Below are 288,358 nucleotides of genomic sequence, written 5' to 3' on the forward strand. Positions count from 1 at the left end.
TGATTTTCTGTCTACATATTCTATTTATTATTAATACTGGGTTATTGAAGACTCCAACTTTTGCTGTTATCCCTTCAATTTTGTCAGTTTTTTCTTCAGGTATTTTGGGCTTCTGTCATTGGGTGCATGAATGTTTATAATTGTTATGTCTTCTTGATGCATTGATCCTTTTATTATTAAAAAAAGTCCTTCACTGTCTCTATTAACAAAATTTTTCCTAAAATTCTATTGTGTCTGGTATTAGTATAGTCACTCCAGCCCTACTTTGGTTAATGTTTCACAGTATATCATTTTAGATTCTTTTTACTTTTAATCTATTGTATCTTTAGTTCTGAAGTATGTGTCTTATATACAATATATAGTTGTACTGTGTTTTTTAATTCATTCTGCCAATCTCTGCCTTTTGATTGGAGCATTCAATCCATTTATATTTAATGTAATTACTGATAAACCATGGTTATATATGCCATTTTGCTATTATTTTCTATGTCTCATGTCTTTTTTCATTATTTTATTCATCCAATATTGGTTTCTTACATCTTAAACATATTTTCCAGTGTATCATTTCAATTCAATATCACTTGTTTTAATATATATTTTTGAGTTATCTTCTTTGGTAGCTGTTCTGGTCTGTATAATTAATATCTTAATTTATAATATTCTAGTTCAGATTAATACCAAATTAACTTCAATAGTATACAAAAACTTTGCTCCTATACATTCCAATTATTCCATTCTAATATATTTTTTGTTCTTTAGAGTTTCCTTTAGTTCTTTGAACATATCTTAAGTTGCTGACCTAAAATCTTTATACACTAAGTGCAACATCTGTAGTCCCTCAGGGGCAGTTTCTATTGTCTGCTTTTATTCCTGTGTATGGGCTAAATTTTCTTTTTTTTCATAAGTGTCATAAATTTTGGCTAAAAACTAGACATTTTATTTTGATTTTATTTATTTTTAATTTTTTAAATATTTATTCATTTTTGAGAGGCAGAGAAAGAGCACAAGCAGAGGTGGGCCAGAGAGAGGGACACACAGAATCAGAAGGCTCAGAGCTGTCAGCACAGAGCCTGATGCGGGGCTTGGATTCACAAACCATGAGATCATGACCTGAGCCAAAGTCAGATGCCTAACTGACTGAGCCACCCAAGTGCCCCAAAACAGCACTTTAAATTAATACAGTGTGAAAACCCTGTAAATCAGATTATCTCCCCCAGAGTTCATTATTGCTACTGCTACAATTTATTCACTTAGTGACTTTCCTGAACTAATTGTTATTCTGGAAAGCTTGTATTTTTTTTTGGATATGGTTACTGAAATCACTGCTCAGCTAGCTTAATAGTCAGCCAATGATTGGACAGACATTTCCTTAAATTCTTGAAAGCCATAAATTTCTCAGCCTTTGCTGTTCTGTGTGTACATTTGGGGCATCCCTTCAATGTCCACGTAGTCAGCTTACATCTCTGCTTTAGCATTTACTGCACCTTCACAGGGCCTTAGGGTCAACCAGAGGTAAGAGCTTATATCCTTCTCAGGTTTTTCCCAGGCATTCACACTGTCCTGGGGATGTGCATAGCTTTGTTCATGCATGGCCTTCTACCTTCCCTTAAAATATATAGGAACTTTTCAAAGTCCCCTGCAGACATCTCATTCCCTGGTATATTTAGGTTCAGCTTCTTGTTTGCCCCCACTATCACTTCTGCTTTAGAGAGAAGTGATGTTAAACAATTTCAATTGATAGTTTCCTCCCCGGGGGGGAAAAGAAAACCTATTTTCACTGAGAGATCTGAGTTGAGCCAAGTAAATATAAACCCTACAAGTGGAGATTTCCAAAGAACTACCAGAGAGGTCTACTGATAATCATCTGAGAATGGGGCTTTGAAAAAACTTCAACTCATTATAACCCTTCCAGTGGCTGCTAAATTGCTTGTTTTCATTGTGATTGAGGGGCTGTTGGTTTACAAAACTACTGCATAGTTGGAGAGCAGGGGGTGGAATTGGAGTAAGTTAAATAAAACCATAAACCTTGCTATTCCTACAAAGATTCAACCATTTTTCTTGAATAAATGCTCCTTGGATTGCTGCAGGCCTTTGGGTAATTTCCAGAATTCTTAAAAAGTTAATTTGACCATTTTGCAAATATTCTTATTCCTCTATGTAGGAGTAAATTTTTGAAGATCCTTATTCTTCCATTCCTGTTGACATCCAGCCAAAGCCCTTGGTATTTAAACACCAAACTATTTATCACTTTAAAAGAAGATTTAAAGTGATGATTTGGAATGTTTAGTTCTTTAATCCCTCTCAATCCAATTCAACTAACAGTTATTGAAGCCCTTTGGGCCCTAGGGCTTGGGAATCGCTTTCCAATGTGCAGTAGGTCTAGTGGGCTGACTCAGATTAAAGATAGATAAAACACTGCAATTACTAATAACTCATGCTTAATAAATAGACATCTTTGGTAGAAAGAAATAATAATTTTTTCCTTAATAATAACTTAGCATAGGTCACTCAAGGTATCACAGCTAGTGACCACAGATAGGAGATTACATCGGTAAATTAAAAATATACCATAGACAATACTTCTTAATTAATTAAAAAACGTGCACCTGCATTTGGGGATCAGTTCAGTCCAGTGAGAAGGAAGAGAAAGACCTGTTGAGTCACTGGGGTTCCCCAGGGGCCATCCTAGGATTAAAGTACTCTATGTCCACTATTGCATATTTTGTCTCCTAAGCCATGTCTACAATGAGACCCATTCCTATATTATGAAATATTTTAAGCAGCCCTACTGAAATGTCATAGTATGGGTTGAATTACTCTTTGTCTGTCTTTACAAATCTTCATATTTTACAAGTTCTAGCCTTGTTATTGCTAACTTATAATACTTCAGATATTAATTATATGAAACTTAAATTTATGTTGGCAATATTCAACAATCAAGTCTGATACATCAGTTTATTTACTTTTCTAGAAATGGATTTAACCGCTAACTTTTCCTAGTTTAGCTGGTGATTTTAGTATAACTCAAGGTCAAACATTTCAAAGGTACAAAACCGTATCTGAAATAGATGACTTATTTTTAAAGTTTCAAGGTAAATTATTCTTGCCATGCACTTTTCAAATACATCTTAAGGAATGTGAGTAACTCAAAATCTGCTTCTTAAAGGAAAAGATTAGCTTTGAGGATCAGTATCTTTCAACTCACCTCTGTGCAGGAGAGAGTTCTTCTCTATAAGCAGAATCCAATCTGACTTCCTGAAGGTCATAACAGCATGTGAAACAGCCATTTGCCTGAGACAATGAGTATTCAATTACATGCTAAATACATAATACCTATGTATATAATCCTTACCTAAAACCTCTCTTTATTAATCCCATTTTATAGAAGATGCTAAAGCACTGAGGTCCTGCCACTAAAAAGAGAATAAATTTTGTATTTGAATATTAGCATTTTGTTTCTACAACTGCATTTTATACACTAAATACCTGAGAGCTAAACATACTCATTTTTAATACAGAATCTGTATTCAAAATGTGTTTTATGAACAACATAACTTCAGTAGAGAGAACATATCTCCCAATTTAGTATCTAAAGAAAAGCTCAAAGTAGTACATACCCAAAGAGAATATTTAGAGGAGCATTATGTATGGATGGATCATTTGTCTAATAGGTTGAGAATTACCTCATAGCAAGTTAAATCAGAAAGTAGTAAACTTGGACCACATGATCTAAGTTCCCCCATAATAATCATAGATTTTTTACTAAGTAATTTATAAATTATTTACAAAAAATTATCAAAAATTATTACAAATCATTCACAAATTACTATAATTTTGATATGATGCCCTTTATTTTTATCAAGAGTCTATATAGGAAAAATCATATAAAACTATCATTGTAAATATAATGATATATATTTTGTTCAATGTCTCTTATATATATATATTTTTTAAATGGTAACAAAAAATGTCTTCCTTTGTAGCAGCACGCTATATATTTTCCAAGATAATAAGAGTTGTGAAATCCATCCTCTTTCCTTGTTATCAGCTGACAGGAATCTCTAAGCTAAGTGTAGGATTTAACCAGTTAATGTATTTTCTCCTGTGATAGTATATTTTTCACCTATTAAAAAAATCTCTTTCTTTATTCTAAAAGCATTTTTGTGTATGTATATTTTAATAAGCTTCTCTGAAACAGTTTTGGAAGCAAGCAGGTGATTTTTTAAAGTCTTTTTCAAAATTAAAGTTAAAAAAACTGTTGTGGTTGTTTGTGAGCTAATACTGATGCTCTGTAAATACCACAAAATGAATTCAAAAAGGATCTTTAATGATAATTTTTAACTCTCATTTACTCTCATCATTTCAACTAAAAAATAGGAAAAGGGACTAATCAACTCTAGACTATTACTTCCATAAACCACCTCCTCCAACCATACAAAGGAATAAGTGGCTATGGTCTACTCTACTATTCATATTCATATCTTTCACTGCACTTCCAGGAATGGTCTACCATAGTTTGAGATTGGGTGCTCCACAGGCTGGAGAGTCCTAATGCCAGAACTATATTAGGAATGCCTAATCACTTTGTTTCATGGTATGGAGATTGTTCCTGTCCTGTGAATTAAGTTAAAAAGCTGTAGGCCATGGCTAATATTAAAAAATGGCGATTTATATTTCTCTTTGTGTATTTATGTGAGTGCATTAAAGGACAGGGGTAGATGGATAGATAAATGAGTTTGCCTCTTGTCATTTGGAAAGTAAGTGAGAATAAACGCAATTTTTTATACTTTTTATTGTATGTCTTCTTGTTTTAAGAAAATACTCATTTCACATACACATGTTATCTCAATTTCTACACCAGAACCTCTTCAACTGATTGCTTTATTTTTCTCCCCATTCCTTTTACCTACCTCGTATTGGAATTTTCATGATTTTCTCTGTGCTATCATGATATTTTGCTTGTATCTCTGTGAATATATCCACCTTCCCATATAGGTTTCTAGATTTAAAGACAAAGGTCATGTATTTTTGTATCCTTCCAGAATCTAGCTTTAAGCCTTGTACACAGTACTTCTTCAGTAAATACAGATAGATTTTGCTGTATTAAGACTACTGACATAAGAATTTGTCAAGTGGAATGGAAAGAGCCTAAGTGTCCATCAACAGATGAATGGATCAGGAAGATGTGGTTTATCTATACCATGGAATACTACATGGCAATGAGAAACAATGAAATCTGGCCATGTGTAGCAACATGGATGGACCTTGAGGGTGTTATGCTGAGCGAAATAAGTCAGGCAGAGAAGGACAAATACCATATGTTTGCACGTATAGGAGGATTAGGAGGAACTTGACGGAGGAACAAGGGGGAGAAGAAGGGCGGAAATGGTGGGGGAAAGGGAGAGAGGCAAACCATGAGAGACTCTTGAATGCTGACAAAAACTGAGGACTGATGGATGTGGGGGGGAGGGGGGAATGGGCATGAAGGAGGGCACTTTGGGGATGAGCACTGAGTGTTATGTAGAAACTAATTTGACAATGAACTATTTGTAAAAAAAAAAAAAAAAAAAAAAAGAATTTGTCAAGTGGATGATTCAATATAAATTTTCCTACTTGGATATAAATGATGAGACTGACCTTATTTTTAAATTAGAAAATAGGGAGACCTAGGTGACTAAGTTAGTTAAATGTCTAACTCTTGATTTTGCTCTGGTCATGATCTCACAGTTCGTGAGTTCAAGTCCTGTGTTGTGCTCTACATGATAACACAGAACCTGCTTAGGATTCTCTCTCTCCCCATCTCTCTTTGCTCCTCCCCCACTCATCCTCCCCTCCCTTCTCTCTCTCTCTCAAAATAAATAAATAAATTTTAAAAAATTCAATTAGGGGGACACCTGGGTGGTTTGGTCAGTTGAGTATCTAACTTCAGCTCAGGTCATGATCTCACAGTTTGTGAGTTCAAGCCCCTCGTTGGGCTATCTGCTGTCAGCACAGAGTCTGCTTCAGATCCTCTGCCCCTTTCTCTCTGCCCCTTATCCCTCATTCTCTCTCTCAAAAATAAAGAAATAATGAAATATATACTGGTATAGCAGTTAAGAGTGTCAGCACTAGAGCTAGAATGTCTGGGTCTGTAATCCTGGCAAACTATTTGACCCCCTTTCAGTATCATCATCTGTAAAAGGGGATCATAATTGGACATACTTCAAAAGATGTCAAGCCTATTAGTAAATTGATGCAGAGTAGTTAGTGCTTGCACAAATTAAAGTTTACCAATATGAATGAACAGGAAACACAGAAATTCTGCATGAGGAATGAAGAAACTCTTGATTAAAAGAGTAATTTTTAAGCTAGAACTTCATTAATAAGTTATAGATCCATAGCTATAAATCTATAGGCATTGTGATACATCAACATGGATTATATGACTTTTCAGAAACAATTTTATTATTTGAGACACTATATTTAGAAAAATATTGCTTAATAATTTTATCAGAAAAACATTTTATTTTACTAATTACATAATTTTGGAAAATATTGCATGATTTTTCCTTTTGCGTGATTTGTATCTCTCTGGTGAGATTTATCCCAAACACTTATTTTTAGAAAATCATCATTCTCATAATTTGGGCAACAACTTAGATTCTGGGGTAATCATCTATTCTTAATAGATCACTTAGCCTCTAGGGTCTAGGGTAGAATAACATAGTATCCTCTTTTTTGTAAACCAAATGATATATGCATTTATGAAGTGATACTGCTAATCATAAGTCTTTGCACACACAACAAACATTCATTCATTCACCTGTCTACTACATGTTTTCATAATTCCCATAAAGGAAGAGCAACATATATTAGAAACTTTAACCAACAGTTTTACTGTATGTGAAGATCAGTCATAACCTATAAATTTAAGAAGGTAAGTCATGGGGCGCCTGGGTGGCTTAGTCGGTTAAGCGTCCGACTTTCGCTTAGGTCATGATCTCGCGGTTCGTGGGTTCGAGCCCCGCGTCGGGCTCTGTGCTGACTGCCAGCCCAGAGCCTGGAGCCTGTTTCAGTCTGTGACTCCCTCTCTCTCTGACCCTCCCCTGCTCACGCTGTCTCTCTCTCTCTCTCCTAGAAATAAATAAAACATTTAAAAAAAAAAAAAAAGAAGGTAAGTCATTATTTACATATCTCTATTTTGGTCTTTATGTTTTCAAATTTAAAGTAAATCTAAATCAAAGTTTAAAAGATTGAGAATGAATAAGCAAACATTTATTTCCAAAATTCCTTCTAAATATCCCTTTGATTCTTCTTTATAAACTCTACTTTATTAATCACTCAAGCTTTTCTAGCTAACTAAAAACTAGTAATTTCTGTACGTTAGATTTTTTTGATCTAGCCTTTGTAAAAATAATTGGCCATTGACCTAAAAAATAATTTCTGTATTTGCTTTCTTGTAATTCTTATTCATTCTGAGAATTAAAGAAGTCAACAAAAATCCTGGTAGTGGAAACACAAGTTATTGCTTTATAATTCTTTATATGTTCATGTTTCTTAAAAATATTCAGATTGAAAGGTTGTTTTAACTTTGGAGGGGAAGTGAATATAGTACTATAATTAAGACATTCTTAGGGCAGCTGGGTGGCTCAGTTGGTTAAGGATCTGACTCTTGATTTCAGCTCAGGTCATGATCTCATAGTTCCAGCCCCACATCAGGCTCTGTTCTGTGTCAGCTCATAGCCTTCTTGGAATTCTGTCTCCCTCTCTCTCTGCCCCTATCCCACTCATGCTCTCTTTCCCTCTTTCTCTCTCTCTCTCAAATTAAATAAATAAACTTAAAAATTTTTAAAAAGAAATTCTTAAACAGTAGCAGGCCTATACTTTACATTAATTCTCATACCATTAAAGATCATGAGGTTTTCTTCTTCACGATATATTATTATCATTTACTTTAGTTTCTATTTGTTAACTAAACATGAAAATGGTCAGAAAGGGAAATAACGATAACAACTTTAAAACTCATATCCATGAGAGATTTTTTAATGTTTTACTTCATGCCAAGGAATTTAAGTCTTGGCATTCACAACATACTATGAGCCTTCTACAGAAGAACTCTAGGGTAAATTTCAAAACACTTAATATGGAGCTCAAGTCATCATCCCAACATCTGATATTTAGGCTGAACATTACACTCTGGCAGTAGGTGTTTCCATTTTTTTTAAGTTTATTCATTTTGAGGTGGGGGGGAAGGGCAGAGAGAGAGGAAAGGAGAGAACTCCAAGCAGGATCCAGCTGTCGGCAAAGAGCTAGATGTGGGGTTTCGCTCCATCCCACCAACGTGAGATCATAATCTGAGCCGAAAATCAAGAGGGGGCTGCTTAACCAAATGGGTCACCCATGTGCCCTGAAGTTCTCATATTTTTAAAGAATAGTAAAATTGTAATTTATTTTCTTTTAATGATCAAGGAGCATGCACTCTTGTGAGTTGGTATGGAATTAATGACAGAATATCTTAACATGCACTTTTTAACTAAAGATTGCAAAGGACTAGACAATTGTCAGACAGAAATGGAAATTTAGGGATTGATTTTCAAAGTCACTTAAATTAACAACAAACAAAGTTTTCTTTTAAAACCTTTTTAATAGCTGGGTGCTGCTGGATGAAAAATATTAAGTACTTTAAAGGAAGTTCATTTTCCATATTAATATTAGAGATCGAAAAACAGATGATACGGAATTCTAAAATAGCATGCTAATTTATCTCTATAAAATGTGAAGTGGACAGGCTTGATTAGCAAATTGATTAGTTAATTTCTTTAAATCTTTAGTTCTTTGTCACAAATATGTTAAAATCTAAAAGAATGCTGGAGACAATAAGCTAAACATGTTTGAAGAGACTGACAACTTAAATGTGAATAAGGGTCTATCATTTAATAACAAGGCAAATGACAGTAAGAAATACAACCAAAAATGCCAGGATTTGAGATATCTTAAAAATATACCATAAAGATATGTATGATTGTGAACATATATATCTGTGAAAATAATATGCCTATTTTTTTCAAAAAATTTTAAAAGTATATAATATACCCACATATAAAACTGTGAAAGTTTAAAAGAAAACATTACACCTTTAATATATTTTATCAACAATGAAAAAGTAAATAATATATTCTATGGTATTTTCTTCTAGTATACCTGACATTAAAATAAAGATTTGGGAGGCAACTGGGTGGCTCAGTGGGTTAAGTGTCTGACTATTGATTTCAGACATGATCTCACAATTGTGAGATCAAGCCCCATTTTGGGCTCTGTGCTGGTTATCGAGCCTGCTTGAGATTCTGTTTCTTCCCCTCTCTCTGCCTCTCTCTCTCAAAAAAAAATTAATAATAAAATAATAAAATAAAAATAAAATAAAATAAAGACTTTTAATCTCCACAGGTGGACAAAAAAATCATGAAATAGAATCTAAGTGTTGAAATATGTGTGCTTACACATACATTCAATCAATATTCATAATCATATACACATAATTTATAATGTGCATAATAAATTACTCAATATACCCAATGTAGTGACAGTCTATAAAATAAATAATTCCTGTATAATAAAAAATGCTACTTATTCCCCAAATTGTGGATAAATAGCAATAGCCTGTGGTCATTTCTGATGTTGCAGTTTTCATAACTCTTGTTACTTTAAGTATAAACACAATATTTACTTTAAGCAGTTCCTTTAAGTATTACTAACTGTATTATAGTATTCATTTACAAAAAGTTTTCCTTTACTACCCGTCTTACCAACAGTGAAATGTCCTCTCTCCTCCTTCCCACAAAGCACCAGCTTTCAGTAAATAAAATCTGGAACTAAAAGATCTGATTAGCTAGCCCTGGGCTATTGTAGAGGTGGGGTTGCTACCTTCCACCTAAAAACAGCAAACTTTGCAACATTGCAGACATTGACATACTCTGTGACCCAGATTACATCCTGAGTTGATACTAAGGATGATTCAAATCTCACAGGTTTTGGAAAGTTTAGTTTGTAAAGTCAGGGTAATGAGAAGTTATTACAAAGTTCTAAGCAGGAGAATGAGACAGCCTTTTGAACACACTGTTAAGAGGCACCTGGTGTCTCAATTGGTTAAGCAACTTTGGCTCAAGCCATGATCTCATGGTTAATGACTCTGAGTTCCATTTTGGGCTCTGCTGACAGCTTGGAGCCTGAAGCCTGCTTTGGATTCTGTGTCTCCTTCTCTCTCTGACCTTCCCCCGCTTGCACTCTCTCTCTCTCTCTCAAAAATAAATATTAAAAACATGAAAACACTATGTTGGACTTCTATGTGGATCAGTGCAGAGAGACAGGTGTGAGGGTGCGCAATGAGGAGTCTGGGGTACTAGTTCAGATGAGAGATGAGGGTGGTTTCACTAAGTGAGTGTCAGTAAAGATGGAGCAGGATGGACAGATTCAAGATACACCCAAAATAGTGCTAAACGGACTTTCTGATGGATCAAACAATGGGCTAGGGAATTAAGGACAAATACTCAGTTTCCTCTTAAGTAACTATGTCATGAGACGAGGAAGGCTGAAGGACAAACAGGTTGGAGTCATTAAGAGCTGCGCTTTAGACATGATAAATTGGAGATCCCTTTCAACCCTGCTGGTGGAGACACGGAAGGTGATCAGAATCTCAGATCTGGAGTCTGGTGGCAGTTATCCTTGGAAAAGCATCAATGTGTAAATGACACTTACACTTTGAGCCTAGAGTCATTCATTCATTCATTTACCAAACAAACATTTTTTTAAGTGCTTAATATGAACTCAGTACTGTTTTAAGTGTTAGGAATAGAACACAGAAAAAAATTCAGATGAAAATCCTTGCTATTATGGGGTTCATATTCTATGAAGAGATCATCAAGAGGGGCACCTGGGTGGCTCAGTCGGTTAAGCGTCCGCCTTCTGCTCAGGTCATGATCTCAAGGTTTGTGGGTTCGAGCCCCGCGTGGGGCTCTGTGATGACAGCTCAGAGCCTGGAGCCTGTTTCAGATTCTGTGTCTCCCTCTCTCTCTGCCCCTCCCCTGTTCATGCCGTCTCTCTGTCTCTCTCAGAAATAAATAAAAAAATAAAACCGCTATCTTTAAAAAAAAAGAGAGAGATCACCAAGAAAGAAAATGTAGATGGCAAAAAGAGAATCCAGAATGAATCTCCACCTTGACTGGATGACAGGGCAGAGAATCCACAGAGAATAGAAATAGCTGCCAAGGAGGTAGGAGACAATCCAGAAAATTGTGGTTTCACAGAAACCAAAGGAAAAAGTGACACACCCATTTAAATCTTGTATTAAGAACAGTTCAGCTGTGTGGATGCCTGCTGAGGTATGTAGAAAGATTGGAAATATAAAATGATATTTTAATTAGGCGGTAAGAAGAGTGTGCCCTTAAAACTCATGTGAAATGGCAAACAGAATCTGTATTCAAGTGGATTGAGGCAAAAGTTGGGGGAAGGTGACATACTAGAGGCCGTAAATATGGACTCTTGGTAAGTTTTATTGTCAAGGGAAGTTGAGAAGTAGGCAAGTGGCTGGAAAATGAATAAGGATATTTATGTGTGATGTCTGAAGGTCCTTACCAGAGCATGTGGCACAGACTCAATGTTCAACAAATATGACACATTATTGTTGATAAGTGACATTTAAATGTAATAATCTGGATTAAAAATTAATGTACTGACAATAGGTTGTCACTGAGCTTGAGAGTTATAGATTTTTCTAGTGAAGTCTTAAAATTAGTTCATATTACATAAATATTGAATTCACAACTGAACAAAAATACATAAAGATATGTGGGTGTCATTTTCATCTATTTAATTGGCAACTTTTAAAAGGATAATATTCAATATTGGTGAAAGTGCAAGGAGCTAAATCTTAACCTGAGCTTGTGGGAATATAACCTTTCTGAGAAGTAAATCCATGTGCATCAAAAAGCCTTAAAAATATGCTTTACCTTTAGTTTTGTTTATTTTTTTTCTGTGAAGGTCATTATAGGATATTGAATGGAAGAGAGTTAAAGAAACACAAAACTCTGACATTTATAAAATAAACTATAAATATATACCTTCTGCAAGAAGCATCTGATGTGGAACGGTTCATATAAAATTGGTGAAATACACATCCATTCAGACTTTTGTTGCTTCCTGGCTAATTGTTGTAAAGCTCTATATATTTAATGCTAGCTTCAAGATCACCCAGGGTTTTCTGCACGTGGGAATACAGCTGTTCACCTTCTTAGTGAAGTGAACTTCAGGGGACACAAACAGTTGAGTGCCAGCATCTAGGTTGATTTTGGTTGTTTTCTCTGTTTCCTGAAACAGTGCTAGGTTGGTCATATTCACAAAGTATTTCAATGTTTAGGAACCTATTTTCCCTAACAGCCCCTTGCTGCCTCTTAGCATTGCTGCTTCAGAGTAATACGGTTCCAATTTGTGAAGCTTAGGTGGGGTTTAACGAACCATACCGCCATACCAAATAATTTTGATTTGTATAAGATTTGGTGGCCCAAGGATATGGCCCCCAACCTGGCATACTCAGTGAAAGGTGGAAGTCTTTGAACAACCACAAAACCAGTCGAGTGTCTTGCAATTAGATGGGTCTGATACAAAGAGGATTGCTGAGGGTTCGATAAAACTGGAACAGGCATATTTTTACTGGCTAACGACGGGACTCATTTCATAAAGCAGTGTTATAATATTCTATATTTAGCACTTTACAAGATTTAAATGTTTTTATTATTTCATTTGGGCTGTAGAGTAAGCTAGCCCCGTTTAAGATATTGAGGACATCATTCCCCATGTAATGAGACTTTGTTTGGTTCAAAGATTTCCTTAACCTCTGTGAGCATAATCCTAAAATGTTGCACAATGCATGGCAGAAAGGCTACAAAGTGTGAGTGGGGATGAGGGTGTTGCATCAGCTTACCTCTGCCCTTTAAAGGCCATAGGGAATACACCGGCAAGGCTATCTTTGCACTAGCTGTTTCTTACATATGGCCCAGAGCATGCTTCCGGCACCAGTGTCTTTGGAAGAGGTGTGAAAAAACTTCTCTCTGAGTCCAGGAGAGTGGGCTGTTCAAATCCTCCTGGAGACAAAAGAAAGAATTGGTTCCAGTGCCTTTTTCAATCCTAACAGCTTTCAGATGACACATTGGGAGTCATTTATACAGACTTGAATATACCCAAAAGCATTTCTCGCCAAGCCTTCCCACAGTCTACACGAGCCAATGCAGATCACTTTATTTAAAAAGGTTATATGTTATGTAAAACCCACACAACTAGCTGTCTTAGATTTTTCTCTTCCCCTACTTGGACTTCTGTGGGGTTTCCTCCATATTTTCCATCTCTAACTATAGACTAATTTACTGTCACCCATAAAGCAATGTTCATTTTAGTAACCCACCTTCCAAAGGTATCAGCCATTGGCAGTTCTGCTCATTTCATCAATAAAACCTTACTGCCTAGGGGCACCTGGGTGGCTCAGTCGGTTAAGCAGCCGACTTCTGCTCAGGTCATGATCTCGCAGTCCATGAGTTTGAGCCCCACGTTGGGCTCTGTGCTGACAGCTCAGAGCCTGGAGCCTGTTTCAGATTCTGTGTCTCCCTCTCTCTCTGACCCTCCCCCACTCATACTCTGTCTCTCTCTGTCTAAAAAATAAAATAAATGTTAAAAAATTAAAAAACAAAACAAAACCTTACTGCCTAGTAGTCACTACCCGCTGCAAGTTGACAAGCAAACTAAACTCAAAAGGCTACACTCCTGGGAATCTTTTTTTTTTCCTGGTAAATCAAGCCAATATACGATGCAGCTTATACCTGAAATGTTACTTTTTTCTGATAGGAAACTCTTGGGGTCATTTTTAAAATCTTTTCCTTGACATATGGGTCAACTGTATTTAATCTCCTGCAACAGGTGGATTCCGGTCAGGAGAATGTGTTTCCTAGTTCAGATCAACAGCTGGAATGTCTGCGATACACGTTTCAAAGGTAAAGACTCCACTCAGTATGGTTCAGCACCAAAAGGTACAATAAACCTCCCTGGTGATACTGGAGTAAGAGACTTATTCCTGGCCATGCCTAGACCAAATGTCCTAACTCCACAAAAAAAAACCCTTGGAAGGTGCTCTTGCCTCCTATCTTCACAATGGAGAATAAAGTTTTATTCCCAATTCTCTATTACTATAGCTACTATTTTAATTATCTGTGATGATTTTCATTCTGTTGTGGTAACAAGTGGCTTACTTTGTATTTTTTGTTCATATTTACATCTAGCCTATAGGTGGATGGTTTTAAATGAGATTTACGTGGATAATATTTTTTAAGTTTTTATTTAAATTCCACTTAAGTTCTAGTTAACATGCAGTGTAACATTAGTTTTAGTCATATAATTGAGTGATTCAACACTTACATATAACACCTGGTGCTCATCACAATAAGTGCCTTCTTTAATACCCATCACCTATTTTACCCATCCTCCCCTCCAACCTCCTCTCTGGCTACCATCACTTCATTCTTTATAGAGTTTGCTTGTGCTTGGTTTTCCTTTCTTTTTCTCCCTTTATAAACATTTGTTTTGTTTCTTAAATCCCACATGTGAATGAAATCATATGGTAGTTGTTTTTCTCTGACTGACTTATTTCACTTAGCACAATACATTCTAGCTCCATCCACGTCACTGCAAATAGCAAGATTTCATTCTTTTCATGGTGGAGTAATATTCAATGACATGTATGTATGTGTATATATATATATATATATATGCACCACATCTTCTTTATCTATTCATCAGTCCATAGACATTTGCCCTCTTTCCAAAATTTGGTTATTGTTGATAATGCTGCTATAAACTTCAGGGTGCATGTAAACCTTTGAATAAGTCTTTTTGTATCCTTTGGGTAAATACCTAGTAGTGCAACTCCTGGATTATATGGTAGTTCTACTTTTAACCTTTTCAGGATCCTCCATACTGTTTTCCAGCATGGCTGTACCACCTTGCATTCTTACCAATAGTGCAAGAGGTTTCCCCTTTCTCTACATCCTCACCAACATTTGTTGTTTCTTGAGTTGTTAGTTTTAGCCATTGTGACAGGTGTGAGATGATATCTCATTGAGGTTTGATTTGTATTTCCCTGGTGATGAGTGATGTTCAGCAAATATTTTTTCATATGTCTGTTGCCCATCTGGGTGTCGTCACTGGAAAAATGTCTATTTGGTGTTTTTGGTGTTGAGTTTGATAAGTTCTTTATATGTTTTTGGATGTAAACCCTTTATCAGATGCCATTTGCAAATATCTTCTTTTCTCTGTAAGTTGTCTTTTAGTTTCATTGATTGTTTCCTTTGTAGTAAAGAAGCTTTTTATTTTGGTAAAGTCCCATTCATTTATTTTTGCTTTTGTTTCCCTTGCCCCAGGAGACATATCTAAAAAGAAGTTGCCATAGCCGATGTCAAAGAAGTTATGGCCTGCATTCTCCTCTAAGGACTTTTATGGTTTCAGGTCTCACATTTAGGTCTTTCATCCACTTTGAATTTATTTTTGTGTATGGTGTAAGATGATCCAGTTTCATTCTTCTGCATGTTGCTGTCCAGTTTTTCCAGTACTATTTCTTGAAGAGACTGTCTTTTTTCCAATGGATATCTTATCTGTTTTGTTGAAGATTAACTGACCATATAGTTGTGGGTTCATTTCTGGGTTTTCTATTCTGTTTCATTCATCCATGTGTCTGTTTTTGTGAAGTACCATTCTGTCTTCATGACTAAAGCTTTCTACTATAACTTGAAGTCCAAAATTGTGATCCCTCTAGTTTTGCTTTTCTTCAAGGTTGCTCTGGGTATTTGGGGTTACATGGATAATATTTTAGGGATGAGAGATAATTCACTACCATGTGACAGCCCTGACCTATTCCATAAACATATTTCAGTGAAATACCAGCAAGGGAATCCATGAGCAAAACATTCACTGATGGGCACTGGTCACACATTAGCTTCTTTTGTTTTCTCTGCCTTATAATATCATTTTCATTTTTCCATCATTAAGCCTATATGATTATTGTTAATATAAAATCTTTGGTTCAAATAATTCCAGGTATAATTACTGTTAAGTAATTTCAGGATCAGCTTGCTGGTTGACCTGCAACCTCATTCTTCATATATGCAGAATAATGAAAATGCAACTCTTCCATCGTGAGAACATAGAATAAAGCTAGGTCTTCATAAATATAAATATTTTAAACCATTAAAGACAGATATACATATATAATTTTTAATTATAACTTGCATATAAATTTATATTTCTGAGTATAATTTAAGTTTTATAAGTACAAATTAAATTTTATTTATAAACTAAGAGTAAAAGTTCATGTATGTGTGTGTGCATATTTTTTCTACAATTTTTTGAATGTTTTATTTATTTTTGAGAGAGATAGAGTGGGGGAGAAGCAGAGAGAGGGAGACATAGAACCTGAAGCATGTCCAAGCTCTGAGCTGTCAGCATAGAGCCCGATATGGGGCTCAAAACCACAAACCGTGAGATCATGACCTGAGCTAAAGTCAGAGACTTAACTGACTGAGCCACTCAGGAGGCCCTATTTTTTATACATTTCTTAAATACACACTTAATAAAATATGTATACATACTCAATTTCCAGATTTCTGTTTGAGTCTGCTACTATGTGGAATGAGCAATTTTTTCAAATCAGTTTTTTTATTATTTATTTGCTAGAAATGAAAACAACATGAAATTATACTTTAATAGTGGATTGCCAATGCAATTATAAGTTATTTTCCCCAACCATCTCTATTTTTGGTAGATGATTAGTGCCCCATGGGATCTAGAGACTTCTCTGATCGAGAGCTGTTTGTTTTCTGCATGCTGCAATTATATATTACACATACACCAATGATGAGTAGCCTCATGTGTTGGGATAAATATGTTATTATAAGTTCAAATGCTTAGATACTTTTTCGATGTTTATTTGAGCTGAGCAAAACATAGTAGTTTGAGTTCACAGGGGGCTTACATAAACCTTTAGGGGAAGAATTTCAGCTCACAGGGGTTTGTAAGCAGATGGCATATGCAAGCAATCGCACTTCTCCTTGGTGGGAGGAATGGCATTCTCAGGGTAACAAAATAAGAGAGGGAGGTGCCATGACAAGTCTGTTCTCAGAGTCTCCACCTGGGCTTTCCCCACAAGGCAGAGATACTAAGCATAAGTTAGAAAGATAACATAGAATCAGAACACAGTGGAATGCTTCTCTTACTATCCGCATTCTCCCTCTTAAGGCCTTGGAAGCAAGTTGAACCATCCAACTGAACTGAAGTGAAATTTTGCAGAAATTTGATGAGGTCATATTCAGGAAGGTTAAAACCTAGAACTACCCATTACTTGTCCTCACAATGTGCCATGGGTGGAGCTACAAGTAGAAAACAATTTCAAAATTGGAATCAACTTTTATGATAGTAGGACTGGCCCACAGTTCTCAAATGTACAGAACTCTGGAAAATCTGGGTTGGGATACATGTAAGAAGAGCCCTCTACCTTCTAACCAGCTCCATCTATTCTCTGTCTAAATCCTGTAAGGATCATTCTTCCCAAGTTATAAGAACATAAAACAGAGATCAGTAAACTAAAATGAAAAGAGAGGGAAAGAGGAATAATCTAGCACCAAGGAAAGCCTTAGATCAGTATAGCGAATGAACATAGTTGAAGTGAGTGGGGAGCAGAATAGAAGGAAAACAAAGGGAAAAAGAGAGAAAAGGGGAAGGAAAGGAAGGGAAGAGAAGAGTGGATGTTTCTTAACCATTAGTGATCCCACTCACTGGCAAATATGTCTCAGTCAAAATCATACAACCTGGCAGAAACCATGACCAGGCTTCCCCTTCTGACAGGGGACATGAAGAGAGAAATGTAATACCTAAATAGAAAGATCATTTAAATTTCCTTATGCCATAGCATTTTTCCTAGTGGCTGTTACTCCAAAACTGAACTTAACCTGGTTCTAGTCTTTTATATACAGTTCCTTCAAAGGAAACCACAAGTGTAATAAATGGCAGTGCTGCTCATTGTTGAAGTTCCATTATTTCACTGGTATCCAGTTTACCCAATGATAATAAAGAAGGTAAGCATGTGAAAATTTTTCTATAAGTGAAAAAAATCATGTTAAATCCTGAAAATGTTGGAGATATCCTTGTTAAACCATGGATTATTTATTGGAAGCTATTAAAAGAAAAACTAAGCTAATACCAATTCTAGTCATTGATGTCTACTACTTACAATTCATGCCTAATTACCATGCTGTTCAATAATGAGCATGGATACCTTTGAATGTAAAGGTTGTATCTGATTAGAACACATAAGAATATTTAGATTTCTACAAACTCATAGTGGGTTGTTCATATATCAGAATCATACTAAGTTTAAAACTGATTTGAAAAAATTGCTCATTGCACTTAGTAGCAGACTCAAACATGAGTCTGGAAATTGAGTATGTGTACATATTTCATTAAGTGTGCATTTAAGAAATGTAGAAAAAATATGTACACACACATATACACAAATTTGTACTCTTAATTTATAAATAGGATTTAATTTGTACTTGTAAAACTTAAATTTTACTTTTCAAAATACAAATTTATACTCTTAAGTTATAATTTAAAAATATAAATGTGTGTGTATATTTCTCTTTACTGATTTAAAAACAAAAAGAAAAGAGAAGGTTGGATACATCCAAGGATACTGCAAAGGAAGAATAAAGATTTGGTGATCCGGAAAATGGGTAAGTAGAAAAAGGAAGATCTTAAAGGTGTATTGAAGATCTGAGAATCATTCAATATCCAAGTTTCATTCCATTAATATAGCAGTTGTTTTACTCTTCATAGCAGTCAGGAGGAATAAGACATTCACAAGGGACAGTATTTGAGATGCTTTTTCTTCAAAGTAAGGGCAGATGAGTTGGTTTCTACAACAGGAGGTAAACCACAATCTAAGGAAATATTGTGGAAATCCTGGCTTGTGGTTAAATGACAAGTGGGCAGCCAGAGAGGAGCTCATGATGAAGTGGGCTCAATGACAGCAGATGTGACAATTAGATAAATGTGCAGGATTTAAACTGCCTTTAAGATTATAGAAGTATTTTGGGGGGAACCTTGATTTAAAAAAATGGGGTTTCCTAACAGCAAATTGAGCACTAAAACAAAGTCTATTTTCCATATGAAAATTTGGAACATAAAATTGGATTTAAAGAAAAACTAATAAAATCTAATGGAGCTGAGTTAAAATTAAGAATATTAATAATAAAATATGGGGTTTAATTAATAGTAATGTGCCAAAGTTCATTCATTAGTTATGACAAACAAGTAAGATGTTAACAATAGGGGAAAACAGGTATAGAGTAATTGGAAACTTGCTGTACTATTTTTGCAACTCTTCTGTAAATCTAAAACTATTCTAAAATAAAATGTTTACTTAAACCAAAACATAAAAAGAATAAAAAGCACTTGCTAATATATGTAAACTTCGACACTGGCCTATGAGCTTAGAGTAAATCCTCAACAAATGATAAACATTATTATGAGTAAATGCACAGTGTACAAAAATTTAAGAATTTATGTAAAGATTTAACATGATAAAAACTTTTTTAGAAATATTGATTTAGTGACTGTTTTGTATCTAGTTTGGATAAAGACAATAGAGGATGTAGATTTAGGGAGACCATTTAGAAAAATTTTCATCTTTCTGTACCTTGTTTTTCATACCTGTAAAATGGTAAAACTAAGTTTACCTGGCTCATACAGTTTTGTGAGGAATTTGTGAGTTGTTAAATGTAAAGTGCTTTAGAATAGTGCTTTACATATAGAAAGAACTCAATAATAATTATTTATTATTATTATATTTGTTAGTATTGCATTACATTGAGCTTTGCTGAAGGAAAGAATAAGAATGGAATTGACAAGATGAGGTGAGGGGACCTGCAAAAATAGCAATTTTGGAGGAGAAAATGATCAGCCAAGAAATAAATATCTAGTAGAGATTTGCCAACAAGAGATTAGAAAACTTTTGTAGAAGTAATCATCTAAATGAGAATAAATGAGGTCTTCAACACTGTCTAGAAAGAGGACAGCCTAAGAAACAAAAAGCAAAACAAACAAAGAGACAAACAAAACACCTCAACTAAATGGCAGAACAAGGTAGAGAAACTTCTGAAGGAAAAAAAAATAAATGAAAACAGAAAAAAAGAAGAAAAAGGAAAAAGTAATTAGGCTATTGAAGTCCCTGAAGGGAAGAGAGTAAGAATTTATAGAAAGGGAAGGTGGATCAGCCAAACTGAAGACCTCAGAAGAGATCTAATAACACATGTGATCTAACAAAAGCAAAAAGATTCATTTGTGACCTAAAACAAATAGTTCAAAATAGTATGATAGAGAGAGAACCCAAAGAAGAATGGTTTTATTCATCATGCATATTATTTTTGACTGTCTTCTACTCCATGAATAGAAGCTGCTGTAGGGCAAGGATTTTAATCTAATTTTTCATTGATGTAAGTTAATGTTTGGCACACAGGAGGCATTCAAAAATATATGGTGAATTAAGGAATAAAATAATTCTTGTCAATGATTTTATAATCTTATTAAAAAACAATTTTTAGTGTTTATTTATTTTTGAGAGAGATAGAGTGTGAGCAGGGGAGGGGAAGAAAGAGTGGCAGACACAGAATCTGAAGTAGTCTCCAGACTCTGAGCCATCAGCACAGAGGCCAACAAACGGCTCGAACTCACAAACTGTAAGATCATGACGTGAGCCGAAGTTGGATGCCTAAGCGACTGAGCCACCAAGGTGCCCCTCTTGTCAAGTATCTTAAAAATTGTGTTTATTATAATGCAATTGTTGCATTAACAACAGCTGTTGTTAAAAATTATCCTTTTTTTTTTAAACAGAAGCTTTTCTGCTAAATCTTTAATTAGCTGGAAAATACCATAACCAAAATAATTCATCACATTTTTTAAAAATTTGCCCTATTAGGTCATGGCATATTTTATGCTTGCTTATGCTAAAAGATATATAACTTGATCTCTGATTTAGACTTATAATAATAAATGTTTACAATCTGACAAGTGTTAATTTTGAAAAGATAAAGGATAAATCAATATTAACCATGATATTTATTCACTTTCCTCATTTTTTTACTGCTGTATTTCAAGGGCTTAGGACAATACTTAGCACATAATAGGTAATCATTTTTTCTTTTTAAAGGAATATTATTCAGCCACAAAAAAGAATTAAATCTTGCCATTTTCAATGACATGGATAAAGTTAGATAGTATTATGCTAAACGAAAATTTTTTTTTTACAAATAGTTTATTGTCAAATTAGTTTCAACATAACACCCAGTGCTCATCCCCACAAGTGCCCCCCTCCATGCTCCTCCCCCTCCCCCCCACATCCATCAGTCCTCAATTTTTGTCAGCATTCAAGAGTCTCTCATGGTTTGTCTCTCTCCCTTTCACCCACCATTTCCCTTAACCAAGAAACAGACTCTTAACAATCAGAGAACAAACTGATAGTTACAAGCTGGGAGGTGGGTGAGGAATGGGTGAAATAGGTGATGGACATTAAGAAGTGCACCTGCTGTGATGGGCTCTGGACGATGTATGGAAGTGTTGAATCACTATATTATACACCTGAAGCTAATATTATGGTGTAGGTTAACTAACTGAAATTTAAATAAAAACTTAGGAAAATTATTCTAATATAATAGTTCTTATTAAGAGAAAAAATAAAACTAAGACTACAGAATTTCAAACTAGCACCAACACATCTTTTTTATTCCAGAAAAAAAAAATCTAATAGTAAATATCACCAATTTAGTTCAGCATTAATTACATTTAACTTTTTATCAAAAGGAATGTCTATCTTTCTATCACATCCACAACTGTAGGCATCATATATATTTTTCTCAACTTTGCTGCTTATTATAGATTAAACTTTATAATAATTTAGAAGTGAAATTTCTGGTATAAAAATATTGGAGCCTAGAAGTGATGGAGAATAATAGTATGCCAAAGTCAAATCTTGTTTGAAGATTAGGTTATCAATATTCTTTATGACAATAATGAAACATAAAGTCAAATATTTTATAGAAAAGTGGGGGAAAGAAGATATAAAACTTCCAAACCACAAAGAGATTTCTTTTAAAGGAGCGAAGTCAACATCATCATTACATAGATGTCAAAAATTAAATAAATTCAGGGGTGCCTGGTGGCTAAGTCAGTTAAGTACCAACTAACTCTTGATTTCAGCTCACGTCATGATCTCACAATTAGTGAGTTCAAGCCCTACCTCAGGCTCTGCACTAACAGCACAGTGCTTGCTTGGGATTCTCTCTCTCTCTTTCTGCCTCTCTCTCTCTCTCAAAATAGATAAATAAACTTAAAAATTTTTAAATAAATGCAAATAACAGGAAAAAAGAAAGCAAAAAATAAGATGTTAAAAATAAAATATATGGGAATTCATAATAAATATGGACTAAAAAAAAAAAAACCCTTCTGAAAGGCCATTCAATTTGAATAAACAAAAAGAAAAATCTAAACCAAAAGGAAAATCTTTAAATGCTGATTTTTTTTCAGATATAGTTAAAATAAAATGACACAGAAGAATTGAAAATAAACAGAAAAGTAAAAAGATATCAGAAATAAAGCAAGCTTGAAAATAATACATGACTAAGTATCCTGGCCGAAAGTTCTAGCACATTCAGCTTGGATAATTTGAAGAGAGTTTAATAAAATAAACTATCTACAAATAATGTGTTGTGTTTGGGAAAATCGGCAATAGTTATAGCAGGATATTATTACCACCCCCAGGTCTCAGTGGGTAAAGGATGAAGGCTATTACTGGAAGCCAGAGGCCATCTGACAGAAGCTGTGATTTGGGTCAAAACCTACAGTCATATGGCAACTTCACACGACGGAGCCCATGGACTAGGTCTCCCAAATTCATTCTCCTCCTTCCCTGGGTGTTCTGCCAATGCTCCTGTCAGCCTCACCCAACTAGAAGCCAGGAGGCAAGGACATCTCTTGATGTGCAGAGTCTGTACAAATCTGCATCTCGAGGCAGAGAACAGAGAAGTTTGGAGGGTGGATCTGGGATGAAGGCATAAGGTTTCCAGCATGAATAGTTACAAAAGGTAAGTAGAGTTCAACTTAAAATCATTAAACAAAGAAAAGAGGGATGGTGGATGTTTTGTAAGGTTAAAAATTTCAAAGATACATAGGCAGGAGTTTTTATGTAACAATAAATGTAAAATATGTATATAAAATTTAAAAATGTCAACAATATAAGAATACTTTGATCAAACTCTGGCTGTGGAATGACATAGCTTGAATGGTGACATAACCAGAACTGAACGAATGATTGACAAATGTGCTTGGTAAACATATACAGAGAGCTTTGCACTTCACTGAGAAACATATTTTTTCTAAAGACTCAGAAAAAATCAGTCATCCACTAAGAAACAAAATAAGTCTCAGTGATTTCCAAAAGAGAACATTTATAGAATACATTTTCTGAACACAATTCAATAAACTAGAATTTATAATATAAAGCACTAATTTTGCATTCTGGTATAATTCACATTTGACTATAAAGAATATGTTATTATTGCCTTCATTTCAGAAATGAAATCCTAAAGCTCAAGGAAAAACATACTGAATTTTAAACTGCTGTGAAGGTAGTAAATAAAATCAAATATCAGCTATATATATTCTTACAACAGAATGAAGAGATAAAGATAATGAGATGGAAAAAAGCACCAGAAGATAGTATGCATAATATATATTATATATACAGATTATGTATGTATATATGTATGTACATATATATATATGCATATGTGTGGAGAATATATATATATATATATATATATATCCAGAATAATAAAACAGAAGGAAAAATCAAACAAAAAAGGAATTTCTTAAAGATTCAATTATTCAGATTGAAAGAATACCAGGCAAAGGAGAAACATGACTAAATACATCTTGTAAAAATTTTCTATTTCAAAGATTTTTAACCTTGTTAACCACAAGTCTGAAGCTATAAAAATCTCACAATAATCATGAATGCATTTAACATTTAAACAGGTGGGAAAGATCTTTACTTTAAAGAAAGCTTAGAAGTTCCCTTCTACTCATCTTCTGAGTACCTTCTTTTCTGGGCCAACCCACCTATGCACTGAGATTATGGGTTTCTTGAGATCTCCTGTCAGTTACTTTCAAGCACCGATGTCAAGGGTTATAAACAGAATCACTTGAGGTTAATAACAATCTTTGTATTTGTATTAGGTATCTTTCAAAATGCATTGATACAGCAATTGATTACTTAGATACTTTTATGTTTAGAAATTTTATGTTTGGAAGTATATTACAGAACAGTGATCCAGTTTTTGTTGAAAAGAAGAAAACCTGTGAGTGTGTGTGTGTGTGTGTGGGTGTGGGTGGGTGTGTAAATAAACAGAATGACTGGAAAGACAAAAGCATACAGTTCAGAGTGGTTACCTGAAGGATATTCAAAACTTCATGAAAATCCAACTATTGAGCTGAAGAATATTCCCAGTCTCATCCAGGACAATAGGCATAAATCCCTGTGCTCAGCAATCACCAACATAATTACACTTAAGTTTAAAAAAAAAAATCCAAAAAATATACAAGCAACTGTATTCAAGCTAGGGTATCTTCGTCTGAAGCTGTTACATTGTATAGATTAACTAAGTGGAAAATGTCATTTAAAATATCAGTCACATTCTCCAGACATGTTCCTTGGCTTAAGTTTCCTACAATAGCTTCAGAGATAAATACATATTTCTTTAAAATTTTGAAAATTTTGTTGCAACATTTTTGCCATGTCCATACATGTGTGGTTCAATCAGCAGTAGCAATTGTTCTGATTCCCTGTGGTTCCTTAAGACAGCCCACTGAGTTGAAAGAGTTGTTATTCCTGAGTTCCTGCAGTTCACATTGCTATCTAGAAAGTGATACATGTAAACAGTCACATCTTACTCACTTTGAACCCATTCATAAAAACAGCATTTGCCTGTTACACGGCCTACTTGTAAGATTTTGTTTTTCTAGTTGTGCTAACAATGCATTTACTATTATTGAATGTCTTACTCATTGTTTCATAAATTCCTTGAGGATAAGGATCAAATTCTATTCACTGCTGTATCCCTAGTACCTAAGATCTACCTACCTATAGCTGGCATAGAAAAATAGAAAATAAATACTTTATGGATAAACAGAATGATGGATGGATGGATGGATGGATGGATGGATGGATGGATGGATGATGGATGGAAGGGAGGATGGATGCCTATATTCACGTACAACTTTCAGCTTTATTTCATCAGAACTTTGTGTATAGGATTTCTAGAGAGGTAGTTTGTATACAGCTCTTGTTAATCTTTAGGAATTGTCCTGACTTTACTGTGTTGATATGTTATAATAAAGAGTTTTTATATCTCCTATCTCCTCCCACAAAATCGCTTGTTAATCCAAATGATTGACAAGTAGCCGCATTTATGAAAAACACAGTATATTTTCATCTTCTGATCAACCATTTCATTGGTTCTTACAATTCTTCTTTTCTTAGTTCTCCAAAAGAATATTCCTCAACCTTTTCTATCAAGGGCCACCAAATAATACTAAGATTTTATTTCAAAATGTGTTCAAGATACATTTTAAAACTCCCCTAACAAACATTTCTATTAAGAGATAGTGCCTGGCATAATGTGTCTTTATGTGACCAATTCAAGATTGTCATTCTCTACAAAGTGATAGAAAAAATCATCCCCCAAAGCCTGTCACTCTTAAGAAGACTTTACCAAAAACCTAAAATCATTTTTACTTTATTGCTGTACTATCAGCCCAGCTGCAGGTTAATCATCCTATGACAGCTGTTGCTCACTGAATTAAACCAAAATGACATTGGTGAGCAAAATTGAGCAAGCAAACCATATAAATCCCAGAATGGAACAGATTATTTTCATTGTGTTCTCAGTCTTAGAAAAGAAGAGATGATAGAGGAGCAGTTACATTGAAATTTCACGTTAAAAACCTCACTTCTGGCTACTTTCCTGTTTTCTTTTGGCCAAATGGTTTTAAAGTGCCATTAAAAATCAGTAAAGGAATAATAAGAAGGAAAATCTCAATTTAAACTCAAATCTGTGAAATTAGGCTCACTGTCTATTGAATATACCCTACACCTGTTACATTTTGCCACTGGAACGGGATAAGCATTGTAACTAAATGGATTACACTGCATTTTACTAGAAACAAATTACCCAATACTACCATTTATGAGTTAAGACTTCCTGTAAGAAAATAGTGCAGGAAAAAAGAGGGATTATTTCATATCTTTGAAGGGTGTTTTATCACACTGTGCAATTGCATGCAATTTAACACCTAAACTGCTTCGAGCGCAAATGATATCAACCAGTCCACCCTAAGGGCTTGGTAATAGTCCTGCGTTTGTGCTGCTAGAGCTGGTTTTGTCAGCACTTCCATTATAAGCCTAGTCTTTCACGATTCTTTTCCACTCAACCATGAAAATTTGCTGTCGTTTACAACTTGGCATAGCAGGTTTTAGCTTAACAGCTCCTATTTTTCTTCCAGCTATTTTGTCCCAAAAGAAGTCAGCTGGCCATCTCTTTGGCTTTTAAGAAATGAAGAAAAAAAGATGAATTTACGCTATAAAATATAGAAAATAAATTTCAGATTAATAGTTAGTTCATCATAAGTTTTTGTCTAACCTCCTTGGTGCTAAGGTAGTTTGGCCCTTACAGTCCCATCTATACAAGAGGCTCCTAAAATATTTAGGGAACAAGAATCACTTCTTTGCAAAATGACTTCTGGCCTAGCAAGTTTTCTTCGGTCCATATATACAGCCTGGGAAGGCTGCAGTGGAGAAATAGGAAACTTTTCATTAAAAAAGGAAAGAAAGCAAAAGAAAATGTTTCGTAAATGGCCAGATAAATCCCAAAAGGGTTAATATGGCTACGAGCAGAGGTGTTATAATTAAATCCAGTTAGCTACTTGCTGGAACCAAACACATCCTCAGAAGAACGCACTGTTAGCCTTAGACCGCTGAAACCAAGGCGTCCTTGTGTTGATGTTCCAACTTTTCTTTTTTTCTTTTTTGACTTTTTTAACGTTTTTATTCATTTTTGAGAGCCAGAGAGAGACAGATCATGATTGGGGAGAGGCAGAGAGAGACACACACACACACACACACACACAATCGATAGCAGGCTCCAGGCTCTGAGCTGTCAGCACAGAGCCTGACTCAGGGCTCGAACCCACGATCTGAGCGGAAGTTGGACGCTTAACCAACTGTGCCACCCAGGCACCTCGATGTTCCAACTTTTCCGATTTCTCTCACTTCTCCTGTGGATAAAGACCATTTCTCAAGTGCCTTTCCGGAGAAATTCTCCCCACTCCTTACAAGAAATAATTTTTCAACCACAATCTCTAGTTTTCATAAAGAATATATATATATTGAGCTCTTTCTGTGTCTTCTTGACAACCTAAAACAACAACACATGCCATAGCTCAGCGTTCCATCTGCAGGGGAAAGAGCTATCCTTTCTTGAATGGGACCCTCTCCACTGGAGCGGAGAAAAGTGTCACTTTCCCTTTTATCTCCTTGGGGACATCATTCCTTTTACTATTCTCTTATATTACATGCCTCTACTCCAAAGCCTTTTTCTTTTCTACTCCTTCCTATACATTTATAAAACAAACTCCACCTTTAAAAACACTGAAATCTCTCCTTAATCCTCTATAATCCTAGAAAATGTATTCATTCCAAATACTATATACAAGTATATTCATACATTTAATCCACCCAGAATTTTTATTTACCTATGCAGTGAGGCAAGGATCTGGGTTCATTTTCTTCCAAATGGTTGCTAATACTTCCCAGCCATTTATTGAAAAAGTCTTACTTTCCCTATCAATCTGAAATCCTAGTTACCTGTACATTTATGTAGATTAAACTGTATGTCTTTCAGTAAGGTTTGCAAGTCATACACACACATACACAAACACACACGTATGTATTATGTTTATGTACTCATAGAAATATAGATGCTATATAATTCTTAAAATATTTATTTCTATATATTTTATAGTTTTTAATGCAAAGATGATATGAATCTTTGCTTGCATTTTGTTTTCTAACCAGTTTTCAATGGTGTAAGTAAAACAGCTATTGAGTTTTCTACTTTCATATCCTTCACTTTTATAACACTCACTTTTCTAGAGTCTATCACATATTCTAACTAAACTTCATATCTTACATATCAACTAAAAGTTAGTATGTTTCATTTTCTATTGATAATTTTTCACTTTGGGGGAGGTTTTATTCTTACTTGATTAGCTGGAACTTCCAAGAACGGTAAATGATAGTGACGATCTTGTCTTGATACAGACTTAAAAAGAAAGTATTCCATAGTTTACAATTGTTTTAACTTCAGATGTCTGATGTTTCTGATAAATATTTTATAACATTTAGGGTGTATCTATGATTATTATTATACCTGTAAAGAAATTTCCAGAAATAACTGAATTTTGTCGTGTAGTTTTGGGGATCATTTTATATAATTCGATGAAGGTATTTTTGCCATCAGTTTACTACTGCTAATAATAACTAATGTTTATGAACTTCTCACTATGTACCAGGCATAATTAAACATTTTATGCTGATGAATTAATTGAGATAAGTCATATCATTATCCTCAACTTTAAAATCAGGAAACTGATACATAGACTTGAATGAAATAATCAGGATTGACACCCAGCAGTCTAGGTGTAGAGGTCACACTCACAACCACCATAAACTATTCTTCTCACATGTTGATTTATTTCCTAGAAGTTAACACTCTGTATTTCTGGAATCAGTTGTATTTTTATCATTAGGTATTACTAATAAAATAATTTGTAATATAGTACAAAATATAATTGTTTAACTTCCATTACTAATTCTATATGAACAAATGAGATAGGTCTTTAGACTTTTGTATGAAAAATAAATGTATGGGAGTTTATTATTAGTGATATCTTGCTTTTTATAAAATGAATTGGGAAGCTCTTCATCTTTTTCCATACTAGGAAATAGTTTAAGCATCATATATGTACTGGTTGCTTGGATGTTAAATATAGTGTACAATAAAATTATTTTGGCCTGTAGCCTTATCTCCTGGTATAACATTTATTACATTTTCAACTTCTTCCAGTTAGTCATCCATTCTAATTTACTGACATGTATTCATTATTATTTTTGTACAATACTGATATCATATTTATCATAATAATATGCATTTTAATTTAAAATATTGTAAACTTGCTTGTTCTCTCCCTTTCATTCATATCAGGAATTTATAGCTTTTATTCAGCAGCTTCGGGTGAAAACTTCGGGTTGTACTTCTCATTGTCCTCTTTTTCCTATTTTGCTGTTCAATCTTTTATCTTTTCCTTTACTGAAAGAAACACACTTAACATGAGATCAAACCTACTGGTAAATTAAGTGTAACACACAATATTGCTAGCTATGGGTGCAATGTTGCACCAAAGGTTCTGGAATTTATTTGAGAGAGAATCCTAAGCAGGATCCCCGCTGTCAGCATGGAGCCCCATTTGGGTGGGATCATCACCTGAGCCAAGATGGAGTCCCACACTTAACCCACTGAGCCATCCAGGCACCCCTGAGGCCACAGACCTTAACCATGGCCTGCTCTGTGGGCATGTGTTTTAATATGTTCATATTTGTGTTCTTAAATTGCAAACCATTTGTTTCAGTTTTGATTGGCTGTTTAGTACATGTGCTATTTGGAATAGCTTTTTTCTCAAGTACCTAATTCTTTTGTATCTTTTTATCCTTAATTTCTTGTTTTATTTAATCATGTACAGCAAATATTCTGTAAGATATACATGTTAAGGATTATAATTTGAGCTTCATTTGAATCAAAGTTTCTTTTCTTCTCACAAATGTTTTGTGAAATAAAATCTCTTCTCCATAGAGAATACATATTCTGCCCTCATCCCCTCACCTCTGGTCTCTTTCTGTCCTTTTCTAAGAGTGTGTGTGTGTGTGTGTGTGTGTGTGTGTGTGTGTGTGTGTGTATCTGGGGGTATAGGTAAGATTTTTTTATTTGTGTAATAAAATCTTTTTTATCATTTTATATTTATCATATTTTATCTAGTTCATCTGTTAGATTCTAAGATAATATACAAAAAATCTTCCACTATGAGTATGGCATTATCAATACAGTTTTTATTTTTAAGGACTTATGAATATTCTATTGCTATATTGTTGTGAGATTAACATTAAGGTTATTATATACTTCATTTAGCTTAATTTTATCCATACACAGATAAATTGGAGATAACTAAGGGCTTAAATGCATTTGCTAAAAATAATGAAGGTAACCACCAGGGGGTCAGAATGTATAAGTTAAAAAACAAAATGGAGACTTTTGTGTATACCAGAGCTACATCATCTGGAACAAAATGGCAAAAAAGATGTCAAGTTACATTACTTAATCAACTTTTACATATGGAGTGTTCACCCCATTTAGTCTGTCCCCGCTGAGAGTGTTTACAGTAGTCTTTCTCCATTCTGATTTTGACTATAAAATAGCTCCTTAGGTGGGCTCCGTACCTACTAATGTGCTACCTCCAACTCCTCCACATTCTAGCTTGAATAATCTTTCTAATGTGCTCTCTGAGTTTCTCTCCATGTTTCTGACTAAGTTTCTCCCTAAGTCGTCAGTTTCACCAGTGCTATGGTGTGAATCTTTTCCTTTCACCACAGCAAAGTACAGTTCTTAAAGTTCTCTACATAACCTGTTCTATAGCGTCTCTTAGTTTTATTTCTCCATAAAGGCTACACAAGACCAGAGATTGTGTCTGCATACTCTCTCAATAAATATTTGTTCAGTGAATGAAAGTGTGTGTGTGTGTGTGTGTGTGTGTGTGTAAGTAAATGAGCACAGAATAAGGGAATTGGTAATGGATGAAGAAATTCCATTCCCTCTTTTTGGACTTGTATTCCAATACACCTGTCCAATGCCTACACTCATTTTTCAAGACTTCTCTGAGAAATTTATGACAGTGTATATATAATAACTTCTTTTGTAAAGAATTCGACCTAAACTGGAAACAATGCTTGATGTGTTACCTAAAAATAATATCTTTTTATCAAGTGATCTTGGATTCATGTTTATTTTTCTCTCTGCCTTTATTCCCTTTCCATTATTTATCCAATGTTCTCAGTCCTGTCCTTTTGTTTTGTTTTGTTTTGTTTTGTTTTGTTTCACTCAATTCAGGATTTTCCTTCTTTTTCTCAGTGACAAGTGTTTCTCTTGTCTTCTAATAAGAAGTCAGGAGTTCAGCTTTCCAAGGCTCTGGAGAATGAGTTATAGTTCTAGGAGATGACTCACAGAGAGAAACGAGATCATCCTACTCACCTTCACCTACGCTTTTCTGAGCTGACTCATGCCTAGAAGAGAATGGCAAACATGAAGAAGGGAAGGGACAAACTTTCTTGGCCTCAGTTTCTTTACATATAAAATGAGAATCTCAGATAGGATAATCCTGACAACAGTTAATCTATGCTAGTTCTATGCTAGATACCTAAAACATTGACATTTTTCCTTTGCATGACTTTTTTCCTACTGTGTCTCAAGAAGTGGTAGAGAGGCTAGTTTTAATGGAAACTGACTATGGGAATTAGGGTGATGAATGAAAGCCTCAGTCTCTCATTTTGGGGCTCATCATGATTACACAAAGAAAAAGGGCCTAAGGCAGGCCGCCCAACCCATCTGTATATACTCTTTCCTGTGTCTCTCAGGCAAAAGGGCTCTAAGCTAGAGTCAAAAACCTGACCAGTGCCCACATGTGTTAATTTGTTCTTCTCAATCTTGAAATAGTTCAAAATTGTGCTGTGCCTTGATTAAGTGTGGGGTATGCCTCCAGTAATTTTCCAAATAATTACCTTAAAAAAATTTTTTTTAATGTTTTATTTATTTCTGAGAGAGAGAGAGAGACAGCAGGAGCAGGGGAGGGTCAGAGAGAGAGGAAGACACAGAATCTGAAACCGGCTCCAGCCTCTGAGCTGGCTGTCAGCACAGAGCCTGACATGGGGCTAGAACCCACAAACTGTGAGATCATGACCTGAGCTGAAGTTGGACGCTTAACTGACCGAGCCACACAGGCGCCCCTACCTTTTTAAATAAATTAGAGCAGACTCAGAGTTACTCCTATCTACAATATCATTCTCACCGACTTGTAGTCCAATCTTTCTTGGGATGACAAACATGAAATAGAGCAAGAACATGTAGAAAAGTAAGCATGGGCTCTGCATGTAGACATCATTCCTTATATCTCTTAGAGGAAAGATACTGTTTGGGATTAATGTATTAAATGATTAATTCAATCAACTATCAGTCACTGATGTGAGAATTATGTAAGGTAAATAGAGGTGTGGAGGGGTGGGGATAAGAAAGAAGTGCTTTGATTAGCATAATTATATATAGGAGGAAGTCTGGGAGGGAGGCTCTCCTCTGTTCTGTAAATTAATTTGTTACTCCACTCTTGTCAACCAAATGCCCTTCAGATGGTCTGTTCTATGATTTATTGCAGTTTCTCAACCACAGCTACATATTAATACCACCTAGGTATTAATTTAAAAGATGTCCATGCGTGGACCTCTACTTTCAGAGATCCAGTTTCAACTGCTTTCCTATTAATCCAGTGGTTCCCAAAGGTTAGCATGTCTCAAAATCATCTGGATGGCATGTGAAAATACAAATTTCTCAGACCCACTTCTGGGGATTTTCAGGACCGGGTTGGAGCCTGAGAACTTAGAAGTGCTGCTGGTCACATTTTAAGAAACACTGACTTCAACTATGTCACACAAAGAACAGACGATCAGAATATCTTGGAAACCTATTAAAAACATAGCTTCCCAGACTCATCTTGTTACTTGCAGGAGAGTCTGCATTGTGTGAACAGAGGTTTCAGTTCCTGGATTCCCCACAAAATATTTATGGTAGGATCCACACTGACATAAAGACAACTGAAAGGAAGGTAGCAAACACAAAGCAGTTTATTAAGGAGGATACACTCTCAAGAAATCAGAGCGGGCAGGTCCACCGGTGGCAAATGCACTGGGATTAGGGGTGTTTTTCTTTTTACGTTTGCATGGGTTATGGGTCATAACTAGAGCAGTCTCCAACTGAGGTTATTTCCAGTCATCTAATGGACTCCCCCTACTAGTTGAGGAGGGGGAGCTTTTGGCTCTACAAGGTTCTTAGAAGAACTGCCATGGCATCATCCTGGGGTTGAGGGGTGGGGTCAAACTCACAGTGTAAATATATTACAAAGAAGCTATAAGTTAGCTTGGGCCAGAGAAGAGTGCATGTTGTGCACCTGTGGCTCCTGGTGTGTCAGCCCCAGGTGTTGGAAACCATAAGGCCAGGATGTTAAAATCCACAAAGTCAGGGTGTTGTACCCTCAGGCTTCTAATGTGTCACCTATTTATCACCACCTTTGCTTTCAGCTACTGTCTAATGAACTGCCTACTCCATTATTCTCATTAATATTTTGATTCAGAGTGTTTCGTATAGAATCAGAGATTTCATTTTTATTTTATTTTAAAGACAGAGAGTGTGTGAGCGAGCAGGGGGAGGGAGAGAGTGAGGAGAGAGAGAGAATCCTAAGCAGGCTCCACACTCAGCATGAAGCCAATGCGGGCCTCAATTTCATGACTCTGGGATCATGACCTGAGCCAAAATCAAGAGTCAGATGGCCAACCTACTGAGCCACCCAGGTGCTCCTCAGAGAATTTTAATTTTAAAAGTTATTCTCAATGAATCTTCTCACCAGGCTAGGTTGATGATCCCTACCAATGAGAGACCTCTGGAGAGGGACAGTGGGGATGGTGTCTCAGTTTTTTTACATAGTGCTGCTCACGGACTGAAGCTATGTGGCAAGTCACCACGTTATCAGTGCATTTCCATATGGCGAGTGTCAGGATAGATCTTGTTCCACCATAATCAGCTCTCCCTGGCCTTTCCCTCCACAGCTTTCTAACCACACTGGCTTCACGTGATGCCTAGGTCTTCCCTACGTTGGCCCAGTCTGCCTAACTCAGCTGATTTATCTAGCATCGGCCCAATTGTTCTTATTCTTATCTCCACCACATTTCTCTAATAGATGTTTCATATCACTACAACCACTGATTTCTCACCATAGACTCTCCCTAGATGAAAGGAATCTGGCTTCCATCCACATTTTTTATGAAATAAACTAAACAGCTTTTCTTCTATTTGAGATATGTACCTCTGAGAACAGACTACTCTTCTAATATATTGGCAGTGTTAAATTATTTGTATTTCCATGTTATTTAAATATGTAATGAGAATTTAACTTAAATTCTGTATAAATGTTATCAACTATGATGATGTAACCATTAAAATATAAATAAACACAAACTGGAAAATAAATGATAAATGAATAAAATATCAGATAAATATCAGATGATATATTTATTTCAGAAAATATTTAGTTGTGTTACTGATGATACAATGTTGCATAGTACATGCTTTTATATCTAATCTGCTTCTGTATTTTAAAACAAATTTTTTAATGTTTATTTATTTTTGAGAGAGAGAGAGAGAGACAGAGTGTGACTGTGGGAGGGGAAGAGAGAGAGGGAGACACACAATCCAAAGCAGGATTCATACTCCAAGCTGTCAGCACAGAGCCCCACACGGGGCTCAAACGCGTGAACTGTGAGTTCATGACTGGAACTGAAGTCGGACTCTTAATCAACTGAGCCACCCAGGAGCCCCCACGCTTCTGTGTTTTTGTATCAATAACACTTATGCATTCCAAATAACCTGGTTTCAGAAAATATATGAATAATAATATATCTTCAAATTCTGGTTCATGATAATCAGACCCTATACTTAACCTAAATTCTTTGAGGGAGCAATCTTAAAATGTCAATTTTAATTAGATATCCCCTTGAGAATTCTCTAAATTTGTCTTCTTGCCTAAAGATAAATTTAGTTCCATTATATTGTTGCAATCTATGTTAAATGCCTATGTAATCCAATTAGTGCCACGAGAAGAAACAGCATTAAGGTATATAGATTTAGCATTACTGCTAATGATTGGTGTGAACAGAGATGGAATCCACACAACACAGCTCATAAAATGAATATGAGATGACCTGTTACTGTCCTGCTTCTTTTGAGCTCAAGTGCTTACACTTCCAAGTGAGTGTCATTCTGTAACTCTCCCAAACACCTGTCCATTAGGACCGGGAAACCATCATCAGGACAGCATACGCTGATGGAGATGCAACCATCCTTCACTTCCTAAAACACATATTTAGATGCAAACATGAGCACTGGCCATGTGGCAAGTGCATATTCAATAAGATGATTTATGTTTATATCATTTTTTTGATTTTCAACTAAAATGAAAACATAGAATTTAAATGCTTTTCATAGTCGAGTCATAGACCTCGAAGCTGTATCTATGAGCGTCTCCAGGACTGCCCAGAGGGGGTTGGAAGAAAACTACTTTAGAATAATGGTTCTCATTGGGGTGGAGGAAAGAGTTACTTGGCCACCTCAGGCACTAGATCTGAATAACTTGAAATATTTGTAAACTACCCGTAAACTACTATGAGATAATGATACAAGATACTGCTTTTTGATAATTTCCTGTTGTGACGATTGCTTGTTGCTGATGGGAGTGGCGATGTATCTTGTTACAAAGAGAAAAAGAAGTTTAAGAGTTGGTGTAGTCAAAAACCACTGAAGATGTCTTTAACATCAAAATTAGATGCTTTTCCTCAGTTTTAATACTAATCTCTCAGACCCAGTTGATATTTATTATTTCTATAAACCCTAACCTATGATACTTAAATTTTTTTCTTAAATGTTTTATTTACTTCTAGGAGAGAGAGAGAGAGAGAGACGGCGTGAGCAGGGGAGGGTCAGAGAGAGAGGGAGTCACAGACTGGAACAGGCTCCCGGCTCTGAGCTGGCTGTCAGCACAGAGCCCGATGCGGGGCTCGAATCCACGAACCGCGAGATCATGACCTAAGCGAAAGTCGGAGGCTTAACCGACTAAGCCACCCAGGCGCCCGTTAAAAATTTATTTTATTGCCTACACTTCTGCTCACTTGACTGTGTCTAATCTGTCTTTTTCACTAGCCCTTGTTCCTCTTCTTTGCTCTTAAATGTATGTGTTCTGAAAGCTATTTTCTCTTTCAACATTTCAGCTTTTTTTTTTAGAAGTTCATTTATTTTTGAGGGAAAGAGCACAAACAGAGGAGGGACAGAGAGAGAGAGAGAGGGAGAGAGAGAGTTCCAAGAAGGTTCTTTGCTGTCAGCATGGAGCCCAATGTGAGGCTCGAATCCAAAGATCCTGAGATTATGACCCAAGCCAAAATCAAGAGTTAGAAGCTTAACCAGCTGGGCCACCCAGGCACTCTACACTTTCATTCTTAACAACCATTCTTACTTCCATAAAACACACAGAAGGTTGCTTTTAATCTTCAAATTATTTGGCATAGGAATAAAAAATTTCAAGGATTAAGTAAATGAGTTTGTCAAATATAGACTTAAATGATCCCAATTCTCATCACTATACTACATTTACAAAAATAAGTCAACACTTTCAAGAGGTAGTCAAACATTAGAAAAACAAATTCAAATCATAACCAGAAATTTCAGCCCACACCTGTGAGCACAATAAAAAGTTTTATTAAGGGCAAGTGGCATAAAAAAATCTTTTATAGAATGTAGTACCTGATTAATTCAATTTAGAACTTAAAGTACTTTAAATTCACATTTAATTTTTTTAATTTAACCAACTGCTAGTTAGAGAAAAGAATCTGAAAAAAGAACTTCTGGTTTCAAATATGTTCTTAATGAATAGGATTTGATATCTGGCCCATAGCTTAAAACACAAAAATAATGATATTTGGATAGAGATGAAGACAAGAATAGATAGACAAGAAGGTCTTTTCCAGAAGACTATCTGGCCTGATCAGGAGGACTTTGTAATGAATACAGACGGAAGGAAGAAAAAAAATGATAAAAAACTAACTTGAGATGTCAGTTTCACTGCAGGAATTTAGGAATATATATTAGATCTATTTAAATAGAGGAACTAAAGAAGAACTCTGTAACTCATAAGACATTAACACTTGAAAAGGCTCCAATAGCTCTATATTCATTTAATCTTTGCTTTCTAGTTTTGGCTATTACACAAACTGACTTCTCTGGACTTTAGTTTCCTTATTAATAAAGTGTTTGGGCTAGGTTGATTATTAATTACACTGAAGCGATTATTTAATTCTTAAATATCAGTGGCCTCACCTAACAAATGTTAGATCCTGTAGTTGTCTGTACTGCCCTGCAAAAAATCTGCTCCACTGAGTCACTCAAAGACTCAAATGATGAATACTTTATTATGTTGAAACACTACCATCTCAGGACCTGACATCACAGGGCACTGTGGTAGGGGAAGGTATTGATGAAGAGGGCACAGAACTCTTAATTATCTCAGCCAAAAAGTGAAACACATCATTCCCACCAAAGCCAATTGGTCAGAATTACTCTTATGGTCCAAACTAAAGGCCAAGGTGTCTGACAAATATGAAGAAGCACATGGGAAATTTTGTAATCATTTCCATATCTGACAATATCTCCAATTTCTCAATATAAGTCCTAAAATCTATGGTTCTCTAATTATAAAGGCTTGTATTTACTATCTTCTACTTATCAGGCAATTTACATATGTTAAAAAAATACTACGTATGATATTAAAATTTAATACCTAAAGCAGTACAAACCTACAATCCATTAAAGTAGGCAATATTATCCCAATTTTATAGATGAAAAACAGATATAGAAAATATAATTCCTAATAAGTACTGGAGTTGAATTCTATATTCAAATTTGAATCCAAATTCAAATAAACAGTATTCCCCATGTCTCACTGTCTTCCCTGACTGTGGTAAAATGAACATGGCTTTTGAAAGCTTTTGCTTTGGCATGAGTAGGAAAACAAATCTGAAATTTGTTTTAATTACGTTAAAATGCCTAAAGGAAAATGTATGTTTACTTGTGTAATAAGACTGCAGGTTACCTAAAATGTCACATTTCTTTACTTCTGGTTGAAATTACATAAAATCATATAATAAGAATTATCTAATGCTCATTAAATACTCTTCTAGCCTATTACAGGCCTTTGAGGAATAAAAAGAGAATACTACAAAGTATTGGATCAACTGGACAAAAACTAAATCTTTCCTGATATGAACTCAGTGTTAGTAGGATAGACTAGATGATCATGGAGAGACTTAGAGCGCTAGCTATAAATTCCCAAGTCGTATTACATACATTCTTGCTCCCATATTTGCAACTCCTTTGTTCTAGCCAATTGAATATATACATATCATCACATTAGCTCTCCTGATGTTTTGTTTACACGGCACCAACTCTGCAGTTATTTGGAAACCCCAGGTGATTGAATGAAGTTTTCCCTTTGTATTTGAAGGTTTGACATCAATTAATGCAACAAGAAAGTCATTAATTTAATTAATAATCACTGAACATTCTCCCTTGCCCTGCCACTTCTAAAATTATCCTCAATTACAGAGATGCTTTCATTTATTCATTTAGCTATATTCATTGAGTACCTACTGTATTCTCAGCACCATGCTGGTCTGGGATTACAAAGACGAACATGACAAAGGCTTTGGTCTTAAAGAGCTCAAGGTATTATAAGTAAAAATGTCATCACGTTTGTTTCAGTTGTTTTTTTTCCCCCTTTAACTGGGCCCAGCACATTCTTTTTCTGGCAATTTGCTTTACCTATTTCCTAATGAAACTAAGCTTTTCATTATTTTATTAAGACATTTATGCATGTATTGCCTAAATGACACCTGTTTTCAAAATACTTAGGAATATTAATTAGCTTGTTTTTCAGCACAAAAGATAAAATCGTGTTTTAAAAATGTAATTACCTTTTATCAGTTGTAATAAGATTGATTTTACATATTTGTCTTACGACAGTATACAAACAAGTGCTAGGCACAAACTATGTGTGATTTTTTTTTTTTAGCCGATAAAATATTTTTAGGATCTCAGTATATTGGAGAAGTGAGTTACTCATACCTAACACTCAAAAGTATATACTATTTTACATCTGACAGAGACCCCTGAAAGAGAACAGTCAATTTCCTGGAGCAGAATTAATATAAAATAAAAACTTTAGAGACTTTCTTTTTCCCCCTTTAAATTTTTATTAATTAATTATTCGTAGTTTGCTTTTGGGAATTGGAAATGCTTTCAGTGTTTTCCAATGGAGAAAAATTTACTGACTTAATCCATAAATGCCCTCTTGTGACAGTCTCCAAAAATGCAACTGCCTTTTCCCCTATTTGTTTTGCTTTGTTTCTCCTAAAATAATTTACTATGTCCAAACTGTAACAGATTCAATAAAAAATCATCAGTTTTATATTTTATCTGATAAGAGTCACATCTGTTTTTTAAAAAGCTGTGTGATACTTTGAAATTTAGGCAGAGAATCTTGTGACAATATGGTTTCCCTGAGTAGGATAATTATTGGAAAGACCCAAGAAAGATTCTAATTTTACCTTTACCTTATTCCACTTGGATGTGCATGGTGAGGGAATTCTAGACGTTGTGAAGAGACATTTTTTAAAGAAATTCTAGGTTCACAGCACATTTCTCAATGTGACAGCTAAAAGATAATAAATACATTGAATTAGTTTAAAGCATTCTTTCATAACTTATTGATGATTTTAACCAATTATGTCATTTATTTATATTCATTGATCTTGTTGAAGTTCCTAGAAGAAAATGTCACTCTTTACATTTTAAAATGAAACAATTAATTACTTAGGCAGTTAAATGACACACCCAAAGATAAAAGTAAGTGCATCACTAATGACCTGTAGGCCAACATGTGGCCTTCTACTTGTCCCTACACTTAGACAGCCATTGGCTTTATATATACGCGTACTTAAAAGTCAGATGTTGGCAAAAGATTTTCAAAGAGCAAGTCACATGTATTTCTGAAAATTTGTTTCTAAAACTTTGTTTTAGGCTAAGAATACCAAACTTTATTCTGGTTTCAAAACACAAAAAGAACGTTGAAAAGTGTTTTCTTTCCAAGATTCAGCCTACAGCTTTCAATAAAGATATAATCATGAAATTTCTTAAGACAGTATACATAGAACTTTGAAATGAGCCAGACTTATGTTTGAAGAAGCTACTTGATTTTTTAAAAATTATATCAGTTTCTTCTTCTGAAAAATGGGAATAGTAATAACCCACCTCATGGGATTTTAGTGAGATTGGCATGAGATCATGTACCTATACATTTCCTTGCCCTTAATAAAGGCTTAAAAATCATAGCCATTATTATTGGTAAAAAAAAGCTTAAGTTTGTGTTGTGAACTCAAAAGAAAACACAAATTAACTTTATTTACTGGCTGATATGGCCACATATTAATAACTGTCAATTCCTTATCCTTCAAACTTAATGTAATTATGCAGTTGACTGTTGAACAACACAGCTTGAACTGCAAGAGTCCACTTAGATGCACATTTTTTTAGTAAATATAGTAGAGTACTATAAATGTATTCTCTCTTCCATATGATTTTCTTAATAACATTTTTTCTCTTGCTTATTTTAAGAAGAGTCTAATACATACAACATATAAAATATGTGTTAATCAATTGCTTATTTTATCAGAAAGGCTTCTTCTGGTCAACAGTAGACTATTAGTAGTCAAAAGTTATACATAGATTTTCTACTGCTCGGGGATCCAGCACCCCCTCCCACATGCTGTTCAAGGGTTAAACTGTAGATGGCATACTTAATGTTCATAGCAGATGAGAATGATAAAACATTTAATAATGTGAATCTTGTTTAGGCTCTTATTGTTACCTTAAACAATTTGTTTAAATTAAATTCTCTTGATGGTAAAACTCAGTAAATAGCCAAGGTTCATTGTTTTTTTCCTAAAGCTGATATAATCTTGAACTTCAAAGTCTTACCATCACCAACTGGGGGCAGGGTAGCATGTAGAGGATTTAAGTCCATGATCTATGATGGAATTCAGAAGCATCTTGGACAAAGGAATATCAGAGGAGAAAGGAGGAAACAAGGATGCTATCTTTCTTACTTTCAGGAGAGAAACCTTTGGAACAACAGAACATGGAATTCTGCACCATTTTGGAAATAGACAACATGTTTTACACAGCTACCAACGCAATGTGATTTTCTATTTGGGGATCCCTTGCAAATAATCATGTGCTTTAATATCACAATTATGTGTGAATCTCAAACCAAAGTGCAAGATGATGTGAGAAAATAATTCTCAGTTATATTTGAAAAAGTCCTCTATCCCAAGAGTGGCCTTTGACATCCTAATTTTCCTCACTTTCCCTACACAATGTATTGCCATACTTCAAAATTTTACTTTCTAAATATATGTTCAATCTTCCCACTCCTCTCCACCTTTACTATGCCCCTTTAGTTGAAGATACCATCATCTTTCATCTGGGTTACTACAATAGCCTTCAAATCATTATTCCTGAATCCATTCTGTTCCCCCATTAACACCCCTAGACCCACCTCACCCAAACACAGACTCTGAATTCTATCTCCAAATCACACAATCAGGGTGACCTTTTGAAAGCACAAATATGATGAACACATTAGTTCGGAACTTTTGACCATTTTCTATGACTCTTAGGATTAAGTGCCCAATCCTAATGTTGCCTAAAGCCTCTGCCTGACCTTCCTTGTCTACTTTTTCAATCTTGTGTCTAATCATTCTTCTCAGCAAATTCTGGAACATATTGGCCTTTGTCTAGTCCAACAAATACATTAAATGCTTTCCTGTTTAAGGTTTCTCCTGCATATTTTTTTCTTGTGTCACCTTTTGCCTAACTCTTGTCTACTCATCTTCTGATCCCAACTCAAATGGCACTTCCACAGAGAAGTCATGCTACCCCTAAGACAAGTAAAAGGTATGTTTTATCAACGAACACACTCCTAGAGCACCCGGCTGGCTCAGTCCATGTAGCCTCCACATTGGGGGTAGAGGCTTCTTGAAAAGATAAATGAATAAAAATAAACAAACACACTCCTGTCTTTCTTCATTTCCTTCAAAAAAATTACAACAGTTTATACCTAAATGACTATTTGGTGGTTAGTATGGTCTATTGGCCTTATTAGACTTTAAACTCCAAAAGGCTATGCGTCTTTGCTCGCTACTGTACTTCCAGGGCCTGTAACAGTACTTGACATATGGTTGGTGCTCAATAATTATTTGTTGGATGCATTTAATTGCTTGCTTTACTCTCTACTAGAGAAGTCATTCTGTGTTTACTCTTTCTTCAAGACAGATAGGTATCCTATGCAACGTTTTCAGTCTTTCCTTTCTCTTCCTAATTCCAAACTGACCAGTTATACTTGCCAAACAACTAAACTGCCTCAATCCATTGGTGCCACCTGTTGGCTTTTCTGTGCCTCATGCCTTCTCTCTCTCATGCCAGCTCCTACCTCCTTTGAAGAGAAGCAGTCCCCTGATGCATTCTCCTCACCATCCTCCATCTTTCTCTCCAATTTTAAACACATAACCAAACTTCCCTTCAGCCAATCTCCTTATCACATGTCCACACACATCTTCTTTATCTATTTCAACTTCTGTTTACTCATTCAGAAACATTTCAGTACTTTCCCCTTAGTCCCCACCCTCCTTTTCCTCCTTCTGCCTTCCTCCTCTCCCATTCTCCTTCTTCCTACTTCTCTTCCTGTCTCTCACCTTCTTCCTCTTCCTTCTTCATTTTAATATTATATATGTAGAAAAGTATGCTTAAATTTCCAGAAACCTACTTTCCAAATTTTAACGTGCAATTATTTGTGAGATAGAATTTTCCAAAAGACCCATGGCTTACAAAACCAAGGTGGTATAATTTGACAAAGCCCCTTGACAAAGCCCAAAATTCTAGAATTTTTTTTTTTTTTTGGTAATGCTGCATTCTGCATCTGTTTTAGGGATAAACTTAGAAAATAACTTTAGCAAACTTAAATAATCTCAATTACTCTGTTATTAAGTAATAATTGACTTGTACATATATGATATATTTGGTAAAATGATTTAGTGTGGGTTTAATAATAGGAAAATTAAATAAACATGACCTTCTTTGTTTTACAAGACATGGAAAATATTTGTTTTATATTTTTCATGTAGATTTCTTTACTTTCTCACCCCAACCATATTGTACTTAACATTGCAAGCTTATGATTCTAAGTTTTTACATTAGCTATATGTAGAAAGAATCTAAACAAGCAGAAAACTTTGAATACTGAGTAGAACTTAAATTATAATCTTGACTAAATAATTTAATCTTTTTGGAATTACAAATGTCACTCAGTAAGCTTGATGCTCACTTGAAGGAAAATTTTCCTATGTAAGTAGATATTTTATAAGTACATTGAGAAACGTTGAGAATAAAATAAATGTAGAAGAGTTCTTAAATATCAGGGTTAACTTTATGAAAATTATTTGGTACATACTGATTACTAGCCTATTCTAGAATGAGACATTATGATATTCTGTATTTCTTTAAATCTAAAATATACAGTCATTTTGATATTATGTAATTTTTACATACGCTGGGGGTGCCTGGATGGCCCAGTAATTGGTATATGCAACTCATGATCTTGGAGTTGTGAATTAAAGACCCCATTGGGTGTAGAGCCTACTTAAAAATTTACAGAGGCACCCAGATGGCTCAGACAGCTAAACATCTGACTCTTGATTTTGGTTCAGGTCATGATCTCTTGGTTCCTGAGTTCAAGCCGCACATTGGACTCTGCGTTGACAGCATGGAGTCTGCCCCTCCTCTACTCACTTGCTCACTCTCTCTAGCTCGCTCTCTCTCTCTCAAAAATAGAATAAATAGGGTGCCTGGGTGGTTCAGTTGGTTAAGCGTTCGAATTTAGCTCAGGTCATGATCTCACGGTTCGTAGGTTCGAGCCCCATGGCAGGCTTTGTGCTGACAGCTAGCTCAGAGCCTGGAGCCTGCTTCAGATTCTGTATCTCCCTCACTCTCTGATCCTCCCCTGCTCACGCTGTCTCTCTCTTAGAAAAAAAAAATTTTTTTTAATGGAATAAACATTTCAAAAAATTAAAACAAATTTACATAGGCTGACAATTCACTAAAGCAATTATGGTTAAAATTATTAATACCTTTAGTGTGTGAAAACCAAGAAAGGGAATTGTATTCTGTCTAAATTTACCTTATGAAGTTAGTTATTTCTATAAATATAATAAATATTTTAACATCATCTTTATAAGTTAGAACAAACTCACCTCTCATATGATTTCAGTTCCAGTCCTCACTTAATGAGCAATGACTTGGTGGTATGAAAAGTACACAAATGAAGAGGACAAAATTCGCACCTTCGTGGAGCATGAGTGAGCTGAGTAGGAAAACAGGAGACCTGTTTTGGAACAAACAGGAAATGAAGAAAAAAAGTTGGTCATTTATGAATATTAATCTTGCACAAATCAAAGAAACCACCTTGCAAGGGCTTACATTGAACTTTTTAGTGAGGCCATGGGGCTAGCATTCCTCGTATGTCAAATCTGAAATAATTATTTATTGCTTTGAGTAGTATCATTATATTTGTTTAAAAATTTTTCACCATGAATGTTAAATAAAGTAGGATTCATAAAAAATGCATATTACCCTTATTGACTAATAAATGAGAAATTATTATCATGGCAAAAATTCTGCATATAGCATTTGTATATTAAAGATGGAAAAGTCTAGTTCTGATCTGAATGTCCTAGTATATAATGTTTGTTTATGAAATATTCTTTGATTTTATCAGAATAGAGTATAATTCATAGGGATATAGATTTTTATACAAGTGTTTTTTTAATATATGCCCAAATTTTATTTTCTATAGAAAAATCCAAATTTGGGGGAAAAATTCAAATTTAATACTGTGTACTTTTCTTTAGTGTATTTTTCCCACTACGGGGGGTCTTTGTTTTTGAGGCAGTTTCTTTTGCTGTATTTAAGAGGAAAAAGCAAAACAAACAAACAAAGAAAACCCAGTTGTATTGCCTAGAACATAGAATCCCATAAGTCAAAAGTCACATCTTCAGATATGATTATGGCTTCATATTGCACTTACTAGGAAGCTGGGCTTCTTATCAATTTGACAAAAAGTTAAAAAGGAGACAAAACTCAAGAAAATGTATGGTTACATTTGAATAATCTTAGCATCAACTTAGGAAAATTTCTATCTCCAGCACATTCTTTTTAGGTCAATTTGAAATAGATAACTACTACCCAGTTCTGTAATATTTCTAAATAAAGCTTTTTTATACACTAATTATAGCATATAAGTAAGGGTCACATGTGCTATATGTGTATATATATGTGTATAGCATATAAGTAAGGGTCACATGTCCTTCTATATCATATGACTTAAGCCTAGAAAACAATATCCCAGGACTAGATTTTTTAGTGTACCCTAATTACAGGAATAGTTAGAAATAAGCTAGTGATCAGCAATTGTTTGAGTATTAGTTAATGGAAAAATATAAAATAATATTATACATATCTTCTAAAATATTAGAGCACCTATTTTATATCTTCCTCACTTACTTAGGAAATATTCTATATGTAGTAGATAATAAATAAGAAAATCTGAAAACAGAAAAGAACACAGCCCAAATCACATCATTATCCTTATACTGACATATTTCTGTCTCTATCTCCCTAATGCATTAGACCAAATTTTTTTCTGTATTCATCTATTTAAAGTTTATTATTTGTATCATATTACATATTTTGCATCAAATGAATAATGACAGGAACAAATTATATCTGTTAAAATGTGTTTTGATAACTATTAAAATGGGCATTCTTATTTTACAACTATTTTAATATCATTTTATAGTAAAGAATTTGAGAGGTCATTTAATTCTGTCCCTCCTTTTCTACCACTTAGAAAATTTACATCGAATTCTACTGGACTGAAACATTACTTCATAAAAATGGAACTCCAAAACCAAGACTGATGAGCTACTGTTAAATTTTAAATCCTCACTTTTATCACTCTTATAATCAAAACGCTCCACCAGTAATATCTGAATACCATAAAGTTAGTGAGTATGTGCCTAGAAGTTTGGTATGAATGCAAGTATACTTATATATTTTATGTTCATTCATTTATTCAACAGGTATTTACAAAGTATTTGTTATTTGACATGTCCCATTTAAAAAATATTTTAATGTTGTTTTTTTATGTATTTACTATATGCCCCTTTATAGTTCTTAAATAAATACTCAAACAGTTCAAAACTATCTACTTTTACTTGATATATATTGATTATATTTCATATGCATCAAAACAGTGATTATAAGTATTATTTATAAAGAATATTTTTACAATGCTGTGGGTAGGCAGTTCTGAAGTACCATAATGAGTTAGTATTATCAGTGTTGAAATCCTTAGACTCAAACATGTTAACAAATATATACATTAAGCTGACCTCGAAAGTAGTTGGCCTTCATGATTCCCATTCTCGATTCCTCATACCCCTGTATGGAAATAAGGCAAACATAACTGATGGTATCAATGAGGAAAAGACAGTTAACCTGATTACAGGGTATATCTAAATATAATAAATTACTTTGGGAGGAATTTTTATTTTATCTTTTATTCATTGTCATGGAGGTACAACAATAATTTTCTTTGCTCTTGAGGGTAAATGCGGATTTTGAAAATCACCATGAGAAAATAAGAGGTTTCATTAGGGGAATATTAGATATAAAATACGGGGTTTCATTTATCAAGAGAAAATAAAAATATATTAAGTAGCATAAAATGTATGCATGAATATCTATACATATATAAATTTATATGTGCATATTTTCCAGTTTACAATCTTGTTTTCTATCTTATGTTAATTAATGCATTAAATAATAGGGGAATGAGTAACAATAAACTGTTAAAGTAAAAAAGATTTAAAATTTGAGGTGTAATATACCACGAGATAATTTTTTATTTAACCAAAGTCCTAGTAATATGTATCATATTATTATAGTAAATGTAATCAGTGAGTCTTATTATAAAGCTACCCATAATTTAGTGCACTTAAAGCATAAATATGGTGCCATTTAACTGCTGACAAACCAGTTTTATTGATAGAAATAGCTCGAGTTGAAAGAAGGATCTTGAAAAGTTTACGGCTTATTTTTTCAAGCACCACAAACTAATAAGTAAAAACATATGAATTAGATAAAATACTTCATTAAGTTACTTTTATTGGGTGAGTCAATGTGATATGATTACATTTCAGAGACATTTAATTCCCTATCATATAAAATCACATTGATGTTTGGTTATATTTTCTCTTCTGGTGATGTAGCCATTCAAAGTATTTTACCCATATCAAAGCAGAGATATTATGAAGTTAAAACTAAAGTCATTTTCATCAAAGCTAATCATAAATTTTATTTTCTTAAGTGTTTCCCAGATTAATCGCATTGCAGGTCTGTAAAGAAGACTCTTAAAAGTACTCTTGGGTCTTGGGTTCTAATTAGAAAGAATCCCATCCAAGTTGGGAGCACTGCAGCAAAAACAAAAACACCCACATTTGGTTCACGAAGCTTTGGATGAACCCATTGAACGCCAACACTTTAGCAAGGTGTTTCTTAATGTTGAAAGTATAATTGGCCATTCATTTACTTGGATGGCCGGCTCTGCAGTGCTTTGCACTCATTAGTATAACTCGTGTAAATTTTATCAATGCTTCCTTTGAAATGACATAAAACTTGAATCGCTACATAAACTGGTAAATGATAGTTGCTCGTTATCCTGTACGCGTGTCCCTTTTTATTGGTTAAAGAAGGTAGGTAAACATCACAGATGCAAAATGTTTGTTGTTAAGAATGTGTGTTTACAGGTGTGGAATACCCTAAGGATGGGTAGAACTGATATCCTGCTGCAGGTGCAGACTTTAATAAACAGGAACTTGTCTTTCCCCTAATCGCTTCTCTCCTTTATCATGCTTTTGGATTATCTCAATTCACATTAAGTATCACTTGTGCATAAAGCATATACAGTGTACTATATTTATTTAGATATACATGTGACTAAATTTTCTGTGAATAAAACCCAAAATGCATTCACATGAGAAAATGGAGTGGTTTAATTTAAATATTTTAGGAGTGCTAGAATACTAATAAACATCTGGAAGAGCAGATAAAACTAGATAAATGTTTAGTCTTGTTATGAGTAACACACTAGCATACGATTAGGTTTATAATGGTTGTAATTTAACAAAACTGTTGTATGAAATATTTTGTTTAGCATTCATTAAAAACTGTTAATGCACTTGTGTCTTCCATGGACTAAATCTTTTGCAGCAGACGCACGTTATTAGTATAATACAAATATGCTAAAAAGCAAACAGTTTGGTGTTAAAATGTTTTAAGTAGGATTGTGAAGAGGAATTTTACACCAATCTTTATTTTTTTTTCATTTTTACAGGGAAAATTTTACCACAAATTCCATATTTTAATGATATTATACCAACTCTATTTTTTAAACTCATTTTGTCACTGTTTTGTAACAGAAACACTGTAAATATTATAGATGTGGTAAACTATTATACTTGTTTTCTTATAAATGAAATGATCTGTGCCAACACTGACAAAATGAATTAATGTGTTACTAAGGCAACAGCCACATTACATGCTTTCTCTTTCACAGTAGGCAGCAGAGCATATGGTTTTCTCTTAATGGAACGCTAGCTTCTCATTAACATACCAGTAGCAGTGTCAGAACTTACAAACCAGCATAACAGGGAGATGGAAAAACTTATAAATTAGACCCTTTCAGTACTATTGAGAAGGAAATGACTGATGTTCTAAGGTACAATATTTAGCTAATACTGTGCCCTTTTCTGCACCTTCTCTCCATAAAAAAACTTTTTTCTTATAATAAATATAAATATAAATATTGAAGTGCAAGTAATTTTTACCCTGCTTCTAAAAGTGATTGGCACTCTGATTTTGATAACTCTTCTTAAAAATATTTCGTTGCCTTTTTGCTCACAGTATGTTTTCAACAGCTGTATTTTCACCATCCTGTTTCAATACAGTAGCACAGTTGAAATGTAAAGCTAATTTTCATGTCTTCCTAAAGAGGAAATCCATCAGGTAAACAAAAAAAAAATAGGACTGAGAAGGAAACCTTTTTTGGAGGCAAAAGATGACCATTCCAAGAACAGAAGTGGAGCCGCCAGGAGGTCATGCTTGGTAATAAAGGAAGAAAAGAATGATTTTATTTAGTCCCAATTTCACTGTGTTGTTTAAACCAGATTTAGCTGTCTCGTACTAATTATGGTGATTTGAATTTTTCATCCATTTTTTTCCTTTATTTAGAGATCCTTCTCACTGAGAATTCAGCTGTATTTGTAGAAGGAATATATCAATGTCAAGTCTTGAGACACATTTTAAAATTTAAACCTATACATATGGCATAGAAATTGCACTTACATATGGATAATCATGACACGACCTCATATTCCAAGAATTCCATAAAATTATGTTGGTTTTGTCATTTATATTTTTTAATTTCATAATATTTACCTATGCTTAGATGGTTGAGTGCTATTAGAAAGTGCAATATGAAGTCCTGCAAAAGCAGTGGCTGTGTATTCCGGATCACTGTAGAGTAATTGCCAGGAAGAAAGTAGATGTATTAATCCTCTGATAACCAAACCTCTTGGGAGATAACTAAGTGGATTGATGATTCTTTCCAAAGACTTTAATGTCTACACTAGTTCAACTCACTGAGTGGAAAATTTTACTCCTAAGAGTCCACCCATTTAGTAGCCTTTTTCTGCAATATTGTTGGAGATGAATTTCTTAAATCTGCACGACATGATGAATGAGAAGAATGTCTTTTAAAAGAATAAGTCAGGAATATGTTGATAATATCAAGACTTTTTAAATCTTACCCATAAAGATATAAATAAATTTTCTAACCATTATTATTCTTAATAAATATTGTTATATTGTTATATTTCTAATCATGTACTGATATATGTAGCTTTTTAATTACTTTTTTCTCTTTGGTGGAATTCAAAATTTTGCTAAACTTTGATAATTACCCAAAGTTAGAATATTTGTGACTTACCTCATTTTCTACGAATGTCTGAAAATGGCCCAAAGGGCCAGGAATAAATAGCATAATTACTATAATAAATAGGTATCCAAGTAATGCTCTTCCCAGAGATCATCTGCCTGGTCTTCCAAAGTGAATCCCAGTGTCTAACATTTCCGAACTTATTTGTTTTCCTTTTGCAAAGAGAAAGATATAAAGTGTATTCACAGAAAGACTTTTCATTTTCTCAGCCACCACAAGACATGACAATATGTTTATTTCAGAATCATCCTCTTTTTCCCCCTGCCTCAACATTTGCCATTACCCTCAACGTGGTTGCAAATGCTTTGGAAACTAAGTTAATAACTATTATTGATTCAGGCCCAATGTGAATAATGCAAACTATTAATTTAAGGGTGTTTCCATACTTTGTGAGTAGCAAGCAGCCAGATAACCAAGGCCCATGCTGCAGATTTAATCTCTGTGTCAGTAGATCCAGATTTTTCCATTTGGTAAGCAAACTATTATTTTCCACTTTACCAGAATCCAAGAGAGCCCCAGGCAGCTTGGCATGTCTCTCTCTGAAGTATAGATCATTTCTCTATAACCCTAACAAAGGTGTGTAAAAAGTCGCTACTTCTCCATGTGTTTTTCAACACCGTGGAATCAGGAACATCTCTGCATACAGGTGTTAAAAGAAGCTTCCACCTCATGTCTAGCATTAAAACTTAAACTGATGGTTGTTATTCAGCTGAAGACAGTATCAGTGTAAAGTGTCACCGATCTGGTCACTATCTCTGGGAGGCTGCCAGAGCTCTTACATTGGCTTCATGGTGTCGTCTGTGAAGGAAGCCAATTAAGATCACAAGATAGTGGCTGGTAATAATAAACTTCTAATGATGTTCCTGACTGAAAAGAGGTAATTAAAATGTGTATATGGATGACCCCAGCTTCTGTCGGCTCAGTGTAGCTGTTACACTGACAATGTCCATGTTTTGTTTAGGGAAAAAAAAAGAGTTAGTGTTGTCTAACAACAATAAAATAAGCAATTTAATAATATAGAAAGGCATGCCTTGGAAATGCACACCAGTTTCAATTTTGTTGCATCCTTGATAGAATTCAGTTGACTGCTATCACTTGACTGGATTTTTTGTTGTTTTGGTGACTGACTCTGTAACATCTCCTTCTCCCACACCCCATCCTTCCTGTCTGCACGCTACACTCCAGCTCCCCACCCCCACCCCCGTAAGGAGTTTTTGGTTGTTGTTGTTGTACTAGGACTAGGTCTTACCTTCTTCAGGTGCTTCTTGAAATCAAAGACCGTGTTTTGAAAAGAAAGACAATTAATTAGATAGCAAAGGAAGCTGGTCCTCTTATCACTCGATCTGGTCATGGACATAAGTGCTTCACACTTTTTCTATTGCCTAACCCTGCAGCGCAAAGCTTTCCTGTACACCTGCTCAGATCAGCTCAGCTCATCAATTTTATGTGAGCCGGTTAAGTTCCTTTAAGCCTGTCCACTGAGAGGTGGTGATAGCTCTCTGAGAAAAAGAAGAGAAAGAGAAACAGAATGCTGCTCCAGGCCTTTATCTTGATCACACTGTTTGTTTTCAAATTGATGTCTGTAATGAAACAAAGAGGATTTAATCGTGTTAAACAAAAGCCAGTTGGTACCCAGAGGAAACTCATTTAACTCTTCTCCAAGCCTTAGAGTTTCAGGTTTCTCGTCTTCCTCTTTGTGGATCCACCAGGCTGAGTTTCTTACCTGGGGCTTAAAATTGTGAGGTGTGAAACTCTTCTTTTGTTTTGACAGGTGCTCTTTGCTAAACATCAGCCTAGCCTTGGTGGTGATAATACACAGAAGGGGGGAAAAACTTCAAGACGCTAATGACTGCAGTTGCCCAACTTCTTCCTTAAACAGGTTTTATTAGCTTCCCTTCTTGGAGTTCTTTAGGATAAAGTGGGAAAACAAATTGGGCTGATGGGAAGTGAGTTGTGAAAAGACCCAGGGACCATCCGGTTTTGGAATCCCAAGAAGAAAATAAAGGCCTAGACTGCTCTTTCTTGATCGAGGAGTTAGCTGGAAGAACTGACAGCATTAAGTGTTATCTGGTAGAAGGAACAGACTCAACAGGTGACACCAATAACTTGATATTTGGCTAAGATGTCTCCAGACATGATTCTCAACCTTAGAATTTTACAATAGTGCTCAGGTGGGTGGAAGACTCCATGCTGATTATACCACCCTGATACCCAGAAAAAGGCATCTCTGGGTGGAGAGAGAAGCCTTGAGGCCAGCCCTCTTCACTGACTTGAAACTATCCCTGTGTGCTCCTTTGCTAACCACTCCTTCTCGGTGATTCCTAGATGGATTCCAAGATTCTTTTCTGCCTTTGTTTAAAGCACTAGTTTCCTATACTCAATTCTACCTGTTGTTGTTGCATTTCTCTCTGTGCCTCCCAGTATCTCCTGAATCACTCTTTCCTTGACATAACCCTTGAAGACTGGGAACTTTCCCCTTCTGCCGACACTGGTAGACCTGCTGTGCTGACCAGGCATGCTGCGGGAATGACAAGCTGTGCCACATTTCCAGATGGTGAAATAACATGGCAGTGCTGAGCTTTGGTATCAACCCACAAAGTTCTACTGCTCCAGGCTGAAGTAAAACAAACAAACAAAAACTCTTTTCTTTTTTTCTCCATATTTGTTTAGACAGTGGTGAAGTGTTCACAAAAGGTTCATAGAAAATTATTAGGGAGGTGATATGGATTAGTGGTTAAAAGTGGACCCAGAGCACCCAGGGTAAATTTGGATAAAGCTATGAATGCTTCAGGTCTCTCGGCTTTAAGATGTATATACTGTACAACAGCAACAAGATTATATGCTTGGTAGAAGCATTTAATTAATTTCCATAAACGTTTGGCAGCATCTTCAAGTGCTAGTTTGTACTCAATAATTATTAACCATTGTTACTGGCAACCTAATGGTCTTCTCCAGGCAGGTTGTGAATTCACTGAGTTTCAGCTTTTTCAGGTGCAGTTCATCTTCCAAGCACTGGCCACACTTGTCTCCAAGGTTTTGGTTGGAAGACAGTTGATTTTTTTCAGGTAAAAGGGGGTGCCTCGGGGAACCATTCTGTTTCTCAGCAAGCAAATTACCTTGATTTCTTCCCAAACATGCCATCCCTAAAATAACCAGTTGCACTGCTTAGCCTTTCCCTCTTTTCAGTCAAGGTCTTAAAGAAGATGGAATTATATATTTAACTTCAGTCTTTTTCTTGAACAAGACCTAGGAGTAAGTGTACAAAGAAAGTAGATGGGTGCTGAATGTAGTTCCTGCTACCTTCTGTTACTGCTTTTCATACCTAAAGTTTCCATATTAGGGAGAGGGCTGGTCTTGGATCCTGGGTAGTTTTTATACCCACGTTTGACTCTTTGATTATAGTTTCTTGTAGAGTTAACTATAAACTGATATATTTGGAGAAGATAACAGTTATTTGTTAGGAGGCAGAGGCAGGTTAGAGGACTTGAAGAAAAGGCCAATAACTTGGGTCATTTCCTCTTGCAGAGAGCACAAAATGATGGGCAAACTGAAGACCTGATTGATTCTGTAAATCAGATACCTGGAATTTAGCAAAAGGATGAAGAAAAAGTGGTAACCCTGACATCTTCCAAAATGGGAATATACTCATGCTTTATAGATGCACTTACCATGATCTTAACAAAATATCATGTATTTACTTTAAAAATAACAGTTAACATAGGGCTCCTGGGTGGCTCAGTTGATTGAGTGACTGGCTCTTTATATCAGCTCAGGTCATGATTTTAATGTTCATGGTATCGAGCCCCAGGTAGGTCTCTGTGCTGACTACACAGAGCCTGCTTGGGATTCTCTCTCTCCCTCTCTCTGTGTTCCCCCCCCCCATGAGCTCTTTCTCTCTCCCTCTCCCTCTCAGACAAAAAAAGTTAACTTAAAAAAATAATAGTTAATACATAAATAGCAAGGAGGGCATTCAAACACCAATTACCTAATTGGAATAATTCAACTTGTATAGGTCTGAAATTGAAATGGGCCTTGTGGCAAGTATCTTCTAGGCAGACTTCATGTTTAAGATCTTCCCAATAAAACTGTAAGAGATAAAACAAAACAAAACTCCAGTCTCATCTCTGTCAGTTGAAGCAATCAAAAAGAATATGGGTTTTACCAAATTCCCTTTTTTTTTTTTTTTTAAGTTGGGAAGTGTATGGATCGGTCCACTGTATTCCTTTCAATGTAATCATGTTACCTTTTATAGTTGGAGTTTTATGCAGATGTATAGAGCACCTTCTTATAATAATGATTCAAGCCAGCTAGGTATCCACAAAATAAAGACTAATAAGGAAAATGTCCTTTTTGCCTTTTCCTTACCAAGTAAAAATTGTCTGATTCAAAAAGAGCAAGTCTTGTCTTTGGTTTTTCTCTTTTCTACACTATGTACCCAAATACAGTGAGTTTGCCTTGCATTAGAATGTATAGAGGGCTGCACAAGCTCACCTATGGCACACAAATTATTTTGTTACGGTGCCATCTGCTGGTGTCAACCAACCAAAGACTTAATTTTCTGAAAGATTAATGGTAAGCTTCTAATAGCACTAAAGACTTTGAAGTTATTTGATTAAAATAACGTTTTGTCTTTTCTCATTTATAATTACAGCATAGACGAATTTCAAATGGCTGCATGATGCATAATTCTTCAGCACTCCAATACAGTAATATTAAATGTCACTCTATTTTAAAGTTAGAAAAATGGAGGCACCAGGCATTGCCTTGACTTACTGGTTCATGACCCGTTTGGATTCAAATTTCATTTCTTAGTTACCATGGTTCCCCTGACTTTTAAAAAAGTTCTGTTCCATTTTCCCCCTTAGAAAAGCAGTTTAAGTGCTCACTTCAGCAGCACATATACTAAAATTGGAACGATCCACAGATTAGCATGGTCCCTGTGCAGAGATGATAAGCAAATTCGTGAATTTGTGAAGTGTTCCATATTAAAAAAAAAAAAAAAAAAAGAAAAAAGAAAGAAAGAAAAGCCATTTATTGCTGTGTGTGTGATTACATCATTTTCAACACTTAATGTATCTATTCACTAAATTTGTTCTCTATGCCACGGTGTAAGGTATGGGAATAATTTGTTCCTTCCGTATAAAGCAAGCTTGTCACCCTAGTCCTAATTACTTATATTCAATATCAATGCAGTTACCAAGTATTTTTCTCAACCTACCTTCTACTGGAGATGAGAAAAAAACCACTACTCCTCCCATTTTTAAAAAATCTTTACCACTTTTTAAAAGATCTATGTGATCTTGAGTAAGTCACTTAACTTTCTTGTACCTCTTCTTTATCTGTAAACTTCAGATAATAATAGTAACTACCTGATAGGGTTACCTATCAGCTTATTGTGACTGTTAAAGAAAATCATACTTAAAAAGTTCTTAGAACAGTGCCTGTAACCCAGTAAACACACAGTAACTGTTAGTTGCTTAATCATAGTTATTTAAGCATTTCAAAGAATATGGATTAATATCAATTAGATAATCATTGCTTTACAGTAACTGCTGGGATCCCTAACTTCCTCCCAATTGGGAGATATAAAGTGTGTATGTGTGCTTATATTTTGGAGAAGAGGAGAAGAATAATTACCTTTTGTTCTCTCTCAATGATCACGTAACTGGCTTGAAATCTCAACTCCCTTAAATCCTATATAAAATCTTTCATGGTCTTATTTCTACTTACTTTTGCATCCTCATTTCTCAATATTCTTTCAGTTGCCTGAGTAAGCCAGGCTTTCACTGTCCACACTTTTGTGCAAGCTCTTGTCCCCTGTGCCTGGAGCCCCTTCTACTGCCAGTCTCTTCCATTACCTGCCTAACACCTTCTTAGTTCTCAGCTCTGCCCTTAAGGAGTCTTAAGTCGAGGATCAGATAATCTTTTCATGGACTCCGATAAAACCCAGTACTCTTCTATCCCACCCCTATGCCATCACATTTCCACGTGGTGTGAAGAGGTGGGATCTAGCATAGTCTCCATTATACTCCCAAATTCCAGAGAGGAGCAGATGCTCAGTTGGGGCTAGATAAATATTTATTTCATAGGGTCCCACAAATGAGCATGTTTACTTGGGGTAATTGAAAGAGAAGGCATGAGCTGTCTCCTATTTATAAAGTTGATTTATATCATAAGCAGTGACATCTTTCTCCAGTAATTTCCATTAGGACACCACCACTGTCACTCTCATTCATTAATATCTTGTCATTCATATATCTGTATATATGTATACTAAGTACATATAAAAAATGAATGTGATTGAGGTTTACTCATATGCATTTAGGAATTTATTTTTAATATCTACGTTGGCTAATCACGAGCATTGTGGTTAACTATGATAAGCTTAATTAAAAATTATATATGTATAACAATTTTTTCAACAAATACATATTGAGTGCTTACTGTTTGCCAGGTACTTTTCTAGGCACCAAAGCAGACTGAAATTCCTAATCTCACTCCTGAGGTTACCTCTAGGTTTTTGCTTAAGTTGTTCTTTATCTGTCATGAGAAGGGAAATCAAAAAGATGGTGCAGCACCCTGGGGGCCACAACAAGGGGAGCTCTTACTATTCCTGGCTCTAGGAAAAGGGAAGGAGTCATTCTCTAAATTCTAGTTAGGTGATTGCATGGGGAAGCCTGCTTGATAGAAGCAGTAACCTTCGGTGGAAGATTTAGTGGCATGCAGTGTGCCTTTAGAAAATGGACCCAAAGGGGCACCTGAACAGCTCTATAGATTAAGGGTCTGACTTTGGCTCAGGTCATGATTTCACAGTTCATGGGTTCAAGCCCCACATTGGGCTCTGTGCTAACAGCTCAGAGGCTGGAGCCTGCTTCAGATTCTGTGACTTCCTCTCTCTCTGTCCCTAACCCACTCATGCTCTGTCTCTGTCTCTTTCAAGAATAAACAAACATTAAAAAATAAAAAAGTAAAATAAAATAAAATAAACCAAACAAAGTCAATTCTAAGACCTTACTTCTTCCTTCCTTCTGCTGTTTTCTTTCACTTGGTGGAAGCCAAGTGGATCCAGACCACAAGATGCCCAGGTTTAAAGCAGTGCACACAGCTCAGCCTCCTGGAGCCAGGAACACCAGAATAAATCTGGAAGGACAAATCCAGCACTAGCCCTGATCAAGAACTTTTTAATTATTATTTTTTTAGTCTCTCCATCTTTTCTAAATGCAGAGTATTCTTTCAAATAACTGGCAGATTGTGTGTTGCACCGTGGGTACCCTTTATTGGATATTGGGACTTATTTTTATAAACCTATGCCTTTTAAACAAATATTAATGTTCTGTATATTTGGAAGTTCTTTTTGTTTTTTTAAAAAGGAGAGAGTTAAGTGATATAACATGAACAAATAAACATGTTCTAGACTGTGACTCTGAGGCTCACGTCAGAAATTTTAAAAGGAAACAACAACAGGATTTGAAATTCTGTGACTGTGGAATAACTAGTGATGATGCCAATTTTGTGCATCCTTTCTGAGTGTTCACTGGAGCTGCTGCAGAAGCAGGCATAGCTTGGCAGGAGCTCATGGCCGGAAAAGTGGGCCACAGAAGTTACACGCAAATGGAGAAGGATTACTGAGATCCCACAGCATCTCTGAGGAGACTGAGATTTCTTTTAACAGTGGAAGTTCAACGTGAATATGTCTAAAATCCAAAGGCATAAAATGCAAGAATGCTATATTAAACTTTGTTTCATACCACTCATTTATCTGTCATTTGCTATATAATTTTTCTTGAAAATCTTATTGGAACTCTGCTCAGTACTATACACAAGATTTATGCTTTCATAGGAAGTGCGACTGTCAGTCATTTATAAGTCAGGTGGATACACTGGCTGGTATGGTCAACTTTTTGTCAGAACCATTTGCTCAATAACTTCTTCCCGAAACCATACCCTTTGCACTTCCCTGTCCCCAGTAAATATTAGTTAATTAATCTAACAGGTTGGTACTTAACACCAACCATGTTTTTCCATGTTGTAAGTTATGAGCTTGTATGACTTCCTTCCAAGAGTTAAAAATCAAATAGTACTGGAAACATTAAGAATGAATTACAAATTGGCACTGTAAAATTTTCACAGCATTGTCATGTGCAGTTTTGAAATTGGGTGTTCATGATACTCTTTGCAATGAGACTCTGACTCCTATAAAAAATAAGAAAGCCAGCGGGGCACCTGGGTGGCTCAGTTGGTTAAGTGGCTAACTTTGGCTCAGGTCATGATCTTGCAGTTCATTGAGTTTGAGCCCTGCGTTGGGTTCTCTGCTGTCAGCTCGGAGCCCTCTTCGGATCCTCTGTCTCCCTCTCTTTCTGCCCCTCTCCCACTCGTGCATGCTCTCTCTCAAAAATAAACATTCAAAAAAATATTTGTAAAGCCAAGAACTTAAATGAATCTCCAAAACAAATCAATATATGAATTTAGGATCTGTGGTGCACCCTCTCTCTGACAATTAACAATGCTCATATGATTTTCAGAAGCCCTGGTTTCTATTCCTGGTGAGTCCATAATGAGTGAGTTTCTCTGAACCTCACCTTCATCTTTTGCACAGTGAAGGGCTGGGCCAGATGCTTTGGTTCCCTTCCAGAGTCAAGCTTCTATGGAATTATCTCTGAGACTTTTAGCATATTGTCCCTTTGTTTTCTTGATCTTCTGGATAAAAATCTCCTTGAGGGCTGAGTCTTTACTATTTAGCACAGTGCTTGCAAAATGCATAGTAGGAAGTCAGTAAATACATGTAAGACTGAATATTTCGCTGAACTATTTAAGCATAACCAGGTCTCTAGAACTATTTCAAAACATTTTGCAACTTCTACGATGTTATGTTTTCAGCTGCTAACAATATACAAAGCTGCAGGTCAATGGAGTATTTTGAATGTTTCAGAAAATTTGGCCAGGGTTAGAACTCTCCATTTGATTAGATTTCTGAAAGAGGATTCAAGTATATTTATCTCAACTGGGCAAAAGAATATGTTTGTATCTCATATTTTAGCTAGAATTTTACCTACGAGTCAGGCATTTGGTTAATCTTAAACCAACACTCTTTTTAAAGGTGACCCTATGCAAGTGCTATGGACTGAATGCTTATGTTCCCCCAAAATTTATGTGTTGAAGCCCTAATGTGCAGTGTGAATGTATTTGGAACTGGGCCCTTTGGGCAGTAATTAAGTTTGGAGAAAGTCACAGCAGTGGTGCTCATGGTGCTTTTATAAGGGGTGAAGAGACCAGAGCTCCCTCCAAAATGTGAGGATAGAGTAAGAAGGTGACTGGCTATACACAAGGAAGAGGGCTCTCACAAGGAACCAAGTTTACTAGCATTTTGATCTTGGACTTCTCAGCCCCCAGGACGATGAGAAATCAATGTCCATTGTTTAAGCCACCTACTATGGTGTTTTTGTTATAATGGGCCAAGCGACTAAAGTGGCAAGTAGATCCAGTTTGTACACAAACAAAGCAGAATCTCAGGATTAAGAATTCAGGTTGGGAAAAACCTTTAAAAAAAAAAAAAAAGAATGGGGGTGGAGGACTGGGGGCGGTATTCCATTAAGTATCCTACTCTTGATTTTGGCTCAGGTCATTATCCCCCAGTTCCTGAGATCGAGTCCCACATTGGGCTCTGTGCCAACAGCACAGAGCCTGCTTGGGGTTCTCTCTCCCTCTCTCTCTGCCCTCCCTTGCTTGCATGTGCACTCTCTCTGTCACTCAAAATAAATAAATATGCTTTAAAAGAAAATCTCTTAAGAAACGAATTCAGGTTGGGAGGAGCAACTGGTTGGCTCAGTTGGAAGAACATGTGACTATAAATCTTAGGTTCATGAGTTCAAGCCCCACATTGGGCTTGGAGCCTACTTAAAAAAAAAAAAAATCAGATTAGATGATAATGGATTCTTTTGTAAGTGTAATGAATGAGTTAGAAATCTAACAATATAATAATAAGGAGGGACCACATGGAATACTGCCACCAGTAGCAGAAATTACCGGGCAATCTACAACCTAGATAGATTTATTCAATGGCAGAGATATTTCTAGCCCAAAGTAGAACCCTCGAAAGTGTATCAGACTGTGAATTGGACTCATACCTTTCCAGGTTGGGGATTATGTCTTCTTATTGCTCTTCTATAAATCCTCAGAGAACATGGGCTCTCCATAAATGCTTCTTTTTTAAAATAAATACATAAAACTATAAATACACTCTTTAGTATTCTCTTGGTTGTATCAAGTTATAGTAGACAGAATTCAATTCCTGCTTTATATTCATACTCTTTACAAAGAATACACTACTTTGTTAAAAACAGTCGGTTTTCTTCAAACACTAAGAAACCGAATGCAGGTATCAAGGCATGGGGGAGGTGCAAAGATGAGAAATCTAGTTAAACGAGTTCAACTAAAATACTCTGATTTTAATAATATAATGGACTCATCAAAATGAAGTACAACAAAGTTATATCATGTACAATTAAGTTACATGTGACCTGGTATTGGGACAGGAACCTCTTCATGGAATAGAGCAACTGTTCGCCCATTTATCTTGGCTTCTCTTATCTGTTTATCTCTCTCCAAGTCTTCTTCCTTCTCTTTCTGTCTTCTTTCTCCCCCATCTTTCCATGTTATTTCTAGCTGCTTCACTTATATGTTAGGCTTCCTACTGATACATACTATGAATTTATCGTTTCTTGGGATTTAGAAGTGTTTTATCAATTGTTTCTTCCAAGCATCCTAAAACATATCTGCAATTATAATACTTTTGAAGCAGGACATAATTTCTTCAAGGTTCCAGAAAACTTTACCTTTGACTAAAAATATTTTAGCCTAATTCCAGACCCCAGTTCACATCAACCCTTTGTGGTAAAAGGTCAATGCAGCCCAGACTTTGGGATCATCCTGTCTACGCAAGCAGAACTTCCACACTCCTAAGTGAGTGGTTCATTCTAACAAGGCAAGAACTTAATGCCAGAACGGGAAACTTTTAACCTTTTATAGAACCTAAAAATTGAAGTATTTTCATTAACAAAATAATCAAAACCATGCCAGGTCAAGTAGGCACTGGTCTGCCAGCTCCTCTCATGAGGCTAGCTATCACCAAGGGACTGTATAATGTTAATGAGATAACACATTACTAATTCCAGATAAATAATAATAAATGCCTCTTTAAATGGTAATAATGCTACCAGTTTTCAAAAATTTTCAAACATCTATCAGGTTCCTACGTGAAGGGCCCTACTTTATGGCGTGTTCAGAAACCAGTAATTAAGAACATTTTCAGAGCAGGTGGTCACCTGTCAAAGGCTCTTTATTCTAACTAAGGTCCTTTGGTCCCAAATAACAGAGAGATCCAGACAAGGTAACTAAAAAGAAAAAGAAAACAAACAAACAAACAAAACACAGTTGGTCATAGTAGGGTGTTAATAAAGAAAAAAACAGTAAGATTAGAGAAGAGCTTTCAAGACTCCCAAGATGGGAATTATGATACAGATGAGCCTCATTGGAGAATGAAACTGATCTGAAGCTACTGTCTCCTTCTTTTTAAATGCACATGGTCTCTTTCCCCTATGCATATCTTTCTCTCTTTCTATTCTGGCTGTTCTGCTTCCTTCTGGGTCTAAGCGTCAATTTCCATTAGGACAGTGCAAAGATGAGTAGGACACAACCCCTGTCCCGTGAGCTTAGAGACCAAGAGAGGGAGACAGGAAGGTAAATGTGCAAGAACATCACAACACCAACTGCACTGTGGTTATAGAAGATACAAGACTGAGAAAAGACCAAAATGCAGGAATGTTCATCTCCATCTGCAGGAATGGAAGTTTTTATCAGTTTCAAGGAAGAGATGATACTTATGGCAAGTTTTGAAGATACACAGATAAACACAAATGTCCTTCTTGTCTGCCAAGGATGAGCATTCTTTTTTGTCCTCCTATTTCCAGACTTAGTCGCCCCTCTACTATTTGCATCATTATTACAGAGTCTAAACCATCAGATACATGTATGCCCATACCTCATTCTCCATCTATCTTGGTTGTTCTGCTTTTCTCTGAGAATTTTACATCTCCCATCTCTCTCTCCTTGGCTATTCCATAAAAGACTTGGGTTCAAAACTCAAGCTCCCAATTTTCTGGTCTTCATTTGCTTGATACCTACAGTTGGAATAACTATGAGAGAACATTGAATGGGGCATCTGTAAATTTGTAAACTCAGAAGTTAGGCCCAGCTCTGTTGAGATGTAGTTGTGGTATATTGAGAAAACCTAATATGGCCTCAGTTTTAATATCTATAAAACAAGAGGCATGCATTTATTTAGTCACACACACACACACACACACACACAGAGTCAAAAATTACCATAAACCTAGAATAGGAACCTGAAAAGGTTTATTAATCAACAATGATGGGGGCACCTGGCTGGCTCAGTCAGAAGAGCATGTGACTCTTGATCTGAGGGTCATAAGTTTGAGCCTCACATTGCATGTAGAGCTAACATACATACATACATACATACATAAGGAAAAAATAAAGAAACTGTGGCAAAGAAGAATTTTAGAAGCAAAAAGATCTGAATTCCAAGGCTGGTTGTGAAACATTCTATCTTTATATAACTTCTTTGATCATCAGCTCCTCCTTTGTAAAATGACATTACAGCTATATTGCAGTGTTTTGGTGAATATGTGAATTAGAGCACAGACCAGCTCCAGCAGACTCTGTGACATGTAAAGGGCAGATAACCAAGAGTATCTATTGCCATTACTCTTCTGAATTAAATTCAATAAAAGAATATTTAAATAAATTCTTTTCTTTAAAGTTCATTTATTTTGAGAGAGAGAGAGCAAGTGGGGGGGAAGGAGAGAGAGGGAGAGAGCGAGAATCCAAAGCAGGCTCTGTGCTGTCAGCTAATGAGCATGGGGGTCAATCTCATGAACTGTGAGATCATGGTCTGGGCTGAAATCAAGAGTCAGATGCTTAACCAACAGAGCCACCTGGGCACCCTTAAACAAATTCTGAACAGTGTATTCATAAGACTACCAGCAGTGTATTTTATGAGCTCTAAGGATGTCATTCAGGACTTAATTATCTTTTATAACAAAAAATAAACTGCAACGGATATTTAACAATTGTCTTTGCTATCCAGGTGGCAAGGATATATGGTCTTGATCTACTCTACATTCCATTAGTCATGCTTAATCTACAACAAAACATCCACCTTAGCATTAAAAATTATAAAAGATGATTTAACAAAATCAGTCTTACTTCCCCTAAGCATGTTTGGATATTAATTCATAGGAGTTATGATTTAGGGTTTCCCCAATAGCCACATATTTCTGTAACATTGTAAAAGGTGATGCTATTTTCTGTAATTTTCTAAAATAAAGTGTGTGTTTTGTATTATTTATAATAGCTATCTGATTTCAAGTGAGACCAGAGAAAAAAATAAACTTGTGCACTGTAATTTGTTTTGTACAGGAACATAGGATTTATTGAATGCTGTAATTTAACTTACTGCATATACAAACATCCTTAGGGAACAATAAAAAATCACACACACCACTTTGTCAGGTAAAACTGAGGTAGCAATGTGAGTAGCCAGGGAAATACGTTCCAAGTTCAAGGGATCCCTCTGTCACCACCTAACTCTTCTGGCAAGCTCTATAAGCAGAGGTTTTACCCTCTGAATCAGGACACATCGCTTCATGGTTTTCGGTAAAAGTTGTGGAATAAGTAACCTCACCAATAATTATAGGAATTGATGTGCATTTCAAAGAAATTAGAACAGCTTTAAATTTATCCCTACAATGCTCCTCCTGCTCCCAATTTGGAAGTGTTTCTTGACATGAAGAGAAATGGATGGAGTCTCTGAAGGAGAAGGAAACAGCATTTATTGAAAACCTGGTGCTCATTTCAAATTACATGAAAATGCCTATGTAGAAAAGTTTGAAAGAATACTGAAATTTTGGAAAGATAATGGGATTGTGCTTAATATTTTGTCTTTATGTGCATCTGTACTTCTCATTTTCCAACAATAATAATACATTGCTTGTAGTAGAGCTTGTTTTTTACAATATATCCATGTGCCCATCTGCATTTCCCAGCTCCCAGGGAATCTAAGATCATAAAACTATCTCTCAGTAATCAATCATCAAGGGAAGTGATGTGTTACTTCCTGTCTAGATAGTAAAAATTGGGTGTACTTTCTACTGTGGGCTCTCTCCCATGTGAGCTGCTAGAAACCCGGGATCTCTGGGTCTCTGCTTAGAAAAGAGCCTCACTAGCTTTACAAAAGACTGTAATATGAGCAATCAATAGTCTTTTTTGTGTGAAGCCACTGAGATTTGGGGACTTGCTTGTTGTCAGGGCACAGTCTATGTTACCCTGACTAATACCACTGTGTATTTTTAACATTTTCCTCTTCAATGTTCATGAGTTCACTTGAGGCAAGTAAAATTATTTGAGGAATATGAGGAATCTGAGATCTAGAGACATGGAATAACTTGCCTAAATAGGAAATGGTTGAACTTGGATTTTAATCCAGCTTTCATTTGAACTAATTTTTGTTAACCTAAAACTACTTTATTATATCAAATATAATGTGACTTGCATGTGACTGGAGCTACTATTTCTGGATCGAATCTCCCTGATATGTGAGCAAACATGATTGCTTTCATCCCCTTTTATCTTTATTTTTCAGTGAATCCCTGCAATGACCATCCTCATTTCATAAGTAAAGCCTCTTGTTCTATGAAGAAAAATCCAACCTCCCCAATTTAGAGTTAAAGTTTAATAAGGTACTACAATTTGTTTCCATATACAGCAGCAAACAATCTATTCTCTGAGAAATCTCTCTCCTCATTTCTTTTTTTAAAAATTTTAATGTTTATTTATTTTTGAGAGAGAGAGACAGAGCATGAGCCAGGGAGGGGCAGAGAAAGAGAGAGAGACACAGATCTGAAGCAGGCTCCAGGCTCTGAGCTGTCAGCACAGAATCTGACATGGAACTCGAACTCACAAACTGTGAGATCATGACCTGAGCTGAAGTCAGATGTTTAACTGACTGAGCTATCCACGTGCCTTCTCTCTCCTCATTTCTATTAAAGCTATGAGGAGGTAATTGGGAACAAATAGGGGCAGAAGCTTTGTGTCCTGGCTACTTGATGGTTCTGGAGAGACTTGGTCCTTTTTTGGACACATAATCCAAAATAATCCTTGAAAGCCCATCATGTAAAATAAGCTCTATGGACTTAACATTAAGAGAATCTGTAAATGGGGGCACCTGAATGGCTCAATCAGTTGAGTATTTGACTCTTGATTTCCACTTAGGTCATGATCCCAGAGTTATGTGATGGAGCCTTGCATCAGGCTCCACACGGAGCATAAAGTCTGCTTAAGATTCTCTCCCTCTCCCTCCCACCCCCTCTCGGCACCTTGGTTGCTCAGTTTGTTAAGTGTCTGACTCTTGACTTCAGATCAAGTCATGATATGGTTCATGAGTCCGAGCCCTGTACTGGGCTCCTCACTGTCAGTACAAAGTCTGCTTGGGATTCTCTTTCTTTTTCTCTCTGTCCCTCCTGTACTATCTCTTTCTCTCTCTCAAAATAAATAACTTAAAAAATTTTCTCTCCTTCTGTCCCCTTTCTGACTCTCTCTCTCTCCCTTAAATGAGTCAAAAATGTGTCAGTTTTTTAAAGGGGGGAAAAAAAAAAGGAAACCTAGCCCAGCTGTTCTTTGCTAAATTTTAATAGCATCTCCTATATTTTGAGAAATAAAATGTACCTTGAGAATTGTAACTGCTATGAAACTATTTGTGCAAAACTCAGTTTATTGCCTCAAGATACAGGGAACTAGTGACTTCAAATGGCAAAAAACCCTCCGTTTATGCCCAAGAAAGAGCCCTAAAACAGAGATGATGTTCCCTGAGTAGCTTCCAAGACAAATGTTTCAATATTTTGTAGATTTACAAACATAGGGACATCAAATCTCATATGAAAAGGAATCAGAAGATGAAACAAAAGTATAATGATATATACAGTAATTATTCTCTTGCAAGTAACTCAAAAATGCATCTGCACCACATTAGTTATGTGGCACTGGCTCCTGAACCTCTAGAGATATTTGTTTCCTCAACACGTTTGTTTCTGATAGACTGAACTAGAACATATAGAAACTACAGCTTAGCCTAAGCGCTCATGGATGCTTTTGTTTGAGTTTTTCAGAAAGTTGTCTTATTTATTTATGTGTATACTCCATTTTTGTGATGTCATGATTTCATTTTCTGTTAAAACCTTAGTGAAATGCAAGAAATATTATGCTAAGATTCAGACTGTCAAGAGTAATAACACTTTTCTTATTTTTATTAACATCTATCTATGTCAAAATAATTACTGCAGCAACATGCGGGGAAAATAAAATTTAAGAAAGGCCCAGAAAATGTTATCAAGCAAATACATCAGCCTGCATAAATTCATCAGATAGGTATTCATCTTGAGCACGGTAATCTTTTTGTCAAAATCATTCAAGTTTGTTCTAGTATATTTTTGCTGGTATTGTTATTAATCAAATATATAAGAACATCCAGCCCTTTTAACAGGGAAAATCTTCAAACCACAATACAGATGGAGTCATGCAAATAACTACAATGACCACAAGGTGGCAAAGTATACAAATCTACATCATTTATATGGGCTCTTCCAGAAGAAAAAATGTCTTTCAGCATGGGGGAGGGGGTTGGGGTAGGGCTTCTCTTATGATTGTCTGCTGGCTAGAGAATAGCAAAATTATACTAATTTCTCCAGATTTGGTAATTACTCCAAATTCTTGGTTCTTGAGATGAGTGTATGTATCATGTTACTATTCTAATTTATTATAAATTTTTTTCTTTTTAGAGCAAAACTCAATTTCTTAAATCCTAAATGTATATTTAAAAGGCAAAATTATTGGGTCCCTCTCTCACAACATTTTAAATCCATTTAATATGTATAAAACGAGTCAGTCGGAAAGTGGGCGTTATTGCTACACAGATTCAGAACCATGATGTGATTATATGATTAGTGCTAGTTATCACAAAATTACAGTTATTTATATTTCAAAAAATTTTGGTTTAGAGAAGCTAGATTATAAGATTTCTTAATATTGTTGTTCCCAAAATTCTGTGCTCTGGTTTCTCTTTTCCCTGCAATGTACTTTGAGCGATCAACCAGTTTTCAGTGACCTATAAAATAATGACTCTCCGATCTGCATTTGAAGTCCTGGCTTCCTGAGTCCTAGACCAGAAAACCTAAAATAGCCATCTGGATCTGCCATACACAGTTTATATTTAATATATTTAAATCTGATCTCATTATCTTTCTCCCAAAATGCCTACTCTTTTCATCTGATTTCTCTTCTGGTGATCCTGGGGCTGTGACATCCCAGTCAGAAACCTAGGACTGCCTAGTATCTTTTTTTTTTCCCCCAAGTTCCCTGTACCCTTCACAGTCTACATCCCACCTGCTTCATGGTCTCAGCCTTTGTGGATCTTCCATGGACTTCCCCCAAACCCACCATGTTGTCTCACCCTGTGTGCCCTTGCTCATACTGGTTTTTGTTACCTAGCTAGTGCTCCAGGGGTTCCCAGTTGATAAAAGCTTTCCGTACGCTTTCTACGTTATGTACTAAGTACCTTAGAAAATGTACATTCTTGTATTTGTCAATTCCACTTTTAAAAAGGATTAATGAGGCATCTGAGTGGCTTGGTTGGTTAAGCGACTGATTTCTATTCAGGTCATGATCGTACAGTTCCTTGTTCAAGCCTCGCATCAGGCCTCTGCACTGGCAGCATGGAGCCTGCTTGGGATTCTCTCTCTGCCCCTTCCTGGTGCTCTCTCTCTCTCTCTCACTCTCTCTCTCAAAAATAAATAAATAAACTTAAGGAAATTAACAAAAAGTTGGTCTGACATTTGTATTATTATTATTTATAAGAGAAAAAAACAAAACTTAAACAATGGAGAAAGAGTAAAATAAACTACAGTAAAAATCTAAGAAAGTTGTACAGCTATATGTCAATAGCATTTTCAAATACTGTTATTGTTTAGAAAAGCATTTCTTGTATAGTATTAAGGAAAATACAAAGTTTGGGGTAGTTGAGAGGACTCTGAAGCCAAGCTATCCGCCTCATATCCAGGTTCTGTCATTTTCTCACTTTAAGCTATTTATTCTCTCTACTCCTCAGCTTTCTGATCTATAAAATGAGGATATAACAGTAGCTCTGTTTTGAGGACTATATGAGTTAATGCATGTAAAGTGCTGACAGTGGCTGACACATAGTAAATGCTAAACAAAAGCCTGCTAATGTCATTGTTCAGGACTGGGGCTCTGATTCTAGGAAACCATTGACACCTGTGTTAACAGTTGTTTTGATCCATATTCCTTGACTAATTCTCTATGCTAATGTACTCTCAGGAAAATGATAAGGTAAATTTTTAAAAATTTATTTATTTATTTTGAGAGAGAAGGAGAGGGGAAAGGGGCAAAGAGAGGGGATAGAGAGAGAAAATCCCAAGCAGACTCCACACTGTCAACAAAGAGCCCAATGAGGGGTTCGAATCCACCAACCACGAGATCATGACCTGAGCTGAAATCAAGAGTCAGATGCTTAATTGACTGAGCCACCCAGGTGCCCTGATGAGGCAAATTATTAAACTAAGTTAAAAATATTCACCTTTGGTCTAAACGCAGGTCTCCCTAGAGAAATTGTTTGTAATTCAATAGAGGAAATTTGTTACATTTCAGTAACTGAACTGTTAAAGCACAATAATCTCCGTAGAGAAAGGTCTTGAAAAGATTATCCTCAAACTCGATGTTCTAGACAAAAGCAAGGTTTAATATTCCAGCTTTTGTTCTTGAAATAGAAACTATGATACACTTTTCCCAAATGAATATTAATGAATATAATTAAAAGCACATTATGATAGTCTACTGATTTATTCTGAGGGTAGCTGAAAATTCTTTAGATCAAAACCAAACTTAGACAAGTAGGTATGAAGGCCTTCATCTTTCTTGTGTTAACTATCTTCTGACATAAAAAATAGATAATTTTAGTTTGCTTAGTCAACTGATTAGAAATCACTGATAAGGTAATATAACTGTGAGGTTGTATGTCAAGATTTAAGACTTTAATATCCTCTTATCTCCTATTAAGCTTATAAAAATGGGACTTCTTCCAGAATATGGAGTAATATTAACCTGTTGAAATAAGCAAGTCTCCAAGTTAGTTCAGATAAGTTTTAATCTTGCAGCTATGGAATTCCTCATTCAACTTAAAAAAAATTGTGAGTTATATACTTTATAAATTCAAATTTAATTTAATTTCTGATCATACAAAAGGCCTCAGCTAAAATTGATTTTATCTGCTAACCATATCTGTAATCATACATGATATTATAAGGAATCCTGTCAAAGGGAAGAAAAAAGCTGCTTTCAAATTTGCAAAGCACATTCTCATCTCACTGATATAATTCATTTAACTGTTAGCTTTTCTAAAATTATTAAATATACTGAAATATATTACTTTCAGGTATTTTTTTTTTTTTACCATTTCATGCTTACCCTAATTCTACCCAAATAAAAATTTTCTAGAAAAGTTCCCCCTGCCCCCAACTCAGTTCATTATCCAATTTATGAGCTGTGGTACGTTAACTTGTGGTCTCAAAAAATATATATATCTATTTGTAAATAAGACTGAATAAACATAGGGGTGCATATATTATTTTGGATTATTATTTTCATTTTCTTTGGGTAAATATCCAGTAATGGAATTACTGGATCATATGGTAATTCTATTTTTAATTTAAAAATTTTTTTTAAGAAATGGCCATACTGTTGTCCACAGTTGCACCAATTTGCATTCCCACCAATTATTTACAACTGTGAAGATATCAAAGCAATCCAAGTGCCCATCCATAGAAGAATGGATAAGGAAGATGTGGTATATATCTACTATGGGATGTTACTCAGCCATAAAAAAGAATGAAATCTTGCCATTTGCAAAAACATGGATGGAGCTAGACGGTATAATGCTAAGTGAAATAAGTCAGTCAGAAAAACAAATACCACATGATTTCACTAATGTGTGGAATTTAAGAAACAAAACAAATGAACAAAGAAGAAAAACGAGACAAACAAAAAAACAGACTCTTAAATACAGAGAACAAATTGGTGGTTGCCAGAGGGGAGGTAGGTGGGAGGAAGGGTAAACTATACAAAAGGGATTAAAAGTATACTTTTTGTGATGAGGACTGAGTACTATGAAGAATTATTGAATCATTATATTCTACACCTGAAACTTGTATAACACTATGTTAATTATACTTCATGTTTAAATTATATATGTTTAAAATGTGTCTACATCCTAATTTCTTTAATTGATGAGTGTGACCTTATTTGGAAACTTAATCTTTACAGATATGACTAAATTAAAGGTGAGACCACCCTGGATTAGGGTAGCACTAAATTCAAGGACACATCTCCTTATAAGAAACACACAGAAGAGCCATACAAAGTAGAAGTTCATGTGAAAAGTGAAGGAGATATTGGAATTATGCAGCCATAATCCAAGGAATGCCTGGAGCCACTAGAGCTGGAAGAAGAAAGGTACACCCCTCTAGAACCTTCAGAGGGAGCACAGCCTTGCCAACAAGTTGATTTTGGACCCTTGGTCTCCAGCATTATGATAGAATACATTTCTGTTGTTGTAAGCCAACAAGTTTTTTTGTTAATGCACCCTAGAAAACTAATACATGAACAATCTCTAAAAATTCATTAAATAGAAGAATTAGTTTGGTTAAATATATGAAAGTTTGTTCATCCTGTTTCCTTAGAGGTCTGTTTGTATCATATTTTATTTCTTTGGAAAGAAAATTAAATTTTCAATATAGGGCACCTGGGTGGCTCAGTCAGTTGAGCATCAGACTTCAGCTCAGGTCATGATCTCACAGCTCGTAAGTTCAAGCCCCGCATTGGGCTCTGTGCTGACCGCTCAGACTGGAGCCTGCTTTGGATTCTGTGTCTCCTTCTCTCTCTGCCCCTCCTCCACTCATGCTCTGTCTGTCTCTCACTCAAAAATAAATAAAAACATTAAAAATTAAAAAAATAAAATTTCAATATAATATTACCTGCGTTGATTAAACAAGTAAATTTAAGTCTTTATTTCATGTTAAGATTTGCTGCTTACATTTTAGTAAAAGATTGAATGTGGATGAAACTTTTCTTTAAGTAGGTGCCACACCTGAGGGGTTTGAACTCAAGACCCTGACATCAAGAGAGGCGTACTCTACTGACTGAGCCAGCCAGGCGTGCCTAAATGTGGAACAAACAATATTTGATAGGCGTTTTCTAAGAGTAATTTTCCGCACAGTCTAACTCTCTGTGCTTCAATGATGGCTTCATTTCTGGAAATCATTTTGGGAAAAATCAAATTATAATTTGGGGTCTACTTTAACTTTTAATCTCACAGTTGATTGCCTATCTGACTCTAGCTGTTAGGGTAGTGGAACAATGAATTCTTCCTTGACAGGTCACTTGAACCTGGAAGATAAAAGGATCCATCAAAAGATTCCGGGTCCCATGTCTGATCCCAATCCTCTCTCCTCTCCACCACACCATAGGACAGGGATGCCATGAGACAGGGGAGGGATGAAAGAGAGAGAGAGAGAGAAGAGAGAAAGTGAGCTGAGTTCATATGCCTAAGAAAAGTAACAGGAAAGGTGCTTGTCTGGCTCAGTTGGTGAAGCATCTGACTCTTGATTTTGGTTTTGGCTCAGTTCATGATCTCAACATTAGTGGATTTAAGCCCCATGTTGGGCTCCGCACTGACCTTGTGGATACTGCTTGGGAGTCTCTATCTCTACCTCTCCCGCTGTCCCTCCCCCACTTACGTGCATGTGTGTGAGCTCTCTCTTTCTCCCTCTCTCTCTCTGTCTCTCTCTCCCCAAGCCTAAATAAATCAACTTTAAACCAAAAAGGTGACTGGGGAATTGAGATATGGACAGCTAAACTGAAAGAGTATTAAGCAGGTGATGGAAGCAAGTTTGACCTAGTAAGAAATGCCCAAGGTTGAACAGACTAAAGAAATGTCAAAGAGGTCAGGAATATCTAACATCTCATTTCATTCTGTCTGCTATGATGTAACCCCATTCTATGATCCCTAAACAAATAATAACAGCCAACATTTATTAGATGTTTACTGTATATCAGGCAGCTTACTTTCCTATGTTTACTTTATGCTCTTGACACCTCTATGAAGTAGCAACTATTATGGACCCAGTCTTCAGGAAACATTCACAAAGCACAGATGCCTCATGGAAATGATAATTTGGGGGAAATTAGAGGCTATGTTTCACATCAGGTAATACAGACTGGAAAAAAACACAAGGAGATAAAAATTTTTTTAGCAGGAAGAGGTATCACACTGGGAGAAATATTAGACTACCCCAGGAATTTCCAGGAAATCCTGGACAAAACACTAGTTTCCTACATCACAAAAAAAATTTATTAATTTTTACAGGATAGAGTGGCTCAACTAGGTGGCAAGACTTAAATATAGTTAGGCAACTGATATAAAAATGTTATAAGCCAATGCTGATGAACCAGTTCATAGAACATGATAAACGTAAATAATGACTTAATTTTCTTTTCTGTATTTTTTTTCTAATTCTAAGTATTTTTGTTAGAACAAACTGAGACACTTTCCAATTTTGTAAACACTTGTTTTTACAATACTGAGATATGGCAAAACAGAAAAGAAAAAGCCTTAAACAAATTTACATAGATTTTTCTGGTTAAGTGTTGTAAACCTTGATCACAAGGAACACAGTCTCCACCCTGGACACAGTTCTTTTCTCTAAGAATACACTTAGTGTTTGTTGCAATACATTCTTACATTAAGATCTAATTCTAGATACTTAAGAAAACCTCCACAGAAGTTGGTAGGTTGTTGTGTTTAACCAGACATCGATGTTTATGTAGCCTGTGAGTGGAAAACTATTAATCAGTAGAGTGTTGTTTGAGCTGATTAAACCAGTAAGAGCTGTTTGTTATTGAGATGAGTCAAAAGGAAAATAGCCAATCTGTGCTGGGATGTATTGGCTTCCACTCCCTTCTCTTTTGTCGTCACTGCCTTTTACCTTGCAAGGGCCACCACACAGTGCTCTTCAAGGACCTCCGGTCCCCTGAGAAAGCCCATCAAGGCCAGAACCTTACCTGGCTTCAGAGATATTCCCCTGCTGTGGCAGCTTTTGCGCACTTCATGACGGAGCTGTGGGGGTTCACTCCCCAAGCCTAAAAATCAAAGGAAAAGAAATAAGTATAAATTCCAGCTTCTGGACAGATTCAACATCAGTTCTGGGGACCTTTCTCCAGCCTTACTTAAAATGCCAGGCATACATTTTTAAAAATGCTAAGAATCTCTGAAGAAAGAAAATCATGTCAGGGACCCTGTGCTCTAATTAATTTTGCCATTGTTCCTTTTAAAGTTAGAAGGCAGTGCAGCACTTCTCAAACTGGTTGTGGTAAAGAATCAGGTTTTTTTTGTTTGTTTTAATTTCCAATTCAAGGGATAATTATACTTTTGGAAAATATAGTAGAAATGAATTACTTTAGGGGCACCTGGGTGGTCCAGTCTGTTAAGGTTCTGACTCTTGATCTTGGCTCAGGTCATGATCTCATGAATCGTGATTTCAAGCCCCATGTTGGGCTCCACACTGATAGTGCAGAGCCTGCTTGGGATTCCCTCTCTCTCCACCTCTCTCTCTCTCATTTTCTCTCTCTCTCTCTCTCTGCCCTTCCCGTGTGCATGCTCTCTCTCTCTCTCTCTCAAAATAAATAAATAAATAAATAAATAAATAAATAAATAAATAAAATGAATTATTATATAAATAAAAACAAGGACAACAAAATGCATGTTCACTTTTTAGTTATTATAGTCAACAACATAAATACTATCAAATTGCCATAAAAATACCTAAACACTTATGATTTCTGTACTCATCTTGTGGTGGTCCAAGACCAGACCTAATCCATAGATTTCACTTTTTATAGGACTGCATTAGTGCCTTGGTTGGAGTTTTAATTTTATAGATAAGTGAAAACTATTGATTTTTTTAATTAAAATAATTTTCTGACAGCAGGGATTGATTCTTACAGAAACCTCCTGTTCTCCATATGCCTTTCTACTTAACATTAGAGCCTAAAAATATGAAGGGAAAAGGAGAAGTGTGTGAATAACTCCAGCTGATGTTTTTAATGGATCAATAGGACTCTAAAATTGTTTTGATTCCCAAAATAGTTTCTCAGCTCTTCTGAGAAGTGGTCTTATCACTTCTTTGCCAACTAAACTTTTCTCCCTACTAAACTTGGGACAAAATAAGCTATGTTTGTAGTGTTAGCACCTACACCAAGTGTTTTCCCACAAATACACAATACTATTTGCCCTAAAACATAACAAAAAGAAAAAGCGGAAATAGAGAATTAAGCACCTGTGTATGATTAAGAGCTTGGTCTTCGGAGCCAGACTATCTAGCTTCAAATCCTGATCCCATCAATTATTAGCTGTGTGGCCTTGGGTAAGTTACTTAATTTCTTTATATATCCATCCCCTATCTGTAAGTTAAAAATATATAAAACACCTATCATATAACCTTTAAAGAGTTATGGCAGAGTTAAATGAAATGCTTAGGATTTGCACCTTTGTTACTTAAATCTCATATGCTATTATTGTTTAGACATTTGTTTTAGGCTTTATGCTGAAGCATATTATCAAGATTGCTTTGATGACTAGGATTCAAGAAATCTAAACTTTGGTTTCTTGGTCCAATCAAAATGGGGTAAACACATTCTACCCTGTTTCTTCCCCCCAAGAGAAACTAAAACTCCTGGACATAATGCATACAGCAGCTATCAGGGGACTCTGAAAATTAAATGGTAGCAGGCAGATTGGGAAAGGAAACCAGAACATGAAGTACCACCAAATCAGCAATGAGTTTCCCATTTTTTGCTTTTCTGGTAACTCTTGGCAATGAACTCTAAGGCACCCCGACACGGGACTATGCATGAATGTGAATGGAAACAGCTCCAAGAGAAGCTCTCTATTTCTTAGCTAATGGGCAGGAAAGCCTCCCTCAAAATTCTTCTTTTTTCTATTATCTTTCATCTCAGGTAACCCTAAAACAGCAGTGATAGCAATGGTAATGACAGCCTGGCAGGCACTTAACACTTAAATGAAGAAGGCTTCTCCTTGACCAGAAGAATTCTGGTCCCAAGAGTGTAAGTAAGGACCCCATTGTCTTTTTCTCCGTATCTCCTCTTGCGGCTGGGCCCTGGAGACAGACACAGTCATGGTAATTATGCTACAGAGTGAGGAAGCCAAAGTCCTGACTTCCTATCCACAGACCATTAAAAGAGGGGTTCTGTGCGACAGAAGGTGTCAGGGAGATCACAAAGAGGAGGGAGCTCAGGAAAACAATTCCAAAAAGCTATATGAACTCTTGGGCTTAGTCACAAATTATACATGCTTAAATATATCTCTAGCCAGCTTATCAATGGCTTTGAGAACTAAATTGTGAAGTAGACCATTTCCCAGATCTTAGACTGTCATGCACACAAAAGATAGGTCCAAATTGCACAGCATAGTCTTAAAAAGTTAACTGATTTGGAACTACAGCCCACAGAAGGTAAGTGGGGATCTGTAGCTTAAATCTAACAGGATTAATTACTATTAAAATAAAAAAATAATGTAATCAAAATTCTCCAAAGTATAAAAAAATTTTTTTAAATGTTTTTTATTTATTTCTGAGAGAGAAAGAAAGAGAGGCAGCATGAGCAGGGGAGGGTAGAGAGAGAGGGAGACACAGAATCAGAAGCAGGCTCCAGGCTCTGAGCTAGGTGTCAACACAGAGCCTGATGCGGGGCTAGAACCCACGAACCGTGTGATCATGACCTGAGCCGAAGTGGGACACTTAGCCGACTGAGCCACCCAGGCGCCCCTAAAAAAACTTTTTAATGTTTGTTTATTTTTGAGAGAGACAGAGCATGAGTGGGTTAGGGGCAGAGAGAAAGGGAGACACAGAATCTGAAGCAGGCTCCAAGCTCCGAGCTGTCAACACAGAGGTTGACTCAGGCTCAAACGCATGAACCATGAGATCATGACCTGAGTTGAAGTTGTACACTTAACTGACTGAGCCACCCATGTGCCACAAAATTATCCACAACATTTATACAAGGCCAAAAAACCCACATAATATTTATTTTTTAAAATTTTTTAATATTTTATTTATTTCTGAGAGAGAGAGAGAGAGAGAGAGAGAGAAGGGGAGGGTCAGAGAGAGAGAGAGAGAAAGAGAAAGAGACAGAATCCGAAACAAGCTCCAGGCTCTGAGCTAGCTGTCAGCACAGAGCCCGACGTGGGGCTTGAACCCAGGAACCGTGAGATCATGACCTAAGCCAAAGTCGGACACTTAACCGACTGAGCCACCCAAGCGCCCCATAATATTTAAAATGTTCATGATAAAAATCCAAAATTTCAACATAGAGAGAAACAAGAAACTCTCAACAGATGGCAGAGATGTGGAAATTATCAGGAAAAATTTTAAAGTACTGAGTTTAACTGTACTCCAAGAAGTAATGCCAAATACTTTTGAAATGAATAGAAAGATAAAGTCTCAGCAGAGTAATAGAACACATAAAAACAGAACCAAAGATAAACTTTAGAATTGAAAAATATGAAAACAAAACCCAGGAATTCACTAAATGGATTCAAGAACAAAATGGAAATGACAGAGGAAGGAATTAGTAAGCTTGAATCTTGATCAACAGAAAGTATCTCCTTTGAAAAAGAAGAGGTTTAAAAAAATGAACAGAGGGACACTTGGGTGTCTCAGTCAGTTAAGCTTCTGACACTTTGATTTCGGTGAGGTCATGATCTCACCGTCCATGAGTTCTAGCCCTATGTCAGGCTCTGAGCTGACAGTGCGGAGCCTGTATGAGATTCTCTCTCTCTCTCTGCCCTTCTTCCTGTTGTGCACTCTCTCCCTCTCCCTCTCTCTCTCTCTCAAAATAAATGAATAAACTTTTAAAAATATGGACAAGGTCTTGGGGATCTGTGGGACAATACCAGAAGGTTTAACATTCATGTCATTGGATTCCCAGAAAAATAATAGGAAGAGTATGGCTAAGAAAAACTGTTATAAGAAATAATGATGCAATACTTTACAAATGTGGCCAGAGACATAACTTAAAGATTCACAAAGCTCAGTGAAACCTAACAGGAAAATTACAAACAAATCTATGCCCAGAAATACAAAATCTAACCCCTCAAAAACAAATGACAAGCAAAAAATCTTGAAGTCTGCCAGAGAAAAAAGAATCATTGCATGCATGTAGGGAGACAATACTAAATGACGGCAGACTTCTTATCAGAATCCAGAAAGTAGTGGTCTGTAGGCAGTGGGATATTTTAAAGTATGGAAAGAAAAGAAATGTCAACCCATAATTCTACACTTAGTGGAAATTATCCTTTATGTATGGAAGCAAAATACAGATATTCTCAGATCAAGGAAAACTAGAGAATCTTGCCAGCAGAAATGCTCTTAAAGAAATGTAAAAGGGAACTCTTTGGATTGAATAAAAATGGCATTGGAGGACAGTGTGGAATGTCAGCAATGAAGGAAGAAGGACAGAAATAGTAACTATCAGGGTAAACATAATAGATAAGCTTCCCACTAAATTGTTTTAAAAATGTATTGTGAAAGCAAAAATCGTAACAGTCTGATGGGATTTTCAATATACTTAGAAAACATATTACAACTACAACATAAAGAGGAGAGGGTCAATGATCCACAAGGTTGTAGACTTTATATATTACCACTTGAAGTGGCAAAATCTTACTTCTACATGCACTGTGAAAAGTTAAGTAGTCCTTAGATGTCAAGTGTAGTCCTTAGATCAACAACTAGTCTAAACCTTACAAAATGTAATGATAGTGAATCTACATGTGTTAAAACTCAAAAAATGTAGACCAAAAAAGGTCAATTATACTATATGTAAATTTTAAAGTAAAAATGAATCTGAATACTTCTACTTTATTTGTTCATAATTCAATGTGGAACAGTAGCAATAAACTATAGCCCTTTAATGCATCAACAAATAAAACAAACTGGAATACTGTAAAATATTCTAGTAATTCAATATAAGTCAGGAAACCAAAAAGAAGGGAAGGAAAAAAGAGAGGAAATGAAAACAACAAAAAAACCATGGTAGACTTAAATCCAAAAATATCAACAATTACATTAAATTTAAATTTCCTCCACACACCAATTTAAAAAAAAGATTTCATAATGAGTTTTAAAACCCAAGACCCAAATACATTATAACTACAAGAAACTTACTTTTTAATATATGCATGTAGGTTTAAAGTAAAAGAATAGAAAAGCATATACCATGCAAAACTAACCACAGGGACACAGAAGAGTGAAATGACATTCATCAAATGGGTTTAGTAGAACTTTGTAGAATACTTCATCTCAAATAGCAGAATCCAAATTCCTTTCAAATACACATGAAACATTCTCAAGATTGGCCAGATATACGTCATAAAACAAATCTTAACAAATTCAAGAGGAATGGAAGCATGCAAAATATATTGCCTGATCGTAAAAGAATTAAACTAGAAATCAGTAACAGAAAGATAACTGAAAAATCTCCAAGCACTTGGGAATTAAAGAACATAATAATTCACGGGTCAGAGAGGAAGGCTGATGGGAAATTAGAAAACATTTTGAACTTAACAAAAATTAAAATAAAACATATCAGTATTTGAGAGTTGCAGCTAAAGTAATGCTCAGAGGACATTTTTAGCAATAAAATGCTGTATTTAAAATAACTGTCAAACCAGTAATTGAAGACATAACTTAATCAGAAAAGAATCCCGAAGGAAACAGAAAGAAAATAACAAAGATATGATCAATTAAAATCAAACAAATAAAAGCAGTAGAAAAATATCATTAAAACTGAAAGATGATTCTTTTGAAAAGATCAGTGGAATTGAAAAACCTGTAGTTAGACAAAGAAAAAAGAGAGCAGATACAAACTGCCCAAACCAGAAATGGAAGATAAGAGTATGACTATAAGCTCTACAGGATAACAAGGGAATAATACAAATAAATCTGCATGCCTAATTTGACAGTTTATATACAAAGGACCAAGAAACAAATGCCTAAGATTGGAAAGAAATACACAAAATTTTGTCTATTTGCAGGTGATCATCTGTGTAGAAAATCCCAAAGAATCTACAAAATTCCTAAAACTATTAAGAGCAAAATAGTTGAACACAACATGTTACCAAAATACCAATGGAAAATAAACATAAGGAAAGATAGTGTGACTATCCACTATGGAAATCCAAGTGAAAATCACAGTGACTTGCCACCACACACTGATTAGAGTGAGTAAAATAAATTTTTTAAGAATGACAATACCAAGTGCTAAGGAGATTGTTGAGCAACTAGAACTTTCATACACTGTCCATGGAAATGAAAAATTGTATAGACACTCTGCAAAACACTTTGTCAGTTTCTTATAAGGTAACAGACACCATAGAACTCAACCTACTGCTAATGGGTAATCTAATCTAGAGAAATGAAACTTATTTTCTCACGCATTCTGTACATCATGTAAAGATCAATGTTTGGGTTGTATACAAATCAACCCAAACTGGGGGTTAATCGGTTAAGCATCTAACTTTGCCTCAGATCATGATCTTACAGTTCATGGGTTCAAGCCCTATGTGGGGCTCTGTGCTGACAGCTAGGAGCTTGGAGCCTGCTTCAGATTCTTTGTCTCCCTCACTTTTTTCTGCCCCTCCCTCACTCATACTCTGTTTCTCTCTGTCTCTCAAAGAAATAAAGGTTAAAAAATTTAAAAAAAAAATCAAACTAAACTGGAAACAACCTAAAATGTCCTGTAACAGGCAAATGGATAAACAAACTTGATACATCCAGGCAATGGAATACTACTCAGCAATAGAAAGGAATAAACTATTGATTCACACAGCACAGATGAAATCTCAGAGGCATTACTGAAGGAAATAAATTAACTACAAAATTTGCATACTCTGTGATTCCATTTACATGAAATTCTGAAAAAGGCAACTCCATAGAGGTGGGAAGATTAGTTGGAGAGAGCTAGACTCCAAAGGAGCATTATAAAGAAGACTGTTTTTTTTTTTTTTAAGAGTGATAGGATCCTTCTATATCCTGAATATGATAACAGTTACACGAATCTGTATGTGCAAAATGTAGACCAAAATGTAGACCAAAAAAGGTCAATTTTACTATATGTAAATTTTAAAATGAAAGATGAATCCGAATACTTCTACTTTGTTTATAATTCAGTGTGAAACATTGGAAACAAACTGTAGCCCTTTATTGCATCAATTTTCTTAGCTCAGAGATGTTTTTTTATTTTTTATTGCTTTCCTCAAGATTAATGAGATAATATTTGTGAAATGTTTTGAGCTCCTAAAAGGAAGTTGCTATGCAAATATAAAATGTTGCTATCATCACCCAGGCCTTATTTTTTCCTTTGCTTTATATGATGAAGTTTATGATTATCTTCATTTTCACATTATTTTTAATGAATTGTAACAATAAAATGTGGTAGCCAAGATATAAAATGAAGCACATGCGTTAACAAGGCTAAAACTTTGTAATTAGAGTTTGAAACATCAGTCTGTCTACAGATAATTGGCTCTAATGATTATTTCTCTATGTACACAAGCTACAATTTTATGAAGTCCAAGAGTGGCTTAATTCTTCAAGTCACTATCTCCTTTGAGATGTTCTTAGTGTATCTGAGTGTCTGAAGAATGAGAATCAAGTACGAGGAAGAAATTCACAGACGAGTACTGTACAAAACTGGAAGTAATGAGAGAATAGTCAGTTTAATGTAGACTCTGCTTGTATTACATTTTTTAAAAAAGGCTTTTACTCTCTGTGAACAAAAGCATGACTTAAAGATAGTATTTACATTCTTAGACCCCAAACAAAAAATTCTTATTTCTTTCTTAAGTATGAAATAAAGAATTCCAAAATTTCCCTTACAAAAATTGCCAATAGCTTCCTATTTATTTTAGACAGAGTGTGAATTCTCCTTTTTGAGGCTTTTGATTATTTATTTCTACTTAACGTGGACAATGTTACTTCCTGGGTCTACTTTCATATTAACCCTTTACTTCAGGAGCTTTTTCTCTATTCATGTCAAGTTCTTACTTCTGTATCTTTACTCAAAGTGATTCTTCCTGTTCCTCTGCCTCAGTCTAAAGGGGTAAAAACTCCTGCACAGAATCCAGTTGATGGGGGAGTTTGCATAATAGCTATATATAAGTCACACTTAGGTATCTGCCTCCAATTATCCTTGTCTCTGTGGAAGCAAATGGAATCCAGTGGCCAACCAATACTAGACAGTTACCTGCCCTCAAATGTGGAGGCAAATTATAAGAAGAAAATAAAAATCGCCTTGACAACTGAGATGCTGAGATCAGTAAGTGCCCAAAGTTCAAGTAAAGCTGAACTTCGGTTCTCAAGATGAAGCTACATAAAAATATTTCAAAAGAAGATCCAAGAGTTTTAGGGTATATTAAAAAAATAAATAGCATAAGACATAAAGATTCTTTGATTTCCCAGGGAAAAACTAAATCTTAACTCAGAGTCTTACCATTTTAGTAAGTTATACAAAGAAATTCTGCAGCAAGTATTCACACTTTTCAGATTAGCTGATAGCCCACAGTCACTTAAAGAACTCATCTATTGTCAAAAGTTCCTGGACATAATCTTTGACACAAAGGAGGCCCAGGGAAGGATGTGACTTTACCTTTTTAAAAATAGCATTTCCCCCAGAGAATTAGAAACATAAGAGAGTTTAAAAAAAAAAAAAAAAAAGTCCTGTGTTGGTTAAGCATCTGACTCTTGGTTTAGGCTCAGGTCATGATCTCATAGTTAATGGTATCAAGCCCCGCACCTGGCTCTGTGCCGACAGCATGGAGTCTGCTTGAGACACTCTCTCTCTCTCTCTCTCTTTCTATCCCTCTCCTGCTTGTGCTTTCTCTCTCTCTCTCAAAATAAATAAACTAAAAAAAATAAAAGATTCTCTCTTTCTCCCTCTACTGTTTGTGCACATGTGCTCTCTCTCAATAAATAAAATTTAAAAAAAGAAAAAGAAACATAAAAAGAGCTGACAAAAAGTGCACTGACACCTTGTTGACATTTAAATTAAACCATTATGCTCTCATAAAATCTATGAATTAGGGGAAAGTTGAGAAGTCATCTTGTTTTGTTACAGAAATAAGTTTATATAAGCTTATATATTGCTTCTTGTCTTGTTATAGAAATAAGAAATGAACTTCAAAGAAGTGAAACTAATTCCTAAGTCCTGAAATGGAATCTGTGGGATTCACAGAATTCTAACTGAATAGTACTTAATTAATTTTTGGACCCCACAGCTTTTGTACCATTAAATAATTTGAATATATCTGTAGATACTTGGAAGTAGAGTCCTTGAGGATTTTAGAACATGTGAGCAAAAGGATGAAAGTAATATTGGTGAAGATAAACCTGTCAGTGGTGTATAGAGTAGATGGGAGGGAGAAGAGCCTGAAGAAAAAGGTTTCACTGAGAAGTCTACATTGCTGCTGATTTGAAGGTGAAAAATGATAATGCTGATTTTAGACATGTTGAATTTAAGTCATGATGGGACTTGTAGATAGATATAGTCTATAAATTCAAGGAGAGAGGATACCAGATTGTTGAGAGTTCAGGGTGCCCAATATGGATTTGGGAGTGCTAGCTAAACTAATAACTGAACTCATGGAAATAAACCGTATGAGGAGAAGGTATTGAAAAAGAAAGTAAGGAAAACTTTAGCAATTGCATACAGAGGTATGGGAGAGGAGGAATTTAACATTTGTTGCCCTGCAACATATGCCAGCAATTTGCCTAAGAAATTTAAATACTTCCCTTAGTTATTCCATTATTGCCATTCTCCTCATGAAGAGGCCTAAGAGATTTTAAAGGAGTTCGTGGAAGTTCACTTAACAAGGCTTGGAGTTGGGATTTGGATTCATACCTGTTAAGCTTCAAAGGTCACGGCCCTTTCAGTAGCCTTTCAGAATAAATGGAGGCAGAACATCAGATAAGGCAGGTCATAAGGAATACAGGCGGCAACCACATCTCTCTTTTCATCTGCCATATTCCTAGCACACAGAAAATGGCTAAAAGTAGTTGTTGAATGACTAAGGAAGAACAAACCACTTTAATGATGCCTTGAGCCAGGTAGGCAATGAGTTTTATGTCTGTATTATTTTATTTAGTCCCTCACAATCCCCCTAAAGTGATAGGAGCCATTACAGTACTTTCACGGTCACCCAGAATTCAAGCTAAAGTTAGTGTGTCTCTATATTTGGGTTTCCAACCTCCATTATACTGAGACAATCCATCAATTTTGAGGTAGAGGGTACTGACAACTCTTACAAGAAGAGATTCATTAATGATAAAAATGAAATTTTATTCCATGGGATATAAACACAGAAGTCAAAGGAAAAAGAAAAGTGAGAAATTTGCCAGAGACCGAATAGATAGAAATCAAACAATTGCTGACTGGAGAAGTAAAGTTCAAGTTGATTTGTTTATATTGTTTTGTTGCAAGTGGGAAGCTGAGCCTATTTTCAGTCAAAGGGTATTCATTGGTGGATACTAAAAACATCTAACAAAAAAGAAGGTAGTTAAAGAGAAGAAGGGGAGCAAAAAACAATGTGAGACATAGGTCAATGCATGGTAAGAAAAAAAATGAATAGGAGTAAAGGCGAAGGAGTGGGGTGGAAAGAACAGTCTTAAGGCGATGTGAAAAGGCTGAGATGAAGAAACTTGTTTCCTATTGGCAGCAGAAAGCAGAAGGCTCTTCTCCATAGGCCTTGGGGTATCTTCATAGGAACCAGTACTTGGTTTCTTAAAACAAGTCCAAACAAATGTTATGCAAACCTAATCTGTTCCTAGGGGTAGTCAAACTTAATAGTGACTGGATAATGGATGCAGAGGAGAATAAGAACATTTTCTTATTCTCACCACTGTACTTATTTTACATGTTCAGTCACAATGGCTCATTATATATTTCTCAAAATAGTCTCCATCAGAGTGAGTATTCACCAAACTCAAAGATGATCTCTTCCTTAAGGATAAATGAACACATTCAAGCATCGCTGATCAAAATATTTTTCTCAGCACTGTCCTCTTCTTCAGGCCAAATGCGAGAACAGTGGCAGTTTGTGTTATTTCAAGATACACAGATAGAAACCAGCAATTTCTATGGCACTTTGGGTGGGCTAATAAAGTCACTGCCACTGCTTAGGGAATGTTGTCTCTGTGACAATGACAGATGACACATCATCCCTAAAACATGCTTTGTCATTTCCCTCTCTCACTCTCTTTTGTGTGTGTGTGTATACATATATATATGTGTGTGTGTGTACATATATATATATGTCAAAGGGTATTCATTGGTGGATATATATATATGTACACACACACACACACACATATATATATATATATATATATACACACACATATATATTTGTTGTTGTTGTTAGAATCAGAAGATACTTCCGTATCAAAAATGCTGGGGTACCTTTTGAACTAAACATAGACTATGGACCTACCTATGTCACTTAATACTATGATAGACCACTGGTGTGAAGTCTGGACAACTTTATTGATGATTTTTAGCATAGAAAGTGGGTACTCATTCAATGAAATTAGATTCTTTGCAGCATCACTGATACTTCTGGGTGGAAGAGATACGGCATGACTTTCAGGGGCTCCCTTTATGCTGAACATCAGCAGTTTTTTCTTTTTCCTGGGCTTGATGACACTGCACAACAGGCTGTCTAAATAGCATTGCCACACACATGTCCATTTGACATGGCTATTTTGAACGTAGCAGTAGAGCCATATTCATTACAAAACGCTAGAAGGGTTGCTCCCCAAAAGGCCGAAATCATGATCCCTCTGTAGTATTTTCTACTGCCTACTTCATTTTTGAACTTCTTCCTTTGACTTCTACATCATTACTCCAGTGAATTCCATCTTTAAACATTCCTTTTCAATTTTCCTTTCATTCTGACCAAACATTCCATATTGGTATTTCTTAGATATATGTTCTAAGATCACTTCTGTCTCATTCTCTCCCCCAAGAATCCAAGTCATCCTAATCAACATATGGTGAGCTTTGGACTTCCAAATTTGTACCTTCAGCTCCAGAATTCTTCCCCGAAGCTCCAGACACATATTTAAATGCTTTCAGGATATTCTAAACTTGGGGTCCTCTAGAACTTTATGTTCAACATGTTCAAACATGAACTCACCCTAAGGCTGGAAGTCCTTTCAACCAATAGTTCCATCAATCATCTAATGATCACCAAGGATCCATTCTGGATTCCTTTAAATTCCACACTTAAGTTCCACTTACTACTGTTTTACATCAGGTCCTCATCATCTCAGAAGGGTTATTTCAATAGTCTAGTTGGTCTTTTGGCTCACTTCTTGCCCTGGCTTCTATCCAAACTCTGTCTTGCTGGCAGAGTGAGCTCTGTGATGTTGCTTATTCTTCTACTTTAGAAGTTTGAATGGTGTTCTGAGATGTAAATTTCAAATCCCTTAGGATAAGGGATACATAATAATAGAAAAGAATAAGGAATAGATAATAATACAAAATAGTGACCAACCACTAGAAAGATCCAACTATTCTACTCTGCAAATATTGTCTGTAGTCTTCCCGTACTTACCTAATACATTCAAGTGTCTCACACTTACAAAATTCTTCTAAATATTTATATCATTTCTGTTATATAGTAACAGTGATCCATGATAATGCTTTGTTGTCTTGCTAGAAAGAAAAACGGCCCACATTATCCACTCCATACTCCAAAGCCTGTTAAGTCCAATATTAGTTTTCTCTTCCCCAGGCTGGAGAATAAACACTTCAGTTGGCTTTCTCTTCAGTAATTTTTTTCCCCAGTCTTTATGTGTTCTTGTCGTTCACTTTAGAATCTTATTGTTTAGATAATATTCAAAGAAATCAGAGCCATTATTGTAATAAATCCTGGGTTTATATTGACTAAATCAGGAAGCTACACTGAGAATGCCTTTTTGAAATAGTCTTAATGCCTCCAAGCCTCCTGTTTGGCTTTGGTCATTTTTCCCTTTGACAGCTCTTTCTTTCTATTGGAAAACAGATGACACGCAAAACAGAAATGCTTCATTACATCTTGAAACACACTTTTAAGCTTCAGAGTAGTAAAAGCCAAATTCTAAAGCATGAGACTTTTTCTGCTTTCTGTGCAGACACCTCTGTTCCTAAACGGCCCAAAAAACACTAGTGTGGAATACAAATTCAGATGGACACACACTTTGACAAGAATATTTATTTGTTATTACTGAAAAATACACAAAGGCGAAAGGTTGCTTAGCTGCTGATATCCCATAGTACAGAGGGTACTGTAAGAAAGGGGGACATATCTGTTATATATGGCAGTTTACATTTCTAAGGCATTTAGGCTTATGAGTAGTAGGTGCACCTAGGTCCACTTACTTGAGTTTAAACATACTGAGGCACACCAGGCAGGCAAAGGTTTTCAAACTATACAGTAAACTCTTTCATGCATTTGTGTCTAGGACTGTAAATCCACCTTCCATCCCCCATCATTCACTTTTTCCACATGAGTTTTGGAGTTGTTCATAGAACTGGTAAAAATCTACTCTTCAAGAGTTTGCTTATAATGACAATGCCAATGGGACACACAGGACAGAAATATTTCATGGACAGGTTCTATAGACTCTTACCAAATTGAGGCTCCAGTAAGAAAAACACTGATTTGCAAAGGCACAGTGGAGACAGGTTTAATGCATTAAATACAACATGAATCATTCACAATAACAAGTTTAGTGTTTCAGGGAACTTTTGTTAATACAACACAGTTGGTCACACAAAATACAAATGCTTCTGTTGATCTGTCTTGGCAACTCAGATACATCAACAGTGCTAACAGTTTAACAGCTTTGTTCTCATCTGACAGAAAATAATGGCAGTTCTGCAAGGCAAATGTTAAACCTGACCGTATGTATTTATTAATTCCACAGTGTTTTGACAGATTATAGGGGATGGAACTCAGAGGATGCTGACACGCTCACTGAGGGCTTTCATCTCTGTTTCTTCAGCTTCAGGACTGTCATTGTGGCTAGCACTTGGATTGATCAGGTGCACAGGGTACTGCAGCCCCTGCTCGCTGGCATACTGCTCCCACCGCAGATCATCGCTTTCGTGGGTGATGTAGCGTTCTCCGATTTTGCACTCCAGCTCTCGCAAATCTAACCAGGTCTGATAATCCTGAGGAAGGAATTCCAAAATATTACCATAGAGACGATTAAAACTCATTAAAATACTGCCTCATTTGTTGTCAGTACCCACAACTGATGAGTGACCTTTTTGCCTTCCACTCTATCGGTGCCCTGTCTTCCCATCAGGCACCCTGAAGTGACATCATTGGCACTGAAGCCGTCATGTTTGCCTAAGCTTCTGTGCATCAGAGGGTGGGCAATCAATATTTGCGATCAAGCAATTAGGAATCCTGGTATTCCTTTGATATTTAATGCCTACAAATAATCCTTCAGTATTTCACAGTATCATTTTTCTCAAGTTGAATGTGAAAATATATATGTAAGAGAAAACAAACACATGCATGTGTTTTATATATGCCATGCATTTGTTCCATGAATATTAGCGTAGGCTTTTAAAACACAGCTTGCAAAGGAGTATAGTGTATGACCAGATGTGCATCTACTTGGACACTTCTCAGGATTACACATACAGATGCTCTTGAAATCTGGTCCTTGGAGTTTTATAACGACTTAGATTTTCTGGGTTTTTTTTTTTTGGCATGTGTGCACGTGCACGTATGTATGTGTGATATATTTCTTCCCTGTCACATTTTCTTGGTAGCGAGATTAAGAAACACTAAATTGTTATTGATTCCTAAGAAGTTGCATGCATTTTGGCAAATGAATTGATATAAGAACACTTTTAATTAAGAATATAACAAAAGATTTTTACATATAATATGAAATCTTATAAATATTCTGAAGTTCAGCTGATTGGGAAAATATTCAATGAATGATTTTTACCTGTAGCCAAGGGTGACTCAAAGTCTTATCCACGCTATAACGCTTTCTCATTTTTACTTGCAGCAAGTTATTGATAAGATCGATGGCTGAAAAAAATTCAATCATTGATAAAAATGGCTGACATATCTGGAATATATGAATAAGTCATTTATAGTTTATTTCACATCCAATCTTTCACACTGTCAAATGCAGCATTGTGATATCAAGCACTAGAACCTGAAGAAAATACCTCTTGAGAATTCTAAAACCTACCCTTCATTTTATTTTGGATGTTAAAAAATGAAATTGAAAATAATTGTGGAGGAGGGAGTACGAGTCTTTAGTGAGTACAATGGTAAATTCCTCTTCTAGTCTGTAATACGTTTTTTGACAACAGGAATTTTGTCTAAATATATACATCATTTAACTATTTCTTGTATTAAATGCAGAATACAACTAATATTCAAGAGAAAGCATTTACTAATCTTGTTTTGAGTTTAAAGATTAACTATACGTAATGGGCTTTATAATCTTAAATTAAACGACAGACACCTCACACCAAATAAAAGGAATAAAATAAAACACAACATGGCCATGACTCAGGAAAAACTCAGAGCCTAAAAGCCAATGACTCAATAGAAAAACACTTTTGTTTCTCTCATTTGGTTTTTAAAATATCCAATGAATTAGAATTCTATCAGCCTTCAGTGTTTTCTAGGGGAAGACAGGAAAGGAATTTGTCTAACAAGAATGATTCTATGAGGTTAGAACCCATCTATCCAGCTTAGTACTCAGCCTCTGATTGGGACTCCGACAGAGTATAATTTAGGGGGGTGAAAGTGATTCTTCTAGTTATCTAGTCTACAAAGCATCTGAGTTACCTATACTTCATATGACAGAATTTTCCCTCATCTTTGTAAAAGTTATATTTTCAGCCTAGATTATTAATAGTTCATTATTTATTACATTCACTACTATACTTTCTACTCATTCTCATAATAATCTCATATTTCTTTCATCTTAGAATTTTCTTCCCCCTCCCCCCCCAAAAAAGCTTACTGAAACCTGTGAAACCAATGGAAGCATTCACATTACACTGAAGTTAATTTCTACCCATAACGTACCATGGTCACTATGTTTTAGAGTCAGAACTTTATCACTATTTTTGTTCCCTAAGTAATTGCCAACCACAATTTGTTAGGGCAGATTTGGTGAATGAACAGATTAATGAATGAGTGACACATGTGAAGAACATTACCAATAAAGAGAACATTGTTTAAAAAAAGAAAAACTTTCGAATTTCTTTTAAAAATTGACTCAGTGAAAGGCATTTTGGATGGCACAGTTGATGCTGGATTGTATGAGGTGAAAAAAGTGTGTTTTAAGAGTTAGAAACAGTGATGAGTAGAATGGGGCTCTCAAACACTAATGATGGACCTGTTTTCAGAGTAACACCAGGTGCTCAAAGTTACTCATATTTGTTTTTGTCTACCAAGAGCCACAAAATATATTTATCAACATACAAATACACACACATATTTATATGCACACACATAAATCTTCTAATTCTGCCCTTAGATCCTAAGTTTTCTCTTGGAAGTACTTGCCTGGGTACTCTGGCTGTGTTCAGACTGTGATTGTGTGCTTCATTCAGCAGAAAAAAATTTTCATCTCCACATATTCCATTCCCTTCAGAAACTTATAGTTTCTCCTCTGGCAGTACTTCCCTCCCCATTAGGCAGTGTGGTTCACTGTTGGGGTGCATTTGGGCACAAACCAGACCTTTTGTTGAGTTACTGTACTCCTACCTTCCTAATTACAGAATTCAAAGAAGAATGAGTGAATTAATAACATGTATTTATTGCCTGCAGGGTCTGGGGAAGCATAATGCTACTTACAGTAGCACATAAGCTCTCCTGTCTCCCATCATCCTCCATTTTTGCTCTGTGACTTCACAGCAGCAAGAACGGAAGGTGCACTTTACTCACCAGTGAGTAAATCATGTGAATGGATGTTTTAAAGCACATGCCCAATACACAGTTCACCGAGAGAACTATACTTTCAAAAGCTCTCTGGGAACACATGCTTGGAATTTGAAATTGTACTAAGTACTGTGTTTCCTAAGATATCCTAGCTAAGGCAAGAGTGTATTGGCCTAGATGGCATTTAAATGTGAACTATTGCATTTACTCTCTCCAATCAAAGAATTCTTAAGTGTTTCATTCTATGGCCAGTCAAGCATGCAAATACTTGGAATGTTAGCATCAGAGAGATAGAACTCTAGATTACTGAAAGACTATAGAAATTATTTCTCTTGAGGGCCCTGGGTGGTTCACTCAGTGAGTGTCTGACTCTTGATTTCGGCTCAGGTCATGATCTCATGGTTTCTTGGATTGAGCCCCTTTCTGCCCTGACAGCAGGGAACCTGCTTGGGATTTTCTGTCTACTCTTCTCCTAGCACACATACATGCACACACTCTATCAAAATAAGCAATAAAAAATAAACATTTAAAAAATGTCTCTAGAAATCATTTCTCTTTGCCTGATAATGAAAAAGATTCTGATTCATTCTATTTGAAGCAATCTTTGTCCAAGGTTGCCTCTGGACTCCTGTGACAGCCTGTACTTTCAGATCCCTACAGGCTGATGTACACCATACAATACAGTCAAAGCTACCTGATTCAGAACTTGATGATTGGGGAAGTTGGGGAGCTAATTTGCATTTTTTTATATCAGCTACCTATTTGATTAAGATTTGGAGAGGAAAGATCAATCTCTTAGGAAACATAGTGACCATGTTATGTTATGGGTAGAAATTAACTTCAGTGAAATGTGAATGCTTCCATTGGTTTCACAGGTTTCAGTAAGCTTTTCTGGGGGGAAGAAAATGCTAAGATGAAAGAAATATGGGATTATTCATAATTAGCTGATGTATTTGTACACACAGATATTACTAAGGTTTTTTCTTTAAGTTTCATATTCATATTATTATATATTCCTAAAAACAACCCTATGAAAGTTGTTATTATTCCAATCTACATTTTATATAAAAGGAAAAGATCTTTAACCTGGTCACAGTAAGATAGCTCCTGAACTGAGGCTGAAATCTAGGCGGACTGGCTCCAGAGCCTCTTCTCTTAAATATTGTGGCATACAGCAACTAGATCATACCATTAACTCATTATTATCAACTGATAACAATGTCGAAAATTAATCAAATTGATTTTTTCCAATTATGAAGATTAAATTCTTACATTTCCATATTTTTATGTTCACACACACATACACACACACACACACACGCCTCTGTGAGATTTTTTTCTTTTAAGTTTATTTATTTATTTTGAGAGAGACAAAGACAGCACTAGGCAGGGGAGCAGCAGAGAGAGAGAGAGACAAAGAATCTGAAACAGGCGCCAGACTGCCAGCACAGAGCCCAACATGGGGCTCAAATCCACCAAACTGTAAGATCGCGACCTGAGCTGAAACCAAGTTGGACATTTAACTGACCAAACCACCCTGGTGCCCCAACACCTTTGTGAGTTTAACTCAACATTTTAGCATTCAAAGATTATTCTCAATAGGTGTGATTCCCTCCTATCATAAGGGGTTAATCTCCTAGCTTTCTAGCACTTCCAAACCAAACAAGCTTATCTGCTATGTATTAATGAGATTATCAGAAACGTTTTTTTGTTAGGAAAATGCTTAAATATCAGGCTGGATGACTCCACCCTAGATCACACTCCCAACTGCCAGGCCTGTGGGTTATTCTTTGAGCAAGGCTGAGAAACAAACAAACAAAAGCAGTGTTTCCTCCCAGGAGTATTGTTATCCAGTCTATATTTTATCAACTTCTTCAAAGGTTCTCATGGGAGATGTTTTCCAAATGTTTTACTATAGTCAAGGCACATAAGTCCTCAGTAGTACTCATTCTACCATTCTACTTACTTAAAAAGAAAACTCAATTATCCTGGAAAATAAAATGAAGTAAACTAATGTTGACTAATATTGGCTTTTAGTCATTTTCTTCTAAGACCAAGATTTGTTTTCTTTTCTTTTCTTTTCTTTTCTTTTTTTTTTTTTTTTTTGAGATTTTAAGTAATCTCCACACCCAATGTGGGGCTTGAACTCATGACCCTGAGATCAAGAGTCGCATGCTCCTCTGATGGAGACAGCCAGGCACCCCATCAGGATTTGTTTTCTAAATGTAAACTATCTACTCAATCATTCACCCTAGGATTGTCAAGGATGAATGTTAAGCTTCCTGTTGCATGACTTCAGAATCCATTCTTTCCCCCTTTTAGAAATTCAGAAAACTCTGGCCTTTAGTATCTGGTCTTAAGTATCTGGTCTTAAGTATTCTGGTCTCTCGCTCATTTTATCCATGATTTATTAATCACTACTCAGGATGCTCTAAGAGGACTGTTGTGAGCTTCGTTAATACATAGTCTTGACACTTACTGGATTTAGAGCTGCCATCGGGTGTCCATTCTCTTATGATCCCACCATTTCCCTCCAGATTTGCTAACTCCCAGCAGAAAGTGCTAGGCACAATGATTCAAACGTAAAGGATCCAAGCTAAGGAATGGGAAAAGCCAGATGCAAATGGGCAAAGAGACTAGTAAAACTGGAGTAGCCACAGCAGTGCCAAAAGGAAGCCAGCAGTCAGAGAAAAAGTCCAAACAGGGTCTCACCTCCAGTTCCAAAACTTAAATCAAGAGTCAGCATTCTGATCTAAAGGGGATGCAGGGGGTGAAGAGGAGGGAGAGAAAATGGGACAGAAACCACACTGGAACATTCTGCAAATGTCTCTCAGAGATACTAAGCAGAGGAAACAGGGAGTGTTCTCCAACTGTGGGGAATAGGAGTGAAGAAGCAGGCTGCAGCAGTAGCAGGGAGAGTCAGAAGGAAAGGGGGCATGCTGGCATAGCAGAGAAGGATGCCCTTGACCAAGGGGAAGGGAGAAAAAGGCAGAAGTTTCACGCTCCCCAGAGCCCCATGAGGATCTGAAGCCCAAGAGGTCTCTGTAGCCCCATGAGAGAGGGATACTGGAGAAGGAGATCATGTCTTAGAAAATCGTGGTACCTTCAACTTCCTTCCCTACATACAGCAATAAGTATGTATCCAAACATCTGCTTTTCAAGAGCTGACGTTTATTGCAACATAGTGCTGGTCTCCACAGTTTTGGGCAATCAGCGGATGTCATTTTAAATAGCTGACATTGGTTAGGGCCAAAGCTATGCAGGAAATCCTCTACTCCCTTGGATTAGATTTTTTTGCTTCACACTTTCCTCCCCTATTCTCTCAGTCTGAACATCCCCCTACCTGTCCCTGAAGAAAACAGGAGAAAAATAGGCAGTGGCTGATGTCTCTTTCAATTTTTACAGTAAATATGATATTAATTTCTTCAGAGACTGGTAGGATTATTTTCTGACTGTACCTGTCCATTTATTCTGGGAGTTAGCCTTTCTAATATTCTGAGGGTTTTGTTCTCTTATTCATCCTTAAGCTCAATCCCTTCCTTCCCTATTATTAATAAATTGTCTTAAATACGAGTTCTGTAAAGACTTTGAACCACATTGAGATGAGGGATAGAAGCAAAGAAGTGTTCACATGTAGCCCAGAAGGCTGACCTATAACCTGTATAGTTTTTTTTTTTTTTTTTTTTATGTTTACTTATTTTTGAGAGAGAGAGAGACAGGGGAGACACAAGCAGGGGAGAGACATAAGCAGGGGAGAGGTAGAGAGAGAGGGAGACACAGAATCCAAAGCAGGCCCCAGGCTGAGCTGTCAGCACAGAGCCTGTCACCAGGCTCGAATTCATGAGCGGTGAGATCATGACCTGAACCTAAATCGTCAGCATAACTGACTGAGTCACCCAGGTGCCCTCTGTATGGTTTTGATAATGGTTAAATACATGCTGGTTGCGACATTCTTAAAGGGTCAGATGACTGCCTATTTCACCAGTAGTTAATATTGAACTGATTAAGTGCCACCGAAGTCCTGTGAAGGTAATTTTTCAAGTACAAATTCAAAGAAGACATCTGTGATCTAATACTACCTGCACCCTCCCACTTTGAGCACTAAGCATATAACCACTGGCTTCATACAGCAAAAGTGCAGCTCTTTCTGCCCACAGGTTCCTATGCTACTTAAATAAAATTACTAAGTTGCATTGTAAAATTTTTCAAGAATTCTTTCTTGACCTTCAAACCAAGAATCCCACAACAGAGGAGTTTTTCCCCTTTGCTTTGTTCCTGGAAAATTTTAAATAATTGTACGGTTCAAATTTTTATTTTTAAAGAATCCCCTATCCTTCACAAGCAGAGTTATGTGCTTTCTAAAATGTCTCTAGCCATGAATTCGCACTAATGTTTCCTATACATTAGAAAAAAAAGAAAGAAAATGTTTTTTTAAGAGTATTTTGAGAGAGAGTGAGTGAGCGAGAGTGCAAGTAGGGAAAGAAAATCTTTTTTTTTTTTTTTTTTGAAGCCTAATTTTATTTTTTGCTATAGTAAACTCTTGGCTAATACAGTTACTCGCCCCCTAACTTCCTGTACAGCAATTTCCCTCATTGCCCCATCAGTTGAAAACTAAAATGTCAGGAAAGCAAATAAATTTAATCCAGTGTTCTCTTTTACTAGAATGGAACTTTGAGCAGATGTTAGGATAGCTACAGTTCTGGGCAGCCTGTTTGCCAGGTGCACTAGCAATATCGGAACAAAACCAAAACTAATTGCTATATGCAGGTGCTAAAGGAATTTATGTTTTAATATGCAAGGGAATGTTCCATAAGAGTGTTAACTGTATGGATTCCATTTTCTTCTGCCATCAAAATTCAGAATTATCCTTGCAACTGTAGGCACTATCTTGCAATCATTCTGTATTTCAAAGCAAATACCACATGTACGGACAAAATAGGTTCTCTGTATGTAGGAGGTATATTTACATATATGCCACTGCTACGGCTAAACTGAACAACATCCAAAACCTGGAGAAAATCCTACCAAGTGAATAGAACTGGAAGTATGTGCACATATACTAGGTCCCTCGGGTCACACCTCTCAGTTATTTCCCTTTCCCATCTTGTGCTATTTCAGTGCAAGCCTGTCCTTCCCCTACTCTTCCCACTGATTTTAACTCCTTGAAGGTCACACAGATTTATGTGTTCATTTTTGCAGGGAAGTTTCATAAATATTTAAAATAAAATGCATCACTCACTGCCTTAGGAAAATGCTTGCTAAACAGCGTTTGGTAGATTGAATACATTAATTAGACATCTAAATGACCATTTCCTCAGGTCTAAGTTTGAATATTCACATTATGTGCATATGGTTTGTATATTTTGGCTACACATATTCCTGGATGGTAAGACATTACAACTCCATAAAATGTAATAGATCATAGGATCGGTAATTTCCATCAGAAAATCAGAATAATGTTGAGAATATCTGTAATAAAGCTCATGTGATTTTGCAACATTTATTTTATAGAAGAGAAATTACCCATGAATTCCATGGACTGACCTCTTCTTTTTAAAAATTTTGTCCATATGTCTTCTGTCCACCTGCAAATTATTCAAGTACAAATTTTCAAATTGGAAACCGGATCAGGACTATTTTTCCAGTGATGGGGCCATCATCTGTCAACCCGTCAGCTCCCTGCCTTCAAGGAAGTGTTTTCTTTTTTCCCTTCCATTCTGCCTCACTGCCTGTCACAGTGCTCAGTACTTCTCTTGGTTTGCTTCATGCTGATGGTAAGTTGTGTGTTTATTTTAAAAATCGTTTTGCAACCCTTCACATTCCAGCTCTCAACCCAGCAAGCTGTTGCCCGGCAACACTAACTGGGACGCTCCTCCCGGGCTGAAACCAGAGGCTGCAGGCAGCAAACAAGGCCGCTGGAAATCATCATCTTACTCTTTCTGAGTCAATTACCGCAATCCAACGAAGTGCAAGACCTTTCGAGACTCAAGTTGGTATCTTTCCTTTTCCAGTTCTTTCCTCTGTAGAAAGTTACTCTATCAATGGTTATGCCTTTGCTTTACATTCAATTTCATTTCCTCTTGAACTGGAAATACAATCTTGGAAATCACAAATTGTTTAAACACGGCATACAACAGCCCTGAAAATGATGCTAAACTGATTCAAAATTTAAGGGAGAAATCAAAACGTATTTACAGGATCCTAATCATGTGCAGTGTGGATTTTCCCCCCATTTTCATAGCACATTAAAATCCTTTGGAGAGGTTTCAGTTTTTCTGATTTTTTTTTTTTTTTAATGCTAATACTCAAGCCACAGGTCAAGTGAAAATCTTTAGGGAGGGGCTTCCAGGCTTCGGTTATCTTTAGAAGCACCACAAGTGTTGCTAGTATGTGCAGCTGGAATTGAGAACAACTCTGCCAAGGAGTGCTTCTCAGACTTTTACACGCATAAAATAACACAGGGATCTTAAACTGAAGATTCTGATTCAGTAGATCTGGGGTAAGACCTGAGAGTCTATAGTTTAGTGGCTCACAGGAGAAGCCTTAGACCTACACATGTACCCTTGCTACATATTTTCAGTAGCAAGGAACAAGAGGTAGAAGAACATTGATAGTAGTTAACAACTGGTTTAATATTGCCCCAAGGGCCCCTGAAGAGATGGATGTAAAGACAAAGAAAGGCATCTAAACATACAGATATCTGTCCTCAGCCCCATCTGGTTTAGTATTCTGAAAGGAGGACATAGAAGGGTTTTCAGAGAGCTTTCATTCAGAGGATGCCAACAGGACACAAACTGGGTTACATAAATCAGCTCCAAAATAACTACATCTGGAGCTCTAGGCCATCCTAGTATCATAACATTTAACAGGGATCAATGAAACGGAGTCCTCTCTTTAGGCCTCACTCCCCCGTCCCCGAAGGAAAGGTCTAAGTACAAAACAGGAAAACCTGGCTTATCAACAATGTTTGTGAGAAGGAGTTCAGGTTCTAAATCCACGGTAAACGTAACATGAGTCCATCTATTGTTCCCGAGTTGTGATTTTTAGGCCATGCTGAAAGAAATGTGTTCTTTATCATGAGGAAGTGGTAGCTTCACTTTAGACTTAACTAGACTTGTGGAACCTTGAGTAAGAACAGCTCTGGGGTTTGAAAAACAAAGATGAGAGTGTTTGGACCAGAGTGAACAGGACGCTGAAGGAAAAGCTGATTGCCCTAGAGAAGAGATCAGGGGTGAGATGGTGGTTGCTTTTCAAACCTGAGATTAGCCTCTATTTGGAAAAAAAAAGAACAGGTTTGTTCTAACAGTGGGTAAAAACAGAGATTTTTGTTGGGTTCAGATTCAGAAGAAATAAGGGTCCTTGTGAAACCATTTTCTATCACAGAAGCAATTTAAGAATGTTCTGGATAATTACTCAGTATACTGGTATAACAGAGCAGTACAGGGGCTGAGTAAGACTTTTAACATGCTATATTTTGAAATATTCTCTGTTGTCATTGTGGAGGAGAGCTAACTTACAGAATACTTAAACCTTTACTGTTCCTCTACCCTGACATTTCAGATGTCATATTTCAACTCAACTATGATATACATTCAGAAGTGAAATTTTAATTTTATAATTGGAATATGTAGGAGAGATTTCAATTTGGACGGCAAACAAATAGCCAATTTTTCAGCACTTATAATGCCAATATTCCCTTTTTTAATGCTAATATTCTTGCTAAAACTTCTGAGCGTTTTTTCCCTACAAATTACCATTTTTTAGAGAAAATTCTTTCAGTTTCATTTTACTTGCTACCAAAATAAATGATTCATTTCCTGGTGGTACACCCTTTCAGGTAATATCTCATTTGGACTTGAAATATATATGTATACATACACACACATACAAAATAAATAATTAACTCTATTGGAAGATTTTAAAAATCACTGTATGCCTTTGGTTCCCAATTTTAAGCTTATTTATTATTTTTGAATGAACTGCAATGGCTTAAAAGAAGGTAAACTAAGTAACTCCAGAGTTCTGAGGAGAGATTATTAAACCCCAGTGGAAGTTTGAACCCACATAATTCACTTTAGTTTACCAGTCATGATAGAATTTCCTGACACTCAGTCAAGCATTTTAAAGCAGCTCACTGGCTAGCTCCCTCACATCTCTTCCGTGCTGTTATGTCTGACAGTGGTGCTAATATGTTGCCAAATCAATCTATTCATTAATATTCAGCAGGCTTGCTGGATCTACAAGCCTCATAAACTGTTACAAACACAGTTTAATTATTAAAATGACAATTGTCTTTCTTTTGTTTCCTATACCATTGGACTTCTGGGTCTCATCTACCCAAGGCTTATTTTCAATGGGGTTGTTTTTTGTTTTGAACAATATGTAGTGCAAGAGGGACCTACAGCTGGTTCCTTTTCATGGCAAAGTGCTACTTCCAACTTAAGTGTTTAGCGTTCTGGAACACTGTTGGATTCTGAAAACATACCATGTGGTATTCTTGGTGCAAGGCTTTTATTTAGCTTTGCTTTGTGTTTGTACTGGCTGTATTTTTCATCTTCAATTTCTGGTAGAAAAACACACTTGTGACCAATTTTATTGGAATTAACCACACTGAATGATAAAAAGTGCTTTTAATGTAAAATTTAGATGCTTTGATAAATTTAGCGGTGTAGTATGATAGCCATTCTATGACTTGAGATGCCATATATTCTACTGTTCATAAATGTCAGCACAGGATTGAGACCAATTGGCAAAGTAAAGTATAACTATGTCTATCAGGGAAAGGAGGATACAGAAATACTAACACTGAGGCTATTTGAGAACACAAGCAGAAAAAACCTATGGCACTGGTGCATCATAATTTAATAATCTTGAACTGAAGATAAGCTATAGGATTAATGCTAGGGGTTTTCCTCCCCACCGCCCTTTTTATATGTGGAATGTCAAGGATTTGTGTCAGCTCTTAATTCTTCATAATACACACTAACCATGTGACTGTGAGGCTGAGCAGTCACAACACAGCAGGTGACTTGAGAATAGGTGCTTCTTCAGACGTCACCTATGAATGCAGAATATGATCTCTATCTGCGGGGGTTGGGGACTCATTGTGAGACAATTTCCAAGGCTGCCTCTGTGTTGATTACAGCCTGCTTGTCTCCCTAATGTCACATAAAGGAATATCAAAACTCAGAAGAAAAAAATAGTAATTTCTCTGGTGATCTTCATGGTCTATTACTAACCTTCCTCAAATTGACCGTGTGTTTCTCATTGAGCACATCAATTCAAGTTGATGATAGAAATGTAGTTTTTACTCTAATAGATGCCTTCCCATTGCTGCAGGTTTGTCATCATTCTGGTAAGATGACTTGCACTGGTGCAAGTTATATCTCACTTTACCAGCTGTTACAATCCACATTGCTCGGTTATCCACCACTTCCTTTCTTCCTCTAAGAGTAAACTCTTGGGAAAACAAAAGCTGCCTTCTAATGTTACATACAAAAAGGCATAGTTTAAGATGTATGTGATGATTTTGGGCAACTGAAGGAATGTAGGAAAAGAGAATTTGTTTGACTTTCACACTTGATAATTCTCCTTTGTGTGGGCATAAGTTGAGAGAATGGAGGTTGCATCTTCTTCATCTGCCCAATCACGATGCCAGACTGGTGTTACAGAAAAGGAAACATAACCCTCGCTCTTCACTGAATAACACTTACATATACATATATATGTGTGTGTGTGTGTGTGTGTGTTATAATATATATGTGTTTTATATATATATTACATATATATATAAAATATATATATATATTTGGACACTTAAAGTTTTAGACATTTTTTTTAACATTTTTATTTATTTCTAGGAGACAGAGAGAGAGAGACAGCGCAAGCAGGGTAGGGTCAGAGAGAGAGGGAGATACAGACTCTGAAACAGGCTCCAGGCTCTGAGCTGGCAGTCGGCACAGAGCCCGACGCGGGCTCGATCCCATGAACCGCGAGATCATGACCTAAGCGAAAGTCGGACGCTTAACCGACTAAGCCACCCAGGCGCCCCAATTTTAGACATTTTTTGACCAGGCACAGAAGAATTATAGTTTTATAGAGGTTGTACTCCATTTATTAATGGAACCTTCTTTCCCTCCATGTACTTCTGTTCATCTTTATTATTCTTTTTTCCAAATAAATTATTTATTTTTTAAATTTTTTTAATGTTTTATTTATTTCTGAGAGAGAGAGAGAGAGACCGTGTGAGCAGGGGAGGGTCAGAGAGAGAGGGAGACACAGAATCTGAAACAGGCTCTAAGCTCTGAGCTAGCTGTCAGCACAGAGCCCGACGCGGGGTTAGAACTCACAAACTATGAGGGGCGCCTGGGTGGCTTAGTCGGTTGAGCGTCTGACTTTCGCTTAGGTCATGATCTCGCGGTTCATGGGTTTGGGCGTCGGGCTCTGTGCTGACTGCCAGCTCAGAGCCTGGAGCCTGTTTCGGTCTGTGACTCCCTCTCTCTCTGACCCTCCCCTGCTCGCGCTGTCTCTCTCTCTCTCCTAGAAATAAATAAAACATTAAAAAAAAAAAAAAAAAAGAACTCACAAACTATGAGATCATGACCTGAGCCGAAGTCGGACACTTAACTGACTCAGCCAGCCAGGCACCCCCCATTTTTATTATTCCTTAATGAAAGTACTGTATGTATCTGGTACAAGATCTAAATCAATTTGTAAAAAGAGCTCAAAATGAAAAATAAAAACCTCACATCTCATTATGAGGCCCACTCTGCAGAGACTACCTCTTTTAACTACTTAAAAAATTTCTTCTGATTAGCTTTATACCAGTGCCACGCAGAGGAAGTTCATGGATCAGTACCAACCTGTGAATTCATTCATCTACAGTGAGAGAGGTACAGGAAGTAAACAAAGTCTGTGGGAACTTTTATAGAAAATTGATATTGCTGTCATATGTTTTTATTTGATTTGATTATATATATATATATATATATATATATATTTAGAAATTAAGATAAAATAAAACTGGTCCTTCATCACAGAGTTTGAGAAGAACCACCTTAAAAACAAAACAAATCAGGGGTACCTGGGTGGCTCAATAGGTTAAGCTTCCGACTTGGGCTTAGGTCATGATCTCACAGCTCGTGAGTTCAAGCCTCTCATCGGACTCTGTGCTGAGAGCTCAGAGCCTGAAGCCTGCTTTGGATTCTGTGTCTCTCTCTCATTCTCTGCCCCTCCCCCAACTCACACTCTGTCTCTCTCTCTCTCTCTCAAAAATAAGTAAACATAAAAAAAGTTAAATAACACAAACATAGATTCCTTTCCGTTAAGGACAATGAATCATTTTATTTCAGGTTTCTGTACTGTACTGTCCTTCTTCTCTCAAGTAATTAGGTTATCTTAAAGTAATGTACTGGCCACCTCTGTTTTAGAACAGTGCCTGGCATATGTATATATATATATATGATATATATTTATGATATTTATGATATATATGATATTTAATCAAAAGTATTAACTCAACATCAAATTATACATTAAGTCATACAAGTAAATATGTATAACTTGGTCCATTCACCTTGGCAGAATCTTAAATGAATTTGTGGAAGCTATGGTTCTTCTAGCTCTTTTCACCTCTTTTCTATTCCCCTCCTCAGCATTGTAGATATTTCATTACTTACATTCCTTCACAAGTATAATATAGTCAGACACGCTTGCTCTAAAGGTTATCTAAAATTGTGAATCAGTAAGCAGTATGTGGGATAATTTATAAGTAACTATTATGAACCCTAAGATTATAACCCCTGTCCACTATACCATATAATATCAAATTTCCAAACCCATGTCCACTCAAAGGAGAATTGTCACGCGTCAAAAGGATTCTCTTTTCCTACATCCCTTTAATTGAGCAAAGCACAAAATCATAACACATATGTTAGTTTCCTCTTTATTATACATAACTCTGTTATACAACTTACTCTATTTCCTGGAGTTCACATGTTTTCTTCTTTATTCCTGACAAAAGAAACTGGTCAAAAAGCTTTTTCTATTCTTACTACTTTCATGGCAATCAATATTGAAATACAGTTAACATTTGAAATAAATTACATGGCCTGATAGTAAATATCTGAGAAAGAAAATGTGAATGCAAATAGAGGTTAGGAATTAGAGAGGAATTTTATGATTTATTTAAATTTAAATAATGGGAATTTATGTAAGAATTTAAGAGTACCGTTCAGCTGTCAGGTCTTTCAGAGGATCAGGGCTCTGAAGCAGTATTTCTGAAAGTGTGATCCATGGACCTCTGACATTCTCAGCACAGGATTGTAGTTTATGAGGGTAGAGCCTGGGAATCTCCATTTTTAACTAGCTCCTCTGATTAAGTTTGGCATGGTAAAGTTAAAAATGCCTGCTATAGACCTAGAGCTAGACTATGACAGATTTAAAATAAGCCATACCCCAGAAGGTTCTTTGGCAAAATTATTAGAAATCCCTTTCCTTGCAAATATTTCCATGTTCCATTAGTTAGTTTTTCCATTTCCCATTTCTAAGCTCTACACCCCTGGTATCTACTTCTTAAGTCATAGACAGGGCCTTGTTTGCAATTTTCTGATGTCTTGGCAATGTCCTTCCAAGATTTGCTCTTATTACTGTACCAGATGCGACAAACATGAAGAGCAGCCTGGTCTTTTATTTTGGAATTGCTAAGAATGCAATGAAAGGAAGGGAATATTGATACATGATCAAGAAAGTCATAATTTTCCTTAGTTTCATCTGATTATCTAAAAAATATTTAAGTGATAATGGGCTTCTCTTTCCATGAGATACCGTAAATTTGCTTAATTAAGTAAATATTTTAAAGTAAGCATGCGAGTCATTTCAAGGGACTGAGAAAGGTCATAAGATGGATGTGTTAAGGGCCAAACTGAATCTAATATGTGACAAAGCTTGATAGAAGTAAGGCCATGTGTAAGCATTGATAGGTAACAATAGATTAACTGGATGATGTGAAATGGCCATCTGGTAGTCACAATGATGGAATGAAACAAGGTGCAGTGCACAACACTGGCTTAGAATGAATTGAAATGTTCTCATACTCCCATCCCACGGTAACCCAAAGTCTCTTCTTGTACAATTATTTATAATCATATGATCCATTCTGGAGTGTTTTATTATATACATGCATTCTTATTTAGTTATATATTTATAACTCTATTTACAGTGTGTCTATTTAGTTACATATATGTAACTATATATGAGTATAATTAAATGTATGTTTACTTACATATATACTTTACATATATAAATATACACAAGTTTGTGTGTATAACTAAATACATATATACAGACAGATACATAGATAGATCATGTAAAGTGACTGGAAAATAGAAAGTGTTCGTTATATTTAAGAATATCTAGTTATGTCAATCACTGTGGTATGCACTTTCCACTGAAATTTCATTTAATACTTAAAATAACCCAGTGAGTTAGGAATCACTGTCACCATATTTGAGACAAGAAAACTGAGACCTAAGAGAATAAGTAAGTTGGATGAGGTCACCAATACACTAAGTGGAAGAGCTCTCAATTCAGGTCGTTATCACAACATGATCTTGTTTCTCTGTATTTTTAGACATTATTAAAAACTGTGTTGCTACTGCAGCTCTAAGCTAGTGAAAGCATATTAAAAATTTAATGTGACAGCATGGCAAAATCCATTAGAAGGATAATCAAGAGGCTGTAAATGTAGTAGATAAGAGCATCTACCTTGGAGCCAGCTGACAGGATTTGCACCCTGGCCCCACTCAGGAAAACCACTTAACCCTCGGTGACTACGCTCCCTCATCTTTCAAATGGAAACAATTATAGTATCTACTCAAAGGTTGGGGGTGATTAAATGGGTTCATGCAAGGAAAGTGTTTAAATAGTGCTTGGCTGTAATGCAAATGCTATAAAAGTGTTAGCTGCTATGATTTTTTTCTTTGAAAATTTAATTTTACCATCTCCATTTTTCATGTAACAATTGCTGAGTTAGGTTTTCCTAAGATTTTTCTCATTTTTCAAATCATACCTTGACTCACAAAAAAAAATTTATAATGGACATCTGTTAATGCTTTTGTGTTTGTTTTTGGCCTACTATCTTTTCCCTGCAGGAACTTACTCTCTCCAGACTGGAGAGGCTCTCCACCATCTACATGGCCAATCAAAGCCAGGTTCCTGCGGTGACAATGTGATTGTTCCCAGGGTATTACAGGATTTAAGCAGAGCCAATCAGTGCCCCTTTCAGAGACTGTATGGCTACTGATAAATAATTACTCTTCCATTCAGAGATCATGTACAATGAGTAGCATGTAAGCCTGGGGCTGCCGGGGGATCACTTTGCAACACATGAAGAGTCCACCTGAGGGGGAAGCCATCATAAAGCAAAGCAGAGATGATGAGAGATGGGGAAATATTATGCTGAACCACCAGACCCACATAGATGAGTTTCACCTTTTGGACTTCCCTGTTGAGTGAGTCAATGTATTATCTTCTGTGTACGTCAATTATAGGTTTCTATTATTTGCACACAAGTGTCCCGACTAATTCACTGCTAAATTAGTAGTAAGCACATCCCCAGGATGCCAGTACTCTGTTTATTATATCAAAAACAATGAATGAATTTAAAATATTCCCTATAGATTCCTAAATATCAAGCCATAAGAAATAAGCACCCTTTGGTGTACAATTATCTATGCTATAAAGAATGGAGACAAATAATTCGAAGTCCAAGCCCTGCCACTGTGTGACTTTAGACAAGTCACTTAACCTTTTGGTTTCTCTCTATTACAGAGACTAAAACAAGTTACATATTGGAGGATTGCTGTGAGGTTCAAATGGTATGATGCAAATTCCACCACTCCAAGATATGGTACTATATTATATCAAGTCCATGTCTACACTAACAGAAAAATAAATGAATGACACAGGATTTTTTTTTTCTTCTGACACATCTATGTATACTACAAAGACCTTACAACCTTCTTTTTTCTTTATCTCTTTCATGCCAAGAAACACACACACACACATACACACACACACATACACACACACAACTACCAATATGTCTGAAGAATACTTGGGAAACATGCACATCAGTTTGCATATAATTTCCAAAATTATACAATCACTTCTTGGTTACCCGCCAGAGCAGTTGCTTAGCTTAGTGCTCTGCTATCCCCCTCCTAAATCCAAGTCCTTGATTCACCCCACACCTGCCTGTCTAGATGTTTTTCACATCTTTTATCTCATTCAGTCTCAGTTACCAACTCATTATATAGGCAGGAATCATTATCCTGCTTTACAGATGAGGAACTGAAGCTCAGAGAAGGTTAAGTGATGGCTAATTAGAATGGCAGATACTACCATAACTCAAACCACTTGACTGTTGATCCTTACCTTTGATTTTTGAGTCAATGAAGTGCTTAGATTTTTATTTCCTTGTATCTATATTTTTAGTGGTTCTGGAGTGGTTTAAAGTATATGGAGACTGAAAATTTACTAATATCAGTTGTGACCATCCTTTGCCAATACTAGTTTCCTTGTGTGTTTATCAGATCTATGTGCTTAAAATCGCATGGTCCCAGCCCGTTACAATTTTTCATGAGGGGATTTTTTGTTCTCAACAAGATAGTGGGATAAATAATTTTTCCTTTATATCAACTATTAGTACTGTTCATATATCAGCAACTAGGTTACTCATTTGTCATCCAGAGTAGCAATTAGCAAACAGTACAACTCTTGTGCCTCAAAGGCAAGGATGAGTCAGAGGAAGATACTGAGGAGAGAGGCCAGTTAATTCCCAAACCTATTTAGAAAAGTGAATTTCTATCTGAGCTGGTCTCTACATAACTTTGTCTGAGTGATAGGAAATTTTTAGCACTTAGAAATATCTGTAGCCAAGCAAATATGTAATTCCTGGTCAGATATAAATGCTTTTAAATTTCCCATGTAATTTTCTTTCTCAAATATTGTATTTCTTTCTTTGCAATTTTTAGTGACTAGCCGAAATTCCATCTCCTCTGAAAATGCAATTCTGACTAATCAAGTCCACAGTGATTCTTTCTCCTTTGAACTCGGCATATTTCCATTTAGCTTCAAGTTCTTTAAGGAATATTTTATTTTTGTTCTTTACTTTCATGTTACCTAGGATGTGTGTGTGTGTGTGTGTGTGTGTGTGTGTGTATTTGTGATTTCCCAAAAGAGTTTCTTGAACCATTAATATCTAGGTCTCTGGCCTCTACTATCAGTGCTAATTAAATGTTCACATCTATAGCTATTGGTTTCTGGCCTAAATAGGTTATATCTAATAGCTAGGCCAGGACATTTCCATCGTATCAGAGAGCAAGCATCATTTATTCCACTACTTCAAGAAAAAGTACTCCACTATTCCAAGAAAAAATGTTACAATGTGGAGGCAGTTTACCCAATGTATTATTCCTGCATAATAGGAAAATGTGACAGTCTTCAAAGGTATTCCAGATTTGCACCATGGTAACAATAGCAAGTCCTTTTACTGGGTTTCTGGATTGTGGGTATCAAACATAATGGTTAGCCATATTTAAAGGTAGTGTTTCCTAACAAGGACACTGATCACAAGGTTATTTGATAATTCCACCTTTCTGCCTCCAGGAAAAGAAACCTAATTATACTTTGCTTTTTGCCTCTGTTGAATTATCCTAAATATTTCATTAGTGCTTTGGCTACATGATAGTTCATTTGTAGGTCACAGATTCCTTTAAGATATATCCATCCAGCTATGATTTACAACTAATTAGAGAATGTTAAAGGTTGTTGCTAATAGTAACTCAAAGCCCTGATAATGGATAGCTCTTGTCACTTAATACTAACAGGAGTTAATTACCTTGGGCAGTTTAGATACACTCTTCTGATTCCCACATCACTGAATGCAGTAACAGATATCAAACAGATGTTTATCTCTGACTGTACTTGCCTTTTAAAGTGGTGAGAAATCTGAAAAAACTTAGAACTAGACGTGGCCTGAAAACTAAAGGCCTGGTGATTGAAGAATATGTGCTCAGACTGGGTATATACACAGTATATATGTGTCTATACCAGCATATCCAGGTATATACCTTGGTTATATACCTGTCTGGTATACATTCTGGCTCTGCCACTTACTAGCTTGGTGATTTTGGGTTGTGGTGTCAGTTCTTTTGCCTTGGTGTTCTTCCCTGAAGTACAGGGATAATAGTAAAAATTATGGGATTTTTGTGAGATCCAAAGTACATTCATTGGGGAATTCTACTCTGAAGCGTGCCATTTTCTCTGCCCCAAATGCCCCTGCCACTTCTTTTAAAACTCTCTCGTGTTTTAAGGAGAAGGAAAGATTTGTTCGGATGTTAACTGTAAATAATGCAACACTTTCATGGTAATCTATCCTAAAGAAATCATCAGAGAAACATGTAGAAATTATACGTAAGGATCAAATAGAAACAACCTAAAAATATAATACTAGTGAAATGGCTAGGTAAAATAGCATGCATACCTTTATGTCACATGAAGGAAACCAGCGCACAAAGAACTTGCATAGTAATATGTAATATGATAATTCAATTATCACTATCATAGAGTTCTTGTGCCCATAATAGATTAAAAGTGCTTAATACAGAAACAGGTATTTGGTAGGTAAAGATTACTCTTGGTAGAGATTAGCTGTTTCCCTTACACCAATGTATAAGTATTTATAAATTCTAAGGAAACATATCAAAGTATTAACAGTTTCTTTTTGTTTCATTTGCCTCTTAACATGTATTGCTCAATCTCTCTATAATATATGTACATTTCATCAGGAGACGTTTCTGGTCCTTCTCAATCCACCTTAATCAAATTGTGCCCCTACTCCGGTGGACAATTTGCAATGAACATCTATCAACTTAATAATTCGCTATTGATTAAACAATATAAGACCTAAGGATTAAACCATTATCATTTCTGAATGGAAGATATTACCTTCATGAGAGATTTCCTTCCAGGGATTTGGTGGATACATGAAAGCTGCATTCTGGATTTGATCATGGATGTCTTCATCTTCATTAAATGGGAATGTGCCACTTAGGCTTACATAGATGATAACTCCAACAGACCACATGTCTAGAGAGCGATTATAGCCCTTGTTCCTTAGAACCTCAGGAGCCAGGTACGCTGGGGTACCCACCACTGACCTCCGGAAAGACTTTTCTCCAATGATCCGGGCAAAACCAAAGTCGCAAAGTTTCACCTGTTGATAATGGTTTGCAGGAAAGGTAAGGTCACAGATTGTGTGTCTTATCCCAGGTCTGCCAAAGACAACTATATGTAATTCTTTACATATATTGTTTGAGTTCTCATGATGGAAGTAACAGCTATTTTCCATTTTATCTACTTGAAGACAGTGATGGAAGTTCTGGTACAAAAGCATATTTCATTATTAAAAATATCATCTAAACATTCTCCCTTCCTCCCCGCATCCAAAACAAAGTGATAAATGTGAAAATATGTTTACTCAGAAGTGGGTAATATTATTTTACAAGGCAGGAAAACATTATGTAAATATGGAAGTGACAGACTAAACTCAAGGGCTTATTATAAATAAAGGTTTATCCAAAGAATACAAAAATGCTGATTTGAAGGGGCACCTGCACCCCTATGTGTATAGCAGCACTATCAACAACAGCCAAATTAGGGAAAGAGCCCAAATGTCCATCAACTGATGAACGGATAAAGAAGATGTGGTATATATACACAATGGAATACTGCTCAACAGTGAAAACTAATGAAATCTTGCCATTTGCAACAACATGGATGGAAGTGGAAGGTATTATGCTAAGTGACGCTAGTCAGAGAAAGGCAGATATCCCATGATTTCACTCATATGTGAAAATTGTGAACCTCAACAGAGGAACATGGGGGAAGGGAAGAAAAAATAAGATAAAAAGAGAGAGGCAACCCATAAGAGACTTTGAAATACAGAGAACAAACTGAGGATTGCTAGAACAAACTATGGGGTTGGGAGTGGGTTAAATGGGTGCTGGGCATTAAGGGAAGCACTTTTTGAGATGGGCATTGCATTTTATATGTGAGAGGTGAATCACTGAGTTCTATTCCTGAAGCCAAGACTACACTGTATGTTAAGTAATTTTAAAATAAATTAATTAAAAATAAATAAACAGGGGCGCCTGGGTGGCTTAGTTGGTTAAGCGTCCAAGTTTCGCTTAGGTCATGATCTCGCGGTTTGTGGGTTCAAGCCCCGCGTCGGGCTTTGTGCTGACTGCCAGCTCAGAGCCTGGAGCCTATTTCAGAGTCTGTCACTCCCTCTCTCTTTGACCCTCCCCTGCTCACACTGTCTCTCTCTCTCCTAGAAATAAATAAAACATTAAAAAAAATAAACATACAAACAAATAATAAATAAATAATAAATAAAGGCTGAGGGATAAACATAGAGATTTGCCATGTTATCTATAATAATCCTCCAAATTAACTCTGCATGGGAACCTAGACAGGACGTGAAGATGTCAAGGAAGCAAGGTGGACAGCCACCTATGGCTTAGTCAGGTAACTTCAGTGACTTAGATCACTTCAGTGATGATTCTGTAGGAAGACATGCAGTTGTTTTCCATCCTTAGAGCTGAGGAAAAGCAGAAACTTTTGCCCTTGTCCCTGAGAACAACACTGAACTTAAATGTGCCTGGGACTTATCAGTGTTCTCCTTCTCGGGCCAGGGCCAGTGCTTTCCGTGCTGGGCTGCCAGCGCACCAGGATCTCGGTACAACAGGTGACAAAACCCATTGAGAAGGCTCCTGTGTCCACTAAGGCAGGCTGAACTACGAAGCCAGAGGGACAAAACTGCAGTCCCAAAAATATAAGAAGGAAACAAATGGATGAACACAAACAGGTAAAACTTGAAACAAATAAAGGTTTTGAGGATAAAAGGTGACAGAATCCCGCAAGGGAGCGGGTGCAGCAGGCTTTGCCAAGAGAGGCTTTTCTACTTGCCTGGGGGAAAGGGTCTGCCGAGGCTAGCAACACGTTTTCTGGTTTGAGGTCACAGTGAACGATATTTTTAAAGTGAAGATGCCTCAAAGCCACAAGTATCTGTAAAGAAGAAAATCATCACAATGATTTTATTTTGGTCTATTAGTTCATTTCAAAATGTTTTCGACTAGGGCATAGATTGGAAGGGCCATGAGAAAACTCACAATGAACACTTAAGCTTCTTTACACGCACGGCACTGAAATGAGCTAAATTAACAGCAGGTTTCTAAGGAAACGTCAGTGAAAAAAGTAGCATATTATGGTATTGATACAGCAACAAAGACAGGTGTAGATAACAGTTGTCAATAATATCTTACCAGGATACCCGTTCTTAAAGATTTGCAAAGAACCAGGACTCAGCCACTGTGCAATTTAAAATTTCATGGGAAGCCTTAATACGTGGGGCTGCATACACATTACTCACTTGGTATCCTGGACTCTGGAGGCCACTGATAGAAACGAAATAATACTATAAGCTCCTGCAACCTTTTTGAGTGTGTAATTTCGACTTTGGAGGTAGGGACTAGACAAGGCTAGGAAGCTACAGTTAAGCAGTGATAACATTTGATATTGAACATTATCTTTTATTTTTTTCTGCCTCTAATTGATTTCTTACCTGAGTAATTAAAAACTTCGTTATGTGCTCTGGCAACCTGCCCTTTTCACTTGACAAGATCATCTCCAGCATGTCTCCATGGAGTTTTTCCATAACAACAAACACTCTTTCAGGCGTCTCAAACATACACTCCAAATTTACAACACCAGGGTGATGAAGGTTCTATTAAAGATAAATAAAGCACTTGAAGAAAATGAGTTTTTTGATACTGTTTGGCAAGCTCACTGATTATATAAAACTGTTCAAGCTTTAAAGCTAAGGAGAAACCCACACTCCAGATTCTTAACATTTCTAAATTCCACATGTGCTGCCTTATATTTTGAAATTCTAATGTCTCCAAAAAAATATATCATTACTTTCTATGCATAGTGAAATTATTTTTTCTATGCTGGAAAACCTAAGTTCCAGCACTGTGAATTGCTAATTAGGTTTTAATTAGAATACCATATTGAGAAATCTGTAATTTCTTAGGATCATCTCCAATATTAAGCACACCATCCTAAATAAGTATACCAGGCCATCTCTACACACTTGGGAAAGTGAACGTAGACAAGATGAAATCTGTACTTGTGGTGCATCTGACGGCACTGATGTAGAGGCTTAGTCAAAACCTTGTGGAATTGCTCTGCTACTGGAGGCTGCAGTAGTTTGCTACCAGAGCCCTTACACAGAGTTTAGATTGCCAGGAAAACAGAAAAGAGAAAAAAAAAAAAAAAACTATTGATCACATGTTTTGTTTGGTACACCATGATGCTTATGTGGTGGTCCTGCATGGCTCTCAAGCACTCAATAAATATTTCCACAATAAAGCAATGGCTATTGACAGGTTGCATTTGGCCTGACATGATCTCTTAAAAATTTATTTATTTAAAAAAAGTGAGTAGGAGGGGCAGAGAGAGAGGGAAAATCCCAAGTAGGTTCTGTGCTGACAGCCCAACTCAGGGTTCGAACTCACAGAACTGTGTGATTATGACCTCTGGGTTGAAATCAAGAGTGGGATGCTTAACTGACTAAGCCCGCCAGGTGATTGATATGTTAAATGTCACATAGGTCAAGTAAAATTACTCTTAACATTTGATGGACCCTTGTGATGATGCTTGAGTCTGAATGTTGCTGTGGAGTCATCAACCATGCCTTTGATCATCTGATCTTTACTTTGTTTCTTTCCTGTGCACAATATAAAATGCTAAAATTAAAAGAACTATTATATGTTCTACTATTATTTCTTTTATCTTTTTAAATTTCTGAGAGAGAAAGAGACAGCCTGAGCAGGGGAGGGTTAGAGAGAGAGGGAGACACAGAATCTGAAACAGTCTCCAGGCTCTGAGCTGGCTGTCAGCACAGAGCCCGATGTGGGGCTTGAACCCACAAACCATGAGATCATGACCTGAGGTGAAGTCGGATGCTTAACCAACTGAGCCACCCAGGAGTCCCTCTTTTATCTTTTTTTAATGTTTATTTATTTTTGAGAGAGAGAAAGAAAGTCAGGGTGCAAGCAGGGAAGGGGCAGAGAGAGAGGGAGACACAGAATCTGAAGCAGGTTCCAGGCTCTGAGCTGGCTGTCAGCACAGAGCCTGATGCGGGGCTCAAACTCAAGATCATAACCTGAGCTGAAGTGAGAGGCTTAACTGACTGAGCCACCCAGGTGCCCTCTACTTATATTTCAATGAGAAACAGAAAAAAAATCATTAAGGAGATTAAGTGGCTCAATTGGTTAGGAGTCTGACCCTTGATTTTGCCTCAGGTCACAATCTCATGGTTTGTGAATTTGAGCCCCATGTTTCGTGTTGGGCCATGCACTGAGCATGTGGAGCCTGATTGGGGTTTTCTCTGCTTCCCTCTTTCTGTCCGCCCCCGCCCTGTTCATTCATTCTCTTTCTCTCTCTCTCAATAAATAAATTTTAAAAATGCACTTGTTCAAAAAAAAAAAAGAAAGAAAAAATCATCATGAACACAAACTACCTAAAGAAAAATCAGGGAGTAACTTAAATGTGCTAACAGCTGAACAAGGAAAACAACAACAACAACAACAAAAAAACCGCTGTATTTGAGAAAAAAATTCATAGTGATAAAAGTGTATATAAAATGAAATTTCCACAAATGACTTTAAACCTGAGGTGGCTCAGTACTCAGACCTCAGAGATGGATACCGGGTGGTGAGCAGCGGAAGGGGCTGCAGGGGAGTGTGCACCGTAGTCGTAAGGTAAGGGGAGGTAAGGCACGGCTGGCATGAACTGCATAAGGAGCCATGCCACGGCTGGCAGAAGCTCCCATGACAACCTGTCTCTCTGGATGCCTTTCCACTACCTTGGCCATTTTGATCTCTGCCTCAGACCACTGATGCATCTTTTTGGTCTGATGCCTTGGCGCCCAATCATGCTGTACCATTAATGCAGTCATGGAATAACAAGTTTCCGCATGTGGTCCTAGCAGACGTCCACACATCCACCCCAAAGCCTTTCACCTCCAGAGTGCTGCAGCCATTGTTCTTGAAACTGTCACACTCTTAGCTGGTCAGATCTGGCTGCTTCAGGATAGACCAGGCCTCCAGAGTCATTATCTCCTGATCAGAGCTGAAGCACATGAACAGGGTGGGATTAACAGAGCTCACACTCACTACTATTACTTTATTTGTCCTGACTGCCTACAAATAAGACCAGACAGTTGCTGGGCTTTGAGCTCTATGGGAGTGCCAGATCCTTAGGTGGGAGACTCTAGTTAAAGAGTGCCTGAGTGTGTTTGATATGCGGTATGGAATACCAGCGATAGCACTGCTCATTCCTAAACCTGCATGTAGGCTGTCACATGGTCTTGTCATCCCCTTTTTCTGAGAGAGGAGCCACAATGAATGAAAAGACCTGCCCCTGGATATCCAGGCATTTCAGCTGTCCTCTTTTAAATCAATGATGACAGGAAAGGCTTTAAGAATGACATAAGAGTCCTGCCTGAGTTATGATCCTCCTGAAACAAGTCCATCATCAGATGTGCTAAGTATATCTTCTTTTCTGAGTATTTTTTGAACTAACTCTTTTTTCTTTCTTTTTTTTTATTTTTATTTTTTTAAATTTTTTTTTTTATGTTTTTTATTTATTTCTAGGAGAGAGAGAGAGAGACAGCATGAGCAGGGGAGGGTCAGAGAGAGAGGGAGTCACAGACTGAAACAGGCTCCAGGCTCTGAGCTGGCAGTCAGCACAGAGCCCGACGCGAGGCTCGAACCCACGAACCGCGAGATCATGACCTAAGCGAAAGTCGGACGCTTAACCGACTAAGCCACCCAGGCGCCCCTCTTTTTTTTTTTTTAAACAATATTTATTTATTTGAGTGAGAGAGAGAGAGAGAATGAATCCCATGCAAGCTCCATGCTGTCATCACAGAACCCCATGTGCAGGGCTCAGTCTCACCAAACATGAGATCATGATCTGAGGCAATATCAAGACTCGGACGCTTAACCAACTGAGCCAGCCAGGCTCCCCTGAACTGATTATTTTTTCAATTTAATCTAACTTTAAGCATTTAAGCAGTGTTCTGGAGAATTTGGCTTTCCTTTTTTTTGTAATTTTATTTATTTTTGAGGGAAAGATAGAGACAGCATGAGCAGGGGAGAGTCAGAGAGAGAGGGAGACACAGAATCTGAAGCAGGCTCCAAGCTCTGAACTAGCTGTTAGCAAAGAGCCCGACATGGGGCTCGAACCCACGAGTCATGAGATAGTGACCTGAGCTGAAGTCGGATGCTTAACTGACTGAGCCACCCAGGCATCTGGAGTTTGGCTTTCTTAAATGACCAAGGCCTGTTGAATGGGTGGGGAGGAGGAACAATGAATAGGAAAGCAGGAGACAGACAGAAGCAGGCAAGGGGTTGCCAGTGTGCAGACACAGGAGAAACTGTAGTGTGGAAGAGATAAAGGGAAAGGGGGCTCAGGAAGGGCAGGGGGGAAACAAAAGTGGTGTTGTAGTGTCTTGGCCTGCTGCTTCTGCTTATCCTGGTTTGGGCTGCGGAGGGTGAGGGAGAAGAAGGTGTCACAAGATGGCCAGGAAGCTCTCCTACCTAAATTAGCCAAATATATATATTGCAATGTTACTCTGCATGTGCTTCTACTTCTATTACTCTAAGAGAGTGAGTTCTTAGAAGTACTAAAGATCTTAACTCAGTAATTCTTTTTTCCTCTTCCCTATTCTATAACATGACTTAATGACAGAATGACAGAAGTGAGGACTTACATGTTTTTATCTATTTGGTGAACTCCCAGAATGCTCTAGGCTAAAAGTATGGAATGGATTAATGAGACTGTTCACTGTCAACTATCTTGTCCCATGTTTACTGTAAACTCTGAAAGACTCTAAAGTGTCCTCTAATAGCATATTTATGAAAAGGATAAAATTTTGCTATTTTTAATAAGGGACCTTGAATACAGTTAGGTATATCAATTTTAAAAAGTTCAGTAAAAGCATTGAATTAAAAGTCATCTATACACAAATGGGAAAAAGAAATGTTAGAAAAGTTTAGAATAATATGTTTGTTGCACTTGGCCCTTACTCCGTTATAAAAACCCTTATGCTTTATAGATTTGTTAAAGAATACCCTCGGTGGTAGCTGAAAAAGCTTTCCAATAGCAAAATGACTTTTTTTTTTTTTTTTTTTACTGCAGAGCTGATATATAACAAGCTGACATTTTTAATATTTATCATGTATAGCTGAGACAAGGCCATAATAGATGCTTACTCATGAGCTGTGTTTTTTTGCAATGAACTAAATGACCAAAGTTGTTCTTCTATTTGACAGTAACAGAAGAAAAGAGAATAGAAAGAGTCATGCCTTATTTAACCAAATTCTCTATACTATACTGATGAATACTTCTTTAGCCTAGATAAGATAATAGTGGTTGGAGACTGGAAATAAAACAAATTCAAGCCATTATTTTCTATTATCATATATGATTCATATTATCTTTCTAATTCTTGAAGAGTTACTCTAAGATAAGTTTCAACCCAAGTGGTCCATGTGACTTGCTCACAATTTTACTTTTCTGTATAACATATGAAATAACTTTTCAACTTTTCCTACTAATGCCCAAAGTAACCAAATTAACTTCAAAGTGGCTTGATGATTTTAACACTAACCAGGGCATACCAGCGCTCAGAAAGAATTTTGCTAACTTCTCAGGCCTACCTCAAGAATTCAGATAATAAATTTCATGGCAGAGTAAGCTACTACTGGACTCTTTGACCATCTGTTTGTTGCATTTAAGTAATTTAATTTTCAGGAAATGAAACATTTGGTCAAGTACAGGAAAGAATAGTGTCCATTCACACTTAACAGATTGATGACATATCCATGGGGTGAATATAAATTATTTTGAAGTCTGGAGGAAATACCATTTGGAGATCAAGACAAAAATCTTACTGATTCGAGTTGCCTAGAGAATTCTTGTGTAATCAGTGGAAACTAGTCACTAAAAGCAAAAGCTTTTATAAAAATTACAATATTTTACCTAAAAGAAAGGAAATAAAATTTAACTAACATTTTTAGTGTATGTATACATTCTGGTTTAGGTTATACTTTTCAGATTCATGTCAAACAGTATTTCATTGATACTTATATTCTTTACCTCTCATTAAAATATTAATTTCATATATTTAGCTGTGATTAGTTAAAGATGTCATGTTTTCCCCCTTATTTATTGTACCTTTAGGATTTTTATACTCAAACATATGAGAGGTGAGAAAGAGGAGAATTAAAATCAACATATCTTTTTAACAGGTTGTTTATGAGCAGTATAGCTGGAATATGGGGACTCTGGACTACTTTTCTATCAAACATCTAAATGTTTTAGTTCATAATGAGACAGAAAGAAAACAGTGATAAGTCCAAGGTCTACATTTCTAAATGGCATGCAGAGCAGAAGGAAGAGTATTTCATTACACAGCACCGTTCATGGAGACGTGAGGTACCTTTCTCAGAGGTAAAGCACTATGGCAATGATTTTGTTGATCCTCATTACTGCCCATTTACCAGTGTTAAGAGAAGAGCACATCTTCTTATCCATTTTCCAATCACATTCTCCTACAATTTATGCTTCATTTAATGCCTCTAGAAATCACAATCACCTGATGTCTTATAAAAGAGAAATAGCATGTAATTCCCTGAGAGAGGTTAAAAAAGTCAATGTAGAGAGCAGGTGATTATAAGAAGACTCAGTAAAGATAATACAAAAATTGGTAAGGGAAGCTTTGCTATCTCTCCTAAATTCCAGAATCTTATATCCAATGGTCTTTTAGGTATATTCATTTAAATGAAGGATGTCCAACAACAGAATCAGTGTCTTTCCATAAAAACTTAGTCTTCTGGTGGTGTTTCCTCTCTTGGTAAATGGCAAGCCATCTGGGTCAGAAACCCGAGAGTCATCCTGAACATTCCCTTCTCCCTTACTTCTAATGACCAGTTGGGCTCTACAAGTTTTAGAGCTCATCCCCTTAATTTCCCTCACACTGATGCCTCACCTTCATCCTCACCATTAATGCCTCACCAAACCATTAAGGTTTGAGCCTTATCTCTCTTCTAGGGATGTGCCACAGCCTCCCAACTGATCTCCTTGTCTCAGGTCTTGTTCTCTTCCAGCCCACTCCTTGAGCTAAGGTAAGAGTCTGATGCTTAACTGACTAAGCCACCCAGACACCCTTACCACACTCCTCAGAGGGCTGCCCCTGTGATTCTGATCATTTCATCTTGCTTCTAGCTCATAAGAGAATTACCACCAGCTTTAGGAGATGTACCCTTTAGCGCAGCACATGGACCCTTCACCATCAGCTACTTCTCCTCCCATCTGAGTATTTCCCTAGCTTCTTTTCTTCTTCTCCTATATATCTACCCTTCTCTCTAGCCATAGTAAACTATTTTCAGAACAAGTACCCCTCTCTCTCCATTTTATACTTTCATATATACTTTCTCTCAGCCTGAATCAGATTATTTTGCCTGGTATGAATATTCAGCTATTAGGCAGCTTTCATTGACTCCCAAAGTCTGACCTGGATGTCTCTGCAACCCTCTTCCCTCAATCCTTGAGAAATTCTCTTTCATAACAGTCAACATATCATACCTAGGTACTGGTGAACCTATGTGTCCTACCTAGAAGACTATAAGCTCCATAACACCTGTATTTTATCAACTTTATTCCCAGTCCATGTAAGCTTAGTGCCTGGTATATATTAAATGTCTAGCACAAATTTGTAAATTTGATTGAAAGATGAACAGTTCCTATATCTCCTTACTTTTCAGTACATGGATAACATAGACTTAAATGATTTTATTGAAGCAATGATAATACATGCCTGACATATTTAGTTAGCACATTTTGTATCAAATAGGCTATATGTTGATACCCTCTCTTCATATAAAAATATAGTACATGAATTTTTCATTGTGAGTTCACTTGAATCTGCTAGTGAGCAACGTCAAGATTCTGAAGATGACTAATATGATTATAAGTAATGCTTTTTATAATACATACTAATAATGTAGATGTGAATATCAGAAAGGTCCCCAGTGGTAAGAGTTGAAAAATGATTTTCTAAAGTCTCGGGGGAATGACAAAGACATCCTAATGGTTTCTAAGTCCCACTCCTTCAAAGTATATAAGTTTTGGCCATTGCTCTTGTAAATATTTCAACATATTTGAAGGAAATAAACAAAATTTTAATGCTATTTAGATAATTTGTATTTATTTTATATCTAGTTCTAAATAAGGAGATATTCATAGTGTCAGCTCATTCTCAAAGGCCACTAGGCAAGAGTCATCTGCAAGAAATAAGTAAAGCAGCAGCAGCTGAAGGCCACCATCAGGATACTCCTTCTAATTTATCCCTTTCCCTCCATGCCAACCCTCCCTTACATGAGTTGTGAAAACCCAGTTTCCTAGGATTTCATTATTGTCCTAAGGGTGAGAAATAAAACCATGAAAATGGGCATTCAGATAATAAAGATCACTTTTCTACCTTCTTGTGTAGAAAAGGCCTTTGGACACCCTTCTCTTTCTTCATTTTTACTTTAGATCAGAGCAGGCACAACCATAAGAAAAGCCTCAAGGCCAGGAGCCTTATTTCAGAGGCACAGTCTCTGGAGATAGTCTCTCAGAGATTGTATTTCAGGTCTGCACATTCCATTGACTTCCATTTCTTCATATGTAAAATGGCAGAATATGTGTCTAATTCTGTAATGTAACTAGGGCTTGATTACTTAATGTATATAAAATATTTGGAATCATGTCTGGTACCTAGTAAAAGTTAGCTGATACTCTTACTAGGCAGATTTTCTGCCATTTTCAGAAGATCTGGGCCACATTTCTCTCTCTAGTTTGATACCTAAAAGTCTGCAGTAAGTTGCAGAAAAGAAAATTTCCTTTTGCCTTTCATCTAACAGAGGCTATAGGTTATGTATGAAACTTAACAAACTTGCACCTTCTAATTTGTCCTCCTCCATCTTTCTTGCCATGTCTTTAGATGTCAGTGATGGCAGAGGTGCGTCCACTGTGAGGTCAACCATGTGAAGACTTTGTTACACTAGCTGAAAGCCCTTCTGGCCTAATGTGAGAATGGAGATTACTTGGTTGTATGTAAATGTATGCTCATTTCATGTTCTGTTGGCCAAACATCTACAGTTTAAATGGGCTCATATTTGAGTAGTTATCTTTTAGCATTTCTGGCTAATTTAATCTGTAAAATTTTAGAAGGGTACATTGATGACAATCTAGAACAAAATAAAGCTAATATACACTGTCAGAGGAATAAATGCATATGGTATTACTTCAACAACAAGACCAGATATAACAATCAATCCTCTTGTAAATAGATAACACCATCTGACGTTTAGATCAATGGGGCCACAATCAAATTTAGCCCACTGGACTTTTGGAACTCAGAAATGTTCATGTAATTTTTGGTAAGAATTGTTCATACCATCCATCAGAAATAGAATGCAGCTTACTTTTATTGTAGCAGTATTTAGCACAGATTGATGCTAGATTAATACAATCCAAAGTTTTGTGAGAGAAATGGTAAGCTGAAGCATATTCATTAACTGCTAAAGCAGAAGATATACCTATATCGTTCCTGACTCTCAAGAGAGCCACCTTGCAGGTGGCCAGCATGTAATGCACAATTTATCACATTTTTCTCATCTTAAATGAGCTTTTAAAAAATGTTTTTATTTATTTCTGAGAGAGAGAGAGAGAGAGAGGAGAGAGAGAGAGAGAGCATGAGCAGGGGAGGGTCAGAGAGAGAGGTAGACACAGAATCCGAAGTAGGCTCCAGGCTCTGAGTTAGCTGCCAGCACAGAGCCCGACATGGGGCTTGAACCCACGAACCGCAAGATCATGACCTGCGCTGAGTTGGATGCTTTACCGACTAAGCCACCCAGATGCCCCTTAAATGAGCTTTAAGTCTTGTATATTGTATGAAATAACATTGGCACAATAAATAAAAAGAAAAGAAAAAGAAAAGGACCAATTCGAGATCAGCATCGCAAGAAAATCAACCAAGGTCTGATGCATGATTTTCTATTTATGCCTGTCCATAAACCTGTCTATGCTTCTGTCAGTCATTCTTCTCCTTGAATTCTGGAAATGCTTCAATCTCGCTTTAGACTCCAGGGTTGCTGCAGATACATGATAAATACAACGAGTCTCCTCTTTTCCATATATGAAGAAAAACAGATAAATGCAGAAGAGAAGGAGAAGCATACAGAAAACAATACTTTGAAAAAAGCCTCTTATCATCTTTCATGCTGTTTCTAGACTTTCTTAACTTTTCACCAGATACAAGTAGTATCAAGATACATGGTATTTTCCACTCATCTCCTGGAATCCTTCAAATTTGAGGTACATGGAAAAATTTAAAATCCCAATCCAGGTATCCTAAGCCTGTCATCTGGACTGATACACTGAGGCTACAATGGAATTAATGGTTATATATGATTGAATTTGATACTGATATTTGGGGGGAGGGGAGTGATTTTTATCAGGAGAACTTGGGAAAGACTCTCACACAGAAAGGATCATGACATACTCCAGTATTTAACCATTAAGCCCCAACTAAAACCACAATTTCAAGTTGACTAGGTAAAAGGTGTGATATTTGAGAACTAACACAAAGACTTCAAAGACAGAACGTTAACAAATGGCCAATGCTTTAAAAACAAAAACAGTATTAGTAACATTCCACCCATAAAGTATGACCCCCCCCCTTTCTTCCATGCTATTCCTTAGTTTGTGTTTAGAGGAAAGGTAGGAATTAAAATTATGGTTGTTAAAATAGAAGAAAAATGGAATTTGTAAATCAAGATGTGTTTATTGTACATGATAGCTGAAAAATGGCTCAAATATCTGGATTTTTTTTTCAACTTGCTATCAAATGCCTTAGCAATGGAGACACATCTGCAACACTTTTTTTATTTCCTGTTAATCTATCTGGCTAGAAACATGAATGCATAAATCCAATCTAGTCTTGGTGTTAGATTTAAAGTGTAATTTTTAACAAATCATATCACTGTAGCCCAGCTTCTATATTTAGATGCCAGCACTCCAGAAAGCATAACATTCTATTATAGCGTTAAATGATCTGTGCAGACGCATAACCCTTCTGATGTCTTTTATACCAGATAATGGGAAGTGGAGTGAGTATATAGGGTCTACTGGACAGCAACAAAAGATAGACACTATTGGCAAACAGGTCAAATGGTGATATTTCACATTTATGTGAGGTTTCTGTGGCAAAAAATGTTTAACTGGTATATTCTCAAAATTAAACAAGTTCTTAATTATGGGGTTTTTCAGAATCTTTAAGAAGTGAAAGAATGTATTCACTTCCAAGATGTGGATCACCTGGATATCAGATATCAGACACATACTTTCCAAACTGTCTTAATGAGGGAATCTTGACCCCCATTTCCTTCCATGAAAAACCTCAAAAGACTAGTATTCTTCCAAAAATATGCTTGGAAATACTGATTAAAAAACGCTTTATATATCATTTAATTTAGTTTCCCCAAAACATTCCTGCAAAGCAAGCACAGCAAGTCAGATGAATTCTAATTCATAATTAAGGAAATCAAAGTTAAAAAAGATGTACTCCGAGGGGGAGGAGGAGGATGGGGAAGAGTTTAACTAGGAACCTGGCTTTTTAAAGACACTAAGTTTTCATTCTAACCTCTTACTGAACAGAATATTTATTTGGAAAAATTTCTAAGTTCATTTTCTTTTTCTTATAATAGATCTTTGTTTCCTTTTTCCCTCTATTATATATATACATATACATAATCAGTGGGCTTCATTTTTTGGAACATAATAAGATTACCTCAGAGCTGTAAAACATGTCTTGTCTAAAGAAGCGGTTTCATGCAAATTCTTCATGTAATAAAACAGAAAGAAATATTTGAAGAAATATAGTAAACATATTAGATGAAACAAAAGAAGTATAAACTAACCTCTTCCTACACACTAAAAGAACAGGTACTCAAATGTTGTATATTTTTCTCTAGGGAAAGATAAAGTGACTCCTTCACGATTTTTTTAAAAATCACCAGTCTGCAAAAATTTTCATTTTCCCACCCACACTTGGCAATACTATTTTCTGGTTTTCTAGCATGACCATCTCTTCTCCACATCCTGATCATTCTTCTAAACTCAGGGAACAAAGCCATTTACTTACAAATTGACATTTTTAGACAAAACGTTAAGGAATGCTGTATTATCTACTGGCATGTTCTGCAATTCTGTATTCCCCTGGTTTCTTCAGTATGGCTACACAGTTTGTTCAATAAACATTTACTGAGCACCCATCAGGGGCCAAGCTTATGTTAAGGTATGCTCACCCCCAGTCTAAGCTCTGAGGCAACCATGTTCTTTGGTAGGATGAAATAATGTTTCTAGGTTCTATATTCTGGGAATCCAACAAGTTATGGGAACTGGTTTCTAGGAGCTAGACTTTACAGCCTAGTGGTGGCAATACTGGTAATGCCTAATAAGGATGGCACCTTTACTATATGTCAGGCACTGCTAACAGTTTCACAAAATTATTACATTGGAGTCTCACAACATCTCTACAAGGTTTTCTAGATAAGGAAACTGAGGCTCAGAATGCTTAAGTAATTTATCCAAGCTCCTAAGAACTCTTAAATCAAGTCTGAGCTTTGAAACCAGACATATGGTTCCAGACCTCATGCTCTTTAAAAATTATACTATCCATTGCTTTAATACTTTTCTGTGAACTCAAATCCATTAGGACTGAGGTCCTGCCTGTTCTAACTGGTGTGCTTCAGGGTCCATGCCACGTAAGCCTCCTCACTAGGATCTCACAACCCATCTCAGCATATTGTCTGGAATTCTGAATGCTGCCTGGGGCCAGTCTTTTCATCTCAGTGTCCCCTCTACCTGTTATAACAATCCACCTTGACAAATTGCCTCGATGATTCTTTAGCTCCCTGACCGGTGGGACTTCCCCTAAAGCTCAGGTTATTTCTAAGCCCATGTATCACCACAGTGTGTTCTATGTTATCAAATCCCCTCTTGATGTTGAGATTCCACTGTATTTAAAGGTATCATTCTAACATGTTCTCTGACTTTCTTTGCACCCAAAGCCCAATTTCTCCCCCAGGATTCAGTTTTTGAGACAGCTTGTAACATCTGGAACAACTAGCAGCTATTCTACAAACTCTTCCTCCTTATCAAATACCATAATTTTCTAATTAGAACCTAAAATTTAATGATTCATACAAAAAGTATTATGACAAAGGCCATGAGAAAGAATTTAGTGATTTAAAATATAGTGATTTAAGACCATTTTGTTAAATGTTAATCAGTTACTTATAATGTCTTTATTACTGTGCTAGGTATTGTGGAAGCTGAAAACAAGGTGTTGCTGAGACTTTCAAATTTGTTTATAATATAATTATTACATAAGAAGTATTTGATAAATATTACTACTTTATATGAAGATTAGAAACCATAGGTAAACAGGAGATACGGAAAACAGCACAAGACAGGGAGGATTAGTATATCTTGAAGGATCAATGAAACATGGATAAACCAAGTAAACCAAGATGGCATCCAAGATTAGAATTAAAAGCTGAGCAATGGCCCAAGGTTAAGAGTAATGATGAGAACAATAATTCGAAGAGAAATGAAAGGCTCAGTTGAATAGGAGTGATAAGGTCCAGCATGATCATCTATGATGTTAAAAACCAGGAAACATAGATTTGATGAAATAAGAAAACTACTACACTAGGGAGGGATAGGATGGAAACCACTAAAGACTCAACTGGTTGTGATCTTCAGATGAACCAGAGAAAAGGCAGGGCCAGCAAGGTGATGATGGAGTGGGGCTGTGGAGGGGGAGGGAGGGTGAGCGGGCAAGCTATCAAGATATCACCTGCTGCAGTAATCAATGCATGAATTTAAAAGCCTGGTCTAGACTAGTGCCAATGGAAATGTTAAGGATGAAGACAACTGTGTGGAAAGAAAGACAAAGAACAGGGGCACTTTGTCACTAGTAGTTGAAAGAAGCAAATAACCTCTAACAAGGGTTTCTTGTCTTTTAACTTTTTTCTCTATAATAAGCCATCCTCAAATGCTAACTTGATCATAACTTTTTTTTAAAAAAATCAATAATTTACAATCACTCAAGCAGAATAAAATCCAATCAACTTAATACAACATGTAAGGTTCTCTCTGAACTCACATGAAATCCATTTCTTGGCCTTACTGCACACTCTGACTCACTATAGCAGTCTCCTAACTCATAACTAAGTAGTCATACTCTTGGGGAACAGAAAGATTTTTAAGACATATGTGAACAGGGCATAGTTTTAAGAAAATCTGTTTTGTTTGTATCTGTATCCCTACTGCTTGGAACATGGTGGGCACTCAGAAGTAATATATGAGGAATGAATAAATGAATCATACCAGTCCACAAATTATCTTCTAATACAGATCTGAGAATACCCATATAGTTTTCAAATTCTCTATTGCCATGTTTCTTTTCATAAATATTTTTCGCCTTTACAATGGATGCTTCTTACTCCAAATATGACTAGGGTGACTTGTCATAGGGAGAAAAATGCTTGGGGAGAAAAGTAGAGAGAAAATTTGAAATACTGTGTCAATCTGAAGTGACCAACTCTAACATGGAAATCAATACTTCTGTAATTTAATTTCTAATTCACACTTTCACCAAAATACAGTGAGATTTAATGGATTTATTAATTGAAAGGGGACTGAAATGAATTTCTGAAGATAAATCACTGTTTTTGTTTGTTTTGGCTTACAATATGGCTCCTACAGTTTAAAAAAAATGGAAACTCTTGCTGAATTTTGTCTAATTCAAACAATAAATAACATATACTCACTAATTTATGAACCAAATTAAAAGAGTTTAATCTCAATAAATAGTATATTTTCATTAACATTTTTTGTTTAAGAAGTACATATAAAATTTTACACAACAGGGCGTTTATTAATAATTATAATAACTTAATCCAAAAGTATGTTTTAAACACTTAAAGTGCTGTAATCAAGAAATTTTAAATATATACTTATTTTATTTGTAAATAATCATGAAAAGGAACCAATAAAACACTTTCAAGTATAAAAGCACATTACACTGCAATATGATTTTGTGAGTAAACTGTATTATAGGTAAAGGAAACAAGAAACATTGTGAATTAGACTACTGTTAAAGAAATGCACATTTATATATTTTTTCAATGGTTGGTAAAGAATATCAAATGTTTATGACATTTAGATTCCAAGGCATACATTTAAAGGAATTCTAAAATAGATTTATTTTTAAATATTGATATTTTAATACAGTACAAAATTAGAAGTCTTTAAAATGTCTAACAAAATAGTTCTAGCTGTCATCTTAAAAATATACAACCAGGTACAAAGTCTTTTTAGAATTATTTTTGAGGATACATCATGAAAAATGTTTGAAGGCCACTCTTCTAAAATGATCTAAATTTTTCTACTAATTTTTCATAGAATATTTATTTTACTAAGGTGGCCCCTCAGCTTAAAAACCCTTTCCAACGTTTCTCTGGGTATCAAAACCTAAGAATCTTTCAAGACTTCACGAATGCTATATTTCTCTTGGAAGCTCTCCCTGATTCCAACATTCTTGCCTCAGTCATAATCTATGATTTTTTTCACTGTATTTCCATGGCTAACCTGACTTGCAGTTACTTATACCTGACTGCCCGAATAGAAGTCAGAATGAAACTTAGAAGGTTTCATTCATTTTTACATGGGCGAAGCTCAGTAACTTCTTTGTATGAAGGAAGTATTTCACAGGTATTGCTGATTGACTTAATATTTTTATTAATTGGGGAAAAGGGTTCTTGCCATAGAAACTGGAAGAATGAAAGCAAACCAAAGTTAGGGAGAGAGCATCTTGCAGGAAGAGACATTAGGTTTAAGTTTACGCTGGTTGGTTTGGGGTGAGACTGGGCCAAGCAGAGATGTCCTAAGGTCAGAGGTCTGAGACTCAAGAGACTGTGGAAGATCAGAACTCAGCAGGTCAATTAAAGAATGACCTGGGAAGGGATGACAGAGGACTCCCTTAAAGTGGATGACCTCACTTCAGGAATAAGTACCACATTTGTATGGGCCATTTAGATGAAAGAAAGAAGTTCAGAAAGACAAGTTGGAGGAACTAGCAGGGAAGGAGAAATAAGATCTGCTAAGTGCAGGGGGGAGTGATTTGATTTGAAAAAGGAACAAATGATTAATGCCCTGTAAGGACAGATACAGAGTGAAAAACAGTCAAAGAGTGATAGGTGGGCAGAGGAAGAAAACAAGGGGATGGCAAAAGGGCCTTGCATTTTTTTTGTGGAAACCATAGACAAGGGAATCTCTGAACAAGAATGGAAAGAATAGAGCACAAATCTAGGGGTACTGCCATGCCACCGGCAGAGCTGGATGCAAGCTATGCAAGGCTGCCCAGAGAAATCCAGACCACATTTGGTTGTTGCTGTTATTTTGTTTTGAAGTTAAGAGACACTTGACTGAGAAGACGAGTGCCTCCCAACAGAGAAACCAGAATAACAGAGGTAATTCTGTAGGTGAGTGCAAGGGGATACATTTAATTTATGGTCTGTAAATTCTTATGTATTTTTTCTATATTACATATTCTATATTTTTAAATTGCAAAATGCTTTCACATTTTGTATCATAAACAGAAGTGCTTGTATTTTAATTTTGACTGAACAAGTCTGTGTTAATAGAGTATATTAAATATATATCAATATTATTTACTTTAGGTTTTTAAGTTTCTAAGTTATGTAAGATATAGTTGCATCTCCTTGTAAAGGTCAGTTTTCTGTGATAGTCCTAATCATTAAACAAGAATTTTTTCATTCTTATTTTGTTGACATGTATAGGAAAAAAATTTTTCAAATTTGCCATGTTTTTTTTTTTTAAATCAAGATACAACTTTTAAAATAATAATATAAGTAGGATCCCTTGGGGATTTCATGAAATGTTTAACATCTACATTAATTAACATTGTTCTGAAACATAGTAGTAATAATAAAGTACTTCTAATGAAAATAGAGTTTTTCTAAATGACATAACTAAAGGATAATAACTATGCCACAAGATTCACACTTGTCTCAATTTTTCAACTATTTAAAAATATCTGAAGATCACTTAAGTTTTAATAAAGGTTTCCTTCATGATTAACTCATCTTTTGAAACACAACTACTAAATAATTTTATCTTTAATATTTTAACGTCATTTGGGTTAAACACATAATTTAAAAATGTGTAAATAAACCAAATTACTCATCCACTTAAAAAAATAAAAATATCTGAAAAGCTTAATTTTCTAATGATTGAATCAGATTTTGGAAAGCCTTCACCTAGGTTATTTAGAAGGGAGAAAATGGAGAAAGAAAAAATTCTACTTTTTCACATTCCATAGTTACACAACTTTGAAGTTTTCTATAAGCTAAGGAGCTTTTTCACAAACAACAGAAAAAATTAGCATCTGACCAGAGGGCTAGGAGAGCTACAGGGGCAGGAATGTCTGCTATCAGTCACTTTAGTCAACATGGCCACTTCTGGAGAAACAGGAAGGGACAGGACAGAACTTGTGAACTCCAGGTAGAACCACTGGACTCTAGCTTTTGTAAGTAGGGAACCACACGGCAGAGGATACCAAAATGCTTCAGGAATCACTTTTATATCCAGAGGAACTCTGTTCCTCAAGGTGAGTAGAAGAAAACCTTCCTCACCATCTGATTGACTTCGATCATGGTTCTTTTTCTGAATGTATCAGTTAGTGAGTCAGAATTCTAACCCCCACCCTCTACCCCCATTACCACTTTGTCTTTTCAGGTCCAAAAAGATGAGTTCTAACTTTTAATAAGAAATGTAAAATGAGGCAATGACAGCTTTCAGAGAACTAACCATCTTAACCATATTTAATCATTCTTAACTAACCAATTAATTAACCATTAATAGTAAATGCAGACCAGATTTCTGGTACCTGGTAGGATACTATGTACACCATCTTACGTGACAGGATGGCATTTCTGTATAATTTTTATTCAACAAATATTTGCTAAACACTTAATGCACGCCCAGAAAAAATTCTTGCATTTGGGATACATCAGTAAATAAAACATGATCTCTACCTTCCTGATGTGCATATTCTAGTGAAGGGGCTGGGGTGAGAAACACACAACAAACACAACAAATGAAATTCTGTAATAGACCAGAGGCGAGTAAGTGCCATGGAAGAAAAAAACACAGATCAGAGTTAAGGGTGGTACAGGGGTATGGACGGGAGAGGGTTTGAGTGGACTGTAGTTTTAAATAAGGTGAGAGTGGCATTTATAGAGTCAATGATATAAGCTTAAACTTCACTGTCTCTAGATACTGAATTATAATCTTTCTAAGAAGCTGAAAAATCTGACAATTGGTAAAAAGGGATCAAACCTTTTTTTGTTTGTTTTTTCCATTTGTTTCAGCAGGAAGAGAGGATGAGTTTCCTATTTTTGATGAACAAGTTTTGAACCAATTGGCAACTTTATGATAAACTATGAACTTCTGAATCCAGTATGTGCATATAATTAAGCCAAACCTTAGTAAGACACATAATATATGTTATGTGGCTGAAAATTCAACACATAAATAAGTTGCAAACATCTGACTGAAGGAAGGCATAGCTGAGTGATTCAAACTAAGACTCACGACAACAAAGGACTATGTGTCTCTGTCCCCACTGTAAACACTGGAACTGGGAAAGTGTTTAGCTCACTCAATACAAGTTTGATGAAAAAAGTGAAGAGTGGTTAAGGGACAGTAGGGAGGAATGATAAGCGATGAGAATTTTTGAGATTTCAGGCCATAATATGAGAACTGTTCCAACTCTCCATGTGCTCAAGGGCAGAATGTGACTTACAACCTAACCAAACTATTTTTTAGAAAATCATAATGAAAATGTTGCCAAATGCTTGTTTATTGCAAATGAGTTTTGACTGCATCTAATCCTTTTTTTTAGGGTTTTTTTTTTTTACACACTTATTTACTTTTGAGGGAAAGAGAGTGACAGAAGTGTGAGCCAGGGAGGGGTAGAGAGAGGGAGACACAGAATCTGAAGCAGGCTCTAGGCTATGAGCTGTCAGCACAGAGCCTGACGCAGGGCTCTAACTCACAGACCATGGGATTATGACCTGAGACAAAGTCGGACACCCAGCCGACTGAACCACCCAGGTGCCCCCAATCTACTCTTTTAGAAGAGGAAATGGGAGGCAGAGTATGCCCTGGTGTATTTTATCTTTCTACGTCACTATAGAGTCAGCAGCTGATATGTACTGACAGGCTCAGGAGAGCCAATTACAGGGTCTAGACACAGAAAATTAGACATTCAACATCTATCTAGTCACTCTCTGCCACTGCCATAAAATGTAGTGACAGAGCCATGTTAACCAGGAAGCTTCCTTCATGTCTGGGAAGAAAGGATAAAATGTCTCTGCACACATGCCAGCCTGGAGGTTGGCTTGTTGCAAAGGATCTGTCTTCAGGACAACACGTGGGAGTGGAGACTGGGAGAGCAGGGGCCAGGGTTGGCAAAATGTCATTGACTAACTTTTCAGACGTCATTTACAGCTCAATGTTGCCAAGTTAAGAATTTCCCAAAAACTTCTTTTTTGGTAACCGATTAGCAAACGCCAAGCTATGAATCTATGAATTGGCATCTTCAGAGCCGTAGTTATCATCTTCCTCATGAAAACAGAGAACATGGTAGTTCTCTGTGTTACAGAGTAGTCCAGAAGCACAAAAAACACCATCTTTAGAAATTCTGAGTCCCAGAAGAGTCTATGTTATTTTTCTATGTATAGCAGGAATTATTTTTGGTTGTCTGCACACATGAACTCCTTGAGGGAAGAAATTGCATCTTCTTCAACTTTTTATTGTATGAAACTCAACAAACAGCAGTTAAATGAAACAGTAAGTGAAGAAATGCAATATGCTTTGTTTTGTTAACAACATTCAAATGAAAATTATCCAATAAAGCTATGAATTAGAAATTATGAGAAGCTTGCACAACAAGGAGAGAATTATGATGATTATATTAAAAAATGGCCATTTGGGGCGCCTGGGTGGCTTAGTTGGTTAAGCGTCCAACTTTCGCTTAGGTCATGATCTCACGATTCGTGGGTTCGAGCCCCACGTCGGGCTCTGTGCTGACTGCCAGCTCAGAGCCTGGAGCCTGTTTCAGAGTCTGTGACTCCCTCTCTCTCTGACCCTCCCCTACTCATGCTGTCTCTCTCCTAGAAATAAATAAAACATTTAAAAAAAAAATTAAAAAAAAATGGCCATTTATCAATGGCCTAATTGTCTAGACTGAATAGCTAGGTTGACCACATTTAGCAAAAAGTTGCTCAATTTCCTTTTAGTCTGCAGAAAAAGTTTTAATCGTTCCAAAAATTATAGATACCACATAATATGTTTGACTGACATATTCTGGCTTGAATACGGATGGGTTAAGCGTCCGACCCTGCTCAAGTTATGATCTCATAGTTCATGAGCTCGAGCCCCACGTTGGGCTCTGTGCTGACAGTTCAGAGACTGGAGACTGCTTTGGATTCTGTGTCTCCCCCTCTCTCCAGCCCTCCCCTGCTTGTGCGCTCACGTGCACGCTCTCTCTCTCTTTCTCCTCTCTCTCTCAAAAAATACATACACATTAAAAAAAAGTAAAAGGGATTACTGTTAATGAAATGAGTGAAGGAACACGCTCAATATTAAGGGAAAGGCTTACATTGAGAGACAAAGAGGACATTAACAATATCAAGACAATCTGATTCTCAGGCATACATTACTCATTTGATAGGCTGACAGTTACATACTCAATTCATATAATTATCACAGCATAAAGGTGGAAAGTTTATGAAGGCAAGGTCATTTACAATGTGAAACAAAATGGTCTCAGCATGTCTAAGATGAGCAAATGCTGAAACATTACCCATTAATGAGCATTAATAATATATTAAAATCCGGAATTAAGTACATAAAAAAGAACAAGTGTGCCCGAGACTCAGAAAAGATACTACAATGGTAGTAGTTTGATGCTTGATCTGCCTTTCCAGTTATTTTAAAGTGTTCCCCAAAATCTACAACACAGATATTTGGATAACTTTCCTTGGTTTGGAAGAAGCTAAAGGAGAATTATAGAGCCTCCAAAACAAAAGCAAAAAAGTACCTGTAGAATTGCAACCTCATTACGAAGCTGGCTTTCTTGTTTGGTTGGAAATCTTAATTTGTCAATGATTTTAATAGCTACATCTCTTCCTGTTTTACGATGTTTTCCTTTAAAACAAAAAGGGGAAATATTAGCATAATGTTACTAAATATTATCTATATTAAAGAACACCAGAATTTATACAAATAAGTTTAGGAATTACAAAACTGTATCATTGAATAAATTAACATTTCTAATGAGCACCAACTTATATCTATCAAGATTTCATTTCTTTCTAAATCAAATATGTACCAGAAAATCAGCCACAATATAGAACACAAAAGTGGGACATTAAAAACTATAACTATTAACAACCTCATATTTTGCCATAAAAATGTATGTTTTAGAAACAGCATATTGAGCTACTTAATAGGGACAATATTATATCACCAGCAAAATGCTCTCCCTAAGAAAGTAAAATTTTAAAGTCCTTATAAACTAATGCATGTTATAATGGAAAGAATAAAAAGGCTTGACTCTCACTTACTAGCTTTGTGACCTTGAGCAAATCAGTTAAGCTTTCTGAATTTTAGGTCCCTTATCTTCAATGGTAGGGCTGTTGGGAGCATTAGGTGAAATAAGATATGTAAGGTACATGCAGTGCCCAGGTAATTATACACACTCAGAAAACCTTAGTTACTATCACCATCATCGTCACCATCATCACATGATGGGCCTTTTCTATACATTACATACCATTTAATTCTCACAACAAACCTTTTAAGGAATCTAATGGGCACCCTCAAGGTCTTCACTTCTACTCTATTATAGTGTAGTAGGTGTAGAATATAGAAGCAGTAAATAAATATGAAAATGAAAACAGGAAGTCAATCTAATTACTCAAGTTTTTTTTTTTCACATACAAACTAACCCAAAAGTCAATTGTTCCAACATTTGGGGTAATTCTGCTTTTCCTCCCCACTTTACCCACTCTCTTCCTCTGACTCCTTCCAGACTGCTTCCCTTCAACACCAGATTGTCTTGTTTTCACATTCACTACTTCCTTAACAACACTTATTGTTTGACCCACTGTGATCTCTATTCTAACTCAACTATTTTACTTCCAACATTCTTGAAGGTCAGAGCCTTTCTTTGTCTCCACTCCTCTGTCACTATAGTACTTGACCTCTCTTTTGATAGCTGTTCTCATCTGCCTCATCCCTTGTGCATCTTAGGCTTAACTTTTCAGTTTCTCTTTGGAGGCCTCTTCCTGGGCCTGCTCTTTTACTGTTGGGTATTACAAACTATCCAGTACCTGCTGGTGTCTCTAACTTCATTTCCTGCCCCTACCCTATGTGCAGTTATGTATATTTACTATGCTCTACATCACAAGACTTTTTCTTCTTTGCAAGCAATTATTAAAATGTAGAGCAATACTCTGCACAATACTGTTACAGCTTATTATGCAGTAACAAAGAGCACAATGGCTGCTGACTTATTGGTAGGTTTTCCATTAAAAAATCATTTGAGTATTTTTTAAGAATCGAAATTCTTTTTTTTTCTTTCTTTTTCTAAGTAAACTGCATGCCCAACGTGGGGCTCAAGCTCATGACCACAAGATCAAGAGTCACATGCTCTATGCCCTGAACCAGCCAAGCACCCCCAAAATTATTTTTTAGAACAGAATATAACAATCAGTTTTAACTGAAAAAGCACAATATTATACTATCATAAATAATATTGAGTGAGACACTTTAATTATTTCAGAGCACTCCCACTTCACAAAAAAGATGATTTTTAAACTAATTATATCCAGGAACTGGAAGTTATGATGGCATTTTACAGGGCTGGTAAAATATTAGTATTAAATGTTTCTTAAGGCCTTGAAAAATATAACTGAACTAGCTAGAATCTAGAACAGCAGAGGTTAAAGTAATAAATTCACCAAATAGCTTGACAATAAGAAAAAGGTAGAAATTTAGTTTTTCATTTCAAAAATATTAAAAATGGCAACTTTAATGAAATACATACTTGGTCAAGAATATTCAAATTAAAAGATTATTTTATGTAGTTACATGAATGGATTTCTCTAGAGTTCTGATCTAATATGCTAAAAGGAAATAGTACATAGTAATTAATTTATAAATTATAACTTCCATGCTTCTCAATGTTACTGTCTAAATAAACCAATATCTAACTAGTATTGTATAGAGAGTTTGTCAATATTTAAGGAAAATAAGTTTTCTAGGAAAAATTTCTAGAAGAGTTTCTCTTACAAGACAAAGTAAGTGGGGTGCCTGGGTGGCTCAGTCGATTAAGCCTGCGACTTCGGTCCAGATCATGATCTCATGGCTGGTGGGTTCGAGCCCCGCGTCGGGCTCTGTGCTGGCAGCTCAGAGCCTGGAGCTTGCTTTTGATTCTGTGTCTCCTTCCCTCTCTGACCCTCCCCTGCTCATGCTCTTTCTCTCTCTCTCTCTCTCTCTCTCTCTCTCAGAAATAAATAAAACATTACAAAAAAATTTTTTTAAAAAGACAAAGTATCCATTTTTCCCAATAAGTGACTATCTCAAGAAATTCTGGAAAAGGTGAAACACAGAGATAGCTATACATACAACCATATACACATAGGTGTTGTCTTTCATATTTTTCTTGGAGATACTGCTATTCTACATACAGTATCTAAGACTCTAAGTTAATAAAAATATTAGTGAACCAACCTACCTCCATAAACAATTCCAAATTGTCCAGAACCCAGTACTTCATCAGGAAAAATCTGATATACTGTGCTGATGTCCTATAGGCACAAGTCCAATGAAAAACAAACATGAAATAGAATAAAACATTAATCCTGATAAGTTATATAATTCTATTGTATGTATACAAATACTATTAAATATTTTAACATAAACAATGAGATTATGAGTGCTAGATGAAATCTGTGGCATCACTACAGTATTCAAAGCATGCTCTTCAATGTATTTAATAGTGTAATGTTTTTGAAACCTATTTGGCTCTTAAGCAGCAGAGGTTTTTATCATGTTCAGTCAAATATGTTTTAGCAGAGAAAAGACTTAAAACTATACTATGCTACCTACTGTAAGCATTCAAAACAGGGACTTGCTTGCTGGGATGGTTATTGAGAAATTTCAGGTTAAGTAATCATGGTCTAAATCACATGTCTGTGTAAGTCCTGATTCCAATCACTTTACTCTCTATGGCTTGGATAGTGAGGATGCGTCTTTATCAATCATTCACATGCAGATGAATCCAAACTGAAAGGGCTGAATCATTGAGCTGGAGACACCACAGAAGGAGGACAATCCACTGTGGAATTCTCATCTGTGAGGTAACTAAACTCTTCTATTTTTACCACTTCTAGAGATCACATGATCCAAATGTCTAGTCTTTTTGAAAAAATATTTGCTAAATAGAGCATTGTGTTTTAATCTATGTCTTACAGTCTCTGATTTGATGACCACACTCATGAAAACACAAACAGTACTTTTTACTTAATGTATTCCTGTTCTATCATTCTGAATTTTCTGCATATCCTCCATTGTTGTACTTTTTGTCTTTTTAGAGGAAGAGCCCTTTGACATCAAATCCTATTCTCTTCATATCCTATCCACTCTTATCTTCTCCTTTGTGCTCCGCCCTCCAAAACAATCATGAGTTGTCTCTATCCTGTTATCCCTTCAGAGTATCCATGAGGTGGGTTCAAAGCTGTCTGGAGATAAGAATTAACAAATTAATACTACTCCAGTATTTCAAGTCCAAGCCACTCCATCTTCTTCAGATGGCTCAATGGCCCACCCCAAATTTTCAATGGACAACAGTGGCTGACCAGAGTGGAATGACCAGACGGGTGTCTAGAATTTTCCAAGAGGTTTACAGATTAACCTTTATTTCCTAAAGTATTCTCTGGCTGAGCAAGAACAAGAGGAATCTGCAAGTGTTTAGAAGTGTATTTCAAGACTGACAGCGTAAGAATACTATGGAATTTTCCTAATTCTCTGTAGTTCGACTTTAGTTTTCAGTTTACTTCATGCCTCTTTAGCAAAGGTTGGAAAGCTATAACTTGTGATGAATAGAGTTTCACACAGTTTATTCTTTAAAAGCTAAACTCAGTTCAGTGTAAGTAAGGCAGTAAACATTTTGCTTTTGGTCATAAGTACATCAGGCAAAATAGAGCAAAAGGTCTTGAGTCATAGGATGGGATGGGAAAGGCTTGATTACATTTTGACTGCCTAACATGACATGTACAAATCACAAAGCAAAATAACAAAGTGTAATAAGTTATCTCATAATATGTCTATAATTTTCAAAAACTGAGTTGAAAGGATAGAGTTAAGTGGAGCAGCTGACTAGGGTGTTAGAATATGGACTATACACTCTGATTAATGGAGTTTTCTGAGGTCTCCTTGCTATGTACAAGTGAGGCTAAAAGCATTTTCAATGCCTTGTCCTATGACAGTGGTCCTAGGAGGCAATCAAGGAAGGAGAATAAGGTCATTTTTAAGCTACTCATGCAACTCAAAGAATTTATTTTGTTTGGTATCATATTATATCAACTATTAAAATTCAAATACCAAGGAGGGCAAATGCGGGAAAAATCAGTCACTACATTAAAATTGTTCATCTGAGATGAATAATAGGTATTCAGCCCTCCAAACCATAGGAGATAGAAGACCACTTAAACAAAAATCCACATAATGTAGCATTTCTAAAAGTTATAGAAGAAAAATATCCAAATAGACCCTATTTTATTTTCTAGAAAATACTGTAACATTAAAATGTTAGAGAAATAAAAATGTACTTTAAGATTCTTACTTCTCAATAATCACACTACCAAGTTTTATATTAGTAGGTACATACTCACCACATTTTCTTGAATCTGGCAGTTTGATACCGAAATACTCACAGAAATCTCTCCTGGAAATACATGTTAAAAAATACACAAAGGAAGTGAGTGAAGTAACAGCAAAACAAACAGATACATGCTTACTAATCAAGCTGCAGGGCTGTTTTTAAATCACGGCAATTAAATGCTTCTAGGAAAATGTTCATTATAATATTTCTTTCCTTTTACAATTACAGATTTACCCTGTACTTGGCTTTGAAAAAGAATATTTTGTCAGTTTAGGCTCTGGAATCATGAAGCCCTGGGTTAAATGCTGGCTGCGTCTTCACAGCTCTGGTAAAGCTGAGACAACCTGATCTCTCTAGGGCCTGACTGCCTCACCTGCAAAACAGGCAAATCATTAACGTCCACCTGTTCGAGTTGTTTTAGGCACCATAACAGAGACCTCCTGTAAAACGCTTAGCCATAAAATAAACATATATAATCTATTTCAATGTACACTGGTGTAGACAGCAATTGGAAAGCTGTGATAGATCGGCAGATAACATACTGTGATATGAAAAACAGGCTTTTTTTCATAGGCTTCATTATTAATAGCCGTTATGAAATTTAAAATTACATATTTTCACATAGATATTCCTCTAAAATATCTTTTTAAAAATTCATCCTCTATACTTGATCATGGTTGCATTTTGGTAAAATCTGTCTCATTCTACTAATGAGCAGAGATTTCTTCCTGGGATACAATTTTCAAGAACTTCCAAGTACTCTGCATACCCAGTATCCTACACAGAGTAGGACAGTTTTGAAGAAACATGTTAACTCAGATTTGCGAACGGCAACACTGGGATTCCAGGTCAAACTCAAGCTGACTACATTACTCCTTTTATGACCAATAGCTCTAGGTTTCTGCTATTGCCCAATAAATATATAGGGTGTACATGAACTTGTTCAAATTTTCATATAAAATAAAAAAAACAATACAATAGGATCATTTAATGAAATATCTTAACAGGTTGTGTTTAGAGGCCCTGGGTTTGCCAATAAACTAGGTCGTCCCCAAGGAAGCTGTCTTCATCTGTCCTACAGACACAGAACTAGAGCAGACTCACTGTGCGAGTTGGATCCGGAACCGACAGTCGAGCCCTTGGGTATGACAGGCATGAGGGCATGCTGGATGGCCATCTCCCACATCCTGGCCACATCTGCGCCAAAGCCACTGGTGACGACACTGCTGTTTGGTGGTGGGCTGGAAGGACTGACCACATTTTCCCCTACGTAATACACCACGTTTGCTGTAGTGATCTCAAAACAATGAGGATTGGCACCATTAGGAATTAAAGCTGAAGGTTTTGCTGGTTCCAGAGATAAAATTTCTGATAAGGGGATTTCCTGTGGAAGAAAGAGCGTAGTAACTGCAGTTTATCAAAAGTATGTAAACTTTCCAATAAAATTCATGCTAGGCACATGTGGCAAATGACATTACAAATAGTGATTGTTCATATAAGATAGTTTTATGAAACACAGAATACTATTAAGTGAAACTCAAAACTACCTTTACTAGGAGAAAGTTTACCATCTCCTCTTGCCAGAAAAATTCAAGTGACCTTTTTACTATGTTCATGTGGCAAGAAAATGTATGAATACGAATAATGATTTTGAGCCTGCATCAAGATCTAAGAATATAAGACATTGATATTTATAACTGTGAGATAGAATCACAACACTTTTGAAATGCATTTGGATATGCATGGCTGCTTTTAAGTTTTAACTATCCTTTAAGGCACTGAAATGAATGATATAATTTGATTCCATAGATATGAATATAATAATATTGCCAAATGAACAATTTAGTGAGGAAGGGATTGATTTTAAAAGCAGCTGCTTTTCGGACAGTTTTGACATTAAAAAATTAATCACCACATTGTCTTCCCAGAAGAATGGAGTGACTAAGGAATAATAACTTCTAAAATAAATTTTTAATTTAAAACTTAATGAGGTTTCCTTTTTCTGTGAGAGCTGTGGACAGTGGACCTGGAGAGTCACATCAACTATGGCTGAGCCCGCATAAAGTTTGAAGGAGGAAGTATATACTGTTTTCACTATGAACTTCATGTGGAAGCACATTTTACTGGGTGATACATTGTGTGACATCCGTATTATGTCATGTAGGGAGACAAAATGAAAATTGCTGCCAAATGCTTCTCTAGAGGAAAGTGCTCTTTATGAGTATCGGCAACGCATGAAGATATCACACAATGTTTCTTAACCCTCCTGGCAATGGACTGCGAGGCTATCTATGAAAAAAAAATGCCGGATATAGAGGATTTCAAGAATTTTCATGTAGCTTATGTGCTAGACCTTGAACTTTCTAGTTAAAATACAAATATCTAATATACTCAATAAAGCTTCCTTTTCCCCACCACCATCCCATGGGGCCAGAAGCACTCCACAGGGAAATTTGAAATTCATAGGTGACTAACTTGGGGATAACAATCTGATTTCCCCAGAATTTGCCAACAACCAAAAAAAAAAAAAATCTATTGGAGCAAGCACAAAATAGTCATGTTTGCTAGATGTAGTACGTATTCCTGATACCCTACATTCCCATGAGAAAACAAGAAGGGGCAGAAGACTCCAATCAAGGAAAGAGTCACCCTTACCTTGTAGTACCTACTTCCTGTGTCATTTTGAAAGAGGGTAATACATTTGCTATCCAATCTCCAATAGTGTCGTTTCCGCTGAAACAGAAGTAAGATTTGAGATCTTTAAAATTTTTTAAAATACTTAAAGATTAAAAAAAATACCAAAGATTGATAAAAACCTAAACATTTTCTCAATGGGGACATAAAGTCTGATGGTGGAAAATTCATGCACTATGGACCAGGAAGACTCACACTTAATTTTAGATTCTAGAAGATGACTATTCAGCAACTGTGTGGTATGTTTCTACATCTATATCAGAAAGTTAGGAGTAATAAAGGAGATAATGTATTAACACCTAGAGCAGTCTGACACTTAGTGCATGTATAGTAAATAATTATATTTTAAAATTTATTTGACTGCTTACAGAGTTAGAGATGGATTTATAGTTTGTAATGAAATAAAAAGGGTTAGATATAAGAGCTATAATAAGAGATAATAAGAGATGTAATATTTATATATACTCATTATTTCAGAACCTAAGGAATGTCATGCTAATCCAGTCAAATATTTAGCCTCCATCGGAAATGGAAGAATTGTGAATATTACAGAAGAACTAAAGAATATTTTGGTAGATGTCAAGTCTGATTCCATGACATTGACTTAACTAAGTCAGGGAATGCATCAAACTCCACCTTCTCTAAACATCAAAACAGATCTAAACTTCTATGATTTGGTGATTAGGTTCTTGGTCAATCTAGGTATATGTCCTACGATTTGTGTGTGTGTGTGTGTGTGTGTGTGTTTGTGTGTGTGTATTCATCTTTTTAGACCAAAAAGCCCTATCAGTGTTCTTGGTGTCATCCATAATTAATCTCAGACCAGTCAAATATACTAGATATCCTTAAAATACTGTATACCATGTCTAGGAAGAGCTAGAAGATGACATTCACTTGGATTCCACAATAAGTCACAGAAATTTCTCTTCAGAAAAGAAGACTGATATTATAGATAGTGTAATTAGGTTATGGTTGTCTATTTATTAAAAGAAATGATGGAAAGCCTGTAGATAGGAGGTGGGGAACACTACCAGTAACTGAGAAAGATGCTTATTACCAAATGTCATTTAGTTCAACAAAACTGAAGATCAATTTTTTTCTTTCTTACACACATGCACAATCTCATTTGCCACCTATTAGGAAAGCCTGGAGTAGCAAACACCTCAGACTACATTTGAAAAATTAAAATGTGCTGTCCTTTACTTTTCCAGAGAAGACATCCAGATGGCCAATAGACACATGAAACGGTGCTCAATGTCACTCATCATTAGGGAAATGCAAATCAAAGTTCACTGAGATAGCACCTCACACCAGTCAGAGTGGCTGAAATGAACAAATCAGGAAACTATAGATACTGGCGAGGATGTGGAGAAACAGAAACCCTCTTGCACTGTTGTTGCGAATGCAAACTCATGCAGCCGCTCTAGAAAACAGTGTGGTGGTTCCTCAAAAAAATTAAAAATAGAACTACCCTATAACCCAGCAATAGCACGGCTAGGAATTTACCCAAGAAGTAAACACAAGAGTGCTGATGCATAGGGGCACATGTGCTCTGATGTTTACATTAGCACTTTCAACAACAGCCAAATTATGGAAAGAGCCTAAATGTCCATCAACTGATGAATGAATAAAGAAGATGTGGTTTATATATATAATGGAATACTACTTGGCAATGAGAAAGAATAAAATCATGCCATTTGCAGCAATGTGGATGGAACTGGAGGCTGTTATGCTAAGTGAAATAAGTCAGTCAGAGAAAGACAGATATCATGTTTTCACTCATATATGGATCTTGAAAAACTTAACAGAAGACCATGGGGGGTGAAAAACAGTTACAAACAGAGAGGGAGGGAGGCAAGCCATAAGAGACTTAACTACAGAGAACAAACTGAGGGTTGATGCGGGGTGGGGGAAGGGTAAAGTGGGTGATAGGCATGGAGAAGGGCACTTGTTGAGATGAGCACTGGGTGTTGTATGGAAGCCAATTTGACAATAAATTATTTTAAAATAAAATAAAATAAAATATGTTGTCCTTTATCTAATAAAGTATAGTATCACTGTATTCCCGGATAGGCCAGTTGTTAAATGAACACTTAACTAAGGATTTAAAAAGTATATAAGAGTTATCATAGTTTTTTCTCTCCCTAAACTGCAGTGGGTTTTTTGTTTGTTTTTTGAATTTTTTTCAAATTCTGAATCTCAGGGGAGAATTGAAAAAGCACATATTGTTGTTTTCATGACTGCTATAAAATGACAGGTATTCATTCAAGTAGTTTGGAGATCATCTCAAGTAATAGAGGTCAACGATTTTGTTTCCCTGAGACTGCTGCCCATACCTTTTTTCAGCTCAGTTGCGGCCTCAACTATATCTGACACCCAGAGACTGGTCATGTTGTTCTACCTGATCCTATGCCATGCTGGGGCAGAGAGAGGGTTGCTCCAGGGAACTCCCATCACACAGTCTTGACAAGGCATTAGCAATTCTTCAAATCAAAGCTAGCAAGCCAAGGGCGCGTTGCTGGCTGTGGGTCTTACCAGTGTGTCCTTGCTGGTGTAGTGGACCATCCAGCCTTCTTTCATCACTGTGCTGCTTTTCCTCTTCGTGTGCTTGACAGACTGCACGACTCTCATAAGCGGGATATTGTTGCTTGTTGATGGACTTGAAAAGTCAAAATATTTTGGGAGAGAAATGTTTTTAGATACAGATCTTTTCCTGCATTATTTCAGCTATTGCAGAAATAGTCAAAAAACATTCACAATCTTATTTTTGGGGAAATGTGATGTCAGAATATCATGGTTCAGAATCTGCATTACTCTGAGTGATAGGCATTTTACATGTACACTTTAAAAATCTTGAGGCAGGATAATCATGCAGGTTGAACTGCATGGTGTTCAGTTTTCAGGTAAACATTAGATTACTTTCTTAGGGTACTGAGGCCATAGTACTCAGAATCACACATAAAAGCTTATCTGCTTACTTATTACATATTACAGGCAAAATATTAATTTTGTATAATATCATTTAACATGAATTTCACTCTGGATAATTTCATAAAAAGTAGAATCTGCTATTTAAACTGTCTTTTAAATAATTATTGTTCATGAATTATGCAGATCCTTCACTGCATTCTTTGCCTTTCCTGTCTGTCTCTTCCTGTCTTCTTCCCTACACCCTATGCATATATGCAACCACCTTTCCCAATATTCCTCCAATTTTGATACTACAGAAATAAATGTATACTTTCAAAAGACAGTTGGGTCATAAGACTGATATTTTTCCAGTATTTAAAAAATATTTCTTATGTCATTCATGGAAAAAATCCAATTATTTTATTGCTCTCCTCTTATGAGCAATTCCAGACTGTCCATAAATATGGCATTTATAAAAGGGACACAACATTCTGAATACACTTTATAATATAAATCAGAAGTTGAGAAACTTCTTCTGTAAAGGACCAGGCATAAACATTTTTAAGTTCTACAGAATATTTAACTCTGCCATTGTAGTGCAAAAGCAGCCATCGACAATATGAATGGTCATATCTATGTTTCAATAAAACTTTATTACAAAACAGGCAGCAGATTGATTGACCACAGTGTGCTGATCCCTGGTATCAAAAATGGGGACCATCTAATAATCAAGAAGTAGAGATGATTAAATCCCAAATGTAAAATGTTACATACTTCTGAAATAACATCAAAGACAGTAGACCTATGTGACATTTGTATCAGGGGTCAGCTCTAAGGTAGATGGTGTCTGCTGAGGTTGGCCCCTGATCTTTCACACAGTGAGCAATGAACAAACACTAATTTAGTAGTAAACTTGTGGATGGCAAATATGAATATCTCTCACATGCAAAAGAAAAGGGATCACAGAAAGAGGCAATGCTAGGTAGAGGATGCAAAATACACTGCTCCTAGGCAACTGACCCCCTCACTCCACCAGCTTTCCTCTATAGTTCAGAGTGCATTCATTTGCAAATCAAGCACTTACTTTAAATTTTTTTCAATAGACTAAAATATCAAAGTGCCCTAGAAAGTAAATCACCCTTTTGGACTGAGGCGGAGTACAGCCCTTACCTGATGGTTCTGTTGGACTCCTCTGGGTCTGGGTCTGGGTCCTGCATTTCCCCACTCTCATTCTGGCACTCTGCCATCACCACCTCGGCGTCGTGAACCATTGCCTCTTCCATGTCATCCATGAGCCCACTGTTCCTTTCACTGTCATTGTCATCACTCCCCTCTTCCATGACCACATCAGACTCTGCCCCAGGGCTAAGCAAATCTGAAAAATTGTTTTGCACTCATGAAGATAAGCCTGAAATCCTAGAGTTGGGGTTACGAGAGTTAGGCAATCCTATGACATTCAATTGGAAGCCCTAAAAAACATTGATTTCAAGAATTTATCTTCTCTTTCCCTTTTTATTTCATAAGTGTCTGAACTTATCAGAGGATGAACAGATAATTTTACATGCAGATGTTTCTTTTTTGTGCCCCTAAGCCTGAAAACATCAAAAGTCATGGAGAGGCTTGGCAGGAAGCCAAGGATGGGATGGATAGAAGCAAAGTTCTAGGAAACAAAGTGATACCAGGAAAAGTAGAGAGGAAACTGATCTATTTCAGTAGCACAGCCCTTCTGGGAAAAAGAGATACATGGGAAGATGAGGGAAACTTTCACATGCAAGACTTGGGGTCATTGATTCTTGCTATTCTAGTAACTTTTAAAGTCATGGATTTCAATATATTAAATTGGTCATATAAGCAGTAACTTTTAAATACTTAAGATATTTGATATTTGAAGTAATACTGAATCCTGTAATTATGCAGTTGGTGATAATGCAATAAATTGTAATGACAGCTGACTCTTAACATGGATTTGAACTGCATGGGTCCATTTATACATAGATTTTTTTTTATCAATACAGTACTATAAATGTATTTTTCTTCCTTACAATTTTCTTAATAACATTTTCTCTTGCTTACTTTATTGTAAGAATATAATATTAATACATATAAGTACATAATATGTGTTGATCAACTATGTTATCTTTAATAGGCTTACAGTAGGCTATTAGTTAAGTGTTTGTGGAGTCAAAAGTTATAGTCACATTTTTGACTACATGCAGGGGGGTCAGTTCAAGGGTCAACTGTACTTACTAATGCAGAATACTTACTTTAAACTTGGAAAATAGACTGATCAGGGGAACTGTCTTCACCTGCCAAGCTTCAAAAATTCACATTTTACTAGATTTTTCTGACTGTATGGGAAAATGCAATTTCAAAGTAATCCACAATATCAAAAACTTCACTGTTTCCCCTTGGTTCCAGTTACCAAGCACATACTGACATTTCCTGGGCCTGAACAAAGTGAATTCTACATGCCACAGAAAGTCGGAAGATTGCCAAGCTCTCCATTTTGGCAGCTAATTCATAAATCTCCAAGGCAGAAACTAGTACAGGAATACTTTTGAGTGACTTTCCCTCTTCTTCTAGATATATATTTCTTCTAGAGAAGAAAATCCTAGAGCAAAGATAACCATTTATTCTTGAAAGTTTTAGCAACAAAATTGTTCAATTTGTTCTCTGGTCTTCTGTCACCATTTTATTTTTCCTCCAGAGGAATCACAAAACTGATATTAGACTGAAGGTATAAAGCAATCCACTATCTACAGGAAAAGTAAGGCTACAGTACTAAGTCAAATACTATGCTAAGGGTGTGTTAGAAATACTGCTTGGGGAGAAAATGTAAGCTGTTCCTATAGGACATGGTATTTTTCTTAAGGTGTCCTTCAAAGTTAATTTACACCATTAGGGTTTCCCCAAATGAATAGTCCCAAATATAAAACACAATATATATTTTCAATCGGCTGAATTAAAGTTCTTTGTATTGTTATTAAAGATTCAAATTAACAAGCACACATATAATAGAATTAACTGAGTGGAGGCAGGGATGATTATTTCCTGATGGGTCAGTCTCTGATTCTTCCCTCCCTTGACAGGGAAGAAAATTTAATTTCCATCTCATTGCTTGGAATGAAAAGGACAGAGAAAAAGAAACTGAGAGCTAAAACTTGCAGGCATTCCAACATTTTCCACATTTCTAAACAAACTAGGACTAGAGTATTAAAAAGAGAGCTGAGCAAGAAACTGGACATCCAAGTTTTCAGTACTAGTTGTACACTGCATAAAAATCAAGCAAAGCTCTTGGGGTTATTGTTTGTTTTTGTTTGTTTGTTTTTTCATCAAAGCTCAATGATGAGTGCTTTTCTACAGTAAAATAGAACAAACTGAGCCCATAATTTACTTTGGGCTGGGTCGGTCACAAGCATCTGCATAGAAAAAAGAAACCCAGCTAAGTCATCACAGACACACTCCTGAATGGGAAAGAAGCACAGATGTGACTGCTGACCTTTTACCTACCTCCATTAATGGTCACTTCACCGAGGCAGTTGTTTGGTACTTTTGACGCACAACGTTTGTGACAGTTGAATCTGCAGTCTGGTCATAATGATTTTAAAAGGAAAGAAAAACCAAGAATTCATCAGAAAGAAAAGTTGTAAATTAAAAAGAAAAACAAACAAACAAAAAAACCAACAGGGACTTTAAATGGTTGAGGATTAATTTCCAGATCCAGATCAAAATTTGGCTGGTGACAAATATTTGGTGGCAAGATCATCCTTACCTTTGCATTGCAGGCCCTGCCTAAAAAGCCCCTTGAGAAGCTTCTTGCAGTACTGGCACACTGTGGGCCTGGTGTAGGAGTGGATGACGAATGTGTGTGGCACTTTCACTTTAGACATCAAAATCTTGTCGAGCTGAATTGGTCGTCCAATGTATGACTGGGAATTCGACCTCTTTTCTCGACCAATAAATGACTCTGATGGTGACTTTTGCTATATGTTTGAAATACAATAAAGGATAATAAGATGTAAGAGATGACTTGATATATACATAATTTTTTTTAAGTAGGCTTCACGCTCAGTACAGAGCCCAGCGTGGAGCCCAATGCAGCACTCAAACTCAGGACCCTGATATCAAGACCTGAGCTAAAATTAAGAATCACACACTTAATCAACTGAGCCACATAGGTGCCCCTAAAAGTATATATGTTTTTAATTGCATTTTGCTTTACTTTTTAGTGGTTTAATCCATATGGAAATGACAGTAATAAAACTGTGTTTCTGTTATTTAATATAATTTCTACCTCCTTTATTTCTCTCATTTGACTTACTTTATAAGTCTGAAAAGAAGAGGACTAGAGATAGAAATATTTGAACCTGATTTCTAGGAGTTTCAAAATATTTTTGGCTTTTAAAAAGTAATGTAATTAGTTATAATGCACAAGTACAAAGTTGAAAGCAAATAAAAAATGGTCCTTACTCCCACTGCACATGCTATTTCCTGGACATTTTCTAAAGCAGTTCAGGAAGATAGAAAACAACAAGTAAATGCCACCTGTCTGCCCTACATAGTACATTACCTGGAAAGTGCTTACAGTTCCTTTGGATTCCCTCAAAGAAAAAATATATATGGCTTTATATTATTCCTCAACAATATAAAAGTGAAGAGTTAAAATTATACTATCATTTTTACAATTGAAAAACAAATCAACTAGTGGACTACAAAAGCCACACAAATATGGCTGTTTGTTTATAATTAGATCTCTGTAGACTCCTGTCTCTCATTTTAAAATTATTTAATCAGCCCAGTTCATAGAGTTTAAAAAAAAGTAATAAATGAATTAAAATTAACTGTGTTTTCTATGATTTTTGGACAATATCATATAGCTCTTGATATCACAGAAATGTACTTGGGAATCATGAGAATAAATGTATTTTGGAATCATCAGAATAAAGGAGGAACTGACTTACTTTTTAGTAGTTATTATACTTATACATCTCATTTATTAAGCTCCTACCCTTAGTAATCATAGTGTGAGGAACTTCACAAGACAGGCCTTATTACTGAAAGTTCAGCCAACTAAGCTCATAAAGTTGAAATATATTTTTTTGGGTCAAATACTAATCAGAGCCAAAACATGAACCTATCTTTGTTTGCCTCCAGAGCCCTTATATTATCACCTTACTCACTCAGTGCCTGCTTTGGAATGATTACTGACAAGTTGAGAAAGAAATCCTTTTTACATACAAGTCCACCCATTTCAATGACTATCGGCACCAATAGGTAACACTGTTTATTACCAAATGGGGAAATTTTGATTTGGCTATTCACTAGCTATAATAAAAAGAAATTTGAGATTAAATTTGTCATAGGGATATTATGTCTACTGTTACATTTATAATTACAATCCCATAAAAGATAATTGTAAAAGATAATTACTTTGGAAAGCTTCAGCTCCTGCAGAGAAGTCTAGGGAGCTTATAAAGATAGGCCACAGCTTTGCCAAACCAGAATCACGAATACGAATATACTGAATAAATATCTTCAATGGAACTGAAAAATAATTAAGTCCACAGGGTTAGGTCCCAGTTTTATGTGTCCTTCTTGAGTAACTGTAGCCAACAGGCCAGTTTTAAGCACAGACTAACATGAAAACTGATATTTTTCCATAGCTGGAAAGTTTCAACACTAAGAATAAAAGCTGACCCGATGTCACACTTTCTTAGCAGACTTAAAATGTTCTCAGACTTGGAAAATCCTATGAAAAGTTGACCAAATCACCCTTTAGCTATTTTCCTTAATTTTAAGGCACTAAATTCTAGGCTGTATTCACAGAGTCAGTTTCACAAAGGACTATTTACTATACCATGATGCAAATCCACTTAGAAGAGCAAGAGGTGATCTGATAAATTGAATGTTTTCTTGTTATCCAACATGGTAACATTCACTTAAACACAGCCTTAAACTAGAAGTCATTTATTTTATTACCTTCAAGGTAGGATTAAATAAGGATTTTTTTTAATGTTATATGAGTTTACAGAATAAAAGTTAGCTGTCACTGTGGCCCACAGACTGTATTACACACACATTTAGGCAATGGTGAGATTCACACAGCCACATGCATCCTTGGCACAGAATAACATCCCACAAATTCTATAAATTAAAGTGTCAGAAATTAAGACTTTAATAGCACTTAAGATTTAAATGCAGTATGAGGTTTTAATAGGATTAATAAAGAATGCCCTCCTGCTCTTCACGACATTTTAAAATTAAAATCAGTTGGGATCATGACCAGAAATATGTATCATTACCTTTTCTTATAGTTTCAAATACATTAATTTCAATGTGGCCCCATTTCTAAACTAAAAAGTAAAGCTTTAAAATCCTGAGATGGGTTGCATGCATGGTGACTTCGGTGGGAAATGGTTTACTGCTAGAAGGAGTTTATGTTGTTTAATTTTACTAGACAACAAACACTCTGGGAAAGGGAGAATGGGAAAGCCTTCAGAAGTTTTGTTTGTAGAATTATATTCTGTGTTTCAGAAGTGTACACATGAACATACACACACACACACACACACACACACACACGTGCATGCACTTTTCCCTACAAGGACAGAAATCTCAGCGAAGACAAAAAAGGAAGATGGGGTCACTATTTGATAACTTTGTAAATGCTTATGAGATACTTATCTATTCTTCAACCAAAATGCAAAACAAGGCCTTCACTGATGTATAAAAGTTGTAAAACAAAGAGAAAAACAAAAGCCTATGAAATAAAGCCATGCCCTGTAATACACATTTATCATTGTTCATGTGAATGTTTAAGAATGAACATTTCTGTAATCTTGTTAATCATTCCTTTGAAACTATTTCTAATGATGCGAACACAAACCAAACACTCCTAAGTATTTTCAGAACAGTGATACATTCGTCATTAGTAATTAATATTCAGTTACTAGTTTTAGCCAAAAAATATGTAATTTCAATTATTAGGTGAAGTTTTATTTGAAGCTATGTACACCAGAAAGGCATAATTACAGTGTTTTGTTTGTTGCATCAAGTTACAGAGTAGGGAATTTAGAAATTGGTAATGTTAAAGAAAACAGATGCTTAACAAAATCTCACTGATATAAAGCCAACCAACTTGATCTTTACAGTAACTTCAACATGAAATTAGATTTCGTGGTAAGTCAAAGTCAAGGGTAATGTTGACTTAAACAACCAGACTTTTGTGCATGTGACATGTTACCATTTAAAATAAAGAGAAATAGTATTGTTTTACTTCTTCCTTAACTTCATTTTACTTTTTTACTTATTTGTATAATTGTAATGTGCACAGTCCTTTAGCATTTTAAATAAGATCTTTCTTTAAAGTTAACTCCAGTAAAGAGAAAATTCTTCCTTACCCATCAACACTAGTGAAGATTTTACTAGGTTAACTAAATGGTGTTTAAACTGATTTCCACTTTTACTTGCTGTTCCAGTTTGGCACCATGTAGTTGTTGAACCTGAGCAACCTGCTGAATTTTTTTTTTTTATGGGAGAAGGGAGGAAAGGTAAAATGCTCTGGAAAGAGCACAGCTACATTTTGTTTCATTCGGTTTCACTATTATGTTCAGAGCAAAAACTGGCTCAAAATTCACAGATCTCAAATTCCCGTGTCTATAATTATGGCAAGCACATGCATAAGGGTGTACTTCTAAAAATTTACATTTCCACATTAGCTCTTGGTATTATGACCTGTTCTTTTCCGGACTGGAGGAGTTTAGATCAAGTTACAGGTGGGAAATGTTTGTGAGAACCCCGACATGAGTGCCAAGTATGGTATTGGGGTGCGTGTATGTAAATGACTTGACTTGGCAAATTATACATGATACAAAGTACAAACAATTCATTTCTGTTCTCAGTGATATATCACATCATGGACAGGAAAGAATAGGAGAGTAGAAAAATGACGAAAGCTGAGTTTTAGTCAGGTTAGAGATTACATAAGGATTACAAAGATTAATTTTTTAAGTTTTGATAAGTGTCTATAGTATTCTTATGCTAACTGTATTCATTTGAAATTACAGCCAAAGTAACCTATATGCATTGAACACCTACTGACATGGATAAAATACCCTGCTTTTCTAGAGACTGAATTTGTTCTTTAACCTGGTATGCTAAATTAATGACTCAGCAAGTTTGGAACCTTCCCAGGAAATGATTGCTTAGATTACATTATGGAAACTCCAACTGCCAGCACATCTTTAACATTAAACAGGACTCTGAAACCATTTCCCAACAAGGTATATTCCACTTTGCGGTTCAAAATGAGCTCCCTTCATTGGTAAAGCTGAAAATCAGAGGGTGGGAAAGTTGCCTTTCCTTGTGGTGTGCTTATTGCCATTTATGTAAAAATCAAACATAAGATTTTAGAAGATAAAAGTCACTTTACAAAATGCATGGTTCAGGGGTGCCTGGGTGGCTCAGTCGGTTAAGCATCTGACTTCAGCTCAGGTCATGATCTCACGGTTCATGGGTTCAAGCCCCGCATCAGGCTCTGGGCTGACAGCTAGCTCAGAGCCTGGAGCCTGCTTCAGAATCTGTGTCTCCCTCTCTCTCTGACCCTCCCCTGCTCATGCTGTCTCTCTCGCTCTCAAAAATAAGTAAAATAATAAAACAAATGCATGGTTCAAGGGAAAACCTCTGCTGTTTTAAAATATTTATACTTATTAACTAAAATTCACTTCATAGCCTCATATTAGGAACGGATTTGGGGTGACATTAAACCCCCCTTGAGTTAAAGAGAAACAGAAGAGAACACTTTAGCATACACATTGACATCTTTTTCAGACTTGGCTCAATCATTGGACGATAAGCTCCTAAGAGAATGACAGTGACATAATCATATTTGTCCTCTGTTAATGGAAGAAATGCCGGGTACATGCTAAACAATAAATTTTGCTTGAACTACACAGAACTAATATTTTCAAGAAGTAACTGCATGGAGATAATGGATGTAACATTTCAGTGGAGATATTCAAAATACAGACTATTATATAAGCCTCTTTTTAAATGTAGTATTACATGGGTTGTGACTCTGACATATCTGCTCTACAGGATTTCAATTTTAAGAGAGTACATTTGACTAAAGAATGCTTTTCACTGCAATTGCTCTCTGTTCCTCTCTGCTGCTTGGCATATCCAACAGGAATACAAAACCCGTCAGTACTCTTCTGCTCTGGAAAGAGAGGGACAGTAAGTTCCATTACTTGTAGGTGAAGAGCAATGGGTAGCCCTTCAGTATGAGGGATGCAATGGAGAATGATGGAGAATATAAGAAATTGGAGAAGACAGGTTCAGAATAAAACGGATGTCCACTCGTCGTAGACTCCTAATAGCCACCATGGGAGTTTGTGAGCCCAATGTTGGCAGACCTCTTAGTTTTTCAAAATGAGCAGAAAATCTAGTTGTTTTATGAAATACTCTATTTCCAAATGTTGGTAACTCTGAAAAAAATCTGAAACATTGTGCCAGTCAACTTATTTGAGGAATAAATCTGGCCCATGGGGATCCTGAGAACTTTACACAAGACTATGACATAAAACACCTTCTTTAACCATTATATGTGCCAAACTCATTTCATAGCACTTTGCATGCATTAATTCATTTAAACTCCATGGCCACTAGTGTTATGGTCCCCATTTCACAAATAGGCAAACAAAATCAAAGGGAGGTTACATCATTTGCCCCAGATCACACAGTCTGCCAGTAGCAGAACTATGAATGCAGGTAGTCTCCCTCAAGGTGATAAATAATGACTCCTCTCTCCTTAGTCCCTCCCAGTTCTCACATTCCCTGGTTTTATGCTAATAGAAAGATAGGAAGTATTTTCTTCCCTTCACTTAAGTAATGATAGTACAATTCTTGGGGGAAAAGTGAGAATAATTAAGTAATAACATGTTCTACATGCCAAATGCAATGTGAAAATATTGTGAATCCCTTAACCTTGACCTACAGAAGAGACTTTGAACTAGCCTGTCTGCGCTCAGAGGATAGCATCTGAGTCATACATGTTTTCTACCACAAAATGACTAACTGAAGAAACAGCCTCTATTGTATAAGCATCACTCTGCTGTCTGCCTACTTTACCATTCAGGTGGTGTTCTACTTAAAAGACACAGCACAACTGTGTGAAAACAGATCCAACCAAACATTAATCCTTTATTTCAGAAGTTTTAACATCTAGTATTTTGGACTATCATTCAAAGCACTGTGCAGAATAGGATCTTAAGATAGTTATCTATTACTGCCATCAAGATTGATCTATTTAATTTAGCAAGTGTTTCCCGGGACAAATCATACCGAAAAGCCCAATTCAGATGCTGCCAGACATAGAAAGGCCAGTAAGTACGTCTCTGTGCCTAGTAACTTTAAATCCAACAGAATTCTGGACACAGCATAACTGTTACTATGGACTTTCACAATATGTGTTCTTCCTGTCTTCGGTATACTTGGTTCTGCCTTATTCTTTGGATTTCAGTTCATGTGTCACCTTCTCCAAGAGGCTTCCAGACCATCTAACTTACTGCTCACTCCCCATTCACACTTTGTTACTCTCTGGCACACAATGCTGTCTCCTCCAGGGCCATTACTGCAGCCTAATATGGTCTTATTTACCTGTTTGATTATTGGATTTTTACAGTCTCTTTCCACAGAATGTAAGAGCCATGAGGAGAGAATCTTGATGGCTTTGTTCAACACTGCTGTCACCAATTTCGGGAATACTTTCTCACAGGGTAAGTGCCCATGTATATGAAGGTTTGAAGAAAAAAAAAACCAAGGGTAGAGGCAAAGGTGGTCATTCAAAAAACACCCATGTCTCCATGCCCTGCACTTCACAGAGTACAGGACGGGTAGAGAGCTTGGTGACTCTCAGTCGTTCAGTGCTCTTCTGCTACAATTCTGGTTCCGCTGAACTGCCTGCCAAGTACGACAGATAAATGAGTCTGGCCCCTCAATTGGATACCCTAAATATGTATGGCATAAATAAAAACTAATCAACACCCTTTCTTAACATTGAAAAGAATTGCTACAGGGCAGTAAAAAAAATGTGCCCTTGCTTAGTGGTGACTGATGCTGTATTTAACAGTGGAGAATGCATTTCTTCCTTAATGTGTGCTGAGATTTGTGAAAGCTGTCACAGTAATAACATACATACTCTCATTAAAAATACAAGGTGGTCTGGAGTTTCTGAGTGCTAAAGTAGTCTTGAAAGTTACATTAACTTTTTTATTGGATCACTCTTTAGGTAAACAGAAATGAAGAGTAAAGGAAGTGTACTATTTGATTAAGTGATCCACTCTTTGCAGGGAAAGCACCAGAACTGTAGAATGGTTGCATATTATATGTGCTGTTCTTTCAAAATGTCAGTTACCAAAATCCTACAAATCCTTGGGATCTCAGAGGAAAGGGGAGACATAACATAAGGTTACCTCTCTTTTTACTTGAAGGCAATGTGACTTAATGCCATGCACTCTAAATTTACACACAAAAAAGGAGCATTTCCACTGATGGAGAAAATAATTTTGCATGTCAAGAGCTTCTGCTTTGGGGCTTCAAATGTCAGACTTGGTCTACACATAGAAAGTGAATTAGAATAGTGGGAAGAGGGAGGGAGGCAAACCATGAGAGACTCTTGAATGCTGAGAACAAACTGAGGGCTCGTGGGGGTTGGGAGGAGGGGAAAGGGGGTGATGGGAACGGAGGAGGGCACTTGTGGGGATGAGCACTGGGTGTTATATGGAAACCAACTTGACAATAAACTATTTTTTAAAAAATGAATTAGAAGGTAAGCAGATTACATAGAAAAATCAAGAATAGTAACATTAGGAACGTATATTCCCATAGTATCTGACCCTGCTTAAGTTGACAAGAGCCTGGTCTGGATCTATGATCACACAGGAGAGTGGAATGAAGTAATCTGGAAAGAGGTTGTCCCACTGTTTATAGCCTTAAAGACACCAAGGAAAAGCGGGAAAAGCATTACATAAATACAACCCAAGGCTACAAAGGTTAGAACCTTTCCCTTCAAAAATAAGTGTAACTTAAGGGCTCATAAGGATAATTTTATGGTATTTTATAGAATCTTAATCTATAACAATAAATGGTGAATGCATAGCACTGTGTGTCCATGTATGTACATCTGAAATAACATGGTAAGATCAAGACTACATTTTAATGTATCTCAGTTAAAAAAGAGAGAAGAATAAGACAAGACTTTTTCCTTATCAATTTTGAGTTTTAAAAATATAGGAAAGCACTACCTCAATAAAATTATACCACTTGGTGATATTTTCAGTGCACAGCTACAGGGAAATAATCACAATGCTATTTGGAGAAAGAAGTATGTATGTTTGTTCATAACTTCTGCACATTGTTTTATCTGGCATTTCATCTTGAATTAATTATCAAAATGGCAATACTTCCAATTTTATTGAGAAGGGAGAGAGGAATTCATTGGGTTAAACAGAACAAAGTATCAGAAAACCATGTCTAATGAATCAAGTAAAATCATGCTGAATTATTTCTCAAGTTTCTGGAAGTCTAATTTATAATACCAATTTCAACCTTCTACTTTCTTCACATCTCATTATTATTTCTTCTAGACAAACTTTCATTTCTTTTGAGAGGGTGGAAAGGGTGGTAGAAACATTGCTGAGGACAGTAATTTTTTTTTTTCCATAGTACTCAGCTAAGGGCTCACTAGGAGCTCAGTAGTCATGATTGGTCAGTAATTAAATGAGAAGGGACTGAAATCTGGTCAGGTCTGGCATGAAATTACACTAAGCAAATTCCTGTGGGATGGGGGGCTGTTTTGCATCTTAAGATAGAGGACAGTGTTTTCTGTTTTAAGGCATGGCTTGTGGGGAGTGTTAGGAAAGCCATGGTCTCTTTTCTGAGGGGAACACAGGCCTTTATTTCCTACTTAAAGATCTAGTAGTTCCCAAAACCTGTATGTTTTTAAATGTAGGTAACTGGTAAATGCCTCCTTCCTGCAGGAGAGTTCATGAAGAACTCTGCTACAGTGTTTACATTTAGAGTTACATGTCTGGGAGCTTTTTTTTTTTTGTTTTTCAGAGCATGAATTAATATAATAAGGCAGACATGTTGAATGAAATCAGGCAACAGCTGATCAGTAACACAACAAGTAGACCGCACACTCTTAATTTTACTGAAGGGCTCCTTCCTGACAAACCTACCCCTGCACATACTCTTCTAGATTTCCAGAGCTGCAGACATATGTGCTGGTTAAAGAATTCTTGGATGCCTTTCCTCACTGAACATAAATACTACCCAGGTCTGAATCTGGAGAAATAGTTTACACAATCATCAAAACAAATCTTGCAATATCTGGCAAATGTCCTGTAGGGATGTTATGGTGCATATTTAAAAGGAAAAATGACTTTTTAAATTCAGATGAATCACCACAATTCCTAGAACTCCAGAATATAAGAGTAATAACAGTTAGGGGTGCCTAGCTGGCTGGCTCAGTCAGTTAAGCATCTGACTTCGGCTCAGGTCACGATCCCATGGTTCGTGGGTTCGAGCCCCTGCCGGGCTCTATGCTGACAGCTAGCTCAGAGCCTGAAGCCTGCTTTGGATTCTGTCTCCCTTACTCTTTGACCCTCCCCTGCTCATGCTGTCTCTCTCTCTCAGAAATAAAAAAATAAAATAAAATAAAGTAAAAGAGTAATAACAGTAAAAACCTCTTCTTTCTGGATAGATTTCTGCTACTTTGGAAAATACCCTCGCAAATATTCATTTCAACAGAAATATCATCATAGTTTCATTCAGGATTAGAAATAGTTTTTTTCCCCCAATTATTTGCTCATTTGAAAATAATCTACCTTGACTATTATAAAATGTATCAGAATCATATCCAGTTACAAATAGATAATGCAATACTGGTATTCTCTTTGTCTTCATTTTTTTTCTTGGTTGTTTTGTTTCGTTTTAATGAACAAAAACAGTAACTGAATGAGTCATTTCTCGGGGAGATATTCTAGGAAACTATGCAGGCAAGAGTGCCTTTTAATATAATGCTTGTCTTAATTAAATGTGAGTCAGTAAACTTTATGAAAATAATAGCAGTTTATGGGAAATTGTAATTTAGAAAATATGCACCCATAGTATTAATAAGTTAAACTGAGTATTGTCTATCTTTCATAAAAACCAGAGGATGCAAAAAGTGAGAATATAAGACAATCAAACACACAAAAAACTTCTGGAATGAGCAATTTACTTCCTAATGATTTCTATAATGCAGTCCGAATATTAGGAGTTCCCAATAAGAGTAGACTAGAAGCATTTAATTTCACCAAAAATAAATTCTCTTAAGAACCCCTTAACCTCAAACCTATAATAGTAAATGCTTCCTTATAGATATTTAAAAATAATTTTAAAGATTTCAGTAAAATTCTTAAATTAAAACAAAATTCCACTAAGACCTAATTTACTTTAAAAAATTGTATCATCAATTATATATCCATCCTATGGTTGCAAAGGACACCACTGTCTTGAATTCTCCATTTTCCAACTTAATTTCAGATCCTTTACTTCAGGAAAGAAGCATTCTCCTCAATCATTTGATGAAAATATTATGATGAATTTGGCCATATTGATTTATTTTCAACACTCTCTATATATAGTAAGAAAATGAATGAAAATATATCTGTCACTGTTAAAATAACAGAGTGGGAAAAAATGTCAAAAACACATAAAACTGAAACTATACTTCCATCAGAGAGATTAATAGAAAGAGTATTAATCATATAAAAAGATTCTAAGCAACCAATAAGCAACTCAGCAGAAAAAGAGATAGGTAATTCACCATACGTAAAATACAAATGGCCAGTAAATACAGGAAAATCTTTTTACCTTCCAATAAAGAAATAATATTTAGGCATAGAATTTTTTACCTATCAAATTAGTAAAAAAAAAGTTTAAAATAGCAATAAAATCTATTGTTGGGAAGAAGACAAGGCAATAGAAACTTACATACACTGTAGTTAGCAGTGTTATAAATCTAAACTTTTACAATTTTTTGAAGAACTAATTGTTAAAAAATTGTATATATTCTTCAATCCATTTGGCTTCCAAGAAGATAATCTACTAAATCCGTTTAACAAATGCTGACTGAGAAACCTACTAACACATTTATAAATGCATAACAAAAACCCACAAAGAAGCTTATTTCAGCAATGTTTAAAATTAAAAAAAAATGAAAACAAACTAATCAGTAGGAGATATTAAGAAAATTAATCTTCTCGGCAATATAATACTAGTAAGGTTTTACAAAGGCATGCATATACTATATCTGTTTGCAGACTGCCCATTTATGCAAGCTCTATATGGGCAGATAATTTATCTAACTTTGTACACTTTTACACTCTAGAGCTACAAACCTAAAAGTGTTAAATGACCAGAACATGAACATGGAACCATGACCATGTTTCTGTAACAATTCTACAACTTACACTCTTGTCACTGGTACATAGGTCAAATTTTATTTGTATAAAGAGAAAAGCTTGCTACCTTTTTAACGAACTGCATATAAAAAAGTTTGAGAACAATAGTTTGTATGGAAAACATATCTTATTTGCATCAGGAGCCATCCTGTCAAGGCCTGGCTTTCTTTTGTATAACCTTTAGGTTATATACAACTTTCACAGAAAAGTAGACCATCCTCCAGTCCCTTAGATAATCTGCTCCTGATTGCAATGCAGGATGAGGAAGTGAAAAATGCTTCCCATTCTTCTTTGGCTTCATTCCCAAAGGATAATTTGAAGGGAAAGATTCTAATTCCCATTTCAAATTATGTCTGGAAGGCATTGTAAATTACAAAATTTAAAACAAGAATAGAAAAAATTACATGTACCTAGCTTTCTCCCTAAATTTTAAAAAAAATTTTTGAGAGAAGGCAAGTGGGGTAGAGGAGGGGGAGGGAGAGAGGGAAAGGGAGAGGGAGAGAGACAAACAGAGAGAGAGAGAGAGAGAGAGAGAGAGAGAGGCTCAATCCCATGACCCTGGGATCATTACCTAAGCCAAAATCAAGAGCTGGATTTTCAACAGACTGAGCCACCCAGCTGATTCTCACCCTGAACTTTTCTAAGTTGGGCATGTTTTGAACTAGGATGATTTTTCCAAACATACAAATTTACTATTATTGAAGTAGATTTCTTCATTTTATATCATAAGGATCAAGATAACTTGACTTCTCAATTTTATTTAACCTCGTACATATTCTGGTTGTGTTTTCATTAGCTTCTTTTGTTAAAGTTACCTTAACAAGACCAAGAAAGAATGGACACTAATAATGGTGTTTGAAACTTCTAGACTCCTGAAGAAAAATAACAATGTCAACTCTCAATTTGCCACAAGTACAAAAATAAGGAAAACTAAACATTAATAAGATAATATATCGAAACAAGTTATCATAATAAAAGCACCGTTGTGTACTCAGCTTTAACATTTGATTTAAATGACTTTCCTCCATATTCACGCTATCAATTCCTTAAGATAAATAAAAGGCCAGTTTTGGAGAGGGGTTTAATTAAAACCTCTATGAAGAAAATTTGTGAATTTTCCAAATATAATTTCTTCATGGACTGAGACCTCAATATACCCACTTATATACCATAGTTTTAAAAATAATTAAATAGATTGTGATAATACAGTAAGGATTAAAAGCTCCCTTCCTTAAAAAAAGGTACATTCATCTTTAGGCAGTCCTTGTTTTATGCCTTACCATGCCAACTAAAACCTGTGTATAAATATATTAGGATGGTGGCCTCAACTTGCATGGTTCTGTGGTATCCTGGCTTCAGGATACAATTCCAATATGCATGCATTTCAGTTAACATGCTGCCAGGTAAAGTGTGTTCTGATGGTATTCTGTTCTATTCTCAACCTGTCTTGTCAGTTTCATAGAAAGACCACTGGGCTTCCTGCATTTCAGAAGGTTGGATTCTGAGCTAAATTCTCACCTGATTATTCTCACAAGGTCAATACCAATAATTGTTCGATGTCAACATATTACTATAATGTTGTATTACAAAAGACATATTCCTATTGTCAGGTGGAATTAGTACCTACCTCAAAGCCAGGACTCACAGGAGACTGAAACATGAAGTTATAAGGGCAAAAAGCAGGCAAAGGCGCAGAATAAAAGGGGAAAAAAAGACAAGAAAATGATGTTACTTGAAGAAAGCAATGCATGTTGTCAATAATGTTTTATATAGGTGCATTTTCAAGAAAAATGTTATACTAATCAGTCTTTACAGTCACAAAGACATCTGAGTTAGAAATGAATATTAACATTTAAACAGAGCTATAGACACTAAGTCAAGACTGAAAAAACACAGTTTACAGTTATGAGTTGGTAGAGGTTAAAAAAACTACTTGTTTTAGTGTCAATGATGAAAGACAGCTCTTTCACCTTGTTGAAAATAAATTATAGTCAGAATGAAGCATTTTTGACCTTTACGTGAAAGATTAGATTTTCTTCACAATAATTCATCCTCTCAATGGGAAAAGAATGAAAAAGGTCATCAAAGTAATCAAATGTTACATAGTTGTTATCTGCCTGCAGGCAAGAATAAGCTGATGAATAATCAGTATTAGTAGTTTACAAACCTGGAAAGTCCAACAGTGGGTTAGAGTTTTAATGAGAGAAATAGGCCTACAGTGCATTCTTTGCTCATTTTAGAGTCTTTATTGCATATCATTGTTTTATGTATGATTTCACTCAAGGTTGAAGTCTAAATCAAAAGTAGAAAGGTTATTCTGAAAAAATGTTTTAAGAGGAATATCAGTGAAAAATATAAGAAACATCTTGGTTAAGTAGACAATAACATATCCTGTATTTAAACTGAATATCATATTCTTTTTACCCCAAATCAAAACTAAAATATAGCTCACTCTTTTTCTTAACAAAAATACATGGTGGTTGTTCTCTGAACTCCCATCCTATTCTGCAATGTACAATCTGCAATCAGAAACACTGGGAAGTAGCGTACACTTAGAGATTCTGCCAAGAATAATTGTTACCCATTGATACCTGCTACATTTCTAGATTGACATGAAGCATGTGTAGAACTCAGGGTAAACAACGGCTCATTTGAACAGATCCAAACATGGCTTTTGAGGATGTTGGGGAGGAACATCTTACTCTTCCCTATGTCCTTCTAGCTAGACTTAGAAGCAAATCTCAATGATAAAGATTAACACAAGAGAATCTAATTTAATAGGTGTATGTATGCACAGAGAATCGGCATAGATAGGAAATTCCAAAGACAATGAGGCAATATGAAACTTATGTGAGCTAAGGAGAGGGATAGGGTCTGAGGATATGGAGGGGAAGAAGGTCATTAGCAAGAAGGTGAAAGGAGATGTTTAGAAAAAAGCAACTTATTTTATGGATATCAACAAGCTGATTTTAAAGTTTAGGAGGAAAGGAAAAAAACCCAGAAGAGCCACCATAATATTGAAGGAGAACAGCATAATTGGAGGACTGATGCTACCTGACTTCAAGACTTACTATAAAGCTCTAATAATCCAGACAGTGTGTTGAAAGAAGAGACAAATATAATATGACTTCACTCACATGTGGAATTTAAGATAAAAAAAACAGATGAACATAAGGGAAGGGAAGGCAAAAATACAAAAACAGGGAGGGGGACAAACAATAAGACTCTTAAATACAGAGAACAAATAGAGGATTGCTCGAGGGGTTGTGGGTGAAGGGATGGGCTAAACGGGCAATAAAATGATAAAAATTAAAATTAAATCTTAAAAAAAGAGACAAATAGATCAATGTATCAGATTAGTATGCCTCAAAACAGACCTTCAGATAGTCAAGTGATCTCTGACAAAGAAACAAAGGCAATACAATGTACAAAGATAGTTTCCTCAACAAATGGAACTAGAAGAACTAAACATAGACATGCAAAAAAAAAAAAAAGGTAGACACGTATCTTACATACTTTAGAAAAATTAACTCTAAATGGACCACAGACCTTAATGTAAAGCACAATATTATGACATTCCTAGAAGATAACATGGGATAAAAACCTACATGGCTTTGGATATGGTGATGGCTTTTTAGAAATAAGATCAAAGGCACAATCATGAAAGAAACAACTGATAAATTAGAGTTCATTAAAATTAAAAACTTCTGTTCTGCAAAACATATTGTCAAGGGAATGAGAAGACAAGCAACAGCCTGGGAGGAAATATTTGCAAAATATTTGCAAAAGATACATCTAATAAAGGATTGTTATCTAAAATATACAAAGAACTCTTAAAACTCAATAATAAGAAAATGACTTATTTTAAAAATGGGCCAAAAACCTTAACAGACACCTCACTAAACAAGACATAAAGCAGGAGTGCCTGGCTGGCTCAGTAAGTAGAGCATCAAGATTCTTGATCCTGGGGTTATAAATCTGAGGCTCACACTGGGTGTGGAGATTACTTAAAAATAAAAATCTTTAAACAACAACAAAAGAAGATATAAGCAGACAGCAAATAAGCATATGAAAAGAAACTCTAGGGGCGCCTGGGTGGCTTAGTCGGTTAAGCGTCCGACTTTCGCTTAGGTCATGATCTCGCGGTTCGTGGGTTCGGGCCCCGCGTCGGGCTCTGTGCTGACTGCCAGCTCAGAGCCTGGAGCCTGTTTCAGTCTGTGACTCCCTCTCTCTCTGACCCTCCCCTGCTCATGCTGTCTCTCTCTCTCTCCTAGAAATAAATAAAAAATATTAAAAAAAAAAAAAAACTCTACATTCATATGTCATTAGGAAAATGAAAATGAAAACAATGAAATACAACCATATACCTATCAGAATGGCCAAAATCCAGAACACTGATAGTATCAAATGCTAAGGACATGGAACAATAGGAACTCTCACTCATTGCTGGTGGGAATGCAAAATGGTACAGCTCCTTTGAAGACAGTTTGATGGCTTCTTATAAAACTTAACATATTCTGACCTTATGATCTAGCAATCAAGCTTTATGATTCTCATAAGAGTTAAAAACTTCTATCTACACAAAAACATATACATTGATGTTTATAGTAGCCTTATTTATAATTGCTCAAAACTGGAACCAGCCAAGATGTCCAGCATTAAGTACATGGATAAGTAAACTGTGGACACCTAGACAATGGAATATTCTTCCATGCTAAAAGAGTTGTCAGGCCATAAAAAACATGGAGGAAACTTAAATGCATATTACTAAGTAAAGAATCCAATCTGGAAAGGGTACATACTGTATGATTCCAACTATATGACATTCTGGAAAAGGCAAAGCTATGGAGAAAGTAAAAAGGTCAACTAGTTAGCAGGGACTGAGTGAAAGGGAAGAGGGAAACAGTGGGAGCACAGAGGATTTTTAGGGCAGTGAAAATACTTTATATGATACCATAATGATGAATACATCATTATACATTTGCCCAAATCCACAGAATGTACAGCAAGGTTGAACCCTAAAATGGGACTTTCAGTGATTATGATGTGTCAGTGTAGACTAATCAGTATTAACAAAAGTACTGCTCTGATGAGTGAGGCTGATAACAAGGGGAGGCGATGCACGTGTTAGTGCATCTTTGTACCTTTTTTTCAATTTGGCTGAGAAACTAAAACTGCTCAAAAAAAAGAGGTCTAAAAACATTAAAAAGAGGGGCGCCTGGGTGGCTCAGACAGTTGAGCGTCCAACTTTGGCTCAGGTCAAACCATTTTGGCCAACCATTTTCCCAAAGTTGTTGAACCAATTTATATTCACAGTAGTAGTGTATGTGAATTCCAGATGCTTAATATCTTCATCAATACTTGTTATTATCAGCTTTATTTTCAATGTGAGGCATTCTGGTGTAGAGATATTTCACTGTTCATTTAACTTTAGACTCCTTGATAACTAATGATGCAAAGAACATTTTTATGTTTCTTGGCTGTGTTCTTTTATAAAGTGCTGTTTAAGCAAGTATTTTTGCCTGTATCTTAAATGGGTTGTCTGTCTTCTAAATTTTTGTAGATGTTCTTTATATATTCTGGACATGCGTCTTTTATAATATACATACGTTGAAAATATCTTCTGCCATTCAGTGACTTGCTTCCCATTCAATGGTATTTATTGCTGAAAGCAATTTCTTAATTTTAAATGATGTCCAATTTATCAATCTTTTCCCTTTAACATCAGTGATTTGAGTCTTGTTTAAAAAGGCTTTCCCAACCCCAAGTTCTTTTATAGATATTCTTCTATATTATCTCCTAGAAGCTCCCAATGTAACTTGAATTGATTTTGTATGTGGTATAAGGTAGGATAAAGATTCATGTTTTCCAGATATCCAATTGGTCCTAGAAATATTTGTTGAGAAGACCATTCTTTTCTCATAGCAGTGATATTCTTGTCAGAAATCAGTTGGCTTTGTCTATACACATAGTTTCAGAACTCTCTTTGTTCTGTTTGATTGGATTATTGTTCTGTTGTTGCATAATACCATAAATTAATTTTGGATACTTAGACCTTGTATAATCTATGTTGTCTTAATGGTGGCTTCATCACATGTTTGAAAATTCTCCAGCTTGATTCTACCTCAGGAGTTCTCAACCTCAGCATGACTGATATTTGGGGCCGGACACTTTTTTGTTGTGGGGGCCGTCCTGTGCATTGACTTCTCTGCGATTTCCTTCTTTCTGAGACATTGGTCCCTTAAATTCTGATTGCTCTGGTTGCTTTCGGGCACCTCCAAATATTTTGTTCTGTCCTCTTTGGTTATATTTTATTCAGGTTGTATAATTGTCCCTTGTAGAACAGTTGATCAGATATAAGCTTCTTCATAGGTAGGAACAAAAGTTCTAAAAGAGATTATTTAACTTTTGCCTAAGATTAAGTCTTGTATAACATGGTCAAGACTGGTTTTGATTTTCCCCCAAATACTACAAGAATATTGCTAAATAAAAATAAAAAGATGAATAAAGCATAGAGAAATGATAGGATTATTTAATCCTGACTTCTGTAACTTTCTTGTCTATAAAATTTATATAATCTTAATAAGTATACTTATATGTAATGATACAATATATTAATGTATTCTACTCACGGACCTACTGAATTTTTCTCATTTTCTTCTAATACTGGTGATGATGTGCAGAAAGGTATATACCTCTGCTGAGCTATTATATCATAAATTGACTTCATTTTGGATCTTCTTCAAAGATGGACTGCTTTATGGTTGGTATAAGGAATATAGTTTACTGCCAAAATTGATGATAGATAAAGCCTATTAAATGATTTATGTTGTTATGCTCTTTTTCTATCTTAGCGGTCTTATGGAAATCTTAGATTCAATTTATGTGCCAAAAATGAATAAATTAATAGAATTATCAGCATCTTAATCTGCATGTGAAATGGTGATTTTAGAGTCAAAACAAGACATCAATTATGGACAGGAGATATATTTTCTTACATTGAGAGAAAATCTATACACTTGTCATGCCAAACTTGTAATATGGGTGATATAATGAAATTAATAAGCAATGTTATCTTTATCTTGGTCATCTTCTTTTTGGGAAATGGAAAAATATCCTTTATGGTATGTAGAACTAAAAGGTTTTATACTATTGACATAATATTGCTTTTGATTAGGCATTCACTCTAAATTTTAAACTGCAATTACTGACCTTTTCTGCCTTGCCCAGGGATAAAGAGGGATATATTCACTGTACTCCAACATGCTTGGGTAGAGCAAGGTGGCTTTGTTCCTACTTAAAATAAGTAGCCAATGCATGACCATGACTGAATACAAATGGAAAGGGCCAGTATTTCTTCCTTTCCCAGGTATTGGATAAAACTAGAGAAAAACAGGTATCCTATGCAGGCACAAAGAGCTTTGATACACATAAAACGTGACTTTCAGAGCCAGTATGTCAAATAGTGTCACAAACATTATTTCCATGGGCATTTCTTATTTAATGGCTACCTGTTGGGCATTTTATATAAGATTATGAAAGTTTATGATAACATTTTCAAAGTATTTTATGGCCTCAATATTTTCTCACAAATATCTGATTTGATCATGATTTTACCAGCATTCTTGACATTGTTGAAATCCAATCTACTATAAAAATTTCCATTCAGCAATAAAGCACTAGTAAATTTCAACATTTCATGTAAAATATAGCTTGTGATCAAGTAATTCAAATAGTGAAATAATTATTTAATTTGGCTAAATAGAGCAATTAAATAATTTGATTTAAAAACTTGTGTTAAAGTCTATAGATGTAACCTAAATTATATTTACATATAAATTGTATATATTTATAAGCATATGCATGCACATAATTTAAATATGTAATTTAATTTATACTTATAAGATCTAAATTATATATGTGATGTTTTGAAGTATATATGTATGTCTGTCTATATATGTATATACATGTATTTGCGTGTATATGTATATATTATAAAAAGCTGAGAAAGATCTAAAAGAAGAATCTTTAGCATTAATCATCTATATTCTAATATTCTAATAATGAAAGGCTTTTAGATTTGTTGTGGGATGTTAAATAATTTTTAAAGAACTTTAAAAACGATATACAATTATTTTACAATTTCGTTTCTTAAACTTACTTGTAAGTGTTCTATAAATAGTACGAGTCTCGGTGACTATCTTAAAAGCAAGAGTAACTGCTAGAACTTGAAAAGTCACTACTTATAAAAATTCAAACTAAATCAAGGAATTTCAGAATTGAGAGGCTGACATGATAGTTATTTGAAAAAGTAAATAGCTTCTGATTGGAGCACCTTTCTTTCTTTTTTTTCTTATGTTTATTTTTGAGAGAGAGAGAGAGAAAAAAAAGTGTGAGTATGGAAGGGGCAAAGAGAGAGGGGTACAAAGGATCTGAAGCGGGCTCTGCACTGACAGCAGAGAGCCCGACATGGGGCTTGAACCCACAAAGTGTGAGATCACGAGCTCAGCCAAAGTCAGATGCATAACTAACTGAGCCACCCAGGTGCCCCCATTTAAGTACCTTTCAATGAGAATATCACTAGTTCCAACTAATGCAACATTATGCAATAATATAAAATGACACACATACATTCTGACATTACCAAACATAATATATTCTTCTAGTTAGTGGTAGGATTAAGTACTTGCCTTCCCCCAAGAGACTCACTTCATGAAAGACTGAAAACACAACAAACTCTCAATTTTCAGTCAGTCAGTCTTGGAAAATAGAGTATGTCATTTTTCTACTTACCAAAATGAGCATGCATTTGAATTATATGTCTGGTTTATGCTGTAACAAAACTGAAGTGATAAAGATAACAATAAAATTTTTTCCAAACAAAGGAACAAATGTTTTTTTTCCAAAAAACATTTAACCTTAATGTTTTAATAATTTTAAAGTTTTTGCAATTGATTTTTTTCAATAGCTAGTTTACTAAAAAGTCTTTAGGGGGAGGGAGAAAATATTGGAAATTTAAAGCCTCACATTGTTAGTCTATTTTCTTATTTTAAATAATTCACATAATTACCACAATTTTTACTTGGTTTTGAATGTTTGGAAAATTTAAATTTCTTAAAGAATATTTAAGTCCTATCCATAAGATAAGTATTTTAGAGCTAATGCAAATATTGAAAGCATTCAAGCGTTATTGTTCTCATAGCATCTGTCAATCAGTGTCACCCTGACAATACCTCGGAATGTATGCCAGTATTGCCAAGAAATTAAAGATTTTGATATTTTCATAAGAGCAAATTTAAAATTTTCTCCTAGATTAGCTATGTCACAAAGTACTCTAATAATCTTCAGAGAACATCTTTTATATCTGGTTTCCAAATTTTAACCAAGTGTGTTTTGTAACATTCACACATTACTTTGTGCTGCTCTGGCCCTATGACCATGATGAAACCTACATATTTTCTAATTGCCCTGAGCTCACAGATAAAAAGCAAACTCAAAGCTGTTGGATATCTGATGAAGCACTGACCAATCTACAGCACCAACCCTGAGGAAACATAGTCAATAACACCCTGGCTGCGTCCTCCCTTCCGGGGTGCTGTCTTGGATTGACACTGTTATCACATTGTCCCACAGATCTCTCATGCAAGCAGATAAATGGATAAACAGGAAGCTGTACCAGGAGGGGCTCATCAGGGGCACTGGTGGAGAGCTCAGCAGATGCGGTGCGGATGGTGCTGAGCCCAGTGAGGGAAACGTTAGAGAGCCTTCTCCTCCTCACGCCACTGCAATTGTTGGGGATTTTAAATGCACATCTCTTATGGTAATTCAGTCCGCATCCTGGTAGGAGAAAGAAAAAATGATTTTTGTTCAACCATAAATTAAAAGCTCTTCTAGTATTAAATTATGCATTTTTAAAAATAGTACTATTTCCATTTTTCTTGAGGGTATTTGGAAATTCAAATTTTCTTTTGAGCTTTTTCTGATTTCTTTTCAGAAACTGTAAATAAGGTGGGTTTTGAATTCTGATTCTAATGGATGAGCTCAGCAACTACTCTGATTATCTTTTTTTTTATAATGCTCCTGGATATAATGGACTTGGGCTTTAAGGGACCAGATAAAAACCCAAAAGACCCAAAGATATCACCCGAGGCATTTTTAGCTGCCACAAGTTCTAATGTGATTGGACAAATAAGGGAAAGTTAATCACAGTGCATCACAACTTTCGAACTTGATGTGAATCCTGGTTCTATAATTTTTTTTGTTTACATGACCTTGCACACCTCAGTTTGGCTATCTATAAAACAGGGATAATAACTACCTTGTAGAGTTGTTAAGAAAATATGTAAAAATACTTGACATGCTGGCTTCCACATGGTAGATAATTAGAAAAGCGCAATTTTTTGCTTGACATTTCCACTATTTCTGGTTCCCCGTGGGTAACATAGGAGGACAGAAAATTTCCATAAAGCTACACTTTAGGCAGTTTCTTCTAAATCACTATCACCTGTCTTCTCACAGATAGAAATTCAAAAACTGTAGTTGGCTTATTTCTAGGCTGCATCATAAATGCTTGGTTATAATGGCCAAAGTTCAAACAGCTCTATCCCATGTCACTCAAAGAGAACACTGTACGAATGGAACATTTTTAAGATTATATAATGGTGTTCTAGCCACTTGAGTTTAAAGATTTCTTTTCATGGTAAAGTTCATCTTATGGTAAAACTATGATATTGGTGTAGAATCATGGGTATAAGTTCCAGGCCACCACTCTATAGCTGAATGACCTTGCATGCTTTGAATAACCTCCTAAATTTCCACTCATTTCAACAAACATTTATCAAATGCCCACGAATCAAAATTGCGACTTAAGAAGCAATTATTATTTTTAGTTTGTTGCCAAAATAACCAACATAAAAGAAACATATCCACATAGTACAGGGAAAACCATATGAGAATCAGGTTTCCCAGATCAGAGCAAATAGGCTGAAGACAGGAAATGTAAAGAAATGAACAGAACAAAATCCATGCACACACACACCCTCGCCCCCTACATCACTGGAAGATGTTATTGTAAAGGGCACAATATAAGCAGGTAACTTATGTGTTCTAGCATGGAATCGACTTGGTTAGGGAAGGAAAGACCTTACCTTCACATTTAAGGCCTTGGCGGACCAACCCCCACAGCATTTCTCCACAGTGATCACAGAAAGCGGGAGCTCTGTACGAATGAACAAAAAGAGCGTGGGGACGAATCTGAAAGTCTTCAAAGGTGGCGGAAGCTGTAAAAATAGTAACATTGGAAAATAAGTAGAATGGATACTCTGATCTGTAGATAATTAGTATACAGGTTAATTAATTTTTTCAACGTTTGTTTATTTGTGAGAGAGAGTGAGAGAGAGACAGAGTGTGAGCAGGGGAAAGGCAGAGAGAGAGAGGGAAACAGAACCTGAGGCAGGCTCCAGGGTCCCAGCTCTGAGCTGCCAGCACAGAGCCCCACTCACAGCCAAAACCAAGTCTGATGTTTAAGGGACTGCGCCACCCAGGCACACTCAGGATAATTAATATGCAAATATGGATTGAACTCTTTGTGCAAAGTCAGTAAAGATAAGATGCAACACTGTTTGGCTTTAGTGTTGAGATGCCATTCTCACCCACAGCTTTACAACTGGTGGCAACACCCTCTCTCCTCTTCCCACTAGTGAAAGTTTCAGGGCATTTTGAGAATAGGCAAAATGTGGAAGGAAGCATGAATGAGAGGATAGTTCAATCAGATTTACAAATACTTGCTCTTACTTAAAAAGGTTTTACTTTTTCTTCTCCAGAAAGAAAACCAGAAATATTAATTGGGGAAAAAAAAACACAAAAACTTGATGGATTGAACTTAGACAGATCAGAAGATGGTATACTTGAATATGACCCTGAAGGGGAATGTCAGAAGGGTGGTGCCCCACTGGAAGACAGGTAAGAAATCTGAGCAGCCTCTTTGGGGAGACAGAGCTGTTTGACCTCGTAAGGTAACATAACCAAGCATTTATAACTAGGCGGCCTCTTCTCCAATAAGTCAGAGGGATTTAATACACATGCTGGTGAATTCCAGTCCACTTTTTGAGAAATGCATGTTAGCATATCACACTCATGATGCAGGGTACGTTTTGTTTTCATATATTGTTACTGAGTCAGTATAATACTCCTGCAGAGTACTGAAATTCATTATTTTTTTAAATTATATTTTTCCAAATAACATTGCTCATCGTGTTACAAAAGTTTATTCTTTTTGTTGTTGTTCATATCAAGAACTAGAATGATACAGAGAACTCAAAGTAAAAGACCACTCACTTTCCCTATATTCTAATGGGTAGAGGGTATATCTTTTGAGACTCATTGGCATACATAGCCTAATGTCAAGCCTACCCAGTACAGTCCAGAAAGCGCCATCCTGGGAGGGAGAAGAGCTAAACCCAGCTTTGCCACTACTCAAGTGACACTTCACCTAATCATCATGAGCCTGTTTCTCATACATAAAAAGAGAAGATCTGTCTGACAGTAACTTCTCCAAGCCCTAAACGTTTACACTTCCATTAATGTTAGGACTGTGTACGCATGATTTCAGAAGGTTATATTCAAAGAGAATTTGGGGGAAAACTTAGGCCTTACATGTATTGTTCTATTCTGTCTTTCTCTTCCTTCTGATTATCTTCTTGCCTTACTTTTTCAACACACGTTTGTTAAGCACCTTTGATGTTGTCAATAGTACAACTGGGTATAAGATCTTATGGTGAGTGAGACAGCTTTACAGAGCCTACCATACTAGCAAGAAAGAAGGTAAAAACAAATGAACAAACCCACAATAAGTATAAAACAACTTCTAAGGTTCAGAGAAACTACAAAATGTGACCTAAGATATGAAATAGAACTAAAACCACAACCCATAGGTGTTCTGGCCCCCAATTCATGTCCTTTGCACCAGACCAGTGTTACATCTTATCTTCCTTAACTCTTCCCCAAGTGTTATATCCAATAGCCCCATCACGTGGGGAATAAATAATTGCAGTTATCCTATTGCGGCCTTGGGGAACAGGCTATGAGCTAACAAATCACTCACTGAGTGTGCTTAGAAGTGCTTAAAAGTTACCGCAAGTGTGTAAGGTGTGATAGAGGGCATACTAAAAATGTAGGCCATTCATCTTTGCTATGTAGTTGTCCAAAATTAGGAGGATGCTTTGAGCGTATCACATCACTCAGGGCAGGTGATAATAGAATATGAAGGAAAGTGAATCCCTTCCATCAGAAAGAATATTGCTGACGGTTCACAGGACATACAATTGGACCATAATAAGAAAGAAAATTTTAATGAGTTGGTTTTTGAGCCTTGAATAAAAACACCTTATTACAAATTAATGTGCTTTATTGTTGAAAATCACCTGTCATCATTTTATTAAAATTTTTGCTTTTACTCAGTTGGAAAGATAATTAAAATAACAAAAATAATTAAGACATATTGCTTTCTTAGTATATATTGGATACTATGCTAAGAGATTAAGTATGTGAAGAAGAAACTGACCAAAGAACCTCAAACGACCATGCACCAACACTGCCTACATGAAGTTCTGAATAATAATCTTTATAAAAAGGATTTCAACTGAAATAAGTTTGAGAAATTGCATGTTATGTTTCTCACTTCAAGAGTCACAGTATTATGGTCGATGCTTATCAGTAAAGGAATATGATTTGGGTACCAATCAGCTACTTTTGTGGTCTGGTCAAAATATGTCTAATTTGGGAATGTGAAATTCTCTTTAAAACTGAGTTCTCTTACAAGTGGACAAAATTTGCTTTTAAAATATCAAAGAAAATACTTTGTGCCAATCATTAACTCCTTGTTCCTGCCCCACACACACCAAAAGTCACCCCTCAGGACCAAACATCTATGACAATACTATAATACCAATTAGGTAATAATTACTGTAGTTTTCAAAATAAGAAACATTAGTATTTGAAAATACTTACACTAAGGTGCACTTAGATATTTTTGAATTAAGCAGAAAAAAATGTAAATAATTAAGCTGACCATACTCCTTCTCCACTCACCAACCCCCCATTTATGTCAGGTACTTTTTTTTTTTTTTTTTTTTTAGGTTTTGAAGGGTATTAACATTCATAAGCAGTTAGCATCCTTGACTTATGTTTAAATGCCATTTTCTAAAGTTCAATTTTAATATTCTCCTGTTAATTTTAGAATAATTAAATACATTTTTAAAATAAAACTACCAAGTGTGGGAAGGTTTTCCATCCATTTGAAATCAAAGCACAACATCCATTCATTATGAATTTACCTGTTCTGCACCCTGGGGGAAATCAGCATTAGCTGAGTGTATGCATGCCATCTCGCCTAATCACAAAATTGCACTTCAGAGATAATCACTTAGTACAGGAAAACAAAGTGAATGCTGTAATTCCATTTCACTTAAGTTTTGGAATCAAAATGGACAGATAAGAGAAGGAATATTAAAGTATCTAGAGATTCCAAGAGAGGAACAATGTGCTATCTGTCAGTTTGTCATAATCAATCAATCGACCTAAATTAAAAGCATGTGACAGGGCTACAAACTCAGCACAATGGGCCCCTTATACTGGTATTTGTGTCTCTTTGATTTGCTCTATTCAAAGTCTATTGTTAGGCTCCAGTGTGCAAGAGAGGAGAAAATGACATGCTTTCCTTAGTCACTGAGCATTTGAAACAGGTAATTGAGCCAAAAACTCTAAAATAATCAGTAGTTCTCTTAAGGTTCATTATGAATTGTTGCACAAAATGGAATAAACTGTTTGGTTAGCAGCACAGAAGAAAGGAGGCTTCTGAAGCAAAATAAATAATCTCTGGAGGTCAAAATTATTTGCATAATAAAATAAAATAATGTCAGCTCCTCTAAGATTTCCAGTAATTTTTTTATTTGTAACTTTGGCAATTTGGGAGAAGTATTAACTCTTTCCAGCACTGACAATTTGGGACAGATATAATAAGAGAAAAAGGTTAACACGATGCAAGTATTATCTCAATTTTTCATAAGCAATCTATGACATAGGTATTATTTTTATCCCCACTTTACAAATGAGAATACTAAGTCTCAGTGAATTAAGGAGCTGTCCTAGGTAACAGAGAATAGACAGTCTTCACACCCTGAACAGTATGAATTCTCTAAGCCATTCTGAATCAAATGATTATATTTCTCTGCCCATTAGAACACTATGGATTATAATCTGAATCTTTATGAATCGCTAGAAAAAATTTTTTAAATTGGAAATAAATATAATACACTATCCTTGTATCATGCATCTTTATCTCAGAGATGCAAAAGATACTAGGGGAAAAAAAGAGTCCATGAAATTAACATGTAGAATGAAATTAATTCAGATTGTGATCAAATATCTTTTTAAAAGCTTTCTGCATGAACTTCATTTTGAAATCCTTCTGCCTCCAAACAAACTGGAGTTAGTAAAAATAATGGGTTTGTAAATTGTTACAAAAATCAAAGGTAATGCCTCACTAACAGCCAACTGGAATTTTGTGTCCATACAATAACTAGTGTTGCCACATTCAATTGAGAAGTCTGGCCAAGAGCAAAACATTATGAAGTTTTTTAAAGCACTTAAGATTTGTTGTAGATAAATTTGCTTTTTCCTTAACCTCTAGAATATTGAAAATAGCTTCTGCATACCATTCCCAGATAAATACACATACTCATCAGCTTTAGGTAATCAGTGGATAAGAAACCATATCTACTTGAACATCCTATCATGCATCCAGGTACACATATACATATACCTAAATCATCCTCTGTTCCCTGAGAGCTTCCATTACTGGAATGATTACTCTTCACATTATCAGTTTATTGCATTTATGAATATCTCAAATTAAAAGAAAGATTTTATTTACACTGAGACCCAACACTTCTCTGTAACTTATATGTGGTCCATGTCTTTCGTAAATTAGTTCACGGTGGCCAAGCAGTCTTATCTTCAAACATTGAGTTGACTGATGCTGGTTTTACTAATATATCTACAACCTACTAGGTAATGTAGTGTATGTTTGAAATAGAGGAATGACAAGGTTGTTGTTCAGGGTTCAAAGTCAAATGAGGATGACAGACCTATAACTAATCATAATAGAAAATGCAGGGAGGAAACACTAAAGAAAGTGTGACTGGAAGCCTGGGTCTCTCAGAGAAACCTTCATCATTGATAGATACTGAATAGAGAATCTTGAAGAATGAAGTGTGCTACATCTAGAAAAATAGAGAATAGGATTAAGAAAGAACATTTTTATATAGTCCAATTTTACTTAATTATAGCCAATTTTAGGATTATCTACATATTTCTTTATAATTATCATTACGGTGGGTTCTTGATATATTTCATCTTTGGTGCACTGTTAGGACAGTTAGCAGAGTGACTCTGAACTTCCCATGTGCCATGTACCTGAAGGATGACAACACATCATCTCTATGCTATTGTGGCCCAGACATTTGACAGTGCTTGCAAAACTAAGCTTGTATATGTCTATACTACCTCTGTACCTTCATACACTCATATCTAGCCCCTGAGGCTGGTGATTTATTTCTGGTTCTTCATTTGTCCCAGGCTCTCGAAGCCATGGATTTTTTAAATGTTTATTTATTTATTTGGAGAGGGAGAGCACAACCTGGGGAGGGTCAGAGAGAGAGGGAGAGAGAGAATCCCAAGCAGCCTCTGCACTGTCAGCACAGAGCCTGACATGGGGCTCAAATCCATGAAGCAAACTGTGAGATCATGACCTGACCTAAAATCAAGAACTGGACCCTTAACCCACTGAGACATCCAGGTGCCCGGCTCCAAGTTATGTTTGTACCAGCTTCTCCCTTTGAAGAAACGACATGAGAATTTCTATTTTAGACTCGTATCTGACCAGAAAAACATTAGTGAGGTGCAATGATGAGAACTTGGGAGGCTATGAATATTCCAGAGGTTATAGCAGCCAAGAGAAAGAAACCCATACAATGTTTAGATATGTTGATTATGAATTTAGTTCATAAAGTTCTGGGAAGATATTTTATAGATCTGCAGCCAGAAGTCCTTAAAAAATGGCTCCAAAAGGAATGATCTCTCAAGCCAATTGAAAGCATAATAACAAGTGACTGTAATTAGGAAGAAAAACAGGGGGTTAGCTACCGAAACTGGTGTAATGCTCAGGGAACTCTCTGATAAGCTCATACTGAGAAAGAAAATGCATCAGTTACAGCAGGAGTGGCAGAATCCAGTGAAGGTGAACGTGGCTCAGAGCCACCCCAAAAAGACTCAGAGACAAAAAAGCTGAAGCTTTGAAGAAGTCTGAAACACAACAAAAGACCTTTTAGTTGTGTTACATGTGGAATGAACGAAGCAAAGATAGTCCTGAACCATGAAAAAATAAAAAAGCTAATCTATTGAGTTGCAATGTTTTCACATCTGTCCTAGGAGAAGGGGACTGACTGTTTTCAAACAACAACAAAAAATTAGAAGAACAAATATATTTGAGAAGAAAATAGAGTGGATGAACCAAGATTACCTAAGGGCTTTAGATGAATTATTTTAAAGAGACCCAAATAATTTATACATGAGGGCTTGAAATTCACTTTTAACATTTAAAGGTTTATTTTTTTATTTTGAGAGAGAGAGCATGAGAAGGGGAGGGGCAGAGAGAGAGAGAGAAGGAAAGAGAGGCTCTCAAGCAGGTTCTGTGCTGTCAGAGTGGAGCCTGGTGCAGGGTTAGAACTCATGAACTGAGAGATCATGACCTGCACCGAAATCAAGAGATGGAGGCTTAACCAACTGAGCCACCCAGGCGTCCCCCACTTTTAATCTTAAGAAAACATCTACCACAATATTCTATTAATATTCTAAAAGAATATTATTGGGCTTAATGAAATTATTCTAAAGGCCTTCTCTAAAAAATAAGAACATATTCTGATAAGAATGGGAAAGTTTAAAAGGAGAATAGTGAAGAACTTCAGCCTTAATTGATATCAAAATATTCTGTAACACTATGATATTTAAAAATGTGCTGGCCGTGCACAAGACAAGAGAGAAATTTAAAAAGACAGATACCTATAGAACAGTAATCCATTCTGTGTATGAATTTAAAATATGATAGAGGAAATATCATAAATCAATACAGCAAGAAAACATTTACATTTAACAAATTATTAGCAATTAACTAACTACGGGGAAAACACAATTTAGGAGCTTTAGGAATTAAGAAAAGAGCAAATTTCCTATGTTATATATGTGTGTGTGTACATATATATGAATATGTATGAATATTACACATAGGCATGTGTAATATTATGTTATATATATTATTCCTGGTGAGTAAAAAGTTAAACATCAATCCAAGAAAACAGAAATGAATGCTCATCAAGCCTATAAAAGAAAAATGACTTTAGAAAGTAAGAGGAGCTCATAAATCTTAACAGTGATGGAAGAAACTGAATGGGAAAGTTCATCAGCATGATCATGTAAGCAGGCACTACTGGGTGACTTGCCAAATGGGTCATAAGAAGAGTTTTTTTTAAGCATAGTCACAATAGGTTTATTTATAATAACTGTATAACGCTAGGTCACAGAAAGTCAATTATGCCAATACTTTCGGGTACTTAGAATATAATTACTAACACTTGAGGAGAGACCCCATCTACTGTTAGACACCTGACATGCAGGTGACAAGGCCTATGTTCTATTATAAAAATTAGGAAACTTTGCATGTATTTATTCTTCCTCAGAAAGAAATTCTTCTTCTTCTCTCTCCCTTTTTTTCCCTCCTCTGTTTAACCTGAATCAAGCGGCAGGACCACAGGAGTATTTGATGGCAGGGTTAACACCCTGCTCAGGAAACAGGAGCCAGGAGAGTTATAATGTCTGTGTGACCCCCCCCCACTTTGTTTCCCCTCCCAGGCAAGTCTGTGGCTGTTGCAGAACATCTGCTTTAGAAGGAACAACGCCTCCTTCCTAGAAGGAAGAAAAAGATACAAAGTAGTACCCCATGTAATTAAGGCTAGCTATAGGGCTGAGTTACTTTATTCCATCTATCTCTATACTGAGAAGTCTATCCTCAACATTAAGTAAGCTACATACCTAGTGATGAGCTTGAAATCACAACCCTATGATCAACAATCACATGTTCTGCTAATTGGGAGACCCAGGCACCCCCGAACAGACTTTTTGCTGGAAATACTACTGAGAATACGTATTCTCCCTGTCTTTCACACAAACCTTGGATCTGCTTAGCATGTGGCTACCCCTAGGTAGCTAACTGTTTATCCCCAAATTCAGCTCTGAGAAGCCTTTGGAGCTATGATTGCCCCCACCTGATGTAAACTGCCCTATTCTCTGTTCTCATAGGCTCCTGGGAACACTTGTATTATAGAATGTATCACTCTGTACTGCAACTCTTTAATCTGTTCACATCTGACATAACAGATTGCTGGGGATAGAGATGAAATCTTCTCTCAGTTTATATGCACATAGCAGGTGATGGTTGAATCATATAACACAAAGCCTTCAAAACTTACAGACTTGTCTGCAGTTCTAAGGATCTGTATTTTAAGTCCCAGCAATCTGCAAATACAGTATTTTTTAAAAATTTATTTCTGAGAGAGTGAAAGAGACAGTGTGATCAGGGGAGGGTCAGAGAGAGAGAGGGAGACACAGAATCCAAAACAGTCTCCAGGTTCTGAGCCTGCTGTCAGCACAGAGCCCGACATGGGGCCGAACCCACAAACCATGAGATCATGACCTGAGCTGAAGTCAGACAGACGCTTAACCAACTGAGCCACCCAGGTGCCCCTGCAATATAGTATTTGAAGTTCAAAATCAAAGCCTGTCAAAACCATAATTTGGATCATGTTTTAAAAAGTGCTGAAAAGCATTGCTAGTTTGCATTACTCTAAAGTCAGTAAGGTGTAGGTAGTGATGAAAATCATGGACACTGTGTCAGAACAGACCTTGCTACTACTAATCTTGGTCATAGCCAATAAGTGACCTTGAGTGAGTCACAGTTCACCTCTCTGAACCTCACTGTCCCTGTCTATTAAACTGGCTTAGTAAAGCTCACCTGACTGGGCTGTGAGGAAGACACAAAGTAATTAGCACAGTCCCAGTGGTAGTTATCCACCAAAATGTCTTAATATAGTTTAGATGAACAGTATAGGCTTTGTTTGATGAAATAATTGAATACTATTATTAGTAGTATTATTAATATTATTTATAATTCTTATTATTGTCATCTTCAATATTAATAGAAGGCAATACTGCTTTTAAATCTATTATTAATGCACAGCACTTAAAAAAACCTAAGGGCTTTAAAATCTATTACTGTTTGTGCCCTCTACTACCTTATAAAGAATGTGTTTCCACTCCAGAGGAAATTGCTTTTCTATCCACCGCTCTGGTTAACACTAATTAAATGGAGCTAAGCCCATAGGACTGTGTCTAGTTCTTTCTCTAAAATGAATCAATTAACAGTTGGGAATTGCCGTGGGGACAGAAGGGTCACCATAGCCTGATGTGACTGAATGACAAATGCCACAGCTGGAAAGAGATTAGAGAGCATCTCAGGTCAAGAAAGAACATAAATGGTTGCCCCATGTGTCCAACATAGAGGAAAAAGAAAATTAAGTAAAAATGTCATGGAGTCAAACTCTAACTAATGAGTGCAGGCTCTGCAGGCACCCTGAATGAGGGAAAGAAAGGTCAAGTCTGTTTCTTAGAAAGCTCTGGGCGTACAGGAAACGTTATACCTTTAAAAGGATAATGACCTCATTTACACGAGGAACACCCGCATATAAATCGTCCTTTAGACTACTTACTAAAGGTTGGCTGACAAGGCTAGGTAGGTGCTATCTGAAATGCTCTGAGAAGCAGCAAAGGGTGTCACTGATGTCAAGTACATGTGCACACAGAGACACCGGGCCTAGGTCCTATAAGCTTTGCTTTAAGTCTCACTGTTCCTTTCATAAAAACAGATGCTTACTTTTGATTCATAAACAAAAACACCTGTGAGATCTGCTGGGTATTCCCACTATAGGAGAAGCGAGAGCTGAGTGAGGACTGAATGGAATCCAGGGCTCACTGCAGGCAGGAGTCATTCTGGGTGCTCCTCGGGGCACCAAGAGAAGGGGACATGCTGCTGACGGACGCTCCGGGTTCTTTTTGAAGAAATCAGGCTGACTGATTCATTGGTCTACTCTGGCTCATCAGAATAAGAGCTTTATTCATTGAAAATCTGAGTTTATGCTTTTTAGTTAGCTGTACTGAGGTACAACTTACAGTAAGTAAAATCCACCCTTTTCTGTGTACCATTTTGACAAACATGTAATTGTGTAACTAACACCATAACCAAGATATGCACCAATTTTATCAACTCCTCCCAAATTTCCCTGTGCCCCTGTGTAGACAATCCCCTCCTCATCCCCAATCCCTGGCAACCACTGATTTATTTTCTGCCCTTTTTCCACGATGTCATATAAATGTAGCCTTTTGAGTATAGCTTCAGCCAAAGTGATGCATTTGAAATTCATGCATGTTGTGTGTGCATCTACAGTTCACTCCTTTTTATTGCTGAGTCGTATTCCATTAGTTTGGTTAATAACCTACCCTTTGCTTACCAATTCCCCAGCTGAATCCTTTCAAAGGCCATCAGTTTATCTATTTACCAGGGCAGGAGGGTCATATTGAGATTGAGGGCGGTTGGTAGCCAGGGTCCAGAGGCTTGGTTCCAGTGGGGAGGAAGGGGTGGAAAGGAATGTTTATTTGTGCTCTGTAGAGAACATCCATAACATGGGGACTTCACTGTTATAAATGATTTCTTTTTTACAACACTGGACAGCATGTGACTTTGAGAGGAGATAAAGTGGCCTCTCTGTACTTTATTTCCCGCATCTTTTGAAATGGGTATAACTACAAACTCAACTAATAGTTTCACAATCATTCCAATGAGAAAACATTTAAAAATAACAGTGCTATATTTGGCACTACACTGTGGTAGAACACAAACTATGGTAAAATACAGTACACATTTTCTCAAATATATATGCATATGTAGATTTATAATAATCTTACATTTTTTACCACTAGCAAAAATCTTACATTTTTATACCACTAGCAATAATAAACTCAAAATAGATCATAGATTTAAATATAAAACCTAAACCATAAAACTTCTATAAGACAACCTTAAAGAAAATGGTTATGACCTTGGTCCAAGCAAAGATTTCTTAGATACAACACCAAAAACTTAATTTTTGAAAACTGATAGACTTTATCAAAATTAAAAACTTCCAATATTCAAAAGATCTATTGAGAAAATGAAGAGAAAAGCTACAGTCAGGGAGAAAATATTTGCCAAGTACATTTCTGATAAAGGATTCATATCCAGAATATATTAAAACTCTCAGAATATATTAAAAACTCTCAACAATATTAAGAACCCAAAAAATAACAAGAGAGCCAAAGGTTTGAAAGACAGTTGATCAGAAAAGCTCTGTAGATGTTAAATAAACATATGAAACCTAGTTCAGTGTGGGAACAAGATAGATTTAGTGAGCTTTGGTACACTAGTTTGGGACCATTATCTCCATGTATGATATTCTTTCAGTCACAAAATCATTCTTGTTCTAAATATTTAATTTATAAACTAACAATTTGGGGATATAACTCAGATACAGGTCTATCTATATTTATTTTTGGATCTTATATCACATTCCATCTTTGTAAATGAAATCACACTTTGATCCTACTTAAGAAAATATTTTGGTAGATCAACTCATCATTACCAAACAAGTTTTAGAAAACACCATAAGTAACTGCAGATTATGATTTTTAATCTAAAATTAACTATGTTTGGACAAGCTTTAATTAATTTTCTGTAACAACTTCCATGTTTTGATTACAAAAACGCTCTGCATGTGTATAGTAAGTGAATTATTATTGCAACTTTGTTCATTTCATCATTCAATATACATTTTATTCTCATATGGTACTATTATAGTCTTATCTGATTTTTATCATTTACTTCAATTCCATTTTCTCTCGTTTTAAATTGCAAATCCCAATGTCATTATTATTTAAAGCAACAAAGGGTTAATTTTATCAGCATATAAATGCTAAACAAGCTATCTAGTGATTTCAGGATAACAGAGGACAAATAACATAGGAAAAAAAATGTTTAAAAGAACACAGGTGTAAATTATTATCTAAATTTGATGTTTCCTATTATGGTTTGTTTATGTAGTAATATTTTTCAGCATCAAGAAGGAAGGGAACAAAGCAGAGTTCAAATTATACATGCAATTCTTAAAATGTGGATAGTAGCTCCATTCCTACTCTAGAGGAATAGTCACCTGTGATTGAATAGTATTCCATGTGATGGCAGAGTTCACTTTGTGCTGGGCATGTATATAACACGGGGGCAGAAATAACTGTGCTGTTCAGTACAGTGCAAGGGATTAGGAATGGAACTCTGCAGCAGGACTGCCTGGTCTGAAAGCCAGCTTCACCACTTGTGAGGGGTCTGAGCTTGGTCATGATTCCTGATGCTGCGAGTCTTGATGACCACATCTGTAAAATCAGAGTGGTAACTATAACAGTAATTCAGATTTTGAATGTGGACAAATTAGGCTAAAACTCATAGACACTTTCAAGAGGGAAGTTCTGGAGAGTATTTTAGATCATCCTGAATGCAGATATACATATGGATTTTCCAAGTCATCATACCCACTGCAAATAACTATCAGTGTGACTGTTTTCTCCAATATTTATACCTCATTTCTTTTTGTAGTGTTATTCCATTTGCTAAGAACTTCCAGAACAATGCTGAATACTAATAAGGATAGCTCTTTTCTTGTTTAATTAGACCTTAGTGAGATCATGACATGCACATTCTTGTGAAAAATAGTATTATTGGGGCGCATGGGTGGCTCAGTATGTTAAGCATTCGACTTAACAGACTCAGGTTATGATCTTGTAGTTTGTGAGTTTGAACCCCGCTTTGAGGTCTGGGCTGACAGCTCAGAGCCTGGAGCTTGCTTCAGATTCTATGTCTCCCTCTCTCTCTGCCCCTCCCCCACTCACACTCTGTCTCTCTCAAATATTTTTTTTTTTTAAATTTTATTTATTTCTGAGAGAGAGAGAGAGAGAGACAGGGTGAACAGGGGAGGGTCAGAGAGAGAGGGAGACACAGAATCCGAAGCAGGCTCCAGGCTCTGAGCTAGCTATCAGCACAGAGCCCGACGCAGGGCTCGAACCCACGAACCGTGAGATCATGACCTGAGCTGAAGTCGGACGCTTAACCGACTGAGCCACCCAGGCGCCCCTCTCTCAAATATTTTTTAAAAATTTTTAAAAAAATGATGTTATTGATTTAAGTTAACTATTTCTATTGCTTCAAAATAATAATAAAATTCATGACAGGTTATAAAAATTGACTTGCAAATAATGTCAAATCAAATTTTTATTCCTAGAATAACCTACTTGGTTATTTTGTATTATTCTCCTGTATTCTTATGAATTCTATTTTTCTCAATACTTTATTTAGGACTTTTGTACCTAGAAAGCAAAAATATTTCATCAGTTGCATGTGGGTTCAGATTTCAGACATTCCCAGGTTTTAAGTACAATTTTACAACTAAGTAACTGTGTGATTCCTGCAAGTATTCTATACCTCTGAAAAAGGCTTATCATAGTGCCTAGTGAATGGTGTTTCAAAACATTAACCATTCCAATAGCAGGCACAGTCTACAATTTCCTTTTGGTCTTAGTCTATAGGGGTTGCTCTAACAAAATATTATAGACTGGATGGCTTACAAACACCAGTTTTAGAAGCTGGGAAGTCCAAGATCAAGGAAATTGCAGATTCAGTGTCTGGTGAGAGATTGCATCCTGTTTCACAGATGGATGTCTTTTCCTGTCACTAACAGTACAGGGCAGATGGGGCAAAAGAGCTCTCTGGGGTGTCTTTTATAAGGGCACTACCCCATTCATGAGGATCTACCTTCATGACCTAATCACCTCTAATACCATCAATTTGGGGGGTAGGATTTCAACATGCAGTTCAAGGACATAAACATTCAATCCATTGCAATTTTCTTTTCTTATTTATACTATCTTTATCAGGTTTCAGTATTAAAGTTTTGGGTAAATAATTTTTTATGGATTTGGGTAAATAATTAAACAAGATTGTCAAGTTTTATGTGTTCTGAAATAGTTTGTGCTTAAAAATTTCACCAAAATTGACACACAACGTTCTTTTTTTGAGTGGGCGGAGAGAAAGTTGGGGAGTTGGAGTATCTTATACAAATTTCAATTTTTTTTTCCTATCAAAAAGTATGTGTGTGTGAGTACATGTACCAGAGAGTATAGAGGACATTCTAGGGGCACCTGGGTGGCTCAGTCGGTTAAGTATCCGGCTTCAGCTCAGGTCATGATCTCATGGTTCCTGAGTTTGAGCCCTGCATCAGGCTCTGTGCTCACAGCTCAGAGGCTGGAGCCTGCTTTGGATTCTGTTCCCCGCCTCTCTCTGCTCCTCCCCCACTCACACTCTATCTCTCTCTCTCAAAAATAGTAAAAAAAAAATTTTAAAAAGAGGACATTCCAATGGATTATTACAATCCACATCATATGATAGTGAATATAACTATTAAAATGTAATTCAGTGTTTAATTGATTCCAATTGCATTTCTGATGAAAATAGTGGATTTTAACAAAAATGTGCAGATTTAAATTAATAAATTGTGAATATCTGAATCACAACACAATTAGCATACATTTAACATGATAGTCCTTACCTTGAATCATAAAATATTATTTGAAATGATAATAAGTAAGCATTAAAATAAACATTAAAAACAGAGAATGTTTTGTACATTAACTTCCAGCTTTAGATAAGATAAAAACTTTGGCCATTAGAAAATGCTGCATGTTAATGGAAGGCCATATGGCAGGAAAGAGTGCAATCATTTTCCTGGATTCCTTTTAGTAAGCTTCCTAAATGAAAATGATAAAGGAAAAAAAAGCACAAAACTCACAAACCAAGCCATGTGCCATATTTATCTAAAAAGCTGATGAAAATATACCCTAAAAGTGGAAGATATTAAAAAGAAAAGTGGAGGGGAGCCTGGGTGGCTCAGTCAGTTAAGAGTCCAACTTCAGCCCAGGTCGTGATCTCACAGTCTATGGGTTCTAGCTCCGTGTCAGGCTCTGTGCTGACAGCCCTGAGCCTGGAGCCTGCTTTGGATTCTGTGTCTCCCTGTCTCTCTGTCCCTACCCTGTTTGTGCTCTGTCTCTATCTCTCAAAAGTAAATAAATGTTAAAAAGTTTTTTAATTAAAAAAATAATATAAAAAGAAAAGTGGAAAAATAAACCTTTGAAATGGAAGAAAACTGATTTGATAATAAGCGGAAAATAGATTAAACGTGTACCATGTGGCAATTTTAGCCCATCTTCCTAAAGTGTGCTATAAACATAATATTAGCAGAAGTGATTCTGAGCAAAGTTTCCAAAAGGTGATTTTGCCTGTAGGATTATTACATGTGGTAGAGCTTTGAAGTCTTTTCAAAGGCCATTGTTCTTGGCACTCAGAGACTGGATCTGGCCTTCAACATTTCTTGGCTCACTCCACATTTACAGTAACACTCTCTGGATTATCTCTACACTCGACATGATTAAACCAAACAAATACAGCCTCCTCCAACATATTTAAAAGAAAGTAGCAAAAGATTCACAGTCAGTCCTCTAGGATTTTATATTCCAGCTGAGGAAAGATGGCAAATACACTAAAAAGCAAACAAAAGAGGTCAAATAGACTATAACAAGTATGTAACCAAACATGGACTTGGAGATTGTAAAGGTCAGGAAGAGTACCAGGCAAGGAGAAGGGAGACTGCCTAGAAAGATATGCTGTAAGAGATGAAGAAGAGTATAAACTTTGGATTGAGGAAGAAACAGAATTTCTCAGCTAGAAACACAATGAGAATAAGGTTCTGAAGAGGAAATAAATGTGGGAAGTTTGGGATACTGAAGGAATGGGCATAAGTGAATGAGGTCGATATAGTCAACAAGTGGGAAAGACTGGATAGTTTATCTGGGATTACCTGGTGGCCAACCTTGGTATTTCAAGTTGAAGCTCTAGAATGCAGGAAGACATTATTTACACTTTTTTTTTCAATGACTGGAATTTATTTTAGTTAAAAGTACCACATATACAAAAGAATGTATGTAACATATGAGAAGGTTAAAGAATTATGATAAATAGTCATTGTATTTTCCATCCAATTAAAGAAAATTACCATTATCTTAGAAACTGCATTGCGATCCCCTCCCCAGCTAGACAGATTATGTAGAAAAGTATTTTGGTGAGATTTGCTGACAAATGTTTAGAACATATAAAAGGAAAACACAGAAAGTACAGAAACACTTTAGGAAGCAACAAGAATCCTGGCAGCCTTGAGCCAGGAAAGAAGCAGTGGCAATACAGAAGGGACAACATAGAGGATGTCGTTACAGAAGAATCGAAGGCAAATATGATTCCACATGTTACTTTTGTGCTTGCTTATTTTTGTTGCTGTTTTAATTTCCCTTGTTTTTGTATCGATGAAACAAAATACTGGTACCACTAATTTTTTTCTTAAATACTTTATTGTCAAGTTGGTTTACATATATCACCCAGTGCTCAGCCCAAGAAGTGCCCTCCTCCATGCCCATCGTGCCCCTTCCCCTCTCCCCCATCTCTGGTACCACTAATTAAAAAAAGAAAGAAAGGAAGGTTTGAAGGGAAAGCCCATGTTTTAGACCTATAGTTGAGAGAATGAGACGTTAAAGTGTAAAACTACATCAGTATAGTGGAGACAACATGAACCTTTGAGAAGAAGTAGAGCAAAGAGATAAGAGTTGAGGCTTGACGGCTAAGAAAGAACCAGGAGGAGGGATTGTTAGAAGTGGAAACACAGGGCAGGGGGACCCAGAAGCACTCAGTGTCACAGTTAAGGGATGAAGAAAGCCTTTGGAGAGGGTGAATTGTGTGGCCTGAGAAAACACCTCCATACTTTTTAACGTCAAGTCAGTTAGATACCTTTGCAAGAGGGAGCAAATGGGCAGACAGTAGCCTGCTGGAATCTGAGAAAGAAAAAGAGAAAAGAGAGGAAAGCAGCTGTGTACGTACTTCTCTCATTTAGAAAGCCAAAGGAATCTCTTGTATTGAAGTTTCTCTTGTCCAAAGCAGTTGGCATTGTAAGCTGGGAGAAGTTGGCAGTGATGGTTTTAGGTTACTGAATCAGGAGTAAGAATTCCTTGGATTATAGCCATATAATGATAATTCTGCTGAGGCAACCCATAACTAGCTCTCTAGCATCCCAGCCTCTTTATGCCTTAAGAAGGAGAAACAGGGGCACCCGGGTGGCTCAGTCAGTTGAACATTTGACTTCAGCTCAGGTTAAGATCTCATGGTTCCTGAGTGCGAACCCTGTGTCAGGCTCTGTGCTGACAGCTCAGGGCCTGGAGCCTGCTTCATATTCTGTGTCTTCCTCTCTCTCTGCCCCTTCCTCACTTGTTCTTTCTCTCTCAAAAATAAGTAAACATTATAAAAAAAGAGAAAGAAACAAAAACAAATGCATGTTTCCTATTAATGCCCAAGCAGCTGGGCTTTCAAAACCTTCCCTGTGCCTCCATCTCACAAACTGCCTATATCTACTGCAGAAATTCTTGGCTGTGGCTGTGCAAAGCTCTACTCTCGACCTCTAAAGAATAACTGTTCTGATTTCAAGTATAGTTATGAATTCTTTAAAACTCTCATGAGTGAACAAGATTAAGAATCACTCCCTAAGAGCGAACTCATTGATTTTAAGCCAATCAATAAAAAAGGACTTGGAACCTAGCATCAGTTTATTATTTTTAAAGTTATTAAGGGCCATATTTAAAGAAAGATGTTGGGGCTCCTGGATGACTCAACTGATTCAGCATTTGACTCTTGATTTTGGCTCAGGTCATGATCCCAGGGACATGGGATCGAGCCTCGCGTTGGGTTCTACACTGAGCATGAAGCCTACTTAAGATTCCCTATCTCTTCCTGTCTCTCTCCCTCTCATTGCCTCCTCCCCTGCTTGCATGCTGTCTCTCTAAAAAAAAAAAAATGTAATCATCATCCATAATTTGCTAAATAGGGAAATAAAACATCATTATGTATAACAATTTTAAGAACATCAAAGGACATATCAGAGCTGGACTGTAGGATGATAGTCAAAAATGTATGGCCTATGCTATGCTTCAAAGCATTGAAGCGAATATGCCAGTGTAACATAAACCTAGGAAAATCATAAACCAATGAAAAAGAGTCTAAATGAAGTAATATTTTTCAATCTTCCAAACAGTCTTTACCACTATCAGTGTTTGTCTGCAGGTTCAGTAACTCTGGTCTCCATAGGCAATGCTGTGGAATATGTCCCATAAGAACAGGGAGTTATGGGGCAAAACATGGGCCATATATGTGCCGTCCCTTGCCTGGCATCTCTATCTCAATTAGCTACTAGGATAACCAAGGGAGAGAAGCTATGTGGTTCCCCATCTGAGCATTCTAACATATACATGTAAGTAGTGTTTTGCTCTTGGCCACTATGGCATGAAATATTGCCCAAGACAGCAGAGAGTCATAGTCTCAAGGCTATGGTACTGTCCTACTAAAAACACCACTTATGGAGAGCTGATGGCCCATCCTGGGCCTGGGTGAAACCGATTCTAAACAGCAAGAAGCAGGCTTACATCTCACTGAGTCTTTGTTTTGGATAAGAAGCATTTAATTTTAATCCACTATGCTCACTTGGTATCTACTTCTTGCCTATTCCTTCTTTAAAATTCTCAAGCTCTGAATTCAGCTTGCCCTGGGGACATCCATTTCTGAAGAAGCAGACCACCAGATGAGGGAATCAAGGTGACCGTTGATGGAATCAAGGACAACCACATTACCTGGTCCATTCTCAAGGGAAAGTTACACTGTAATTAACTGGTCAGATTGCAAGACACTGTGTAGGCAGCCCTATAAGTGGGTGGAACACTCAGAGGAATAAAGCTGGCTCAGGGTAAGGAAAAGTATGGTCTCTTTTGTTCAGTCTTCCTTGTAGTCTAAGAGGTGGGAGGTGAGGCTACCTTTCATTCTATTTTCTCTAACTGGCTAGGGAAATCCACAGCTGAAGCAACTGCACTCATCAACTTGACCTATATGTGGAGCTAGAATATCCACTATAGTAGAATAAATATGACAGTTCTAAGTCAGGGCCAAGAGCATATGCTCTGGAGCCGAAGTCCTATGCCCAAGCCTTTATGGCCTCCTTCCCTCTCTTCTATTTTTCATATAATTGACTGTGAGTGAGTATGTATGTGTGTGTACCCACTAGATAACATTGTATTAAAGCTCATCAAAGACCTGCCCTGTGTATTTAATCCAAAAGTCTAAATACAAATCTCATGAAAGTTTTATCAACAATACACACCAAAGTTTTGGAAAAAAAGTTAAATTCTTGCTAATTAAAATGTGACTCATGGATCTGAAGCATCACTATCCAGGAGCCTCTTAGAAATGTAACCTCAGTGGGGCACCTGGGTGGCTCAGTCGGTTAAGCTTCTGTTCAGCTCAGGTCATGGTCTCATGGTTTGTGGGTTCGAGCCCCACATCGGGTTCTATGCAGACAGCTAAGAGCCTGGAGCCTGTTTCAGATCCTGTGTCTCCCTCTCTCTCTGCCCCTCCCCCACTCATGTGTTGTCTCTCTCTGTCTCAAAAATAAACTATAAAAAATTTTAAAAAAGAAATGTAACCTCAGACAACCACACTTCATGCTGTCAGTCCTTATCCTGCCAGACCCACTGAATCAGAATCTACATTTTAACAAGATACCCAGGATATTCAAATGCACATAATGAGATCTGGGACTTTTGAGCTGATGAGGTTGTGGACTTTGAGTTGATTCTATAATGACTTTGGGTCATCTTGGGATGTAGTCAATGTATTTTGGATATGAGTTGGACATGAATCTTTTCAGGTAAGAGGGAAGACTGTGATAGGCAGAATAAGTACCGCCTCTCCCCACAAAGATATCTACATATAAAGCCCCCAAACCTGTAAATATGTTATGACAAAGATAAATTAAGGTAGCAGATGGAATTAAGGCTGTTAATCAGCTGACTTTAGATAGGGAGATTGTTTTGGATTATCTGAGTTAGCACAATATAATCACAATTGTCCTTAAATGTGGAGAAAGAAGCAGAGGAGTCAAAGGCAGAGTGATGCAAAATGAAGAGGATTCACTTGGTCATTGCTGACTTTGAAGATGGTGGGCCAAGGGCGAGGAGTGGGGGCAGCCTCTAAAAACTAGAAAAGGCGAGGAAACATGTTCCTTTAGGCCACTGAGACTCATTTGGACTTCTGACCTCCAGAACTATAAGATAAATTTGTGCTGTTTTAGGCCAATAAATCTATAGTAATTTGTTAAAGCATCAAAAGAAAACTAATACAGAGAAACACTGCTTCAGCTTTGCTCTGTAGAGTTCCATACCAGTATTTTGGGATAAATTTCCTGCTGCAAAGAAAGTATTACTTCTTGTTTGCCTGCCCCTTTTTCATATTTTATATTCTCTTGCTTTATATTTTATAAAGGGAGGCTAATGCATTAAAAAAAAAAGCTCCTCAAACTTTATTTAGCTACTGCCTCCAATTTTTGCTCACAGTAAAACTTCAAAGTTTTCTTATGTACTTTCAAGTCTGCTCCCTGACCCTTTGTCTTTTCACGATAATGAGAATATGTGACAAATTAAAAAGCTTAAGAATAAAAAGGAAAAAGAGAAGAGAAACTAGTGTCCTGGCATATTCATTCTGCTTCTGAGTAATCACAAGTTAATTATATTTATATGTGTCCATAACAAAGAAGAGTAATATTTTCACACTGGGTGAAGGGAAAGGTGTGTAAGTTGCCTGTTACAGAGTGTCCACATGGGACCAACCTTGCCTCCCTCATGTCACCAGTCAATGTGTATTTGCAAAGTCATTGTGACAGGCATTATTCTCCATTGTGTTCTTAGTAATAGGAACCAAGCAGAGACTTTTATCATGTTGAAATTATCAGGTGGGCACATAGACATGTCAAGTAATTACACACTTGAATATGTTTAAATTAAGTAAGGAAAAATATTATCTTTGAGAAATGTGTCTCTTTTGCCATAGCTATATTGTTCTGTCCTTTGTGTAAAACCAGAACCTGCCCTCATGGATCACGGTTTCGATTTTGTGCTTTTTATTCAAGTATGCAACATGGCACAATTTGTATTCAAGAATTCACATGCTTAATGGTGAAATGCTTTGAGAAGGATCAGTACAAGCCAAAAACACTAAGAGAACGCTGAGAAAATGAGCAGTTAGGTTTTAGAAATTACTGAGTATAGATGTAATTCTCAATTATACTACCAATGACATTTGCCATAGCAAAAAATCTACACTGAATCTAAATATAATGAACAAATCGAAAGTGAAAACTAGCAAAATGGCCATAGATCACTGTATATAATTTGATATCCACTGAATCATAAAGTGTACGTGTCTGTGCATGTGAGGATTCATGTAATTAAGGGATTAGGTAGGCAATTTGGTTGTGGTTCTCTATGACACCAGTTCACACAGAAATGCAAATGTCATATCTGGGATTATCAACAAGGTTTGGTAATTATTATGTACTGATTTATCTAGTATCAATTAAAATGAGGATACTGAAGTTTGCACACTGGGAGGAAAGAAGATACAAATTAGGAGAATTTCTGTTAACCTCTATCTTAAGGGCTTTTACTAGACCACCCTTATGACTCAAAGGGTACATTGGGTTCAAGGTCATGTTTAAATAATTTTACTTTCCCTTGTAAGTTTCAAGTATTTTGTAAAATTAGCTCCAATCCTTCATGTAATTAGTTGTTCAGTTGGGATGAATTATGGAATACCTACAAAGATGACATACAGAAGTGTGCCAAGGAAAAGCCAAAAGGCGAATCAGGGCTTGTGAGGAAAAGTGTGGATGCTTGCTTAGGGAAACGGTATTCAGCAGATAGTGAAATGGAAAGTACTGGGGGCATGAGGGCAGAGGGGGTGCCAGATTATGGTCAGGTTTTTGGAAGATTAACATGTAGAATGGTCTATGGAGAGAATGGACGGCATAGGGTCAAGGAAACTAGTTAGAAAGAGCTACAGGGGTTCTGAATAGTAAAAACAAAGGAGAAAAAAACAAAGGCAAGTTATGAACTTGACAATGGATGCAATGAGAAGTTATTGAGAAATCAGTCAACTGAGCTCTTTCAACTGATTGGAAACCAGATGCTACCATCAATGATAACAGATCATCAGCAGGAAGTATGAGTTGAGCTGGAGGAACAGCGAGTTCTGTTCCGGATTTAATGAGCAAAAAGTGTCAGTAGGATAGTAACTGGAGATGTCCAGCAAATGGTTAGAAATGTGCTTCAGGAGAGACAGAGGCTAGGAGACAGACTGTGATTAAAGAAGGTAGCCACCCCAAAGGCAATTCTTAAACAACACAGGAGTGAAACAGTCACCAACAGAACAGGCAAAGAGGCCTAGTGGAGGTCTGTGGAGAGTGGGAAGAGCTATAGTCAGAGAGGAGGCAGGAGTTCAATAGAAGGTAAGAGAGAAGTGATGTCCAAATAGGGGTTTTAAATCAGTACCACATGCTGAAGAGATGACTATGAAGCAGAATATGGAATGGGAAATAGTAATAACTAATATTTATTATGCATGTGGCATATATCATGCACTATGGTAAACACTTTATATGCATGATCTCACTTATTCCTGACCCCAAAACACCACTAGGTAGGTGCTACTGTCATCGTCAATTAACAGATGATAAAATTTAGACTTTTAGAATTTAAGGAACTTGTCCAAGGACATAATGCTAGTTGGGATTATCAGAGCACGGATGCACCCAGGGCAACTGAACCCCAATGACCATTTTCTCACAGTTAACAAATTCCCTGTGCCTACATGTACCATTGCTATGGGATTTCTTTAATTGAACTGTCCCTCACACTTCTTAAAACCAGCCCTTAGAGCCCAATTCAAGGACCAGCGTTTCCAGAAAGTCTTCCTGGACTCTTCAAATATTCTCTTTATAATACTAACAGAATTTGCTCTTCAGTGCATACAAGACCATTTAGTTTTATGTGCTGTCCTGTATTATACCCCAATAATTTAAGTGCATTGTTCTCTCCTCAACTAAGTTGTTGGAAAAGGCCAATGAGGACTCATTCAACACCTTTTGCATTCTGTACCCCACAAAGAGCTTATCAGTGAGAGGTGTGGTGTACCCAGTGAGGAAATATTTGTTATAAATTAATGCATGTCTCCAGCCTCTAAGAGAAATTAGAACTGGGTGAGGGTTACATGAGCAGAAATGTTCTCAGTTAACAGGATGGTTCTAAGAAAGCAGAACATTTCCAGCCTGTGCAGGCTTGAATGGATGATGACTTGGAAGGAAAGACCCTGCTCACTGGGTGGGGCTAATAAGAACTGTTCTGAGCTAAAAGTTCTGTAAATACATTTGGCTTCTCATGTGAAGTCACATGAGAAGTTATCACAACCCTGAGACTGTTAACAAATTAAGGAATACAATTTTTCCAGTGGACTAACAGATTTAGCTTATGTTAGAAGGAATGATTTCTGAATTGTGAAAGAATTCCCTCCCCCACCCCCCTTTTCAGGGAGTATTCTACAAAAAGTGACTCTCAAACAAAGCTTTCCCCTTATGGAGTCCTTTAGAGTAAGATTTAGACAAACCTCCAAGGGAAGCCCTCAAACTTCTTGGCTCATCACCATCCAGTAGCATTTCTCAGGCCACAGGCCCAATATGACTGCAGAAGCTTGACCGCCCTTGGGATTAGGGACACCTGATTTGTATCCAGAACATAACCTGATGATTACTAGAAAGTATGTCTTTGCCCTGCTTTGAGTGCCTGTTTTCAGCTTGTTTAAATATGCTCCACAGTGTTAGTCTAAATATATTTGAGAAAGTCAATGCCAAACTGAATGTATTTAAAACCACCGCTCCTTTTATCAACTGAAATGGAACTCTACTCTGATAGATAGGATAGAGCACATCCAGACATCTCAAAAGTTTCATTTTAGTAAAAAAAGACCATAGCAATAAAGCTCTTCACAGATGAACTCTCTGCATATACTATAAGCTTATGTCACTGAATTTTTCTGTAAATTATCACTATTTATCTCTCTAAATATTAAGCTGAATAATGTTCTTATCTAATCACAGTTTTTCACCATCTGCAAGGAAAAAAATCAAAGTGTTCCTTTAAACTCACAGAAATGAATCAGGTATCACTAAACTCTGTTACAACGGGAACATTTAATTCAACTTAGGCTTCACCTTGTTCAAGATAATTTCAGTGAATTAAACAAAAATCATAGATGGTTAAAATTTCCAATTCTGTGATAAACATTGTGACATATTTTCCAGTAAAGGTGATAGATTTTTTGTAGGCAAATAGGATTCTTTGTAGATTTTTCATGCTTTGGAAAGATGAATAGTTACAATTCAAAGAATGAGCGAAGATGTATCTTTATCCTCCCTCTTTGTGTGTGTGTGTGTGTGTGTGTGTGTGTGTGTGTGTGTGTTAACAGTCTTTTTTGTGCAATACTGGACCAGCTAACTATAACTCAAATTTCAGATGTTTATGCTTAGAAAAAAAATTCTATTTTGGACTGTATAGCTCTCATCAGCATTTAGTTTTAGAAATAGAAACTTTTTAAACTAAGAATTTCTAACAGTAAGACAGATTCTCATTTTGATGATGACAGCTGATTTAGGGAAAATGTTTATTTCCATTTAAAGTCTTCAAAGACACACACATAATAACTTTCCATAGTAACAGTATTATAAGGGGGAAGACACGACACAATTTTGGATTTGGCTTGCCACAGTACTTACAAAGGGCTTGCTACTTTAAAAGCTTTGTGAAATGGGATACAGAGCTCCAGTCCCACTGTTACCTCAGAACCTCTCCCCTTCACCTTCCACGCCTTAATTGGAAGCCTTCTGGGTTCTTCCTTGTTTGAGTGGAGACTATGCTCCAAAATTCAGCTGGTGACACACTTGCCTGACATACCTGACTCGAACTGGATGGACTGGCAATCACCAGGGATCTCATACTAGGTCTCCAGGGGGAGGCACTTAGGGGAATGACTAGAGAGTGTTTCAGTGGGGAGAGGCCTGAGGCCTTTAAGCTGGTGTTCTGCATTGACATGTTATCCAGCTACCTTTGTTATTAGTCAATTGTTATAACTGTTCTTCAGCCTTCTTCTCTATACTCACAGTGTTCTAAGTACCCAGGTCTGATGGCTGAATCTTTTCCCCATAATCTGCTCTGGGATCCATGCCTCGGTATTCCCCTCTATATCTATTACTCCATCTTGATTTTGCCAGGCTTCATGTCAGAGGTTCAGCCACAGACACTAAATCAGGAGCTGGTGATTTGTTATCATCTGATATATGTTCTGGATTCCCAGTCAACTCGCCAATTACTGGCTACATGACCTTGGCCAAATTCCTGAACTTCTCTGTGCTTCAGTTTTTCCATCTGTAAAACGGGAATAATAATCACATTGCTGTCTAATAAAAAGTTTTGAAGATTCCTTATAATGGGCTTCACTCTTGCTTCCTTGCTCAGTCTATTCTTAGTGCCATGGCAAGAGTCAAAGCATGGCAGTCAAGCCACTACTTATATGAATAATGGCATGACTCTATCATTCTTCAGATCTGTTTATTTGTTTCACCTCATTGGAGTTCTAATCTTGGGACCCCCAAGGTTATTCTGTGACAGGCACACACACTCTCTTGGCCTTCAAGTACCTGATTTCTTCAGAATGCACCCTTTCCTACCTCTTAACTGGCTGAGTCCTACCATCTTTCAGTTTTCAGTGTAAACTTAATTGGTCTGCCCTTCACTTCCCTTTTCCCCTCAATATGGGTAGATAGATGCCATCATCCTCTGCTTGTCTTTACCATGGTACTGTATGAAAACTGTCAAGAAACTTGTTTACACTCCAATTGGGTTCTAAGTCCCATAATGACAGTTGCATGGCTATTTTGAGCAACGTGTTATCCTTATGTTTACAAAGTGCCTGGCACATAACAGATGTTCAATACACCTTTGTAACATGAAGAAATGGCAGACTTAATTATATTAAAGCTCAAACTTAAATGGAGTTGGGAACCAGCCTAATTCTTTTCACTAAAATTCTATTGGGGTCTTTTACACAGGTGCTGGATTATACCCACAGAAAAAAGGAAAGTCTTGGGGATGGTGAAGAATAGGTATTTTTTAAAAGTTCCCCATGTGATTTTAATAAGCTGGCACAGTTTAAAACCACTGATGTGGTCTAATTTAAAATTGCCACCATGAGAATAAGGGCTTTCATGAGAGCATACAGTCCATAGTGACCTAAACAGCTTGAGGCCCACATTGCCCTGCAGAGGGCTACCCAAACAATAACAGTAAGAGAAAAGTTCTATCCAGTTGAGACATCATCTCGTACTAGGGCTGGTACTTTGAGGGTTAGAATTAGTTGGATTAGCGGTACACAAAGGGTTAAATATGATTGTTGGTCACTTCTTCAGCATTTAACATTTACAAAATTAAAACAAAGACTCTCTCAATTTGTCACCCTTATACCACAGAAAAAGGGATATATTTCCACCAAACTCTGAAGGTATATTTAGAATGCTCTGAGCTAGCATACAGCTAAGGGAGCTTACAAAAGAGGCCTTCCCTTCTTCCCAGCCTACCTTCACGATGAAGCAGCCTTGCCGCAGGGTTTTTCAAGATGCACAAATGCAACTCTAGGTAAGTGCTCCACCAGAATAAGTAGCATATTCAACTTTCATGGAGGCATATAAATACAGTCTTTTAACTGTGAAACTGAACTCACATAGCAAAGCTTTGGATACAATTTAAATCTTCTTATGATGGTATTCTGTTCTTGAGATACCTAATTTTTAAATTAGCCTTTTTACAGTAATTTTGGTGGTCATTTTAAGATGCTAAAAATGTCTTTAAACAAAGTTCACAACAGAATTTTCATTTTTAAAAATTCTGCTCTAAAGAAAATAGTATTTCAATAGCCCAGTGTACCTGTTGGATGATTTAATTTCTGCTTTACATCTTCCTATGTGCACAGTTCAATAAAAAATTAAATATCCCTAGAGCTCAGATTGTCTTAGGACTTGATCTTGTTTATATTTTGAAAGCAAGGGAGCACTATGACTTAAGAACTAGGTTTTAACCAAGGAGAACCACAGAATAACTGTTCTTCGGGTAGCTTGTAGGAACAAGATTGTTTTTATTTACATGGAGGAGAAAAAACACTTGCAAATTTTAATGGCCACTAGAAAAAGGAATTTTAAAATATTTTGGAAGAGGAAACAAATGGAATATTTTCCTTTAGCAATTAAAGTTCAGTTGGGATGTAATTACTGGAACCATTATGCACTCAAAGTTTTCTTTTTGTTTTTGTTTGTTTTAAGTTTTATAAGAACGGCAGTGACCTGCTTTAACACTTATTCACCATCCTCAACTTCCCCTAATTCAGGTTATTCTGAATTCTACTCTACAGACACTTGATTCACCCATCCTTCCCTTTTAAGAAACAACTGTCATCATGTCCTTGTAGGGAGTCTAATAAATATAAGATTTTTATGACTCTGTAAGTTACCTGAGATGTAAATTTGTCAAATAACTACAGTAGTTTTCTCTACACTGGTTAATATTGATTCATTCCACAGCAACTAAATTGTACATGACAACAAATATCCTTATATAAATAAGTAAAGTACAGGTCAAAAGCAATAAAGCAATTATCCCATGGCCCTGCTATTTCTTAAACTATTGTTCAGTAACATACTGCACACAATATCTTTTGAAATCTTCTGTTATTTGGCAATGAACTTGTGCACTTTTTTCAATATAAATTACAAACATCTGTCTTTTCTTAGAAACAATGTCTGGAAAGCATTTGAGTTAAACAAGCAATACAATTCTGGTGCCCTTACTAATTGGTTAAACTCTAAAGATGTTGTAACTCATGTTGTCACTGTTTAATGCTGATAGGCAGAAAATACCTCTTCTAAGTCAGAAATTTGGAGCTTCAAGTAAGTCCTTTGTGTTCTGAATCCCATCCAGATTGAATTTTGATGGCCAAGAGCTGTTGAAGAGACAGTTAAATCTGATACTCTCTGCTACAAGTTTGAGTCCAGTGATTTCATTTATTATCCCATAGTTGTAGCAAATACAAAGTTTCCATATTATAACTAATGCCAATTCCAGGAAACCAAGAAATCTATGCAAGAAAATAGCAGTGTGTGATAATCTTATATGTCAATTTGACTGGGTCATGGAGCATCCACCCACATATAAGGTTAAACATTATTTCTGGGTGTGTCTGTGAAGGTATTTCCAGAGGAGATGAGCATTTGAGTTGGTAAACTGGGTAAAGCAGAATTCCTTCCCTAGTGTGGGTGAGCATCATTCAATCTATCAAGGATCTGAATAGACAAAAAGGTTGATGAAAGGAGAATTCACCCTCTCTGATGGTTGATTTGGGACATTGGTGTTCTGATCTCAGACTGTGACCACCAGCACTGGCACCCCTAGTTCTCAGGACTTGAGACTTTGATCTGAACTTATACCATCAGCAATCTGGTTTTCAAGCCTTTGGATGTGGACTAGAATTTATTCTATCAGTTTTAAGGATTCTGAATCCTTCAGACTTGAATGAATTAGTATTTACCAACTTAAAGAAAACTACTGTAGCTATTTGGCAACTACACTTGAATTACACCACTGGCTTTTATGGTTCTCCAGCTTACAGAAGAACATTGTGAAACCTCTCAGTCTCTGAGGTCATGTGATCCTATATATAATATAAATAAATTTATAATAAGAATTATAATTATAACTATATAATAACACATTTAATAATGTATATGGAAAAAGAGATATTATTTATTTTGAGAATATTATATGTATATAAGTATAATAATTATGTTATTCTATAATAATTATAGTACATATTACAAGAAGAGATTATAAGGATACTACAATGCACCCTTGAACAATATGGATTTGAGTTATATGGGTCCACTTACATGCAGATTTTTGCAGCATAGTACTATAAATGTTATTTTTCTTCTTTATGATTTTATTAATTTTTATTTTTCTTTAACTTACTTTACTATAAGAATAACATATATAATATATATAGCATATAAAGTAATGTGTTAACTGACCATTAATATTATCAGTAAGGCTTCTGGTCAACAGTTGGCTTTTGGTCATTAAGTTTGAGGAGTCAAAAGTTATATGTGAATTTTTGACTACACAGGGAGTAGAGGCCTCTAACCTTTGCCTTATTCAAGGACAAACTATCTATAAGGATTATTAGATAGGAAAAATTTAAATAATGTGGCTAAGGAAATCACAGAGAAGGTACCATATGAATGAGAATAATGGAAATGAATATATGAACCACACTGATATCTAGCGTAAGAGCATTCAAGGCAGATAGAACATCATGTACAAAGAAGTAGGAGTGGACTTGGCATGTTCAAGGAACAATAAAAAGACCAAATTAGAAATTAATTAGATCATCTAGTTGTTTACATTGTGAATAAACTGTATGGGGGGCAAGGACAGAAGCAAGTGAGAGATGATGTCGGCTTGGACCATGGTGGACACAGTAGAGAAAAGGTGAAATGATCAGCATCTAGATATATGTTGAAGGCAGAGTAGATATGATTTAACAACTGAGCAGGAGTATGAAAGAGAGAAAACAAAGATGGCTCTATAAATCCATAGTCTGAGCAGCAGAAAGCAGTTCCATGCTTTCACCATGAAGGGAACAGCATGGGAGCAAAGGTTCTGGAGGAAATGAAGAGAAGTCTAGCTTTGGACATGTTGCTTTTATAAAGCTTATTAGACATTCTAAATAGATATGCTAAGTAGGGAGCTGGATATGAGAGTCTGGAGTTCAGGGGAGACATCTTCAAACTGAAAGAATGGAGAGTGAATCATTGGGGAAATACCAGAAAAAAGGGAGATTGCCAGTCAATGGAAACGGGCATGTGCTATCCTAGATTTTAAGAGAATAGAGAGGAAAAAAGTGATGGCTTGATGAACTTAAAATATATACTTTGGATTTGATTAATAAACAAGTTGAGAGCACTGAGGGAAAAAATACTAATTAGTTGACTGATTTGAGCCAGATAAAGTCACTTTATCTTAGGAGTTAGTCTTTTATAAATATTCATTTTGGTACATACTGAAAGAAGGGAGAATAACCAAAGTGTAAAGCCTCTAATTTTCTACAAAGCACATGTTAGAGTTGCTCAAGTTGGTCTAATGAATTAAAAAACAAACACACCATGAGCTGAACATAAGCATACAAACTTTTTTTCCAAATTTTTGTTTAAATTCAAGTTAACATATAGTGTAATGTTGGTTTCAGGAGAATTTAGTGATTCTCCACTTACATATAATATCTAGTGTTTAACACAAGTGCCCTCCTTAATATCCATCACTCATTTGTCCCACACCTCCTCTCCATCAGTTGGTCCTCTATAGCTACGAGTCTCACTGTTTGCTTCCTTCTCTTTCTTTTCCCCTTCCCCTATGTTGATCTGTTTTGTTTCTTAAATTCAACATGAGTGAAATTATATGGTATTTGCCTTTCTCTGACTGACTTATTTCACTTAGCATAATACACTGTAGCTCCAGCCATGTTGCTGCAAATGGCAAGATTTCATTCCTTTTGATGACTGAGTAATATTCCATTATATATTACATTACATTAGACCTATTTATCTTGGGTGATGTGTCTGTAAGAAGTTGTTATGGGTGAGATCGAAGACATTTCTGCCTGTGTTTTCCTCTAGGATTTTGATGGTTTCCTGTCTCACATTTAGGTCTTTCATCCATTTAAGCATACAAACTATTGAATAATAGATTCATGTCTGTCACCAAGAAAGCATCTAGTGATAGTCTATAGAGCCATGTACTTGCCTATGTATGTATGTATATATGTATGTATTTATATATAAGGGGTTTTTTTGTTTTTCATTTTTTTCAACTAATTATTTTAGATAAAGTGTAAGACACTTGGTTATAAAATCTGAAGTATACAAAAAGCTACAAAAGGCTAGCTACTTACAAAACATGAAAATCAAGTTTTCCCAGTTTTGAAATAAAATCTGAATTACAGACTAAAGCTGATTCCTTTGTTTCACATTTATTATCATTTTCATACTTCTAAACGTCTATACAGACTTGGAGACTCCTAATGGTTATGAGATTTCTCTGGGGGTAAGAGAAAATTTCTAAAATTAGAGATGATGGCTATACAATGCTTTGAATATACTGGAAACCAATGAACTATAAACCTTAAATGACTGATCTTAAAGTATATGAATTCTATGTTAATAAATATTTTAAATGTTTATAAGACCTGGCAGAAAATAAACAAAACTGAGTGAACTGAGCCACTTTATAAGATTATAACATATTCTGCTTGAAACACACAGCCGTTTCAATTTTTTGTTCTCTCTCATTAGCTGGAGACACAGTTCCCACTAAATAGTTCTAAATTATTGGAGACCATTTGCAATTGCAAAGATAAGTGGTAACTGATACTTGGCCTCAGTGTTGGGAAGACAACCAAGGGTGGAGGTGACTGCAGTGAACAAGAGTAGAAGATCCATCAGAAGGGAAGCTACCTGATCCAGGTGGTGGCTGTCATGCAATGCTGAGACTGAGTGCCAGTTCCTCTGAATTTTCAAGAAAAGCCTAGAATCCAGATGTTCTGTCAAGCCTTCATATTTTTAAATGTCTGCCCTAATTTTCTGGAAAAAACAACTATCTGTTGACTCTTAAGTAAAGCACATCTGCAGACTGTACCTGATCCATGTCCTGTAACACTTTGACACCCACGAAGAAAACAAATCACATACCCTTATTTAAGTCCACTCTTGCTCTGACAGGACAATTTGAAATCCTAGTATTAGGAGCTGAAACATTCAGCTGCGTATTTTGAAAACTGTTCGCAGCATTTAGGACTCAGATGGCAAATGTTAACACCAAAACAACCCCCAGCGTTTCTCCTGCATGAGAGAATACATGTGTACAAGATTTGACATTTAATACAAAGTTAAAATTTCACCTGAATTACTATCTTCTAAAATAAGGATGGTTTGTATCATGTATGCAGATCTGCTTTTAGTAACATTTTAAATTTCATGATACCGTTTTAGGACAGCCTCTGATTTACAGTATGTCATTGCAAACATCTATTCTATTAAAATGTATGTGCAAAACAATTTTGGGGGGAAAGCAATGATGTTTTAATTTAAAATTGTGCTTCATGAATTGGACTAAAGAAATTTTAGGTGATCACACCTCGCTTCTTTTTTTTTTTTTTTTTGACATGAGTGTGCTTGAATTTCTCCAGCAATTGCAGCAAATGTATTTTTAACTTTAACAAACAGTAAGCTTTAATGTATTCCTGTTTGACATAATGAAATTGTATAACTCCCACAGCTTTCTACTTTTTTGATATTATATAAGAACCCTGTAATTTTATATGCCAGGGAAGACAGAGCACCTGAGAATAAATGCCTATTTAAACTTGTGAAGCAGTATCTGAAGATGTGCTATGCATTTCTAAAGTAACCTGAGGTCAAATTTCACACAAAACAGGAGATGTTCAAAAACTTTACTGAAATATACCTTTTCTGATTACATCTTCTATTTCTAATTTTTCTAAAACCCGTTATCATTACTATTATGAGATCTGTCAAAGTGTTGATATTTGGATCACTAACCTGGTGTCTCATCACTACAAAGATTTGGATATTTGAAACCAAGATTTGGAAAAACTGAAAAATGACATTTGAAACATAAATACATGTTTCTAATGACTGTTAGCTGGATCATGAGGTACTATGTAAAACTTATACAATTACTAAAACTATGTGAAATAGATGTTGTTCTCTAGGATGTCATTTTTCAATAAGGACAGCAAAGTAACTAGTGTAACAGTGTTATTTATAAGGAAAGCTATTTATAGTTTTAAAATTTCATAAAGTAAGCTTCATCAAGCTCTGTCAAGCTTGGCAGGGAAGAAATGAGATATTAGACATGATCTATTAGGGGAAAAATCCTGGATGGCAGATATACTCTGACCTTCTAAATTAATTTCTGACTTTCCACATTGTCCCTGAAATTTAAATGCTATAGAAAATCCTAGCCTTTTCTGATCCCTTTCCAGTTCTTTGATAATAATAGGCATTTCTTATAGCAGATTTCTAATGTGTTGCTAATAACCTTGTAAGAGTGTTCTTACATGGAAGAACATTTCTAAAGAACGAATAGCTAGAAGTAGAACTGCTTGGTCGAGTTTGCTTTATAAAATTTTCAAAAGAACTACCAAGCTTGCACATCAAAAGAACTTTACCAATTTGTATTCCAACTGACAGTAGGGAAGCTACACATCTCTTTGTACCCTCATCAATACTGGATATTGCCTAGGCTTTTCAGTTTCGACAATCTGCTAGGTAGTATATCCTTTTGCATTTCCTTACAAACGAGACTGGTCATTTTTCAAAATTTTTATTAGAAGTCTCCCACTTGTCTTCATATATGTTTACTTCTTCTTTTGTACAGTGTCTGTCCAGACCTTTGTACATTTTCCCTTTAATTTCATTTGTTCTCATTTCTGTAAGAGCTCCACATATATTCATACTCTTAACCATTTGTCTTTCATGGCAAGCTGTTCTCTAATTCTTGCATTAGTGCTTTGTATTTATGAAGTTTTTAATTGTTCAGAAGTTTAAATACTCTAATGACTTTGAATCTGGCAATAACTTTCCTTATGTATTTAGAGATCTATGTCATACTTCAGAAGGCTTTTACCTACAATTTATAGATGTGCTTCTTATCACTACAATCTTTAGAACTTATGTTCTAAGTGAGTATCCAATTGTTTCAACATCACCAATGGCAGAATCCATTCTTTTTTCTTCTGATTAAAAATGAAACTAAATTTTTATACACAAATATGTCTCTTTCTTGACTGTATTTTTTTACTGAGCTGTGTATCACCCAGTCAAAACCACACTTTTAATTATATAGATGTACAGGATGCTTTGATATCTAGAAAGGTAAGTGCTCTTCTATTATTCTTTTTCTAATTTTTACTATGAAAATTTTCAAGCCTAGAAAAAGAATAGTACAGTGAACTCTCATTCCCTACACCAGATTCAAAAATTATCAGCACTTCCTCCTATTTGCTCCACCTACCCCTTTTAATTCTTTTTTTTTCCTTTGCTGATGTATTTTAAAGGAGATTCCACACATTGTCATTATACCCCTACATATTTTAGAATGCATTTCTTAAAATAAAAAAGACATGTTCATATGTAATCACAAATGTCATAATAGCCTACTGAAACAAAGACTTGTTTCCTTAATAATTTCCATTCCATAAACAAATGTGTCCAATAGTTACAAAACTTCTTTATACAACTGATTTCTGAGAGTAAGGTCCTAACAAGTTCAACACATCACATTTGGTTGATTTGTCTCTTAAATCTCTTGGTCTAGGGCAGTCCCCCAGTCTTTTCCTTTCTTTCCTTTTTTCCTCCTTCCTTCTTTCCCTCCTTCCCCTGCTCTCTCTCCCTTTCTTCCTCTTTCAATACCACTGACATGTTGAAGAATCCTAATGACCTCTATTCCTTGTTTTATCATTTACCCTTGTTCTTCCTTCTACCATAGCTTTAGTTTAAAAAAAAAAAGTTAGCTCTGAAGGCTTGACTGGATTCAGGTTCAAGTTTTTGGTAACAATATTTTATGTTCCTTTGATAGTCACTTTTATATGTCAACTTGGATAAGCCACAGTACAGGAGATTTTTTGATCAAACATAATTTTAAATGTTGTTTCTATAAGGGTAATTTTAAGGTGAGATTAATATTAAAATCAGTAGACTCTGAGTAAAGCAGATTGTCCTCCATTATATGATGGGACTCATTTAATCAGTTGAGGGTCTTAATAGAAAACAAAAACAAAAACAAAAACCTGACCTCCCCTGACGAAGAGAGAATTCTGTCCACAGACTGCCTGTGGACTTAAGCTGAAACATCAACCTTACCTGGGCCTTCAGCCTGCTGGACTAAACTGCAGATTTGCGACTTGCCAGTATCTACAACCACATGAGCCAGTTCCTTAAAATCCTCCCCCCCACCCCCACCCCCGCTGCTTTCTCTCTTTCTCTCCTCTCTCTCCATACACAGATACCACACACACATGCCCTCTCTATTGGTTCTGTTTCTCTAGAGAAGCCTATACTTAATACAGTTCAGTACCGTGTACTTCATTTTACACATCTGGAGGTCCATGATATCTGGTCATGTTAGTAATGCTCACTGATGAGTAGATGCAGGTAATGACAGCTTGATTTTTCCATTCTGAAGTTCCCCACCAAAATTTCATTTAATGCAGAGGTTCATAAAGGTGGTGCTCACCCTGGCAGCATAAAGTATCACCTGAAATCTTATCAGAAATGCATCTTCTTGGCCACATCCTAAACCTAATGAGCCAGACAATCTGAAGCTGAAGCTCAACAATCTGTTTTTAACAAGTTCCCCAGAAGATTCTGATGCTCACTAATATTTGAGAACATTACCTGAAACAACTATTTAATTTCAGGCTGCAAAACAGTGATTTTCTATTTCTATTGTTCATTTCATATTGCTAGGATTATTCTATAAAGCACATCTTTTCCTCATAAACTGGTGCTATTTGTTTTTTCCTGAAATACAGTTAGTATAAAAAAGGCAAGATAAATCCTTTTTTTCCTTTTACTTGCTATTATTTTCAACAATTATTTGGTGCCCTAATTATTTCCAGTATAAGTATTTTTTCACTCTGTTTTGTCTTACATATCAGGAGCTCACAAATTTTTATATATGCAATATGTTTCCATCATTTGAACTCATTTTTTTGTGCTTAAATTGTACCACATTTACTCAATGGGGAACCTTTCATGTTGGCTCCTGTATCGTTTTGACTAGAGTCATTAATCTTCTTTTTCCCTTGGGCTAAATCAGTGGTTGTTGCCATCATTTTTCCAGTTTCACTGAGAAGTATTTGGCAGACATCACCATTAAGTTTAAGGCATACAGAATGATAATTTGATTTACATATATTGCAAAATGCTTGTACAATAGGTTCAGCTAACATCTATCTTCTTATATCAATAGAGTAAAAAGAAAAGAAAGAAAAAAAGAAAAAACTTCTCCTTGTAATGAAGACGCATAGGATTTATTATCTTAACAACTTTTCTATATATTATACTATATTGTTAGCCACCATCATGTTACACATTATATCCCTAGTACTTATTTACCTTAAAACTAGAAGTTTATACCTGTTGAACACCTTCCAATTCTCCCTCACATTCCCTACACCTCTGAAAACCACAAGTCTGATATCTTTTTCTATGAGTTTATTTATATATTTGGATTCCACATATGTGAGATAATACAGTATTTGCTGTTCCTTGTTTCCTATCTGTCATTTGTGTGTTTTGATGTCATTCGGTATCAGTATGATTTGACTTCATCACGTTCTTCTGTGTAACTGCTATAGAATTTTCCCTTGCAGTTACCATGAGGATTACATAATATATCTTAAACTTATAATACCCTACTGTAAACTGATAGCAACTTAACTTCGATAGAATTCACAAACTATACATTTGCTTCTCCTGTTCCCCACATTTTAGGTTACTGCTGTCATAACTAATAACAAATCATTATCACTATGATTATTTACTTTACTTTTTTTTTACTTTTAAAATACAGTTATAAGTGAATTATACATCACTATTACCATATTGAAGAAGGTAACCAAAGCTATATATTTCCCATTACCAGTGAGTTTACACTGGTTATGTTTTTAGAACTTTAATTAGTGGGTTGTTTTTTTTTTTTTAACATTCACTCAAAGAACGTCCTTTAGTATTTCTTGTAAAGCAGGGTCTGGTGGTAATGAATTCCCTCAGGTTTTATGTATTCAGGAAAGTCCTTATCCCTCCCTTGTTTCTGAAGGACAGCTTCACCAGATATAGAATTCTTGGTTGAGAGTTATTTTCTTTCAATATTTCAAATGTACCATTCCATTCTTTCCTAGTCTGAATATTCTGCCACTATTCTTATGGGGGTTCTCTTATAGGTAATTTACTTTTTTTTCTCTTGCTGTTCTTAAAATTCTTTGTCTTTGACTTTTGATAAATTACAATGTGTCTCAGTGTAGTCCTATTCAGGTTTGATCTGTTTGTGACAAACCTTTGGATATCCATTTCTTTCCCCAGCTTCAGGAAGTTTTCACCCATTACTGGTGTAAATATACTTTCTGTCCCTTTCTCTTTCTCTTCTTCTTCTAGAATTCCCATAATGCAAATATTATTTCATTGTCTTCCATAATCCCATAGGCCGCACTCACTTTCATTCTTTCCTCTTTTTACTCCTGTGACTGGATTAATTTCTAATGTCTTATCCTCCAGGCCACAGATTCTTTCTTCTGCATGGCAAAGTTTACTTTTGAAACTCTCTACTGAATTCTTCCCTTTAGTTATTATACTTTTCAAGTCTATAATTTCTGGATAGCTTTTTTCCCCCTGGTGATTGCTATTTCCTTGTCAAACTTCTCATTTTGTTCGTGCATGGTTTTCTCAATTTCATTTAGTTGTCTATGTTTTCTACTAGTCACCTAACCTTCTAAGGATAATTTTTCTGAATACAGTGTCTGACAGTTTGGAAATCTCCATTTGTTTAGGGTCAGTTATTGAAACTTTACTAGCTTACTTTGGTGGTGTCATATTTACCTGATTTCTCATCATCCTTGATTCCTTATGATGGTTATCTGTGCATTTAAATAATTAAGTGCCTTTTCCAGATTTTGCATATTTGCTTTGGCAGAGACAGTTCTTCACTAGTGAGCTCAGGTGGGTTTCTGGGTATGTCTGCTGGTGTTGTCCTTGAACAGGTGGAGTCTGTTAATATGGTCTATTTGGGGTCAAGGCAATTATTTGAGCTCTGAGAACGGGGATGAGGACTGTGTCAGTGACTGAGGACAGATAGACAGAACTTCTGACTTGGTTCCTTACCCAAGTGAGGTTGTAGATGGGCTCTGCAGTTGCCTAGGTTCTTGTCAGGCTTACTAAATGGTTGGGAATAGCTACTGTACTTAGCAATTGATGAGGCTATGAATTAGCTTCCCTGTCCTGACAGGCAGCAAGATGAGACTCATTGCTGTACACCTCATTATTTGGGAACCCAAATCAGTCCAAATATTGCACGGAATTCCACGGACAGGTAAGGCCACTGGTTTTGTTCTGCTGATAGTAGATACCACAGGCTGTGCTCTCGAAGTGCCACTGTACACAGGGCTGTCGAATGAGGTATGCAGCTTTCCATATGCTCTGGTTAGATTCCCTGGTCAGACAAGCTAAAGGCTATATTCAGCAATGAACAGGGCTACAAATTAGATTCCCTACCCAGGCACAGCAGGAGAAAAAAAGCTCTAAAGCTGATAAAGTTCTTTGTGTTCTTAACTCCAACCAACCCACAAACCAAGTTGAGTAAAGCTGCTGATTGAGATTACTCCTTGTACAAGCAGGTATGAGCTCAGTCAGCCAAGATCCTACATGCTAGTTGTTGTAAGCCTCTCACTCCTTCTCTACCACAGTCAGATTTTTAGTAGTTGAGCCCCACAGATTGCCCTGAAATCCCTGTGATGCAAGATCAGAGTAGGGGCTTCAACAAAGTGACCCACGATGCTGGAGAAGGCGCTGGCTGCCCCTCTGGGCTCTCTTTTCCCCATGAAGGATCAGGGGAGATCTCTCTACATGGTGCTTTGCTGGACCAGGGGAGGGGAAATGAGGTCAACATGGAGCTTCCTGCTTCTCTCACTCTTCTAATCCAGTCTGTCTTGATCTCTGTTGCGCTGTTGGTACTTCAGCTTCACCATCATATTCTAGAATTCTTTCAGTGGTGTCTTATTCTTAAATAGTTGTTAATTGTTCTTGTGAAGGAGAGTGAAGTCAGGAACAACTTATGTTTGTCATTTTGGTGACATCATTCTCAATTCATTAGTCTTTGATAGTTTCTTTGCTTGCTGGCATAATAAAATATTGCAGGCTCATCTTGCATTATTTCCTGTCTCAGACCTAAATTCTCCAACCTCCTAAGAACCACAAGATCATAATCTGGATACCCACAAAAGTCTTATTCTTGCACATTTTCCCTTCCAAATCAGTTTTCCATATTAGATAAAATTCCTTTTAAACTTTATTAAGTAATTCCAGTAAATGTATGATTAAGCTGGGAGTAAATAAAATGTTGTTTATTGAACCTTCCTATCTAGGAAAATGGAACTATTTTCTTTACTATTCTTTGAATCTGTTCCAGGAATGCACCACAGTTTTCTTTTAGAGGCATCAACATTTCTAAGGCTTATTACTAAGTAATAATTTATGAATTTCTCTCATGAGTTATGATTTATTATCACTTTATCCTAAACCCTCTAATCAATTTTAAGAGTTTTTCAGTTAAATTCCTTAGATTTAAGTATAAGACAACCAAGTTGTTAAAAAAAATAGTTGGCTCTTCTCCTTTCTAATACTTACAATTTATTTTTCATATATCATTAGCTAAGACTTATCTGAACAATATTTAATAATGGTGCATGAGGCAGACTACTGGGTTTCATTCCAGACTTATATGAGAATGATTCTTTCTCACTGCACTGTTATATGAGATGCTTGATACAGGTTTTTTAAAATATGTTTTATAAAGTAAAGAAAGCTTATCTTTATTCCTAACTTGCCACAGATTTATTTCAGAAAAAAAATGCAAAGCTTTTCTAATACCTGCTGAGTTAATCATATGATTCTTCTCTTTTAATCTACTAATGCAGATTAATGTATAAATTACAATAAATTTCTAAAAAGTGTGCAATCCTTCACTCATAGAATACCTTTCCATATTCTAAGGTATTCATAAAAATAATGCATACTATCCTCTTTAATCTTATGTAATTCACTTATTTTACTGTTCTTTTTACATGTTCTTGAGTGGAATGATTAATTCATTGTTTCCAAACATTCTTGTTTTCTAATAAATGCATTTAAGAATATATAGTTTCTTCTTGAGACTACTTCGGCAATATCCTAAAGTATATGATGTAGAGTATTCTCATTATCATTCATTTCCAAATAGTCTATAATTTCATTGTTTGATTTTACTCTGTAACCTGAATATTTAGAAGAATATTTAAAAATTTATGAGTTGGTATATTTTGTTTGTCCTTTAGACTATTTTATTTTATTTTATTTTTTTATTTCACTGAGGTTAAGAAGCATACCCTGGTTGGTTTCTACTTTGAGGAATTCATTAAGATTTTTTTCATGATTGATCAAATCCATGATTTTTTCCCCCATTGGTCTCATTTAAATACAGAAGTCTCCTACCATCTTCCATTCAAAAACCATAATAACATGACTCTATCAGATTATAGACTAAAGCTAATGACTCCTTTTTACTTTCTGCGTTCCATCCTTCAAGAAATCTACTTCACCTTTCCTAAGCCTCCACTACACCAGAATTAAATTCTGGGGTCACTGTTTTGGTACGCAGACTATGCAGAGTGCTACATGTGAATCATCATACTGCACTGGGTTTTGGGGGTGTTTCTAGTGCTCTTAAATCAAATGAATAAATAAAGTTCTGTGAGCTCATCATAGGTAAAACAAAGAGAGTGAACAAGAATAATAAACCATTTATTGAGGACCACTGGAAATAGGGCACCAGCTAATTACTGAACACTAACACACATATGCACACATATACATGCACATACACGTGTGTGCATGGACTCACAGAATTCAGTCCATGCAATTTTTGTTCTGTCCAAGCTAAAGATATAGTATTGCTCCATCAAGAATATCATATCACTGCATAAACATGTATCTATTAAGGAGAAAAGAGAACTCTGCATTGGCAAAAACAGAAAATCTCTGCTACAAAAGGATCAAAGCATATTGCATATCAAAACTTCAAGGTGCTAAAGCCAAATCCTCACATTGCCAGGTTATCCTAAGATGATAATTTGAATAATAATCCTTCCTTAAGTAAGTCCTAAAAATAAAGCTTACTGAGAGTCAGCTTCTTGACTCTCTAATCCTTATATTCTATCAATCTTAAGTAATTCAAAGTTCTTAAAGCAACTGAAATTGTGCAGAAAAGATTTCTATGGTATTTTTGATATAATACTTTCCCTTGTCCTCGCTCTACCAAACTTTTATCCTCTAGGTGAACAGAAAAACCAAATTAGCCTTATTTATTTTTTTGTTTATCTTTATCCTTTCTGTCTTTATGATTATGCTTGTTCTGGACATTTCACATAAATGAAATAATACAATATGTCAGCACTTGCATCAGGTTTCTTTCATTTGAGATAATGTTTTCAAGGCTCATCCATGATGTAGCATGTGTCCGTATTTCATTCATTATTATGGCTAAATAACATTCATTGAATGGATATAGCACATTTTGTTTATATATTCCTAAGAGAGATTTTTTTTTCCTACTTTTTGGCTACAATGAATAATTCTATGAATATTTGTTTACAAGTTTTGGGGTGAACATGTTTTCTCTTGGAATATACCTAGGAGTAAAGTGCTAGGAAATTGTGAGAAGCTACCAATCTCTTTTCCAAAGCAGAGGTACCATTTTACATTCTCATCAGCAATCTATGAGGGTTCTAATTTTTCCACATCTTTGCCAAAACTTGTTATTGCTTTTCTATTTGATTATAGCCATCCTAGTGGGTGTAAAGTGGTACTGCATGTGGTTTTGATTTGTATCTCCCCAGTGACTAATGAAGTGGAGCATCTCATGTGCTGATTGGTCATGGATGTAACTTCTTGGGAGAAATTTCTATTCAAATTCTTTGTTCAGTTTTTTTTTTCAAGTTCTTTGCCCATTTTAAAAATTTGGTTTCCTCATTTTTTTTAAGTCTTTGTATTTCAATGGAAATTCATTCCATATGTTCTTTATTCTTGTTCACTGAAAAAAAGTTTTTCAGTAACACTGTTGTTAGATACTATTCAAGTTATAAATTTTTAAAAAGCACACAAACAAAAAAAATCCATTAAAAATTTTCCCCTTTGGATTGACAATAATAGTAATGTCCTAAACTGATTATCATCCATATCATATTTATTTTTTTAATGTTTTTTTAAATTTATTTCTAGGAGAGAGAGAGAGAGACAGCGTGAACAGGGGAGGGTCAGAGAGAGAGGGAGTCACAGACTGAAACAGGCTCCAGGTTCTGAGCTGGCAGTCAGCACAGAGCCCGACGCGGGGCCCGAACCTATGAACCACAAGATCATGACCTAAGCGAAAGTTCGACACTTAACCAACTAAGCCACCCAGGCGCCCCCATCCATATCATATTTAAATCCAAATCTGACTTAAGTACCCATGGTGATAATCAGTGTAGCAACTTAATATATTCAACAATAATTATTTAGTGAACACTTATTGCCAGCAAGGCACAGAAGATGATGGTAAGAAGAAAAGTTAAAATATTAAGTGGTTTACAGTAGTACCTTATATAACCTTTAGATAACATGGCCCCTCTCAGAGCATTATCTACATTAAACCTAGTACATATTTCCTTATAAAAAGAGTGTAACAAACGTTAAGGAAGGGAGCACCTGGTATTAGAGCTGCCTGATCCAAACTTGGTGTTTAACGTAAGACTTCCTGGAGGAGGATACATGAGCCTGGTTATGAAAGACGAATAGAAGTTAGCCAGCCAGGTGAGGCACCTGGGTGGCTCAGTTGGTTAAGCATCTGGTTTCAACTCAGGTCATGATCTCACACTTTGTGGGGTCAAGCCCAGGAGTGGGCTCTGTGTTGACAGCTCAGAGCATGGATCCTGCTTAAGATTCTATGTGTGTCTCTCTTTTTCTGGCCCTCCCCACCTCTTTCTCTCAAAAATAAATAAACAATTAAAAATTTTTTAAAAAGTTAAGCAAATCAAAAGAGGATGGAGGTGCATATAAATAGTACAGATTATAAGACTATCAGGTGTAAAGGAACATTTAAAGTAAGATAAGACATTGTAATACACTGGAAGAAATGAAAGATGTTCCAGATGCCCATTTACTAGAGTTGGGTAAGGTAAACAGTAGAATAAGGGACCATATGGCTGGAGAAATGAGCAGAAGGCAGATCACAAACAGTTTCATAAGTCATGTAGGAGGATTTATCCTTATGCTATTGAAGGGTTTTTACATAAAAGAATGGCATGATCCAATTTATGCTTTAGAATTCATTAGGATTGCATGATGGAGAATATGGATGAGAGGGGAAAAGACTGGAGGCCAAGAAGTCAATTAGGAAACTATTCCAGTAATAAAGGAGGAAAAATATGGTGACTTGAACAAGCAAATAGAAAGCAATGCAAATATTTAGTAAAAAGGAACTACTAATAGAACTTGCTGACTTATCAGATACTTTCTTCATTCAATTAACTTCTATTTATTGTGCTTACTATGTGTATTACTAGGTACTGGAATAAAGCAATAAAGAAGAAATACAATATACCAACCCTTCTGAAATTTATATCTAGTAGGGAAGAAAAATAAGCAATAGCTCAATAGATAATTTACAGCACACAGTTATAAGTTCAGTATCACTACACTCTCCCATCGGTTCCTTCCCAGATACAACCAAACAACTAACAACTGTCAATTCCAAATTAGATCATATCCTCTATTTCAAGTACTTTTTGTGACTTCTGTAGCTTAACTCCCTACTTACATATGAAACTCATTATCTGACCCCTTCATGATACTAGTAACTCTCTTTAGTAGACACTCCAGATTCTATCCTATCTCTACGGGCTTGATGTTGATATACCTACCTGGAGTTGCTTATTCATCATCATAAAATGACCCCTAGGGTATATCTTTCAGGTTGACAGATCCCTGACCCTGTTATGACCTCCTGAAATATCTGACTCTGACATTTCAGTCTCCATCAATTGCCCATCACTTCTGACTGTAGCTCCATTTGACCATTAAAGGTAAGTCTGTCAATCTTACATTTGGGGACTTTACTGTAATCCAAAACACAGATGCTGCTTAATAAGTATTGCTAGTTATTTGAGGATGTTTATCATTCCTTGTTAACTGATTAATACACAGTGATTGATTAATACACAGTTATTTATTAAGCAAATAAAATGACATTAGGAAGGACAATTTAATGAGATGACCAAATCAAGTACCCAAATGATCTTTAGGCAAGTGAAGGAACGATGAAAACATATCTTAGTTATAAGATGAATAAGGCCTGAGATTCTAATGTACAGCATGGTGACTGCAGCTGATAACACTGTGTTGCATAATTTAAACTTACTAAGGGAGTAGAATGTAAATGTTTTCACATGCAAAAAAAACCTAAATATGTGAGGTGATAGAAGTGCTAATTAATTCAATGGAGGGAATCCTTTCACAGTACATACATGTATCAATTCACCATGTTGTACATTTTAAACATTTTATAATTTCACTTGTCCATTATCTCTCAGTACAGCTGGAAAACTACAAAGTGAAGAAATAAAAGAAAACATAACCTAGAAAAGAGGAGATTTTAAGGCGATTAAATATTTAAAGGATGACATAAAGAAGTGGGAATAAAATTAGTTTTGCATGTGGTGGCTGGACAAACTAAAATGATTTAGAGACATGAGTTAACTATTAGGGTTTGTAGCTTGCAAGCCTTTGTTTTAGGGAGTGTATGTTTTTATAAGTGCGTAAACATTTGAAATTTTAAAAATTTAATTTCAAAATTTATACACTGGCTATTATAATAAAGAGATCTAAATATTTCCTCCTTACTTATTAGTCTTAGGTAAGTAATAAGTGCCTTTATAACTTATAGTATTTATTTTAAAAATAACTATATGCCTTTAAATCAAAACAAAGCTACAATCACTCCTTCTACAGCAAGATAGTAAAATCTTACATAATTGTGCCAAGATACATTTTATGTGATTTATCTTTTATCATAGTATTAATGTGTCAAGTTTATTCCATTTGCACTACAATACCTAAAACTGTTATTAAGCAAAGCTCCTCTTTTATGGCAAATTAGAACTAAAGTAAGACGATCCTTATCCATTGATTAGTACTTGCCTCAGAAGCACATTATTTAGGAGTGAAGAAACTCCTTAAAACTTAGTTTACTCAGTAGACAGAGTATACATTATCATTATTACTACTAAAGAATTAAGGAAGACATTCATTTTATTCTCCTAAATAAAAGGGGAAAATATAAAAGTATAAAAGAACTATTTCACAACTTGTGCTTACTCAGAATCATATTTAACAATCTTAGAAGAATTTCAATTTATAAGTTAAAAAATTTTTTTAATGTTTTATTTATTTCTGAGAGAGAGCGTGAGCAGGGGAGGGTCAGAGAGAGAGGGAGATACAGAATCTGAAACAGGCTCCAGGCTCTGAGCTAGCTATCAGCACAGAGCCCAATGTGGGGCTCGAACCCATGAACCGTGAGATCACGACCTCAGCCGAAGTCGGACACTTAACAGACTGAGCCACCCAGGTGCTCTTCAATTTACAAGTTTTAATATCTCAGGAAATAAAACAATAAATACAAGGAGATGATTAATGTAAGTTTCAACAGAAAGAGAGAGCCAGGGAAGGGGCACACAAAGGGTTTTCAAGGTTACAGTATTTCTCTAATTCTTCTGTGGGATGAGTGGTGTATTCAGAGTTCTCCAAAGAAAAACAACCCAGAGGATGAAGACTAGCACACACAATTATGGAGGCTAACAAGTCCCAAGTTCAGCAATCAGCAAGTTATGGAGACCATGATATAGTTCCAGTCCCAGTCTAAAGGCAGGAGAAGATGAATGTTCCTGCTTGGGGGCAGTCAAGCAGACTGTCCTCCCTCACTTTGCCTTTTTGCTAATCAGCAAGAGCAGGTACTAGTCTGAACTACAAGGGAATGGGTGAGGAGCCCCACCCACACAGATTGGGGATGGCAATCTGCTTTACTCAGTCTATTGATTCAAATGTTATTGTCATCCAGAAGTATCCTCCAAGTCATAACCAGAATATTTAGCCAAGTAACTGGGCACCCATGGCCCAGTCAAACTAACAGAAGACTTAGTTTACTATACTGGTATTCACATTATCTCCTTAAACTATAAACATATGTGTGTATATTCTCCTACATGTACAATAGCAAATGCTGAACTCAAAAATATTACCATGACAAGTGGCACTAAAATGTATGTTATCAAATATAAAAACATTAAAACCAAAAATACCTTGGGGCGCCTGGGTGGCTTAGTCGGTTGAGCGTCCGACTTTCGCTTAGGTCATGATCTCGCGGTTTGTGGGTTCGAGCCCCGCGTCGGGATCTGTGCTGACTGCCAGCTCAGAGCCTGGAGCCTGTTTCAGAGTCTGTATCTCCCTCTCTCTGACCCTCCCCTGTTCACGCTGTCTCTCTCTATCCTAGAAATAAATAAAAATATTAAAAAAAAAAAAAAACCCAAAAATACCTAAAATTGGGTTTTGAATAAATAAATGGAAAAGAGACAAATTCTCTTTCACAAGAATTCAATATATGCAGATATTCCTTTTCCAGAGGGTGGAACTTATCCTCACCTCATCCCTTGAAGAAGGCTAGACCTCATGATAGAGTAGGGAAAGAATAATAATGGAGAAAATCTACAGTGGGGAAACCTGGCCAACATCACCCTAACCGGGTGATGAAGATTCACATCATCAGTGAGTTGTGTCGATATCATGTACCCCTGAGAAGTACACTGCACTTTCCTGGTATTTTATACCAAACATCTATAACCCAGTTTACTCATGAGCAAAACATCAGATAAATCCAGATGGGAGACCGCCTACAGAATACCTGGTCTGTCTTCCTCAATACTGTCAAAGTCATGAAAAACAAGGAAAGGCTGAGAAACTGGCACAGGATACTGGAAAAAAGTAACAACTAAATGCAGTGTGGTACTCTGAATTGAGTGCTGGAGCAGAAATAGGATATTAGTAGAAAAGCCTGTTAAGTTCAAATCATATACTAATGTTGATTCCTAGGTTTTGACAAAGGTACTGTGATGGTATAAGATGATAACTTGAGTGGAAAGCAAATCTCAGTGAGGTGAACCCTCTGTACTATCTCTGCACCTTTTCTGTAAACCTACCACTATTAAAAAATGGAAAAGTTTACTTAAAAATCTGTTGGGTTTTGGCTGTTGACTCGCTAGGGTGGGATCATCTATGGGGGCTAGTCTGATTTCAAAGCTAGAAAGATGCATTTGTGCTTGTCTCACTTGTGCATGTTAAGTACTCCAGGAGACCAAAAATAGATTTCAGTCATTAGAGATGGCAAACCGAGACCTTGGCTCAGCACTAAATGTTTTTAAAAGCATAAAACCAGCAAGAGTAGAGATTTACACATAAGATAATCCTGAGGTTGCTGTTAAGCTTGAAGGACAAGACAAATCTATTTGGCTCATTATATAAACATACAATTTTTCTACACAGAAAAGGTAGTATACTAATACTACAGAATTAAACAAATACTTTTCATTAAAATTTTATAATCATTTTTTTACAAAAAAAAATTTGATGATAATTGTTAGACTAACATGTCATGAGGAATAATATCTCTCTTAACTTTGGATTTTTCCAAATATTTTAACTCCCTAAAATCGAACTTAATTTTTTTCTTTCATATGGAGATCCATTTATTAAGTCTTAAATTGCTAAGGAAAGCATATCAATCACGAACAAGTATTTTTGGAATGACTACCACATATCTGGCACTGAGTTGTTATATGGCTGCTTTTTAAAGAACTATAACATACTGCCCCTCTCCTTTAGTATCATTAATCTTATTGAATATGTAAGACAAATGCATATCAAGCACATCCATTTCAGCAAACTTGTGTCTTGCTCTGTCATTGCTTTTCATGCCCTGGTTCCACAGAAAGTAATTTTTTTCCAGATAAATTCTCACAAATATAAATGATTTTTTAAGTGCTTGAAATTCACATGGTAAAAAAATCCATGTGGGAGCAATATTAACACACAATCAGATGGAATTCAGCTTAGACATTTAGACCAATATGAATACCAAAGTGTACAGGATGAAGCAAACCAATTTCAAACTGTCCAACTTAGTTTCAGAAAATAGTTACATCTAGTGAATGTGAAAAAAGGTATATCTGGATGGAGTGCTCCATACCAGATCTCCACTGTTTCCTAATGTCTAATGTCTATCATTCCTAAAACACTGCCTGAGGAATGGGGGGGAGGTGGTACCAGGGTGGCTCAGTCGGTTAAGCATCTGACTTCAGCTCAGTCATGATCTCATGGTTTGTGAGTTCGAGCCCCAGGTCGGGGTCTGTGCTTACAGCTTAGAACCTAGAGGCTGCTTTCAATTCTATGTCTCTCTCTCTTCTTCCTATGCCCCTCCCTTGGCTCACTCTGTCTCTCTCTCAAAAAAATAAACATTAAATTTTTTTAAAAAACCTGTTTATGGATAACAGTGAAGCAAGGGGTACTTTTTGCTTTAGTTTTAGTTTGTGTTTTTCAATTATCAAGGGATTGTTGTGCGTGTGGAAATATCATTTTCCTCTTCATCTCTCTCTCTCTCTGTCTCTTTTTAAACAGAAGATCAACTGCTTGGACCCATCAAAAATTCTCCACACAGCTTTACATTACCATGCTTTTGGAATTAACAAGTTATAATGATCAGAACCTCAAAAAACTTCTGAGGAACATAAAAATAGAATAAGATGAGACCCAGTGTTAGCCAAAAAAAAAAAAAAGCCTGTCATTTTCTAGAAACTGAAAAGCTTAAATTGCCTCATAACATGAAAAACATGAACTCAGAGCTTGATTCAAATTCCAACTCTTATATTAAAATATATGTAGGAAAGGAGATATTTGGTATATTTTTGTGTCAACTTCACTTTAAGCCTGAAGTCAACACTGGTAACAAACAGGCTATAGATGTCTTAAAAATAACTTTAAAAAGTGGAGGTATAAACACATTCTGGTGTAGTACTGCTCTTTTCAAATACATCTTTCTATTTTATTCCTCCATACTGGCATAATGAATAGTGCTATTGCTGTTTAAGACTTAAAACAGCTGCATTTCTAATTTTGGCAGATTATGAGGGATTTTTACATGGGTTGCATGTTAAAAGCAAATAAACGACATGCCAACCAGCAGAATGAAAGTGCTGGGCAGATGGTGGCACGGCTGAGCTATTGAATTGAAGTGTTATGAGCCACCACCAATCATGGGACATCCAAAAGGGGTATTTGGCAGCTTTTCAAGTAAAGCCCAATCCTTTACCTCAAACAAAAATAATCCATGCCCATGAAATCTTCAGAAAGCCACTCTCCAATTGGCCTTTGTTAACACAGGCAGCCTTCAATGCCTTTATTTCACTGATTTTGATGGCATATACAATTCTGACTTCCTTTGCTTCCTTTACAAACGTCTAAGCCCTCCTATCACAGGTGTGTGTGTGTGTGTGTGTGTGTGTGTGTGTGTGTGTGTGTGTGTGTTTGGGAGGGAAAGAGAGACAGGAAGAGAGAGATGAATATGGAAACAAAGTATACGGTATAAATTTTTCCCATTACTAAGTGAATTATCACTGCGTAAGTCAAGACAGCATTCCAATATGTCTTCACATGGACAAGAGAAAAAAATATAAGATCATAAACAATTTTGATGAATATTAAATTTTACTGATCAATCTTGACCAATACATTTTAAAAATTGCATTCAGAAAACTGCTACATAAATTTCCCCAAAACCAAGAGGATTATTTTCCTGGATATAAACAGCTGGGCACTGTATCAATGAAAGGTTTGGCCTTCAAAAACAGGTTTTCCTCTAAAACAAAGAAGCTTATGAAGAATGAGGAAAAAGTTATATGACTGTTTTTTAGTAAAATTCTACAATTTATATTCATTAAGTATTGTATTTTCTAACTTGGACAACATCCATTGTCAATTGCTGATATTTTATTATATTTTGTGTGTTTTTGTAATCCAGCAAAAATTTATTTTTGGAAAACATGTGACATAAAACAAAGAAATGAAGCCATTCATAAATTGTATATGTAGTCTATGTATGATGCCATGGTGCCGTATTATTCTTTCGGACCTATTTCTTTTTTTGCTTCTATCTACTCTTCCTATCTCCTTTATTTCTCAGATGATTTTACAAGATCCTTATATTCTAGGTCATGTGTTAGATACTATGCATTATTATCACGTAAATCCTCAGCCTGAAGGTAAGAACACACCCAAACACTAAAAAGCCTTCCTAATGCCATGGAGCTAATAATGTACTGCTGAGAACTGCACTCAGGCAGCTTGGTTCCAGAGTCTGTGCTTTTAATAATGTTAGCATTCTGTGTAGCATGCGATGAGACAAGATAAAGACATTAAGAAACCTGGAGAAATTGAATACTGTGGCAAATACAAAGATCAGTGTGGTAAAAGTAACATAGTGTTGACTTGTGCCATGTTAAAAGTGGCCCTTGAATTAATAAAACAGGTACATGAAGTACCGTGTTTTGCATACCCTAAAATCTGAGGAATTTGTCCTACAAGGAAGTTACAGAGTAATATGGTAGACAATTTCTACCTTGAGGTTTTGGTCATACATTATTACCAAAACATTCAGGTGTGTTCATTATAACATTCCTCTAAATGTCATGTCAAAGAAGATTTCAGTAAAGGCATTTCTGCAGGGTATGAGGGGTATGTATGTGTGTGTGCAATGTGTTCTAGATTTTCAGGAGTGAGTTTGGTTTATCTCGCTGCTCTGTCCAATAGAATTATTTTGACAGTGAAATGTTCCACATCAACATGGAAGCTATTAATGCATCTATTAAACACTTGAAATGTAGTTAATGTGACTGAGGAACTCAGTTTTAATTTTACCTATTTTTAGTTAAATTTCATATAGCCTTAAACAGTTAGTGTGGCCCAGGCAGAATTAGAGAAATGGTTGGGTTGCCTCTCTCTCAGCCAATTCTCATGAAAAGAATTTCATGTTTGTATAACAGATGGACAAAATAAAAACTCAAACAGTTTTATTCACCAGCATGAGCCTAGAACGTAAGAATTTTGTGCTAACTCAACACTAATAATTTTTTCAACGATTCTGAAAAAAAATATTCATATCAGCTCTATATAGAAGTGAGCCAAGGAAATACCTATTTATTAAATACTAAGATTGTCTACAACATTTTTCATATTAGGGTCTAGTTCTGTAAGTCATCTACTTCATTACTTCTGAAGTGCAAAAGCCTTCATTTTTGGGTTGAAATATAATTTTTGAAAATAAGCCCCAAATAATTCAGAATCAAATCTGGTAAATGAGGCAGAGGTTTTATAAACCAATTCATATAAAAGGGGAAAAGAATGAGCTAGAACCTTAGTATGTTTTCTAGAATGATTCTGAATATGCAAAATTCTCTGGGATCATGTTGTACATTGAAGTGCTAGCAAGGTAAGATTTACACATGAGATTGTTAAGTCTTCATCCTATGTAGCAAATATAAAGAACTTTTAACTGCAGAAAGACCAGAAAATACAGAGGAAAAGTCCCTTTTGTGTGGTTTTCATTACCCCTGTGTTCTTTTTCCTGTTTATCTGAATAAATTATAATGCTGGCTTCAATTAGAGAAGTAATAGATGAAAAGAGAAGAGAAGGAAAAACTATGATTTCTGGCTGGATATCCACTTGCCAGATGGTGAAGAACTAGGCCTCAGGCTAATTCTGTGTGAACAGAGGGGCCTGATATGTCTGTCTCTAAAAACCACAGTATGTACATGGCCAGAGATCTATGGAGATTTAGACTCTGGTTTTGGAACACATGACTCAGCTTTTCCTATAGATCATGCCAGCTGACCCTTAGGCATACGCAGCTGTTCTGTTAGGTGGACAAAGCAACGGTGCTCCAGTGTGAGGAGTGAGCGTAGGGGGTGGGAGGAACAGCAGGAAAGGTCAACCAGCATCTCAGGATATCAGTCGTTGGTCCCTCCAGACATGGAAATCCAGAAGTTAGAGTCTGAGGTCAGCTCCAGGGTCACCACTATGAGTGAGTGAAAGTATGGAGGCTCCAGATGAGGAAATGACAATAAACTGACCAAGGCAAGTGAGAACAGAATGGGTGATATGAGGAGATGCACAAAAAGGGGTGATTGCTGAATACATTTTAGAAAGAAAATAAGAGTATTTGAAAGAAAAGAGGATGGTTGGGAAAACTGGTTGAAGAAAGAATGAACTGAGCTGGGTAGCAAATGAGTTAGTTGGTCATGGTGATGAGCATAATCTAGGAGTTGTGGGAATTCCAAAGGAAAACAATTGGTGTTTTATGAATTAGGTCTTATTTTACATGGGAAATGTATGAGAGACATGGAAATATTTTGTAAGTACAACTGGATTTCTAAAAATAAATAATTTCTAAAAGTAATTACTTTTTGACAACACATGGAAGATAACAAGAAACCACAAAAAACATTAGTTAATATTGATATTACTAATAGATTAGACCTAGGAGAGGCAACTCTGAGCACTGAAATTCAATTCCTAGAGAATAGCAGTAACTTATGGATACCATATATAGAGTAGCAATTTAATAATTTGCTTATTGGTTTGTTCATTTTGTTAATTCAAGTATCCATTTGCTCACTCAACAAACAGACATTGATTGCAACTGACATGCCAGGTCCTGAGGAGTCAATATAAAAATAAATGGGTCTTGTTTCAAGGATTGTGTAGTCCGGTGGGATGAAAGTGGGACAAGAAGGCAGAGTACCTCACATTTGCCAGGCATCTTATGAAATGCTTTAGATTTACCCTCATGAAATATATAGCCTACCTCTATAGTAAAGATATTGCTATTGTTATTTGACTGGTGATGGATCAAGACTCAGGGAAAGGAGATGATGTACCAGTAATTACGTAATAAATGGAAGCTCTAGGATTCAGCCCGGTTTTTGACTGGAGGTCCACTAATTATCAAACTGAATTTATGTGCATATATGTCATAAAATAACTGTGGTACATATTTCTTAGTTAACATACAGAAGCACTTAGAACAGTGCCTAACAAATTATAAATGCTATATGTCCTTATATCATTATCACTAATGTTTTTCTTAAAGAAGAACATGGGACAGAAATATTATTTATTCAAAATCAAACAAGAGACATGTAACACAGCAGAGAGTAAAATGTGCAGGAAGTTTTTGAATGACAAAAGATTCTTCAAAGAACTTTTCCCTTTAGGGTTTGTCTTATGACCATGTTACCTGGGGAGAATGTTTCCACTCTGCCTTGACATTTACGGTTCCTAAAAAGATAGAGAAGCAATGCACTCTATGCCATATCTGTCTGGAGAATCCACTCTACAAGGAGACACATATCGAGAAAACTATCAAAGTAAAGAAGGGCTCTGAACCTCTATTACCCATTTGAGGTCACAATTTGGGAAAGTTGGAAAGTTTATGGAAATATTCCAACAGCCTGCACTTTGTATTCATTTTTCCAGGAAAATGATTTAACGTTGTACAAAGAAACTAAAATGAAGTTTACTAGCAAGATAAAGATGGAAAGAGAATTATTAATAATAATAATAATAAGGAAATTCTGAAGACACACTTAACAAAACCATACTTCGAAGAAAAGAGTAATGGCATGTAATCTTACATTTAAGTTTTCCATTATTACAAAACCACCAGCACAGATAATTACAACTAGAGTTGGACAGGAATGGGCACCACTAAGACTGGAATACTTAGATGTCCAAAATAACTACAAAGAAATATAAAATATTAGAACTGAAGACCAGGTCTTTTACAACCTGAATTACTCAAGCAGTATTAAGCCTGGGGAGGTGCTTCCCGCAGTTAATTCTCTCTTCCTAAAAGGAAAGAAACAAAACTATATCTACAGAATGTATTCCTGGGGACATAATAACACAGTGACCTAGTGTATTACTCTCGTGGTTCTCCTCTTCGACTCATATTTCAGAGGAGTATAAACACTGCTAAGCAGTATCTTCCAAGTCCAAGAAATGGATACAACTGGAATGGTGCCGTGTAAGTCAATAATTTACACTTTCTATAAAAGAAAGAAGGACCTTGCTAGAATTTTGTTACCATCTATTTTTTCTGGCCTATGGTTTATGCACTGAATCCTAGTAATAGAAAAACATGGTCATAAGGATTCCTTAAATATAGTGATGCTAAGACACTATTTCAATTTTGATCAGAGTTGTGAAATTATATGATGGGATCCTGTTTAGGCAGGGGCATGGTTACTTTATTATTTCATATTGTGTACTGTAACTCTATGAAGAAGAGACTTCAGCTTTTCTTAACCTGATCACAGTTTATATAGTTTATTAAATACTTATTTTTATGAAGAAGAGAGGGATAAGGGTTCTGTGATAAAAATCATTATCAGTGGAATTTGTAGCTCATTACTGGTTTTGTTGTTACAAATGCCATCAATATTTTCCTGAAATATAAAGTTACCATGGTAGGAATTCTTTGAACAGATCCTCAAAAAATATACTGGCCCAAGTTCACAGGGTTAACCTGAAGTTGAGGTAATGTTAATAGTGACTAAGCACTTAGATTCAAACTCTGGTACTCTCTCTACTACTCACTGCAGAATGTGGGCAAGTTAAAATGTATATTTTACAGCTTTTAAGATCTCTGATTTCACTACCTCCCAGGATAATTGTGAAAGAAACATTACTTATGTAAACTGATTCAAAAGCTTACTGTTATTATGTAAACAAAAATTTCTTTCTTCCTAACTCCCGTTTCTCCTTGATTCAAATATTCCCCTCTGTGAGAGAGAAGTGGTCTATGTGTAGACAGAACGAATATACCTTCTCATACCATTTGGTCCATGGGTTTTTTCCAGAGTAGTATCCCCAGTTTGGACTGCTACAGAAAGACTCAGCATATACTTGGGAGGAAGGAAAAAAAGTATTCATGTTACAGTGAGTTTGGGAAGAGATTTTCAAGACTTATGCTTCACATTAGCGGGCACCAAAGTTCTGAAGAGTCCTGCAATAAATTAATTCTTTTAACACTGTTTGACACAATAGCTTTCAAACTTATCATACCAAGATTCCTTTTTGTGGTATGTTTAACAACAATGAACATTGTGAGGAAAGGCTGCTTAGAGTGTAAAGAGTAGAAGCAACCAGAAGAGCTAACATTTATTGTGCAGTTACTGTGTGGAGAAATTCTCTGAAGTGCTTCACATGTTAACTTATTTTTTAAAATTTTTACTTAAAAAACATTTTTAATGTTTATTTATTTTTGAGAGTGGGGGGGAGGGGCAAAGAGAGAGAGACACAGAGAATCTCAAGCAGACTCCAGGCTCTGAGCTGTCAGCACAGAGCCCAATGTGGGGCGTGAACCCATGAATCAGGAGATCATGACCTAAGCCAAAGTTTAATGCTTAACCAACTGAGGCACCCAGGTGCCCTGAGTTAACTTAATTTTAGTGTTTCAGTAACCTTACAGTGTAGGTGGTAGTATTGTCTCCATTTTACAGATGAGGAAACTGAGCCACAGAATGAGTAAATGTCTTCACAAAGATGTATAGATAGTACAGAATAGAGAAAGGATGTGAAGGCAGATGATCTGGCCCTTGGAACTGTCCGTCATACTTATGCATACCACTTTACCAGCAGACTGAAGAAAATATGGAATCCATGGTCTATTAGCCCTGGATGATACTTTCACCCTGTATAAGATTCTTTTTTGATTGAAAAACAAATAAAATAACACTGAATCCTAGAGATTATGCAACTTGTGCAAAATCACAAAGGAAATCAATGGTACCATATGCCCAAGAAATTAGTTCTCCAGCATCTTAGGACAGGAGCCAAACTACCTGGCAAACATATTGAACAACACTTGAGAGAAAGACTTGGTGTGAGGCAAAGAGCATGTTATCACTCTAAGGTAGCTGGAGCTCTCCTGAAAGTCCTCTTCATTTTCTCATTTTCCTTCATCAACTATATCCAAATGGTTATAGCTCTCTTCAGTTTTAACTCTAAAATATTTTTTATTCTATTTCATTTTTAGCTCTTCAATCACTGCCTGAAAGTCAGCCCACACCCCCTCTGCTTGGGCTATGGCACTAGCTTTCTAAAGAGGCTCCCATCTTTAGATGGTGTGGAACAAATAACCAACCACATGTGGAAACACCACTTTGCAGAGTTATAAACAATACTGCATAATCTATTGTAAAAACTAGTGAAAAATATCTGAAAACATTTGGATTTTTACCATTAATTAAAGAAGGAAAGGTTCAACATTTAGTTCTAAGACTTTAAAATTGTAATCTTGGGAAATTCTTATAGCCCTCATCTATTCTCCATTTAACCACCTATGAAATAGATACACACACACACACACTCATTAGAGTCTCCATAAAAGAAAAACAAAAAATAGAGTTGAGTCATGTGAATGTAATATTGTTATTAATTTGCATTGCTACAGCTGAATTATCAGGCTTTGATAAAGACTCATCATGAGAAAGGCTTCAGATAAGTTCCATGAACTTTATTTTATAGTTCAGTACTATACACTTGAACTTGACTTTGGCTTTAGTAAGAAAAATTTCCATTTGTAGTGCTTTCCTACCCCATAACAATGATAGCAATCCTAATCCTTTGCTTAAAAGATAAAGAAAATTTGCCAGAGGTGGGAGTGTGCATGGTGGGGAACTTCCATGGAGTTATTTCTTTTTTTCTTCTCCAGAACCCAACCCATACACCTATGAGCAATGTTTTCCTGGCTTACTGGGTCAAAATTCACTAGCTCATACAAGCCTTGTTTTTCAAAAAGAAAAGGAGAAAGAAAACTAGCAATGTAGCCAAGAGCAGCGTGGTTAGTACTAACAGATGATGAAAGGTCTCGGCAGAAAATGACTTAAACGATAGAAAATTCTTGACACTGTCTGAAGAGACAGGAGTATATAACCTTATTTGAAATGAACCTTTCCATATTGTCTCACATTTTACTGTACTCCTATGTCAGAAAATGGTCCTGTTGGTGGAATATTGGTTAAATAGTAAAAGAACCAGGTTATATTTATGTTGAACTACAAAGTAAAATTTAATTTTTCATGGGAAAAAGCAGAAAATTTAGAAAAATCAATTTTTAACAATAAAATTATAGTCCTTGGGTCACCTGGGTGGCTCAGTCAGTTAAGCATCTGACTTCGGCTCAGGTCATGATCTCATGGTCCATGAGTTCAAGCCCCACATCGGGCTCTGTGCTGACAGCTCAGAGCCTGGAGTCTGCTTCAGATTCTGTGTCTCCCTCTCTTTCTGCCCCTCCCCTGCTCATACTCTGTCTCTATCTCTCTCTCTCTCTCAAAAACAAACATTAAAAAAGTTTAAGAAAAAATTATAGTCTTTAAGAGGAAAATTTCCACAACATTATGTCCTGAAATCGGTCTGAAGGCAGCAGAGGGGATGTCCAGTGTTGTGGTCTCTTCCTTCCTTTACCCACTGCATTTTTAATGAAGTTGATCCTTAACCACACCTTCAGGAAATGGCATATTTCTCTGGCCAATTACAGCACTCCATATTCTTCAGGGACCGCATCAGGAATGAGCAAATAAGATGAGCTCCCTAGCATCCAAGTATAAAGCAATACATATTATATTATTATATTATATCATTATATTATATTAATTATCTTATCTTATCTTAGTGCTCATATCACAGGCACTAATTTCTGGTAAGGGCTAAGTCAATGCACAACAAGGAGATTTGAACTTCAGTCTACTACTGTGGATATACCAAGAAATAATATTTTTATAACAAAGCAATATGTTTACAAAATTTGTAAATGTGATAACTTCTAATGTAAGAGTCACTAGTCAATCAGTCAACTCATACATATTTAGTGAGAACCGTACGTCTATGGTAACAAAACGATGTGGGGGGTACGGGGAGGAATGAAATGTTGAACAGTCATAAGGTTTGGTAAAGAGGAATCTAAATTGAGGCACAGTGGCAGAGGACTCTGTGTCTAGCAGCCATGTGTGTCTCAGGAACAGGAACGGCAAAAATAGATGGTAATGTAAGTCAGATTATAGACATATGTAAGAGGCCCAACTAGGGTGTAAGAGAACATGAGATACTGGAGATTGGATCAAAGTGATGTACAACATGAAAGTGGTGGCCTGTGTGCTGTGGGGAGAGAAGAAGAGAAAAACAGTTCTAAAATGACAGGGAGTTAGTGACTGAAAACTTCAGTCAAATGATAGGGCCCATGATGTGGATTTGGTAGCAACAGGCAAGATGGAGGAGGTGTGTCAGCGTGAAGACCTCAGAGTTGGACCACACCTTAACGGTGAGCTCAGGTGTGGGACTGTGCTGCAGGTGGCTGACAACAAACAGAAAGGAAAGCGGCCTGGGAAAAGCCAGGACTGTAATGGGGACAGGGGAGGTTTTAAGGAAAAACCATTTTTAACATTTATTGAGAAAATCACAATGCTCAGCATTAGAGTGTGGAGAGGAGGGAGGAGAATACAGTTGCCAAAGAAGCTAATGGGGAAATGTTGGAAATCATCAATTAAACATAACTGAATGTATATACATATAAAAATACATATATTATATATAATTATATGTTTAATTAAATATATATAATTGTATATTTAAGGGTTAAATTACACTGGGGAAGTGAGACTATGTGTAGTAAAAAAGTTGAAAGTTTCCAAGTTCAAATCTGAAACTAGCCTGTTATAGAACAGTTCCTTTTAAATACCAACAAGATAGCAGATGAGAGCAGGAGAGGCCTTCCTGAGCCTGGTAGTGGGATAGCAGGTTTAAAAAAAAGGTTGCCCTTAAATGCCCTCTCAGCAATCGTGGCCAGGGAGACAGGCGAGAACGTGGAACAGAAAGGATGGATGACTTAAGAAGTGGAGTGTAAACACAATGAGGGTCTTGGTTTGCAAGGACGGTGAGGAGGAGCATAGCCCTGGTCTCAGTGTGGGTGCGGCGAAGCAATGCAGAGGGGTGCATCGGGTCACACGCAGGAAAGCAGGCCCTGCTCACTGATACTCACAGAGATCGCACACACAAAGGCAGCCCCCTTCCACAAGCACAAGCACACCCACACACAGCTTGCATTCAGTTTGTCTGGAACTGCTATAAAACACTTGACAACAAAAGTAAAATGGAAAGAAAAATAAATTAAATTTTGAAATGCAATTTAAAACATTCTCATATATTTCTGGACGTTGCCACAGGCAAAAAACGATTCATAAAACACATTACGTTATTTGCAAAGCACACTGGCTATGAGTTTAATATGAATTATAGAGAGGATGGATCCAGGGCATGATTTCCCTGAATAATTTATTTCAGGCAGCCCCTAATGCTCAGAAATAGGAAACTGAAAAAACAACATGTCTAAGCACCAGTTTTTTGAGGCCAGGTGCACTACTTCTGTGAAAGAGCCAAAGAAAGGTAATAGCATGGCAGTTTCTCAAAAAGTTAAAAATAGAACTACCATATAATCCAGTTAAATGCCGCTAGTAGTATTTACCCCAAAAAAAGAAAACAGTAAATCAAAATGATAGATGCACCCCTAATGTTTACTGGTGCATTATTTAAAACAGCCAAGATATGGAAGCAGCGCCAGTGTCCATCCATAAAAGAATGGATAAAGAAGATTCAATATGCACATGTGCACGCGTGCGCGCGCACACACACACACACACACACACACACAGGCGATGGAGTATTACTCAGCCATATAAAAGAACAAAACCTTGCCCTTTGCAACAACATGGATAGATCTAGAGGGTATAACAATAAGTGAAATAAGTCAGTGAGAGAGACAAATACCATGTGATTTCACTCATGTAGAATTTAAGAAACAAATGAACAAAGGAAAAAAGACTACAACAAACAAAAGAGTAGACTCTTCGTTATAGAGGACAAACTCACGCCTGCCACAGGGAGGGAAGGTGGAAGTGCTCATGATGAGCACTGAGTGAGGTAAGGAATTGCTGAATCACTATATTGCACACCTGAGACTAAGGTGACACTATACATTAATTATACTTGAATAAAAAAAAATATGAAACAATCATACTAAATAAAAGTGATTGGTATTATCTACCAAAGAAAACCTCCCATGTAAGCTTTTTTCCTTTTTGGTTTCTTTAGCAAGTGGGAACCCAATAAACAAGAACATTATTACTTTTTTCTAGCAAAACAAGTTGTTTCAAAGGATCTATCTACACAATGAAAATGTGGTGATCCCAGGAGGTCACACAATGATAGGTGATCAGCAGAGACAAAGTGAATTAGACTGCATCAAGGTCAAGTCCAACTGAAGTCTAATCAGTGTAACCAAGGCCTGGGCACTGCACAAGTTTGGGAACTTGCGGAAGTAAAATCTAGAATCATTAAAGCTAATGGATTTCCTTTAGTCAAAGAACTAACAAGCAAAGAAGCAACACAATCTGAGTTTCTTAATAATCCCCCATTTTTAACAAAAATAAACATTAAAAATCTGGGTCTCTTCACATTACTGCACTGATCATTGCTGTGAGGTTCCCTGTACACCTCTTCTCTTTCACTTTTTTTTTTTACATTAAATACATCAATTTTTTTCTGTATTGATACACACCGTCCAATTAGTGACTTGTAAATCCTAAACAAGAAATATAAATGTGGGCAGATATCTATCTGAGAACAGCTGCTCCTCGAGGAGTGATCTGTCTCGTGTCACATGGCATGGCCTCATCTGCTGTTAACTCCTGAACTCTGGTTTCCAACTTGGCCTTAGCTTATAGCAAGCAGACTTCTGACTTAACAAAAGCAATGGATTCCTACCTAGCCCTGTTGTCATTTCTTGGCTTCCACACCCTCCGTACATTTGGAGCCCTAAACCTATCTTTTAACACTGGTGATTTTTTTTGTTTGCATTTGCAGTAAATCAGATAATTGAGGATGATGAATGAAAGTATGCCTGTGTGTTGTTGGGAAACTGGGGAGACTGTAAATTTGGAAAAAGTGACTGGGACAAAATTGGGTGCAGAAACAGCCAATATAAGGCAAGCTGTTTGCTCTTTCCAAAAAAGTTTTGAAAGTTCCTATAGACAGAAGCCCCAGATTTCCTTTTGGGCCCAAGTTTGATATTTGTTTTCTATGCTGCCCTTAAAAACTTATGGCTAAGATTTCTTCAAATAGAAATTATTAATCTATGCAGAGAGAAATAAAAGTACTACCTGACAAGACAACTTCAATAAGATCGCCTTCCTGGATATCGCTAGCCGTTTTCACCAGCTGAAGGATGTTTTCGGAGGTAGGGTCATGGCGAAAAAGCAGGATCTTATCATACATTCCATAGAAACCACATTCAGGGAACTGTAAATACAGATACCACAATAGGTTAAATATCAAAATCTTATAAATTTAAAAGAGAATCCATATAAACATCAGGTACAAACACAAGTTAATTACAAAAGTTCAAAGTATCTGGAACATTGAAACTGAATAGCAAAGTTGATACTGACATGCCTCCAAGTTAGGAGGAAAAAAATCACATATGATAAGGACAGTACGGTCCTTAGACTAATGATATTCTAATTAGAGGGCAAGAACATGGAAGAATATGAGATAAAACTCAGAGACTCCTGGCAGTAAGTGGCTAAGAAATATAATAGGTGGGAAGCATTGTGCATTTTCACTAGATCTATAACAATCCAGCAGTGTAAAAATGGGAATCAGTTTATCACAATTGCATTTCACACATAATGTTGCAATTTGCTTGTCAAGAAACGTCAGTCCATTTTGGCATAATTGTAACTAAGAGACTACTCAATAAAACTGACCATGTCCTGTGTGCGGGCTGAAGTGTTATCTAGAGTCTTTGACTCAGGAAAGCACCAGGGGAGACAAATCAACTCTCCTTTCTGTTGCGGCCCCCATGCACTACATTTAATTTTCATGCAATCTAAGTTAAATAGATTACGAGCAATAGCTAAAAGCCCATTTGTCTTAAACACATAATGTTTAAACTCCCTCCACAGGGCTAAATCCAAGAGTTTCTTACTCAAAGATTATCTCCCAAGGCATCTAATGAATGATATTTTATAGTGGAAAAATCTAGAAAAACTGTAACAGTAACAATTACTATTATAATATTAACAATTAATATTCCCTGTATTTCCTATCTTCCTTCTAAAGTAAGAAAAGTTTCCAAATTCAGACCACAGTCCTAATTTGTAATTCCATTTTAAAAATAGAATTATTTGCTCAAATAATTCCTGTTGCTCTGCATGTAGCATTTGGTAATGTTGCTTGTTTTTACTTTAGACACTCTAATAGGTATATAATAGCACCTCATAATTTGCATTTCCCTAATGACTAATGAGGTTGCGCATCTTTCCCTATGCTTATATGCCCCCTTATGCATACAACTGGTCAACTGCTTTGCCCATTTTTTAAACTGAATTGTCTTCTTATTAATGAGCTCCAATAGTTCTTTATATATTCTAGATAAAAGCTTTTCATCAGATATGTGTTTTACAGATTTTCCTTCCAGTCTGTGGCTTGTCTTTTCATTTTCTTCACATTGTTATCTAAAGGTCTTAATTTATATGAAGCCCAATTTATTTCAAATATTTCCTTATGGATCATGCTTTTGGTTTAATATCTAATAAATCTCTGTATAGCTGAAAGTAACAGAGATATTCACCTATGTTTTATTCTACATTTTATTGTCTTGGGGGTTTTACATTTGGATCTATAATATACCTTGAGGTGATTTTTGAATGAAGTAAAAAACGTAGATCAAGGCTCTTTTTTAAATAAAATTGGTGTGAGCTCTTCCTTAAATGCCTGGTAGAATTCTCTAGCAAAGGCATATAAGCCTGGATTTTTCTACTAAAATTCAGCCCTTAGCAATACTTAGCAGTTTTCTTTCAAGGAATCTATTCATTTTATCCAAATTTCTTACTTCCAGGCAAAAAGGTTTTTTTTTTTTTTATATTATTCCTTTATCACCCTTTTAATGCCTGTACAGTCTATAGTTACACCTCTTAATACTTTCTCAATAATTTGTGTCTTTTCTTCCTTTTTCCTTGATCAGTCTATATATTGGTCTATACATGTATTTTCAAGCCAGTTTCATACTGTTTTGATTACTACTATAACATACTTTGAAATCAGGAAATATGCCTTCCTTAGCAAGAAGTTTTATCCCTCTTGCTAAAATTGCTTGGGCTACTTGGAGTTTTTTGTAGTTCCATATGAATTTCAGAATTGTATTTTCTACTACTGTAAAAATGCTGTACGTATTTTGATAGGGGTTGCATTGAATCTGTAGATTGCTTTGGGTAGTACTAATTCCTCTAATACATGAATGTGCAATGTCTGTGTTTCTTTTGTCCTTTCTTTGAGAAGTATTTTCTTGTTTTCATTATACAAGTCTTTCACCTCCTATTTTCACATAAATCCTTGAAAGTTCTTTTCTACTAAGTCTATCACCTCTACCATTTTTGGTCTACTTCCATTAACTATTTTGATCCTGGTTGTGGGTTACATTTCCTCCTACATTTCCTGCTTTTTCATAGGTATACTTTTTTAAAATTGACATACAGTTAACATACAATGTTACTTTAGGTTCAGATGTACAACACAGTAGTTCAACAATTCTATATGTTATGCTAAGCTAATCACAAGTGTAGCTACCATCTCTTACCATGTAAGGCTATTATAATACCTTGACTATATTCCCTATGCTGTACCTTTCATCCTTGTGATTTATTCATTCCATAACTGGGAACCTGTACCTCCCACTCCTCTTCACCCATTTTGCCCAACCCCCTACCTCCTCTCCTCCAGCAACCACCAGTTTGTTCTCTACATTTATGGATCTGTATCTACTTTTTTTCATTTGTTTGTTCATTTGTTTTTTTTAGGTACCATATATAAGCGAAATCATATGGTATTTGTCTTTCTCTGCCTGACTTATTTCACTTAGTATAAAAATAGAAATGCCATATGATCCAGTAATTCCACTACTACTATTAACCCAAAGAAACTAAAAACACCAATTTGAAAAGATATACTCAACCTTCTATTTATGCCAGTATTATTTAAGCAGCAAAGATACAAAGCAACCAAAGTGTCCACTGATGAATGAATGGATAAAGAAAAAATATATACATATATAATATATCATATATATTATATAATATTATATATATATAATGGAATGTTATTCAGCCATATAAAAGAATGAGATCTTGCCATCTGCAACGACATGGATGGACGCAGAGGGTATAATGAATGCTGAGGGAAAGTCAGTCAGAGAAAGGCAAATACCATACGATTTCATTTATATGTAAAATATATGTGTAGTTTTTAAATTAGATTCCAAATTTTTGAATTAATGTGAGCAGGTGGACTTTGTTGTCTTCCTTTGAAGACAACCTTGATATATGTCATAGCAAAATATTAAGATAATTGCCTATCAGATTTATATTTTCAAGGGTTATTTTTAAGCTTTCTTTTTTTTTTTAAATGTTTTATTTATTTCTAGGAGAGAGAGAGACAGCGTGAGCAGGGGAGTGTCAGAGAGAGAGGGAGTCATAGACCGAAACAGGTTCCAGGCTCTGAGCTGGCAGTCAGCACAGAGCCCGACACGGGACTCCAACCCACGAACCACGAGATCATGACCTAAGCGAAAGTCGGACGCCTAACCGACTAAGCCACCCAGGCGCCCCTATTTTTAAGCTTTCTTAAGGCAGCGCTAGAGTAGTATTTCCTCTAGGGATAGTTTAACCCTGCTATTAATATGAAATTCTTTGAGGGGCACCTGGGTGGCCCAGTCAGTTAAGTGTCCAACTTCGGTAAGCCGAACCAGCTTCGTCCAGCTCTGTGATGATGGCTAGCTCAGAGCCTGGAGCCTATTTCAGATTCTGTATCTCCCTCTCTCTCTGACCATCCCCTGTTCACAATGTGTCTAAAAAAATTAAAAAAAAAAAACATAAAATTTTTTTAAATGAAATTCCTTGAACATCTCTATGGAATACCTCAAGTTTCAGTGAAATTTCTCCCATTTGCCTGATAGAAAAATCAGTCTCCCAGCCCTGTGGGAGCTCTGGAAAGTGTTCATTTCATAGGTTCCCAGCAGCTACTCTTTCCTCTGACTTACAGATTTTCACCCTACACATACACAGATTTTCAGTTAGTCTAATACTCAAGCAGGCCCTTAAGCAGATTTCTGAAGCTCTTTCTCTGTATTCATCCCACTTTCTAGTATTTCTCCCCTAAAAATCCTTTGACCAGGTCACCTTGAGCTCTATTCTGTGCCTCTTCTGTGCAGCCAGGCAAGGAGGCTCTTCTTATTTTCTCTCTCCCTACACTACACTCTGGATCCTGCCTCCAGGCAGAAAGTTCAGATGACTGCAGTACTTACCACATTTGTTTTCCTTCTCTCAGGGATCACAGTCCTGTATTCCTGTTGGACAGTGTCTAGAACAGGCATCCTGTACAATTCGCATGGTTTTCTATTTGTTTGGGACAGTGAGCCTATGCCATACCAGATACTCTTTGTGAGCAGAACTCAAAGACCCATGTGCCTTTTAAGTATAGAATGCTCATCTTTTCCAGCATTTGCAAAAAGAAGTCAGTTAAGTAAAAAATGTCTACAATGGGTAAGAGTACATTTTAGGATTACATTGAAATAAAGATACAAAATATATTTAATAAGATAAAATTACAAAATTAAAAAATATCATATAATTCATAAGCCTCACTTTGAGAGCTTGAATTAAACTTTTACTTCAAGAGTTTTCCCTGATTTGAACACAAAATACTACATTAACTAACGCACAGGTCCTCTTACCATATCCTTCCAAAACCATGGATAGCTGATTCTGATTCAAGAGGGGAAGGAGAAAATTCAAGGGATGTAGTGTTTGAGCTGGGGTGAGTAGACAATAGTAGCTGGAGAGGAAGAGAGATAAAACAGCAACTGTTTCCCCAAAAAAGAGCCAAACTTACAGTGTCTTCTAACTAATGTCACATGGACGTGCTGTGCACAGGAGGGACCCAGTGGCAATCCTGAAGAGAGGCTTCGGAGACAAAGATTCTGTCGCCTCATCACAATTTCTGTTAACATGTCCACAAGCCTCTTGCCTTCTTCAAGGACTTTGCTATATTCTGTTTCTTTATGGTCCTATATTGCTAACATTTGAGCATCACATTCTGTTATGCTTCACTGTAAAACTGTGGGTCTATTGAACTGATGATATTGTATTCAAGTACAGCTTGACTGCCTCACATCCTAATTAGTAGATTTCTTTCTGAGGGTGACTCACAAAACACTTTTAAAAATAAGAATAGATAGCATAATATCAATATACACAACGCATATCAAAGCTATTGTTTAAAAAGACTAAATTTAAAAAAAAAACAAAGAGCATAATAAATATTCATGAAGGTTATTTGTCCAAGATACAGAGGACTGAGGCTTGGATACCCTCTCTCCCACACTCCCTCTTACCAGGTCACAGACATGGCTTTTCTCTCTTCATTAACAAGCCATTCAGAATCAGGTTGTAGAGCCTTGTGAAGAAGGGCACAGGGGTGAACATGAAGGCCTAGCCTCACGGGACAGTTGTCATGGCAGCAGAAAGTGAAGGTTCGATTTTTTTTTTCAGATTGTACCTTTTCCTATTGGCCAGAGAAAAATCTATGCACATTTACCTTTTACAGTTAAAGGGAAAAAAAATATTTTCTTTGATGTAACATAACTTTCTGCTTGAATAGAAACTATATACAATAAGACTTCCAAAAATTATATTTAAAAATGATGACTAGAAGGTGAAAAGTGTAACGAAACAATGCCTGACAACTGAGAAGAGAACATATTGGGGGAAAACACTCACGGAACAACATTCCCTAATTTGGTCATAATCATCTGTTTTTATGTGAAGGTGTGTGAGCTTTGAAATCTGAAAACCCTCATTAAACTAAACAGGCTTTCAGAAAGGCTCAGAGGCTTGTAAACTCAGCTGGAGCTTATTACAAGATCAGTTCTGTGTTTCACAGAGGCTTTGTGGTTGTGAGCGCAAACATCTGAGATAAGTGATTTCAAGCTCTCTCCAAGTTTGACTGTAACAAAACTGGCCACTGTGAAAATACGGCCAACAATCACGGCACCGGTCCTAAAGTCTTTAATTCTACCCTATGCTGGAAACCTCTGTGCTGCTGTGTGTATCATTTGGCATTTTTGACCACAGAGCACAATTTACTGTTACATTTCAGTATAAATTCATGGCTGGCCAGACAATGTGCTCCAGAGTAGAATAAATACATGTTTTAATGAGTTGCTGCAATGTGACCTGGCCAACGGGAACTCTAAGGAACAAAGGGTGCTTTTCCACAGTTGAGGCCAATCACAAAGGGCAAGAAACAAGCAAATACCAGAAACAAATTAATCTATGAGTCAGTCAAGCAGAAAAAAAAAAGAGAGAAAGAGAGAGATGGCCTATTAGGAGCTGAAAATACATTGCCAGTTTACTTTTGCTGAAAGGTGATGAAAATCCCGGAATTAAATTATTCTGCTCAATAACAAGACACATCAGGCAGCTGAATATTGTACTCTTCTCATTGAAGAGGCTTTCCAAGTTATTTTCAAAGAACTCTCCTGTTTGTGACAAGTAGTGCCATGACTGTCCACCCTGAATGAGCAAAGAAACTAGAAAGGTGCTCCCAATTGCTAGTTTGGCCAAAATCCTCCCTCAGGATTGTTCCTGGAGGGATAACAAGGATACATTAGGAGCAACTATTTTAACAAGAATGCCTAACCAGCTGGGTGAAACCCTCTCTTGATCCCCTTGTTGGAGCTGCATCTGAATGATGTCTGCACTGAGCTGTAAAGAGCAGGAAAAGTTAGGCAGTTGTTGATGATTCTGAAAGCAGCGGATCCTCAGGTCAATTGAATCCTGCTGAGGGATGTTCTGAGCGAGCACTAAGATAACAGTCATAAACTTGGATCGTTAACTTTGCCTAGGAAACCAACCCATCCCCTTTTAAATAACCTCACAATTAAAAACAGAAAAAGTCTGATAAAAGATGAAAAATTTAAGTACTACATAAAAAGTTAAGTATATGAAAAAAACAAATTCTTAGTGAATAACGTGATTATAGTGTACACAGCATTACAGCTGTAGCAACAAACAAAATTATGAGCTGGCTTAAGCCCATCAAAAGCATGAACACTAAATTTTCATTTAGTAACACAAGTTATAAAGTGAAAATGAAAGGGAAAAAGAAAAAGTGAATAACATATTATCTGGAGGCATATTCCTGAACTGTATTCAAATTTGGGCACAAGCTCTTAGATTTGGTGATTTCACATCCTCAAAAAGATGTACAGGAAAAGAATCCTAGGACCACAGAGCTCTGTGACTAGTTTCTGAATGTAATCTTAGAAAACAGAAACCAGAAAAGAAAACATTTTTAACCTTTCTTTTTTCCTCCCGCCCTCCCTCCTCTGCCCAAGCCCCTCTCCCAAGCTAGACAGAAACTGAACAGCATTCCACCACAATAACTAAGAACTACTGTCAAAGGTAGTGCTTTGCTCTCTCTGCTGGGTGGCAACTGTTATTACAGATTCTTGGTCCAATCACTGATCTCTCAGTCCAAAAGATGTGATTCATGAAAATAAATCTGCAATACCTCTTTTCGTGAAATGTTTTCAAAAGCCTTTGCAGAATTCCGGTCACTGGAATGATCATTCCAGTGCTGAAATAAGAAGATGCATCGTACATTTTCCGAGCCATGAAATATGGCACAACCGTCCATTGCAGAGCCAAGAGCACATGCATTCTCCATTACACCTTGCTATTTTCTGGGCCACAGAAAGCTGTCCAAACACAGATAACCCTGGCAAACAGTCCCAGCCCCTGCCTTGCTCCCTCTGCAGTTCTTTCTCTAGCCAGCACCTGCAGTTACATGACTCTGCTCCACTAACCCCAATGCTTCCTTTGAAAAGGGATGCCTAACACCAAGGTCTATCAGCTTCAAAAATCTTCAAGGACCAAATTTACAAACACAGAACTCACTCTGGTTAGTCCTCCTCTCTCCACTCACATGACAAAACACTTCACTTCAATTTATTGCACTCTTGCTTTCCTAAAGGAAGATCCAGAATCTGATCCAGGCACTTGCTCCTGCTTAGATTTCCTTTTTTAAGCCATTCTCCTTTCCATCAAGTTCAAAATCCCATTGTTTAAGCAAACATTTTCACTCATAGTTTTACATTTGGACCCTCTGTTTGCATTACAGCAAAGAAAAGTAAACAGAAAAAGATACCTGAGAAAGAAAGAAACATATTTCATCAAAGAGAGGTCTGCTTGGAATCTTTAGATTTAATGTGAAATGGCAGATTCTGATTATGAGAGTTAAAAGTTGGTTGTACTACAAAACACAGAAACATGCATGCATGTAGACTGAACTTGCAACACTTTTGGAGAATAATGCTAGACTCTAAATTCTCATTCCTAGGGTATATAAGTATATTGACGTTATATACCAGATATTGCTAAGGAAGTCTGTTTAATAAATTATATGCTTATCATTAAGGCAGCAGATGTGACTCAGTGTGATGGTTGATTGTTAGCAGAAACTTTTCTTCTACTTTAATTTGAATAATATGTCATCTATTAAAAAGACAAAAGCAGTAAGGAATGACTTAATACATCATTAACTCTAATGGCAGTAACTTCTGTGTAGAGACTTCCTGGAGGTACTTGAAATCATTATTTTGTTGTATATAATTTTTAAGGTTTAAAATAAATGTTCATATCAAGCAATTATAGGTGATAATAATTAATGAGAGCCTCACCAGTGTTGTGTAAAAACATATTACTCTGCATTATACCTTGACAGATTACTAGTCAGTGATAGCTATCAGAAGTCTTAGTAGGCACTCTGAAATTATTCACACAACAGTAATTAGGTGTGTGGATGTGCAGCTTGGAAATGGAAAAAAAAATGTACTTCACTCCATCTTACTGAATTCAACTGTCACTATAGAATATTGTATATTTTTTATATTTATTAATAAGGCTACAGGGATGTTTATTATTTTAATGAATTAATGATAATGGATGCATGTACTGGATAAAATGAAAAATATGGCAGCAACTAAAAAGGATTTACCAAAAATTAAGAATCATTAACTTTAGAGAAGAAAAGTTTCCAGAGTTAATTTATTTTGTCTTCTCATTTAGAGAAGCAGATTGGTACCCAAAATTAACTAAGGAATCTACCCAAGGCCACAATACTAGGTAATGCCAGAACAAGGGCGAGAAGCTTTATCTCCTAAATCATATTGTTTGATCTTTCTTCCCAGTTCTACTTCTCCTAGGAAGGAAATACAGGAAAAGGGGTCAAATATACAGCCAACAGTGATTCAGAACTGAAAATCCTGAGCACTTTTCTTTGCCAGAAAATGCTAGGCCCAGGTTTATAGATTTTGGATTTTGAACAAAACTAAGGTAAATGACTTAATGAACTTTAAAACAGCTACTCCCGGCCATTCTTCAGTTCTTACCAGATAGACAAGTCATTAAGAGGGTCATGGCAGTAAGCAAGCCCATGGAAGGCTGGTTGACAGCAGAATGGACAGCTTTTATCGCAGAAGATAACTGGTTGGGATCATTAAGATGGGGGGGGGGCAGTCTAACACATCCTACCCTCAAAGGAGAGTTTTATAATAAGAGAACTATAATTAGTATTTACAGAATTATTGGTTCTTTAGATAAAAAGAAAGATACACCTAGTATTGAGTAATACATTTGAAAAAAATTTCCATTAAATTATCTAAAATTGGAAAATAAAAATGTACTCTTATTTGGAAAATGTATATATCTGTCTATCATCTTCATTGACGATAATAAATGAAGGATGATTATATTAGTATATTACAACCTGCATTTGTATTTCAGCTGCATGGAGTATAATTTTTCATTAAATTAAAACTAAATTGGAATGGTGAACATACACAGATCACTGACCATAAAATGCTAATTTACTATTACACATTTACAATAAAGTATTTATGTAATCTTTAATGATGGCACTAACCCTCAAATTGTTTTGGACTGTATAAATAGTTTGCTCACTTATGAAAGTCAGTTAAAAAAATCAATCTTTAGTAAAATAACTAAATGAGTAAACCATCTCCTTTTTAACTGTGTACTCTTATGTTCTAAAATGTTTGATTTTGACTAAATTAACCAGATACCAAAGCTATCTGAAGGATACACATAAAGGAATAGGAAATGAGTATGGGGCCCTGGCCTTCCAAACAAAGCTTGAAAGCTGATGTCACAAATCTAACCATCCGGATGAGCACCCACCTAGATCACCGCAACACACGTAACACATCTAACACCTCTCTCAAGAGAGATGCAGACATATCATGGCACACCACAAGTGCTCAAAGTCCTTCATTCACTGAGTAAAAACTCAGAAAGCATTTAGGTACTGTGCTCCTAGCTAGAGATATAATGATAAATAAAACCAGGCATGGTCCCTTCTTCTCACAAGATAAAGGAAGGAGAGATTGTACAAGTAGGGGAGATAGACATTAGACAGGTAGTCCCACAAAGAGGGTGTAACAGCACAATGAGATAAGTATAATGAAGAAATGGAGTACTATTCTAAGGCATAAAACAATGGAATATAACAAAGGACTAGACAGGGAATTAGGAAAGGCTTCCCTAAAGAAATGGCATTTCTGCTCAGATCCAATGTTCAAAAGCAGTCACTTCAGAAGGAGGATGGTAGGAGGTGAGAGCTGCTGGCAGAGCAAGTACCTGTGCAAAAATCTTACATGTTCTTTATCTTTAACAGTAACAGTGATAAGTCTCCTTTGACTAAAGGAAGAAAAAAGTATTGCTGGTTTCCACTCCATTATCCCCTTATATCTCATCATAGGCCACATTGGCACTAATGCCTGTGTCAGGATCTACTTGATATCCCTGATACCACATGAGACCCCACAAACTGCTTATCCATTAAGAATTCCCTGGACTTAGGGGCGCCTGGGTGACTCAGTCAGTTGACTGTCGGACTTCAGCTCAGGTCATGATTTCGCAGTTCGTGAGTTAGAGTCCCACACTGGGCTTGCTGCTGTCAGCAGGGAGCCTCCTTCAGATCTTCTGTCCTCCTCTCTCTCTGTCCCTCCCTCACTCCCACTTGTGCTCTTTCTCTCAAAAAATAAATGAAAAAAGAAAAAAAGAAGAAGAATCCCCTAGACTTAGACCTAGATCTGAATTCAATGATAAAATTAGTATTTCCCAAAGCCTACATACTTAAATCCATGAGAAACTGTATAATAAGATTTGAAATTAAGTTTGGAAAATGTGGCATACACTATACTCTTCTTGAAAATTTGCCATGTACTTTATCATAATTAATGTTTATTAAGAAATCTGTCTCCCAGTGCATTTCTATATTTGATACATACATGAGTATATATGTGACATATATATATTATATGGATATATACATATACGTGTTTGTTTACTGATTGGTTGCTTCCCAGAACCACTGTGGAGGTTATTTTAAATAAACTAACATATGCATAGTATTTATAATAGACTCACAGAAAATGACAGGTGTTTGTTGTTGTTACTACTTAGTTATATAAGTAGTTAGTTACAAGAAAACACAGATTTCTTGGTTACTCTAAAAACTCCAGGTAAGGGATCACTCAGATGCACACATCAGGCATGCTGAGTGTCCTGCTATTTCTGCTTCATTCCTATAGCTTAAGCATAGCTCACATGATTTCTAACTGGCTTGAGCCAGATCCTAAAACTAAAATAAGGCTACACGAAGGCTTTCTTCACTTCCAGTTTTGTGATTTTTCTGATACAAATGTTCATTTTATCTAACATATCTTATTTTTCTTTAAAACTAACCTATATTTGGTAACAAATAATTTAATTGTTAAACAACTCCGTTCCTTGTATTTATTCATATTATAACATTTTTGTGTTAATTTCATGTGCTGTATTAGAAAAAAGCAAGGGCCATAGATTTGGATGTTGGCATTGATACTGTGGAATTCCATTGTTCTGACTATGCTGCTAATGATCCTTTGGTTCCATGGATAAAAATCTCATTTCCTGAAAACCAAATCCCCAAGGAGCTGCTGTATTTTTTTTTTCTCTTCTTTGTACTGATAAGCAGGCAGTGCATCTGATTTAAAGGATCAAAATGAAAACAATTTCTCTCCATTACTTTGATGTTCTCCAAGATAGGAAAGAATTTCTTCACCCCCTGTAAAATGCTATACAGCTTCTGGAAAGAATGTTGTAGCATGCAGAAGAATTAGTAATGGCCAAAGATAATAAAACCACCTGCCACCCCACCCAAAGTAACATTTAATAAATTGGGCTTTCAGTTCGCTCTCAAGGGGCCAGATGTCCTCAGCTGAGTTCTCAGGCAAGAGCAGCATTTGCCCCACCTACATAGGCCCACTGAAGTTTATATTAAAAAGATATCTTCAGGGCACCTGAGTGGCTCAGTTGGCTACGTGCCTGACTTCAGCTCAGGTCATGATGTGGTTGGTAAGTTTGAGCCTTCATCAGGCTCTGTGCTGAGAGGCTGCTTAGGATTCTCTCACTCTCTCTCTGCCACTCCCCCATTCACAGTTTCCCTCACTAAATAAATAAGCTAAAAAAAAAAAAAAAAAGATATCTGCACAAACACTTATGGATATCTGTGATGACTTAGGACCTTGATTCAGGTTACTAGGTCATGGAGAAAGATATTATATTTCCAGCAAAACTGACTAATGGTCTGTTGGTCTCTCTAATAAAGTCTGATACAGATAATTTACAAGAATTAAATCTGAAGAATGGTGAGAGGGAGCAGGTTCACTTGAGAGAAACAGTTAAAGAATTAGACCTTGAGAAAAAAAAATCTATAGACGTTTGTGTACAGCAACATTGAATACAGGTTTTCTCCACTATCCAAAAGTAGAGTGTTCCTAGATAACGTTTCACAAGCAAAAATGGCAGGAAAGCAAAGAAGCAATTATCATTACTCCACATGGGAAAAATTTTTAACATTCTCAGACACAAGAAACAACTTTTCTAACGCCTTAGGACCCATATTGCTAAGGGATGCACAGATAAATGGAGGTAAAGCACAGATTCTCACAGATACAGTTCAAAGCCATGGAGATTGGATGATGACATGCTAAAGTGTAGTCTTGGGGAAGGGTCTTTGTGGGGCCACTTTTGCTACTTGGGGTGTGTGCTGTCTCTATAACTGCTCACTATAAAGTAGAAGCTCAACACTTTTCACCTTTTCTTTTCTAAAAGCAGGAATCCTTTTCAAATTCCTTTCAGTTAGCTAAAACAAGTACTAGTAGGGGTCTTTCATAAAAGCAAAGTGGCTCAACAAGAACTCTGAAAAGTGGGGGGATATCTATATACAGATGAACTCTTATTCAGTGACTTAGCATTAAGTAGGTAAATTTGTTTCATTTTTACACTTCTATAACATCATCTATAAATATACATGGTAATATAAAATAAGCTGATTTTTTTTTAATTTTTCTAAATATGTATTTACATTTGGAAGAGAGAGAGTGAAAGCATAAGAGCATGAGGGAAGGAAAGAGAGAAAAGGAGACACAGGTTCCAGGCTCTGAGCTATTAGCACAGAGCCTGATGTGGGGCTTGAACTCACAAACTGTGAGATCATGACCTGAGCCAAAGGTGGATGCTCAACCGACTGAGCCACCTAGGCACCTCAGTAAGTTGATATTTTAAAGAAGAAGAACCTATCAATAACTATACTAGGAGCTTGTGACATAAATTATTCCAGTACAAGCTTATATTTTTATTTTTGGGGTGCTTAGAGAACAGTGGTAAACAATATAGACAAATATCCCCCAACTTCATGAAGATCTAAGATGCCCTTCTCTGTTTTCTCAGCCTAAAATTCACGAATTTCCTAGAGCTGCCAGAGGCAATTCACCAAAAGTTAACTTCTTGACATTCTTCATCCTGTTACCTTTGTATTTCTATGATCCAATTTGGTTATAATCACAAGACAGTCAAGATGTAAGAAGTCAGTGTAGGAAATGTGTAAAGTGAGACAGTGTGAGAGAAGTTTCTATTTGACTTTAAAATAGGGCAGAACAAAACCCTCTTGAGAGAAACCTGGTTTACACTGTGACATTTGAGAAATCTGGGCCATCTGAATAGCCTGGCAATTCCAAGTTGTCAAAACTCCCTATTGTACTCACGAAGGAACTCAGAGGTTATAAGAGGGTGGTCGGTGACTATGTTCTTTCATCCGAATCCAGTATGCACTAATTCATATCCCAGGTGCCCCTGAACTGAAGATGATATTTTAAAGTTCATTAAATATACATATTTATATACATTTACATATATATCACTCTAAATTCATAGAAAATAAAATTTATTAGTTGAGACTGAAATGTGTTAAGAATCATAACACTGTTCATCAGAAACTTCAAATACATGAATGAGAATTCACATTACCAGCAAAACACTCGAGAGGTACTGCACTTCAAACTGTACCTCATTTCCCTCATCCCATTTATTTTTTTAAATGTTTATTTAATTTTTTTAAAGTTTTTTAAAAAATGTTTTATCTATTTCTTAGGAGAGAGAGAGAGACAGCGTGAGGAGGGGAAGGTCAGAGAGGGAGTCACAGACTGAAACAGGCTCCAGGCTCTGAGCTGGCAGTCAGCACAGAGCCCAATGCAGGGCTCGAACCCGCGAACCGCGAGATCATGACCTAAGCGAAAGTCGGACGCTTAACTGACTAAGCCACCCAGGCGCCCCTATTTATTTTTAGAGGGAGAAAGAAAGGGGGGCACACATGAATGCACGTGAGAGGGGGAGGGCCAGAGTGAGTGGGAGAGAGAATCCCAAGCAGTCTCAGTGCTGTCAGTGGAAGGCCTACCTTGGGCTCAAGGTCACAACCATGGGATCATGACCTGAGCTCAAATCAAAAGTCAGATGCTTAACTGCCTGAGCACCCAGGCGCCCATTCTCTCTCCCATTTAAAGAAACTGTCCTCACAAGAAGTTTCAGGGCTCACTTAAGACACTCTCAGTTGAACTGCCTTCAGGCAAGCTGCTCTTCACATTGCCAGCTTCCATGGGAAACCCTCTGTCTTCTTAGGCAGTGTGTCAGCAACATCTGCCCCAGTTCATCACTCCCTCCTACCGTAGAAAACACTTTGTTGCCTTGATTCCAGAATAGTGCATTCTCTTGGTTCTCCTTCTGCTTGATGGGCTGTTAACTTTTCAGTCACTATTACTGAATCATTCTCTTACTTCCAACCTATTACATAAATGCTGGAGTGTTCAGGGCTCATTCTGCAGAAAGTCCATTTTCTCTATTTATAATCACCCTAAAGGATCTTATCCAGTCTCCTGGCTTTAGATACCACATACTCAGATGACATAAATGTCTATCTCTAGCACTGAGCATTCCTGTAAAACACAGAGCCATCTATCTAACAACACTCAACATCTCTGGGTGGATACATCTATGAGGTATTCACATTACCATGTTCACCACAGAAGTCTTAACTACACATCCCCGGTTTTTCCTCTCCACTGCTGCCCATTTCAAGAAATGGCACCAACATCCAGTTGTCTGGGTCCGAAAGCTTGGAATCATTTTTACATTTTCTCTTTCTTATTTTTAATTGATGGAACACATCAACAAATCTTATTCATTCTACAATAAAAGTGCAATATACTCCAAATCTAAAATCTTTCACCATTTCCACTGCTATCTCCCAAGTCCAAGCCACCCTCTCTTGCCCCTACAACCATAAGTGCTGGAGCCACCTGCTTTCCTCTTCGCTGCACAGTCTATTCTATACATAGAAATTGGGAGTTGCCCTTTCAAATTAAGTATCAGATCAGAGCCTTCTGATGTCTTCCCTTCACACTTAATAGAAACATCCGTCAGTCATAACCAGAGCCCACAAGGCTCTTATTCTGCTATTACACCTCTCATCTTCTGCCACCCTCCTCCAGTCCGATTGTATTACTATTTTTCAAATAAATCATAAACAGTTCTTCTTCAGGGCTTTTACTCCTGTTCTTCTGCACCTGCTTGAAATACTACTTTCCTCAATATTCTTTCACATGGCTAACTCCGTCATGTTACTCAAGCACACCTCCTCAGCAAGACTTTTCCTGTCTACCCTAATAAAATACAGCTTGTCTACCTCATTTTTTTTTATCCTATTACCTTTTACTTCAGATAAATCATCACCACCTGAAGTTATAGATCCATCTTCATTTTTATTCTTATTTTCTTATTTTTGAGAGAGAGAGAGAAAGAGAGAGAGAATGCAGTGGAGATGGGCAGAGGGGGGGTGGAGAGAATCTCAAGCAGGCTCCACGTTCACTGTAGAGCCTGACATGAGGCTCAGTCCTGCAACCCTTGGATCATGGCCTGAGCCGACATCAAGAGTCAGATGCTCAGCCAACTGAGCAACCCAGGAGCCCCTGTCTTCATTTTTAAAAATTATTATCTGGGGGCACCTGGGTGGCTCAGTCAGTTAAGCATCCAGCTCTTGGTTTCAGCTCAGGTCATGATCTCACAGTGTATGGGATTGAGCCCTGTGTGGGGCTCTGGGCTGACAGTGCAGAGTCTGGTTGGGATTCTCTCTTCCCCTCTTTTTTTCTGCCTCTCTCTGTCTCTCAAAATAAATAAACAAACTTAAAAAAAATGTTTCCCAACTACAACATAAGCTCCATTAGAGCAGGAACTTAGCCCATCTGATTCACTATTATAACTCAACAGCTTAGAAAAGGGTGTGTTACATAGTATGTGCTCAATATGTAGTGCTGAATGCATGAATAAATAACTCACAACAACAGAGTATTTTAACACATGAAAGTATTAGAGTAATTGGTTAACTATTATTTCATTTTTCTTCAACATTACCAACTCAACCAGTATTGAAAACAAATTCATGACTTCTCAATAGAGGTTTACAATCCATCTGGAGACATTTTATAAAATGAGGACCTAGCTGTCCATGGATTTAGAGATGATCTTTCTTCATACCCTAAATCCACAACTAAAACATGTCAATGACCTGTATTTACTGGGACGATCTGTTCCCCTTTGACTCTTAAAATAAAAACAGTCTTTATTTTTAGAAACCAGGATTTCCTTTCCCTGCAGAGGTTACAGCCCAGACACATTCGAACACTCAAATGTTTACAATAACTTTGGCAGACTGCTCACACTGAAGAAGCATGTTTCCCCAATTTAGAATTTCCAGGTCTCTGAGGGTCTAATTCTCATTTTCTGTGCCCCTGTGGGTATTTCCTCCTTCCTCCTTTGACTTTTCACTGCATCTTAACCTTATCACCTCTACAAACTTTAAGCAAAGAAAAGTGGATATACTGATTCACCAAGTCAACAGATAAGCAGAGGATCTAGGTTCAGTTTCCCTCTCTCACTTATTAACTATCAGTCTCCACTGTCTCCTCACTCACTCTTCTTGGGAAGCTTCAGCCTTATTTTACCTAATCTTACTATTCCTTTTGCCTGGAACACTCTTCCACCTAATAGTCCACCTTCACTTAATTCAGGTCTCTGACCAAAGATCTTTATAGTATCTACCTCATTGTGTATATATTAATTATATATTATATAGTATCTTTGTAATCAGTAAAATGTGATGTCATTTGAACAGGGACCCTGTGTTTGATTCATTGCTGTATCCCGCTACCTGGGACAAGGCCAGGCGCAGACCAGTTAGTCAACAAACAGTTGTTAAATGAATGCTCCAAAAACAGCATCTCTTCCCAATTCACCCATTATTCAATGAATGAATTTTCATTTATTTCAGAACTATTAAAAGCAGCCTATTTTGACACCTACTTTAAATACAATTTCTTTTCTTAGTTATGAAATGACTCATTTTATTGATTTGGACAATATTACTGGAATGTAAACAAATACTACTCATAGCTAAGAATTATTAATACAGTTCCCTAATTTGTAAACTGGCATATTTTAGTAGTATGATTTTGTTTCACTACTTCTCTGGGATAATTTGCCCATTTAATTCTATAAGTTCCTACCACCAATGTACTGTAAATAATCTCAATGTAAGTAGCTTCAAAGAACTAGAATTTTAAAAATATAATTCTTAAGCACATATATCAAAACTACTCAAAATACTTTATTTACATGGCTATGGGTACTGTATAATCCAGCTACAGAATTACTATTTGCAGAAATTCCCAATAGAAAAAAATCAATAAAAGTATTCTAATTCAGGGGCACCTGGGTGGCTCAGTCAGTTAAGAGTCCAACTTTGATTTTGGCCTAGGTCATGATCTCATGGTTCATGAGTTCAAACCCCATGACAAGTTCCACATTGACAGTGAGGAGCCTATTTGGGATTCTCTCTCTTTCCCTCTCTCTCTCTGGCCATCCCCTGCTCATGCATGCACACTCTCTCAAAATAAATAAACAAACTTTGAAAAAATATTCCAATTCTATTAACAATCAGAGTCACAGCTATAATTACTTAATATATATAAAGTGCTATGATTTCAGATTTTAAAATATTGCAGAAAAATAAATTGAAATTTCTACAACCAACTAAAATGCATGCTAAAGACATTAAATATAAAACAAATAGTTAAATGAATAAATCAGAAAGAAATATAACAGTACACTTGTCTTGGGGGAAAGTCTTTTCTAATCATCTAAGCCAGTAAGCCTTCTGGTTCAGGATGGTAGATGAAGCATACATACGTTAGAGTTTCATTTCCACAAATTCTACTGAAACAGCAATAAAATTAATCCATATCATCCCTCAACACGGAGGTGGAGAGGGCAATGGAAAAACCAAAACTTCTAACAAGTATCAAGAAGTTGGAAATCTGGCAGAAACAGATCATATATAGGTGGTCACCTTGCTTGTGCGTATATGTGGAGACTCTGACTGTGATTTCCCTCAGTATAAGTTTACAGGGAACAGGAATCTCATCTGCATCATTCACTGCTACATCCTGAGCACCCAGTACATTCCAGGTCCATAAGACATGTTCAATACATAGTTGTCTACTGAATAAATAGCCATCAAAAGAAAATTACAGAAACAAAGAGGAGTCATTTTAATGTATCACTATGCCACCTTTAAAATTCAATGCCATTCATACATATCGAGAACATGAAGTTCTCAATAAATATGTTCTGAACAAACGAATAAATAGTGGAAATAAAATCTTTAGTGTTGTGAGAAATTTGCCATGATGCTCCAGTAAATGAAAAAAAATGATAAAATACTATAGACAATGAAGACTTTATGTTGTTAAAAATAAATGCAGTTCTAGAAAAAGGACTTGAAGGGAATCCAAAAATATCAACTAGAGATATATCAAGCAATGGGATTATGAAAGACTGTATTATCTTTTGTGCTTTTTTGCAGTTTTCAAGCTCCTACTACATATGTATAATCCTCTTATAAATAGGAGGAGGGGTGCGGGCAAGCTATTGTATAAAAGAAGGATTTAGCCCTGCCATTCTCTTGGAGGTATGATACTATCTCTTCTCCCACTGTGTAGCCAGCCGCTTATAGCATGTTATGTGCCATACTGTAGTCCCATCCTTTACACGGGGAAGGAGGCAAAAAGGGGAGGTATGGCAAGCAGGCAGTTCAAAAGACAGGCAAGAGCCAGGCTACAGGCTGGGCTCTGCATTCTAGGATATGTGTCTTTTCTGTTTATGTTGGGAAGGTATGCAGGTGTGGGTGTTTCCTCCTCAACAGTATAGTCACCAGCAAACAGGCTGAAGTGAGGCAAAACACAGAAGGTACACCCAGTGCAACCACTTACTTTTTGGTCATTACTGATCCAATCTTGGTGTCACCTTCCATACCAATGTGCAAATAAATCATGTGGCTATCTGTAAAGTTATTAAAATAGACTCTGGCATATAGTAAAGCACCATAAATAGTCAATGTGATTATAATTAGCTATTAGTAAATACGAAAAGGAGATGACATAAAATCAGTGACTGACAGATGAAACCCTTTACCTGTAAACCCTCAATTAAGCACAAATTCGGTATTTATTTTCCTCCTACCATGTGCAAGATTGCTTTAGAGAAGATATAATAAGTTGTAGGTAGAATTAGGGATATACAAAAAGCACAAAAAAAGTTACAGAGCAAAAAATATTAGAAAAATGTGTTTAAAATCCCAAACAAGAGGTATCACAGGGGTCCCTGGGTGACTCAGTCAGTTAAGTATCCACTCCTGATCTTGGCTCAGGTCATGATGTCATGGCTTGTGGGATCGAGCCCCCACATCAGGCTCCACGGTTGGGAGCCTGCGTGAGATTCTCTCTCTCCCCCTCTCACTGCTCCTCCCCCACTTGCACTCTCCCTCAAAATAAATAAATGTTAAAAAATAAAAACAGGTATCATAATTCAGAGTCTGATGAACTGCCAAAGTAATTATTATACCTTGTCCTTGCCTTGTCTGGAATGAGGTTCACCGCAGTTCATAGTAAGGCTCCCTGTAGGGTGATCAATATATTTTTTTTATTTTTAATGCTTATTTTTTATAGAGAGAGACAGACAGAGACAGAGTGCAAGTGGGGGAGGAGCAGAGAGAGACGGAGACACAGAATTTGAAGCAGGCTCCAGGATTCAAGCTGTCAGCACAGAGCCCAATGCAGGGCTCAAACTCCTAGACCATGAGATCATGACCTGAGCTGAAGTCGGACACTCAACTGACTGAGCGCCCTGAAGTATGATCAATATTCTAACAAACATGGGTCAAGGAAAGCCAAGTAAGAAGATCGGTTCATTCAAGTAAAACAAATTTTACTTGAAAAATCATCTATGAACTTTTTTATTTAGCTTGTCATAAGTTCAAATCATACACTTTTGTGTCATGCCCTTTTAAGAGTATGCAGAGTGGCACAGAAAATAATGATGATGAGACAGAAAATTTTCTCTTCCCATTCAAAAAAATCTATCCCCCACTGATGAAGAATATTTGTTGTAGTTGTGTGGTGGTTTTTGCTATTCTATATCCACTCCTCTCTTAGAGAAGAACATTTGGCTTTTTGGTAGAGGAAATTACAATTCCATCTTTGGTCCACTGACTGTATAGAGAAAGAACAGTTCTTTCTCTAGTAAAGGGATGACAATGTAACCTAAGCTCCACTGTGCTTCTAATTCTTGAACTGAGTGACACAAGGGCATAGAGGGGACAAGGACTCAACTTTTAATCAATTAGGGGACCTAGGATATTACTGAGGCCTGCTCAATCACTATTAGTTTACTATCCTTCAGCTATTCCCATCCCTTCTTGGAAAAGCCTGAAAATGGCTATCCCAGTGTTCCAAAATTAAGAGACATTATAGGATCTCATTCTGGACAATGACACTCATGGGGCAAGTCTACTGGCAGCTTCTGGGAACACTTTTTCCTTATTGATAAAAGGATGAGGCATGCAACAGACACATGAAAAGATGCTCAACATCACTTAAATGCAAATCAAAACCACAGTGAGATATGAACTCACACCTGTTAAAATGGCTAAAATCAACAACACAAGACATAAAAAATGTTGGCGAGGATGTGGAGAAAGGGGAACTTTCACATACTGTTGGTGGTTAAGTAAACTGGTACAGCCACTCTGGAGAAGAGTTATGGAAGTTCCTCAAAAAGTTATAGAATTACTCCTATGATCCAGCAGTTGCACTACCAGGTATTTACCACAAAATACAAAAATACTAATTCAAAGGGATACATGCACCCTGAAGTTTATGGCAGTGTTATTTCCAAGAGCCAAATTATGGAAACAGTCCAAGTGTCCATTGATTGATGAATGGAAAAAGAAGATGTGGTATATATATACAATGGACTATTATTCAGCCATAAGCAAGAATGAAATCTTGTCATTTCAACAGCATGGATGGAGCTAGAGTACAGCATTAAGTGAAATAAGAGAAAGACAAATACCATATGATTTCATTCATATGTGGAATTTATAAAATAAATGAGCAAAGGAGGGGAGGGAAGAGAGAGAGAGAGAGAGATGCAAACCAAGGAGCAGACTCTTAACTATAGAGAACAAACTGATGGTTACCAGAAAGGACATGGGTGGAGGGTGAGTTAAACAGGTAATGGGGGTTAAGGAGGGCACTTGTGATAAGCCCCAGGTGATTTACAGAAGTAGTGAATTACTATATGTATACCCGAAACTAATATTACACTGTATGTCAACTAACTAACTGGACTTTAAATAAAAGCTTTAAAAAAAGGATGGAGCATGCAAATTAAGCTCTCTCACTGCCCTGACTCCTCAGATATCTTCTGCTTTTATTCAAGTTTTGTAAGGCTATGATGTCTAGATTATGGGCAATAATCTTACAACCAAGTGGATAACCAAAGGAATCACAGAGATACCATTCCTGCAACCTAAGATTGTGGAGCAGCAGAAGAGACCCTAACACCCCCTACCTACAAATTCTGTGTTAAATACATTTATGTGTTTCTGTTTAGCATTGCTCTGTGGGTTTTCTGTGACATGGCGCTGATGGTATCTATGATAGATTCAATACATAAAAATGACCACTAATTATTTCCTTCCCTGTATCCACGTCCAGTTAGCTGTCCTGTAAGTTTTTGTGCTCTCCTACTCTGACTCTGAGATTAACCCCGTGACTTGCTTTAGCTAACAAGATATAAGCAAACATGATTCAAGTTCTGTAGATTAGCATTTATCCTCTCTCGCCACATGCCACTGCCATGTGAACAGCACACACATGCATATGCACACACATACACACACACAAACTGAGAAAATTTTCTTCCAGTATTCAGAACTATTATTCAATTCAGCAAAGAATTCATTCATGTCACTGATGAACATGTGAAGTTCTGACATCCATCTTCGTGGTTTCATTTTCATCTTACTTATTAACATAAAATTATAAACCAACAGTCATGTCAGAACAATAATCGTTGATCATTTAAAACCATAGGCTGCATTCATAGGCTACAAGAGTTTAGGGGAAAAAAACAGAGAAAATTATTCCATGAGATGTAATTGGCTATATGGAATTTATAATAAAGGGTACTGCACGATTTATTATTTGTAAATTATATGCCATGCCACATCTTATATCATTAAAACTTATAATAAGCAGTTTTTTCAGTATTTCTTTGTAAACATTTACCAGCATACTAATGAGTATTATATAATATACCATCTTGCCCTCTAAGTCCCAGAAGCTGAGACAGAGAAGAGATTCTTCTGTTTTTTTTTTTTTAATCAATTAAAAAAAAAGATAATAAATTAAATTCTTTTCCTCAAAGAAATAGTGCTCAACTCTTTGGGAAAGAATGGCATAATCAGTGAAACTTGGCTGCAACTTCTTTATAAACCTGCAGAGAAAGCTAGAATAATGGTTGGAAGTGGGGTGGGGAGCTAGATTTCTAAATATAAGAACTTTTCACTTGAGTTTCTCCTCAGGAATGAACAATTATTTATTTTATCATATCCAGGCTCTCTGAAATGTTTGCACCTATTAGAAATAGGAATCAGGTAACAACTTTTTATGTGGGTCTCATTTTTTGGGGACCCGTGAGGGTATCACCAACTTAACATAAGTCCAAAGACCAAAATATGATATTATTTGACATAGTGGTTCAATTTATTTTTTTGCTCTGTATGAAATCATCAAAGAAAAATCTACAGTACTAAAAAATAATGTAAAAGCAAAGTATTTAGAAAAAAAACATTTCTGATTTCCTGATTTTCTTCAGAGCCTTTACTTTCTATTGATAAAATATGCACATGAAAATAAATCAAGGAACCTAGTAGTTTACTCCCTCCCACTATTTTGCTCCCAAAGTCATGTTAGGAATAGAGTGTGGGAGGTATGCAGGTTAGATCTCTAGGCTGAGGAAAATCAATCTCTTGGTAGAAAGAAATGGGGAGAGACATTGTGTGACTGTCTAGAACAGGAAATATGTGGAAAGAGAAGTAACAAGACAATAGATTTTTTTTAATATAGAGAGAAAGAAAAAAATTGGAAAAAACAATCTGATGTGGTGGCAAAAAAAAAAAAAAGTAAAAGGACAGAGTCAAGAAAGGTATATGACAGTATAGAAAAAATTAAGTGGCATACAAACGAAATAGGGAGAGAGGGATAAAAGGGGGGGTAGAAAGAATGATTAGTTTCTAATTTACTGTGCCATCATGAGAAGCCATTCTGATAATGCTTGCCAAATTTTCTTAAATTTAAGTAGCTAGACATTTTTTCCCCACATTATAGGGGTCTGGGTCCTTGAGTGGCTGTAATTTTCCTAATAGCTATAAATGAAGTAAACAGGAATGCTGGTGTTCACACAATGTTCTTACATATTCTGTATGTTAGAGTCTACTTTTGATATCCTGACTTCTTGAACATGCCAGAGACAGCAGACACTTGGTGTTTCTGGCAGATAGGATACATCTACCTTCTTTTGGAAATGGCATCTATGCTTCTTGCCTCTTTTGGCATGTCTTTTTTTCCCCTTCATTTTCTCTTTTATTCCTACAACTTAGTACCTTTTCTCTCTCCACTCCAGGGAAAGCCATCATAATACACTTTATGTGTATCTCTGGTTTGCATATATATGCATATATTTGATTTATATAAATAACGCTTTGCAACATATCATTTTATTCCTTTTTTGTTTTTGAGATATATCCATGTTGCTATAGGCACATCTAATCCAAAGTTTCTATCAGCTGCACTCTATTCCTTAGTGTCCACTATAATCTACTTAACTACTTTTCTAGTGATGACACTCAGATTTCTACCAACTCATTGTCCCCACAAACAATGCTACAGTAAGTATATTGATCTGTGCTCCTCATGTATCTCTGTAGGAAACTTCCTGAGGCCATATGTACCCAAACTACTAAGTTATAGTATCTATAGTTCAGCTTAACTAAATAGTACCAAATTGCTGTCTAGGATGCTTAAAATAGTCTACACTTTCACCAGCAATGCCCGAGACTTCCTAATTACACCAATCCTCACCAATACTTGGCAGTATCCACCTTAATTATCTTTACATTTTAACAAGTGAAAGATAACATCTCATAATCTCTTTAGTTTGCATTTATCTAATTACAAAATGGTTTGAGGTAGTGGGTATTAGCAGTTTCTTCCTCTATAAGTTAGCTGCTCATATTCTTTGTCTACTTTTCTTTTGGCGTTGTTTTTTGAAATTCCTTGTATTCTACATATTGTCCCCTTGTTGGGTTTTAGATACTACAAATATCTTCACCCATTTAGCCACATGCTTATTAACATTGATGGTGTCCTTCAGCGAGCAGAAATCATGTAAGTGATGTCATCAAAGTGATCAGTTCTTCATTTTATGATTTCACTTTAAAATTTTGTTTAAGATGGACTTCTTCCATCTCTTCATTACAAGATAGTTTCTTCTATTTTCTTCAAATCAATTTATAATTTTAGCTGTCATACTTAGGTCTTTCATTTACTTGGGATATACCTTTGTGGATAAGATTAAAAATGCATCAGTTTTACTTTTTTCCATATTGTAAGCCAATTTTCTCAATATCATCTACTAATCAATCCATCTATACCTCACTGATGTGTGCTGCAATCCTCTATCATATATAAAATTTTCCCACATACTTAAGTTTAGTTCTGACTCTTCATTCAATTTTTTCAGTCTATTCTTATAACTATAAAACTTAAAAATAATTACTATAATATGGTTTTATGTCTTAATATTTGATGGCCAAGTCTCTCTGTTTTCCTCTTCTGGAGGTTTATTCATTTAATTCTGGATTTGTATTTTTCCATAAAAATTTTGTAATAAAATTAGTATTTTTTAATCTGAAATTGTGATTAAGGTTAATTTAGGGAGGTTTGAAATCTTTATAATATTAAATTATATCACCCTAAGAGCATAGATTGTCTCTTTTTATACATATCATCTAGTATGCTTTTTATCAGAGTTTTAACATTCCCCCAGCAAAGCCTTGTATAAACTCGATCATATTAATTTCTAGATATTTATTACTTTGTATTGCTTTTTTTTCCATTGTCTAGTTGATGTCTCCTAGTGTAGAAAAACATTATTGATTTATGAAAGCTGATCTTGTATTCAGGACCATAGTTAACTCTTTTAATGGTTCTAGTAGTCTGCCTATAAATTATTTGGGTTTTTCCTTTTGAGATAGATGGTCATTTCATCTTCAAAGAATGAGAGCTTTATCTCCCTTATTCCAATCCTTCAATTTCTTCTTTTCTTTTTTTCTAAAGTGTTGTCCTTTACCTACTCATTTTTTAATGTTCTAAAATATGTACTAAACTTTTCCATGAAATATAATTATTTCTATAAGTCTTTTGTACATGATACTTCCCAGGTTATGAAGTGCCATTCTAATTCCTTATTCCCAAGATATATTTTTCATAAAAGTATTGAACCTTATAAACGCTTTCCTGGGATCCACTGTCATTTGATTTTTTTCTTCTTTGATCTAACAGTAGATTAATTATTCTGACACTTTTTAAATTAATTAAATAACAAGCTCTACTTTATCTACTTTATCATGATGCATTATTTGTTTAGCTATTGTTCTAGAAGAACTTTCAATAGTAGGAATTAGAGTTCCTTAAAAGCCAGGCTTAACTGACATATAAAGCAAACAAGGACTAGAGCATGTGTTTTCAATAGTTAATTGGTTAATTCCAGCCCTTTATTGCATCTAGTACAAATTTGAGCATTTTAGATCTTTCTAGAAATGGGTTTATTTTATCTAACTTTACAAATCAGACATTGTCCTTAGAAGTAAGTGTACCCCCAGCTCTTGAGGTTGGGCATGTATTTTAAACCTACCAATCAGCAAAATCTGTTACCTTTGCTACAGTGACTGGTTTAGGGACTGGGTATATTACCTTAATTCACCCAGACAAAATAAAACCCAGAAATGGAAAAATGAAGCTCTTAATTTCCTGGCTTCGTAGCATAAGAATATGGACCTAGGAATCCTGAAGGGAGAGACTGAACGTTAGAGGCTCACAGTGTAGACTGGAGTCAAACATAAGGTCAACTAAGCCAGGAATTAAAACCTGGTAGCACTGTTTGAGTCCTGGATAAAACTACATCTACCCATGGTCAACATAGTTTGGTGTACCAAGTTCCTCAAGAAGAAGTTATTTGACCAGCTTCTGCATTTGTAATCACATGACTCCTAAAAATTTGGTCATAAAGCCTCAGCCTGTAAATTTGGATCCTCCCTAGTTTTGGGGGGATTACTGACCTCCCCTCCCCTAAAACGCTGCCTGAGGGAAGGTGTTGACTCCCCAGCCCTTGTGATGATATCATGAACCCACATTTTTTGCTTGCTCTCAGGTATACTTGGACAGAGACTTCTTACACAATAGCCTAGATCTGACTTTCAGACCTTAGCTTTCTTTTGACCCTGTGAACAACCAGCTTTCTCGTTAGCTCTCCACCCAATCAACATAGCCCCACACTACCCAGGTCACAGTGTCATAGCTTTGCAGATAAAGTGGAGATTTACCAATTATCATACACATTTATCACTCAAGTACCATAGTTAGTGTGGGCATAGTGTGATATTGCTGTTTCATAAACCTAATGAGAAAAAAAAAAAGTAAAAACAATACCTTGATATACAGTCATATATTTATCTACATCTATAATGGTTATACATATATATATATATTTTTCCTCTAGTAAGCGCTGGCATTCTCAATACCCCCACTGAGTTTCTAGAACATATGATATCATTTCAAAGACATATGACAGAGAAACAATGTTTAGATTTCTAAAAGTGACACAAACTGAATTTTAACTGTAACAAACTGTTGTACCAAGCTATGTTTAAAAACTTTACATTTAGAAACAATGACACATGCTGCCAAAGTCTGTTTGAAGTGTTCTTCCTCTGCACTATGCATAAAGACTTTCTATGTTTTTAAATCAAAATTTAATCAGTGATGAAGGTATATTCAAGATTTTCACAATTTCTTTTTGTGTATTTGAAAATATACACAGGATGGTTCATCTTTTACTAATTAAACTTTCAAAAATAAAAACAACAGTTCAAAAAATCACTAATATTCTTTGGAATACTACTTTATTTATTTTTTTTTAATTTTTTAAAATGTTTTATTTATTTCCAGGAGAGAGAGAGAGCGTGAGCAGGGGAGGGTCAGAGAGAGAGGGAGTCACAGACTGAAACAGGCTCCAGGCTCTGAGCTGGCAGTCAGCACAGAGCCAGACGCAGGGCTCGAACCCACAAACCGCGAGATCATGACCTAAGCGAAAGTCGAACGCTTAACCGACTAAGCCACCCAGGCACCCCTGGAATACTACTTTAAAGCAAGACACTTTGACCAAAATTGTCCAATGTCTATCCTTTATTCTATCCTTGATGGAAGAAAACAGGGCCAGTGTGGATACTGAGTACTTATGCAATTTCAGGAACTATGCCATTGGTCCTTCCTGAACCTCACTGCAGGCTGGAGTCTTTACCATGTAATCAGAAAGTCTGAGGTTCTGCGGACAAAGTTCTATGAGTCTACATAGTGGCAAAACCATAGTACTGGTCTCAGACTTGAGAGAGGTGTTATTTTAGAAATTATGTAAAAGGCTCAGGACTCGTCAAAACAACTGCCCTTTGAGATAGCTGTTCATGAATTCTATGAAGAGGGGAGAGTGGCCAAGGACCAATTTCTCTGCTTCTTTCAACTGAAATATACTGTCTGGTAGAATAAACTTTTTGACTTTGTTTTCTTTTTGTTTGTTTGTTTAATTTTTTAATGTTTTATTTATTTTTGAGAGAGAGGTAGAGATAGTGTGTGCAGGGGAGGTTCAGAGAGAGAGGGAGTTACAGAGTCCAAAGACAGGCTCCAGGCTCTGAGTGAGATAGCTGTCAGCACAGAGCCTGACGTGGGGCTCGAACCCACAAACCGTGAGATCGTCACCTGAGGCGAAGTTGTACGCTTAACCGACTGAGCCACCCAGGCGCCCCTAGACTTTTTGACTTTGAAGCCCCTGTGCTTAGTCCATTCAGGCTGGGTGGCTTATAAACAATAGAATTTATTCTCACAGTTCTACAAGCTGGTAGTTCAAGATCAGAGTGCCAGTGTGATCAGGCGAGGGCCCTCTTCCACATGGCAAATTCTTTCTTCTCATGGAGGAAGGGGCTAGGGAGCTCTGTGGTGTCTCTTTTTATAAGAATGTTAATCTGAGAAATGAAACAAATGAATAAACAAACAAAAAGCAGAATCAGACATTTAATATATAGAAGAAACTAATTGTTGCCAGAGGGGAGGGGAATAGAGAATGGGCAAATGGGGCAAGGGGTGTGAAAGATACAGGCTTCCAGTTATGGAATAAAAGGTACAGCATAGGGAATATAGAAGGATATTTTAATAGTGATGTATGATGACAGATGGTAGCTACACTTGTGGTAAATATAGCATAATGTAGAGAGATGTTTAATCGCTATGTTTGTATACCTGAAATTAATGTAACACTGTATGTCAACTATACTCAAAAGTTTTTTTAAAAGAGCACTAATCCCATTCAGGAGGGTTCTAACCCTACTGACTTGAGCACCTCCCAAAGGCTACACCTCCTAATACTATCACACAGGGCCTTAGGATTTTAGCATACGAAAGTCTAGGAGGACACAAACATTCAGACCACAGCACTCTTATATAATATAAACTTCACATTTTTAATTTTAGATTTATTAGTCTGTGTAGTCAAAAGGCTAAAAATCATTTAATTATAACCCAGAGTTTTCAACTATATAAAAATAATAATTGTAAGATATAGCATATGATTATTAACAAAGATCAGCAGAGTTAACGTCACACTGCCCGTAAAGTGGAGCAGCTCCAAACCCCCATTAACAAGTAACTGAGGTCTGTTAGCTGTGTTACCACTCTCAGGTTCTAGCACAGTGCCTGGGCGTACAGACAAGCATCACACTAACTCCTAAGGATTCTGGGATGAAAGACTTTTTCTGCTTTCTAGGAGCTCCCAGTCTAGTAAGACAGTTCCAGAACCAGGCAGCATTTACACAATGAGAAAACTAATGCAGGGTGTCAAGAAAGCATGGATGAGGGACACCTCCTTACTCCACCTGAAAGCTACATGGGGAAGTGTCATCTCACCTGAGTTTTGAAGGCTAAGGTGAAGCCTGATAAAGAGAGCGGGGCATGTGCAAATCTACAGCATCTGTGAGAATGACTAAGGACTGAGTATAGCTATAATAAATCATATTTCAGGAAAATGGCAAGAGAGCTAGGCAGGGAATAGTCCATGATTGCTACAACAACTTTTTGTTTTATTGTGGACGCAAAAGATGTTGATTGTTGTTGTGTGGTTTTTGTTTTTGTTTTTGTTTTTGTTTTTGTTTTTTGGTTACTGTTGTTTATTTTTATTTTTTTTTAATGTTTCTTTATTTTTGAAAGAGAGAGAGAGAGAAAGAGCATGAGCAAGGGAGGAGCAGAAAGAAAGGGAGATAGAGAATCCAATTCTAGCTCCAGGTTCTGAGCTGTCAGCACAGAGCCCGACAAGGGGCTCAAACTCACGAACCATGAGATCATGACCTAAGCCAAAGTTGGATGCTTAACTGACTGAGCCACCCAGGCGCCCCTGTTGTTGTTTTTTAAATAGAAACACAGCTTGATCATAAATGAGGTTTCCCACAGACTGGCTTCAAGGGAGCAGGAGGAGAAGCAGCAGTGATCCACACGGGACATGCTGAGGGCCTCCAGGGCGGGGGGGTGGGGAGGGGAGAGTGGGGGCACAGCGAGGGGCAGCAGATTTGGAGAAGAGGGTGAAGTGTGCACAGGGAAGTGGCTGAGTCCAGACAACTCTCAGCTATGAGGACTGAGCCACAAGATAGCTCACATTGACGTTCTCTGAAACTAGGAAGACAGGGCAAGAGCAAACTGGAGAGAAGATGAGGAACTGTCCTGGGAGTTCTGAAATGCCAGGATGCAAGGTCTGTTTCCTGGGCGTGCCTCACTTTCTGAATGCACTGCTCAGAAGCTAGCAATTTTCTGACAAAATTATAGTTTCCTACAGGGTAAATAAAAAGCTCTTCTCACCAAGGGAGGAGGATAAAAGCAGGGAAAGGGAAAAAAAGAAGAAAAGAAGATACGTCACTGGGCAGAGGGAAGAGTGTGAAAGAAGAGGGAAATGAAGGAGGTTGTCAGAGTAGAGGGGTGAGGGAGAGAATGTGGGAACAGGTGAAGGGGATTAAGAGGTACACACTTCCAGTTATAAAAATAAATAGTCACAGCGATGGACAGCATAGGGAATACAGATAAGAAGACTGTAGTGACTCTGGATGGTGAGAGACAGTAACTAGACTTCACATGGTGAGCACTGAGTAATATACAGAACAGTAGAATTCCAATGCCACACACTCAAAAGTAATATATCATTGTGTGTCAACTATATTTCAACACAAAATAAAATATTTCTCCTGGTTCGATAAGGAAGGAGAGGGGAGGGGAGAAGAGGGGATGGGAAGGGAGGGGAGGGGAGGGGAGGGAAGAAAGAAGTGATAAACACAGGGAATAGAAAAAGAATAGAGAGTGAGCCAAAACTGAACAGTTGTCGAGACTTGACTCCTAGGTGGCTACTGTGAGTCTTCAAACCCTGGTGACCCAGGAAACCATGAGAGTTAAAACCTCCACACACAGCTGGCAGTTCATCAGGAGGTCAGAGACCTTCGACATCTCTTTTAGTAAAAGCCTGTTCTTTCTCTAAGGGAGCCAAGGAAGGAAGGGATTGAGCAGGGTGTACTTTATTTCTTTTTGCATATTTGCAGACAGCTGACAAATATATAACTGTAAATGTTTAACTGTAGTATCAGGATGCATTTACATCATGTTCACAAAAAGTCAATTCCTTAATTGAGCTTTAGAGCACAAGAGGTTCAAATTCCACAAAGGTGTGGGTGTAGTCCATACTTCAATTTTTGACCATTATTTTAAAACTGGGAGATTTTACATAATTTCTAATTTCTTTTCGGATTTATCCAAAGTTGGGGCTAAAAGAGGCTTCCCTCTTCACATGCAGAACATGATGGTTTTTCAAACCTTAATCTATCACTTATGGAGAAAGAAAGTTCTGGTCACATCAATTATTTTCCACACTGAAGTTAAAGTCATTTGATAAAACCATATTCCCTTCCAGGGGAAATAAGTTTTTAAATACAAGTGTTCCTAAACTTAGGACTTCTCCATTTGTAAACTTTATATATAAGAATAAAGCTGTGCTCCCAGCAATAGTGTGTCAATATCGTACAGTGTTCATTAGTCATATGTGGTCATTTTGGTCTGAACCATCACAGGGTTTCCCAGTCTAAGACTTGTATTTGTGTTGGGTTTTGAAGGCTCCACAACTATAGTTGTGCTAACTATAGTTAGTACACACTACTGAGACTGGGTGAACAGGCCGTAAGAGCGGAAGGTACTAGTGAGATGAAGCATATGAGTAAGAAGCAAACAAAAGAAGAGAAAAAATGGAAAAGAGTAATCGAGACTATGCCAAGCACACATGGGATTCGCTTCAAGAGCCTGTGAATCATCTGGTGCGTGCAAGGCACAAGGCCCATATAATGGACCCTAAGTAATTTAAAAATAGCAATCTTTCTATTAGTTGAAAGTAAGCTCAGTGATTAAACTGGCCACATCAATAACGTGTGTTAAGCACCTTCACACTTTAGGTAACTTTAACCACTGTCCTAACACGAATTTGAAAATGTAAACATTCCAGAAGCCACCGCAAACAACCATATCACTAGCCCTCCTCATTTGGGCAAGAGTTTGGAGCTTGTGCAATCTAGTGACACTCAGAATAAGTTTGGGAGTTATTTTAGCACAAAAGGGAGGCTTCTATTAAAATACCTAACACTGGGGGCACCTGGGTGGCTTAGCCGGTTAAGCATCGGACTTTCGCTTAGGTCATGATCTCGCGGTTCGTGGGTTCGAGCCCTGCGTCGGGCTGACTGCCAGCTCAGAGCCTGGAGCCTGTTTCGGTCTGTGACTCCCTCTCTCTCTGACCCTCCCCTGCTCACGCTGTCTCTCTCTCTCTCTCTCTCTCCTAGAAATAAATGAAACATTAAAAAAAAATTTCCTTTAAAAAAAAATAAAATAAAATACCTAACACTGTACTTTGATGCAAGAAACATGAGAGCTGACCAAACACGTAGAAAATAGCAGAGCCACAGGCGCAGTGGTAGAAATTGGGATTGTATGTCAAAGACACTGGCCTCATGTGAGTGAAGAACTGGTGCATCATGGCAAAAATCGCTAACTGAAAACTCTTCGAAGAGAGCACTCATGCAAAAAAATTTATACACATATTTTCTTTATGACTAACAAACTGCATATTAGTCACTGGCAAATATCTCTTACTTACAAAGATGAATTTCAATTTTTTCACAATCAGGCTTATGGCCAAAAGTTAAAATAATCTGGCTGACCTACACTTGATTGTAAACACATGCGAAGGTTTCAGAAATACAGACAGACCTCCCCAATGTTATTAAATAAGAGACTATTGTGTCCAGTGAATGGGCAAGAGCCATTGTTTACTATTTTTGTATGATGGTGGCTTTCAATAGCTCTCTTATTTTCTTTTTAATAGGCAGCATTCCATTCAGCCAACCCCAAATTCCATCCTTCCCCATACTGGAGAACTTGTTCTGCATTCTCGTCTGCAGGGCTGCTGAGTTATGCCAGCAACAGCACACACAGTTCAATCCTACTTGCGCCAGTGATTCATTAGAACAGCTTCTGGATTTCCAAGGTGCTTTAAGGGCACACTTGGATTGCACCAGCTAGAATTTCCTTGCCTTCAGCTAACATTAAACATGTTAGATAAATTACATATATTGGGGAATTATTTCTTGATTCCCACCCAGCATCTCCATTCTACTGAGACTTACAATACGACTCATTCCATTTCAGTCTTTCTAGACCTTTTGTGACATACACCCTAATAACAGACAGCTTTTTGTTACTTTTTGTCTCAGTATATTGTATTTATATAGTTCAATTGTAAAAGTGTATCCTAAATAAAACTCTTATAGAATTGGTGGCCCTAGGCACACCCTTCTTTGCTAGATTTCATAATGTTTTACATTTAATTACCATTTTCACCTCTTATTTTAACCAGTATTGAAATCTCTTTAAAATAGAAAATATGTTTCCTTGTCTCTTTAAGGATATCTTGTTAAATATAACTTGAAGTTTTAGACAGTAGCTTGAAGTCATAATAAATATCAATAATTACTGAAAGGAACACAGTGGGCCATCAAAAGCATGGGTATTGTAAAGCTCTGGGCTCAGTATTCAAATACATCAACTAATATGGGACTATGTGAGCCTTGGAATGCTTATCCACAAAGTGGGAATAAGAACAAATTTCTCATCTAATTGTTGGGATGAGTAGGTTAGATAATTAACAGTACTGAAAAAATAAGTCTTCATCATTTCTCTAAAAGGCTGGAGGGTATTCAGTCTGCCGAGATCGCTCCACACCACTGCACTTTTAGAGTGCTCATGGTTGATTCTGTTCTTATTGCCCATTTGCCTGTCACGGTGTCAAAAGCTCATGCTGTCACTGGTATCATTACAGTATCCAGTAGTCTAACAAGTAAAATAAAAAGAGCACAGCATGCAATAAACAAAAGAAGCCTTCTTGTATACAGAAAAGAGTTCTCCTTCCCTCTTGTAAGACAGCTACTGAGTTTCCCTCAATAAAGAGGTTCTTAAAGGAAAATGGAAGGTGTTTCAAACTGATTTACACCAACTGGGCTGGCTGCAACTGCCTAATTCTTTTGATAAACATATGAGTAGCCTCAGACAGTTAGAAAAACATGTTTTAATGAAAACGAGTCCTCGACTGAACTAGACCACAAGTTTAAACAAGCATTAGCAAGCAGGCATATACCACCATTCCACCTGTTACTGTATACTCTTAACTCCCCTCTCTTAGTCTTTTTAGGCACTCCAGACACCATTCTGAATGAAAAATTCCCCATTTCACAAGAATCTGCTAGCCCTCTAGTCAATCAGGAGAGAGAATTCTCCTCTGAGTGGACCTCTTAGAATTCATAATCAAAGGGCTTTACTCTGAAGGGGTTAGCTGTTTGACTTGTAAGATTCTTACACACCTTTCATGCCAAGGATGTAGGTACCTATATAACTCCACACTTGTCTTACCATTGAAGAATTCTTTCTAATGTCCATTTTACTAATTAATGAATGCTGTGGTTCACATTTGTATGTGGCTCATATGTATTTATACATTTATAGATATTATATGAATTCTGTGGTTCAATATTTGAAATGTTCTTAGTGACTCTCCTTAGATTGCTTCCCTCAGAGGGACCCTCAGAGGTCCCTCTTATATAATTGACCATGCCTACGGTGGGGTGTAAACTTCAGCACACTCATACTACTGCCTATACTAAAGTAGTTTAAAAGTAAATTGCAGGGGCCCCAGGGTGGCTCAGTCAGTTAAGCGTCCGACTTCAACTCAGGTCATGATCTCATGGTTCGTGGGTTCAAGCACCGCGTCGGGCTCTGTGCTGACAGCTCAGAACCTGGAGCCTGATTCAGATTCTGTGTCTCCCTCTCTCTCTGCCCCTCCCCCACTCATGCTCTATCTCTCTCTGTCTCTGAAAAATAAACATTTGAAAAAATTTAAAAATAAATAAATAAATAAAAGTAAATTGCAGATTAGTAATGAGAAGGTGAAGTGGTTGTGAATATTGTTAATTTTGTGATCCTTGTGGTAAGGAGAATAAAAGGAGGAAAGAAGCTTCACATCCAGGAAATGTAGCCCCCATAGTCTTGGATGGTGCCCCAGGGACTTCCATAGATGGTCAAAGTACTCAGGATATGGCTTGTACCTCACAGGAGCCAGACAATGGAAAATGGGCTGGGAACGAACACCTAAAACCAATTTTTCCCCCTGTGATTCTTCCTGCTGAAGAATCTGCGTAGAGTAGAGGACTGGCTATAGTAGCTCCTCATGTAGTTAATACATATTGTCTGTTGACTTCTGGTTCATCCTGGAACCAAATGCAATCTAGGCAATCTAAATTACCCCTCTCTCCCTCTAATTTTTTGATTATAATTTGCTTTAAATTTATAAATGAGAATAGTCTGTACTGTTTCTTTGTAAATAGATTGATTGGATTTTTAAAATGGCACTTCAAATCATTTTGCAGAACAGAATCACCTAGGGAGACATTTTAAAAATTTAGACTAATCTTATCCCATAGACATACTGAATCAGAATGTCTGTGGCAGAACCCAAGCATACATTATATGAGACGTTAAAAAGCAAGATCCTATTTGGTGCCGATATACACCCTTGATAAAGAACCATTGAAGAAGTGCCAGTTTTTGATAATGATGAACTAGATTTTCAAACCAATCTTCCTCTACTCGGGGTAGGGCAGTGGAGGATTTTACACACACATAAAAATAGTATATATACACACATAATATATAATATATATTAATATATAATAGTATATATACATATTATATATACATTACTTACATATGTATATGTAAATATTATATATTTTGCATATTATATGCACATGATGCTGGGCATGTGTTTTGTTTTTGATACTTTAAAAGTATCAAAGGACTGACAAGATAATAAAAAATCATCAACTCAATACTGATGGAAAAACAAGAACCCAGAAAGATAAGCTATCGTGGAAGTTTTCTTTTAATGACTGCATTAGCCAACCCTGACAAATTTCAAGATTCCTACAGATTTGAACTTTTGTCTTTATGGCCTCACCAGTAGAAGGTGACTGAAATCAAAGTCCTAGGCTGACACAGGGTGGGGAATCACAGGAGATCACCCTGGCAGAAAATAATAGAGTTTCCTTTTGGGATCTCAACTTAAATTTAGGGTACAGGTGAAACAGAATGGATTTGTAGCCCAAATTGGCATTATGAGGACCCTCTAAAGAAATTTAAGGCTTAAACTTGGTTGGTGCTCAAAGTGTCTCTAGGTGCCTGGCAGAAGCAAATACAGATTATTTCTGGAGGAAGTTATCTTTATTGCAGAACTCAACTAAATGTGACTATGTTCAAATAAAGTCCTGTACTTCAGTTCATCAAAAGACATCATAAACAAAGGAAAAAAAGAAAGCTACTCATGGGAAAATAATTTCCAACATATATAATATAAAAGGGACCAGTATCTGGAATATAGACACATAAAATTTATATAGGTGCTTCACAAAGAATAGACTCAAGTGGTGAAAATACAGAAAAAGTTGGTCTACCTCATCAATAATCAGGGAAATAAAAAACTAAAACCAAAATTCAAGCTACTTAACCAGTTCCTGACTGCTTGGTATTGTAGCCTGGGAATGGGACATGTTTTTGAGAATAAAGAAACAGTACCTCTCAGGCCCTTCCAATATGAATATAAATTGATTTTTAAAATGCTTTGGAAAGCATCTGCCCTTTCCTAGTCAAGCTGAAGTAACTCACATGCCATAGAAAGTCTACTCTGAGGTAGGCATCCTATGGAGACAGGCATCATCAAGAGACACATTTGTACAATCATATGTTCTTTGCAGCACTGTTCTTGACAACCAAAATTAGAAACTCAAAAGTCCACTAACTGCAGAATGGATAGATTGTAATACAGACACACAATGGAATATTTTATAACAATGAGAATAAGCAAACTACAACTATACACAGTAACATAAATAAATCATTATAGTAAAATAAAAAAGGCCAGTCACTAAAGTACCTGTGTATGATTACATTTATATGAAAGTCAAAAACAGATAGACCATACAGTATTGTTTAGGTGTGCATACATAATGGTAAGGCTTTATTATTACATTTATTATTTTTTAAGATTTTATTTTTAAGTAGTCTCTATACTCAATATGGAGCTCAAACTGATAATCCTCAGATCAAGAGTTGTACACTCCACTGACTGAGCCAGTCACGTGCCCCACAGTGGTAAAATTTTAAAGGAAAAGGAAAGGAATTGGGGAGTGGGAGAGGTTATAATTGAGAAGGGACACATAGGAGAGCCATGAATGTTCTTTTCCATGACCTGGTCATGACTGCATGAATTTGTGCCTGATAGTATTCATTAAACCATTCTTACAGCTTTATAAATTTCCCTGGCTTCATATTATATTCATAATGAAAGTGATATTGAAAATAAGAAGAAAGAGGAGTAATAATAAGAGAGAAGAAAATAAAGAGGAGGAGGAAGAGAAGGAGGAGGAGAACAGGAGAAGCAACACTGACTTAAATCCCAAGTTCCATAAGACCAGTGACCATACCTTCTCTTCAGTGTACAATGTCAGATCAGCTCCTACCACACAGTGCCTTCAGTAAGCCCTCTCCACTGCCCCACTATATTCACTGTCGTCTTAATTTGGCCATTGTCCTGACTTTTGGTTCTCTTTGACAGCTTTCTCAATCAGCAAACAACTATGACACAACACATCCTGGAGTAAGTATTCAAGGAACAGAGGAAATGGGCAGGATATCACAGGACAACATGTGCTCGAAACAATTTTCACCTCATTCAACCTTACAGACATCATTCTTACAGGTATAATAAGTACCTCAACTGTGGCTTTCTTTTCATGGGTATTGCCCATGGATCTCAGCAATGCTGAACAGTGCTGACAGTATGGTGATTAATGTCATGCTCTCCAGGCAGAAGGAAGTATGTGACTTTTTTCTCAACCTCAGCAGGTGTAGAAGTACTATCTGTAATTTATAATTATATATATATTTGTATATATATATATATATATATATATACATATATATATACTCCCATGCTTTTTGAGTATCTTAAAACATTTTTAGTTAGAAAATGTGGCTTCTGTACATAATTTATGACTTCTAACAGATTCTGAAAAAAACATTTTAGGGACCAAAAAATGTGATTCTTTTAAATGAGAAATTTTAGCTCAGAATTTAAGATTATAGATATTTAGGGGTAGGGGAAGGAAACAAACACACACTTTTATTATAACATTTGATCAACATACTGCATATTCTTTGGGGTCACTTTGGTAACCACTGAACATAAAAATTGATTAATCAATCCCTGACTGTTTTGAGGGAGAAACTCTACTTCAGGGTAGGAATTTGTTCGTTCTTTCAACTGAATCCTGTTTTACTTCAAACAAATTCTCCAAAAAGGAATGGTTTGTATTGCATGTCTTGTTAAAGTTTTTTAAGTTATATAGCCAGTCTATCAATACTCCTAGTTATAGTCCCCAGAGCTCACCCCTAAAATCCTCATTTTCATGCTGCCAGACTTACCTGAATCTTCTCTACCACTGAAACAAAAAACCTACCCAGATTTTCTGCTCTACCTAAGTGATCTATCCAGGTTCTGGAGGTCTTGTTTAATCTGTCTACAGAAGTCAAATTCTGAGGGAAAAAAAAAAAGTCTCCCAAAAATTCATGCAATAATGGCACCAAGTTGATCTCCATTGAGAGCTTATTATCCAGCTTGAAAACCTTCAGCAATGGGGACTTAACCTCCAATTAGACAAGATTCATCATCTGAGTAAGTTAAATACGGAAGTTCTAATTAATTCCTGTAAAAGGCACTAGTTGGCCCTTGTATATTTTGGAACCATGCAAAATATCTCCAGTTTCTCAACCTTAGACAGGTCTATCAAAAATACCAGAAGGGAGTTATATTTTCTTATTTCCTGGTTAAGCATATTCCATTTCATCAACTCTTCTTCAAAAGGCAAGGGTTCAAGAGTCATCACTGGAGTGAACTCCCCATTTTATCAATGTTCTCTCTAAAGTAACGTGCTCAAACTGAACATGGTACTTTGTACTTAATCCATGTTATTATTAATGCAGCCTAGAATAAAGTATTTTTTGTCAGTAATAGTATACTGTTGACTGAAAATCACTTAGCAAACCCTTTAGCATCTCTCTCTTCTACTTTCATGTGCAGTTATATTTTGTATATGTGATTAATTTCAAGTTATTTTAGGTTTATATTGTTACATTAAAAAAATCACTCTGCTAATTATAAAACAACTTTCGAGTTGCTTAAAGTATTTTTTTTTGAACTAAGAAATTTAAATTTGTTAACATTCGATGATTACCTGCTTTGTAACACAGAAAATTGGTTGCTATTTTAATGATAAGAAAACAGAAGTCCGAAAATTTAAAGCAGCTTGCCTTAGAATCAGTATTTTTACCTAGTCTGTGTGAATACAAAGTCTGTGCTACACCTTCATGTCCTTTCTAATCATCTCACTAATTTAGATATATACAGATTGACAGGAGACCTTCTAGTCTTGATGCAAGTCACTGATAAGCAAGGCCCAAGGACAGAACCCTGAAACACATAATTAGAAACCTCCCATAGGGAGACATACCACCCCAATAAAAGGCAGTCCTTAAGGGTTAATTTCACAATTATGAACTAAGCTAACCATCTCCATCAAGCCCATACTTTTCTATCTACTCGGTAAGACCATTGGAAGTAATTTTGTAAAACACAATACAGATTTACCACATACACAAAATTCTGTGCATACTCTTGAATCAAGTAATGGTTTAAAAAGATACCAAGTATTAAACTTAGGCATATTAAAATTTTAAGTTTATTTGAGCAAAAATCCCTTGGAATAGGACAGTGCCAAACCAGAAGTGGCTAGACATGCTCCACCAACAGAAGCCAGGGGAGAACTTTTGAAAGGAAAACCGGAAAGGAGATTTACTGCTATAACTTTAGTGGCTGCCTTGTTTAAGAAAGCCTAGTTGGCTGCTTATGACTGGTTGTCCTTAAGCTTTGATTTCTTAATGTTGAGGCATTAGAGCTTAGGTTTCCATTTGTTCATGTAGGCTACTAAGGCATTAGAACCACCTGTCTCTTGTCTATGGCCACACCACCCAGAATATACCCAATCTTGTCTGATCTGGAAAGCTAAGCAGGGTCAGGCTGGTTACTACTTGGATGGGAGACACCTGTCTAATGACCTCCTTATTTAATTAATTAAGCATAAGTTAGTAAAGTACAATTTCTTTTTGGATTCTGAAAGTCATGCCATCATTTCCTGTTAAAATAATCACAGCTACTTTCCTCAGTGTTCACACAGTTTGATGATCTGTTTTGAAATTTTGCTAATGAGTTTAAGGTTGAATTTACTAATTGGGAATTTATAAATTCTTCTATTACCCTTTCTGGAAAATTATTTTTAATCTCTTAGAACTCTTTGGTCCTTTAAACCTGTAAAGATATAAAGATCTCTAAGAACTCTTCAGTTCTTTGACTCTGTAAAGTTATTCCCAAGATTCCTGCATGGAGTGTCTGTACTCACAAGAGAACTTCATTACCTAAGGGCTCACTCACTATTTCCACATATCTTAACGTATCAAGTTCTCTTAGCAGCTTTGTTCTACCTCTTGAGTTGGAAGCTCTTTCTCTTTGATTTAAAAAAAAGAGAAATGATCAAACAAAACAATTACTATATGCTTCTGTTACCTCTTCGTCATCTGGAAACCCCATATAATAGACCTCAAACATTAGCCTGGCTTTCCTGTAGTCTTCTTATTCTGAAACTAGTTTCAAATACCTTCTTTTTGGCAGGACGCTGTATATTTTAGATTACTCCATGCCTTAAACTTTCTGAAATCAGCTTTAAAAGATGTTCCCACTCTGTTATGAACATCCTTTCATAAGGATGAAATCTGGGAGACCAGATTCTGGGTCTGAATCTGGGAGACCAAGTCACTTCTAATCACCGAACACTACATTCCCTTCTGTCCCCTGCTCTCCAAAATGCTGAGCCTGGGCCAAATGTTAGCTGATAAGAAGGAAATTAAAAGTACTACAGCGACTTTTACAAATATCAGGAAATAACAGACGTATCAACAGATAAGAGTCCTGGAAGAAAAAAAAAAAAAGAAAGAAAGAAATAGAGGTCATGCGAGCCCCACATATCACCAACAGGAGAAAACTAAAGCACTGCAGACAGGCCCATCCTTCAGGGACACACCTAGAGACTGGTTTTCCCATACACTGCTATTGACCCTCCTAATTTTCTTCTTGATATGGAATATCTATTTTCCTCAGGAATTAATGTTAAAAATCTCTTGAAAAAGAGTCCACACCAATATTTTCCTTTATGTGGAAAAAAGCAGCGGATTGTTATCTCAACTTCCAGCCCAACTGTATAGTAAGAAAACTAACAAAGAAACTATACACCATGTACACATACATACAAAGGTATAAGAAAATAATGGTATGGACATGAAGAAACTTATTTATATGGATATGAATATAAGCTTATTAAATACTATGTATATGAAATAATATACAATGTTATATATTATGTATTATATATCATGTTACATAAGTCAGATATCCTACATTATACCTTACATATTATATACTTCACACTGATTTATGTGTGTAAGTACACATTCTTTCTTCTATTATCATCTAACATGTTCCTGTCACCTACTTAATACCAATACTGTCTTTAGTGACATTTGATAATTACCCAGAGGGTGCAAAGCTCTGCCTAAGATGTTGTGACTATACACATTAGATCAACAAAGACTGCAAGATATGGTTTCTCAGAAATCTTAGCTTCTTTCACCTTTTTGGCAAAATTAATGCCCCTTTCTTTTTGTTATCCTCTGCATGTCTACCCTCACAGCTCTCACACATTCCTCAGAAAGCATAACTGATAGCAAGAAACGTCTTCATATGATTTTAGCCTAGAGAAATCTTAGTGATTACATTCTTTATCTTCACTTTATAGCACCTCCTGTATTGACTCATTTTTTCATGTTTTAAAATTTTTTATTTTCTTGATGCCTAGTGGCTGAAGATTTCTTAAATGTTAAAATACCTTATAAAATCCTAAGTCTTTTTGGACTGCTAAAAATATTTTTAAAATAAGGGTTGGTGGCCAATGAAACTATTTTTTGAGAAATCTTTCTGCTGACTAGAGTTTTAGATAGCCCTTTTGGCTTTAAAAAGAAGTAAAGACAACTCAAAAGAGTTATATTATATAGGTAAACTCATGTGTTTCTATGTGACACATAAATTACCCTCAGACCTTTTTTCTGGATGTTCTGTTTATGCTCATCAGAGCCATGTGTGCTGTTTGTCGCTTCTTTTACAACATAAACACACACACACACATATATAGTTATAGTTATATAATTCAATCACATTTGATACAGAACATAGAAACACAACCTACTCAAAGTTTTTGTTAGTTTTGACCATTGCTTGCTGAAATTGATTTTTTTCTTTTTTGAGAGAAAAGAACTGATAAGGAACCACAAACTAGACATGAGACTACAAGACATATGCACACAACCTGGAAATTACTCCAAGGTGTCTAATTCAAGATTTTGTGTTTGACAAAAACTAACCATTATGACCAGTCATAAGAGAGCTACAGTGGTCCCCACCCCAAAGGACCTCATTCTTTAAGCCATAAAGACACAATTTAATATATATTCGTTAGGAACAGTAGAACAATGATGGGTTAACTCATAAGCCAAAAATAGTAGATCAGAGAAAGAAAAGATCAATGAAGCTGGAATATATATGAAAAGCTTCTCATGGAGTTTTGAAAAAAACTGGGATGTGGATAAGCTCAAGGGAGAACCAATCACAAAATAGAAAACTTTTTCTATTTTCACTGGAAGTGGAATTGAGCAAGAAAACAAGGAGGGAATGATAATTAGTGTGGCATGTGCTAGAGAGAATGAGATGTGTATGACCAGAGATGAGATTGTGGAAGGGTGAAATAGAATAGGATTATAATAGGCGTTTCGAGATTCTTCTTGCTTTATTATTAAATCATACCTCCAGAAACTGTGCACATCGGTAGCAGTAGTAATAAAGTAAGAGAAGAAGACAAGTAGGGGAGACAAGGGGGAGAAAGTGGAGCAGGAAGATAAAATCACTGCTGCCATTACCTGAATGTTTGACTATTAATAATAATATTAATGCTGACTGAAAGCCTACTGTGCCAGGGGCTCTTCTAAGCATATTTACATGCAGGAGTCAGGTACCATCACCATTTTACAACTGAGAAAAATGTAGGGATTCAGAGAGCTATATTATTCTGCACTTTTGCATGTCAGTTAACTAAAATTCCACAGTAACTGTACATTTTATAGGTTATTATCTGCCATTTAAAAATTTTAATGTTTATTTATTTTTGAGAGAGAGAGCGCAAAAGAGTGTGAGTGGGGGAGGGGTAGAAAAAGAGGGAGACACAGAATCTGAAGCAGGCTCCAGGCTCCGAACTGTCAGCACAGAACCCGTCGCAGGGCTTGAACTGACAAACTGCGAGATCATGACCTGAGCTAAAGTCAGCGGCTTAACTGACTGAGCCACCCAGGTGCCCCTATTATCTGCCATTTAAAGAAGAGAAAGCTATGGTTTGGGGAGATGAATTACCTTGCTCATGGTGACATAATCTGATATGACAAAATAAGGATATGTGCTCATGTCCATCTGATTCCAAATATTCACAATATTTAGAAGATACTAAGGAATACTTTGGGTTCCACAGAAAAGCAGCAGATAGCACTTGTGTTTTAAAGAGATGCTTATAAAAGATAAATCATGGGGGAAGACTATTTACCAAAAAGCTGTAGTTATCATGCCTATAGAAATGAGAAACTGGGTGTGATAGAGGCCAATTTGAGCATAAACTAACATGATTTGATGAAAGTTTAGAAAAAGTTTTACCTCATTGAGTGTTTTTAGGTAGATGCAGCAGTAGCAAATTCCATCTAATTTATGAAGATAAGGAATTTACTTGAAGAGGTCTGAGTAGCTTGCAGAATCTTAAGAGAACCGGAGAGCCTGAGGAAGTTTATCACCTCACAAAATGCCTCAAGTTACAAGACAGAGGTCCTACTTCTGGACGGTGACCCCCGGCTTGCACCCCCAACACTTGCATAGCAAGACACTGCTAGACACTGTCATCAGTAAGCTACTACTGCTTTCTCCTACAGCCACCAACTGGCAGAATCATCAGGCAGGTCCCCAATGCACAAGCCCAAAGTTTATCTGGCTGTGCTAAGGCACAAAGAAGACTGGGGAGGGGTTTTCAGTCTCAGTAAGGGTTAAGGGCTCTGGCTCAAAATGTTGCAAAGTCCCCAAAATATAGGAGGATCTAACAAATAACAAATGTCCACCACCAGGTTAGAGTAGAAACATTTTTTAAGTTCACTATGTATGTTACATATTCAGAGATTTTTGTTTATAGAAACACTTCAATGACATAATCTCAGAACACAATTTTATCAAAGTAACATGATGGGAAAAAAGAAAAGTCATTCTTCCTTAAGAATAATTAAAAGGAGGCCATTTATCATTTGTAAATATTCTTGTAAAATGCATGGAGCTTTGTGATTTATTTTGCTGCTACTCCTATAAAGTGGCCATTTTTTGATTAAATCTTTGTTTTTTTTGTCAAAAATAATCATATGGTTTGTGTATCCAGAAATAGGTCTATGATACATTCGTCATGTGCTTGTATTCCTTGAGTACATGAAATTATCTGTTTTCCTAAGACATTGTATCATGACACTTTCCAGTTAAAGACTGAAATCCTACTTATTTTGAGAAGGTTCAGGACAAACAAGAGATGTCATTAGTGATAATATAAAGTAACAGTGAACATATACCTTTTTGAATTCGTATTTTTGTTTCCTTGGGGTAAATAACTGGTAGTGGAATTACTTGATCATATGGCATTTCTATTTTTCATTTTTTGAGGAAACTATTGTTTTCTACAATGGTTGCACCAATTTGCATTCCCACCAACAGTGCATGGACACTTGCTCACCAGCACATCCTCACATCCGCACCAAAACTTGCTCTTTCTGTTCTTTTGGATACTAGCCTGATTATATGGCTTGATTTGCATTTCCTTTATGATGACTGATATTAGGTATCTTTCCATGTGTCTGTTGGCCATGTGTGTATATTTGGAAAAATGTCTATTTAGGTCCTATTCAGGACCTACTAAGGTCCACTTTTTAACCAAATTGTTTCCTTTTTTGTGTTGAGTTAAATAATTTTTAAAATATATTTTGGATACAAAATTGCCATGTGATCCAATAATTCCACTACTGGGTATTTACTCAAAGAAAATAAAACTACTAGTTTGAAAGATATATGCACCTATATATTCAATGCAGCATTATTTACAATAGCCAAGATATGAAAACAACCCAAGTATCCACTGATAGATGAAAAGATAAAAAAGATGTGGTATGTATAAATAATGGAGTATTACTCGGCCATAATAAAAGAATGAGATCTTACTATTTGCAACAACATGAATGGACCTAGAGAATATTATGCTAAGGGAAATAAGTCAGAAAGAGAAAGACAAATACCATATGATTCACTTATATGTGGGATCTAAAAATCAAAACACATGAACAAATAAAACCAAATGGGCACTTAAATAGAGAGAACAAACTGATAGTTGCCAAACTGGAGGTGGGCAGGGGGATGGATGAAAATGATGAAGGGAGTAAGAAGTACAAACTTCCAGTTACAAAATAAATAAGCCATGTAGATAAAAAGTACAGCATAGGGAATATAGTCAATAATACTATAATAACATTGTATGGTGACAGATGGTGACTACACTTACTGTGGTGAACACTGTATAATGTATAGAATTGTCAAATCACTATGTTGTACATCTGACTAATAAAACATTATATGTCAACTATACCTTAATATTAATTTTTAATTAAATATAACACACTAGTGAACATTTCTGAACATTATCAGTGCTTCCCTGTGTCTTAGTCAAGTGTTTTGCTTCCAAGAGCACTTGGAGAATGCTCTGATCTGATTCACAAATACATTTTGGGGAATCTGCCTTATTTTGAGGACTATTTTACATTAATGATTTCTCCTGAGTTTTATTAGTAACAACAACAAATTTCTAAAACAAAATGCAAAATGTGATTTTATTTTAGGTAAGGGGAATGAACTATAACTATAAATCCTTCCTCTGAACAATTTTAATATATAAGTTATATTCTACTGTATTTTGTTTGGAAACTCTTCACTGTTTATTTAATAGTACGGGTGAAAACTACTTAGAAGTATAATCCTAGCATGTTGCATTTAAAGATGTATATCATAAGAGCTCCTGGGTAGCTCAGTTAGTTGACTGTCTGACTCTTGATTCTGGCTCAGGAAGTTCCAGCCCTGTGTCAGGCTCTCCCGTGGATTCTGCACTGATAATACAGAGTCTGCTTTAGATTTTCCCTCTCTCTGACCCTTCTCTGATAGCACTCTCTCTGCCTCTCTTAAAATAAAATAAATAAACTTTAAAGATGTATATCATAAAAGTCACACTTGTTAATAATATGTACTTGGCTGAATGAGCAACTCACAATAAAAAGATGTATATTATGGACAATGTCCAATTATTATTTAGCTTTTATCATGTCAGCTGTAATGTAATAGAAGATTAATAATTTATTCAACAACATGCTGATCATATGCCATAAATACCACTAGGTCTTTATGTTTGCTTTTTTGAAATAAGAACCGATGCTTCTCATTGACAAAGGTATTCATCAAGTGACTGAGTTTAACAATCTCCGGAACTAGTCAGCCCCAGATTTTTCTATCTGATTTGACTGCTCTACAACATCCCAATTTCTACATTTCTTTTAAATCTCATTGCTTATAGTATAGTTCAGTTTTTTCATTTGTTTACAATTCAAATTATCTCTAAACATCTTTATACAGAACTTGGAATCACTGTTTTATTGGGCTTTTATTGCCTTATCATAAAATTCATGTTATGATATTTTATTCATTCGATCACTCAACAAATAGTATTAAGCTTCAAGGATGTACAAGATGTTATGAAGAAAACATATCTAGTCCCACATTTTAGACAGGATATAGATACTAATTAATTATGAAATCCATTATATGATTGCAACAGTCACAAGTGTTACAGAGAGGTATAGGATGCTACGAGACCACATAAAATGAAGTTCTCACTTAATCTAGACAAGAGAGATGGGAGCAAACGCTTTCAGGAAAGTCTTCTTTGAAGGTTATTGTGAAAATTCAGTGAAAAACACTTGGCATAACAGTCAGTCAATGAAGCGATGATGATGAAGATGATGATGTGATGATGATGACGGCGACGACACAATTGAACCATTCAGTTCAAGATCTTTCCTACTATTGGAGACCAGACATATCTAGTATATAATTATGAACAGAAGCAGATGTGCTAGGAATAACTATATGGCATCTATTGTTTCAAGAATAACAACAAAGGACCAGAGAGTTTGTGGCTGTTTGTTTCATTGTGGTTGTCATGACTCTGTCACAGAATCTGCTCACCAGAGGTTACAGTGTATGCTTTCCCCAGAGTGTTTCTGGCTCTCCTACTCTAATCCATTATTTGAGATCTGAATGGAAGGTCCCATGCTACTTGCAAGAAACAGAAGGACTAGGGGCACCTGGGTGGCTTAGTCAGTTAAGCGTCTGACTTTCGCTTAGGTCATGATCTCGCGGTTCGTGGGTTCGAGCCCCGAGTCGGGCTCTGTGCTGACTGCCAGCTCAGAGCCTGGAGCCTATTTCAGAGTCTGAAACTCCCTCTCTCTCTGACCCTCCCCTGTTCACTCTCTCTCTCTCCTAGAAATAAAATTAAAAAACGAAAAAAGAAAAAAAAGAAACAGAAGGACTAAAGGTGAGTATGGCAACTCCAGTCATAATTATGTTGCTTATTCCTCCAGTCTGCATGAAGCTACTGAGACTGTCTAGTTCTTCCCATCTGCATCTCTCCACAACCCTCAGTCATCATGACTCCTTGGTCTGGGTCATCTCAGTGAGCCCCAGATTCAGTGACCACTGGAGGTTCCAAGACCTGTCACTGTATTAACTAATGTATTTATTTATTAACTTTCATTTAAATTACAGTTAGTTAACAGACAGCATAACACTAGTTTCTGGTGCACAATATAGTGATTCGACATTTCCATACAATCCTTACCCTCCCCACCTCCCTCTCACACTATATTTAATCACACATGCAGATAATGTATTTAAGCGACTAAAATGGGGTGAGTGAGGGTGGCCTCAATGAACAAACACACAAAAAAACATATGAACCACTGTATATACCAATATATATAGCAATTTTTTCACCAAAAGAGAAACTATTGTTTAACCATTTTCTCCTTTGCAATAGAAATAAATCTGCCTCTAGTTCTCCTCCACATCATCATTTCATCATTTGAGCTTAATACCATGCAATGTGAGACTATCATATCCTAAGCAAAATAGTGAGTGCTATCATGTGTGTTAACTTGTTTAATTTTTTAACACTTATTTTTAAGTTGTTTTTTTTTTTTTTTTTAAATTTTGAGAGAAATATAGTGAGCCTGGGATGGGCAGAGAGGGAATCCCAAGCAGGCTGTACACAGTCAGTAAGGAGCCCGATGGAGATCTCAAACCCATGAACCGTGAGCTGAAATCAAGAGTCAGACACTTAATCAACTGAGCCACCCAGGTGCCCCTAACTCTTTAACACTTTAACTAAGGTATAGGTGATATACAATAATCTATACTATTTAGTGGGCACAATTTGATAAGCTTCGACATATGAATGTACCACTGAAATAACTACAAAAATACAAAAATCAAGACAATGAATATATGTACCATCCTAAAGAAACTACTATGAACTGAATGTTTGTGTCCTCAATTCTTATGTCGAAGCCCTAAACCCCAGTGTAAAGGTATCACGAGGTGGGAGGGCCATGAGGGTGGAACCTCATGAATGGGATGGGTGCCTTTATAAGAAAAGACATGAGAGAGATGATCTCTCTCTCTCTCTCTCTCTCTCTCTCTCTCTCTCTCCCTTGTAGCTCTGCTGTATATGGATACAGTGAGAAGGTGCTACCTGAAAGCCAGGAAAAGGGCCCTCATCAGAACCTAACCATGCTTTGGTCACACCATGATCTCAAAGTTTTAAGCTTCCAGAACTGTAAGAAATAAATTTCTAAGGCTTAAGCCACCCAGTCTATGACAGTCTGTTATAGCAAGCAAACTAAGACCAGTACCTATGCATCACGACACCCCGCCGCTCCTCTGTAGTCCTCCCTCAGGCCCTTCCAACCCTCTGATTTCAGGCAACCATTGATCAGTGGATTAGACTGCACTTCCTGGAATTTTCTGTAAATGGAATCATACACTATGTACTTTTTTGTGTGTATCATCTTTCTTCCAGTATAATAAGTTTGAGATCCTTCCATGCTGTACCATGTATCAATATTCCTTCCTGTTTATAGTCAAGTATCATTCCATCATATGTATATTCAAAAGTCTGTTTATATATTCATGTGTTGTTGAACAGCTGTGCTATTTTTAGTTGGAGGCTATTGCAAACAGAGCTACTGTTGGCATTTGCAATTAACTCTTGGTACAGACATACCATACCAAGGTACAATACATTTCTCTTAGGACAGCTGGAATACATGGTAGGTATTTGTTTAAGTTTTTAAGAAAATGCTAAACTGTTTTCCAAAATGATTATACCACTTGATATTTCCAGTAGCAGTGTGTAAGAGTTATGGCTCCTTCATATCCTCACCAACACAGAGTAAAATACATCATTTTAATTTTTGCCATTCTAAAGGTGTATCTGGTTTAATTCTACATCTATGAAAAAGATATATCATCTTCATGTCATAAATCAGCAAAGTAAATCTCTGCCTATATTTTTCCCAATGAGATAAATTATAGAAAGTCCCTTCAAAGTACACAAAATTAGGTTCTAATATAAAATACAGAACTTTAAAAATGTCAATATTTTATGCCATTTAATATTATAATTGAGGTTTTAGACTACAGATTTAAGTCACAGTAAAATTAGCATATAAATGAGTTTTAATCCCAAGTATAGACTCAAACATGAAATAAGCATAAAAATGAAGTATCTTTCACAAGGTCAGAAGGTCCATAATTTTGTATAGTAATCACATGGAATTAGGTAGGATGAGGACACTGAGGTATCCAATATTAATAATGTTACAAATGTCAGGGCACCTGGGTGTCTCACTTGGTTAAGCATCTGACTCCTAGTTTCAGCTCAGGTCATGATCTCATGGTTTATGAGTTTGAGCCCCACCCCCACGTCAGGCTCTGTGCTGACAGTGCAGAGCCCACTTGAGATTCTCTCTCTCTCTCCTCTCTCTGACCCTCCCCTGCTCATGCTTTCTCTCTCTCAAAATAAATAAATAAACATTAAAAAATGTACCAATGTCTCACATATTAATTTATGTCAAATATTATCATGAATGATTCCTTTGTAGAAAAGAATTTTATTCAATATTTAAAGCTTCCAAGGCCAACACTTGGCACAACTTCAGCATGTGAAATTTCAGCCAAGATGCTAAAATCTGATAACCATTATAAGAAAGTCAAAAACTGGAGAGGAAATAATTTTGCCATCCAGTGACAGCAGCAGCCAGGAAAACTGCTAAAATGTCTTAAGTGCCAGAACGGGGAACTGTTGAAGATCTCACACAGAAAGAAAAGGTTTATTATGTACATAGAAACTTGCTACCAACTTTCAAATACCTGGACACAGCAATACTTGTGAAGAAGGCAATGATATGATGGAAACTAGACAAGAAAAATAATTCAAATTCACTTAGCAAGGTTCGAGTAAAGCGGCCAATATTAAAGTGCTGCCAATTTGAAGCCATTGCTTTAAAAAGCCAAACATTCCCCTAAGGTTCACTGGATCAACTGATCTCATTGCACAATAAAATGCATTAAAAACACAGAGGAGGATATAATGGCAATATACAGACAGCTACAGATCAGACTCTTTTTTAAAGATTTCACACTTGCATCATGGAAAAAACTGCCAATCTGCAGATTATTAGTGCTGCCAAAACTGGAGAAAGTTCTTGTGGCTAAAATAAAAGCAAAATATGCATAAATATACAAGGGTAACAAAAGACTATTTTTTCCTTGTAGGAGCACTGTAATTTTATTTAAATGGTAGGTGTTTCTGCAGAATAGAAAATGGAATTGCACTTAAAAAGACATCCAATTCTATATCTCATATATAGTAGTCATCTTTATAACGTTGGCAAGAAAAAAATGCCTACAGGAAAAATAGAAGAAGCAAACTATTTTAAAACATCGAAACTATACCAACTCAAGAAACACTTCATCTATTCACTTTTTCCTCCCTTTCAGGTAAATCTGAGATATTTTCTCCTTAAAGAAAACAAAAGCCACCATCAAGAATCGTTTTGTTCTAAGATACTTGTGAATGTAAATCCCACAGCTATCTTTTCAGGGTGTTCCATAGGAGGCTGGGAGGCAAAAACGTGATTTTCTTTGAACAACTTAGTTTCTTACACTTAAATAGGAGCAATGTTCAAAATAATCATAGTCATAAGCAGTGGGTATTTCTGATTCAAATGGGAAGGAACAAGTACAAGTTTGGTCTGCTACTCTGTTTCTAGTTTTTGTTTGTTTTAGTTTCTTAAGCTTTAAAAAATGAACTTGGTGTGCAGAACTTCTATGTAACACTACTGAAGCAGTGGATATTAAATCATCTACAGCTATTGTCTAACGGCAGAAAATGAGATGCAAAATTTGATTAGATTTTTTTGTAAAAATATGCACATACCTGCTTATTCCATGTGTAGGTATCTTTTGCATTAATGTAAGAAGTAAAGAGAGACAATGAAACAAGTAAGCTACAACAGTACCTTTCCTAAACACAGCAATTTGTGGACTCTGTTCTGAATTTACTAACATCAAATGTTCCTTCCAAAACAGATTTTTACTGTGGCCACTTTAAATCAAGCTTTTTAGCAGTTTGCAAATTTCTGCTGTGCATAGTAATGAAGTTTGTTTTGTTGGCATAAAACGTAGACATATTAACAGATGTTTTAGGTTCAAATCCAACTTGTAATTTAAGGTTAACATGCTGATTTTATACAAAAGGGCTCAGAATTTCAAAAAGTTAGACTATTTTCAGGTTTTAATTTTATTCCCACAGAATAAGGGCTATGATTTATAACATGCATTATGGTATACAGCGGAATACCCTTCAGTATCTAAAACTATTGTATTCCTTTTTAGAATATAAATATACAATTATTACAACTTAAAATTTAAATTACTGAAGTAAACAAAGTTATAAAGTTCCTCCTTCACTAAATGAAATCTATCAATTATCAATTATTAGGGTAGCCTTTTTTGGCCTATTTCTTTCATTCCCCTTCTATATATAGATTATTAGATATTTATAATCACCATGGAGATAAAATGCTGCACATTGATTTACTTATTTATTCTAAACATAGTTGTTTATCAATCTACATTACATCTTCATAAATCAATATTTTAAAAAACACACTTCTCTGCCTCTTCACTGTATTTTATTTTGTTATCATTTTCTTGAAGAAAAGTCTCAGAAATAGAAGCCAAATGAAAGAATCAAAAAATGACCACATTTGTAGCCCTCCCAATGTAATGACAAATTCTTCCAATTTATCATTGTGTGAATTTGCTCATGTCCCTATAGACTCACTTAAGATGGATTTATAACTTTATTTATTTAACAATTTAGCAGATAGACAGTGGTATGCACACTAATTTACACTTCTATAATATTACTTAGTTGAACACGTTTCCTTTCCACTTTGATATTTCTGTTTTCATTTATATGACATGTATTTTTGAAATGTATTTTCATTCTCTGAATATCATTCTTTGAATATCACTCTTATACATTTTCATTAATTCTCAAAATGACATCCCATATCAATTTTCTAGTCACCAAATGTATAAACAGTTCACCATACCATTAAATTTATTGAGAATATGAAATAACATCTGGTGAGGATATGGAGAAAAGAAAACCCTCATGCACTCTTGGTGGGAATTTAAATTGGTGCAGGGACTATGGAAAACAGTATGGAGGTTCCTGAAAAAAATTAAAAATAAAACTACCATATGATCCAGTAATTGCACTACAGGGTATTTACCCAAAGAAAACAAAAACACGAATTCAAAGAGATATATGCACCCCTATATTCACTGCAGCGTTATTTACAATAGCCAACATATGGTAGCAACCCACATATCCATTGAATGAATGGATAAATATGTGATATATATACATAGTGGAACACTACTCAGCCATAAAAAGAAGTATACTAAGTGACACAAGTCAGACACAGAAAGGCAAATCCTATATGCCTTCACTTACATGTGGAATGCAAAAACAAAACAAATCAACAAAAGAAAAACAGATTCATAGATACAGGGAACAAAACTGATGATTGTCAGAGCAGAGGTAGGTGGGAAGGCGGGCAAAAGAGGTGAAAAGGATTAAGAGGTACAAATGGAGAGTTACAAAAAATAAGTCACAGGGACATAAAGTACAGCATACAGAAAATAGTTAATAATAATAAACTATGTATGGTGACAAATGGTACCTAGACTTACTGGGGTAGCCATTCTGCAAATGTATATAAACATGAAATCACTAGGTTGTACACCTGAAACTAATATAATTTTGTATGTCAATTATCTGCAAATAACATTTTTAAAAATTTATTGAGAATCTAAATATAAAAAGCCATTAAATGTCACCACTTTGCACTTGTCCTTTTTTGTTTTTCTTCTATATTATATGTATTTTACAAATATGCATATATTTAATTATTTTTTAATCTATTTGACATAGTAAATATGTCTTCCTATTTTTGAACCACATGAGATACAGAAAAAGTTTATCCACCTCTATACTCTTACCTCAGTTTTGCAACACTGTGTATTAAATAACTCATGTTCCCATTATATTCTCATCTAAGTTTCATATAATAAATTCTAAAAAACAATTCTGGAAACTTTGTCCTTTGTTTTTTTTAAATGTTTTATTTATTTATGAGAGAAGAGACAGCGTGAGCAGGGGAAGGTCAGAGAGAGAGGAAGATACAGAATCTGAAACAGCCTCCAGACTCCAAGCTAGCTGTCAGCACAGAGCCGGACGCGGGGCTCGAACCCACAAACCGTGAGATCATCACCTGAGCCGGAGTTGGACACTTAACTGACTGAGCCACCCCGGCACCCCTCTTTGTCCTTTCTTCACCATGAGCAGTAATAGTGTAACTTAAGAAAGGGTATACATTATGGTGACTTTATGTTTGAAATGAAGCTGTCTGAAACCATTTTCAAATCAGAGTTCTTTTCCAGTGGGAAATTATTGCACAACTGACCAACTAGGTAAGAATGATAAATATGATCATTTGGAATACTGCCAAACTCTAGGTATTAAAACAATCATTTAAGATACTTAGCAGAATACAAAATGTTCTAGGATGCTCATTAGTATCATTTTACACATTTAAAGGCTAACAATATAAGCAGTATGCTGTGAACTGCATATTTAAGTTATAAAATTCAACTTATGACTTGGTTAAAACAGTTAACTTTTTATTTGTAGATGAGCAAAAAGAACAAGATTTACAAAAGAAGACAAGTAAAACAAACATAATTTACTAAAATCATTTTCAATGTGTTAGCTGGTCATTAGTATGTGTGTCTCTTACTTAATTATAAATGCTACACTCTTCTTTCATCTATTGATATATAAATAACAGTGATATGCATATTTGTAACACTTCTAAGGAAGCAAATGATTTCTCTGGCTAAATGATATCTCCCAATAGGATTACATGGTATATTATGTTGGCATGAATTAGTTTGTTAGGTAAATAAACTTAAATATGAAATAGCAATCAACAAGTATGCATAGAAATCACTTTAACGTGTATGATGTGCTTTCCTGAATTGAGTGATTCTAGTTTGTATATCTGAAACAAATTCCACAACTCCTGAATAGGGAAATTAAAATGAATGTTTAATTACAACAATATCAAAGTTTTTAAATTGCATCTTTATCATCTTATGGATGGCTTTTTCTTTTGGGTGGAAGATGCAGAAGTGGTCTATTAAAATTTCTGGATGTAGAGCCAGAAATTCCTACAACTTGTAAAATAGGAAAATTGAATGTTTGGGAGAAAGTTCTGGGATAAAGACATCAATTTGGCCTTCATCAGCCTATAAATGAGACTAAATGAGATCTCCAGTAGTAAGTGCAAATAGAGAAGAGAAGTCTAAAGAAAGAGTGACAAGTGAGTCACGAGCATCCAGGGAGATGTGCTGGCTCCACTGGGCAGGTCAGGTGAGATGAAGACCAAACAATGACCGATGGATACAGGAACCTGGACGTCACTGTTGAACCTAATCAGATCGCTGATGGAGTGGTACGAACAAAAAGTGTGATTAAAGTATGTTTAAGAGATACCAAAAGGAGAAGCAGAGACAAGTATCGACTTGGGGAGTTTCAATGCCAAGGGCAAAAAACAATGACTGAAAAAGCAAGAGAGGTGAAGAAGCAAGAGGGTTTTTTTTTTCATTATTATTGTTTCTGTAAGTGAAAAATTGTAACAATTAATTGTTTATAAAGTTCCCAAACAACATATCCCCCTAATTCAATCAAAGGCTCTCATGAGACAAAGCCATTGAGAAATAATGACCTGAACTAAATGGGGAGAAATACTTTTGTCTAGAAAACCTGATCCTCAATCAGGACAGTCCTATTTTCAAAGAGATTATAATATAAAGATATTCTAATTCATAAAAAACAACAGTCAATTTTTCTTTTCCCTTTCTTAAATGATACTAGGGTAATGGGTAATCCCCTGATGGTCACTATTCCAAGAATAGGTAAGAAAGCAAAGCTGTATCAGGTGGTCTTTTAGGAAGGATATCAGTAAACAAATTTTAAGTAAGTAGTGGATAAATATCTCCTTGGTATGTATTCCCTGGTCAAATGCCGTGAATTTAATTCAACAGAATAGAGCTGTAGGGATGCTGTCATTATCACCAGTTCGATTTAATGTTCAAAATGGGCTCTGAAAGGAATGGTTTAACTATCTGAAGTATCCGAATTGTACTGTGAGAGTACGTAATGTATGTAAATATGATCTCATCCTGCTTTAGCCACATTAGGGAACAGGTTTCTCAGAACACCTAAAACTTTCATAAGAGGCCACTCTACATAAACCAGAACGGGTAATTCAAATGGTATAGACCCTTTGTCCCACTGAGCCCAGGAATCTCCACACCACTTCAAGAGCAGCAGGTCACATTAGCCCTCTTGCACCTCCTCCCCACTCTGCCCAGGTTCCACGCCCTAGGCCTGGGGATCATAAGCAGGAAGAGGTTGCAATTGTACTACCACTAGCTTTGCATTTCCTTGAAGAAACAAACGCAGCTTTGAGGTAATCACTGGTTAATACCAAAATCCAGGTGACGTAGAAACATCAAACCTTACACAAAAATTTAAGTGGAGCTCAACCAATTCACTTGACAGTAACAGAGACATTTAATCAGGTACAACTGTAACTACAGAACTAAGTATCATCCAAATCTCACCTCACATTAATACTTGAGGCATTCCAGAAACCGGCATGAAGATGTATGCATGCTTAAATACGGAGCGTTGTCCTCAGCACATTTCCAAGTTGGTATGTTAAGAAAATGTCAACAGAAAATTTAATTTAATTAAAATGGACAAATATCAGCTTTTCTCTCTTGGAAAATTTCATCTCTGAAGACATGTCTGAAATGAAAACTTGCCCCTATAATTTTTTTCTTTGAGAATTGCACTTTCCTGACAGCAATATGCAGTTCCACGCAGTTACACCCA

The 288,358-nt window shown here is 36.3% G+C and overlaps 1 protein-coding gene and 1 non-coding gene across 3 annotated transcripts; one reads left to right on the forward strand and one right to left on the reverse strand.

Moving 5' to 3' along the window:
* Window positions 1–55,251: 55,251 nt before the first annotated feature.
* LOC120248140 lies at window positions 55,252–55,355 on the forward strand. Its single transcript, XR_005532504.1, has one exon. It is a non-coding gene; the product is annotated as a U6 spliceosomal RNA (small nuclear RNA).
* Window positions 55,356–86,884: 31,529 nt separating this feature from the next.
* On the reverse strand, window positions 86,885–230,749 carry PRKD1 (protein kinase D1). Of its 2 annotated transcripts, XM_039256378.1 has the most exons (18): window positions 230,617–230,749; window positions 169,159–169,290; window positions 167,688–167,848; window positions 159,639–159,662; window positions 146,278–146,488; window positions 146,016–146,093; window positions 143,676–143,880; window positions 142,131–142,254; window positions 139,557–139,634; window positions 138,006–138,285; window positions 136,912–136,964; window positions 134,754–134,826; window positions 132,054–132,160; window positions 111,303–111,464; window positions 110,648–110,746; window positions 108,626–108,893; window positions 88,656–88,741; window positions 86,885–87,861 (listed from the first exon to the last, which is right to left on the reverse strand). In XM_039256378.1, the coding sequence occupies exons 1-18, from the start codon at window positions 230,729–230,731 to the stop codon at window positions 87,643–87,645; spliced, it is 2,475 nt and encodes an 824-aa protein (XP_039112309.1). In that variant the 5' UTR covers window positions 230,732–230,749; the 3' UTR covers window positions 86,885–87,642. The 2 variants fall into 2 exon arrangements, with proteins under 2 accessions (XP_039112309.1, XP_039112310.1); XM_039256379.1 differs by lacking the exon at window positions 159,639–159,662.
* Window positions 230,750–288,358: the final 57,609 nt, after the last annotated feature.

Source organism: Hyaena hyaena, unplaced genomic scaffold (genome assembly GCF_003009895.1).
Source record: "Hyaena hyaena isolate Hyena2069 unplaced genomic scaffold, ASM300989v1 scaffold_567, whole genome shotgun sequence".
Taxonomy (NCBI): Eukaryota; Metazoa; Chordata; class Mammalia; order Carnivora; family Hyaenidae; genus Hyaena; species Hyaena hyaena.

What these genes read in the sequence shown, in the direction of transcription:
- PRKD1 (XM_039256378.1), bottom strand. Translation starts at nt 230,731, where the DNA reads ATGTATGATAAGATCCTGCTTTTTCGCCATGACCCTACCTCCGAAAAC. An exon ending in ACACCAGCAAGGACACACTG is followed by an intron (nt 139,635 to 142,130) that starts GTAAGACCCACA and finishes CTTCTGTTTCAG; the next exon opens with CGGAAACGACACTATTGGAG. An exon ending in ATGAGGTTGCAATTCTACAG is followed by an intron (nt 111,465 to 132,053) that starts GTACTTTTTTGC and finishes TATCTTTAATAG; the next exon opens with AACCTTCATCACCCTGGTGT.